The 225,133-nt window shown below is 40.4% G+C and overlaps 5 protein-coding genes across 6 annotated transcripts; 3 read left to right on the plus strand and 2 right to left on the minus strand.

Moving 5' to 3' along the window:
- Positions 1-25,894: 25,894 nt before the first annotated feature.
- LOC146681668 (rho GTPase-activating protein 6-like) lies at positions 25,895-166,485 on the minus strand. Of its 2 annotated transcripts, none has more exons than XM_085449849.1 (14): positions 165,872-166,485; positions 44,510-44,669; positions 40,664-40,735; positions 38,025-38,173; positions 37,759-37,887; positions 37,467-37,662; positions 36,372-36,427; positions 34,760-34,910; positions 34,518-34,666; positions 31,720-31,899; positions 29,456-29,547; positions 29,131-29,360; positions 28,900-28,971; positions 25,895-27,378 (listed from the first exon to the last, which is right to left on the minus strand). In XM_085449849.1, exons 1-14 carry the CDS (start codon positions 166,337-166,339, stop codon positions 26,834-26,836), a joined length of 2,649 nt encoding a protein of 882 aa, XP_085305975.1. In that variant the 5' UTR covers positions 166,340-166,485; the 3' UTR covers positions 25,895-26,833. The 2 variants fall into 2 exon arrangements, with proteins under 2 accessions (XP_085305975.1, XP_085305976.1); XM_085449850.1 differs by lacking the exon at positions 165,872-166,485 and adding an exon at positions 80,018-80,386.
- Positions 73,088-74,875, minus strand: LOC146681669 (uncharacterized). Its single transcript, XM_085449853.1, has 2 exons — positions 74,523-74,875; positions 73,088-73,654 (listed from the first exon to the last, which is right to left on the minus strand). Exons 1-2 carry the CDS (start codon positions 74,780-74,782, stop codon positions 73,384-73,386), a joined length of 531 nt encoding a protein of 176 aa, XP_085305979.1. The 5' UTR covers positions 74,783-74,875; the 3' UTR covers positions 73,088-73,383.
- LOC146681670 (E3 SUMO-protein ligase ZBED1-like) lies at positions 107,874-110,096 on the plus strand. Its single transcript, XM_085449852.1, has 3 exons — positions 107,874-108,433; positions 108,565-108,694; positions 108,877-110,096. The coding sequence occupies exons 1-3, from the start codon at positions 108,088-108,090 to the stop codon at positions 109,010-109,012; spliced, it is 612 nt and encodes a 203-aa protein (XP_085305978.1). The 5' UTR covers positions 107,874-108,087; the 3' UTR covers positions 109,013-110,096.
- LOC146681671 (zinc finger BED domain-containing protein 4-like) lies at positions 114,117-117,402 on the plus strand. Its single transcript, XM_085449851.1, has 5 exons — positions 114,117-116,062; positions 116,179-116,410; positions 116,499-116,642; positions 116,737-116,805; positions 116,901-117,402. The coding sequence occupies exons 1-5, from the start codon at positions 116,052-116,054 to the stop codon at positions 117,261-117,263; spliced, it is 819 nt and encodes a 272-aa protein (XP_085305977.1). The 5' UTR covers positions 114,117-116,051; the 3' UTR covers positions 117,264-117,402.
- A 5,259-nt stretch (positions 166,486-171,744) lies between the features above and the next one.
- On the plus strand, positions 171,745-183,689 carry LOC146681672 (MSL complex subunit 3-like). The gene is made up of 14 exons (XM_085448301.1): positions 171,745-172,032; positions 173,821-173,903; positions 174,014-174,109; positions 174,310-174,404; positions 174,489-174,586; positions 174,809-174,937; positions 175,169-175,326; positions 177,007-177,165; positions 177,269-177,504; positions 177,592-177,681; positions 179,110-179,219; positions 179,395-179,494; positions 179,580-179,664; positions 182,440-183,689. The coding sequence occupies exons 1-14, from the start codon at positions 171,934-171,936 to the stop codon at positions 182,537-182,539; spliced, it is 1,638 nt and encodes a 545-aa protein (XP_085304427.1). The 5' UTR covers positions 171,745-171,933; the 3' UTR covers positions 182,540-183,689.
- The last annotated feature ends 41,444 nt before the right edge of the window (positions 183,690-225,133 follow it).

A 225,133-nucleotide genomic window follows, 5' to 3' on the forward strand; every position in this document is an offset into this window, starting at 1 on the left:
CTTATGAACATATATGTTAAAGGCTAGGTCACTGACAATGTCTATCATTTTAGTAGTGTCATTTTATCGAAAAAATGTTTCCGTATTTGTTCTCTGCCATTTCTGCTATCTCCGTTTCTCTGAGGATTGGACACTTCAGTGTGAAACACTGTGAGTGGCACAGCACCCCTCTCAATTACCTACGGTGAATATGTGGTTAAACACCACATTGAACTCCCACTGTGGACTAATATCGTGCCCACAGGAGGCAAAGTCAAGCTGGCATTCCCTTGATGGAAAAAGAGATGACTGACTGGCCAGTCAGATGAGGCTGACTGTGATTAGCCATGGGTTTGACTGTGTTTGCAGTCGTTTAGCGTGTAAATGTATTATACGATTATGATGCAATGTTTACCGTCTTTAGTATGTTAGTATAGAGCGCAAGTATAATGGTTATCAAAAAATGTAAAAGTGATGTTGATGTAATGGTGTAAATCTCACCCCCAATCGGTCACGGCAGAAGACTCTCCCTCCCTCAGGATGGTTCTGACCGAGGTTTCTTCCTGTTAGAGTTTTTTTCTTCCCACTGTTGCCAAAGCAACAACAGACAAAGCTGATTTATATCTCCATTCACATCCTAGAAGATGGGCAACATCCAGACAACAACTTCTAAGTGGTAAATCAATATTTCACAAAGTCTCCTTTGCAGCACCCTGGGCTGCATAGGTCCTTCACCAAACAATAGGTTCCTGACCTGCATTATTCATCCCTCAAGCATTCACTCCCCTCTTACTCAAACACAAAGCTCGCAGGGGATTCAACTTTCCCAAACTAAACTTCCGATAAGAACCCCTTTAAAAACATCAGCCTCTCCGCCCTTAAATCTCGGAGGTACTTTGAGTCGCTTCATACCATCCCTAATAATGCTAACCACGTTGAATAATGCATTGCTGACTCATATCTCACAGCTGGGCCAAGATAGAATCCTCTCGGTTTGACAGAATGTCAATGAGTAAAGCAAACAAAACTGATTGGGAATTTTTATAATATGGGGTTGTTTAAATTACCTGCTGCTTTAAATGGAAAAGCCCTGGGACCAAATATACCCAGGTTGCTTTACAATAATATAAAAATCACACAAACGTAGTGGTGCATCTATATTTAGAAGTATTCCAATCCCCATTAAATCTAACTTTGAATGTCCAATAAGCATAACACAGTTATTACAAAATGCTCCAAATACTGGCAGCAGATTTTTAATGAACTTGACATTTAATGCTTCATGGCTTTTAGTAAGTTTCCCCTAATGTCTTTTCATAACGTGTAATTAGGCACGGACTTTAAATAATGTGTGTGTGCAAAGGTTTCTAACACAGGAGATGAGGATCGCTCAGTCTCAATCAGTGTATTATCTCTGCCGCAGACCATTACTGAGGCCCGCTACTTAATAGCCCTGAAATTAGATGTGAGGCTGATTGCACATTGATTATAAGTGAATGAGGGCAGCGGGTGTCAATTGCAACATTCAAAAGGACTTTAAAGAGCACGAAGAAAAGTCACCAGGGGAGAGTTTTGTCATTGAACAGATGTATTTCACACTTTGAAATCTGGCAATCGAATGTATCTGATATCACCACTGAAAAATTTAAAGTTTAGAATTACAATATGTTACATTAATCTAGTGAACCAGTTTGCACTGAGATACCCAAAGGTGTATATGCATGGATACATGCAGCATGACATATTTCTACATCATGTATTTTTTTAATGCATTTTCACTTCATGAAGATAAAAGAAGAGCCTACAGTGCTGTGCTAAAGTTTGAAAACTTATTATTTTTGTTTTCAGTTTAAAACTTAAAAAAAAAAAAACATTTTGACCCGTTGACCAAAAAACATGCGACACTGATTGGCTTTTTCAATCTTCGCCTTCGGTATATATGCTCACATAGATTTGCGAGACAACCTGAGACACTTTAGAGGTCATCTGAAATTAACACCTTGGTAAATGTAAAATTCAGTGTAAAATACAGCTAGTACAAGGCACGTTGGATTGTAGGTTAAAGACCTCATAATATTACATAGAGATCCCCAATGACCAATCACTCGGCAAAAGTGGGAACGAAACGAAACCGGGAACCTTCTGATTACAAGGCGAACTGCCAACTCTTGAGCCATGATCGCCCTAAATAACAATAATAATAATAATCATTTGATGTAAAAACAGTTTATAAGAATCATTTTATATATTTTTCCATAGCATTACATTTGAATTTAACAGTTCAATCTTTCAAATAACGGACAGATATTTGTGAAATGATGATGCATTTGTGAATGTATTCTAACAATCTAAATATGCATATGTACAAACAAATACATTTAAAAAACAAGAAAATCATGTTTTATTACATTTACAGTGATTTTACGTTAATTTACATTTGAAATGTAAAATCACAGTCTATTTATGTGAATTTAATGATATTCTAGAAGAACAGTACAAAACTGTAAAATACACAGTAAAATACTTTTATATTACTTTTTTTTTCATAGTGATGTCTTTTAACAGGAAGTTAAAATTTGCTCTGGTGATCTCACTCTTGTTGTGCACATGCATTTCGTTTTCCTCCCCAGTTGCTATGAAAATTGTTCAGTTTGAGTCTGTCTTAGAAACCAGTAAATATCGAAGTGAACACTGGCTATTTTATAATTCGATGACATTTGGTTGAGAATCTATTTGGTCATGAAATGGTTTTGATCTGACAGCTTTCAGTGTAATCAGTGTAAGTGTATAGTACATGTAACATGTATTTCCGTCTTGTGTGTTTCGTCCAAATGGGCTTGGACGAGCCTCTGACCTGTCACTGTGTTTATAAATGAATAATATAAGCTGTGGAGTGATCTTAACATGCTGGCTGATTAGCTCAGTGGGATAAGCTGTAGCTTAAGAGTTGACTGTAGTTTATTTTTGACTTCCCTCGTCTCACCACCGGCCAGAATTTTTTTGTTTTCTTTGTTTGTTGGTTCTGGCTGATAAATGATTAATAGGCAGAAATTCTTGTACGAAAACTTCCCTTTGCTAAAAAGTCAAAGAAGAATGCAAAACGGATGTTAAGGATGGATGAAAAACAAAAGGTGGGGTAATGTCACCTAGGGCTGCTCGATTATGGCAAAAATGATAATCACGATTATTTTCACTGAAATTGAGATCTCGATTATTTGACGATATTTATTTAACCCTTTAAGACCTACCATAGAACCAAGCCCGCCAGAGCTTATATTATTTTTTTTACATGTTGTAGTGCCATTTTTGGGAGCATTTCAAGTTGCTATACATCAATACAACTGTTATAGCCCATATTTTAATAATATGTCTGCATTAAGTCCATAGTAACAACATTAATTGCAAAAAGTGCAATAAACTACAAAACAATTGAAAATCGTTTTTGTTTTAGTTTTTTACATATATTTCTACTTTAGAAATAGAGGTTTATCCCTCAAAACTTTAAATACAAAAAAGTTGCAAAAAATAGTTTACAACAACAAGAAATTTATTTTGAGTGTCTTCATAGTTTTATTTTGGAGATACAGCAATTCTTATATACTGCAGGAAAAACAAAAAAACAATCCTATGATGCAAATTTGCAAAGAAAACAGCATGTGCATCAAAATAAACTATTTCCAGCAGTGCAGTTCGAATTCTAAGCATCCCAGAAACTATTCAGAAAAGTCAAACATGACTTATAAAAACACCAGTATAGGCTTTTAAGGCCTACAAGTAAAAACTACATTTTCCGCGAGTATGGCGTCACTTCCGGTTTCGGGCAGGAAATGGCGGAAATGCGATAGTTCGCGCTGACGTCTGTTTCAATGTGGGAAGTGTTACGAACAGCTGATCGGATCGGCAAAGCGTGTTTCTGGAATATTATGTTTTTGTTCCTGCAAGCGCTTTTTATGCAATTTTTGCAAAGCTTTATGTGGAAGGAAACCGTGACCGAGGACAAGCTGATGGCATAAGATGTAAGTACAACTCCTCCGGTTTCATATGCAAAAAAAAAAATATTGCGCTAGCTTACATGTCTGTGAAGGTTCTCAGTCATCCAGGTCATCGTAGTCAAAGGAGCCTGCAAAGAAAAGCGTCTGGACTTCTTTAAGTTGCTTGAAGACGGAAAGGAAGGCTCTTGGCTCTTTCAAAGGAAGAGTACCCAGCCACTGGTACAGATATGTAGACGACACCTGGGTCAAAATCAAGACACAAGAAGTGGAATCCTTCACTGCGCACATTAACGCTGTGGATAAAAACATCAAGTTCACCAGGGAAGACACAAAGGACAACTGTTTGCGTTTCCTGGACTGCGCTGTGCACATTAAGGAGGATGGCAACCTCAACATTGAAGTTTACCGGAAGCCCACACACACGGACCAGTACCTCCTCTTTGACTCCCATCATCCTCTGGAACACAAACTTGGAGTAATTAGGACCCTACACCACCGGGCAGAACATGTTCCCTCTAAGCCTGAAGGAAAAAAGAAGGAACACACACATGTAAAGGAAGCACTCAAAACGTGCGGCTATCCTAAATGGGCGTTCCTAAAGTCAGCAAAGAGGCACAGAAAAGAAGACCAGACACCAGCGAGGGAGGATAAGAAGGACAGACGCAACAACATTGTCATCCCCTATGTAGCCGGTGTATCAGAGAAACTCAGGAGAGTTTTCTCCAAGCATGACATCCCGGTGCATTTCAGACCCAGCAACACGCTCAGACAAAAACTGGTTCACCCGAAAGACAAAACGCCAAAACACAAACTTAACAATGTGGTGTATGCTGTACAGTGCAGCGAGGAATGCTCAGACCTCTACATTGTAGAGACCAAACAGCCACTTCACAAGCGCATGGCACAACACAGAAGAGCCACCTCCACAGGACAAGACTCAGCAGTCCATCTGCATCTTAAGGATAAAGGACACTCTTTCGAGGATGCCAATGTTCACATTTTGGACAGAGAGGACAGATGGTTTGAAAGAGGAGTGAAAGAAGTCATCTATGGCCACTGTGAGCGACCATCTTTGAACAGAGGCGGTGGTTTACGACACCAACTCTCTGCCATCTATAATCCAGTTTTGAGATCCCTTCCCAGACGCCTTAATGCCCACTCACATCCTGGGCCATCTGACCTCAGGAATTCGCATGATAAGGTGGGGCCAGGTTTCACAATGAACACACCCGAAACTCTGGCTGATTGGGACCCACACCCAGTTACACACCTTGGCTCAGGCGATTAGAGGATCATCAGGGGGTCCTTTTGTCCCTCTGTGGGGGGTTACTCCCACTAGGTTTATATCTGGGACTCTCCACCATTTGACCTTAGAACTGAAGAAGCTTCTCGGATGAGAGGTGAAACGTCTTCAAGCAACTTAAAGAAGTCCAGACGCTTTTCTTTGCAAGCTCCTTTGGCTAGCTTACATGGTTCAGGTTCTACAGGGATTTAAAAATAGTTACACAAAACGGAGCGTGCTGCTCTGACCGGCTTTAAAGGGTTAACAATAACAATGTATTGAATAATGACTTTAAAAAATAATATAAAATAGTGTGCAAATACTGATAACAGTGCAAATGTTTGCAATATAAGAAATAAATGAAAAATGTAAACATCTATGTTTAGTGAACTTTGCAGTGTTGCTCTGTGGTGCAGCTACGACACCGTAGCAAAGTTTACACACTATGTCTACTTGATCCACGTCTGACTCCCCCGAACCCATAATGTTTCCACACCACTGAATTTTTTTTTTTTTACCTCTCCTCTCCAAATAACTTCTGCTTAGCTTTCCGAGCTTCCCTCGGGTCCTCTTAATTGTTGTGATGCGTGTTCGAAATGCAGAGAGGTGCGCTTGATTTACCACACGGAGCAGCGCGAGAATAAAGCATGAGGGAGGGGCTAATAATCGGCTGAGTCATTTTTAATGATCGTTGAAAGCCCAGATCGTAATCGTGATTAAAATTCGATTAATTGAGCAGCCCTAACGTCACCTTAGCTTTTATTTTGAAACTTTTTTTCAACCAAGACTGAATCTCCAGAAAGGACAGTTGGGTTTCTTTTTCCTTTAATTCAATTTGCAGTTCTCTCTCTGGTCTCCTTTGTTTTCATAGGGAGGCAATCTGGGGTTCTGGTGCATAGCCTACTGTATCAAAGAAGGCAAAAAAAACCTCTGAGAACTCTCCACTGGCTTTATTTAGTTTTAAGCAGTTTCCCAGGCTTTTATGTGGCTGTCTTCCTTTTCTGTGGTGGTTTCCATAATATACATAGCATATGATTTTCTGATGACTTGTAATTTTCCCCATTTGGCATAGTGTCTGAAGCAAAAGTTTGTGACAGGCTAACCTGTACCTGACCCACACGGCCTGTTTTATACACAACAGTCAAAATTGAGAGAAGCGTCTTTCCTGAACTGTTAACTTTTGACAATCTGAGCCAGTCAAAAGGCTGTCAAAGTGGACAGCTGGTATCATACTTGTAGTTCTAGTTGCTGAAGATTACTCTCTAGAAGTCTGGCTGTATAATTGGGCTTGTTGTCATGCTGCAGAATCAATTCAATTTAATGCCTCCTGATGGTATTGCATAATAACAATTTAAACCTATGAAGTGCCTATATATAAGAGAGAGAGAGAGAGAGAGGATCACTCAGGTAAAATAACTACATCTTTCCAATGATGTCATTCTAATTGCAAACCCACTTGTTTTTTCCTCTGTGTTCAGCTGTTAGACACAGAAGGGATTGTTTGCCAACACACAACATTCATTTTTCATGAGTATTTGTGTTGTTTCAGCAGTGATGCAACTGATGAAACTAATTTCATACAAATTTTTCTGTTGATTATTTATTTTTGCTTCTGATCATTTATATTTATTTGCCAGTAATACAGTTTCTTGCAAAGTGTTTTCATTGCTACTTTTACTAAAAGGATGGTTCTAAAATATAATCATCCACCACTCATCATTATAAGCTTTTTGGCCATTGATCTGAGGACTAGCATAGATGCACTAGCAGTGTTGGGAAGGTTATTCTAAAATGTATTCCACTACAGATTACAGAATACATGCTCCAAAATGTATTCTGTAACGTATTCCGTTACGTTACTCAATGACAGTAACGTATTCTAAATACTTTGGATTACTTAATATATTATCATGCTTTTTACAACAACGTGAATGTACTATTGCTGTGTGATTTATTACTATTACTGAAGGTCCGCGACTCAGAACTGTACTAAAGGGACCTCTGATTAATACGGCGGGGTCCCTGTCGGCTTGTAGCCGAAAACTAGCTTTACTTTGTTGTGTGGGTCAACTTTTCTTGCGAGAGACAGAGAGAGGCGTCGAAAGGCTGCTCCAACGGAACTTATTGTTGTCGGAGGAAAACACGAACACAGTGTACAGTCGAGTCTTAATAGCTTACTTACAACTGGTCTCGTCAGGCACTCTTCTTGGCTGCAGTGGTTATTATTATATTTACATGCTTCCAGCTCCCGTTTTTGCTCGATGACAACTCGTACCTTTCCACTCCCCTTTTTCTCCCTCCTCGCTCACATACACATAACAGCAGTCCATTGGCTTCAAAACAAGCTTTGTGTCCATTCTCCCTGCAACTCGGACTACACTGCCCATAATTCTTTAGAGCTACAGGGAGTGCAGAATTATTAGGCAAATGACTATTTTGTCCACATCATCCTCTTCATGCATGTTGTCTTACTCCAAGCTGTATAGGCTCGAAAGCCTACTACCAATTAAGCATATTAGGTGATGTGCATCTCTGTAATGAGAAGGGGTGTGGTCTAATGACATCAACACCCTATATCAGGTGTGCATAATTATTAGGCAACGTCCTTTCCTTTGGCAAAATGGGTCAAAAGAAGGACTTGACAGGCTCAGAAAAGTCAAAAATAGTGAGATATCTTGCAGAGGGATGCAGCAGTCTCAAAACTGCAAAGCTTCTGAAGCGTGATCATCGAACAATCAAGCGTTTCATTCAAAATAGTCAACAGGGTCACAAGAAGCGTGTGGAAAAACCAAGGCGCAAAATAACTGCCCATGAACTGAGAAAAGTCAAGCGTGCAGCTGCCAAGATGCCACTTGCCACCAGTTTGGCCATATTTCAGAGCTGCAACATCACTGGAGTGCCCAAAAGCACAAGGTGTGCAATACTCAGAGACATGGCCAAGGTAAGAAAGGCTGAAAGACGACCACCACTGAACAAGACACACAAGCTGAAACGTCAAGACTGGGCCAAGAAATATCTCAAGACTGGTTTTTCTAAGGTTTTATGGACTGATGAAATGAGAGTGAGTCTTGATGGGCCAGATGGATGGGCCCGTGGCTGGATTGGTAAAGGGCAGAGAGCTCCAGTCCGACTCAGACGCCAGCAAGGTGGAGGTGGAGTACTGGTTTGGGCTGGTATCATCAAAGATGAGCTTGTGGGGCCTTTTCGGGTTGAGGATGGAGTCAAGCTCAACTCCCAGTCCTACTGCCAGTTTCTGGAAGACACCTTCTTCAAGCAGTGGTACAGGAAGAAGTCTGCATCCTTCAAGAAAAACGTGATTTTCATGCAGGACAATGCTCCATCACACGTGTCCAAGTACTCCACAGCGTGGCTGGCAAGAAAGGGTATAAAAGAAGAAAAACTAATGACATGGCCACCTTGTTCACCTGATCTGGACCCCATTGAGAACCTGTGGTCCATCATCAAATGTGAGATTTACAAGGAGGGAAAACAGTACACCTCTCTGAACAGTGTCTGGGAGGCTGTGGTTGCTGCTGCAAGCAATGTTGATGGTGAACAGATCAATACACTGACAGAATCCATGGATGGCAGGCTTTTGAGTGTCCTTGCAAAGAAAGGTGGCTATATTGGTCGCTGATTTGTTTTTGTTTTGTTTTTGAATGTCAGAAATGTATATTTGTGAATGTGGAGATGTTATATTGGTTTCACTGGTAAAAATAAATAATTGAAATGAGTATATATTTGTTTTTTGTTAAGTTGCCTAATAATTATGCACAGTAATAGTCACCTGCACACACAGATATCCCCCTAAAATAGCTAAAACTAAAAACAAACTAAAAACTACTTCCAAAAACATTCAGCTTTGATATTAATGAGTTTTTTGGGTTCATTGAGAACATGGTTGTTGTTCAATAATAAAATTATTCCTCAAAAATACAACTTGCCTAATTATTCTGCACTCCCTGTATGCTTGTAGCATTCTGCCTGTTAGCTTAGCACACAACAACAACAACGAAAAGGCGCTCTCTCACCCAGGAAACACACAGTCGCAGAGAGAGAGAGAGCGTCGCCCTGTAACCATGGCAACCGTAACGCTGCCGTCTGGAACAAGCTGTCAAACAAGACCCAAACAGTCCTGACCCGCGACAATATGAAACAGGAAAGTACCGCAGTGTAATCCATTTATTTCAACAAAGTAACTGTATTCTGAATACCACCTTGTTAAACGGTAACTGTAACGGAATACAGGTACTCATATTTTGTATTTTAAATACGTAACGGCGGTACATGTATTCCTTTACTCCCCAACACTGTGCACTAGGATAGATGCTGTACTTGCTATACAAAGTATGACATTACTTTTTCTCAGTGTAGAAATAATACTTGAATTTTAGTTTTAGGATCACTTTCTGCAGCCAGGATTAAATAAAGCATTCACGCATCTTCACAGGATGTACTGTCAGCCCAATTCTGAGGCTGTTCTGCACTTTTGACTACAGCTCAACTTTGATTTTTGGCCTTTGACTGACTTTCACATGGCTGATGACACAGGTAAACATAACATAGACAGATGCTAGAGAAAGATTTTAATACTACCAAGATAAACAGCTGCGAGGCCATTTTTCGTGTTACAAAGAGACCAGGAGTTTTACCCTTTAGTACCCTTTCTGGTGATAATGGAGAGACCTTACATAAAAATTCCAATTAGTTAGAACAACACTCAGACATTTCCCAGGTTTAAATCTTTACTACGTCTGTGTGGGTTCCCTGCGTGTACTCGAGCTTCCTCCCACACTCCAAAAGCATGTGTGATAGCTGGTGATTCTAAATTGACTGTAGGTGTGTATGTGAGCATGGATGTAAGTCTGGTGGCCTGTCCATGGTCTACCCTACCTCTTGCCCTATTACTGCTACCATAGGCTTCAGCCCCAACAGCCCTGAATTGGATAAATGGAAGAAAATCAATGGATGAAATGGAATCAATTACTGACACACTATAGTGACTTATTCGCCTTACAATGCAAAGGTCAGAACACAATGGTAACTTACAGGAATATGTGAGCTTAACAGCTTTCCCAAATGAACTCACAACTGAACTGAGTCACGTGTCCTCAAGCCCATCATACAGTAAAGCATTTAAGCCAGAACGCTGAACCATGTAATTCACTATATCAAGTCTGCAACAAAATTAAAGCTGAGGCAACACACCACTGCAACAGCAACACTTCTGAAATAATTCATTTTCTGGTTCCTCTATCTGTTGCCTGGAGCTACGGATAGCTACTCATGAGAAATAAAGCCCCTCTGCTGCCAAATAACCAAAGCAAAACCAAGAGAGAGCAGTTATACTGCTACTCCCACCAATCTAGTTCCTCTCAGTGGCCTATGACTGCATCCTGCTTTAAAAGCCATCAGGTGAAGGAGAGGTGAAGTAACTTCAGAAGAGGCCACATCAGAGGATGGGGCCCGAATCAAAGTCAAACAGTCACCTAAGATGATGAGTCAGAAAGTAACTACAGACAGTATCTTTTCACTATCACTGCTCTGCAGACAGCACAGTGCAAAGGAGGAATCAGCAAAAACCAGCTGACAGCCATGCTTAGAGGGCTCATCTGTGAAAAGTGCAAATGGATGTTAGCTCATTGAGATTCTGGAGATTGGCAGATGTTTTTTAAGGACACCAACATTTTCAGAGCTGCCTGAAAGAGGAGAAGTAAAATGCAAGAGTGGATTTACATTTATTTGGTCTCGCTATAAATACCATTACTCCAAGGAAGGTCTGCTTGCTAACATCAGCATTCAACATCATACTGCTGCACCTTGTTGCCTTCAAGTGGGAAATTCACTGTGATGTTAATGAGTGGCTTAAATTAAATAAATAAATAGAAATTTAAGCTTATTTTGGGACATGTACAGTTGAATTTTTGCTGACTTCAAACATCTTACAAACATCCACTCATTAGCCAGAACCAGGAATCCTTTCAGAGTTCAAATTTAATCTTACAGCTGTTAACTACCACACATTTACACTGAGCTAACTTTGCAGCATCTACAGTAAATCCTCAATATGTAATTTATAATTGAAATGATCTCAGAGGTCAGAGGAGAATGGCCAGACTGCTTCCCGCTGATGATAATATTAACTCAAATTACCACTCGTTGCAACCAAGGCATGCAGAAGAGCACCTCTGAATGCACAACAACCTCGCAGCAGATGGGCCACAGTAGCAATAGACCACACTAGGTGTAGCTAAGAACAGGAAAAGGGGGTGACAATTCACACAGGCTACACAAAAATAGACAACAGAAGATTAGAACTGATCTGATCAGTCTTAGATTTCTGCTGTGACATTCAGTTCGTTGAGTTTTTCAATACTTATTAAAGATGACATGAAACACTATATGTACCAGGAACCGAGAACCATTAGATAACTGCACAGAAATGCCAACAATCTGCTCCTTCCTCTGACCACTTGATTGGGGATCTAACCATGACTCTGACCTACCAGATGTTTTGCTGTATGCTGGATTAGAAGTGGCATTGCTCTCCCTCCACAAACTCTATCCCAAGACTCTGGAATGATCCATCAACAGCAAGAACTCTAACTTTGGCTAATGGTAGTTTATTAGTGTCTAAAATTGGACAGACAATTTTGAAAAGTTGAATGAAAATGCCTATTTTTTAAAAGTCACTAATTTTAAGTTGACATTCAAATCCATAGTTGATGTTTGGCTAATAAAAGTATTTGAACCTAAACATGTGCTAGTTAGCTAGCAAACTAATGACTAGTTTGCTAGCTAGCGGTAGTTGGCAGATAATACTGAGGTCATGTACCGGAGTTTCTCATCTCCTTCTCATCAACAGGGCTTTGAATATTTTTAAAAAGACATTTAATGAATTAATGCAGAACCTAACATGGATGACAAATAAAACTTAAGCTTGACTAAAAGTGAGAAATGCCCATGTCCTTTAATGCCATGGAGATACAGGTATCACTGTCAGCAGTCTTACTAGTGTTTGAGGAGATTAGTGTAATTGTCAGGTGAGTACAAGTGGTTTCAGAGTCTAAGTGGGTAAATTTAATGAGTCTAAGATAAGCTACAGAAACACAGAGTAGAGACATTAGAATATATATATGTAGTGCTAGTTTATAACACACCTTGGAACAATGCAACAGACTTCATGTAAAAGATAATTCATTTATATATAAATTATGTATTTTGATTGCATGATTGCATTTTACCTGCTGTATAAAAACATGGGATTATCTAACAATGTGTGTGTGATTTTGTGTCCTCTGTTGATTTGTTGTTGGTTTTTTTCCCCTCAGCGATATTCGTGAGACACTGAAGGTGCAAATCTGCTCAGATGTCTTGCCACAGAGAGAGCCTTGTCAGGTTTTCCAACACCTTTATGCTGAGCCAAGGTGACTGCTGTCCCAGGCTTTGGCTCTTGCAATGTTGGACGGATGGAGAAAGATTTGCACCTGCGGACTGCTCCAGACACAATGTCCTTTCTAAAGGTGCAGTTCATGTCCACTTTTCGTGATGTGTTGACCTTTCAGTATTGGTGTTTGTAGTCTTCTTGACCGTACTGTTTTTTTGTTTTGTTTTTTACATTCTATCGATATAATCATAATAATAATTAGTTAATATAAAAATAAGACCTGAAATGTCACCATCCCTGTCTCTAAAGGACTTTGGATCACCTTCTATTGTTTAAATGTGCTAAAGGCTAAAGACAACAGTCAACACAAAAATGTTCTGACTTTTTCATAGTGCATGTTTAATGTTATTAATTCCATTTCCAAGTTTTTTTTTTAACACAATTCAGTGTGCTGCACACTAAACTTAGAGGATAGAAACAAAGTATCGATCCTATTAAGCTAGTGTCATTCCGATATGAATACGAGCATTGGTATCAATATTGTATTGATTTGAATTGATCCACCCACCTCTGCACGGAGGATGCTCAGCTGTTTTTCCATCACAGGTGCTCACAGAACAGCAGAGATGGTTTGTTATGACCTGGATTCATTCATTGACATCTTCATTGTCGCTCTTTATCAGTCTCTTTTTTTACTTTTACAATGTGCCACAGGTCATACTCTTGCTGGATATGTGTGTGTGTGACTTTTTGTCCAGAGGTGTGTTATTACGCGGATACAAGCGGCAGAAATGAGCTTCCTCCGAAGGGTGGCTGGCCTCTCCCTTAGAGATAGGGTGAGAAGTTCGGCCATCCGGGAGGGGCTCAGAGTAGAGCAGCTGCTGCTCCACATCGAAAGGAGCCAGCTGAGGTGGTTCGGGCATCTGACAAGGATGCCCCCTGGGCGCCTCCTGGGTGAGGTGTTCCAGGCATGTCCCACCGGGAGGAGGCCCCGGGGCAGACCCAGGACACGCTGGAGAGATTATATCTCTCGGCTGGCCTGGGAACGCCTTGGTATTCCCCCGGATAAGCTGGAGGAGGTGGCTGGGGAGAGGGAGGTCTGGGCCTCTTTGCTTAGGCTGCTGCCCCCGCGACCCGGCCCCGGACAAAGCGGATGAAAATGGATGGATGAAGGTGTGTTATTAAGTAGCAATTACAGATACTGAGACAGCATAACCTTCAATCTTCTGCAGACATCTCCCCATGCCCCCTACTTCCAGCCAGTAAGTAGGAGATTGTCATGGTTACTTCTGTAACCATGACAATCTCCCACACCACCACCAAATCTGAGTTAGTGTGCAAAAGTCAGTAAGTCCCATATGTGGCATTGTGGCCAGGGCTGTCACACAGGCAGTCTCCACAAACAACCAGTGATTCATTATTCAGTGCTGGCAGTACTGCTTCACTGTGTGCTGTCCATAGTTCATTTGTTTCAGGGATGGCATGCTGTATGCTTTTTGAATGACAGGATAAGATGCAGGGATGGTTGTGCTACATGGTTCTCCCTAAACAAACCCTGATAGCTCCAGGTAAAGTCATCATGGCCATCTTGGCATCAGTGTAACCTTTTCTTTATGATTAGTGGCCGGACTAGACATTTGCCACAACCTTCTCCGTGGCACACATTAACAGCTTGTGATTTGACACAGTGCTGATTTGGACCTGTGTGTGCCACGTCACTCACACTTTTACTCTAATCAGTGCTTTTTAAGTCACTCATCTCAAACTCTTCATCACGCTCAACATCTGAGCCCTCCTCCATTAAGCATCAACACTCAGACTCTCCATCCAGACAGAGGCTGTGGTGATGAAGAAATGACATCTTCAGCTAGCTTGCCATAACAGTGATCGTGACAAAGATCATTAATGAACTGTGTGTGATCGGTCATAGTGCCTTGGCTGATGTATTATTTAACAGTTCCTGCCTCTTCCTGCTGATGTTCTTCTGACTGTGTACTCATGCTGATCCTTTCTGTAGTTCCCTGCTGCTCCTCCAGACTCATGTCTGTCTCTGTCATGCTGCTACCATCCAGGTGCATGCATGCGAGCCTGACCTATGAAAATATACAAAATATGTAAGGCAGAATCTATCCCAGCCTTTCTTTTTCCCTATTATCTTCTTCACTGTCGCTCTGTTCAAGTTACACGTCTACAATCAAGTTAGCATTGTGATTTTCAACATGAAAAATTTCCCATGTAACTTTCATGTAATGAAATTTGGTATACATTTTGTTTATACCAAGCAGATGTACTGCATTTTACATTCATCCATCCATTCTCTTCTGCTTATCCTTGTCAGGGTCGCAGGGGGGTGGAGCCTATCCCAGCTGTCTTAGGGCGAGAGGCAGGGTACACTCTGTCAGGCCGCCAGTATGTCGTAGGGCTAACACATAGAGACAGACAACCATTCACACTCACATTCGAGCTCTATCGGTAATTTAGAGTTACCAATGAACCTAACCTCATTGACTGCATGTCTTTGGATGGTGGAGTCTTTGGACTATTACTGTGTTTCCATACAGATGCTACATGAACCAAACTGCTTTTCAGTAGCAATTTTGGGCTGACAAAACTTCTCACACTGTTGAATAAGATGTCGTTCTTGAAGCTTGTCACTGAGAAGCGGCACTTCTCTTTCACCTAAAATGTGGTTGGTAATAAGAAATACAAATACAGCGAAGTCTTAGGACTTTAACTCAACATCCATTTGCTAGATCTCTTCTGAGCTTTTAATCAAAAAAAGAAAAAACTGTCAGGTGAGCAAATTTCATCCAAAGTTCAGTGATTTAAAAAAAAAAAACTGCACCATTAAGATTGATTTTTACATAATTTTGTCAAACTGTTTTCAAGGTCTAAATTTAGAATTCATGCTCCGGAGCTATAAAACCAGTAAAGTTGGAAATAGTAAGATGACATAAGCTTTGTCACCGTATATCAACAATGACCCGATTTAATCTGGAATCAAGTAATGCATATTTCATGACAAGGTTTCTCTTTTTAATCATGTTATATCCCCGTACCGTATGAGGTGCGCACATAGTTTAGAATTGGCTGTGCAGTAATGTCAAATATTTGAATTGCTGTGCGACAGACATTCCTAGTTTATATTAACGCTGCGGCGTAGGCATCATAGCGTGACTCAGAACTGGCATTGTGCAGTCTGTGACCAAGACCTTGCTGTGTGTGATATGCAATTAACCTGAAGGATTGCTGTGAGCGTGCAGTGTGAGACAGACAGCTGCCTAAGCTGTCTTACATTATTTACTTTTCCATTACTAACCATCACTTTTGAGTAATTGGTGAAAATTCAAATTTATAACATGTATATTTAACAGTCAGCGTGGATAAGCATCACCACTTTATATTCTAATCTGTTTTAAAGTTCTCCCATCGGCTTGTTTATTTCACCCGCTTTCCTTTGGCTTTTTGGCCCTCTGCTTTTCTGTTACCGCACATCCGTAGTGTCTTTTCTTTCTACTTAATTGAACCGACGGCTCATTGATTGCAGCTGTGCCTCTGAGTGACCTGTAAACACGCATTTGTTCGCTGCCGGTGTGTTTGCCATTGATTTTGAAGTTTTTGCAGTATATGTTCCAAGGCTGTTCTCAGAGTCTCTTTTTGTACTTTTATTCTGAGGGCAGGTAACATTCAGTTTCTAGCCTTCCACTCAGACAGTATTTTCGAAAACAAACAAGTCAAGTGCTTTCCAGCTGAGAAAACAAAGATTTATTTTTCTCTGTGTGTGAGTGTGTGCGTGCACAAATGATGCTTTGAAAGTCATGCTGTCTAACAAAAAATCTAAAAAATATATTATATTTATTTTGAAGGATCCAGCACACCTCTTGTTTTGCAATCAGATAAGCTTGGGCCCATCAACCCAGTAACCTTGCTATGAGCTTTGTTAGCTGATATAATTCTTAGTTTTTTTAGTATCCGATTGTTAAGTCTGGCATTTCCAGGTCCAAAGTTTTCCTGGGGGTCTGAAATACAAACAAACACCAAGGCACCACTGAGAGGTAAAAATAGTCCAAATTTTTCCAGCTCCAATAAAATGATCAGTGCGGCCATTCTCATAGGGGTAGCAATAAAGTTTAACATCCAGGAATCCATGAAGAAGAGGATTTATGAGCTTTAGCGGAGTCAGAAAATACTCACAAATTTCTATCTAAAGATGATGTACCATGTTCTGACTGAAGGGTTTCCAAAAAATACAGCCTTGTTATTTCTTTGGACATAAGACATTTGGAGGGTTTGTGAAGTTGGGCTAGCTGACATATAGCAATGTGCTAACTACAACGCTATGGTTAGGCTAATATAAACGAATTAGTACAGGGAAGATGGAGGATAAGGATTCAGTTTTTTCCTCAATAAAAGTTATTGTTGAGGGTTCCCAATCGACAGACATCAATGGACATCCTATGGCACAAAGGACATGCCCAAAATAGACCAAACTCCAACCAAGGGAACATCTGAAATGAGCCCATCCACACACACGTCCAACACAGGGTTAGTTATTATTATGTCAATGCTTGGTTTGGATTACTCACTGTGAAAAAGTCCAAATCCTAAGCGTAATATCAACATGAAATCTTTGACGTCCTGGGAGTGATTCTTTTCTGAAATCTTCAAATATTCATCTCCAGGTTAATGTGAGGCCATTGGTTGTAGTGCAGACAGTGAGTTTTTAAAAACTTAGCTTAAAGACATCTTGCACGAGAATAGCACTAGTAAAAAGCCAGAGAGGCCTTGAGTGACCACTGGTTACTTTTAGAGGAATGTGTTTCCTCTGCATATTCCTGTAGCAGGATTTTAGTTTGTCTCCCTTTCAACAGGTGCTGGCAACTGGATTTCAAAGCCACAAACCCAAATCCTGTCCCTGTAATTTACTTGCGAACAATATATTTTTGGAAAACCCACAATCTTTATGTCTGCATTTACTTAGACTACCTTAATGTGTTGGTTTAATGTAGACAATTAAACTGACAAATAATAGACAAAAACCTCAAATCGATAAAATTTCATACATACTCTATTTTAGTGTGAACATATTTTCAGCACTGCTGTGCCTTCCACATTCCTGATTCAGATTAGTGTATGTATGATGGTTGGTTGCACAGCAGCCTCCCATGACATGGCTACAGTAGTCAAGTCACACTCATGAATGCACATTGCTACAAATAAACCATGTCTAGCGCATGAGCCCAGAATCACACTGGAAAACCTTGTGCAAAGCGTATTTATGGCGGACAAAAAATTATACAAATGATGTTGTGCTTTATTCTTCAAGCAGCTGTGACATTTTCTGTGTTTTGTTGTTTTCACGGTTCTTTTGACTCATCTGCGCTCTCGGTACAGAGCAAACAGCCATTTGAATGTTGCCATCCATAGATCATATCTTGTGGCTCTAGGAGCTGCTCTCCATCTGTGGCAGCAACTTTTCACTGTTTTTTGCACACAGAGTTCACCCAGGGACTCTTCACTTTTCAGAAAATTAATTATAATGTTCTAGCTTGGTTTTGCTGCAACCAAACAAACTGATACTCATGTCAACCAGTGAGGGTATGTGTCTGGTTCCAGCACGACAACAAGATTAGGTTACAAAGTTTTGTAACATTTGGTTGAAAATCAGTCTGCAGGCAAAAAACAAATTCATGGGTTTGTGTAAAGATGCAGGAATTTAAATCGCTACATTAGGTTTGCACAATTATGTATTTAACTGTTTTGAGAAAATCCTTTGAAATCATTAAAGCTAGTAATGAATTTAACACAGTAAGTGTTGTCTTTGAAGTCAAGACCTCTGTGCCACACCTTCATTACCTTTATTATCACCAGCACAGGCACCATATTTTACATTAAGTTTTTTTTCTGGTACCCTGACCACTGTGCCACTCAAAATAACACGTTAAATTACGTCTTTGTTAGGGAAAGATATCAGGTGATGGACCAGCTGATAGCCTTCTACACATCCAATTGGCAAATCTAATACAAGACATGCTATTTAAGCCGCTTTAGCCTTTCTGCAGTTGTTGTGGACTGCAAGCCACTTTGCAACCCACTTTTCATGCTGTGTCTTTGTCACAGACTGTAAGCAAGGAGTCCTGCTGCTGTTTTCTCTGCCTCTGGTTCTCTGTTATATGTATATAATATATTTGATTTGAGATATTTCACTTGCAATTTAATCAAAATTATTACTTCATGTTTATAAGGTAAGAAATTTTTTTGTGTACTTATGACCATTTTTTAAGTATCATGTCTTCACCAAAAAAACAAGATTGCATCCTTGGTTCAACAGAACTGACAGGATAATGATTCTAAGATGGTCTTTGAAGTTTCTAGTTCTTAGAGCATTTCAGCATGTTAGTGTTTTGGCTTTTAACATTTCATTGCGCGATCTTGAATGCATTTGTAACTTTCTCTTGAACCACAGTGTGTGAAGGAAAGACAGATTTTGACTTGACAAGACAGTGAAGTTTCTATGTAAGTATCTAATGCCCTAAAAACCTAAACTTGTATTTCATTAGGCTTATTTCAGTATTTGGAACTTTGTGCATCTGAGAGAATGAAGATGAGCATGGTGTTAGTTCACATAGGCCACAAAGTGGATCAGCCAGTCTTCATTCAAGCCTATATAGACCGAAGGTTGTTTAGCTATTTCCCTTGTAGACATCCAACTAGTAAATCTCATATGAGGCTATTCAAGTCACCATTTATCCTCCTTGCATTTGCTGTTTATCTGTAAGCCACTTTACAATCCACCTCCACCTCTATCTTACCCTTTTATGTCTCTGTAGACAGAAGTTTGGTCAAATAACAGTGGGTTAAATAAGGTCAGGCATCCTGTTTTGTACATTTTCTAACATTTCTATCTGCAGGCCATTTTTTTTGGACCTTGTGAAGCGGCACATGAGAATGGACCGACTGTGCCTGCTAATTAGGACCTTGTGGGTACAAATTCCTTTCAGGATTTCCATGTGTCTATGCGTGTGTTGCTTACTTTACATCATGTATTTCTGCAAACATAGGCAAAAGAAATGTAGTTCTTAAACTGTTGCGTTCCAAAAAAAAGTGACCTCCCTTGCACGGCCTTTGGAAACATGACAAAACAAAGCGAAATGCACAGTTTTGTTTGGGGCACGCATGAATCCCCTGCAAGAGTGGGGCTGAACCCTTGTACTGGCGATTACAAGTGTCTCTGTGTGGATGAGTTCATGCATACCTATTTGTGCATGTGTACTTTTCTGGCAAATTGTTTTTTAGCTTGGCCAACTGGAGAACGTTACTCGGGGCCAAGTCATTAGCTGCTGAAATAAAGCAGCTTTGTTTTGTTGTCATGCTCCACAAAATTCTATTTAAAATCCGGCTCCCTTCCAGAAACTGACAATAAGGGGACAAAAGGGAAACAGAAAGAAGCACACTAGGAGTACAGTATCTGAGACAAACTGCTTCTGGGCTCCTTAAGTGATTGCAATTAATCACAGGCTCCTTGAGCAGAACATGACTTTCTCATTCAAAGCATCACAAGGACGCAGTCCACAACAAAAGCTCTCAGTTGTGTTGTGAACAACTGGGGTGCTGGAATGAGGGTGCAGTTTCTCTGATAAATAGCAGGAGAGCTAAGCAGAAAAAATGTAGCTGACAAAATGAAGAATGCAACAAAGAAAAAGGTTCTCAGATTGCTGCTGTTGTTGGGGACTTAAAAGTGAATATCTGATTGTGAACTGAGATCCAATTACTTTCCAAAGTTTCCAGACTCTGTCAGAGTTGATCAGAACTTCTGATAATCTGCGAGAAAGTAAAATAGAGTCAAGGATCAATAAAAAGTGGGCACTGCAGATCTTTGGATGAATCACTAATGAGACGGTGACTTATTTTCATTATTTCTTGAGTCTGTCTCCATTTCAAATGCTGGCTCGTGGCCACCTGTCGGTTACAGGCATTCTCCAAGTCTGTGTCCCCTTGCACACTTAGTTAAACACCTAGATGCTCATCCATTACTTCTTTCAATGAGTCTAATGTTCTTCTATCAGTTAATCTGACTTCTCTGTGGGTGTGTTAGGTGATTTAATATTCTATCAGGCAGGGGAGAGGAAAACTCTCCCTTCTCTACTTTCTCTTTCCATCACACATCTATTCTCACATTTTTTTTGCCTTTTACTTTGCAATTTGTGACAAGGTATAAATGGTCACCACCTGCGACTAGCTTGAATCCTGTTATTCTTACTTGAGGTTTTCATGATATGCAATGAAGGAAAAGCAGACCACATAACCCGAAAAAAAGATGTTTTATCTATTTGAGGCTCTTGGCTGATCTCTAGTGGCAATATTGGGAAACTACATCAACCACTTGCACACACTTGCTCATTTTTTGACTAAGAAAATAAAAGCAGAAAAAAAATCTGTTAATGGTATTTTGGGCAGTGATGGAATACAAAAAAACAACAAAAAGCCTCAGTTTGAAGTTTCAGAAGTTCCCATGCGGGGCAGTGAAATCATTTTCCCATGCTTGATGTTTTTGGTGATTCGTGGGACAAAGCTACCGAAAGCCACAGAATTTCAAATGAATGCTGAGCCAAAAACACTTGAATCTGATCGCTTATTGTCATATTTACACCAGGATTTCAACAGAGCGCCCGGGTGTCTTGCCACAGACTTCGACTGGCTCCATTATACTCTGTGCGTTTTGAGAGATGACTCACTTCATTGCTCTGCAGACCACCACCTCTCTTGACGCAGCACTTCACTCACAGGCATGTATTTTTTTTCTAAGTGTAATAAGTTTTTGAAGGTGAGACTGTGAAAGTGCCCGCGTGCGCCTCAGTCTGACATTTACAGTCGAGTGACTCAGAGTTTTTTCTTCTTTTTTTTTTCTTTTGTTTGTTCTTGCATCTAAAACAAGAAGCACAGATGGCAAATGAGAGCTGTGTGTGACAGCTTTCTCTCAGACTTCCTGGCTCATGTTCATTTTGTTAATGTTCTGCTGGCTGGTTGAGGAGTTTACATGGCTCCCTCTCCACCTTTTATCTTTCAGCACCTAACAATCTACACCGCCTGCTGCTTTGACCTCCTCCATAATCATGTTCTTTGTGCATGTATTTTTTTTTTAAACTCAGATTCCCAACATTAAAATTTTCTTCTCACTTTTACAAAGTAAATTAAATTTCACTTCATAAAGTTTTAAATTTCTCCAAATTAAGAAGACACGCAATAAAAAAATTTTAACGTAAGCTTCCATTTATCTTTCATGAAAGCAAACCTGATTACTAAGTGCACTTTGCGTTAATAGAGTCAAAATGGAGTTCAGCTAATCTTTGAATGGACCACTGTAAATTACACTGTAATCCACACATTACCAAGAAGTACTTAACTATGCCTTAAAAATGGTGTTAGGTACCCTTTCTATAGAAAATATAACCATATGGCTGCAATTATGCAGTATCTGCTGGATAATGAGGAAAAGAAAATAAGAGATTCAAATCAAAGACTCAAAACACTCAGTGAACTTCTCTTAATTGCAACCTAGAAAGCTAAAAAATAATGATTTCTATTTGTTCTGCCAACTGAAGATAATTGGCAGCTGTTTCAATGACTGAAAATCACCAACACTCACTTTAATGGGGAAAAATGAAGAACAGCATCATTAACACAGACTGCTAACTTTCTCTCAATAGCCAGGTCCACATTTGCATGTGAGTCCACAGATGAAATGAAACAGTGAAATAATGCTCTAAGTAAGTCAATAAGACTTTGAACACTGTGAACATTCAAGAAAGATATGATCGTATTATCTGGCACACACCAAACTTAAAAACACTGAGCAGAAAAGAGCATTAATCTAATAAATCATGAAACTATTGTAGATTTGGATACTTTTATTCAGTGCCACATTGTACACCGTGTACCAAAGAATAGTGATAGACTATTGCTGTCTCCAGTCAACCAAAGTAAGTTACCCTATAGGCCTACTTGCGATTTACTAAAGACATTGAAACATTTAACAGTGACTACTGCCTGTTCTGACCATAGATAACACTGCATTATTTTACAGTAGGGAAACCAAATTTATCATGGCTACTGGAGATCTTTTGTCCAGACTGCTAAACACAATTTTGCAGAATGAAAGGATGCCTGAGGAATGGAGAAGTGTGCTGGTGCCTATTTCCAAGAACAAGGGTGAAAAGGAAAGCTGTAGTAACCACAGAGGGACAAAGCTGATAATTCAATGAACAGTGGGGTGAAGAAGAAGAGAGTGCAGAGAACATATGAGTGGGTGAACACAAGCGTCAGGGTGATTTGTGAGAAAAGGCTGGCAGCAAGAGTGAAAGGGAAGGTTAACAAAATGGTAGCGAGACCTGCTATGACATACGTGCCTTCTAGTGGTCAACCTCTGCAGCATCAACACTCATAACATGGTTGAAGCATGTCTCTGCTGCCTTTTATTTTTTCTTTGATTTAAATTTTTTCATTTACTGGCCATTTTAAATGCTTATACAGCTATAGAAAATAGTATGTTGGGCATTATTAATATATCTGTAAAGCTCGCATTTTTGTGTGCAATTGGTTGTTAGAATAGAATAGAATAATCCTTTAATTGTCCCACAAGGGGGAATTTGGTTGTATCAGCAGCAAAAAAAACACACATATACAAACAGAATGTTATAGTTTCTACAAAAAATTAAGTAAAATAAAAATAATATAACATAAAACAACACTTATTATGATTAGCTTTGTATTGAGGCAAATCTAGTATTTTTAGTTAACTAAAGATGGTTTTGTTGCTGTGTTTTTTGAGTATGGAAACTATGCCACTGTATTACAGATGTATTATATACACACATATATATACAATCTTATAATAAACTATAACACTGGGGCGATCGTGGCTCAAGAGTCGGCAGTTCGTCTTGTAATCGGAAGGTTGCTGGTTCGAGCCCCGGCTCGGACAGTCTCGGTCGTTGTGTCCTTGGGCAAGACACTTCACCCACTGCCTACTGGTGGTGGTCAGAGGGCCCGGTGGGGCCAGTGTCCAGCAGCCTCGCCTCTGTCAGTGCGCCTCTGTCAGGGTGGCTGTGACTGCAATGTATCTTGCCATCACCAGTGTGTGAATGTGTGTGTGAATGGGTGGATGACTGAATGTGTAAAGCGCTTTGGGGTCCTTAGGGACTAGTAAAGCGCTATACAAATACAGGCCATTTACCACCTTTTCCATAAAATATTACACTGTGTGCGTATATCTGTGTAAAAGACTAGATTGTAAAATACTATTAAAAAAATACTGTTCCATGATAGAAGCAAGCAACTGAACAACACTATCGTGGATAACAACATGCTACACCACAGCATGCTATATAATAGAAATGCACAGCAGTTGTAAACTTTGTCATATTTAATTCCATTGTAGCATACTGATGAGGACTCGCAGTACAAAAAGCAAATACCAGACATTCCATTACAACTTGGACCCAGTAAACCCCACCAAAATATAAAAACAGAACACAACAGCACAACGTTTCTTGGAGTTACAACGTGACATCGACAAGACAAACATCTCGATCTGGGGAAAGCCAAGACCATGGTGGTTACTGAAGAACTGCCTCTTTTCTGAATAAAACTTGTTATATTGTATTTTGATATTACAACACTCAAGAGAAAATAAAATAATACAGAAGATTCACAATGAACCTTAAGCACTGCATGGAGAAACAGCTTTAAAAAGCAAGACCTATGGCACATTTATTTCCTGACATAGATTTGCATGTTTTCACAAAAATATAATCACAAGCTTTGATTTTAAACTGAGTACAGATGGACAGATGGATTCCCATGGATATTGTGAAGTGTAAGAGCAGCAACAGGCTAACGTACAGAGTCTATCAACAGATGGCGCCATAGGCCTTTCCACAATCCGTGCATTTCTTGCACGTGTGAGAGGCTTGTTCCCATTGACTTGTCAATGTTTAAGAAAATAAAATGTGATGATGATTCATAGTCCATCTTCCTATTTAATGCTGAAGTGGCTCCATATAAGCAAATATTACACCTTAAGATGAGAAAATGTGAAATATTTGCCAGCAAATACCCACTTGACTACGACATTTGAGAAGAGTTGGGCAGGTTGGCTGTGGGTGTAGATTATTATAAAAACAGATATTCACAAAGTTGCCTTCAACCTTAATTAGCAACAGCAGTGCCACACAGAAGTGAGAAAACATCACATGAAAGCTTTTTTTCCCCAGCATAACACTTGGATCACAAAAGCATCATAATTTCTTTTTAGGATTCCTGGAAAAACACATCATTGCTAGTAGACGGGAAATTAGTTTATACCTAGCTGGGATATCCAGCTTGTACCAATGACTTTTTGATCATGTTATGATCTAAGCAACACTTTCAGCAGAAATTCAAATCAAATAATACAATAAATTTTAAGTTTTAAGAAAATTTTGGAGAATAAAAAGACAACATCTGCTCTGTAAAACATTTGTAATGATGGCAAATTTCAACACTTCCAGATTCAACCTTCTGATTCTACATGACTAAGAAATTCTCAGAAAGCTCTGACTGACGTGCACAGTTTTTGTATCAGTGAGAAATGTAATAAATATCCACAAAAAGGTTTAAATGTTCATTAATACATAATTCTAATTTAGCAGTTTTAGGAATGGATATATGACAACGAATTCCTGTTTCAGTACCGTAGACTTTTATGAAAGCTTCTGAAATATATGCACAAGTTTCATTTTAATGGCCAACAGGGGGCGATAGTGCTGGATTCAAAATAATTTAAAACTGTATGGAAGTCAGTGGGGAAAACACCCTTCGGCTCATTTGATCTGTGGGCTCGGTAAACACTTTTCTAGTTTATGGGCTCATTTGCTAGTTTCAAGTCATTCTTAATGAAACACGATGCCCAGTTTATTAATTATGGTATAGAGTCAGCCAGTGAGAATGCCCTGTCCCTTTTCTGATGACCTGTCAGTAACGATAACACCTCAGTGAGCGTGTGGTTTCCCTCAGTTTCAGTCAGATCCAATCTTTATTCATAATGTCCAGTTTTGGCAAAAATGCTAACCTGGAGGATTTCAGAGCTAGTGGTTACTTCCATCTATTATTTACAGTTTATGCTTTGTGCTAAAATATGAAATTCTTGATAAAAATGCCAGTAACTTAACTCTTGAGTCTTACAAAAATTAACCAAATGGATGGAATCAACACAACTGAACAACAATGATCCTTTAGTTTAAAAAGAGAGAGAGATACTTTGGCACATTGTTTCTGCAGTGCAGCAGGTGGCGAGAGCACAAGCAAACTTACAGCAGATTGCTTCATAATTAGGTTTAAGCGTCTTACTGCAAGTGAAGCATTTTACATTCAATATCAAAGACAGAAACAGCAGTCTGACAAACACCAACATCTGGACTGCCGATTAAGGGGCTGGCTTACATTTAGGTAGATACTTTTAGGCAAATTATACACTTTACATATAATATTTAAGCACGTATGTCAACAATTTGTGTATTCATGTACATATATATACAGTCAAAGGTAATCTGACATCAAAAAGCAACTCAACATTTGATCTTTTCAGAAAGATGCCGCTGAATTACATCATTAGTATACACACAACAAGTCTGTAATTAGCAGCAGTTACTAACGCGTACATCTTAGTGTGTGGTGACCAATGTAAAAATGATGAAATTAAAATGTAAAAAACTTAAAAAATGTTTTCCTAATATTGAGATATGAAGACTGATGTCGCTCAAAAATAGAAAATCTGAAAATATTCTGAACGGATTTTTTGAGGTATTTCGGGTAGGCATTTTTAAAAAATGCTCCTAACTAAATGTTGACATAATATATGGGCCAGGAAATTGAGCAACTTTTTTAACATCCGAACAGATCAACAAATACTAGTGGCTCCTGGATGTAAAAGTCTGTTGGAGGCAGCAGCTGCACACGTAAACAACAACGCCACGGCGCTAAGTTGCAGGACAGCACATGATGTTCATAGAAAGCAGGAAATCAGTGAGTGAATGGATGAGAGGGCAGCAGAAATAAAAAGGGAAAGGATAGGGATAAGGAGTGATTGTCATTGGAGGGGTTTGATCTTGTCTTTGATTGGCCAGAAGAGGCTGAGACAGAGTACATTGTCTGAAATCACACCAGAGTTTCTGGCAGTGTGTCAGCATTGTCCGAGGATAGCAGTTGCCATATCTGCCACCGGTCCCTCTGCCACTCCTGCCACTCTGGACTCTGTGCGACCACTGGGACTTCTGTTGTTGAAGCCGAGTTGCTCTGTCCTGCGCTCGACCTCCCGTGTGGCTGCTGAGCCGTCGCAAGCTGAGGGGTACTTTGTGAGCTAGCCAGTCGATGGTGCGCATTATAAGGGGGAGGAGAGCGTCCATCGAGGGGGCCGCCTTCTCCGGTGTTTACTCCGGCTTGAGGTCTGAGGGTCGAGTTAACTCCATGTCCCCTTTGCGAAGTCACAGAAGGGTTGATGTTTAGCTGCAGGCGTGGTCGCCCCTTGTCCGCATGAGGGTTGGTGCACACTCTGGTGACCGGTGGGTGGAGTCTGCACTCGGAGATGTCAGGCGTTGTCTGAGTCCGTTGTACTGCTGTCTGATGCCTGCTATCACTATGGAGTCCATCTAGACCTTCCTGTGAGCTGCGGGAGCTTCCTTCTGACATGTTGCTATGGGAACCTAAGAAGACAGCATCACTTCATCAGTAAGATTGTCAACGAATATTGAGGGAGACACACATCTCCATTTAGTGACTGATATAAAATTGTACAAAGAAATGTAAGAAAGGCTTTTATTAATAATTAATTTTTATGTTATTGATAATAAACCAAATACTAATTTACTACATAAACCTATTTTTGGTAGATTGAATCACTAGAATTCTCAGTCATCTTATTATAATCATCATCTGTATATGTATGAATATACATATACATACACATTTATGTACATATGTCTGCATGTGTCCTATCTCCTCCTTAATCTTAACAAAACCACATATACACACATACAGTAAGTAATAACATCTATAAGGTTCTAAAAGCCTTTATTATTTAGTATTATTCTCATATGCGGCATCCCCCTGCAAATGCAATGTTATGTTCACGATTTGCAGTTTTTTCATGTGCCACATTCAGTGTACGTTACCCATTCGTAACTTAACGTGTATCCATGATGAGTCATCAGTAAATACAGAACAAAGCCTTAAAAGCACTGGTTTTGTGATGAAACATGGTTGTGAAAGTACAGCCTTATGCAAAAACGTTTCTGGTTTCTGTAGCTTATTTTAAGTTTATCACAACTGAATCGGGGGATGGGGAGTATAATGTGTCATACTTTGAAAACCATGCCCACTGAAAGAGAAAAAGCCACTCAGCCCTATAACTAGGGGCTGACATGCTAAAAAAAATGCCTTTACTTTACTGAATTTTAGGTGTTAAAAAAGTTGCTGCCTTTACCTAAGGTACTTGCCAACACGGTCAAAAGCTAAACGTCAGCTAAACCTATAAAAACATAGTAACTTGAAAATGACAACTGAATATTTGACCTATTATTATTAAATATCAAAAAGTATATAAAGTGTAGAATTCAAAAATTAGAGTCCCCAGTTTTGCCGTTCTTCCTGCTTCCGGCATCTTATGACTTTTAGGTATTGTTTTTGTTTTTGTTTTTGGCTAGCACATGAGGTATCTTTAACCTAAACAAGTCAATAGAAAGCTATGACTACTCTTCCTCTTCCAGTCTGGGTAAAACTTAATGCCACCACCTTTCTTTCTCTATTAAAGCTAAAAATGTATCAAGGTACATGTAGTTTGTGGATGTAGGTTGCTACGCAAGCATCCAAGGATTAGCTAACTCCAAATTTGGCTAGTTTGGGTACAGTACAGTGATAAACCCAGTGTTTCAAAATGCCAGCCCACAAACGAATAGGTATCATCACAGAGACTCTAGCAATCCTTTTATACAGTCAATGGTTAATTAGCTTTTAACCAGGATCGTATGTGCTGCCTGGCTACACAGATAAAACAAACGGTCTGCAAAAAGTGGCCAATTTAATAATATAGAATGTGCTACGTGCTTCAGATCTGTTCCTGTCATGGTTAATAACTAACACCATGTCTCAAGCGCATAGCGCTCTGGCTCATTAGCCACTTGAAACAAAATTTGCAGCGGGCATGGACTGACTTGAAAATTGTTTACCTGTATATGTTTGATTCTTGAGTGCCGATTTCAGAGTACTGTGCCATGTGCCCCAAATGTTAGCATGTTCTTCTGAAAAAGGCACAAGAGAGGTCAAATTCCTGCCACTTCTGAGTTATACAGAACATTTATTATGAGACATGTTGCTGATACCCAAGAAGAAAGGCCAAAGTGTGATAACATGTGCTAATCACCTATCTCTGTAAATACCAGACATTGTGCATCTCTCACCTTTATAACCCCAAGTGACAGCTCCGCTCTGCCCCACTAGAGAGTACTGTTCTGGGACGCGGTAGAGCTGCTCACTGGCCGGGCTCCCTGGTTCCCCTCTGCGCTCACTCAGGACCGGGGAGTTGTTATCATAAGGGGACACTTCACCACTCGACGCCTTGTTGGAGTCGCTGGACGAATGCCGCTCGCTCAGGACGAAGGGCTCCTCTGGCTGTAACAGGTCCGGACTCCTGCGGGAGGAAAAAAATAATTAAAATGGGTTCAAATAGTCGGAGATTGAAGGAAAGGGAAACACAAGACTAAGCGCTCTATAGGTGTAACTCACTGAGATGCTTTTCTCCTCAGAAGGTAGTCGACCACATCTGGATCGGTCTCCAAAAGGCTCATTAAAACTTCGTTTTGCAGATCAGGAGGAACCTACATAAAACAACGTAAGCAAAATAACTGAATACTTAACATCCACCCACCGATGCTGCATTTATCTTCTAAAGAATGGTCAGATCCTTGTAGTCCTTTCTACTGCAAGGATATCAAAATGTACTGGATTTCTAGTAATGAAAACTTTATTTTTCCCTTTTCCTTGCCTCAGTATGATGGGAAGAAACGATAATAAGTTAATGATGTGCCTTGTTACCTTCATTTCCAGTGGACTTCTTAATCTGATCTTCTAATTAGCTGATTTTTATGCTTATCAGACATGCGGATTAAGATGAAGAGCACCGTCCAAAAACCTAATGTCTGCAAATGACTCCCATCCTGAAATGCTTTGAAAGTAAATGTCGCTCACTAACAAATTCAGACATAAGCAGGTTACAAAACAACTTGCAGATGTCATTCATAGAACTTGAGCTGCCTACAAATCTGTTTTTACTCTCTAAGACGCGCAAGTCAGTCCCAATTCACTTTATGCGATTAATGGCTCTTCATTGGCTTACTGCAGGAATGTAAGCCTCCGTGGCAGATTACGAAACATTAGAGTTTCAAAGTTGCGGACCTGAAATGACCCAAACTGTTTTCCCGTTTGAGGGACAGAAAAGAACAAAAGCAACTGATGAGGCAGTAATCTGTGTAATACTGTGACCTCTTCTGACAGCAAATAAAAGATTTAATGCATGAATGTTCGGCTTTTATTTTGGAAAAACAGGTTCAAGTATCTGGATGAAAACTTTAAGATGTTTTTGATTCGTCTACATATTTGTTTTTTTGCTTTTTTGTTTTTCTAAATTTTTACTTTATCTCATCTTTTCCTTCTCGTCTGTCTCATTACCAAAGGCCAAATTCCATTTTCATCAGCACACAAGACACAACAGAGAAGATTTTCATCCTATCCTGTGCTAGGGCCTTGAGCCACCCCCTCTCTTCTAATGGCCACCACCTTTTTTTTTTTCAACCAGCATGAACTCCCTAGTCGTCAGTAGTCTTCAGGAAGAGTTCTCCAGGCTTTTTGAAGGACATTCAAAGCTCTTCTTTAGATGTTGACTGCCTTTTATGTGATCTCCCCCAAAAGAAATTAGGCACTTGGTGGATCTGTGGTGCCTGATTGGGCATTTAAGAGGGGTTGTGGTCCAGGGTGGCTTGGGCCTCTTCATCATGTGGTGGGGGCTCTGCCAGGGTTTGGGTGGTTCTCCAGGGTCTGTGGCCCCATCTTCGGCTTGTGCTGAGGGAGCCAGCCTCCGGCGGGGTTGGCTGCTCGCTGCCTCTGGTCCCCTGACACCTCCATCCCACCCCAGAGCTTCGTCTGGGGCCTCCCTCTTCTCTAGGCTGGGGTGGATGCATTGTTGTTGTCGGGACGTGTGGCCCTGGATCTTCAGTTCACTTGTGTGCCGTGGACAGCTGGGGCCTCCTGGGTCTTTCCCTATATGCCTCTGCCTCTAAGTCGGGTAGCATTATTGCAGTCTCTCACCCTCATTTTTCAAGCATGGTCTGTGACAAACACTCACACACAGACACTCACAGCCTCTTTCTCTATCTCACGCACATACACACACACAGCAAAATTGTATATTTGTTTGTGTACCCCCCTCTGTTTTGCCTTTTTGGTGCTGTGTATCATATGATTGTGCCTTTAAACAGAAGCAGCAGTTGGACACCCTGTTTACTTCACCCTCAACTTTTTCTCGCCCTTTTCTTTTTCTATTTCTCTGCTTTTTTCTCTTATCTTTCACTAGTCTGGCTTTTATCCTCTGTCTGCTCTAGAATAACATCCACAGGACCTACAGAGCAGGCAACCATACACCGTATGGTTGGTGAGCAGTAGGGCTGGGTTTGAGTCTGACCCGTGGCCCTTTGCTGCATGTCTTCCCCTCTCTCTCTCCCCGCTTTTCCTGTCTATCTACATTATCTGTAGCCAATAAAGGCTAAAAGACCAAAAAAATAAATTTTTTGAGAAAATTGTCAAGTAAAAGGGCTGAACTGAAAATGCGTGGAAAAAGCAGCCGAAGTCCAAATGAAACTCAGGGAACTATTGCTCAAGACCACTTAAAAAAATGACAACAAAGATTGGCGGCTTGGAAGCAAAATAAAAAGAAATGGAGGGTTGCTCAAGACTTTTGCACAGTATTTTATTTTTAGAAATCTTCAGCGACTGACCATGAAGAGTGCTTGGTAGCTGGCGATCATCTTTTCCAGCACGGCGATGACGGCCGTGCTCTCCTCAGCCCTGGCTGAGCTCTGGACAGTGAACTCCTTGTCTGTGCTCTTCTGCTTGTGGAGGAGGTTGGGACCAAAGATGGTGGCAAGGTTTAAAGCTGTCATCTTGTTCCCTGTGATCTGGGACACAAATGTACCAACCTATTAATAATGGCTCACTCAGTAATTCCTCAGGCTCAGTCTTTTACTATTAATTTAAATGAACTGCAACCGTATGGTAGGCCAAACTAATGAAAAAAAACATTTTTTTCAATACAATTCAGTTATATTATATTTATATAGTGCCAAATCACAGTAACAGTTGCCTATGCGCTGTATACTGTAAGGTAAAGACCCGACAACAACAGAGAGAAACTCCAACTATCAAACAAGCCCCTTTGAACAAACACTTGGCGACAGTGGGAATGAAAAACTCCCTTTTACCAGGAAGAAACTTCCAGCAGAACCCGTCTTTTTTTTAATAATAAATTTTAAATACGATTTCATGAACTAGAGACATTTTTGTTTTTCAAAGGGTGAGAAATAACAGAAAAATTCGGAATGCCTATTTATTAGAGTAACAACTTAATGGACAGCATCAAAGTTTACATAGAAGATTAATGATTAGTTGTACTCAATACAACACGGAAGACTCGGAATGGTGTTGAGGTGAGGTCGAGGGGTTGAGTTATGTGCTACTTTAACAACAGTCGCCATGCGTGCATGCCATGTGTTTCCTTTGTGTTCCCCCTTGTGTTCTTGTCTCCTGCCCGTTTTTCCGGTCTATTGGGTTTTTCTCTGGGTCCCCACCACTACTGTGCTGGCGTTTGGCTATGTATCTACTTCAAGTAGACGTAAAAGCTGCGCGCCATTCAAATGCTAAACAAACCAGTTTATATCATCAAACACTCACATATCAAAAGTGCTGACAAACCCAAGTTTTAGCTAGAATATTTCAGTAGATGGGTCTGTGTGTTTGCATATGTGTGTGTTTTACCTGGTGTATTAATGCAGGTATGATTACAATATTTGTGATATTTAATTTCCATCCATTTTCCATTTGTTTTGAAATTCAAAGAGAAAAACAATTTTTAACAGATAAAGGGCAAAGGCCGCATCACAGACACCAGGGACAATTTTCTCATTTCTCTTCCATATTAGGAGATTTTTTTTTTTAATAATTCCAAAAGAACTGCAGAAATTATCTTCTGTAATAACACAGACTTGGGAGTTCTTCCTCCCACTTTCTCCTCCCTCTCACATTACCATCTCTCATCCATTCCTTTGGAAAATCTCCCTTCCAACTTCTGTGCTGTGTTTCTTATCAACCCCCACCCCTCTGCTTTTTGTCACTTTAAGCTGAAGATAGATGAAAAGTAGCATCATGGGGGTTTCTGAACACGAAGCGCAGGCGAGCACGACAGCTGTCTCTGGCTTTCTCTGGGTTGTGTAATAGTGCATGTACTTTTGGACAATTGACATCTAAAATTAAAAGTCATTTAAAGCTTTGACAGCTTTTTAAAAAACAAATTTTCCTTTTTTTTTTTAATATTTCTTGTTGAGTTTCCTCCCTTTTCCACTCCCAGTCCCAGCACAGAGACGAGAACCACAAAGCAGCCAAGGAGTGCTGATATTTTCCTAGATGAGCTTGAAGCAATCCGACTTCCTGTCAGAGTTGCGGACAGAGATACTAGAGCCACGAAGGAGGAATCATACGCATCGATGTTTGGGTTCATTCTCTTGTGTATATAGACACACAGAGACAACAAAACAAAAATCCATCTGTGCGAACGTGTGTGCCAAAAAAGCACTTTTTCACACGTAAACACAGCAACAAACATTCTCCTGCAAAAGATAATGAAAGTATGCATCACCAGAGACAATAAACTTTCTTTCTCAGTGCACATACACAGATGTCTTCAGAAGTTTCCATACAATCATTATGGACATGAATGTCATGGTAATTTGGGGCTTTTAATGATTTCTTTGAACTGTTCTTTTTCCAGGAGGGATTGTTATACATATATCTTGGATTTTCTCTAATCCACACAGGGTCAAAGGTATACATACAGGATCAAATTCACCCCCCCACTAATATTTTGTAAAATGTCTTTTAGCAAGTTGCACTTCAACCAGGTGCTTTTGGTGACCATCAACACGTTTCTAGCACAATTCTCCCAAGGCCTCATCCCAGTATGAAATGTCCAAAACACCTGGCATAGGAGGTGTCCAGGAGGCATCCCAGTCAGATGCTTAACCACTTCAACTCCTTTTGACACGGTGGCGCATCGGTTCTACTTTTTTGCTTTTTCTGTGAAATTTTGTACCGAAACTATTTTGTACCGAAAGTTCACAAAAAGTGTAATAGGGTAAAATTATTTGATGACCTTTTTTCTCCCAACAATCAAGTCTGAACAGACGTACGTACACTGCAACTTTACTGGCCAAGTGTGCTGGAGAAAGATGCTGAAATTTTTACTTTTGCAGACTTCCTCAACTTGGAGTAGTTGGCCCAGTCCAGTCCCCAGCCTAAATTGCAAAATTTGAGCAAATGCAACGGTTGACACTATCCCTGGATGTTACAATCACTACTAAGCTATTTAGTAATCTTACATCAGTGTTTTTGTAGTGCTTGTGCTGTTTCTGGAACATATGTACAGAATCCACCCACGCAAACTGCTTCCTATGACTTCTTTGGTAATTTCTTCCCAATAACCGTCCACAGGCTCTACATTTGGATGTTTCAGCCTGTTGCTCACCTCCTGCCCGTCTTTATCTTGCTGGTCATGGGCATGATCAGCCACAGTGGACAGGAACTCCAGCAGGCGGTGAAGTGTGTCACTATTGCATGCTGGGAGAAGGTAGATCAGCAGCTGAACGACACTCTGCTGCTCATATGAGTCCAACACTGCAGTGCGCAAGGAAAAAAAGGTGTCAACGGGAGGTTAGGAATGAGGAGACAACAGAAGGGAAAGTGGGAGGGGTGCGAAAAGACACTTACATGTGGTGTTAATAAAGGCCGTGTAGAGCTCCTTGGTTAGGAGAGGGTCCGGCAAATCCCTTAGGAACTCCTTCAGCAGAGCAGATACATCGTGAACACTGTACTCCTCGTCTAGCTGCACATCAATGCCACGATCAAACTCTTCTCGCAGCTGAAGGACAACCAAAAACAACAGGCCGAGGGGAAAGAAAGGAAAAGGGGCACTCAGAGACATCCTCTGCACACAACAATGGACATTATTTCTAGGTAGTGCACACACCCACAGAAACTCACTTCCTTCTGGTCCTCCAAGGGACCTGCTCGACTCTCAGCTCAAACTCGTTTTACCAGTACAGATTAAAATCTCTTCCATCTGACCTTTGGATGACTTCTTCAAAATTACAAAGCCTATTTTGTTGCCATGACAATGGGTTGTCTGCACGTTCACTAATGTGGTCGTTTTTACACGAAATATACAGCAAATTAAATTAATAAATCCTTTTGTCTTTTACAGTCTGCTAAAATGTGATTGGTCAATAGCACTCAAACTATAGACAGACTACAAATAGAAATTGAAACACTTCCTACACTAAAAAACCTGTGCATTGCTTAAAGACCCTATAGGTAATGGCAACATACTTTATTTTTTAAAAAGCATATATTTTTTTTCTTTTTTTGTTAGCTGGTCTCCATAACAATGATACCGTCAATTTGAAAAACTCTGATAAAAAAAAAATTATTGTATCACGCGATGAGCCATCATTAGCCATCACGTGACTTGCAGAACAGGTTGCAAAGTGCAACTTAGCTGATGTACAAACTAGCTAATTGTGCTCTAGAGCGTCGAACATCTGCTCATTGTACCTTAAGCTTAACATTTAGCAAAAATTCTTACGACAAAGCTAGCATTTGTTTCATCTCAGTCACCACACCTCTGCTATGATGGAGACCTGAAAGTCACAGATGTTTTCTCAGAGGCTGTCAGTGAATGAGTAACCTCCCCTCCCTAAGTGCCTTTAGTTTTCTGTAACCGCTACAAGTGCAACTACATGCCAACAAAACACGCAACAGATTATATAAAAAATTATACCACCCACACTGATTGCTCCATTTCGTTTAACCCCGATTTATTCATTCTTTCACTGTGTGTTCATTCGAGTCAAAGGTAACGGATAATGAGCGGTGTAGGAGTTTGTAGAATAACTTCATATTTGCTTGAATAATGAGAATAAACTCTGCTGGATCACTGTATTTGTATACTGTGAGGCTGGAAAATTCAGTAGATCAAGCTTTGCTAGCTTAAATGGCACATTTTAGTGCAATGTGCTGGTTTTAACACGTTCTATTCTTGGCAACAACATTTTGTTTGTTGGTGTTGACTCTTGTGAAAGGAAAGAGAAGTGTGAAGAACATTTCACACCAGAAACTTTCACTTTCTACAAAACAGGCCTCTGATTTATTGTTGGGCTTTTTAGCATGGCGCTTTGCATCTTGTTTGTGGATGTCATAAAATGATACTTTCAAATAAAGGACAATGGGTTACTGATGAGTATAAAACAACCCAATTAAGGCCCTGTGAGAGATGTTATACCACATGAAGGAATATATTTTACTACATGGACAGAATACTGACCTGTCGGACTCTCTTCTTGGAGCTTCCAACTCTAAAGATCCCCACAGTGTGCAAACCTGAAGAATTAAAAGTGCAGATATAAGAGAAATCAGACACGGCTTGGTAAATGTAGAGTCCCAATTCTGAAGAGGCAGGGACACAGAAAACGTATCAAATGTTTAAACTGAGACATTTTACTGTTTTATGAAACATATCAGCCCATTTTGAATTTGATGCAGCAACACGTCTCAAAAAAGTTGGAATAGTTGCAAGAAAAGGCTGGAAAAGTAACGCTTTTTCAGCTAATTAGGTTAATTGGCAACAGGCCAGTAACATCATTGGGTGTAAAAAGAGAGAGTTTCTTAGTCTGCATCTATAAATTCTGGAAAGATTAATGTTGCTCAATGTGAAATTGTTAAGACTTAGAATTTGTACAAAACTCTGCATGTAAAAGAACAAGGAAAATTTACTGGATGCTGGATGCCCCTGAACCTTGTGCCCTCAGGTGATACTGCATGTAAAAAACTGTATTATTCTGTGTTGGAGTGCATGAGCTCAGGAACACTTGCAGAAATGCTTATACAGGTTTTAAATCAACACATGCTCCCATTCAGATAACATCTTTTTCAAGGAAGCCCTATTCATAATAAATTCATAATTCAGGAAGAGGATCCATATGCTGTATTTATTACAACAGCATGGCGTCAAAGTAGAAGTGTCTGGATGCTGAACTTGCCTGCCTGAAGTCCAGCTGAAAACATTTAGGGTATCGTAAAACAAAACATACGACAAAGAAGAACCAAGTTTGAACCAGCAACTGGTCTCCTCAGTTCCCAGACATTTACAGACTGTTGTTAAAAGAACAGGTAATGCTACACAGTGGAAAACATGGTCCGGTCCCTACTTTTTTAAGGCATGTTTCTGCCATCCAAGTCAAATTGATGTTGCTTGTTTTCCCCTAAATAGTACATTTTCTCAGTTTAAACATTAAATATGTATGTTCTATCGTGGTTAAAATATGGGTTTATGAGATTTCCTGCGTTCTTTTTTTATTTACATTTCAAACAGGATCCTGATTTTTGGGGGGTTTGTTTAAGCGATTAAGCAGCTGCTCACCATATTTTTCGATGTGCTGACAGCAACTATCGACGACACGTGGCACCTGACGGTAAATGGGATTCAGGCTCAGCCTTTTGTCCCTGTGCTTCTCTTTTTTACTCGGCGTTTCAGCTGGCAGAGAGAGCTGCAGCGCCTCAAGCAAGCGGGACTGGTTGTCGTCTAGGTCTGTGATGGAGTCCACTGACATGCCTCCCTAGAGGATAATCAACAAACCCGGCTGAATAGAAAAAAAAAACCTCCACTTGATCTGTGCGGGCGGCTCAGGCTATGATGAATTTCAATGCCTCACCCTCCTCCGCGCTCGTGGGGCAGCTTCAGGGGTGTTGGGCGATGTTGACTCATTAGCCGTTTCTGATGTGGAACTTAGCGACGAGTTACTGCTGGATAACTCCTTGTTGGACGGCCGCTTGGTGGCAAACTGCAGGACACATGATTTAGGAATTCAGTCTATTCTCTGGAGTGCAAATACATTTGTCCCAAATGTTCCCAAGATTGAAGATGGGAATTACAAGACTGAACACACAGAAGGAGAGCCATACAGACGAGCTGACGGACCTGTAAAATGGACGATACGAGGTCTGAGGAGTCTTTGTGCTCCTCCCGCTGTGGAGGGTCCTGACGAAAAGAATCCTGTCGCTGCCTTTGAGCTCTGTCGTTGGCGATGACCTGGGACAGGGGTATACTAAAGGCCTGGGGTATGAATTCTGTGAAAAAGAGCCAAAAGATGTTGGAGGACGAGAGAGGGAAAAACAGGAAAGAAAACAAAAAAAAAGGTTAGGGTAACTGAACTAATATTAGCTCCATGAAGAAATGGGAAAAAGAAGCTCCTTACCAACATCCAAAAATAGCTCTTCAGCATAAACAGTTAACAGCTTTATCACTTCTGCTGCAGCCTGCCTTTTACACACATGCAATGGAGGCATCTCAAACCACATTAACTATATCAGTAAAACTTTTACGGCACTACTAAAGAACTACATCTGTTTTCCAAAATAAGACATCACAGAAAGTCAACCGACGTAAATCCGGCTACAACAGCCCACTAATTCTAGGGGCCTTTGACAGAAATAACACAACTTTGATGACGCTCACCCACGACGAGGTTAACTTCAGTTGGTGCGCAGCTTTGATACATACTCGATATGAATAATGGTTACTTGTTATTCCTTTGCTCCATTTACCCTAGTCTTACATAAGCCCAGAATTCAGTGATGGTACAACTGCAAAATAGCAACCCTGCATTCACGTGCTCCTCTGATGGTCCAGTTGTAACGCTGCCTCTCGGAATATGTCGTTTGCTGTGACGGATTGTGCCGTTTCTGCAAGCAGAGCTGGCACAGAGAAATGCTTGGTGGTCATGCCGACAGTCAGCATCCGACGAGTCAGGCTAGATTTTCGCTTTAACGTTTTTAAAGTTTAAAACAGTCATCAGCTTCTCATGTACTTCTGATGGATGCACACATGCGAGGGCCCAATTACGTGCAGTGCTGCCTTCAGAGAGGAATTATGTCATACTGGGCTATTGCAGGCTATATATTCCATTTACACACAATCCTAAGGGCTGAGCCAACAGCTGAGGGGGGGAGGAAGAAAAAAAACTTGTCCAGCTGTGCGGTGTGTGTGTGTGAGAGAGAGCCGGAGTGAAGAAAAGAGGCAAAGGAAGACAGAGGAGAGGGAAAGCAAAATGTAGTCCACAACCACAAGTGAAAGGCTGTGGTTTATGAACAACACTGTGGCACAAAGAGTTTGCTCTACAGTCGCTTAAATATCCAACACATACACAAGCACACGTGCTTATATCCAGTCTCTAAACCCCATAACATAGACATGATGAGCAGCTAAACCATGTTCATCAAGCCATGTCAGATCTTTATAAATCTTCCATTTTCAGACCTTTGGCGTCTCAGGAACACACACTTGATTTTCAGCACTTGGTTTTTCACGTCACCAGTGACAACTGGTCTAAGTTCATGCAGGAGTCATCTCACAGCTTCAGGAAGTAGTAAATGCTCAACTCAGCACAATACAGCAAGACATAGTTGAGACCAATTAGTGTGTCTTTTCCTTAGAATGACAAGTTGCTGGATGTTGTCTGAGGTAAAACATCCGCTTTTAACAAAAGAGACTGTAGCAGCTATTAATCCATTTGCAAATGCAGTTTTGGCTGGTGTTTGACCATCACATGTCTACAGATCAGATTACTGCAGCAGCATCACCAGAGAAACAATTTTCTTTTTCCCCCTCTGTTTCTCTCTTGCAGAGAGGACTTAGAATCCTTTTGTGCTTGAAACCATGCATAAGTCAAGCCTTCTGGGCTCAGTTCAAAGCTAAGCCCACCATGCACCACCACCATGATAACAACCGGACTTATAACGCTATATTACTTATAACATCTGACAGACGTTATAAGCAATAAGCGTTGATCGAAGCATGTGCATTATTTACATGCCAACCTAACACTCACTCTCGAAAACCTGGAAAAAATGTACATTTTTGTGTTTTGGCTGCTGTTTTGCATCTTTTAACTATGCACTGCCATGCTGGCTTTAGCAGTTACGAGTAAATTTATTGTGTTTTTTGTTTCTGATTTAAAAAGCTTTATAAACTCAGGTGTGTTTTTCATTCAGGAGGTTGACTCCAAATGCCACCCCATAGACTCCTAGGTTAAAATGTCCAAATTTACAGTGGAAATAAACATGTTTTCTTGCTGCTAGTCACCCTAGTCATTACTAATTAGCTAGTAATTAGCTTTGTTCATATATCACCTTAACAGTAGCACTTTTCCTTATCATTAAGTGTTCTCACACCTTCTGTAACAAGATCCCATTTTCATTTTACAGTTCACTTCGCTCTCCACTTTATTGTCTTAGACTATGTTTTTTGCTCTTCCTGCCAAATATGCAGGGTTTGCTTAGCGCAGCACAGTGGCTGATCCTCAGAGCCAGTCCCCTTACAAGGAGTCGCTCCACTAAAGCTAAATATAAACTGTAGAAGTCCAGTAAACAGAAACTGTTTTTGTAACCTCCCTGTTCACCTGCCCGAGGGGTGGAGACCACAGACTGGACCCCTATGTCTCACTAGTTGGGTGGAGGGAGGGAGGGGGGATGGAGACAGTCGTGACAACACCTGAAGGCAAAGAGACGCAGAGGGAAATGGCAAAATATCAGAGTGGGTGTTAAAAGAAGTTGGCGTACCTTTGTCTTTGTTTTTCTCTTTTGCGAGCGAGTCCAACTTCCTTCTCAGCGACTTTTTCCTCTTCTGTCCATCTGCACATGGGGGGAAAAAGGGCCAAAATAAATCACCTGAAACAAACGATTCCCATATCTGCTCTTTCTTATCTGGATTATTATATTTAATAAGCTTATGTCAGGAATGCAGACATGAATTAACTTCTGTGGTGGGGGAGGGAGGTGAGGTATCCATGCACTCAAATCCATTTAATGGAGCTGTCAGACAAGGTCAGCAACAGTAGTAGTCAGCACAGGAAAAAATGACTGTGAAAACACATTAAATCACTTATAGTTTTTATCTAAATTACCAAGTATATGTAAGGCTTTTCTTACCTCAGACAGCAGTACATGTCACAGCACCATATATGGGCGCATATACACATTCTTAGCCTGGTTTATCTTAATAAAAAACCTTTTCTGCATTAAGAGCACAGCATTGCCCCCATTCACTGCATTTACTTTCATAGTGATCTTTAGAGAAGCAGCTGATGGGCTTTAACTTAACAAAAAAAAAAAAAAATCTCCATCCTAAAAAGGACATCAATGTCCACATGTGAGCTTTCCATCGAGGTATTTCACCGCAATTCTTTGAAAAGAGGAAGCCGTTTTGTCGGCCGTCAACATGATGAATGGCTCCTGAATTTGTTGACTGATGATCAGGAAACTGTGGAAGCTGCGCCACGTGAGACTTGAAAGTCTTGGGATCTTCATCTTGTGGCGAGGAATGTCAGTTTTGTGGAAACCTCAGCAACTTTTAATGTTATCGTTCTGTCACTCTGCTATAAAAACGCAGTCCTTTTAACACGTGAGATCTTTCTGGGCTAATTCGCGGAGCCTCGATCTGCTGGTGTAGCAACCTCGGTTTGAACCGCAGATGTTCCCTTACAGCTGTGTCAAATGAGTCACTTGGAGGGGGGATGAGGGAACTGCATCCAGTGCACATAATGTGCTTGATGGTGGTGCTGGCAGCTTATGTCAGGTTTCTGATCCATTTAACCTGGCCTGAAACTTTAAGCGCAGCAGAAGCACAAAGTCTGGGAGAAAAGTAGGTGAAAACAGTGAGGGGCGTGAGACACCGCGAGAAAGAAAGCAGATGTTGTGATTGAAAGCGGGGGCAGCAAGAGTGAGAAGGGAGAGGAAGACAGAGGAAATGGTTTGGATTTTTGACAGATGATTTCCAAAAGCCTTGCGGAAATCCCCCCGAAAACGGCACACTCCTCTCCTCAGCTCGCAACCAGTTGTGAAGTCGTACGATGAACCTTTGCTGCCTTTTTCTCATCCCATCCCTCCTTGTCTTCCCAGCTTCTGTCCTCCTTTAATCCTCTCCTTGTTCTCGAAGAAACCCTAGAAACACGAGCCCTGCCTCTCGGATAAATATCAGACACAAAACGCACGTTATAGCGGAGCCGAAACAGCGATCGGGTGCGCACACAAAATCTCACACAGTTGAAATATTTCTCTTGCTTCCACATGGCGGCCGTCAGGGGCTCTGGAATTCATAAGCAACGCAGACAAGTACGTATTAAATCATGCTGGGGAGAGGTTTAACCTTCAGCTGGAATGCAAGCCCCGGATAATCCACTCACTGCACTATAGTGCTGCTATGGCACCCACTCAACTGATATAGTGCACAATGCTACCCTCACTGTGCCCCTTTGTGCACCTTAGCTTGTAGCAGAAACAGATTCAAAATTCAGATGTCATATGATATTGTGAGTTTTAGCTGTTATTTTTATTGATTATTACCTTGCAAGACTAAAGTAACTGTAAAGAACAGCAGAATGCAAAAAAAAAAGTGCTAGCTGCCCCAAAAAGAGTCAACTAAGAAATGTGGGGATTGGTCAATTTTAACATGTGTCTTTTGCATGAGTTAATATGCAAGCTGATGAAACTGAAAGACGAATGACTTCTTAATTGGGTAATCGTGGTGCCCGTGATACTAAAAAAAGTTGATAAAGCAGGGTTGAATTTAGGGACTCGCTACTTTGTGGTTTGTAAGACCTTCCGTATACGTGAGTAACACGACTACTTTAAAAACATTAACAGACCAACTGTTAAAAGACATTGCCCAATCTTTCAAGGCGAGCCTTGACGAATTAGTGGGTGAGGTCATGAAAGCTGCGTTCATGTTATGCAGCCATGTGAAAAATAACATTCAGTGTTGTGAAAAACTAAGCCCAACCCATGATCCAGTAGCTTGTAGAACCAACTTCAGCAGCAATAACTTGAATTAATAATTTTTTGTACATTATCAGCATCCCACATCGCTGTGGAAGAATCTTGGATCACTCCTGGCAAAAGACTCTGCTGTAGATTTGGGATCATTGACCTGTTGAATGATTCAATTTCAGTCGAGCTTTAGCCTTCGGACACATGGCCTTTAGAATATGCAGAGAAGTTCATGGTGAGCATAATGACTGCAAGGTGCTCAGAACCCGTGGCTGCAATAGGCAACATAGGATGAATTTGCTTTGATATTCACTCCTGGGAAGATCGTGGCATTATATTAACACATGCTTGAATGCTAAAACTGCTTAAACGTCTGCTTTTATAGAGGGCTTGATGATGATCAGTTAAGCCAGGGGTGTCCAACTCCAGGCCTCGAGGGCCAGTGAGTTTTAGATGTGTCCTTGATCCAACACAGCTGATTTAAAGGCTAAATTACCTCCTCAACATGTCTTGAAGTTCACCAGAAACCTGGTAATGAACTAATCATTTGAATCAGGTGTGTTGACCCAGGGTGATATCTAAAACCTGCAGGACACCAGCCCTTGAGGCCTGGAGTTGGACACCCTTGAGTTAAGAAAATGCATCTAATTAGCAGCACCTGGATGCCACTTCTCCACTTAATTTCTATGGAAACAGTAAAGGTGTACCTAGTTTTAACAGGACTGCATATCTGCGTATTTCTGAACTCCAGACTGATCAACTTCAGGACTACAGAGCTAAAATTACATCACTGACAAGTCCACTTTTAAAAATTCAGTAAGGGTTTACATTTATTAAAATTTGCAAACTTATCTTCCTAAATTGGGTGGGATTATATTTGTTTTCTCTGATATCTAAAAAATGATGCATGTGGACATTTTTAGGCTGGGCGAGGCCAGTGGAAAACCACCAACTCCAGCAGTCTCACTGCAGTCTCACTGCAGTGCTCTGTCTGTGTTCGGAAAATGAGAAAATTTGACAAATTAATCCAAGTTTAGCAAAAGCTTAATTATCTGGTTTACAAGAGCAAAACACGGAACAATAAGGTCAACTATATCACTCTTGTGCACACCCTAAGACTTTTTAAATAGCATTTACAGTGGCTGCACTTGGCCTCTGCCACAGCGGAAAGGGAGTTTCATGTCGTTATGAGGACGGGAGGTCAACAGATACCAAGGCGAACAGGAAGCAACCAATCCCTATGTGAAATAAGGCTTATATCTTTCGTGTGTTGTCACAACTTCTCCAAACATAGACCATACACGACTTCCCTTCAATACACTTGAGGGATGTGGTCAGGGACTTGAGCATTGGCTGTACTTTATGGAACAATTAAAGATATCTGGACAAGCTTGCACTACAAACCCAGGTCAAGCATATCAGTTTGTACTGCATGTAACACAGAAGAGTCCTGGAGGCAATAATACATGCATTTGGTTTGGTAACAGTCATATAACTGTCAGGTTCTCAAAACCCTGATGTTATCCAAAGGACTTTGTGAGCTCTGAATGGATTGGATATACTGATTTAAACATAAAAATGATGTGACGCTGTTTAACTCAAGTCTACAGTATGCATTAAAAAGAACAAAACAATCCCCACCTTTTGGCATGGTTATCTGACATCCCAAGTCATAGTCCTGGTGTAAACGGGAGAAGGCCACTTCCTGTAGCCGGGCCCTCTCCAGCTCTGACAGGCTTTGGATGGCAACTGGCATCAGACGCACGCTCCGCCCCGACAGGCTGCTCCAGGTGAAATCCCCCTGGGAAGAACAAGTGAGACAAAACTTATACCAAAAGGAATATTAACAGTATGGGAACATGGAACCATTTCATGTCATTTTACATTGCATTGCTGATTTTTATCGGTTTTCATATAAAGATGCACCAATTTTCAATTTTTATGTTGCAAGTCCAGGTCAGAGAAGTTACGACATAAGTTATCATATGGTTAGGATTAGGGCTGCGGTTGGGGGTTAAATGCCATCCTGTCAGTATCTACGTGTATCGAATATGGTTCCTCGTCAGGTAACTTGATTGTTGATTGAACCCTCCAGTGACAATCCTGTTCTTAACTTTATTCACTTTCCATATAGTATGTTTTCATATGATAGGAGATACAAGTGAATCAAGCAGTCAGCTCAGTGGCTGCATGCCTTTTCTCCTGTCTTCCTCTCCTCTTTCCTATTAAAAGGGAGTTTTTCCTTCCACCTGTCTTCGAGCGCTTGCTCAAAAGAGGTTGCCCGATTGTTGAAGTTTTCTCTGTATTACTATAGGCTCTTTACCCTACAATATAAAGCACAGATTGTTTTGGTGATTTGGTGCTATATAAATAAAATTGCATCATTAAAATATCTTCTATAATTTTGGTGCGCTCCATGTCTGCTTCCACCTCACTAATCTTGCCAACTAACGCTCACTTCACCGGGTTTTCCTCTCCTGCTTTACAAAGCACACTTTAGCAATGCAAAACAGAGCTGTTCTTCTTTGATGTGGTCAGCCAACTTGTGATGAAGTCGGGCTCACAGACGCAAAGAGCCAGGCAGCAGCAAGCTGCAGAAAAGAAGCAGAGGTGTGAGGTGTGGACTAATTTGTAGATTTACAGAAGGTTTTAATCTATTCGAGGAGAAGGACCTCTAAAACCTTTTTACTTGGGTAAAATGTCTTGATCCCTGATTGCGTATGGAAATAATTAAGTCTTATGGGACTTAGTTTATTTAGCACCAAATGTTTAAAAACTAATGAATGTGAAGCTGATTAAACCTACTGTACTGCTGATGTAGCCTACAAAGACGAATAAAGACACCACGTGCTTTGGAAGACACTCCTCTATTCTAGTTCTAAGGAGCAATTGGGGACATCTTAAGCTGGCCCTATACTGATGGATCTACAATATGTGCCCTGGATTCAAAATGAGCATATTTACCTTCCAGGTTGGGCTTTATCTGCGATCAGGATGAAACTGAACTGATGTAAAACGTAATTAAATACTGGAGATTCTGAGACAGCATTGGTTTTGAACGTTTCAGCCACCTGAATATCAATTCATGCATTCCTCTGTGTCAATTTACCTAATGTCTTAACCAGACTGAGGGCTTAACAGTGTGCAATGTGTCTGCATTTATGCAAGAATGAGCATTTTCTTTTTCTTATTAGATCCCTGTTTAAATTTTCATCTGATTGATGTTTACCCATGGTATGTAGAAGAAAAATGAGACACCATGAAGACTTAACTTTTCATATTTGGGCCTCTATCAACAATATTTTCCTGAAGCCATTCAACCCTCCCTGCTGTCAGCTCGCTTGTTATTTGACCCCAGTCAGTGCAGTGAGGCAACAGAGCCATCATTCAGCCATGGAAGGAAAACATGATGTGGATACAGGCAACCTGGAGAGCCAAATGACTTTGTGTGCGAGTGAGCGAGTGAAGCGAGTTGCATGTTGCCCCCCTTTCAGAAAGCATTTTATCCAGCACAGCTGTTCTGCATATTTTTTGTCAGTGCACGCCTGTGTACCGCCATTCCTTATCGCTGACTGAGGAAACCCTTTTTCAGCCCGCTTCACTTCAGAGGGCACACACATACAACAAAAGAAAAGACAAGCTGTTGGAACGATGTTATAAAAAAAAGTAAAGAAAAAAAAAGAGGTCTGTCCTCGGTCGAGCTGGTTCTGCTCAGCGGGATCTCTGAACAAGACGGATGAGCTTCGGCTCTTAAGTGTCGAAAACTGTGGAATGCTGACAGAAGAGCCGAGGGAGGGAGACCAAGTCCTGCTATCACTGCTGGACTCTGGTTTATACCTTTGAATGAATGACACACAGGCAGTCAGCTCACTGTTACCAAAGTGCCTTGTACAATTCAACTCTTAAATAAGATAATATGTTGTGTATGTGCATTTATAGTAGTAAAAGTACATTATAGGGCTGTATTATCTGCCAATATTAGCGCTATTAGCCAATTCATCGGTATCACGTTTATAATAGGCGATTAGTAAAAAAGAGACAAAAGAAACACCCTTCAGCTTTGTTTTGAGAAAGTCTCTCTAAATTTGTATTTAATATTCGTTGTAGAAAATTAAAATTTTAACTTTAAAACACACACTGGGTTTAGGGAGTTTTGGTCTTCAAACCATGACAGTAGATGTAGTGATCCTAATCAAGAGAATATGTCAGTGAAAGAGGTTTTATTCTTTGCAGAATATGAATTCCACACTGACCACATTTGACCATATTATTTCCTATCAAGCTGAACATGCCAGCACGCCAAAATACGCTCAGAAAATAGCAAAGTTACACAATAGTGTTGTTCAATAGTGTTGCACACAGGACAGGACAATCTGTCTAACACTTTGCTCAAAGAATTCAAGATTGCAGAAGACATGCTTACTTCAGCATAATACGCTAATACTTGTAAGAGTGTAAACGAGTAAGTAAATAACTATAAATAACAAATATAAATCTGTTTGTTTAATGTGTCCAAAAGAAAAAAAAACATAGTAAATGTGCGTTGAATTTTCTTACCATCTACATCATTAAAAAACTTTCTTTTTAACCATAATTCCAACTTGATGCTCTTGCTCATGGTTGGCCACTCTTCTGGCCAACAATGATTGAATATGTCCCAACCAAAACTGGTGCACCAGCATCAATTCTATCTATTTACACTGCATGTTTCTTTAAATTAATAGTAACTTTAAATTATTTTAGTATTTTCCATGCTTAAATAACATTGAGGTAAAGGAATACCAATTCCTTGGTGATGATATTCATCCATCTGATATCCATCTGTAGAATAGTAAGTCCATTCAGGGCACAAAAATCCAAGAAAAAAAAGCTCAATGTTTACGTCAGTTATTACCCCTCCCCGTTGTGCATCAAAGTCTGCTAATTATGGGAAAAAAAATCAGCGGCTGGACACGTGTTGGCAATTTGCCTGAGTTACAGCAGTCAGTCTGAGTCAGACCACAATTGTTTGGAGACAGGTGCCAATCACCCTTTAGTCTAGCATGAGCAGCTTTAGCCTGTGCACAGCTGATGCAAGCCACTTTGCAAGCCACCTCTTACCCCAGCTCCTTCTGTCATGCTGGCTTGTATTGTAAAGCCTCCAATTGGCTGTTTGCTGGAATGGCTGGGCAGATATAATCAGATAATTTAAAGTTTAACGGGTGCTATTTACTACTTTTTTGTTGTTGTTGTTTCAGCAGAAATGACTGAATATATTATGTGAAGGAAGAAGAAAGACAAGGATTAGTATGAGACCAAGCATCAAGAGATTTTTAAGTGTGCAGGCCTTAGTTTAACGCTTCTGTTAAGGACTGGATTCAGCAAATGCTATGCTATCAGTGTTACTGCTGCTTTGTGCTCCCATCTGACAGATTTTACCCTGGAAAGATTAATGACTCTGCTGACTGGGCCAGCACTATGCAGTTAGATGACTAATACCATTTGGACATACACTGAACTGCAGCATGTGGTTTCTGTTCTATTTTAGACAATGGGACAAATGGCGCAAAACCTCAGGCAATAGACTATGTCAGTTTCCTTGGCAACACATACATACAGAACTCAAAAGAGCCAGGAAGTGAGAGAAATATTACTATGGTAACGCACCTGGAAGATACACACACGCATGCACACACTCAGGCACTGGAACACTTGTTGCTATGATGCACTGCATAAATCATTAGATGCCATGACCATGGTGAAACAGTTATGATAACCCTGCAAATGTGCACTCACAATGTGATGTTAATTAAATGCATCATGAAAGTTATGCAGAATGTGTAAAGGTAGGTTTAGTGGCACATAACATAAAGACTGGGGTTATAATAATTGATGCTCTACTGGATTGTTTTTGCATTACTGGATCATTTTGGTCATTATATATTCCTATAATTTACTAAATAATACACAACATGACTTGCTCTTTGCTCTGTCTAGTACCACAACCAAACATCACTTGGACCAGACCACAGGTACTTTTGGTGACTCATTCTAGTTTTTTTGGGGGGGTTTTTTGGGAGGGGGGGGGGGGTTCAAAGAAAATATGTCTCACAGAATTCTGTCATCTGTGATCGATTTACTACAGGACAGGTAATAAGAATTGTGTGTGTCCCTGGATACATGCATGAGTGCATGCAGAATCTGAGCACTGCAACTCCACCTACAATACCACAGAGGCATCAGTGTGACCATTCTTGGCCTCAAGCAAGTGGCATTACAAAAACTGCTGTAGCTTTCTTTTTTTTTCATTGGTTTCCCATTGACTTGTGACCGTGTGTCATCAATGAAATGTATGCATACACATGTCCACAAGGGTTACTGACAGTGTCCTTAGTATAAGAGGCTGAATGTTAAGGACTGAGTGTCTCTCTACATACCCTTGTTCATATTTCAGTTGTGTGGTTTTATTTATTTTATCATGCTAAGTCTTTTTGGATTCAACACACAACTGACAGACAAATAAAGCACGATATTTAAAAACTCACTCATTTCTAAGGATGGGGGGGGGGGGGGGGGGGGGGAGTGTTTAATAAATTAAAACACTCTGGGAATGAGAGGGCTCATCTCATGAATCACCATGCTGAGAGCAAAGATTTAGCCTAGCAAACTTACATTAACCTCCTAGGACCTGGCGTCCACATATGTGGACATCACATTTTGGGTTGCCTAGACCAAAATACTAAATTTTGCTCTACAAGGGCCTGATATCCACTTATGAGAACATTATACTACCACTGTCCTATCAAAATTTAAAGCGAATGTCCTCATATGTGGATCTCATTTTTCTCAGAAACAAAATCAGGTAAAAATAAAAAATCGAGTATTTCTTTGTTTCTACATTCATCAGGTCCCAATCAGCCCAAATAGCAAAGAGACATTAAAAATGCATCCCAAGAAAGAGTTCGGATCTTAGGAGGTTAAATTGGTTCAACTGAAAAACCATCCAGCACTGGACATACTTAGCTTGCGCTGAATTAGGAAGTAACTTTGGATAACATCTCAGTCACACAAGTAAAAATAGGACATTAACTTCCTTGCGTCAAAATAAATAAAAGTCGATGGTTGCCTGGTGATTGTATTTTTTTCCCACATTCTGCGACTGGCTACAGCTTGTGGTGACTGAATGGTTGCCCAGAGTTTAAGGATGTTGCTCACCCACTTTTGATCCGAAGGTGATTGCACAGGTCACCTGAAAGAAGCCAACTTTTCTGCAAATAGTTGGAGTCTGACTTGGAATGACTGCAATCACTATCAAAAATGTCAAAGCTTTGTAGATAATTGCTGCCTAATTGCCAACAGATTGCCAACATGTTGCCATCAGTCTGAATGAGTCCTTGTCAACTAGCACAAGTGAAGAGACTCAACTCGGCTGGTTGCCGGCTGGTTGTATTCCGGTTATATTCATGTAGAACATGAAGGTTGCTGAGTGCAAATGTAATAGTTAATTTTGAATTTCTGTTAAATGTGATTTTTGGTCAATGTAAACAGCAAGAGACATGTGATTTTTGAAAATGTATTACATTTCATTGCTGTACTATCAAAAGCAGATTGCATGTAGTTACTATCTTGGTCCCATCCAATCGCAGACTGATATCAGACTGACTTATTGCAATATTTATGGCAAAATAAATGAATTTAAAAAAACTAAAGTGAGATAACTGTATATTATTAGACAAAACATATACTGATACACTTTGAAGACATAATTTGCAGCTAAAAAAAGGTGATGATTTGCAGTATATGCTATATAATAATATTACATTGTGGGGTGCCTAGTGATTCTCACCTTTGCTCATTTAAACATAATTCTAATAACAACACAGTAGTCTAGAGTATAAAAGGTGGACGTAGCTCCACGGGTTGCAAAATACCAATAGAAATCTATAGAAAGGTTTTCTGATTTGACCTCTAGAAACACTGCAGAGTTTATGGTGTTAGTCACTTATTTTCGGTCATACTGAACAAAGATTAAATCAGCTTTCTAAATCTTGGTCATGCTATGTGTCAGAAAGGAGGGTTATCAGGGGTTTGCTGATTGCAGATGTTGCATCTACTTTTTGAAACATCATCAAGTTGGCAAGGCCGAAAATGCTCATCTCAAGGCTTCAAAACAGCACTTCAGAAACCAGTTAGTGACGTCACGGTAGCCATGTCCATTTGAGTGCGAAGGTCTTTGTGAACATCCGTGGACCAACTGTTCAACAATCACTCTCTCTAATACACAACACCAACACACACACATCTCAAATGTACAAACTATCCTGGACATTTGTGCAAGTTTGTATAAACTGCTATGGTGGAATAAGTGCAGTAATATCCCTTGAAGGCACCAAAGGCCTGTGAGATCACTTAGAGCGAATATAAACACGATAAAGGAACATTCCACAAATGTTCACATCGTGGGCTACTTCAATTTGTTTTCTTTTGCCTCGGTGTTAGTGGCTGGCTTTAAATGACCCTTAAGCAGAGTTTCTGTGCCACAACACCGAACTAGAGGAATGCATGAGTATTTTTCAACAGTCTGATGGTTTATAAGCCTACAGATTGGCTTCAAGCATTGTATTACATTACTTTTGCTGACCTGAATCCCGAAGTTCACATCTGCAGACAATTACCAGACAGCCCAGCTTGTGGATGCCGTTAGTGTGTTTGCGGACATTTTTGCATGTGTACTCATCACACACGGATAATTAAGGGGTTTTTCCACCTGTTTTGGATTGCTTGTGATTTCACCTGAGGGAAAATACCTACTGAATTATTATCACTACACAGTTTACATAGTGCATGGCAAAGGAATTTAGTAGTAGCAGGCTAATCAGCAGTTTTAAAACATTAGATTATAAGCCTCCAGTATGGGGGCTCATGCCGATGGAGTATTATAGTCATAAAAACAGCAAGTTATGGCAGTAAATGCAATTATCATACCATGTAGTCTAGTCCAACGACAGGGTCAGCTGCTGCGATTAGGACATAACTGTCTATATGTAGTTGGAAAAGAACGCAGAAGGTTTGAAAAACAGGTTTTTAAACATGTCAATGAAATTCGGGCTGGGCAATAAGACAATAAAAAGTCTTTTTTTTTTTTTCATTTCATAAGTATTATGAAATAAGCTCGCCTGATTTTTTTGTATATTTCTTGTAAACAATTTCAATTTATTTATCTTATTAGTTTGGCATTAACCAGACTGAAGTTTTCCATTCTGTTTGGGTTCTTCTGTAAAACTTGAAGCTTTTGACTTCTTAAAATTAAGATTTTTATTATGTTGTTTATTTAAAATTCGTTTGTATAATGCATTTATCATGTTGAACTGCTGACTAAAAAAACAAAACACTTTGAATCGAAATTTACCTTAAAGCTTCACTTAGAGGTAAAAAGTAACCTTTAAACTTGAGAGAACTAGTAATTTGACTAACAGTGTGATCTGTATTGAGACTGACTTATATGAGTGATGGGTTTATATTAGCTATTGGGTAATGTGTTGGTATTGGTATTTATAATGGCCATGAGTAGGGATGGGTACCGGTGTCCGGTGCCATGATGGCACCGGTTCTGACATAAACGGTAGTAACCAGACCGAAAAGCAGCGCACATTTCGGTGCTTTATTTCGGTGCTTTTTTTTCCTGAGCTGTGATACACTTTAGATTCTAGCCAATCATTTTACGTTTCCGAGGATAGTAGGCGGGGCCAGGTATGTACGTTCTGTTAGAGCAGAGCTACAGATTAAAAATGTCCAAGGCGAAGCGGTCAAAAGTCTGGCTGTACTTCATAGCAAAATATGCAAACTCAGCAGCCTGCAACAAGTGCTTTAAGCTGATACTGTGATACTGTAAAAGGAGGTAACACCTCAAATCCGATGAAACACCTGGCGATGCATAGCGTTTTTTTTAAAAGCCCAGAAATGCGCCGTATTTGATAGCTTGCTGCGAGACCTCACACCGAACACATCTACTGCGGGTGGGTTGCCTGTTATGCAACATCCCCCAAAAACACGAAGAGGAGAGTCCTGGCCCCTAGCCCTGCCAGTGTAGCAGAAATGATGAGGATGATGATGCAGCAGCAGCCGTTCTTCTCTGCGTGAGTCGCTTAATGTTGTTCGTGTAATTTACGTTGAGTAGGCTAACCACGTTATTACATTAATGCATGTAAGGTGAACTAGCAAACATCATCATAGCTACATGCGGCTGTCTTCTTGTTTGATGGCAGATACTCCCTTCACCCTGGCTAAAAAGGCTAAAATGACCAAAGAAAAAGTGGAAAACAGTTAAACATGAGAGGTTTAGGACAAAGTTTGTGTGTTTTCCATTGTTTAAGCACTGCTTCCAGCCAAGAGTGATACCATATATGCCCCATAGCTGCAGAAAAGGCTAACATTGTTATCTTTTTACAAAAAACAGCTGAACATGAGAGGTTTTTGGACCAATTTTGTGTTCTCCATTCTTTAAGCACCGGTTTGAGCACCGTTTGAGCACCGGCACCGTTTCAAAAGTACCGATTTGGCACCGGTATCGGATAAAACCTAAACGATACCCATCCCTAGCCATGAGTAACAAACACATGTAATGACATTTACATTTTTGGAGTAAATGGGTACATAAATACACATAACAAATGTTAGAGAAATCTCTTCCATATTTTATGTGTCTGGAAGAAAAAGTAAATATTGGCAAACAGATCAGCATATTGGATTTTTAAACTTTTAAATGACCAGATATTGGTATCTAAAAAAAAATCCCACATCATTACATCGACTGATGATTAAACATCATCTAAAATTAAAAGTTCAACAGAGTAAATTGTTCAAAACTGATCTGTCTGTGAAGGTTCTCAGTCATCCAGGTCATCGTAGTCAAAGGAGCTTGCAAAGAAAAGCGTCTGGACTTCTTTAAGTTGCTTGAAGACGTTTCACCTCTCATCCGAGAAGCTTCTTCAGTTCTAAGGTCAAATGGTGGAGAGTCCCAGATATAAACCTAGTGGGAGTGACCCCCCACAGAGGGACAAAAGGACTCCTTGATGATCCTCTAATCGCCTGAGCCAAGGTGGGAAACTGGGCGTTTTGAGATCCCTTCCCAGACGCCTTAACGCCCACTCACATCCTGGGCCATCTGACCTCAGAAATTCGCATGATAAGGTGGGGCCAGGTTTCACAATGAACACACCCGAAACTCTGGCTGATTGGGACCCACGCCCAGTTTCCCACCTTGGCTCAGGCGATTAGAGGATCATCAAGGGGTCCTTTTGTCCCTCTGTGGGGGGTCACTCCCACTAGGTTTATATCTGGGACTCTCCACCATTTGACCTTAGAACTGAAGAAGCTTCTCGGATGAGAGGTGAAATGTCTTCAAGCAACTTAAAGAAGTCCAGACGCTTTTCTTTGCAAGCTCCTTTGACTTCAAAACTGATTATTAACATTTGTTGCAGAAAAGTTCAGATTTTATCATCATTGGGTTTATTGGGTTCTGGCGATAGTTGCAAAGTGTTCCTAATAAAGACAATATGTAAGGGAAAGATTTATCATCCACGTTGCATGTATTTGACCATATTGTTTCTTATTAAGTTGAACTTAATAAGACATGTAATAGATTCTAGTAAAATGCAAGTCCATCAAACCAAAAGAGAACAAAATACACATACTAGCAAAGTTACACAACAGTGTTGTTCTTTTAAAGCACTCACATGACAATCTGTCCAACACTTCCCCCTCAGAGATTTCTTTCTAAAAGGATCCAAAATGGAAAACTTGGCTCAGTTTACCTTTCAAAACAATTTTTGTGTTGACTTTCAACGTTTAATGCACTTGGTATCATGGAAGAACTACACAACACACTCTAGTCCAAAAACGCACAGCTTGAGTTAGTTTACGAACCCTTTTTTCAGTTTAATATGCACTTTAAGGAATTATTCTGGTATTTATGTTTCATATGATATAGGAATCACAGTGTTTTTAAAATAATAACATCCACTGCCAAAAAACAAGCAAGAGCCATAAACTATAGTTTTAATGGTTATCGACATTTTTCTAGCTGTGAGTTGCCACCACACATTAGCAAAAAAATAACAGATTTTGAAAGTGGTTCAAAAGCACTTACATGGGTATCAGCTTTCACTTCATATTGTTTTTTCTGGTCTGCCTTTGCATTTAATGAGGCCTTGCTGGCTCAGCCACAAGAATGAGCAACTTGGAGTGCATGCTCCAAATATTGCCACCAATCACTGGCAAGCACATCTAAAGCCTCGAATGAACTTCAAACATTTTAAAGACAGATTAATATGAAAGGCCTGCAGTAGTAATGAGGCCTGACCTTCAAGACTTAGGTTCTTGCATAATGGTTACATAATCTGCAAAGGAAATCAGGTATTGTATCAACACCACGGTTGATAGTAGAACGAGAAGTTGAGGTAATGTGTGTGTTTATATGAGTGTCTATGCGGTACTCGCTTGTAGAAGGCCAACCTGGTCTCATGGTAAATATGGCAGGAAATGTCATTTATGTTTTTGTCCAAATGGACATCCAGCACTACTTTCAAACTAATGTTTTTTATGGAACGTGTTTTTATGCCTGCCCCTTGCTTTCCCCCCCAATACCTTAGATTTTCTCTGACAAATACGGAGGAAAAACTGGTAGATGAGTGGTTTAAGAAAAAAGAAAATGAAAAAAGTGATAGAGGGCCTTCTGTCAAGTTGCATTTTTGGTCAAGAGGCCACTAAAATAGGGAAATGCTGTTCTGTCAACCTGACTTTTAACTTCATCCTTATGCTAATTCTAACATGATTTGCTAGCTAGCTAGCCACCATGTAGCCTTTCGTGGCATTATCCATTTCTTGTAGACTGCATTTTGAAATCTCACCCTTAGCATTTCAGCCACCGCCACGTTGCTGTTTTGTAGAGAGAAAAAATAATATGGCCCTTAGCTAAGGGTGGAGTTTTTATTCATGATTAATGGTAGTAAGCAAGCTACATTCATTATAACTGTTAATCCATAGTAAGCTATACTACAAATCAAAAAAAGTAAAGCCATACTTTTGGAAGGGCTGTATCGCACAAAAAGAAATATTCGTCCGGTGCCTCAAAAACTGGGCAGGTCCAGTTCAGAGACTATAATTAGCAGAACCCACACTAAAAATGATGATTGAAATCTCAATCAAGGTTTTATGAAGAGGGAAACTGTCCATAGAAGTCAAAAAACTTTTCTGTAAACGTGAGCATTTTAGCACAGCTTTAAGAACCAATTTCATGTGTTTTTCCCACTTTCACATCGCACTCATTTTATAGTCTCACAGTTTATTGCTTGTGTTAAACTATTCATTGTTTTTCATCTAAAGTTGTCTTTTAACAATCGGAGCTTAAACTTCTTGCCAACACAAATGCCTTAAAAATGGCGTTCTGCAATTCCAAATTCATGGTTCATGTTGAGTTATTGCACTGAGACAAAACCCTGGGTCAAAATAGCAATGATGTACTATGTATGTGTCCATGTACACCCAAAGAATCAAAACTTTATCTCCCTGTACATTAATCAGTACACTACATTATTTAATGAAGTGCAATGTTTTGGGTGTTCAGGTGCACCACAGCTATCACTGGCAGACTAGATTATATAAGCAATATTATACTCCCATAGTATTAAATTCTGTTTTTGTACTTGCAGAAATTAAAGTACTTTAGAGAATTCACCCTTTCCCTGAATTCATGTTAAAATTACAATTGCCAGTTATATGACATACGCTTCATGCTTATTTTGTCATTATGGTAAAACTCTTTTTTGCTGTAATGTCGCCTTTTCTATCTCTATAGATGAGACCTGTGCAAAGTGAAATAGCGTTTTTAATAGAATAATTAATATGTTTTATTTATTAAGCCTTTGTTCTGCATGCAATGTCTTAAATCATAGCATACACCATGATCGTTTTTGATAGCAGATTGGTAGCAGCTGTTCTTCAAATGCTAAGAGTAGGTCTTCAACTCTGCTTTGCCTTGCAAACAATTAATTTGTTTGCAGTGTGTGTTGGGAAATCTTCAAATTGCTTGGGACGGTCAAGGAGCCAGACGATAAACAATGGAAAATTTGACTCTTTCCCTTTCTCCATCCTACTTTATCTCCTTTCTTCACTTTCTCTTCCATATCCAAGGTCATATTTTGAGTAAGCAAGTTCAACATCATTATTTTTGCCCCTCTTTTGCTGTAACGTTTCCACTGTGATGCTCTGACTAAAGTCTAAAAATCCTCTTAGTAGGTCTGCAATAAAAATTAAGCAATTTGAGTAAATGAAAAGCTGTTCTTTATTCTTTTTACCCAGGAGATTGCCTGCCAGGTAACTTTTCTGTGTCAGTGTCACCCTGTCTTCACTGTCAGCATTTTGTCTTCTTAGCTGCACACACAGACACACACGCACAGATGCAAATGGAACCTTAGCCGAGGAATGTGTGTAATCCCAACTGTATATGAGTCGGTAAATTCTCCTTCACTCTCTTTAACCAATCTAGCCGGCTGAGCTAATAAAGCTGGTTAATCATTACTAATCCAGTGTGGAGAGTTGAGCATTACAGTGATTGCTCTGTGTGTGTGTGTGTGTGTGTGTGTGTGTGTGTGTGTGTGTGTGTGTGTGTGTGTGTGTGTGTGTGTGTGCGCGTGCACTGAGGGGTAAGGATCATGTGTCTTTTAGCATAAATAAGCGGAAGAAATGCATCGCCCGCTGCATTTCAGATGAGACAAAGTGATTAGAGCCTAATGGCAGCAGAGATGGTCAGAGCAATCAGTACTCGGTCCTTTGCGTGCATGCAGGCGCGTTTGCGAGTTCCACCAGGACTTTATGCGTTCTACTGAGTGATGTGAAACTCAAATTAAGGTCACAACTCAGCGGTAACCTCATCACTGCCAAACAGACCAGTCCAGGCTTTCAGCGACTAAAAGATGATGATTGCGGTCACCAGACACTTACAGTGTGAATTAGGGAGTAGGACAATTTGCAAAAATAAAGCTTTTCATGTTCATTTGAATGATACTGGTATATTATAATTTCCCATCAATCAGTGTTTATTCAGATTAGGGCTGGGCCATATTATACCGTTCATGGTAATACCGGTATAATGTTAGGCAACGATAGGAAAATGAAATATCGCGATAGAATGGGAGTAAAACGCGCATGCGCAGTGCCTTTGTTTTCATACACACGTGGCCGATTGTTGAGTGAAACAGATGAACCAGAATTGGTTTGTAAAAATGGTGCAACTTCAGTGATGTGGAACTGGTTTGGTGTTTGTCTGTCAGATACACGACAAAGCACATTTTTATTGCAGAACATGCAAGCGGCCGTTGTTATTGTCGTATTTGTCGGACTAAGATGCTCTTAAATCTGGGAGTAATCTGGGTCCTAAACTCTGTATTCTTCAGGTCAAACAGCACTGCAGCATTAATGAGAGTTAAAAACTGTCTAAATTCTTTCATCTTTAATAAAACGATCAGCATTGCTGCTTTACTAGGTGTAACTATGAAGTTTAACTTCCAGGCATCCATGAAAACAAAAGTTATTACATTTAGTTAGAAGTTAGCAGGAAGCTAGCGGAAGTTAGCTCGCTAGTTTCGCTAGTTACCTAAGCATGATATTGCATCTTCTGACTGAGAGATTTCTGAAAAAATTCAAACGTCCAGCTCTGTTATCACTTCCAACATAAATGAAGACAGGAAACTAAACAGCAGTGACGTTTGTAAGGTTACTGAAGTTGGGCTAGCTGGTATATAATGATGTGCTACGTGATCGCTAGCGATACAGCTATGTTAGCATAACATAAACAGTGAAGCTGGAGGACGAACACTAACACTTTTCCACTTATAAAAGTTAACGTGAAGGTTCCTCATGGTTAGAGACAAATGCAATCGCATGGCAGGATGCTGTAAACGGACCAAACTTCAGTCAGGAGAACAACTGAGATAATCCATCCACAATACGAGGTTAGTTATTAACTTATTCACTGCCATTGACGTCTATAGCCGTCAATTGCAGTGAATGAGTCAATGGGTTTAACTCATTCACTGCCAATGGCTGGCAGTGAATGAGTTAATATACTGCAACAACATGGGAATAGAGCAGCTGCCAGAGAATTCAACATTAATGAATCAATGGTACAGAAGTGGAGGAAGCAAGAAGATTGAGTTTAATAAAGTTTGATTTATCTGACTGCTTTGTTTCGCTTAATGTGCCTTATAATCCCTTGCACCTTATGGTCCGAAAAATGCGTACTGCACACTGCAGTTTAATGTTGCAAAGCACCTCTTTTTAACTTCAGTGGATATTATACATGGTTATGCTCAGGATATGTCAGCCCATTTCTACTGGAAATGCCTTTTGGTTAAACTTTCAGCAAGGAATTTGCATTTGCACTGTTACATTTTTATAAAGCTTTAATGTACATAAAAACCAGCTTCCTGTTTAAGTGAAAATAAATGGAAGGTTGTCTTTTTGTGCTAGTAATGTTGTGGAGTTGTATTTTGTCTCGCATAAATTATATCGTCAGTTATATCGTTATCGCAAATTTTCAAATATATATCGTGATAAATATTTTTGGCCATATCGCCCTGCTCTAATTCAGATTAATAATTTACAGTTTGTACCATCCTCTACAAAGACACCTTCACCAAACACAGTCACAAGTCTATTAACAAGACCATGATCGCTCACTGGCTTCCTAGATCTGCTCATATCATATCATTCATGCATCTAGCATTTTCACAATGTTTTTTTAATAACTCAAACACACAGGATGGAGACTTAAACGATGGAGATCAAAAATGGGCCATCAACCCAGGCAGGTTCTGCTGTTTTAATGGGGTTTACACCTTGGACAAGAAGTTACAGATTGTGCCCGTATGTGCCTCTATAATTAGCTACTAAATAGAATGATTTTATCCTGATTGATAACTTGGTAAACATATAAAATCCTGAAAGTTTCCAGAAAGTTAGAAAAGACCTATACAATTAGCTTTTGGTTTTATTGGACCAACGTTCCAAAATCTCAAAGATATTCACAAAACTGTCATAAAACACAAGTAAATGAGATTTACACTGGATATAAACTTTTTGAAGCACTTTAATACAAAGGTTAATACATTTTCATAATATTTTTTTAATTAGAATCAAATGAAATAACCAATTAAATAAAATCCCATTAGTGGCATCCCGAGTGTTTTCCTGTTATAGTTTCATGTGTTTCTCAGTATCTTGTTTTTTAACTTTCTAATTCAAGGTTATCAAAAAAATCATGAACTTTAGCAGTGTGGGCTGCACGGTGGCCCTGAGAGGTCAAACACACTGCAACTTGTGAAAATAATCTGCAAGCTCATAAATATGTATATCACAATAATTAACGGGGGTTAGAACAGCTGCGAAAGTGACAAGCTGACGGTAAACAGCTAATAGGGAACACATGCACATACAATATGGGTAATGACCTCATGACCTGTTTCCTCCTGTGTAAGGACATAAAGTTTTATGTTTTGAACTTTAACCCTGCCCAGTGTTTGGATCCTGTCTCCTTACAAATCAAAGAATACTGTTCCAACTATGTTTTTTTTAATATTTTGCTAGTAGGTTTACATCTCAGTTTTGTGGTTACCCACATTATTATAAGCCTGGTCTCACAGGAAAATGTTTAATCACACAGTCACAAATTGTCCTGTTTTCATGAGAATTACTTGTCATCACCCTTAAAATTTTAATAAATACCTTTACAATGTGTCCATGGATGGTACGATGGATTCTTGCCCAGGAATAGAAGTTAAAAGAGCTTTCATGAGACTGAGCTGGTATTTCTGAAACTGTGTTCGGTTGTCCAAAAGTCAGACCCTCTTTGCATATCTCATTTCTATTTATGTCAGCTAATTGCAGTTAAGATAATAACATATGAAGTTATTAAAGAGTTTCTGAATGTGAGTTTGTGCCATTTATCTGTCAATCAAAGCGGTTGCGTAAGTGGCCCCATGGGCATTAGGTTCCCATCGAACTCTGCAATCTAAGCGTTCTACGATGCCAGCACCGTGAGAATTGGCTCCCTCACACACACACACAAACCACTCCCAGAGAAACACTGTGTCATTCCATCAATCCTGGAATGTACTATAAAAAAGAAATCTGAGATTAGAACCGGCATCTGTGCCAAAACGACATAATGTGCCAGGGCCTCAGATGTGAAGTAGGACTCTAGTATTCCCACTATAATTTTTTTGCTACTTCCACTAATGGTTACTCAGGTTTCATCCTCACCTTCTAGGCTGCCAAGGCTTCAATAAAATATCTCGGGAACAAACAAAAATGAATGTGTAGCACCCACAACCAGACAACGATGTCCCCTTTCTTCCCGCAGACGACGACGACTGCGCTCAAAAAATGAGAAGCTTCTCCTTCATGCAGAAAGCCTTATGAGTTTCCCAGAAGCTTTAAGGCATGTGCCAAAGCACAGAATAAATTGTACAAAGAATTTCTGGCAATTAATTTCTAATTCCAAGCTGTTTTTGTCATTAATCTGTCATTTCTGGAACAGATGTTGTCTTTAGGACCATTTCTAATTTTTTTTCCCAAGAGCCCGACATTTTTTTCTCTGCTCGTCTAATTTCACAACAAGCTTGATTTCACCGACCGCACTTCTCGAAGTTTTCATTTGAAGAGTGGTTTTGCAACCATGGCCCTCACCCCCTCCTTGCCCAAGAAGATTTCCTAATTGAATTCTTCCAGGCAAATAAACATTTGCACGTTGGATCCGTTGGTCTTTTGGGTTTTTTTTTTTTAAGGAAGCTGGGGTTACGGCTGCCATTTAAGATGACTGTCTTCTCCCGGAACCATTTCAAAAGCACAGTGTTCAGCTTCCATCTGAATGCCCTTTGCTCTCGTATTTCAGCGTTTTTCCGTGCATGTAAGCAATATTATTATATGTTGATCCTATTACAAAAACGGCTTGTTTATTTTTCACACCAGTGGCGAGAACGTGACCCAACCACACACACAAAAAAGAAAGTACAGAACATTCTCTTGGGTTTTCCCTCTTGATGTTTCTTCCACCGTAACCATTTAACACAGTGGGATCAGAATAAAGTCTCCACTAAGGCTCTTTATTTTCCACATGGGTGCCACGTTAATCCCGCGAGGTAGTTAAAGAGCAGGGATTATACATGCTGCTCAGCTCCTCAGAATCCGGATGATGCTGGCGAAGAAGATGGCAGACTTAAAACAGACCTGCGGTCACTTTATGAGGCACATGCAAGCATTTAGACACAGTGTAATTGTGCGCGCAGCCTCTACGAGGAGGAAAAAGACCCTAAAAAAGTGTGTTCTGCTTGGGGTTATTTTAAACAATACGTACTTGACGCGTAACAACTGCAGTGAAACATGCAACGGTAAAAATAGTCTTGCGATTTCCTGTGACTCATTCATTACGCCTGACCAAAACTGTGCTTTTTTCCCCAGTTTGTTTCCTTTCTATTTTTACCACGTGTGACAGTGTGAACAAATTGTTTATCTTTATCTTTGATTTAAACGTCTTAAGTGCTTCTTTTTTTAAACGCTTTAGGGCTCTTTCCAAGAAAGAGTCGGTTCAGTCTGGACTGCCTTTGCAGTCACACCGATGGAGATTGAAAGCATTCAACAACTGGAGTTAAATGTACAACCGGGCTGAGACAAAGCAGATTTCAGCACCGAAGGCTACTAATGGCTCAACCGCTAGTGAGCGTTTACATTCTTGTAACTGCATACCATGGCTTTAAATACAGCCAAGATATATGTATGTGTTGCATTTTGCTTTCATGTATTTTCTTTTCTTTCAGTCTCAAGTGTGCGTGCACTTCAACACATACATGGAGAAGCAGACAAGGCACAGTGGAATCACTTTAGTCAAGTTACCAAGGAAGACAAGGAAAGCATGATTGATGGATCTTTTTACTTATTTTCAATCTAAGCCCCTGCTGAGACTGCTGACAACTACTGATCATGGGCAAAAAATGAATATTCCCCAGGCGGCTGCAAATGTTTCCTAGAGAATACTGGCAGTCACTGTGAAATTAATTGCTAAAGCATTTAAGAAAGTCTGTGATAGCATATCATACAATCACACACTAGGGAAAAATGTGTTCCCCAACCTGTTGACATGTGGTTACTGGAGGTTACTTATAGTTACAAGGTGCAACTGTTTTCAAAGAAGAAGACAGTGCTACTCTGCAAACCTCTTTGCTGTTTCTCCAAAAGTTGATTCTGTTCATCTGGACGTAGCGTCTTTGCTGTTTCTTTGGATTACCATGGTCACCTACAACTTCTATACTAAACAAACATTTTTCTGCCATTTACTAAGGAAATACACTTTATCTACAGCAGCTGGAGGTTTCCTTGGGGCTGCCTTTAGGCCTATGTGACCGAGGTCTTGTTTGACTGCCGTTTGCAGGTAATTCAAAGCTGCAAACAGCAAATTTATCAACTTAAAATGTAAAATACATCCAAAATTCTGCTAATCTTTGCTGTTTGCCTCCTTCATGCTATGTTAGCCCTCCTTCTAGTAACCAGCACTACTGCTGATGAGCAGCATAACAAATGCAACTGTTTGAGGCAGCACTGGATCTATTTCCAATCCAATTATTAGAACAGCCCTGCAGATAATCAGTTATCCAGAAACCAGTCATTCAGTATAGCTATCCCACTAGGGGCCTTGTTATATAATATGATAGGATGATGCTTTCTAAATGGTGTCATTTCATCCTAAATAAAATTGGGAGCCAGTTTCTTTTCATATGCAGGGAAGAATCAGGGGAACTAATCTAACAATCATTAATACAAAAGTTTACATTTTTAGATTACATATAAGTTACCTGGAATGACAATACAGTCTTGATTGACGCATGTGTTGCCTCGTGTTATTACTTCCTCTTTTGCTATACCCTCAGCTCCCAGGGGATGTGTGTTGGGGATGAATAATAGTGGCTGAGAAAAAGCTTCAGTCAGATACATTATATAATGATATGCTATCCAGATGGAGCTGTTAATGCCTGGTGAAAACAGTGATGTTTAATGATGGTTCACCTACAGAGTGACTTCAGAAATACATCAGAGTAATGGAGTTTATTTTCAGTTCATCATCAAGCCGTGGACTAAATCATTATCATGCCTCTGGTAAAACGAGTACTAACTGACGTTGGATATCCTCGCTTACTTTCTTTGAAGTCTTCAATAGCCATCATCTATCCCTGATGTTTGAGATGTCTGTGATCTTATGTTCCCTTTATGTACTCGTTTATTGTTTAGCTTCTTTGAGCTTTTATATCTTTTACCTTCTGGCCTGCATTTGTCTTTTATATTTGGTGTTACTGTACAGCACTTTGGTCAGCCGTGTTGTTTTTAAAAGTACTTTCTAAATAAAGTGCTATGGCATGGTATGGTAACAGCACCAGAAAGCCAAATTCAATGTGAAAACAGATGGCTGGAAAGAAAAAAAAAAATTCCACTTACAGTGCAAAAGACGTGAAAGTTACCTCCAAGTCTGCTTGAGCATTTATTAGCCATGACTGACTAATATCTGATCTCATTTTGATCGACAAGTAAGCCAAAGAGGACAGAGGACAGAACTCCTTAAAACTAACAAAATCAACACTTAAAGCCCATCAGCCTTGTTTCACTCCAGGAAGTTTTAACCAAGTGTAACTTCCTGGAGACCCAGCGCCACTCCCGTCAATGCCCGGCGATGCTTTGTTCTCTCGGCACAGTGGATGTGACAGTGCATGTGTTTACGTGTGCACGTGTAACACGGGTCATCTCTGGGTCAGCTGGTCTATTATTGATTTCCCAGCGGAAAGAGAATGAACAGCAGTGTTTCGGCGCTGCTGTCCTGCTCTCCAAAGCAGCCGACCTTCAGCTCTCTATAAAATGTGTACAAGCATGTGCCAGTGAACAACGCTATGAAGTGTTAATAATGACGAGGTGCTGAACAATTTAAACAGAGACTGATAAGTGGTAATGGGGTGTTTAACGAACACACTAAACTACTTATCGCCTTCCCGCCTTGACAGCACGCAGTGCTTTGTGAGCACTTTGACGTGTGCAACAGATAAGGGGCTGTGTGAAAATTATTTTTAGGGAATTTAGAGCTGCTTTTTGACTTGCACCTTGACTAAATTATAGGTCTCAATGTTACAACATGAGAACAAAGAAAAAAGTGCCTTTATATAGTTCAGCTCTCTCGCATTTTAAAGTTACGTGGCCCAGAAGTGGTGATTACCAGAATCAACAAGATAAGCAGTGGTACTTTATGTTTACCGGGCAGTTCAGCTGTTTTCTATATTTGAACCAAGAGTTCTTGGGTTGTGCAGCTATACATGGTGGCTGGGGAAACGGAGGTCTGGGTATCTCTGCTTAGACTGCTGCCCCTGTGATACAGACTTGGATGGATGGATGGATTGATAGGAATTCTGTCTGGGCCACATTAGTCAAAACAGGATTGTAAGAGAGAGCAGCAATCTCTCAGACCAGAGCTGTTATGGTTACTGTAACTGAGTAATGTGGTCTTCAAGGCATATGTGTTTAACTTTTTGTAAACTAACTAATTTAGGTGAATGGACTGACGGATTTTTTGTTGGTAAAACCATCATTTTTACACACTCCTGAATTTACCCCCATGAAACATTTCATGGTTAGGGCTGGTGCCAAGGATCTAGTCATTATTCAATGTGGACCCAGGTGTGGCAACACCTTTTTTTTTTTAATCTCCCACCGTTTTCATAAAAGCTGCCATTTAAAAGAAAAATAAATATAACTGGCAAGAAACAGACAGTTTGAAGTTAGTTTGAAGAATGCCACATGCAAGAGCCAACTCTCTGTCAGCGCAGTGTTTCTTTTCTTTTCCCGGCCGCGAAATGGCAATTTTATTTGTCTAAAGCGCCGCTGCATCGCCTTCAGGGACAACACGGGGTAAATAAACAAAGGCTGTGCTTTCAATAAAACCGTCTTGAAGAGAAGTTTTCTCCAGCTTTCAGATGGTTTCAAAATGTGTGGAAATTAATTATTTGCACAAGGATTTTCAGATCCAACAAGTGATGCCACGCTGAGTGAATGATTGAAGATGCAGTCATGCGTAAGTCACCGTGTAAACACTCCAAAAGAGCTACTTCTGCGCTAATCCATCAATCAGCACGTGTAAGTCTCCGCTCACCTGCTTGGATGGCGTCATTTCATTTTTGTGGCAAAGGAAGCTTTTGAATGAAACTAAAGAATTTACGCTGTACACATGACATGTTCTACAGTTGGGAAGCAAAATGTCCATTAATCCTCATTTATATCCACAAGTTGATAAATGAGATAAAAAAAAAATCAGCCACACATTTGCTCATGTCACCAGAGCTTGTTTGCTGAAATCAAATTCCAATTATGTTCCCGGTGTGAAAAGCAAGAGGAAGGAAAGAAAAGCAGGCATATTAATAGAGAGTAATGGGCTGAAAGATAAATAGTGAATGTGCCACGACGGAACGGACGTGTGCGTGTGTTCGACCGTGCACTGCCACAACAGACTTGTTGATCCACGCATTCCAGTGGCAGCCTTGAGAGCAGCTAATCCTGTCTCACTAAAAAAAGCCCCTTGAGCTCCTGGGTCGCACTTCTAACCAGTCTGCACACAAGCTGAAAGCATGGACACGCACATGGCAAGGGTTCGTCCTGTGCATGCATACCAAGCGACACATGGATGCCCACACCCCACGCAAGCATGCGCCAAATGTGCGTTATTAACGTCACAAAAATCTGTGTGTTATTCTTGGCACCATCTTGGCAGATGAAGATGATTTCCTTTAGGGAGAATCTCTGAGATGTCACCAGATTTCCACCTCTCGATTTGATGCTATCAGTCCATCTGACTCAGCATCTGACTGATGACAAAGCTGGTGATGATCAATTGAATGTGCACATGATGGCAGGTCACGTAGACTCACACACTGGTAATATGACAGGCAGCTTTCACCACACGACAGACTGAGAATGAGGCAGCTTACTGTACGTAAAGCTAGGCTGCTTTTCACCTTGAAGCTACTTGTTCACACTCGTTTATAGTAAGATCTTGATGAGCTGTCTTTAAAACAGCCCTTTGCAGCTGCTGCGTATTCTGTACTGTGTTACTATGCAACTGATTGTAATGTACAGATATAGCAAGACATTATCTTGTTTATCCTATCTTGCTTTGACGCTTTAGCAATAGCACATACTATTGAGTTTTTTCATTCTGATGGAAGGTGAATGACTGACTAGTTCCCTCTCATCTAGATTGCCATTATTATCATAAATACATACAATTTTTCCAACCTTGCATTGAACAGAAAAGCAAAAGAATCACCACCTAGTTATAGGTCCCAGTTTTACCTTTTTACATCACCAAGAATGAGGCATTTTGGGTACCACAGTTCTAAATCAGACCTACCTTTGGATTGTGGAGCACCCACAATTTCGTGTTCATGTACAATGACAATAAAGGGCTATTCTATTCTTAGTCTCAAAAACTTAAGGCATTGTTAGCAGTGCAAAGAAAAAGGTTTGCTTGTTTTGTGCACAGCACCTGCCGCTTTTTTTATAAAGATATAGTCAACACTCTGTTTTTACTACCTTGTACTTGGTAAATTAACACAATTTCCAAAATGTCCAAGATTGTTGCTGGTTACATTTTATAGGCTCTTAATGCCTCTAATAGAGTTGGTCAATGTACTTCAGCTGTTTTTATCTGAACTGTGGCTGACTGTGAATATTGCTGGCTGCAGAGTTCATAGCCGTGGGGGACCTGGCACTATATGGTCGATGTTAAGCATCATCTGGAAGCCATCACCTTCGGTTCCTACAAAATTTGTAAGCCAACTATCTATCCTGGAGCCCATGCTAGGCAAGGTTCAGTCATACAGGCCTAGAGATTGGGTGGTGACACCCTTGGCCACCTCCAGTCACTAGGGAAAAATGTGTATTCCCCAACTGGTTGATGAATGGTTGCTGAAGGATGATGGCTGTTGCTTGATAAAAAAGGTCAAAAAGAGAATGCTGCACTAAACACCTCCCAGCAGTTACTTTGGCCTTCAGCAGATCGGTGCAGTTCCTGGTAGTTTGCATGGAAGATTCCAACTTGTGCAAGCAATGGCAAATTATTGGTCGAGTGGTGGTGAAACTTGAAAAAGCTGTGGCACTAAACAGAAAAGTGCTCTGCAAATAGTTGGCAAGTGTTTGCAGACAAGTTGTTATCTTCAATATAAATTACAGCACCGCGCATAAACTAGGGAAAATATATTTTTTCTGTAGCCACTGACTGGTCTACAGGTCTCAAAGACTGAAATCTTTGAAATTGATTGCTAAGGCTCCAAAGCAAATACCAGCAACCACTTGCCAACCCTAGTGACCTGTGGTTACCAAGGGGTCGCCAATTGATCTCTAGATTTCAGTGATTGGGGCGTAAGCTTCACATACATCCGCAGATATATCAGCAATCTTTGGTTGCTGGACCACTTGGAAATTATTTTTCACAATGCCACAAATAACATGGTACACTTAGTAATGCTGGAAAAATGTAAAGAAAAGAAATAGTTGCTGTTGTAGGGACTTATTTGTGTCCTGAAAGAGAACGTGGAGCACAAAAACCTCAGTGAACAACTGTACTGAGGTAGTTAAGACTCAGCTAGACTAAATGTGACATCAGGACTTTGGCTCTCATCAGTAAATGTGATGCTGAGTCGGATGCCCATCATGTGAATGATAATTTGATCTTTTTAATTAATGAACTATGTGACTCATGGAATTTTCTTTTATCTAATCTAAAACTTCCCCTGTGAGGTCATGTTGTATACAGCATGGAACCGATTGGTACATGAGCATTTTTGTCGGAGAAAAGCAGATGTACCTTGTTAAAGGAAAAACACCCACAGACACACTTTCCCCCCATGCCCTTTAACCTTCAGCAACACACTGAAGCAGCAAAACAAGACTTCATGCTCGATAGAATGACTCAACAGTAGCCTTAGTTTTACCTTTATTACTTATTGACTTTAAATTGTATTTTTAACCCCATGTAAGCAGTAAGGGTCACTTTTTTCCATGTAACCTCAAGTCTGCAAGCATTTACTTTTCTCATCAGATTGCTATGCGACACAAATTCACTATTATTGATGCTAGAAAGTGCAAAGCAAGGAGACTTAACAGCTTTTTGGCAGAGCCAACTCCTTTAGGTTATCCGGAGAGCAACAGCTGTCTGAGGTGTTGAAAACATAAGTAGGGATTTCTCAGTGGGGCAGCACAATCTGTTAATATTTAGAATTCAGCTCTGCTTTGTGTGTATGAAAACATCTCAAAACTTGAAACCCAGGATAAGTTCTCCCTTGATTCCAGCTCATTACGCCATCTCGTAGCAACATACTGCTGGGATTCTTTAAAATTCCCAAACTATGATGTAATGCTTCTTCACTTTCACACAGCAACACGATGACGGACAACATACACTGGCGGATTTGTGCGCAAACAACCAGGAAACGTGCCTAACCTTTACTGGAGCCTACTGGCCAAGTCCCTTAGGTCGGGCTGAACAAAGACACACCTCTGGATCAGCTAATGAAAAAGGCAAGCAGGAGTGGTAAATCAAACTCCTTAAAACATCTAGAGCACATATTTTATCCAGCTTCAGAGACAGACTCCTGCCTCTCCGAGCACATCTGCCTCCAAACATTGGATCAGATCTCGCCAGAACTTTCTCCTCTGTGTTTCCTCCACTCTGCTTTCCTCCGCTCAGCCTTCGACGTCTCCATAAAAAGACAAGACTTTTAGTGGAGGGCGGACTTCTCTTTCGCTGTTGATAATAAAACAAGTGCCTTTCCCTGATGGGTCTAGGAAGAAAAACGAGGGACTGACAGTGTTGTCATGACGAGCCAAAAGTGACAGCAATGGAACGCACAGAGGCCATTTTTTTCTTTTTTCTTTTTTGCCTTTGTGGGTTTTCTTTTTCCTGCCACGCTGCAACTGTTCTACACTTGCCATATCCGTGCAAAAGTCCCACAAGGTGCCATGCTATTGAGCATGTGCAGTGTCAACTCATGACTTACTTTACAAGAGGTCAACAAGACCTTCACATAGCTTTGATTGGCAAACTATTGCTTCAAAAGTGCAAATTTAGCCGACGACTCAGTGCATTCTTACCAAGTGCACTCCCGTGAACAAAACCTCCACTCCCGCTAAGTTTTCCGTCTGGATTGGGGTGTGCTTTGGAAAACTTGTGATCAAAGTAAATAGACACACTCTGCTGATGAGTAAGGAGCTGCACGGATAGTTGATGCCATTCGTCCAAACACCCAATCTGCAAAAAAGCCTTTTTATTTTGCAATTGACCTTTTGCAATTGGCATTGTTAAAAGCTTGTGCCTCCCAAGGCTATTTGTACTGGGAGTGGCAGTGGCAGCGGACTAAAGCAAACAAACTTTCCAAGATAGAACAAGGTCACACATCGGCAGGTAAGAAGAGTGCTATAAAAATGTTTGCTCCCAGCATTTCTAAATTAGAGGAGGAGAGGTGGAGGGAGGAGGTGAAAGAAGAATTTCAAGTTCCTGAAAACAATGGCACGCAGGAAAATGAGGAGAGGAGCTGAATACAAAAGAAGAGGGAGGATGTCTAAGCAGTCTGAGGCTGACAAGTATTTCTGGGTGGTTTGAGGAAGATGTAGCGTTTTTTTTTTTTTTATTTGATCAGTGACACAAAGAGTTTAAGACTAAAAAGCTAATGCAGGAGTCTCATCAATCATTTAATCAATGCTTCCTTTGAGTTGTGCTCTGTCTGCCCTTGTACTTCTCAGTGTAACTCAAGAGCTGCTACCTTAAAGTATAGTTAATTAAAATAAAACAAGACTTCCTGGATCTTTCTTCACTATATCAAGACTTCTGACTCTAAAAATACCCCCTCATCTGAATTGTGGCCTTCTTAAAGAGGAAAACTTGTAATCGCTTGCTAACACTTGCAAATACAAAAAAAGATTCAAGACAAAGACAATCATTATTGGACTACTGGCAAACTATTGGCGCTACAACTGGCTGTTGTCCAAGATTAGCTCACTCAAACTCGTGTTCTGACACTTCCTTGTTCCTTCACTTCTCCGTTGCTACGATATGACATCCAGACAACGTAGTGCTTCATGGTGCACATGACCCACAGCTAAACTCACAAGTCATTAACAAAGTTTAATCAGTTAAACCCACCAGTCCTGTAGCTTGTCATGGAATATTGAACTGATAGGGCCAAACCCAACAGAAGTAGGTTAAATAAACCAAAACAGACACTAATCTTCTGATGTGGCACACACGACTTGATTGTCCTGTTTGAGCCTATGTGTTCAATCACTGTGGTTGCTAAATAAATGACTGAACTAGTCTAGTGGACTGAACAAACATTTTGGCTCCAAAAGCTGATTCAGTGACCACTGATTCTTTTATTCAACTTGTTCAACGACATTTAAGAGTGTGAGACAAGAAATAACCAGTTAATTATATTAACTGTTGGATAGAATAGCATTACGGTGTGTTCACACCGAACGCGATGGACGCGAATAGAGCGTCAGGTTTACATGTAAAGTCAATGGAAAGGCGCGATGACGCGCGATTGCGGGTCCCGCGAAAATTCGGAAGCAGATTTGCGTCGCGAAAACGCCAAAACGCGTGAAACGCGCGTCAGTGTAGCGCGTCTGGCGCGTTTGACTCGCGAATAAAACCACGGGCGTGAGTTTTTGTGTTGCATTTTGTGCATACGCGCGTTTCGCGTCTACCGCTCGAGTTGGAAAAATCTGAACTCCAGCGTCAAATCGCGCCGCGACAACCAATCAGGAGCCTGGTGACGTGGCTGTTACCTAGGTCAAAGGGGCAGATCCAGCCAAAGCCTTTCATACTTCAATGGAGGGGAAGGCTAATCAATGCGGTAGCAAACAACTCGGAGCTGTACAACACCAGCTGCTTTCAGTACCGAGACAGGAATAAAAAGGACCGAGCTTGGAGGAAGATATGTGAAGAGATCGGGCAACCTGGTAAGTTCATTCATTTCTCTTTTGAAAGTTTTCACTGACCCGGGGAAGCCACACAAAAGCTAGCAAGCCACCGCTATTTTCCCACTGACGTACAAATACCGTTCTGCTTTTATGCATGTTGTCATTTAGGAATATATTTTATTGTTTATTAATAAACAGCACACAGTGGTCCCGCTGTTCATCCGTCACTGCTTTGCTTTTTCGCTGATTTTTTATTGCACAGTACAGCATTGCATTCTGCAGCCTGATTGACAAATCTCCTGCGCTTGCCAAATTTATCACGTTTGGTTTTGATAACCATCGCGTCCAATAGAAAAAACAGCACAAAAACACCCATAACTATGAGCCTCATTCGGAAATAGACACCTGCACCGTGAGGGAAAAAGGCGCACGAAAGTGGCGGGCAGATGAAGACAAACCGCGGCATAATAATACTTTTATGTTTTGCAATCTACAAAGGTTTGCACTTTGAGAATCAATTGTGAGAACTGTGACCAGGGGCTAGTTATTCTGAGAACCCCTGCAATAAATGAGGGACCACTGTCTACTCTACGATTATTATATCCAACCTGCTAACATTTAATACTGTATTGATAGAACCAACTGATTCTGCAGCAGAGCATCCCCAGTCCCTGAGCTCCTGCTGCTGCACCCACAGATATGTACAGCAAGCACTGATACCTTTTTAGTCAGTGGGATTCCCTTGTGATCACCTTTACTAAATATCTACAACCAATCTGATTATATCCTGTTATTGTTTTTTTTTTTTTTCAATGTTGAAATTAAAATCTAGTAGCAGCCTTCTCATTTCTTTGTGTTTTGTGCTGTTTTACAGGCCCACAGAGGAGGACGGCTCCGAGGCAGATGAGGGACGGGTCCCAGGACGGTCCATCGGCGGTGGAGCTGGCCATCCTGGAGTCCCTGAAGAGGCCACACCAGTCTCCAATGGAGCATTTCCTCCTCAGCCTTGTTCCTGCTCTGGAGAGCAGCTGGTCCTTTTTATTCCTGTCTCTCTGTAAATTCTTATATTTTATATATTTATGTTTAATGTTTTTCTGTTTGAGACTTTTAATATTATTTCAAATAAATGTTTATAATGACTAATGTCTCAGTTCTACTACACAGCAAATGTTGGCACACAACTTGACACATGTAGAATTTATTTCATATTATACTAATGACAAAATATACTGATACAGTGGGATGCAGAAGTTTGGGCAACCTTGTTAATAGACATTATTTTCCTGTATAAATCGTTGGTTGTTACAATAAAAAATGTCAGTTAAATATCATACAGGAGACACACACAGTGATATTTGAGAAGTGAAAAGAAGTTTACTGGATTTACAGAAAGTGTGCAATAATTGTTTAAACAAAATCAAGCAGGTGCATCAATTTGGGCACCACAAAAAAGAAATGAAATGAATATTTAGTGTATATCAGTGTGTGTGTCTCCTATATGATATATGGGGTGCCTTTGTCTGGATGTGCTTCCCATCCAGAGCTGCACAGCACAGAGGGAAGTTCCAGCGCTCCTGGAATCCCTCTGTGATGGACCGCCAGTCTCCAGGTGAAGGCACAGCCATGAAGTCGTCCACTAGACAGTCCCAGATGGACGTCGCTGCCTGGGGGGTGATCTGGCTCACTGTGGACACACAGACTCTGAAACTGAACGCGATGGTCCTGAAGGAGTCCCCGGTGACAAGGAACCTGGACAAAATTGTTCAAAATCAGTATTATGTGTACTGCAGTTACAAAATACATTATTCAAATTCCAAAATACTTTTGTGATGTCAGATATAAATCACAAAACTTAAATCTTACATAAAACATTTTGTAATTATAAGGATAATTACAAAATGTATATTAGATAATATCTAAAACTTTAACATATCATAATTTGATTGGTAGCAACTTTTGCCACTACAGTGAGCCAATCACGCATAATTCCTAAACATGTCAATCAGGTAGGAATGAAGTAAGACATCAATAGAAATAAAGAGTTGTGTGTTGACATGTAGCCCTTTCCTTGCTTAAATCATTAATATTTTTGAAAAATTAATCTGTGATAAGACAGCTTATCAAGATAGAACCATGTAACTAGAGATGAACCAAACTGTTCACAGTTTTATCTAACTCTATTTTAATAAAGGCTGTGACCCCTGCTATAGAGTCTGACAGCTGCAGAGATTATATACAAATATTCAACTATCCCAGAATTAAACCAGGTCTAAATAAAAAGGAGTGAGTATCACTACAAGGTTAACTCAGTGGTCCTAATGCTACAGTTTGATATCAGCAAACCCCGAGCACATACATTGATGTGACACCACAGCCATGCTATCATGCAAACACTGATAACAGCATAAATCGAATTAAATCGGGACTTGATGAGAGCTTCTGAGTATCACTAGAAATATTATAAAGAGTCGTCTCTGTACCACAGTTTGCTTTCAGTAAACACCGACAGCATTCACTGTTAGCATAGCACATCCATGTTAGCAGTGTATAACTGGATGGATTAGCATATTAGCACAGATATCAATAAAGGACTACCGTATTAAATAGTTTTACTAACCTCAGGCAGACGGACAGGCGCTCTGCAGGTGGGATTGAGCGTCTGTAGTTGGTGTCTAGGCGGGCGATGCTGGGACCGACGAGGGAAAGCAGGTCCTCAAACTGGCCGACGGTGATAGCGCTGGAATCGGCCGTCATCCAGGCGCAGCTCCTGGAGCAAGTGGTGAAACTCACCAAACTGCTCATGCCTCTGGAGGACCTGATGGACCCAGGTACGGCGAGGACGTCTTTTACGCTGCTGCTCTGCTCTCCACAGTACATAGAGAAGGGAGACTCTCTCTTCAAGCGCTAGCTCGATAGCTGCCATCTTGCAAAGATACCGGTCTGGCACAACTCCCTCCCACATTCCTCCCACATTTCCGGATTTTTCTTGGACACGCGTTGAGACGCGAATGTACACGCGTCAAATTAGGGGCGTTTGGGGCGTTTTATTCGCGTCCATCGCGTTCGGTGTGAACACACCGTTAGACTGTTAGATCTCACTTACTTTAATCTACTAAAAATGTCCTCGAGTTAGGGGACCACCATAATATGCACTGTAAAAACAATTGTAACATACAAGTATTTTACTGTGTATTTTACAGTTTTGTACTGTTTTTCTAGAATATCATTAAATTCACATAAATAGACTGATTTTACATTTCAAATGTAAATTAACGTAAAATCACTGTAAATGTAATAAAACATAATTTTCTTGTTTTTTACATGTATTTGTCTGTACATATGCATATTTATATTGTTAAAATACATTCACAAATGTATCATAATTTCACAAATATTTGTCCGTTATTTGAAAGATTGAACTGTTAAACTCAAATGTAATGCTATGGAAAAATACATAAAATGATTCTTATAAACTTTTTTTACATCAAATAATTATTGTTGTTGTTGTTGTTTAGGGCAATCGTGGCTCAGGAGTTGGCAGTTTTGCCTTGTAATCAGAAAGTTGCCGGTTCCAGCCCTGGCTCGGACACTCTCGGTAGTTGTGTCCTTAAGCAAGACACTTCACCTACCACCTACTGGTGATGGCCAGAGGGGAATTATAAAGTGGAATTGTTAAGCGCTTTGAGGGTCTCAAAAAGCGCAATATGAATGCAATCCATTATTATTTAAACCAACCGTTAACTGTATATTTCTGTACATTTAAGTATTATTATTCATATTGCTGCATTCATTGACCTTGTTTATAGGTAATTTCATTGTTTAATCACATTAAAATGTTCCTAATTTAATGTTTAAAAGCACTTGAGAAAAGCAAAATCCCATGTAAAATTAGGGCAACAAACTGTATTGTCATTACTGAAAATAACCGTATTTTCATGAGAAAGTTATTTTCTGTTATTTCTGTTCTGGTATTATTTTGGCGCCCCAGCTGCCGGAATATTACTGTTTTTTTAGGATTTTTTTTTTCACGGTGTGGCTGTTGAGTTTAAGGTCAAGATGGTAATTTGTCCAGTGTTTCTTTTAAGGAACTAGGTTAAAAAAAATATCAACAACCTCTACCAATTTCAGTTTTACATAATTTTAATGTTATATAATGACTAGTCTAACTCACTTAGACAAAATAGCATAACTAACTCACAAAATAGCATAATCATAGACTGTTAGCATTGTTGACATGTATCTTAATGTTCCTGCTTCTGTTAATATAATTCCAAATAGTACACTTTGTAAAATATAAATGTAATGTAAATCTAAAATGTATACCTCCTAGTAGGGATGCCACTTGAAATAATATCAACAATACTTTTAACTGCTGAAACACATCCCTACAACTGTTCTAGGTGATTATTAATGCCAAAGAAGGACACTGGAAAAACGACATGGGGAAGATGGCAAAAGTGACAGCTGATATTGTTTTTATAAAATCAACTATGTTTTGTAGGTTAAAATATTTGCAACATTACATGCATGCTTAAACTAGCGTAAAATAACTAATGCTATAACTTCTAACTTTCTGATATCGTGACATGCCTATTAGTGTAGTATGTGAATTCCTATACTTCACACTAGTTAGAAATAAAGATGCATTTTAAACCTGAAACGTTATGCTAGCTGCCGCATTGTGCTACCATTTATAACTTGTTGACCGTCTGACCAAACATCAATCTTCGACAGTTAAGAAGACAATTTAAAATGCATTCCTGACCAAAAAAAATGGTGCTCTTAGCTCATTAGCTAGCATCAGTAGCGTCATGTGGGGTTTATGTTTCTCTTCCTACTGGCTGAAAATTGGTTGGAAGCCCCTTCCTTTACAAACCACAGCGAAACTGGCGACCTCTGCAGGTGTGAAGTATAACACTTCACAAATAAAAAGTCAAGTAATTGTAACACAATACAAATAGCTTAGCAAGCACTGACTGAGAACTTAAGAAAGCCTGGTTATTTTTTTCAACAATTACAACATCAATATTTAATATACATTCATGTTTATCCTGTTATCCGGACTAAAAAATGTTAAGCGATAAGATGGGATCTAGCAGTTTAGTAGTAACACCTAAAAGACAACTAGCAGGGCCGGAAGGAAAGTTAGGAAAGTGCTGTCTTAAAGATAGAAAGCTTTTATGCAGCTCAGCTGTGTATTTAAGCAGCTCAGCTGTGTATTTTTCCTTTTTCAGTGCTGATAAACCATTACATCAAGAGTGATTTGTTCCTCTTAACATTTTTAGAGTCTTTGTGGGTGATGAATCTTGCCTATGTTGACTAAAAGGGTTGCCTGTGTATCATTGTTATAATCCTCATAATACCACGTAAAACCTGTAATCTACATCTACAAAACAATTTCCTCCCATCTATCTAGTCTGGCATGAACAAAAAAAATAACAGATTTGTTTATCAGCAGCACGTAAGAAGCAGCTTGAAGAGGCATAATGCCCCCATTAATACAAGTTCAATTTCATCTGGAATTACTTCTTTGTCATATCATATCATACCAAGCGTTTACAATTTATGAGCCGACAGTGCACATCCTGGCTGAACACTCACTTGTATTTGGTTGTGATGCACTGTCAGGATGTAATTCTTATGCCTTTACCGGCTGCTTTTTGTAATACAGCAATGTCCAAGTTTCCGAATGAAAGACTTAAAATGTTAACAATCAATACATCCTGTCTGAATGAATTTCACTTCAACTTCTTGTGCCCAACTCCGAAACTTGCTTATTTTTGCTTTTATTAAGTGTAGAACATCTAGAGAAACTATGCCAGATGTGTCCATACAGCCTCAGTGAACCCACATACTCATGCACAAGCTGAAGTGAAAAATAAAAATAAAAGAACTGCAACAATGTCGAGGCAAAAGACGAAGCTATGTTTACAAGAAACTCTGACATTCCAGTGCCACTTAGCATTTGTAGTCTTTACCGGACAAACATTTCCTTCAGTGGTGGCTTTTAATTAATGAGAAACTATCATCTACTCTTCTGAGTCAAGGCTTACTGATTACATAGTGCCCCTAACGGTCAAAACCGACAAGAAAACAGGTTAATATGTAGGATTTACATGATTAAGCGCCATTTATTTTAAAAAAATGACACGAAACTTAACTGCTTAAGAATTATCTTTGGGTTTGGGACAACCAACGGGTTGTAACTACCTTTGGAAAATGGTAATGTGCAAGGTTACCATACTGAGTCTAAACACTGAATAAATTTGTATTTCTAAACATAAGCCACAATCTTTAAGTTGCCTTATGGATTTAATAACCTTACTAGCTAGCATTATTAACTTTTCTTACTTGATACCACTTTAGCTTAATGTGATAACTGTCTTAAGTTTACTGTTTGAGTCTAAGTAAAGAAGACTCAGGAGAAACACTCTGCTATATTATGAGTGTTATGTTGTGACGAGCTTCCCTGTGCTCAACATCAAAAATCAAAAAGACATCAAATCTATAGGATAAACATTTCTTCACTTCCTCTTGCTCTGCCTTTGATCTCCTCCCAGTTGTACTCAACTGGAAAACGTCCACAGGGTGGCATTCAGTCGGAATGCAACTTCAATAGGAATGCCACTTACTGAGCTCTTCACCCTGACCCTAAGGGTGGTAGGAAAGTCATGTTAGATGCTTGTACTGTGGATCACATTCTTTTGGGCACTACTATTGTTTTTTTGTTTTTATCCAAACAAGAACTTAAGCCATCAATATGACTTTAAAGATGCTGTCCCCTTATTGTGGCTTTACAATTATTAAAAGCTGTTTGTGTTGCTCCAATCAGAGCAGTCATTCTGAGGGCTTTCGGTATGATTTTCAGCCATTTATTATTGGGCTCACAGATGCAGACCACAATTTCAATAAACAAATACAAATCCAGTTACATCAGATTTCATTTCTCTAGACAGACGGCAGCCACTTTAACTATCTGGTCACTGCACCAAAGCCTCATTGGCCTCTGCTGGGTGAATTTTAGGCACGTAACTGTGGGCCATGTGTTGATGGCATTCACACCACACGGGCCTGCTACAAAGCACCGATCCAGACCACAGCGCGATGGCCAGCCGAGCCAAAGAAAATTGTATTGTTTTCCAATCAGCGCTCTGAGCGTTATGAGGGCTTCTAGCCACAGAAACACTGCTCATAAACGAGCAGGCGGACCGCTGGAGCAGTCAGCGGAGGATTCCTCACCACTTGAGATGAGACAGGGCAGCAGATGGCAGGAGAAAGGGTGGCTGAGGAATCGGTGTCTACAGCAAAAACCGATCCAGTTAAAATGAACCTGTTCTGCAAAGCAACCCAAGTGGCTGCTTCACCAGACCTTCTGGCGATCTTCAGAATTCAGAAATCTGTCAAACACACGTCAAACACAAACTGAGGAACAAAAAAACCGCTGATGGAAACATTTTTGAAGGTGCAGTTCTCACAGCAGCCCACACCGCTCCACACGGCCTTGACCCATATCTGTGTGTTTTGCCTTCATTTGGGCCACGGCTCTTCGAGGTGTAGAATGTCAAACACAACACCTGTGGCTCTCCACAGCGAGCTGGCAACAGGTTTCTGTCTTTCTGACTTGCTTTTCAAAAACCAGGAAGCATGTGTGGTCTTGTGTGCGTGTGTGCATATGTACGCGCTCTGCGCACCACATGCCTCTTAAAAAAGTTCCATCACAGGAAGTTTTTTTTCTTTCTTTTTTTTCTTTGGCATGTTGAGGCCCCTTTGCTCTGCTTAGGTTCAGATTTCTGATTCACACCGACTGAGTGACGTTTATGAGGTGAAAGCTCTAAAAGCTGGTGCAGAATTGGGCTTTAATTTGGCTTTGAGTGGCTGCTGATAAAATAACGGTAATTCTCCGTGGCACTCTTTTTTAATGCATGATCTCAGATATGAGGAAAGAGAGAGAGGCTTCATATCGATACACAACTGCATCGTGCAGGAAATGAACATCTTTATCAGGCATGCGCGCAGAAACTACAAGATGTAAGCCCTCGAGTCTCAGTGCACGCTCCAGTCGCTGTCATTAATCCACGGCTAATAAACCTGAGGGGGGGGGGGGGTACTTACAAGATAGGAATTCTGCCTGTCGAAGAACACGGAGTCTCCCATCGTCCCGAATAATTATCCACATATAGTAAATAATGCAGCTTCAGTAAATGATATCCCAAGTCTCCCCCTCCAAAAAAGAAAAGTGTCTGTGCGCGTCAGGAAATGTGTCCGCAGGTCACTTGTGCGCTCTGCTTCTTCTCACATTAAAAGACAGCGAAAGATGTTGGAAGTTTGGAGACTGCGAGTCACAACAGAACCCCTTTTAAGAATTTCCACAGCAGTGAAAAGCGCGTGTCAGGAAACGCTCTGTGCCAGAAGGGACACCATAGCGCGTAACGCGTAACGGATCCATACTGCGCGCCCCGCAAACTGTTGTGAAGACAGATGCTGAACCAGAGCGAAGAGAAGTGAGACAGCGAGCAGAGACCTACATCAAGCTGGCAACGCTACTGACTGATACTTCCGGCGTAGTTTTTCAAACTAAGACTTAACCCTGGCCTACGGATACTGTATTACCAGAAACAAACTAAACAAACTGCAGTTCATTTGTTGACTGGAGAAACGTGTTTCTATGTTAATCCCTGTCTTAAAGCGAAGTAAACCTACACAGCTTTTTTATGTTTTTATCTTTTGTGTTAAGCACACTGAGTTTGCCCATAATGTTATGTGCTATATAAATAAATCATAACTCCAAATCAAAGGGGGAAAAAAACACAATAACTACACAGGCAAGCTTATACTATACCAGTACATTGACTTTTAACTCATGAGAACCATATATGTGCTTTTATTTTGATCACAAAGTCGCCTCTTTCCGGTCTATTCAGCGTTTTTCTGGGTACTCGATGCTTAAAGCCGGAGAGAGAAAAGCAAAGGATGGGCGGGGCTCTGAAGAAGGAGGACCAGCAGTGCAAAAGCTTTTGATTATCAACAGCAGGGTAGAACAAATGTTTTCATGTCAGTGACCCACAAATGGAGCTCCACAGTTTATAAGATTTGACTGAAGAAACCCCATACTGGGAGGGTTTTCTTTGGATAGCTCATAATATGGAGCTATACGTGCTGTTGCAATCAGGCTGGCAGAATACTCCCCAGCAAAACTTCACTGTTTTTTGATAAAAGTTGAATCATAACAAATAATAATAATAATTTAAAAAAAAATAATCTCCTGACAGCAGATTCATTTCTGCCATCCTCACTGGAAAATTAAAACAAACAAAACAAATCAACTTGTTGGTCAAGCTAAAAACAAACTCCTTTAGGGAAAGTTGGCATGTCAAAGATGCAACATTTCTTCCAGCATTGACAAATAGCTCGCTGTAAGCCTAATTACTAAAAGAAATAAATCACAGAGGCGAGAGTGTAACAGATGGACCGCAGAGCTGAAACTGTGATCGAGTGCTTCCATTGTAACACTTGGTAGTAATTTTTGTTTATGAGCTTTCCCCTTTGCAAATATGCTTTCAAGAGAGACCATGAAAGGCAAGTGCCCCTACGCCCTGCCACCAAACCCCCTCTCCACCCTCCCCGCTGGTGTATTTCAAATAAGTTTGTGAAATACTTAATGTGGAACCAGCGTTGAGCAATCTGTGTCAAAACTACTCCACTTGCATCCTGTAGTATCTGCTGTTATTGTTCCATCAATTCACTTGGTAGACATGTTTAACCAACTCAGTCTACTTTATTAACATTTGTCAGGCCTCTTTGAATCCTCCTGTTTACATGCGTCAGTGTGTAACCCGTTGCTTCCTGTCAGCTTACTTGTAAAATGATGTTACAGGAATACTGCCTCAGACTCTGCATGAACGATAGATGTAGCCACCATGACGTCATCCATTGTTTATAAAGTCCTGTTGTGAAGCACTGGTGTGAGCATTTTGTCCATTGCCAGACTTAGTTTTTGGAAGCCAGATGTGTTTAGGGGAAAATTCTCACTGTTAAATTACAGGAAAGTTATGTCAAGAGTACTGTTTTATTCGGAAAACACAATTTGCAGTATAATAGTGGCAGCTGTTTGATTGCCCTGGTTCTGTTGTAGTATTTCTGCAGCAATATCCACAAATAGCTTACTACTGTAAAATGTAACAGCATATCCTCACCAAGGGTCAACCTCAGATGTGGAAGAGTTACATTATTACGCTCGAGTGGCAACAGTTGCAGTTCCTCTAATGGCCACTTGGGGCTGGTTCCAAAAAGGAGTCAGTCCCCAAAGACTCCCACGTCAAAACGTCCAACTTTACAGCAGTAAAGAGCACAAAACGTATTTTGACATTAAACTGGATTTCTGCACTTTGTGTGTGCACTGTTTGTGCATTTGGAGTATTTTTAGCTGATCATTATAACTAATATGATGGCTTTCTTTGTGCTACAGATCATCCCAGAAGACTGTGCTTCAGTTTTGGTAAATTAAATTCTAGGATTTTATTATACTAAAATTGAACCCATAAGTATTTTGAGTGCAGATCGCTAACCCTGCTAGACAGCGTTAGCTGCTAACTTGGAACTCCAACCGTTCATCTGTCACGGTTTGCCGGGGCAAGCCGTGTGGAATTATTTAGGACCAGGACGCGGCAGCTCTGGTGCAGGTGAGTATTTATTAACAAAGGAAATACAAACAACAAAGGCACTGGGAACATGAAACTTGAACCTAAACTGGGTAAAACTAACAAAACAAACCAGAAACGAAGATGCAGGGAGGTCCAGAGAAATACACATGGAGAGATGCAGGGAGACCGAGGGGAAACAACACAGGCGAACCAGCAACTACTATGACTGAAGACACAACTTAAATACACTCAGAGAACACAGGGAGATTACACACAGGTGGGGAACACAGCTGGGAGTGATTAATGTGACGAGACTAGGGAGGCAAACTGAAAACACTCACATAAGACGCAGACCTTCACAATAAAACAGGAACTTACACATGAAAGGACACAAACTAAGAAACGCGGACTAGATACAGGAACACACGGGCAGAACAGAGTAAACACTAAACAGAGGAAGAACAGAACCAAAATCGCAAGAAGAGAAAACACAAAACGCTGGGTCAAAAGGACCCAGGATCATGACATCATCAGTATAAGGTAACTGCTAGCTTCCAAAAACCAAAATGACAGCATCCAAAACATTAGCATTGCAGCTTCAAAATAGTCCAAAAACAACTTTATGGCTGCCTTTACCATATCTAAGTCCAATTTACTGTATATGGCTCATCCATTCACTGTGAATTTAGGCTGGTGTGTTTTTTTTAAACCACAGCAGTCTATCAGCTTTGATGCAGTTTCAGATTAAACCATTAAAAAATGGAATCTAGCCACTAGAAATGATGCTGGCTGAATGTTAACACTGTTCTCGTCACACATACACTGGAAAGTCCCTCATACATCCTTATCAGAGTCCAAATGAGAAAAATATTAAACCATCAAAAGGTTTAAATCAGTGATTTGTAATAAACGTTCATATTCCCATGAGTCTTTGCACTCACTAATGAAAAAGTATTGTAATCTACCATAGCTATATCCAATAGTGTGCTATTTATATTCATTTTTCCCTCAGTGGCATCAGCACTTACAGCATTAAATTGTCTTAAAACCCTGAAAATTAGTGTATGGAATGTCTGTATTTTTATAGTATTTTTACAATGTAGCTGAAAACTAAAAAGAAAAACAAAGTAACGCAAAATTAAAAAGTCCTTGAAACAATAAATGAAAAAAGTTAACATGCTTGGAAAGGTAATAAAAACACAGTCTTGGAAGCCACAGACGTCTAAGACTCCCTCTCTGCTGGCCATGTAAAGAATGCACAATAAAAGCACTTCTGCACTGGCTTTGCTTTTTAAACCCAACAGCTAACTCCATCTTTTATATACAGTCTATCAAGGCTAGTAATAGATATCAAAGTAAGTAAAGCGAAACAAAAAGAGCACAGTGTGGTTTTATCAAAGCACTCATAAACAAACCCTTAGCAAGAGTTAATAAAACATATTTGCGCTGCTCTGTAGGTGTTATTGAGAAATATCTGTTTTCTAATCTTATATACAGAACGTGTGAACGGGTTGGTAGGAAAAATGAGAAACTGGATTCCTCTCTTATCAGATAGTACCTTTTAAAGAATGCCGAGGAGTTCATAGGAGCACTCACTTTAAAATCAGCAGATAACAGATTCCTTAACTCCCGAAGACTGACTCAGCCTTAAAGCAGGTGCTGTGGTGTACAATATACTTTGTATCTCACACAAGAATCATCAAGACACTGCACTGATATAAAGTTACCAGCTAAAAAAAACACATGCTCTTGCAGACAATAGACTCCTGCTTATCAGATCTTCTCCACAAGGTTTTGAATGAGATGTGTTTATTGTTTACGACAAGTTAATCATCTTTGGATTAAATGAAATCAGCAGTGTGGTTTTTCATTCACATATTTGCACTTTTTTTTTAATGAACTTTATTTTTGCATGTAGCTGATGAAATTTCACCTTATGATTTGTGCTGTGTGTCTTTTTTTGTGACGTGTCCTGAGTCAGAGTTGCAGAGTCGCTGAAGCCTATCCTGGCATGCATAACGCAGGTAGATGCACATTTCTATCTGTAAAATCTCTTGTGTTTGGAATGTTGACGAGCACCAAGAACACAAAAGGAGCACCATAAGTGAATGACTTTTTGATAGGCAAATGTTCTAATTCAAACGTTTGGTCAGGTTTTAGTCATTTAAACTGCAGCTGTAAGTACTCCTGGCAGGAGACTTGCTTACCAAAAATGACTAAACAAGTGACTCAGTGTTTAAAAAAAAAAAAAAAAAGTGTTTTGTTTTGCAAATAAAAGCTCCGACTGCCCCTTTAAGGTTGCTAAAATTAACACTGGATGCTCTCCCTCACTGATAAATCTGTAATACAAATATTTCAAAAGTTGCTATAAACCAAAGGAGAAGTCCCTTAACATTAGCACCACAGTTCCTTTAACGGCTACTTGAGGGCAGCTGCAAAAGTGAGTCAATCAGGAGCTTATGTCTTCTTCTATAATAACGTTACAGGGGAGATATTTTTTTTTTCTTTTAAATGGCCAGTTTGACAGTGCAGATAGTTTGTGTGGTCAGCAAACTGGACTTTTCAGCCATAGCATTTCATGCAACTGTGGGACAAATAATATGGCCTATTATTGTTCTTGGTGTTAGTATTTCATTAGTCTGTTATTTAGTGTCTTCATAGCTTAGCAGTTTAAAGATTTGCCAACGCATGAAAGGTTGTGGTTTTGTCACGAACGGCATCTGATGCAACAATCTGACAAATCAACTATGTGGCATTATCAGGTGTAGCTGAGAGAATCTGCTAGTAGTTAGCACTATTTAGCTTGACATATAGCAGCTATTGAAGCGGCTTGCTAACAAAGATAGATAGCAATAGTTGCTAAATCCACACTCCACCTTCTCGATGAAAATACTGCAATTTCTTGCTCAAATAAATGAATAAATCATGTTACAGCTTAAAAGTGTAGCAGTTGCTATGGCCATGTTTACATTGTTTAGATACAGTCTATGGTCAAACTCTGCCCACGTATTTTTATGTTCATAAATCATCATATCCCCTTTTTTGTTAGTTTAATCTTTATGTAACTTAAGTACACCTAACCTAAACTAGTTAAATTGCTAGTTTATGTAGCGAGCGAAAGCCACCGAGTAACCGCTAAGGGCCTCTATACTACTTGTGCAAACTTTCAGGCCCAAAGCTCTCACAGGAACGAGCCCAGAATAAACAGGACAAGAGGGTCAATATCAGTCAGATATGTTAAAATTTATTATTTTAAAAGAACACAAAGGGTTTGCAAAAGGCCTAAAACATCAAAATGGTAAAAAGGTCACTAACGACCACAAGATAGTGTTATTGGTGCAACCTGCCAGCAATGCAACTATCACCTGAGGGCTTGCTCTCCCTTGGCGGTCCCAGATGCTCGTTGCTTTAAAAGAAACAAATCCACCCCAAATAAATACGAGCCCAACAGAACACTTATCGCATGCACTAAGTGCTAGTTCAGGCAATAATCGGTGGCACTAAAAATCACTCTTAATAAAAACTTATTCACTGCAAATCCACACAGAGCACCTCTAAAGATCCTAATTCCCCTAAGGTAAGAGTCCCACTCAGGGATTGCACATTGCCCGACTAATATTGCACCAGCCCAGTAGAAATAAAAACAAACCCGGCATAAAAAAAACAGTTTTAAAAGGTGACCCTACCAAAACCAAAAACACAACAACAAGGAGAAGGAGGGAAAAAAAAAACAGCGACAAATTCACATGTGCAGCCTGCCCTCCAGCAGACAACTGTGTTTGCTGCACACCTGGCTTATCTTGTGAAAATCACTACTCGAACCTCTGCTGTAGAGGTTTACAACAACTGTTTGTGTAGCAGACAATTAAAACTTCTCAGGCTCTTCACCTACTCACACAACCATTGTTCACAGCCGCTCGTCAGTGGAAAATGAAGAGCACCTGCTGCTACTTCCTCTTTTATACCCTCCATTGGGTCCCCTGGGTCCTAAAGACTTCCCCATTACATTTATATATATATATATATATATATATATACATATTTAGCATTACTACTAAGAATTAGTAACATTGTTGCCTTCTGTCTCTTTTATTTTATTTGTCCATTTTCTTTTGCTTATCCATTTCAGGGTTACTTAAGGTCACAGGGCAAGAGGCGGGGTACACCCTGAACAGGTTACCAGTCTGTCACGCATACACAAAGACAACAATTTACGCACACATTCACACCTTTCGTGAATTTAGTCATTTAGAATGATTACTTAGGCCAATAGTGTGGGAGGAACTCCAAACAGAAAGGCCTTTGATTTGCAAGAAGGCCCTGGTGTATATGTGTGGGTGTGTGTTTAATGTCTTCATCCAGAATGTGTCAGAAAACCCACGCAGGAAGAAAATAAAATTGAATATTTATAAAATATCAGACTAGATTCTTGATAATAATGTACACGATTAAAGGAGGGGCAAAGATTTACAGGTGAACTATACGATCTAACACATTTTAACGAAGGGAAGTTCAGTCTTTAGCACCACAGTTGTGTTTAATGGCCCTGAAGGAGGAGCCTATTATCTCGTAAAATGTTATTTCAGTGGTCCTGTGGCTCACACACAAAAATGCACTGAGCCTGTGATAGATGCTAAAGGAGAGGCAGTGCAAAGGGGAAGAAGAAAAGCGAGGAGAGCAGAAATAGACGGACATTAATGTATGTATGCACAGTGTGAGTTGGTGGGGCTCAGTTTACTGCTGCATGTTAGAACAAGATTAAATTGTTCACGAAGGACACTGTAGAGCAAAGCCTGACTCTACACGTCCCCCCTGAGCCGACCATCGCTCCTCGTATCATCATTAAACTGTTAAAAGGATGCTGAAAATGAGGCTGCAGGTGATTATATATCACCTTCAAAGCACGCTCCAGATTTTCCACTGTTGAATTTGGCTCGGTGTGTTTTTGTTGATGTGTAATGTCTCAGCGATTAAAAGTCAATCTCGAGAAGAAACGGCTTGAAATTTTGGGGTGAGAGAACAGACGGCGAGGATTATTTTCAGTGATTTATACTTATGTTGTGATTTTGTATGCCTATTCTCAAGCAAATTAAACACCAAAACAGTAAAAAAAAAAAAACAACAACCCAAAAAACATTGAATGCAATATGCAATTGAATATTTTACAGAGAGAACATGAGGCCGGACTATAATTCCAGTTCTATATGGTTTATGGCTTTGCAAACTGCAAAAGTTCATGTTTACATTGTTTATTTCAGGAGGAGCAGAGCCCTCCCTCCAAAAGCCTGAATGCCTGAGTTGTGAAATCACTCCATTAAGTGGAAAGTGTTCTGTTAAAGTGCTTTAAGACGATCCAGTATAAGAGAGAGAAAATCCTGTGAGGCCTCGATCTGTTTAATAAACACTCACAAAATAGATGTCACACGATAGAGGCATTTGCATCGCCTCATTCTGTGGATGCTGGGTAAAAACAGGTTTAAAAGCAGAGGATATTTCATGCACGTTATGTATATAAACTGAAGCAAATGAGGAAGGACCTTCAGCCTGCATTCTTTGATTGATCTGCATAAACTGAATGGACTTCAGCTATAAATACAATATCAACTGATTAAAATTTAGTCACAAATAAATATGCCTCTGTGAAGTCTAATAATTTAAATGAATCAAGCCAAAATAATAAAAAAAAACCATGGTTTTTAACAGATCAGGTGTGTGTTAACATGATGTCACAATCTTCCCAAGAGTGGACATCCCGCCAAATTCAGCCAAAGGTCAGACTGTGTAATGCAAAATTTTAAAAACCCCAACAGCTCAGATATCTCAGACTTCTCAGGCCTCAGTTAGCATGTTAGGTGTGGAAGTTCATGATAATGTCGTAATGTACTAGACCAAAGTTAATGTTTGGCACTTATTAAATTCACAACTGGCAAATACCAGACACAACTCTCAAGCACGGTGGTGGAAGTATGATGATTTGGGCTTGTTTTGTAGCCACAGGACTTGAGCAACTTGCAGTCACTGAGTCTTCCATGACCTCCTCTGTATACCAAAGTATTCTACAGTCAAAATGTGAGGCCTTCTGCCCAACAGCTATAACTTGGCTGATATTGGGTCATGCAACAGGCCAATGAATGAAGGTGCTGGAATGCTAAGATTGGCCCTCAAGAGAGCTACACATAAACCAGGGATTTCCGACTCCAGGCCAGCGCCAGTGTCCTGCAGGTTTTAGATATGTCCTTGATCCAACACAGCTGATTTAAATGGTTAAATTACCTCCTCAACATGTCTTGAAGTTCTCCAGAAGCCTAAGGCTGTTAGGGAATTAATCATTTGATTCAGGTGTGTTGACCCAGGGTGATATCGAAAACCTGCAGGATAGCGATATATATATATATATATGTATATATATACTTAGAATTGTACAAGATCAACAGGACCCTAAGAGCCTTCATCAGGAACTCAATGGGGATGTGGCGTACAACACTGGAGGCCAACTCCAAGCCCATAGCACAAGTCACCATCAAGTGCGGGATCTACCAAGGAGATGCTCTGTCCCCACTGCTGTTCTGCATAGGCCTGAACCCCCTCAGAGAGATCAGTAACAAGACTGGCTACGGATACCGACTACGGAATGGAGCAGTTGTCAGCCACCTCCTGTACATGGATGACATCAAGCTGTATGCCAAGAGTGAAAGAGACATCGATTCACTGATCCACACTACCAGGCTATACAGCAATGACATTGGAATGTCGTTCGGACTGGAGAAGTGTAGTCGAATGGTAACAAAGAGAGGGAAGGTAGTCAGAACTGAGGGGATTGAACTACCAGAAGGCAACATTGCAGACATAGAGGACAGTTACAAGTACCTGGTGAATGGGAACCATGAAGAGGCCGCTAGAAAAACTGCAACCACCAAGTACCTGCAGAGGGTCAGGCAAGTCCTGAGGAGTCAGCTGAATGGTAAGAACAAGATCCGGGCCATCAACACGTACGCCCTGCCCGTGATCAGGTACCCTGCTGGGGTAATAGGCTGGCCAAAGGAGGAGATAGAAGCCACTGACATAAAGACAAGAAAGCTCCTTACCATGCATGGAGGGTTTCACCCCAAGTTCAGCACCCTGAGGCTGTACGCTAAGCGGAAGGAAGGGGGCCGGGGACTGGTGAGTGTCAGCACCACAGTCCAGGATGAGACAACGAACATCCAAGAATACATTGGGAAGATGGCCCCAACTGACCGAGTGCTCAGTGAATACCTCAGGCAGCAGAAACCCAAGAAAGAGGAGGGAGACGAGGAACCATCATGGAAGGACAGGCCCCTGCACGGTATGTACCACCGGCAGATAGAGGAGGTGGCTGATATCCAGAAATCCTACCAGTGGCTGGACAAAGCTGGACTGAAAGACAGCACAAAGGCACTAATCATGGCAGCACAAGAACAATCTCTGAGTACAAGATCCATAGAGGCTGGGGTCTATCACACCAGGCTGTGTAATAGTGATGGGTCGTTCGCGAACGAAATGGCTCTTAGAGCCGGCTCTTTGACGTGAACGACGCGAGCCGGCTCCTTATCGCGAGCCGTCACGTGGGTTTTTTTTTTTTTTTTCTTTCTCTCAGCCTCTCTCTCTCGCACTTTTTTTCCGTTTCACTCTGCACACGAGCCTTGTGCTTTACGCTGGGCAGAGGGGGGAGGGGCGGTAGTTACACTCAGTAGCACAGGAACAGAGCCAGAGAGAGAGAAAGAGAGGCAGGGACAACAACATTAGAAAGGTATAGTAATCATCCACAACTATTTTCGGTTGCAGATGATAAAGGATTGAGAAAGTTTATTCATGCAGGTCCATATGACAGAGAATATGCATGTTCTTTTAGTTTTCATATTATAATTTATATTTAATTGTGTTGTGGTTTGCAGTGTTTTGTGTTCTTTTCACTTTAAATTTGTGAAAGGAAAAAGCTGAAAATTTAAATAGTTAAAAGTTGAAATGTGAATAGTTGATTTTTGTATTATATGATTTATTTATTACATTTTATGTGGAGTGAATAAATAAAAGTATATTTACGGTGGCCCCTAGAGACAAAGCACATACAAACTTCAAATCACGTACGAACTCTGAAGCATGTACAAACTCCAAAACACGTAAAAACACGTACAAACTCCAAAACACGTAAAAACTCCAAAAACACGTAAACACGTAAAAACACGTACAAACTCCAAAACACGTAAAAACTCCAAAAACACGTAAAAACACGTAAAAACTCAGAAGCATATAAAAACTCAGAAGCACATAAAAACTCAAAACACGTACAAAAGACAACAGAAGTGCTCCAGGATGCTGGGCGCAGTGTTGAGCCTTTGTTATCTTGTGGCTACACAAGCCAGCAAGTACCAACGACCGGATTTGGTGTGTGGTAATCAGAATCAGAAAGGGGTTTATTGCCAAATGTTGAGCAGGTTTACAACATTAGGAAATTGCTGCGGTGCTTCAGTGCAAACATAGTGTCATAAATAGCACTTAAATAGACATGAAAAAATAAAAGTAGGGATAAGAATTAAAAGTGCTACGTAGAAAATAACAGGTAATAACAGGTAAATGAACTTTTTTTTAAATTATTTGAATATATATATGAGTGCCTGTGTATAAATACACAAACAAATACACACATGCTTTCAATTGTGTAATTTAAGTGATCTAGTAGCTCTGCTTTGGAAGTTCAGTTAATGCTAGAAATGTGTTTTGGAGTTTGTACGTGTTTTGTCTCTAGGGGCCACCGCATATATTTATATATAAACATATATAAATAAAACCACTTGTTTTTACGTTAGTAATTCCTTTTGTGCATAATTTTATATTATTGTTAATAATAAATTATTAAAGCAACAAAACAACCTGAAGAGCCGGTTCGGAGCCGAAAGAGCCGGCTCTTTTTAGTGAGCCGAACCGAAAGAGCCAGATCTCTAAAAAGAGCCGGAAATCCCATCACTACTGTGTAAAGATGCCCCAGAGACAATCCAGCACATAACAGCAGGGTGCAAGATGCTAGCAGGCAAGGCATACATGGAACGCCATAACCAAGTGGCCGGCATAGTGTACAGGAACATCTGTGCCGAGTATAACCTGGAAGTCCCAAGGTCAAAATGGGAGATGCTAGGGCTGGGCGATATGACCCAAAATTCATATCTCGATATTTTTTAGCTGGATGGCGATATAAGATATATATCTCGATTTTTTTTTTTTAAAGCCACAAGTTAAGAACAAAAAGAGAGTTCTTAGTCACACTGTGTCCCAGATGTCACACGGGCACTTTTATTTACATACAGCGTAGATGTACATGAAGAAATTACTCAAAAATAAATTATCAGCATTTATTAAATAATCATGGTCCATAAATAAAAGAAAATAATGTTGTTTTTGTGCATAACAAAAAGCTCACAATTGTGCAGTCAAAATGTAAACTAATAGACGCTGAGCATAATAACAAAGAGACAGATTTCACAGCTGCACCACGTCTCTGAACAGGTGCCATTTGTGGTCCTTATACACACACAGTACGTATCACTCCGCGAGGCTCCTCCTCGGTAGCCGTAATCCTCCGACAATCCATCAAGCGGTGCAGCTCCGTAGCTTAGCAAAGTCATATTAAAACATTTTTTGACAGATTGCTGAGCGCTGTGTACCACATAAAATCGGTTCGCGGTCAGTAAGCACAACCAGAATTAATACATAAGGCGCACTGTCGATTTTTGAGAAAATGATAGGATTTTAGGCCGTGCAGCCCCTCCGGGCTGCATGTCGTTAGCGCGGTTAGCTCGCTAACATGTTGACGCCGTCCAGCCCCACGCACGGTAACTCGCTAACGGAGATTTTCCGCTTTCATCTTGTCATTGCCTGCAGGTGAAGCTATGGGGGAGGCGGAGTTGTGTTCAGTGAAGGAGAGGCGAGGCCGAGTAACGTTGCGTAGAGACAAAAGTGGACAAAAGAGAGGCAAACCTGCGGCTCCACAAGTATAATTATAACATAACATAGACTATATCAATATAAACGATATTGTCACATCTTATATCTCGTATGAAAATATATCGATATTTTTAAAAAACTCGATATATCGCCCAGCCCTAGGAGATGCCCCCAAGGGTGGTGGAGAATGACCGAGCTAAGATCCTGTGGGACTTCCAGATACAGACGGACAAAATGGTGGTGGCTAACCAACCGGACATAGTGGTGGTAGACAAACAGAAGAAGACGGCCATAGTGATCGATGTAGCGGTTCCGAATGACAGCAATATCAGGAAGAAGGAACACGAGAAGCTGGAGAAATACCAAGGGCTCAGAGAAGAGCTCGAGAGGATGTGGAGGGTGAAGGTAACGGTGGTCCCCGTGGTAATCGGAGCACTAGGTGCGGTGACTCCCAAGCTAGGCGAGTGGCTCCAGCAGATCCCGGGAATAACATCGAAGATCTCTGTCCAGAAGAGCGCAGTCCTGGGAACAGCTAAGATACTGCGCAGGACCCTCAAGCTCCCAGGCCTCTGGTAGAGGACCCGAGCTTGAAGGCTAAACCGCCCGCAGGGGCGTGCTGGGTGTTTTTTTTTATTTTTTATATATATGTTAACAAACTATTTATTTCCATATTTCTTAAATTTATCTTTAGTTTTCTTCTCTTTTCATTTTTTACATGTATTATGTTATTAGTTTGCAAATATATGTGTCAGTTACACATCATGCAACACCAGCTGTGTCATTTAAGGTGATTTACTTTACTAAAAGCTCAATTAAGTTCACTTTTATTTATATAACATCAAATCACAACAACAGTTTCCTCAAGGGGCTTTACATTGTAGGGTAAAGACCCTGCAATGATACAAAAAGACAAAAGAAAACACCAACAATCAAATGATTCTCTTTGAGCAAGCACTTTGGCGACAGTGGAAAGGAAAAACTCCCCTTTAACAGGAAGAAACCTCCAGCAAAACCAGGCTAAGGGACCGGCAGCCATTTTCCACGGCTGTTAGAGTGAGTACAAAAGAAAGTTTGAGAAAAACATTTAGCTGAAAATAAAATACAAACATGACTTTAGGAAAAGAAATCAACTAAAATAATACTGCATACTTACAAATCTAGCTAAAATATATACAGGAAATGAAAAAAGTTATCGACTACAACAGCACAAGAAAAAAAAACGTGAAAAACTCAGTCCACAATCACCACTTTGATTGTTAATTACATGTTGTTCTTAAGGTTTTTTCTCTCTTTCTTTCAGATGCTGATCTTTCACCTTTAGTTTCAGCTGCAAGGATGAAGGTGTGAGAGAGAAAGGGGAGCGGGTGGGGGTAAAAACCTGGGCACACATAAACGAATTTACAGCAGGAGTTGCACAAAGAGGCTCCAGGGGATGACCTCAGAACTGGGGAATGTGTGTGTGTGTGAGACAGAAAGAGAAAAAGACAGCACCGTGGATCCCTTCACTCAGGAGGTAAATAGAGAAATCACTTACAAACAAAAACGACTTACAAATTATATCTTGTCAAGGGTTTTCAGACCACATTTAAACTCTAGAGACGATCTTCATCCGGCAGTGAAAAAAAAACACACCAAAAAGTTGTTTTTAAGGGGAATTGATCACTCAACATAGACCAAAACCACACACACACACACACTTGCACACACAAAGTGACGACAGCATGGGTCTGGATTCAATCTAGAGGCCTCTATCAACAGACCAACCCACTTGTCCTAAATCACCATACTCTGTCCTGAGGGCCAATGAGGGGGAGAAAGGAGGGATGTAAAGTATTCTGAGTACTAGCTGTGCATTGCTTTAGCTTTCATCTCCATACCACCTCCATCAGAGCATGCTCAAAGCTACTGGGAGGACAGGACTGTTGTTCCGTGGAAATGTTTGTCCTGACAGGATACATTCAAAATTAGATAATACACACTCCCAGAATATTTCTAGCCAGTGCGGAAGATGTAATTCCTGGGGGGTTTATGGCAATTGCGCAATTTATGCGCAATTTATTTAAAATGAGTTGCAATAATGAATCCAGGCTGCCTTTTTAAGAGAATATTCTACCATTATCTCTCATGAGGAATATATCAATCAACATAGTGCCAGAGCTGCTTGTGCAATCATCACAAAATTTAATCCACTGGTTTGTGTTTGTGACGCTTGTTTGTCTGCATAAGCACAAGAAAACAGCTGGAACACATTAAAAAATGAAAATAAACTTAAACAAGAAAATGCAAACACATAAATAGATTTGTTTAACCTAAAGTTAACAGATTTTATGGAGACAGACTTTCACCTGTGGTGTCCTAGCAATGGAAATCTCCAAACTTGGACAAGTTGTAGTGACCTGAAAATGGTGTCAATGAGAAAAAAGACATAACACAAAGTTTTTTTTGATGGCAGGATATTCACATGAAACCACAGTTTGAGCTTCACTAGTTTTATGGTTCCGTATTATTTTTGCAATTTACTTTCGTTTGCGCTGATTCATTATGTTTCAGCACCAAAGTACTTGGTAAGTTTCAAGAAAAGATCAGGATTTGGTTTTAAATGCAACACAAACACCCTGTTTGAATGCTCATTTTCTAGTGGGCATTAATATTATGTCACTTGCACTATCCCTTAGCCTTCTAGTAGATTAATTTATGGTGTTGTGGAGGTATGTAAGAGATCTCAATTTTCCCCTCCAACTTTAATCACTGCTTTACACTAGTGATGGGTCGTTCGCGAACGAAATGGCTCTTAGAGCCGGCTCCTTATCGCGAGCCGTCACGTGGGTTTTTTTTTTTTTTCTTTCTCTCAGCCTCTCTCTCGCACTTTTTTTCCGCTTCACTCTGCACGCGAGCCTTGTGCTTTATGCTGGGCAGAGGGGGGAGGGGCGGTAGTTACACTCAGTAGCACAGGAACAGAGCCAGAGAGAGAGAAAGAGAGGCAGGGACAACAACATTAGAAAGGTATAGTAATCATCCACAACTATTTTCGGTTGCAGATGATAAAGGATTGAGAAAGTTTATTCATGCAGGTCCATATGACAGAGAATATGCATGTTCTTTTAGTTTTCATATTATAATTTATATTTAATTGTGTTGTGGTTTGCAGTGTTTTGTGTTCTTTTCACTTTAAATTTGTGAAAGGAAAAAGCTGAAAATTTAAATAGTTAAAAGTTGAAATGTGAATAGTTGATTTTTGTATTATATGATTTATTTATTACATTTTATGTGGAGTGAATAAATAAAAGTATATTTACGGTGGCCCCTAGAGACAAAGCACATACAAACTTCAAATCACGTACGAACTCTGAAGCATGTACAAACTCCAAAACACGTAAAAACACGTACAAACTCCAAAAACACGTAAAAACTCAGAAGCATATAAAAACTCAGAAGCACATAAAAACTCAAAACACGTACAAAAGACAACAGAAGTGCTCCAGGATGCTGGGCGCAGTGTTGAGCCTTTGTTATCTTGTGGCTACACAAGCCAGCAAGTACCAACGACCGGATTTGGTGTGTGGTAATAACAGGTAAATGAACTTTTTTTTAAATTATTTGAATATATATATGAGTGCCTGTGTATAAATACACAAACAATACACACATGCTTTCAATTGTGTAATTTAAGTGATCTAGTAGCTCTGCTTTGGAAGTTCAGTTCATGCTAGAAATGTGTTTTGGAGTTTGTACGTGTTTTGTCTCTAGGGGCCACCGCATATATTTATATATAAACATATATAAATAAAACCACTTGTTTTTACGTTAGTAATTCCTTTTGTGCATAATTTTATATTATTGTTAATAATAAATTAATTAAAGCAACAAAACAACCTGAAGAGCCGGTTCGGAGCCGAAAGAGCCGGCTCTTTTTAGTGAGCCGAACCGAAAGAGCCGGATCTCTAAAAAGAGCCGGAAATCCCATCACTACTTTACACAACTGAACATAGAAAACGCCTAAACCTTCACCCCCTCACTTCCCTTCACCCTGGGTGAGAGTGGAGCCACCTGGTGGTCTGCCACAGTGTCAGTTTTAAAAACCTAGGTCACAATTATTGCACAAGATTTCTGGAAAACTTGACTGATAGTCAAAGTCATCGATGAACTTATGGTGTATCTATTGAAATGACCTGCGACATGATTTCCTCCATTGGCTTGTTCTCGAGCTATCATATTCATAAAGTTGGGTGTCCAGCAGTGTCCCAACAATACCCCATTAGCATTTCAGCACTGAGAGGTTAAAAGGACGAAGGGCTGAAGAGACAAATTTTCCACGTTTTTAACAATTTGCCATTAGACTGGACTGAGTGGAATAGTGGTGATCCTTTAAATTCAGTCCACTTATTTAATTCAGTTATTTCTTATATAGTTCCGGTTCACAATAGTGAACCCAACAGCCTCAGAGATATAACACTACCTCAGTTGCTCCATATCTGCAAGTACTTGGCAACAGTGGGGGAGGAAAAACTCTCCTTTAACATGAAGAAACCTCTGGCAGAACAAGCGCATTTGAAGATTGAAAGGCATGTGGACATTTGAAGGTCCTTAATTGAGGTGTATGTTCGTCTACTTTGGACTAGAGATGGACTGATCCGATATTACGTATCGGTATCGGTCCGATACTGACCTAAATTACTGGATCGGATATCGGAGAAAAATAAAAAATGTAATCCGACCCGTTAAATATCACGAAAGCACCTCACAAAACTTGCAACACGCCGTAACTCGCCTCAGAACGTTAGCACGTCGGAGCAGTATGCATCACGTGATAGAGCGGCTGTGGCATGCGGGACCTGTCGGTGGTCTGGATAGCATTTGGAGCTTCGCTAGCAACCCGGCATTTCATCTCCGACAAAGTTATCCCGAGAGAAGTAAAGCAAGTGTGTAAGTCCATCTCTGAATGTTTGTAAAGCATTCCTGCGTTAAGCTTAACAAACGATATATGGAGCGACTGCCTCTTCTTGCTGCTACTTCAATCATGAAACTGCTTAATGATCAGCTGATCGGCTTTTCTGTCGCGACTCCGTCTCTCTTGTTTATTTTTGGCCCACTTTGCACCAGAAAGAGGAAACCAGTGGATAAACAACAGCAGCACGTTTAAGCTTGATAAGCTGTTGTTAGAATTTATTTATTATTACTTTCTACTAGAGGATCTTTTTTCTATGCAGCTGACGGCTGGTAACTGTGCAGGGGCAGATCTAACAAAGTTTAGCCAGGGGGGGCCGATAGGGCATGAACAGGGAAAAGGGGGCACAAAGACATATTTTTCTTTTTTTTTTCTCATTTAAAATGTCTAGCTTTTAATAAATAATTATCTGACACCCAAAGTTTTAATTTGATGTAAAATATATAGAAGTCCATTACTGTATATAGTGACTATTAAGTCTAATATACCCTAGTAAGCTATAGTACTTTTTCCTTTGGGAAGGTACCATCTGTGCAGTCTGCAATTTTGTTGAAGAAAGATGTTGAATCTATTTAATATTTCTTGAAAAATAATTGATTTCTGTGCATTTTTTTTCACACTGCATCAAATTAAGGTTGATTACGTCGATTAAGCATCATGAGGTGGCGCGTGAGGGGTGGTTCCCCATTTTTTATTTATTTATTTTTGTTGTTGCTGGGAGTTGGAACCCTATTAGTTAGGTTGCTTAATATTTACGCTAAGTACTCTTTAAAATACCAGAATAGGGAGGATGGTGTAGGTTTAAGTTTATTAGATTGATCAGTATTGCTGAACTATGAAATATTTTTTTTTTGCATACAGGTATAACAGAATAGCTTTAGTGTAGTTGTTGTTTTAAACTTGAGTATGAACTTTATATAAAATGCAGCAAGATATTTAAAAAAACAGTTTTGTTGATTAAAAACACTATATCGGATTCATATCGGTATCGGCAGATATCCAAATTTATGATATCGGTATCGGTATCGGACATAAAAAAGTGGTATTGTGCCATCTCTACTTTGGACTAGCTTGACTGGCAGGCAGCAAAACAGAGATGTAAGGCAGAGGGATACAACTGGCACTGTTTCTTCAAAGGCACATACCTGAACTATTTTGGTGTTAATATCCCTGAGCCTGGTTCTACTGTAGGTTTCTTCCTGTTAAAGGAGAGTTTTTCCTTCCCACTGTCGCCAAAGTGCTTGCTCAAAAGGGGTCATATGATGGTTGGGGTTTTCTGTGTTTCCTTTGTATTATTGTAGGGTCTTTACATCATAAAGCACCTTCAGGCAACTGTTGTTGTGAGTTGGTGCTATATAAATAAAACTGAATTGAATTAAAAGTATGCTATACTTAGTGTAATACAGGGACAATACAAAGGTTAGACAGTGATTTCACTTACAGTTTTTTTTGCCCATTAAACACTCTTCAAATTGAAAAAAACCCCCCACCATAATATAATGAAAACTTCTTTGTAAATTATTATTAGACTGTCAACGAAACAATATCATCTGGGTGGAAACATAAGACAAGCAATCTACTGTGTACATAAATTAGGTCTGAGTAATCTCACATCATTTGTTTTGGTAGCTACTGATGACTGATTGATTTAAATTAAGTGGTGGGTTCAGATTTAGCTTTTGCACACATTCCAAGCCTCTGTATTCTTTCTTAATGCTGTTTGACTCATAGTTCCTCTTATTACACCAAGCTCTCCAAACACAGGCTCTCACTATCACATGTCAGCATTCCCTCCTTGAAACAGATGCTTTTGGGTTGTTGTTGTTTTTTACTGGGACATTTCCAGTTGTTGGTTTGATGCACACCACATGAATAATTATCCAAACATGCCGGGGATTGCACATGTGTCGACATCTACATGTTAATCTTCTTTATTAGAAAACAGATTAAAAATATCCAAACAATTACAGATGGCCAGTGTGTTTTTGGTCTTGCTCCAGTTAAAATGTTCTCTTTTGCAAACCAGCCATTGTTGATTCTGTCAGCAAGTAAATGGCCTGAGTGGGTTACTACATGCGTATCAGCCTCAGAAATTTTGATTTAAGGCCAGCGCTTGACCTCTAATAGTGCCATTCACAAAAGATTTAAGTAGGAGAAGCAAACATATGTTCATTTGTGATTATCATACACTTTAAGTTTGGCTTTAAGCAAATAAAACTCCTGCAAAACCTTTTTACATCTTGATATCAAAGCATGCTTACATATCAGAGTGCGCACACACTGATTTCAGCACAGGTTTCTATTTTTTGAATGTGTGCATGGCATGTGCTGTTCAAGTCATATGCATTCCTCTAAGCCTGGGTGTTGTAATTGCCCAGCTTTCAGTGGCGTCACCACACTGACAAAATAAATCCGTTTTTCTTCTTGGTGAAGTATGTTCTCTGTCTCAGTCTGTCAGCACATCTCTGTACATGTTTATCTGTGTCTGTCTCTCTCTTGATGTGACCTTCCAACCTTCCATCCATCTGTCCAGCTTTCTACCTGCTGCTCTGTCAGCGTGTTTGTGTCACTTGGTTGACAGCTTGCTCTCTGTGCATCTATAAGTAATACTGGTTAGGTTGTCTATATGCGAGTCAGGTGCTTTAAAGGCATACATACATTATTTTTTGTTATCTTTGAATCCTCAAATTCATTCATCAGGGATCAATGCCAAAAATAGCTGAAATCACCTTAGAAAAATGATCAAGCTAGAACTATGACAGAAGTCCAGTAGATATAAAACAGTGTCAGGGACAGAGCCCAGTTTCATAGCAAATCATGAAGCAGTCACAAAAAAGCAATATATATTTGTTTGCAGTCACATTTTTATTAGTCTGTTTCTTGTAAGCAGTACCTATTTTGTCCAGATAAAGTGGGTATATTTCAGCATGGCAACCAAGAAAAGAGCTACAAAATGTATTTTTGTAAAACTAACACTTCAGTTTTAATGTCTCATCCTAATCAACCTTGATTTAGGTGAACTGGCTGACTGATGATCTGCAGTGAAAGTAGGGAGAAGTTTGAAGAAAGACTGGAGAAGTTGAGGTATGCATGGGAGAGAAGAGGAATCAGGCATGATTTGTGACAGAATGATAGGCTAAAGGGAGCAACCAAAAGTAGAAGACCCTAATCAAGTCATGCCCCCCTGCCCCCAACAAGGTAGCTTTTATAACCTTGCCTAACCAGGTAGTTAGGTGGACGAGGTGGTACCGAACCAAGAAACATGTTTTTCATTAGTAAATATTAAAAAATAGCTTAAACGAAGTGTGAAAATCTAGGATATGTATGAGCGGCGAAATGATTTGCTCCACCACCACCTACTCAAACATCAAAACAATGCTTTGTTCATCCTTTAAAAGTCACGTACATGGACACTAATCAGTACATATGAAAGGGAACAGATGAAAAATAGTGTTAAGAGGCACAAATAATGGTGGGAAATTGATGTTGGGAAAATACCATAAATATTGTGTCCAGAGACAAATAATTTGATTAGGGCCTTGGTACTGAAGATAATAATATTAATCATAAATCATAGGAGTGTATTTAAAATAGATAGTCAGTGTGCATTTAATTTTCAGACACTTAAAGAAAAGGTGGATGGTTTTGAGTACACATATATATATATATACAATTTTTTCTTGTGTATCTAACTGTGCAGTTTATGAGTTCTCTGTAATAGCAGGGTACATTGCAGAGATGCTGCATGCAGTTCCAGTACTTTGAACTTCATTTTCCCCAGATTAAATTAAACTGGCCCACATTTATAGCTGACAGGCTAACTTTTCCCTTTAAACATCTTAGACTTAAATTCAGAAAATAACTCATATGGCCTCCAATCATCGTCGCTTCTTGAACGAAATTAACCGCTGCAGGCAGAAGTAAAGAAAAACAAAAAACTGCATGTGTTCTTAGTACTTTACCACCACACTCAAAATGTGTCATAAAGCAGTGCAACTATTAAAAAAACCCAGATCAGTTAACAAATGTAAAACAGCCCCACAGGAACGTTTGTGGTGGTTTACTCGGCGTAATGAGCTTTTGTAATGATTTGTTGTTCATCGTGAATCATGAATCACTCACAGATTAAGTACAGAGAATTTCAGATGCTGCAACTCAATGTGAGGTTTCAGATTTATTGGCTGGTCAACGTATAAAAACTATTTTCATGTCCTGGTGATCACTGAAATTAAATTTCAATAATACTTCAAAATAAATGACCAAGAGTGCTGCTAAGTGGTGGTGAAATTTCTTACGGATTATGGAAGGCTTATGGATTTCATTTCTGTCAGAATCTCATCTGAGGGTTGTCTTAGTACTACCGGCATCTGCATTGTCTGAACCAGCAGTGGCCATGTCGACATGATTTAATGTTGTTTTTGGCTCTGCTCTCACTCCTCTGAGTGTCACATTCTTTAGATGAAAACACTCTTCCATTCAGTTCACCTTTCAGTGTTACGCGGGTTCATGGAACTCAATCAGGATTTCAGTCGACCTTGTAAGATTGTGTAGCAATGTAAGATTTGAGGACATATTCCTAATTTTCATCCATAGTCCCTGTGCAAGGAGTAAAAAACAGAGTCATACTACATATGTACACTGTCAAAAAAAATAAAAGGAACACTTTGAAAACAAATCCAGTGTTGGAGAGTAACGGAGTACATGTACCGCCGTTACGTATTTAAAATACAAAATATGAGTATCTGTACTCCATTACAGTTACCGTTTAAAAAGGTGGTATTTAGAATACAGTTACTTTGTTGAAATAAATGGATTACACTGCGGTTTTTTCCTGTTTCATATGTTAGGCTTGTCACAGGCTGGGTCTCCGACCCAGCACTCTGAGTTTTCTTTGTATTTTTTGATATGTTATTAGTTTGTGTTATTTCCTATTTTGCCTTTAGTTTAGGCAGTTATTGGTTATTGTTCCTGGGTTTTCTATGTTTTGGGGTTTGGTATTTATTCATCACGTGTTGGGTCTGTTGTGTTGTCATGTTTAGTTGTTAGTATTTCCTGTTTTATTTTGACAATGTCATGTGTTCTTTGTTCATTGTATTTAGCTTTCTCTCCTGGTCCTGTCATTAGGTTTATGTCTGTCAGCTGTTCCCCCATGTGTCCCCACTTCCCCTGATCACCTCATGTCTGTATTTAAGCCTTTTGTTTTCTTCATGCCATTGTCGGTTCGTCTGTTTATCTCACCAGGGTCACAGTTTTAGTCATGGTCTTTGTCTGTTTACCTCACCTCAGTCATAGTTCTAGTTTTCATCTGTTATGTATTATTAGTCTTAGTCATGGTCTTTGTTTATTATTTTTCCACCACAGTCATAGTTTAGGTTTTGGTCTCAGTACCATTTAGTATTTTGTTTCTTAGTGTTTTGCCTGTTTGTTTTTGGTCTCTTGGTTCATTTCCCTGCCGTCATCGCATTAAAGGTTCACCTTTCTGTTAATCATTACAATTCCTCGTCATCATCTGCTTTTGGGTCCTGTTTCCACACACATCGGCGCACCCCGCCGTGACAGAACGAACCGACCAGTATGGACCCAGCAGATGCTGCTCTCACCGAGTGTCTAGAGGAGACTGCTCGGATCCAAGTGATCCTCGACCGCATCTTTACAGCGCCCGATTTAAAGAGCAAGCAGGTAATGGTTAACGTTGCTGAAGCTATTATGGAGAGGGATCCCCGCCTTCTCCAGCTCCCGGACTCACCTGCCATAGTTGCTGCCTTTACCAGGATAAAGGAGATGCTGCAGGCCCAGGCACTGTCGAGTCAGGAAATGGCTTCCAGCACCCACCAGTCACAACAACCCCACAATCAGTCATCTCCATTGCTGCCTCCGGAACCTGAGTGTGTTCGTGTCGGTTCGCTGAGATTCGCCACAGCGTCACCACCTCTCAGCTCACCAGTTTCCACGCCCTCATCACAGTCTCGCCATACTCCTGCCACGGTCCAGCGCGAGGAAGCGCTGGACACCGTTGATTTAGATCACGACGAGCGTCAGTCGATATACTGCGCTCTATTGGAGGAGGAGCTCCGGTGGAAGCCGTGGCTCATTCCGGAGCACGAGCACTCTTTCCGGGGAACTCGACTGGCTCTCGGGGGACCTCGGAGTTACCAGGGACTTCCACCTATTTCACCGCCGTCTTCCACTCCTAAGAAAAAGCGGCGTGCGCGCCGCCGACGCTCCATTACACAAACACAAGTGAGTGACTATATCTTGGCACCTCATGTTTTTTCTCCGGAGGTTATGGAAACTGACACTACTTTTCCGGTTAATGAGCCCGGCTATACAGAGACTGTTTGCCCTGGAAAAGCTAGCCATCAGGCTCAGCTAAGCTGCTGTGGGACTGCTATCCAGGCCGGTTTGGAGACGGAGGTACAGCTGGTGCAGCCAATTTCAGTGTCAGTCGGAGGGCCCGGGGAGCCCGTCCGGCCTCATGTTTCGTTTGCTGGAGGTTCAGGAGAACCCAGCCAGCTTCATGTTTCGTCTGCTGGAGGTTCAGGAGAACCCAGCCAGCCTCATGTTTCGTCTGCTGGAGGTTCAGGAGAACCCAGCCAGCCTCATGTTTCGTCTGCTGGAGGTTCAGGAAAACCCAGCCAGCCTCATGTTTCGTCTGCTGGAGGTTCAGGAGAACCCAGCCAGCCTCATGCCTCGTCAGCTGGGGGGCCCGAGGAGCCCGTCCAGCCTCACGCCTCGTCAGCTGGCGGGCCCGAGGAGCCCGTCCAGCCTCACGCCTCGTCAGCTGGCGGGCCCGAGGAGCCCGTCCAGCCTCACGCCTCGTCAGCTGGCGGGCCCGAGGAGCCCGTCCAGCCTCACGCCTCGTCAGCTGGAGGGCCCGAGGAGCCCGTCTGGCCACCTTCTGCTTCACCACCTGTGGCTGCAGCGCCACCTCCTGCGGCTCCCGTGCCGCCGCCTGCAGGACCACCACCTGCTGCGCTACTGCTTGCTGCTTCTACGCCTCAGCCTGAGGACGACGCCTCACCTGGTTCTGCTACACCTCAGTCTGAGAACTCATACGAACTCATTTCACCCACTATAGACTGTGTGTTGCTGCAACTTGAAAAGCAACCTGCCTCGTCAGCTGGAGGGCCCGAGGAGCCCGTCCAGCCTCATGCCTCGTCAGCTGGAGGGTCCGAGGGGACCGTTCAGCCGCCACCTGCGGCCGCCTCGTCGTCGTCTGGTCCAGCTTCGTCAGAGTCTTCATCCTCGTCTGGTCCAGCTTCGTCAGAGTCTTCATCCTCGTCTGGTCCAGCTTCGTCAGAGTCTTCATCCTCGTCGGGTCCGGCCTCAGCCTCTGCAGCTCCGCCTGGTCCGGCCTCAGCCTCTGCAGCTCCGCCTGGTCTGGCCTCCGAGTGTTCAGCTTCGTCTGCTCCTGCACTTCCCGTCCGGCCTGCTCGTCCTGCTCGTCCTGTCCGGCCTGCACGTCCTGTCCGGCCTGCTCGTCCTGCACGTCCGGCCTGCTCGTCCTGCACATCCTGTCCGGCCTGCTCGTCCTGCACGTTCTGTCCGGCCGATGACTGGACGTCGTTGCCGTCGTGGACAGCCCTCTGAACTACGCCGCCGTCATGGACGGCCCCCTGAACTGCTACGCCACCAGTGCCTCCCGCCCGGCCGGCCTCCTGACCTGCTCGGTCGCCGTCGCTGCCTCCCGCCCGGTCGGCCTCCTGATCTGCTCCGTCGCCTCCGGTGCCTTCTACCTGGCCGGCCTCCTGAACTGTTTTCTGGGCTCTTGGACCGTTGGCCTCCTGGTCGGCCTCCTGAACTTTTGAACTGTCTTTTGTTTTGTTGTCGGCCTCCGGGGCGGCCACCTGAACCGCTTCGCCATTCGCTCCTGTTCTGCCGGGTTCATGGTCGCCCTCCTGAAGTCGGGTCTCGGACTTTTTGTGCCATTGTTGTGTTTGCTCTGTGTGTTTTCGTTTCTTTGTTTTTTTGTGGCCTTGTTTCTGGCCCTCCGTCCTGGGCCCCCGCCGCCCGCCCTTGGTGGGTTGTTGTGGTTTTGTTTTCTGGGTGTTTTCGGGCGTCTAGAATCCGCCCTTGAGGGGGGGGCTCTGTCACAGGCTGGGTCTCCGACCCAGCACTCTGAGTTTTCTTTGTATTTTTTGATATGTTATTAGTTTGTGTTATTTCCTATTTTGCCTTTAGTTTAGGCAGTTATTGGTTATTGTTCCTGGGTTTTCTATGTTTTGGGGTTTGGTATTTATTCATCACGTGTTGGGTCTGTTGTGTTGTCATGTTTAGTTGTTAGTATTTCCTGTTTTATTTTGACAATGTCATGTGTTCTTTGTTCATTGTATTTAGCTTTCTCTCCTGGTCCTGTCATTAGGTTTATGTCTGTCAGCTGTTCCCCCATGTGTCCCCACTTCCCCTGATCACCTCATGTCTGTATTTAAGCCTTTTGTTTTCTTCATGCCATTGTCGGTTCGTCTGTTTATCTCACCAGGGTCACAGTTTTAGTCATGGTCTTTGTCTGTTTACCTCACCTCAGTCATAGTTCTAGTTTTCATCTGTTATGTATTATTAGTCTTAGTCATGGTCTTTGTTTATTATTTTTCCACCACAGTCATAGTTTAGGTTTTGGTCTCAGTACCATTTAGTATTTTGTTTCTTAGTGTTTTGCCTGTTTGTTTTTGGTCTCTTGGTTCATTTCCCTGCCGTCATCGCATTAAAGGTTCACCTTTCTGTTAATCATTACAATTCCTCGTCATCATCTGCTTTTGGGTCCTGTTTCCACACACATCGGCGCACCCCGCCGTGACAAGGCTATGCTCGCTTTATTTTTGGTAATTCCACGCCGGTGGAAACCCAAACAAAACACACATTAAGAGGCTCAAATGCCCGTGTCTCAATCTCGCGTCTCATAATGACGTGAAAAAGTTTTTTTTACAATGATTTAATATGAAGGCAATAGCAGAGTGTTACAGGCATCGCCCTAAAGCAGGGGTGTCAAACTCAAATACAGAGTGGGCCAAAATTCAAAACTGGAACAAAGTCGCGGGCTAACGTTAATATTTATTGAAATATATTTATTCCTCCAGATATAAGAATGAATCTTTTCTTATGGATTCAAACACGTTTTGCTGAAAAACTATATGAAAAACTGTAAAAATATGGAACAAGCAAAGCTTAATACTAAACAATATATATATTAGCTAGTGATGGGATTTCCGGCTCTTTTTAGAGATCCGGCTCTTTCGGTTCGGCTCACTAAAAAGAGCCGGCTCTTTCGGCTCCGAACCGGCTCTTCAGGTTGTTTTGTTGCTTTAATTAATTTATTATTAACAATAATATAAAATTATGCACAAAAGGAATTACTAACGTAAAAACAAGTGGTTTTATTTATATATGTTTATATATAAATATATGCGGTGGCCCCTAGAGACAAAACACGTACAAACTCCAAAACACATTTCTAGCATTAACTGAACTTCCAAAGCAGAGCTACTAGATCACTTAAATTACACAATTGAAAGCATGTGTGTATTTGTTTGTGTATTTATACACAGGCACTCATATATATATTCAAATAATTTAAAAAAAAAGTTCATTTACCTGTTATTACCTGTTATTTTCTATGTAGCACTTTTAATTCTTATCCCTACTTTTATTTTTTCATGTCTATTTAAGTGCTATTTATGACACTATGTTTGCACTGAAGCACCGCAGCAATTTCCTAATGTTGTAAACCTGCTCAACATTTGGCAATAAACCCCTTTCTGATTCTGATTCTGATTACCACACACCAAATCCGGTCGTTGGTACTTGCTGGCTTGTGTAGCCACAAGATAACAAAGGCTCAACACTGCGCCCAGAATCCTGGAGCACTTCTGTTGTCTTTTGTACGTGTTTTGAGTTTTTATGTGCTTCTGAGTTTTTATATGCTTCTGAGTTTTTACGTGCTTTGGAGTTTGTACGTGTTTTGGAGTTTTTACGTGTTTTGGAGTTTGTACGTGTTTTTACGTGTTTTGGAGTTTGTACATGCTTCAGAGTTCGTACGTGATTTGAAGTTTGTATGTGCTTTGTCTCTAGGGGCCACCGTAAATATACTTTTATTTATTCACTCCACATAAAATGTAATAAATAAATCATATAATACAAAAATCAACTATTCACATTTCAACTTTGAAACGGAAAAAAAGTGCGAGAGAGAGAGAGAGGCTGAGAGAAAGAAAAAAAAAAAAAACCCCACGTGATGGCGATAAGGAGCCGGCTCGCCTCGTTCACGTCAAAGAGCCGGCTCTAAGAGCCATTTCGTTCGCGAACGACCCATCACTAATATTAGCTGTATAATACCAGTAGGCCAGCTCTAATAGTAATTTGGTATGGCTTCGCGGGCCAAATGTAATTAGGCTGCGGGCCAAATTTGGCCCACGGGCCAGAGTTTGACACCTATGCCCTAAAGAATGTAGCCTCATGGGTAGGGATGGGTACCGGTGTCCGGTGCCATTGTGGAACCGGTTCTGACATAAACGGTAGTAACCAGACCGAAAAGCAGCGCACAATTCGGTGCTTTTTTTCCCTGAGAAATCTAGCCAATCACTTCCTTTCCCAGGATAGTAGGCGGGCCCAGGTATGTACGGTTTTTTCTTTAGAGCGGAGCTAAAATGCCGAAGGCGAAGCGCTCGAGAGTGTGGCTGTATTTCACAGCAAAAGATATAAACTCAGCAGCCTGCAACAAGTGCTTAAAGGTAATAATGTGCAAAGGAGGTAACACCTCAAATCTAATGAAACACATGGTGTCGCATAGCGTTTTTTTAAAAGCCGAGAAATGCACCGCATTTGATAACTTGCAGCAAGACAGCACACCTAGCACATCTGCTGCGGTGCCTGTTCTCGGAGTTAGCAACATCCAAGAACCCGAAGAGGAGAGTCCGGCCCCTAGCCCTGCCGCCAGCGTAGCGGAAATGATAACTGATGATGATGATGGCAGCAGCACCCATTCTTCTCTGGGTGAGTATCTTAATGTTGTTCGTGTGTAATTTAAGTTGAGTAGGCTAACCACGTTATTACATTAATGCATGTAAGGTGAACTAGCAAACACCGTCGTAGTTACATGCGGCTGTCTTCTTGTTTGATGGCAGATACTCCCTTCATCCTGGCCAAAAAGGCTAAAATGACGAAAGAAAAAGTGGACGAAATTCACAGGGCAGTGACAAAATTTATAGTCAAAGATCTCCATCCATTTTCAACGGTGGAGTCACCATCATTCAGGTGAAAAATGTTGTATTACTCTGACATAAAAAATAGACTGCATAATACTGTAAAGGTTAGTATGTTCATAGCTGCTTAGCTTTGTAAGTCTTCTCTAAATATTATAAGTAAACTATATTTGAATAAAAGGTGAGCTATATGTTTCTTTTTCTTTTTTGTTTTGTTATTTTTCTTCAATTCAGGGAGATGTCCTCTGCCCTTAATCCGAGGTATCAGCCCCCATCCAGGGATGATCTATCCAACACACTTATACCTGCTTGGTATTGTGTGGAGAAAAGCAACCTTGTAGGAGCCATAATTGAATGTATTGAATTCTGATGATCACTGGGTTTTTATTTGCTTGGTTGTTATGGGAGTCACGTGGGTGCTAGCGGTGACATAAATGGGCGTTGTCAGTCTGTCATTCACTGGTTTTGATTTTGACAGAGAGGAGGGCTGGGTAGCCGTAGTTTTTGTTGACCGCTGCACAACATGTTTCGCTTCGTTATATTAGAGCCTGTGACGTTGTAAGAGTCTGAATCAGGAGCCGATGATACTACTCTGTAAAAATCGCAAAGCACTTTAATAAACAAGCAAACAATTCCACCTCTCGCATTATTGCGTAAAGTTGACAGCGCGTCAGGCAAATAGGCAGGCTTCATCCCCGGCCTCTAGCGACTGTGGAAGTCGCTACATCTTTAGTCAACAAAAAACGGCATTCTGGAGAAGCAAGCCGCAAGCAGGATCAAAAGAAATCAGATCAAGGAACCTGAAAGACGCCAAGTAAGTGCAGCGCATCTGAATGAGTGAGCCCAGCAGCACCGACACACCTGACGCAATTCTGAGGAGCGCAGGTAAAAATACCTGTGCATGTCTGGTTGTGGAAAAGGAAGCCACATTGCATTAGCGCTGAGATGTTCAAGAGGAGACACTGAATGGAATGAATGTTGGTTAAATGTGCAACGTTTTTGGCTGCGCCCTTGGAATGATGTCTGCGCTGCGTCTTATTAATTATGCTGCTTGGATGACGTTCAAATGGACAATTAAAGTGCCGTTACGTTGAAAGGATTTTATGGTCAAAGTCTATTGTGGCTTCCAGTGGATATATTTTAATGGATGATCACTGAAGATTAAAATAAATAAATAAAAAAAAATCATGAGTCAAGCAGGTGGTGATGATTGTTCCTCTAATCATTTGGGAGAAAAGAGAAAGAAAAATGACTGGAAAGGCATTGTTGAATAAAATCGAAAAATTACAAAATGAATGCAAAATTTATGTCAATAAAATGAAAGGACTAATACAAAAAATGAAAGCGCTCATACAACACAATGAAAATCTTTCTCAAATTAAGCAGTATTTGGTGGATTTAAAGGCACTGTGTGAAAAGGCTTCAAGTTCACATGTTGAGGTGTCGTCTTTGGTGCCAGAGGAGGAAGTAATAAAACAAGAGGAATGGTTTTCAAGTATCATGAAATACACCAATGTGTTTTTAAATGAAATTCAGAACTGGATAAATCAAAGAGAACAAAATCCTGCTGTTCGTCCAAAGCAAATCAATTTATTGGAAAACAATGTTGCATCAAATACTGAGACAGAAGTGGAGGATGATATCAAGCCAAGTGATAGTGTTTCAAATGTTGAAAGCGACAAAACTACTTTATCAGGATCTTCAACTTCATCTGTTCGTATGAAAGCTGAGGCAGAGTTGGCAGCTTTAATGATAAAGCAGAAATTATTGGATGAGAAACATGTACTGGAAGAAGAGGAGGAACGTCTTCGTAAAAGAAAGGAAAGGCTAAAATTGGACACTGAAATTGCTGAAAAAATGGCTACAATAAATGTCCTTAAAGCTCAAAGTATAACAAGCAAAAAAGGATCTTTAAAAGTTTCAGATGGAATGAATTCATACATTTTCCATGAAAGATCTAAACAAACCCTTAATGTTGATGCATTGGAATTTATACCTCACATTTCTGCAAAACAAAATTCATTGACTAATGCTGAAACTCAAAACAGGAGAAAAGATAAAACCCAGGAATGTGTCATGCAACAAGCCGTGCTGACTGAATCTTCTCAAAATAAGCATCCTCGACAATATTCAGTTATTCCTTCAAACCCATCTGATGCAAATGGACAAAATGACTGTTATACAAATGGTATGGTGGAACCGGAACCACAAAATGATGTTATTGGAATAATGACTAAACAAAATGAAATAACATCACTCTTAATTTTTTGGAACAGTACACAAGAGGCCATGCAAAGGAATTGGTGAGAAGCGGTCAACAAATGAACTCAGATCATGGTTATCGCAAGGCAAAATCACTGTTAAAGGAGCACTATGGTGATGAACAGAAGGTCGCAGCTGCATATCTGGACAAGGCACTTTCATGGCCATCAATTAAAACTACAGTTTGTTCCTCAGGGGATGCTGTAATGCAATGGAGGAGGTGCAGCATCTGAGTGATTTGGACATGCCTTCTAATATGGTGAACATTATTAAAAAATTGCCGTATAAATTTAGGGACAAATGGAGAAGCCATGTTTGTGACCTGCAAGAAAGGCATAAAAGAAGAGCCAAATTTATGGATATTGCAGACTTTTTGGAGAAGCAAATAAGAATATTAACTGATCCTGTATTCGGTAATATACAAGATTCTCCGCTTTCTTTACCAACAAAAGGAATGAGTAAAGCCAAGTATCAAGGCAGACCTGGAAATAAAGGAACAAGCTTTGCCACCACTATGCAAGTTGTGGAGAGTACACCTAAGCCTGCGGAAATGGAAATGAAAAATAATCAGGTTGGAAGGAACGTCTGTATTTGTTGTGGAGGAAGACACATGTTGGACGTCTGTGCACAGTTGGGAAAAATGGCTCATGAGAAGAAGATAACCTTCTTAAAGGAAAATGGCATCTGTTTTGGCTGCTTGTGTATAGGACACATCAGTAAAGACTGCCGTAAGAGGATTTCCTGTTCAAAATGCAGCCGGAAACATCCCACCATCCTGCACAAAGAAAGTTCACCTTCTGAAAAGACTGACAGGAACATGCAACCGCATGTGAACACACTGGTGTCGAGTGGTCTTACAGGGGCTGGAGACCAGGACTGTAAACTGCCCATTGTGCCTGTCCAAGTAAAGTCAAAGAAAGGAAGCAACATTATTACAACATATGCTTTTTTGGACCAAGGGAGCACAGCAGTTTTCTGCACTGAGAGTCTGATGCGCAGACTTCACCTTGAGGGAAGGAAAGGAAACATCCTCCTCAGAACCATGGGCCAGGAAAGAATTGTGAGCAGCAACACTTTATCAGGACTGGAGGTTGCCGCTCTTTGTGGTGACGAATTTCTGGAACTGCCAAAAGTGTACACACAGGAGTCCATGCCTGTACATAAAGGAAATATTACAACACCAGGAGATATTGAAGGATGGGCACATTTAAAACACATAACCTTGCCTCAAATAAATGCAGGAATCGAACTTCTGATTGGAACGAACATTCCCAAAGCCTTGGAACCTCTGGAAGTGGTGTGTAGTGTTGATGGAGGACCGTATGCCGTAAGGACAAGGCTTGGCTGGACCATCAATGGACCACTTTCAGGAAACTGTGAAGCTACAGGTGATCAGAAGCATCCACAAGTTACAGTCAACAGAATTTCTGTTGTCGCGCTGGAGGAGCTTTGGCAGCAACAGTTCAAGAATGACTTTCCTGAGAGCAAAGTTGATGAGCAGGTTGGATTGTCAAGAGAGGATCAGAGATTTCTGGAAATAGTGACTAACTCTGCCAAATATGTGGGTGGTCATATCCAGATAGCATTACCTTTTCGGAATGCCAGTATCAGTATGCCAAACAATAAGAAAGTTGTTCAACAACGTCTGCGCTTTCTACAAAAGAGATTTGAGAGAGACACAGTGTTTCATACTGAGTACAAAGTCTTCATGAATGAGCTTCTGGCTAAAGGTTATGCTGAAAAGGTACCGGAAGAGGAGATGAATCGCAATGATGGCAAGCTGTGGTATATACCACACCATGGTGTTTACCATCCGACCAAGAAGAAACTCAGAGTTGTGTTTGACTGTGGAATGAGTTATCAGGGAACATCTTTAAACTCCCAACTCTTACAAGGACCTGATCTTACAAGCTCTTTAATAGGAGTGATCACAAGATTCAGGAAGGAGCCAGTTGTAGTTATGGGAGATATTGAATCCATGTTCCATCAAGTCATGATTCCAGCTGAAGATAAAGATCTATTGAGATTTCTCTGGTGGCCTAAAGGTGATCTGGAACAACCAACATCTGAATACAGGATGAATGTACATCTCTTCGGGGCAACTTCGTCACCAAGTTGTGCCAACTTTGCACTCAGAAAGTGTGCGGATGACTTCGGACATCTCTACAGTGAGGAAGCTGTGAAGAAGTTGTTGCACTGTTTTTATGTGGACGATTGTCTTGTGTCCGTTGAAACTGATGAGGAAGCAGTGTTAATGTACCACGAGTTGGTTTCTTTGTGTGCCAAAGGAGGATTTCTGCTCAAAAAGTGGATCACCAACAAGCCTGCAGTGCTGGAATCAATTCCTGAAAGTCATAGAGCCACAGGAATGAAAGAGTTGAACATGGAATTGGATTCCTCAATGATCAAGCGAGTTTTGGGCGTGGAGTGGTGTATAAAATCAGACTCTTTTAAGTTCAAGATTGTGCTCAAGGACAGACCGCTCACCAGAAGAGGAATACTTTCAATTGTCAGTTCTATCTATGATCCTCTTGGAATGCTAAGTCCTGTGGTCTTAACTGCTAAGAAAATCCTAAGAGATCTATGCCAGGAAGGAATCGGCTGGGACGATAACGTACCAGAGCTGTTTTCCAAAAGATGGTTAACATGGCTCCAGCAGCTCCAGCTATTGAGCAAGTTTGAAGTGAGTCGTTGTCTGAAACCTGATGGATTTGGAGAAATCACGAGTGCTCAGTTGCACCATTTCTGTGATGCCAGTGAGGATGGGTATGGAACAGTGACCTACCTGCTGATTGAAAACATCTGTTCAGAACGACACTGTGCGTTTGTTATGGGAAAGGCTCGCGTTGCTCCTCTTAAATCCTTTACCATCCCGAGGATGGAGCTCATTGCAGCAACCATGGCCAGTCGATTGGATGTACTCTGGAGGAAAGAGCTGCAGATGGAACTTCTGGATTCTGTGTTTTGGACAGATAGTGCTTCTGTTCTTAAATACATCAGGAGTGAAACTTCAAGATTCAAGGTTTTTGTGGCCAACCGAGTTTCACAAATCTTAAGAGTTTCATCTTCCTCGCAATGGAGATATGTGGACACTGCCAGTAATCCAGCAGATATGGCCTCAAGAGGAGTGAAAGTCGATGTTTTTATGAAGAATACAAAATGGTTGTCTGGGCCTCAGTATCTTCTACAATCTAGGAGTGAATGGCCTGTCTACCCAGATGACATCAGTCTGCTTGCATCTGATGATCCTGAGGTAAAAACAGTTGCCACAGTGAGTGTTGAACAAGCTGGAGAAAATTCTGTTACTCGCTTGTTTAAACATTTTTCTACCTGGAGGTTCACATCACGGAGGAACCTGGGAGCGACTGATAAGACTGGTTCGCAAAGTACTTAATTCCATAATGAAAGTACAAAACCTGGATGAAGAAGGTCTTCATACTGTACTTTGTGAGGTTGAAGCCATCATTAACAGCCGCCCAATTACCAAAGCCTCAATGGATCCTAACGACCTGGAAGCTTTGACCCCTAATCATCTTCTTCTGTTAAAGACCTCACCGATATTACCACCAGGAGTATTCCATTCCACTGATATGTACACACACAGAAGATGGAAACAAGTCCAATACATGTCTGAATTGTTTTGGAAAAGATGGGTGAAGGAATACCTACTACAGCAACAGGAACGTCAGCGATGGATTGGAGTAAAAAGGAACCTCATCGTGGGAGATCTGGTTCTTATCATGGACAGTTCGGCACCTCGAAACTCTTGGCCAATGGGACGTGTGATAAAGACTTTTCCTGACCGAAGAGGATTCGTTCGTCAAGTTCGGATTAAAACTCAGACTAGTTGCCTGGATCGACCTATTACCAAACTGTGTCTACTGCTGGAGGCAGATCACAGTCAAAGACTTCTGGGTCCAATTATCAGACTTGGATTGTATTTGGACATAAAATGTCTCTCATTTTTTTTCTTTAAAGATAGACTTTAAGATTACCTATAGGATTCCTGCGGGTAATATTGAAATACAGTAAATGCTTGACTTTTCTCTGCATGTTTTATGTCTCCTACTTGGTTAATTATGGGTAATTATTAGAAGGGATCCTAATAATTAGGGGCTGGTGTGTAGGAGCCATAATTTAATGTATTGAATTCTGATGATCACTGGGTTTTTATTTGCTTGGTTGTTATGGGAGTCACGTGGGTGCTAGCGGTGACATAAATGGGCGTTGTCAGTCTGTCATTCACTGGTTTTGATTTTGACAGAGAGGAGGGCTGGGTAGCCGTAGTTTTTGTTGACCGCTGCACAACATGTTTCGCTTCGTTATATTAGAGCCTGTGACGTTGTAAGAGTCTGAATCAGGAGCCGATGATACTACTCTGTAAAAATCGCAAAGCACTTTAATAAACAAGCAAACAATTCCACCTCTCGCATTATTGCGTAAAGTTGACAGCGCGTCAGGCAAATAGGCAGGCTTCATCCCCGGCCTCTAGCGACTGTGGAAGTCGCTACAAACCTCATCCAGAATTTGGCACAGGTTAACAAGGTCGCTATCACCTGTGATGGATGGACCAGTATTGCTCAGGACCATTTCCTCACAGTGACTGTTCACTACATCTACAAAGGCAAAATGAAGCAGAATGTGCTCAGCACTGAAGCAGTTTATGAGTCACAAACAGGTCCAGTTGTCGCTAAAGAAATATCAAGCGTTGTGGAGCAATTTCACTTGGGAGGGAAAATAATTGCTGCCACTGTAGATAATGCCTGCAACATGGATGTTGCTTTGAAAAAATTGGACTTTTTAAAAGTGGGATGCTTTGCTCATACCCTCAACCTGGCCGCACAAAAGGTGTATGACATTCCTGCAGTTTCCAGCTGGTGTGCCAAAATCCGTTCAGTTGTGGTGTGGCTCAAACGTTCATCCTTGAGCAAAACTGTGCTCAGAGAAAAGCAGCGAATCCTGAGTAAGTAGCACATGCAGTTACATATCAAGAAGTATTGTTATTCATATTACCTTTTTTATAGTAATTTAAAATATGTTTGTGTCTATCTGTGCTTTAGATTTGCCAGAGCATAATGTAATTCTTGACGTTAAGACGCGCTGGAATTCTCTCTTCCTAATGGTGGAGAGATTTATGGAGCAGTTTGATGCAATCCAGGTAGCTGCTCTGGATCAACGGCTGAGGAAGCCTATGGAGAAGTGAATGACATGAGCATCACTTGCAAGAGCTAAATAACGTCATTTACCTTTAACATTGTGAAAATTTTTCAACAGACTAGAAAGGTTCACGCACACTGATTTAATCAAGGCAGAGGAGTTTATTAAGTGCATGCAAGTCCTGTACACATCAACCATGTGTGTCTCAAGTGACAAGTCACCCACATGCAGCCAAATCATCCCCATCCTGGCCAAGCTGGAGGCACATTTCAGCCGATGTGATGAAGACAGTGTTTTCACCTCTTCAATAAAAGAGAAAGTCTGGGGTAGTCTGCAGAAAAGATATCAGGTATTTGCAGACAATGTCAATGCGCATGGAAAATAGGGTTACCTTTTTTCAGTATCAGCTCCTATGTTATATCTTGTTTTACTTAAAGGATGAAAACCTTCAGAAATTTCTGAAGGAGGCCACGATGATGGACCCACGTTTTAAAGGCAGGCTAGATGGTGAGGCAGCTACTGACATCTGGGACAGGTTGGAGAAGGCAGCAGTTGCAAATGCCACAGTAGCAGTTGCGCAGGTATTTTCATTGTGTGTGTACAATCTTGTCCTTTTGCATCATGATGTAGTTTCTATGTTGAAGGAATGCTCTTTTACTATCTGTGTGTCCATAGCCTCCCACTGAGGACCCCAAAGCACACAGCGAGGTGGATGATGCTGACATGGACAAGCCAGAAAAATATGTAATTTCAGATTTTTTCTAACACAACCACTACATTCTAAAAGTGATCTTTATTTATTTTGCAAACCTCACACATCTTTTTTTGTTGTTTTTCAGCTAAGTAAGGTCCAAAAGTCACCCTTAGAAAAGCTGTTTGAGGATGAAGACAGAGAGCTTCAACAGGCTGCTTCTCAAGCGGGTAGAGTCCCCTCAATCACAGAGCAGGTACAGAAGGAGCTTCAAATATACAAAAGACTGCCAGGAATTACCTCTGGACAAGACCCTGTGGCCTGGTGGTGGAGTAAGAGGGATACACTCCCCAATTTATCTGCCCTATCAGAAAAATACTTGTGTGTCCCAGCCTCATCAACGCCTTCTGAAAGAGTTTTCTCTTGTGCTGGGCATGCCATCAGCCAAGAGCGATGCCGTATAGCTCCAGAAAAGGCTAATATGATTATCTTCTTGCAAAAAAACTGCTAAACATCACAGGTTTCATGACAAAGTTTGTTTTCAATTGTTTAAGCACTGGTTCCAAAGACGTTATGTTTTATTGACAGAAAGGGCTAACTTTGTTATAATTTTGCTTAAAAAAATTACTGGGGAAAATAAAAACACAAGAGGTTTTTGGACGAAGTTTGTGTTCTTTATTCTTTAAGCACCGGTTCGAGCACCGTTTAAGCACCGGCACCGTTTCAAAAGTACCGTTTTGGCACCGGTATCGGATAAAACCTAAACGATACCCATCCCTACTCATGGGCAGTGCAGTCCGTGCTGCAGGGAGAATGGACTGCCATACCTGTTATGTGTCTGTGAGCGAGGGAGGGAGAAAAAAGAGAGTGGAAAAGTACGAGTTGTCACTAGAGCTGGGCGATATAAGATTTTTTCATATCATGATATGTTTTTTTCATTTCAGGCGATAACGATATCTATCACGATATAAGCCAAATAACTATATTTGTAAGATTTAAATGTGCCGTTGCTCACAAGTAAAATGTGAAATAATCAGCAGCTTGTTTTTATTTAAATATTTATTTCCCATAATAAGTTCAACAGGGTAGATGTACTTAAGGAACATGAGACTTTTTCAGATAAATAAAGGCAAATATTGCAAAATACACAAAAGGCAGCCGCTAAAGCGTTTAAGTTTCAAAATAGAACAAACGAAACAGACGACTAAATTGTCAATTCCACTTAGAAACAAAATATTAATTCTAAAAATAAATCTTAGTTTGTTTTACAGAAGAACAGACAAAATTGACTAACTTTTGTCAATATCAAATAAACTGAGAACTAAAAGGAAATTCTCAATCTCTCCTTGTTGTATAGCTTAGCTTTTCAAACAGTTTTAACAGTTACTTTAGTCTGACACAAGCCGAATGACGAATTAGCGCTTCCAGTCAGAGACTGAGGCTACGTCCACACGTACACGGGTATTTTTGAAAACGGAGATTTTCCGTTTTCGTTTTAAAAAATAATCCCGTCCACACGTAAAGGCAGAAATGAAGGAAAACGCTGCTATGAACATGCCAAAGCAGCAGGTGGCGCTAGATTCCTAACCGTGCAGAAATGTTGGCCAATCAGAAGTCTAGAAGCCTCGGTGGGAAAAAGTAAACAAAGCTGGGGCATAGAAGCAGAACCGAGTGGTATGTGTGGAGGGACAGTAACTGTGTGTATATGTAAGCATTTAAACACTGCAGAGAGTAGAATTAACAGTAACAGTATTGTAGAAATTCATTTCACCGAAACAATAACGTGGCGCACAGTGTGACGTCAAAAAATGCGCACACCTTTGACGCTGCGTTTTCTCCGTTTTTCTAGTCCACACGTAAATGCAAAAACGAGTTTTCAAAAATATCCACCCTGGCTGGAGTTTTTAAAAATCTTCGTTTTCAGTGACCAAAAACGCCGTTTACGTGTGGACGAAAGGTGCAAACGCATAGAAAAATCTGCGTTTTCAAAAATACCCGGGTACGTGTGGACGTAGCGCATGCACCAGTTTATTGTATTTCCAGACTTGCTTTCGGCACAATTTACAGTGCACGCTACTCTGTTTTTTGTCAGACTTGAAATAGCCAAAATACCTTCACACTACGGAACTTCTATGGCTCTTCCGTTTGACAATCTCTCCGGCATTGGAACCATCATCTGTTTTCTCTTCGGTAACCTTCGGTCACGCTCGGTTGATTTTTCTAGTCGGCACACTAATTTCCTCCATTACCCGGGCGGTACGGTGGCTGGCTGCTTCCCAAACAAATACACATGTGCGGCTTGGCACTTGTGCTGTACGTAACAAGTCACGTGACGTGATGCTGCGGCTGTGATTGGTTCGGCTCTGCGCTACTTAATTTGGATTGGCTGGTTTTTTTTGGGGGTTTTTTTGTTTTTTTAAGAGGACAAGAGCGGCGAGGTCTATCGCGATAGGTTAATTTTTCTATCGAGAAAAAGTTATATCGCGATACATATCGTTATCGTTCTATCGCCCAGCTCTAGTTGTCACCGAGCAGAAACGGGAGCTGGAAGCATTTAATAACCACTGCAGCCAAAAAGAGTGCCTGACGAGCCCAGTTGTAGGTAAGCTATTAAGACTCGACTGTACACTGTGTTCGTGTTTTCCTCTGAAACAATAAGTTCCGTTGGAGCAGCCTTTCAACGCCTCTCTCTGTCTCTCGCTAGTAAAGTTGACCCAGACAACAAAGTAAAGCTAGTTTTCAGCTACAAGCCTGACACGAACCCGACGTATTAGCCAGAGGTCCCTTTACTACAGTTCGGAGCCGCGGACCTGTTTTATATATACTGAATAGTTTTCTATACGAGATCACTGCAAAAAGTGCAGCCTTACCTAATGTCCACCCTACTGTTACTCATTTTATATTAAGATTTAAAAATCTAGTTGCTACTGGTATGGCGAGTAGCTTTCAGCAATAGTAATAAATCACACAGCAATAGGACATTCATTAGTTGTAAAAAACCATCATAATATATTAGGTAATCCAAAGTATTCAGAATACATTACTCTCATTGAGTAACATATTCTGTAATACGTTACAGAATACATTTTGGGGCATGTATTCTGTAATCTGTAGTGGAATACATTTTAAAAGTAACCTTCCCAACACTGAACAAATCAAATGTGAATGGGAAGAAATCATGCTGGATATCTGCACCAATATGTACTGGGAAAAGATTTCACACTGATGGAAATGATTCAACTTACAGAGGGTGAAAAACGATGTGGTACGCTAGTCCAGTTTGCTAAAATTTCATTGCAGCAACACGAAATGGTGCTTGTTTGCATGTCTGACAACGTCTGCTGCCACCAGTGACACTGACCCCAGCTGAATGTAAAACTAGTGAAAAAACAGTCAGAAAAGATGAGGAGGGCCTTTACCTGTAAAACCATTCCTGTTTTGGAGTTGTGTCAGTGTTGCCTCTCTAGTGGAATTGTTGTTAATTTCATTAACACCAAAGCAGCTGAAACTGATTAACAACCTCTTCTGTTATTTAACTGTCAGATCAGTGTCCCTGATGTTTAACTGACTTATTTTATTTCATTTACCCTAAACCACTGTTCCTTAATAAAGATGTACAGTAGAGTTACTCTTACTGCAGTGAGTCATTTCAATATTAACTTCCCATTGCACAGGAAAGAGAAGCAAAGTAGGTCATAGGATATGATGGATATTTTTACTTATAAAAAATAAACATTATTACTGATCAATTCTGATGTGCATTATGTAGTTGAGGTTTGCAGGGAAGAAGGGAAAACATAATGAAACAGAGTGAGATGTCCACACAAGTTACCTACACAATCTGTTTAGAAGTATGACTCAAATGATTAGCCAGTGCGCTGCACTTTCTACGCTGTTGTTTTACATTCGAGTTATTATTATTTCAGTTTTTCTGATTTTATGTTAACCGGCAGCGGTCACGCAGTGCTCAAATCCGTGACAAAAACACAACCTGTTTGTTCAAGTGCAGAGTATAATCCTTCTCTGTATCATAAAGGCTGCTATCTCACAAACAGATACTTTGTCTTTCAGCTCCTCCACCTTAATTCGCACGTGCACACACGCACGCACGCGGACGCCAGCAGACACGCTGTCCTCCACCTCCCACGCCTCCTTAATGTTTTTTGCCACAACAGTTGCCATGGTGTCTCGGCTCGCCCGCTGCGCTGGACAACAACAGGGACGTGTGTGTTTCTGTGATATCGTCTATACGCATGTGTCAGCATATAATAGGACGCGCTAATGTTGTCTAATAGTGCAGCTTATACCCAATAATGTGCTGTGATTCTTCACAAGGTAATTGTATTTGAATACATTTCTGTAAATTTGTGCTGTGTGATGTATTTGGTGGCTGCAGGAAAGTCAGAAATAGCCTGCACTTGTTGCCATAGCGCCACAGTAGAAGCGTCTGGGTCATTATGGGACGCTGGGAGAGTGACATGACATCAGCATGCTCACATGGGCTGAGATTGGAGATACAAAGTCACAGGGTTGGCGGTGGTTCTTAACCACACATGTGAGCGATGAACACTACGATATCACATATTTTCTCTTTTTTGGGTGTTCGAAAGACTTTCCCACAAATTCAAACATTCTTCTTTTATAGAAGCTGACAGTACGTGAAGAAAACAGCAGCCCCACGCGTGCTATAATACGTCAAGAGAGCCACCATAGCAAAACCTTACTTTGTCTTCTTGCCGCTTGTCGCTGACACAGTTCTGTCTGACGTGGGAGGTTCGGACCGGCTCTTGACTAACAGCCGTTAAGGAGATTTTCTCCGGCGAGCGAATATCCAGAGACGCTCGAGAGGAGGGTTTGGAATAGCTTGAATAGTAGAATAAAATGTTCACTGACTGATGTGACGCAAGTGTGTTTGTTCAAGCCTCTTCCAGCAGAAGGATAGCTTCACTCTCTGCACATTTATCCAAACACATCGGATGGGCCCTTGTGTGTATTTGTGCACCAGCTTTTGTGTGTATGACTCTGCCATCATGGATATCTGAGATCTGTTAGAGCTGAAACACTGGATGTTTGGACAGCGTTTGAACTCGTTTTATATGAATTCACACAAACAAACCTGTCCTGATGCTTTAAAGTATTCTCAAGTCTTCTTGAGTCTCCTCAAATCCCCTGTCATTCCAAAGATCTAAACATTCTTGTAATTGTGTGGTCTTGAGCAACAGTCCTTAGGTTTTATGAAGGTCTTTCAAAGTTTTTCTTTGGACTTTGGCAGCTTTTATACTCATTTTCAGTCCAGTCCTTATACCTGACAATTTTCAGAGGAATGTTCCTTTGTCTGTTACGCCACCGGACACTAATCCATGTGTCATTCAAGGATAAAAAATGTACTTACTTAAGGGATAAAAGTTTTGAATCTATACAATGGGCAGGTTCCTACTTAGTACTTTTCTACTTGTGCACTCAACTGACTTTATACAACTTGTCTCATTTACATGGTTGCATCAAACAGCAACTTGGAGTTCAGCATTTTCACCAAGGATACTTTGGCATGCAGACTGGAAGAACCAAGGATCGTACCTCCAACCTCATAATTAGTAGCTGCCATGCTCTACCTCTTGAGCCAAGGCCACTTATACATTGCAGATAACTAGGCAAAGTCTAAGTGACTAAGCAATCTCTTGCAAAAGCATGCAAAGCATGTTGAATTTACAAAAAATAAGCCATAAAAGAGTATTTCTGCACCAACAAGGTGTTCCAAAACAGCTATTAACTGAAAATTAACAAAATTTCTCTAAACAGTTTCTTTGTCTGACATCTTGCACTCCAAATCTGCAAGTAGAGAGCCATTTCAGCCATCAAAACACAATGAAATCAAATTAAACAGTTTTGTATTTCTTATAATGACTTAGCAGTATACCCTGGGTGTTGGTGGGGTTAACATCCAATCTGATCCTTGCCTGCAAATGTATTTGCTTAATGTTTCCATTTGGTTTTTGAATTACTAATCATACAAGCACCAGGTGCAGAAGCACGGACACAGACAAAAAAGGAGCTGAATGGCTGTTACTAACATACTGTACCTGGCTCCCGTTGCCTGTATTGTTCTGCTTATTTTCACCACTATGATAATCAGCTCAGTCTGGTCACTGCCGCACTTTCCCATGCAAATCAATTTGTCTCATAAATTTGAAGGTATCAGGTGTTTGTTTATGCCAGAATAGGCCAAAGCCTTCTGTGAAGGAGCTAAAACAAGGAGGTATCTTAGAGACTGTTGAGATGAGAAATACTTCCCTCCCTCCTCCCTGGAGTCATATCTCTTTCTCTGTCACGCCTACCATCTTCTTTCTTTGTGTTTAAAGTCATCCATCTCTCTTCTGTGTGCTGTGTTTGCAGTACACCCTGGCCCACATCTTCCGACAGCAGCTTCTTTCATTTGAAGAATGGAAAACAACAGGTAGCATGAAGCAGAGCAATGCCACAAATGCAATTAAAGCCACAAGAAGACAAATTTCTCCAGCTTAATCGAGTCTGCTGCGATGATAAAAGTAGAAGCTGCAGATTTCTCCCTTTGGTTAGGCCTCCTGTGGACTTTGAACTCAGTTTTACTCTTATGTTAATAACAAATTAGCACAAGTGACACTGCTTTAGCATACCCGTCAATTGTGTTTATGAGAGTGTGTGCATTTGCATGTATTTGGATTCTTTGCATTTTTCCAATATTCCCTTTTTACAACTATGTGTGCATTCCTACACTTGCAGGATTGCAGGATCAAAGAACATGCTGATATGACCTGTACAGTATATATTTGCATAGCTGGATACACAGAACATAGACGTGTGTGATCAGAGCAGCATGGAAGTCACCTGGCCTGAAGCATATCAAACGGTTACCAAAGTCAGAGCGAGCGGCCTCAATTCTTCTCAGTTCATGGTATAAATATTTAGCCTGCTGTATAAACACAGCAGCGTTTGAGAAATGTGCTGTTCACAAATGAAAGCAATGCTTTTATCCTTTTACTGATAATATGGGTGAAAGACAAAACTGTTGATTCAACATGTGCAGCTATTAAGTATGTGTCTCTGCTACACTGTTAGCAAATTATCAGGCATTATCAGAGATATTATGCCGTTTTGTTTATGTGCGATCCAAATTCGCCACACAAAGAAAGCTCGGAGTGTTGTAAAATTCTGCCCTAAAGAAATACATCGATTTTCCCCTCAGCATTTCCACTTCAGAAGTACCTGATACGCCTGTCCATGCAGAAAGGCGCCTAGGGTAGCAACAGTGTGCCACTGTGCTGTCTGCAGTCTATAGCTTATTTAAGATGTCCTACAGATGCATACATTTCTGTTAACTATTAAAGAATTACAAGTATCTTTTTAGGAAAAGAACAATAATTTAGGATAGTGCAGTTTGTAGGACGCAGGTCACACAGATACTACTGTGAAGAAGATATGTTGCAGCGTGAGCTATGTCTTATAACGTCCTGTGTGACATTATAAGACATAGCACATTTAATGGATTTGTGCCTCCCGTGCCTCTGATAAGGACAAGCAGAAGAGAATGAATGAATGATGGATGGGGTTGGTTATTATTAATAATAATAATGATGATAATAATAATAATTTAACTAGTCATTCAGATGTGTTTATTGAGCCTTCTCACAAAAAAACATAACAAATTAAATATCAGTTTGTACTGTATATATGAGGTCCTTTTTCTATTTTAATTGATCACTGATGTGTAAAAAATCCCAATTCATGTCCATGAAAATGGAAAAAATTCATTCATTTTCATGACTATTTATCCTAACTGCCAAGATAGCTAACTGCCAGTTATGATAAATAAAAAGTAATTGATATAGAAAGTTTTACCAAATAAATTAAATTGTGTGTTGACAATAATTATGACAGCTCCATAATGTTCAAAATGAATATTACATTTCCACAGATATTTAAATCTTACAGGACTTTAATCTACTGAGTTTTGTTTCTTATCATGAGTTTCCCAACATTACAAAACCATTACAAAAATTTGCCATTTTATATAGAAACAGCTATTTTCAGTTGAGTGATACTATAGTAACATAGGCTGATCTTAGTTTCCTTTAGCCCTGTCCCTGCAGTGGAAAAGAAGTGTGTTTTTGTAGCCAATGCATTGTAGAATTTTTATATTAATTTGCTCTCTTTTCGTCAGCTATGTCTGGCTGAACCTTTGAAGTAAACATGAATACTCTCCTGCACTGGGTTTCTAGGGAACACTTTTTTATATTTTATTTTTGCAGGTATGTAGAAGTACTGGAAAGTGCTGGACTCCATCAGAAATCAAGTGTTTCATAGTGTTGCACTTGCATATACACAAACAATGAGCAGACATTTTTGTCAAAGTTCCATCCCTATTTTTTTTCCAAACTCTGCACTGCTGGATAATCACAGCATGAAACAGACGTGAATCTCATGTGAATGTTTTTTTTCTCTAGTAGAACTAAGCCTTTAACAATGTAAATCTTTACAATATAGTAATAATAATGGATTGCATTTATATAGCGCTTTTCGAGACGCTCAAAGCGCTTTACAATTTCACTATTCATTCACTCTCACATTCACACACTGAATGGAAGCAAGCTGCCCAGGGGCAGACTGATAGAAGCGAGGCTGCCATATCGCACCAACGGCCCCTCTGGCCATCACCAGTAGGCGGTAGGTGAAGTGTCTTGCCCAAGGACACAACAGATAGTGCTGGGGATCAGACGGGTTTCCCAACCCCCTGAACCACGGTTTCCCCACAAACCACGGTCGCCCCACAAATAATGCACAATAAATGCATCTTTTTAATCTGGGAATGGCTGGTATCAAGGTAGGTTGCAAAGTGGCGTGCAGATGTTGCAACATTTGCAGGCAGGCTGCAGCAGTGTATATAATATGTCTAAGGTGTTTATATAAGACAGATCTCAATCAAATGCATAGAAGAGTGTTAACTGAACCATTTAGCAAATGTAACTCAAACATGGATATTTTTCAGGCAATATTTTCAGTTAAAGATCAACATACAGTATGCCTCTAAAGTGTATTTACAGCAGTAGGAATCAAATCTCTAAAGCACATCGGGATAAACATATCAGGCTATCACTGGGTTTGGTCTTTCATGGGATTCATTAACAATAATAAAAATGCAGATTATCACCAGTCTCATCCATCAGCAAGTTGACCTTCCAGTCATCCTCCCAATAACAGGCAATTTAAAGTCTCAGCATTTTCTTCACATTATTCTGGCAGCACATTGGTATGCTCCACTTGTAAATTGTTCAGCTGCTTTAACAATTTGTCCAGTAAGAATGCTTCCAATAGAACTTGTCTACAATGACTTTAAACATTTACTTTGTCTGATTTGGATTTCACCACTGAAACATCTAAATATGGAAGAGCAGAATAAACTTGGGATTTTTTAGGCACATACACCCAAAGACACATGAAGGTTTTATGTTCTGAGAAGGTTAATTTCCTAGACAGTTACTGATATGCGGTTTACCCTGAGCTTCAGCAGGCAGTGACTGTGTGTATGTGTGTTTAGGTGGAGGACGAAGAAAAGTATAAGGAAGACAGGAGGTGGGGTTTGACAGATCCATCTCCCATGTCTTTTTCTCTCTCTGGAATGCAGCTGGAATCTAAGCTAGACTCCCTGGTTGGCTCCACCCACACTCCCACCACCTTGTATCATTGTACACACAGAAACATGCTGGGTTTGCGCTAGCTATAACTTCTGTTGTGTCACTTTAGCCGTAAAATAAGAAATTGAATGTTCCAATCTTTCCAGTTGATGTGGAGCTTAAAGCACGCTCCTTTCCTCCTCCTTTGTGTGTGTGCAAACTGGAAACAGAGCACTTGCCTGACACTGACTGGAAAGTATGTTTGCCAGGTTGTTAGCCAAACTTTAGCTTTTGGTGGACAGATTTCAGTAATTTAGGTAAAACATCAGTGATGACACATGATATTTTGACTATATTACTTAGATGAAAAAAACAGAAACAATTTTCATGGTATTGGTGCTTATTTCATTTACACACAACCAATTTATCATGTACGTATGAAATATTGCTAATAAGCCTTCATACCTGAGGCATATACTCTCTAGCAGAGATGGAGATAGCCATGACTTAACCTGTTGGTCTGTTGGCTTTGTGGCTGTTTATATATTGGTGTTTTGCAATCTTGAGCCAAAAATTTACCTTAGTTGTCTAAGACATTTAACACATCAAAATCAACATTAATACTAATTGTTGGTAAAGTTGCTTATGTTGTACTAACCCAATATGTCCATGGCATGCCACAAAGACTAACACTGAGCAGTGCTGATTTTCTAACACTGGAAAATAACTCAAAATGTTAGAAATATTCCAGTGTTAGAAAATCAGCACTGCTCAGTGTTAGTCTTTGTTAATCTTCAAAACTGACTAGGTTACTTTTAAACATATAACACTGTCAAAAGTGTTAATTTAACACTCAACAGTGTTGTATTTAACACTCAGAGGTGTGGACCCATATAGATACTCTCCAGTGTTAATTTAACACTGGAGATTTTGCTGTGAATCATTATCATATGATTTAGGGGGTTTTTTTCCAAGTAAAGAGAGCACGGGTACAGTTATATGTTAACAACTGGAATAGAAATCATAACCTTGTGCTTGTGCTGTAGTTTGCCGGAAATATAAATATGCGCTTCCTTATGCCTATGCATAGCATTACATTAGATATGAAGGACATTAAAGGTAAATTGCATTTTTCACTTCACATCTCTATTCCTACTTTGATTGTATTTGTTAGTTCGTTCATCTTCCTCTTGTCTGATTTTTCCATTGCTGAGAAGCTGCACTGACTGCGTCAGAGCCTTTGAACATATAAACTATCGCTTAATGCTTACGTTAAAAAATGACGCTTTCTTTGTTCTCACTCCTACAGCCAGGGTCAGCGGCGGTGTTTACATCACTGAGTTGTTGCTGTGGCAACAGACAGAACAGTCAGAAAGGAGAGAGTCTGCAGAGTTGGAGTTTGAAGTCCTTGAAAAGTAAAATGGAAACAAGCAAAAGAGGAACAGAATCTGCACGGTAATTAGTTCTGTGTGCATATTTCTTCTAAGATGCTTTCATATCCTCTTTGAAAGTCCGCTGGCAAATGCTGATGCTCAGATGTTATAGCAAATGATTTAAAGACAGCATAATGTGGTAGAAATGTGAAATATGTGTCACATTTTGTAAGTAAAAAGCATGAGCTGTAGTTCTACAACAGTGACTGTAAATAAAAGATGGAAATCACCAACTGGTTTGTGGTTTGTACTGTTTTGCCTTAAGCTTCACCTTTTTCCTATATCTTGTTTTTTTTTTTTTAGAAACACAAGTCACCTTATAGGTCAAGTTATTTTGGTTAACAAGGAATTTATGGATGCTTCGCACAGCAAATTAACACTAGCATAAGCAAGTAAAATTAGTCACATGTCAAGTCATGCTATCTGTCACATGATTGCTTTGCAATTTTTTTCCAAAAGGCACGAGCTCCAATAACATGTCTGAGAGGTCCGGTAGGGTGAAATTACTCGTCTAACAGACAGCTAGCAACTATGGCAATTTAGTTTAGCATCGACCTAGCTTTCAGGCAAAGCAGGTAGGCTTTTTAATATTGGGCATTTTAACATAATACTCTGTGGGAGTGCCTCACTTGGGGAGACAGTCAAAGTTAAAAGTCCAGTTCAGCTTTGGCTTCATTTTGGATCCCTACCAAAACAAACCAGATGAGAGGCAAACATTCTAAACAAATCTGCCACTTAACTGTATATAAACACTTTGGTTTGACCAATAGTTCTACATGGTAATACATCTAAAAAAAACACCTAAACAATTGGATTAGAGCTGTTTTTCTTAATAAATTGCAGTAAACAATGTCTTATTGTCCTTTTCATTGGGAATGCATCTGTGAATTAAGTAAATAAAATGTAAAGAAGCTAACATAGAGACAGACATCAACCTATAAAAAGCTGAAAATATAGAAAGTATAGAGAAGATGGACATGTGGACATGACTTAAACTTGCATTCTAACTAGTAGCCAGCAGAGGCAACACATGTGGTTGCAAAAAGATATCCGGTTATATAAAAAAAGTCAATAGGAAACAGCTCACGGGTCCCTAGCTCTATGACCTCACATCATCTGCTTTAATGTCTTATTAAAAACAACATGATATTATAAGTTGCTAATGAATGATTATGCAGTATCCCTAATTTTCAGTCAGATCTGCTGCTTAATCTTGATGTCCAGCTTTAAAATGCTGAGATAGAGAAAAAAAGTTCAGCTTGAGGTTTCAAATTAAGAGTTTTGTAACCAGCTGGTGACATCATGTTGGCTATGTCCATCTTTTTTATACAGCCTGTGGTTTAGTCTCCTGTGGCTCAATATAAAATCTAAATTCTGTAAATACAGGCTATCAACCAAATCTAAACATTCAGCTATCTTAGAGCCAGCATACCCCACATTTTCTTTACAATAACTGAGTGTCTACATGTTTAACAGAAATCAAAATGGAAAGATTTACTAACTTCATGAAGCCAAAAAGCATACAGAGAACCTTTAAAGAACACGCAGTGAAGCACACACTGCACGTCTGAACACACACTGTATGACTGCAGTAAGTCATTTCAGAGCCTATTAAATCTCCATTAACACACAGCCTCCCTGCTAGCCAGAGCTAATCCGACACAGGTGTGTGTGTGTTTGTGGTAGGTTTTTTTTTTGGTTTTGTTTTGTTTTTTTGTTTTTACCTCATGTCTTCTTTCCCCCTATTTTCTCTTGGCATGTCTATTATTTTCCTACTTAGTTTCTCTCCATCTCTCACTCTCTAGACATTTCTCAATTTCATATCGGTAATTTAGCAAAAGTCCTCTTTTTCAGCATTCTCGCTTAAAGCTGGCAGCTTGACAACAGCAAACCCTCCTCCAATTAGGTCAAATTAAGGCAAATTGCAGCTCTCAGTGGGAAACCAAGCTGACACACCTCACACTCTTATTAAGCACAGTCATCTCTTCATGCTCAGCTCTAGAGTTTAGCTCTTTGAAATAATTTGTCTGCCTTTGTTTTGAGGCCTCCAAAAGTAAACCCTGCATGCTAATTGACATCTGACCTGCTACTTGAGGTCCCTCCATTAGCTTTTTCTTCTTCAGCCTTTAAGTTTCACTTTAATTATTTTGCAGTGAGAGACAAAAATAGATGCAAGGTTTTCTATTGCTATTGCTTTCTATTGTGTTCTTTACACTTTTGCTAAGTTTTCATCACTTGTCAGTCTTCTGTCTCGTCTTCTGCTTTTTAAAAAAAAATAAAAATTTCTGCTACGGGGAAAGTAAAAATGCAAGAAAGACCAAACAGCAGCCTGCAGGACTGAAAAATGCCAAGCCAAAGAGGTAGTGCCAAAAACTGCAGTTTTTGGAGTGGCCACTTGTGGCATTACAAAAGGCAATATTAAATTCTATTGACAGTTTTCAACTTGCTGTACAATACATAATTTAAAAAATAAATAAAACAAAATTCATCCACTTGGATACTGTTAAAATGTAAAGTAGATTAACAAATGTGCAACATGGACAGCCGTAGCCCATAACTGTCTGCTAGGCCTGAAGTCGCTGAACTGGACGTGGCCACCAGGTAAAAGTTTGTGAAATATGTCCGATACAAGTTGAGTGAACCTCATCAAATGAAGCTGTCCGATAACAACGCTATGGAGGTGTGTTGTTGAGGATTGTGTCAGTAATTGCCACTGGTTAGCCTCTGTTAGCTGCTGTTAGCCACCGCTAACAGAAACAAAAGCATTCTTTTAAGTGACTCTGACGTTGTCACACTCGGACACTTAGCGAATAAATTTTCATTCAATTTGTGAATGTAATCAAACTGTCTCTGAGAGGAAAAGTGTGTGGGTTTTTTTTTTTTTTTTTTTAGGAAACTTGAGTCTTACCTGGCATAATGTTAGCTTATAACTAACTATCATTGTTTAGCCAGCTAAAGCCAGTTAGTTGTTGGAAGGGTTGCATGTCTTATCTGCTGAAAATCAGTAATAACAATATCAGAAAATAAATAATCTATAAGCTAAGCTATTAAATAAGTTATTATATTACTAAAACTAATATAATCAACATTTTAGCTATATTTAGAGATTTTGAATGTTTAGCAGATTTCCTCGTTCTTTTAGAATTCTCATAAATCTGGAAATCTTTTTAATAGAATCCTGTTGGGCTACAGAGGGTTAATTATTTTAGCATGCTAGCTATGTTAGCTAGCATTAGCTTATAACTGAGCATTCCAGCTTCTTTCAAAAGAAGGTAGAGTACACTGGTCACACTGGCCAAAAATAATAAAAATGATTTGAAAATGAGTCAAGAATTTAGAGGGTGATGCCTTGTGGCTACATACAACTTTTTATATTGGCGATTGCTAGTAGGGCTTTTCTAAAGACTGTTCAGAGTAGATAAAGGACTATTTAAATAGGAAAAGTCAGCAAAGTGCAGGGTTAAGCTTCATTTTACAAAAATGAAGTTTTCCTATGATTTTTTCTTCTTCTTTTTTTTGTAAAAGCAAACGTGTTTTTATCATTCCAATCCAAAAGGTAGGTCAACAATTTTTGAATCTTCTGGGACTACTGGACCTCAAAAACTAATATCCCATATATGAGCATGCACACGCACACTCAGATACACACACCAAAATGTTCTGGGAAGGTGCGCTGCAGGAGAGAATAGGATCTCTGCTTGGAAGTGACGCTGTTCCCTACTAAAGCAGTACAAACACACATTGTTATGTTTGTGTGTGTGTGGATGTGTGTGGATAATGTGTGTGCTGGTGACAGTACAAACAACTCCATTCGGCTGCAGTTACCTTATGAGCATACTAAGCTAGTGTGTAATAAGAACAACACATACCCACATTTACCAGAAGATTTTATTGCTCAGATAGCTTTAACAGCAGGGGACGTGATTGTATCAGTGCTCTGCAGCCCACAACCAATCAAGAAAACATCATCTATATAAATAAGGCTTAAATGTTTGAGGGCTGTAAAACATTCTTATGGAGTTAACATGTTTCGGGAACTCAGATCAAATCGCTGGATTTTTCCTCCTTGTCCAGTGCATTTATTAAAGGTTTTATTTGGCCCCAGTGCTGTGAAATACACTCTGCCTGCAGCCGTTATCAGCTATTGTCATGTATTTATAAGATACTTATGACACAGAAATGCTGAAGAGACAGATGTGTGCAGCTGTGACTGGCCACAACACAGCCCACCCACATTTTTACAGTGATTCATCTTGTGTGTGTGTGTGTGTCCATGTTTGCATGTGAGACAGTCAGGAGACAGCTCAGTGTTCCCCAAGTTTGTCCACAAACCAAAAGGGTTATTAGAAGCTTGCTGGTGCCCTCTGCTGGCTAAAAAAATTTCTACATTTAATTTAAACATGGCCGCATTTTACTGAATTACATTAGATGATAATGGCATTTCTATATCCTCAGAAAGGCAGGTTCAGGGCTTAAAAATATTGCCCTAATGATATTGGTTAAACCCCCAGTCTTCAGCTGATGCTGTTTTTTCTGATGTCATGAATTTTTAATTGAGTTTACATGTTGTGTGTTATCCATCACTCCCATGTGTGTCTGTTTCTTTCTTCGTTCCTGTTTTTTGAATCGCCATTGTTTCCTATCATGCATAGATTGAAACACTCAACTCTACTTAGTTCCTTGCTTTTACACCCCCTGCCTGTTGCTTGTGTTTACATATCGGGCCCTCTTTCCTAACAAACCATGACAGGAAATTTCTTGTTTTAAAGCTCAAGCTCTAGCTAAGTCTTTTTTTAACTGACTAAATTTATTAATATTTGTTTTAGTAATGAGTAATAAGGAACTCAGGGGTCTCTCATTAACTGGAGGTGGAGACGTGTTGATAGAAAATCTACGGCACAGAACAAGTTTAAATGCACTGGTTCAGTGTTGGTATCATGCAGCTGCTACTCATAGATCCTCCAGAATTACTCCAACTGTGTGCAATGAACTTGCGGTCTTGTTGCCTTTGAAATGGTGGCTTAAAAGATGGGAACCACTTGAAGTCTGTCTTCAAAGCAACTTTGGTGCGTCAAGATGGTGCTAAAATAGCCAGAAGATGGCGCAGTGGCTGACAGTCGCATGGCAAGCAAAATGTTGCTGGTTTGATTCCAGCCAGTTGTGTCAGGAAGGGAATCTGGCATAAAACCGTCGAATCAAAACCAGTGGTTCTACCTGTTGTAGCGACCCCTTGTCCCAAGGGAGTAGCTGAATTACAGAATTACATAGGTGCTTGGCAATCTTGCTTTCATATAATCAGATTACAACCAGATGGCTTCTACTCATCAGCACAGACTGACTAAGACTGACTGAAACATAAATTAATAAATGATTATTTGCAAACCTTCACAAGTCTATCTGAGAGCAATTACAGTCACTTCAGGTCGGACTGCAATTGTGTAGATACAGGTTGCAGAGAAATTTCAGTGGCTGCAACTACTTGCAATTGGTTGCTGACTGCGAAAAACTTCCATGCAATCACCAATCACTCGTTACAAGGAGGCTGCTGCCCTGGTTTAACTGTAGCGTGACTGAGCCATCACAACATGATTTTTATCTCCGCACGTTTTTCTCTTTCTTGGCTTTTTGTGGAAACCTGCACTAAGAGAAAGTTTGACTTTCAGTAGGTAACAAAAATAGAGATGATTCAGGTTTGTGGGATTGTACATTTCTACCTGTACTTGCACCCCAACAAGCCATATGTATGGTGGCCTGGAGAGGTCAAACGCACTGCAACTCAAGAAAACACCAGCAAAAAGAAAATTGCTGTAAAAACACACAAAACACAACAGAAGTTGAATAAAACACAATGGAAAGAGAAAAAACTAAAGTGTTTTTGCTGAGAAGACAATGCGATGGAACTGCTCCGGAAACAATGAGCTGACAGTAACAATAGCAACTCATGACTAGCTAATAGCAAACACGTATCTACATTATGTATCTACAGTATTATATGTCTCATGCGATTAAAACACACATTAGAATTCTTTTTTTTTCTATTCTTTTTCATCTCCGTGCAGTTCTTCACATGTTTTGGTTTCCGTCACTTCCTCAGCTGGTCCGTCACATTATTGTTGCTCCAGAAACACTTCTGCTGAATTTTCTGTGATTTTATTTTTATTTTCTACTTCTATGGTTTTTATTTAACTTTCATTGTTTTTTGTGTGCTGATTCTGTGTTTTTCTATTTGTTGGTGTTTTATTAAGTTGGAGTCTATTTGACTTTGCTGTTGTTTTTTTGTTTTGTTTTTTAATAAAAAGGAATATGAAATATATTACAACTCCAATAGTGTGTACGTGTGTGAGAACACAATATCCACAAACAGAAGTTTGTGCTATAGACCAGCAGTGTCAAACATATGGCTCTGGAGGCCAGAAAACAGCCTGAAGGATCCAGCCAAATTTTCACTGTGGTTTGTCCTTAAGTGTGGACCACATGGAGTGAGTCTATAATATAAATAGTGTTTCAATTGCTTTAATCTGTCACAGCTCAGACACTTTTAACTTTTAGTGAGCATTTTTTAGGATTTCAATGTCTTTTCAGTGTTTATATGAGTAGACTTTAACATAAGCAAGCACTGAAAAAATTTGTCTGGGTACCATGTGTGTGGGTTAGGGGTGAACGGCTTGTGTTTTAATAACAAAAGTGCCCACTAGATGGCATTTTGATGCAGATTCTCAGTCAGCATTGCCATTACATTACCTTTCTGATAAACTAACTTACAATATTAGTTTCCTCGCCAGAAACTCTGCATTATAAAGTCTGAGTTTAAGAATATCCACACCGTTGTTTAACTGGAGATATATGCTGCGCCTCGACCCATTCCTCTGCTGAGCTGTTTTTCTATTTATAGCCGCAGAGCTCCGGCTGTGTCAAAAAAAAATGCCCGCTGCCTCGTTCTGTTTTGCTTCCCTACTGTTTGACAGATTTGTGGCTTGATGGGGTGAAGGGGGTCATCTGGTTTAAATCACTTTGCTTTTCAGGCACTGCAACCATTGATTTGCACCCTTGGATGATAAGGAGTTGCGTAGAGGTTGATCAGCTGGGCAGGAAAAAAAGGGTTCAGCCTATAATAGATCTGTTAGTAAGATGATCTGTGGGTGTCACTTGAGTATTTGCCTCAATGTGACTTCATTTCTAGTGCTTACACCCTACTGACCTATTGGCCCCAAAAAGAAACTTGCAGCAGATGTATGCAGCAAACTCAGTGCTCAGTTCATCAGCAGCATGGATATTTCTCATCTGTATTTTATGCATGAAAAGAAAAAGAATGAGTAAATGTTTATGCTATGCTTAGTGACACAAGTGAGGGACAAATCAACATTGCTTGAGAGAAAGTCCCTAAGACGTTCCCAATTGAATTAAGTGTTCAGCCAATTGTTGAGTGTACTCCCAGCAGATAACCGAGGTGGCCAAGAGATGTGCGGAAAGCAGGGAGACGATAAGCTGCTGGAAAGAAGATGGCTGACTGTGTAGTGAGCAGTGTTTTGTGACGATAGCCAACACTGTGGGAAAATCACAAAAGGAAAACACCCAGAGATTAGTTTTAGGGTTTTTTTTTTTCCATCATTGACTTGTAAAACATAAGTAAACAATACAATGTGCATGTCACAGTTTTAGGTTCAGACCAAAAGCCAAACAGTTCTTAAATGAATCACAAAAACAATTAGAAATATGCCCTTACTATCAGGGGTTTACTGGTTATGGCTGAAAGGAGGGTGATATTTTTTTCTTCTTTTGTTATTTGGGAACTGGAAAGTGCACATCAGATTTTATAAGCAAAGGCAGATGTCACAATAGAGGCTTTTTTTTTTATTAGCTCATGATATCATCGAAGTCCTTCTAGAGGCAACTCATCAGCAATGAAGGAACGTGTAAATGAGTGGGAAGCGAGCCACAATTTTCAGTTTCAGTAGGAGATAAAAGCTGGCACAGTCTCATTTCTCCATGTTGGTTTTGTTCCTACATTGTCATAACGGTGTTGGTCCAGGATCAGTATTGCAGGTGACCAATCGTCTGAGCATTTACTTAGCATTAGGCAAGAAGGTAGCAAATGCTATAAAAAATATCACTTGCAAACCAACATGATTTGAATCAGAATATAGTTTTGTATGAACAAAGCTATGACATCATTGCAAAATGACTGGTCAGTTTCAGTGTTTATACACGGCCAACATTAATTATAATGATGCAGGAACAACACCAACACGGGGATATCAGATACAATAAAAAGCTGCAAATGTGCAATCTGATATCTGATCAGGGTGGGGTCAGGGTTAGGACAGGGTTCTGGTTAAGCCTGAATTATACTCAGCAGCAGACATGGACATGGTCAACTAGAGACCCAATGGCCAAGTAGTCATTCCTGTTATACTTCTTTGAAGTCTGCTTGAAATCTGGTATCTGGGTGCAAATTCTCTGCTGACTAGTCATAGCTACAAAAACAGGCAGTTATGTGGACATCTATGCGAACCCTCACACTTCCAAATTTACATCACAAGAGGACTCGCAGATGCATAAAATCTACTTTAGGGTTAGGGTGTGCTGTATGATGGAATGTGTGGGTCCACATTGAAAATCCATAGCAATGAAGAAATGACGTGCTAACTCACCTAATGGATATAATAAGACACAAAAGAGTTTTTTAAAAAAGCATCCTAATACATGTTTTTTCTAAGACAGCAAATTAAATGCCAGCGACCACACACAGTGGAAACAGTGTACACGTGTCAGTTCAAAAAACATGATTTGCTAATTGTTTCCCTTTTTGACTTGGAGGCAATGCCAGGAGGTCTGCCTCTGTTAGCATTTTAGAATTATCCCATACATTTCTATCCAGGTTTCTTTGAGTGCTTTGTCTACTCATGTCAATGTCATTACCAGCTTTGATGCTGTAACCAAGCAACATCACCCACACATCTTTAGACTCAACACTGCACTTTCTCTGGTTCCTCTGGTAGACTGAATGTATCATAGTGACGATACAGTAGGCAAAGAACAGAGTGAGACATACAGAGATTCCTCAATTTGTTGGTAAGATATATCCTTTCAGATTAATAGAGCGAAATGGTCCAAAAGACAAATGTAGGTGCTTATTTTGCACATCTATGCGAATGAGTGCATGCAAGATTTAATATGCAGTTAGTACAGTGGGGCAAAAAAGTATTTAGTCAGCCACCGATTGTGCAAGTTCCCCCACTTAAAATGATGACAGAGGTCAGTAATTTGCACCAGAGGTACACTTCAACTGTGAGAGACAGAATGTGTAAAAAAAAATCCATGAATTCACATGGTAGGATTTGTAAAGAATTTATTCATAAATTAGGGTGGAAAATAAGTATTTGGTCACCTCAAACAAGGAAAATCTCTGGCTCTCACAGACCTGTAACGTCTTCTGTAAGACGCTTTTCTGTCCCCCACTCGTTACCTGTATGAATGGCACCTTTTTGAACTCATCATCTGTATAAAAGACACCTGTCCACAGCCTCAAACAGTCAGATTCCAAACTCCGCCATGGCCAAGACCAAAGAGCTTTCGAAGGACACCAGGAAAAGTATTGTAGACCTGCACCAGACTGGGAAGAGTGAATCTACAATAGGCAAGCAGCTTGGTGTGAAAAAATCAACTGTGGGAGCAATCATCAGAAAATGGAAGACATACAAGACCACTGATAATCTCCCTCGATCTGGGGCTCCACGCAAGATCTCATCCCGTGGGGTCAAAATGATCATGAGAACGGTGAGCAAAGATCCCAGAACCACACGGGGGGACCTGGTGAATGACCTGCAGAGAGCTGGGACCAAAGTAACAAAGGTCACCATCAGTAACACACTACAACGGCAGGGAATCAAATCCCGCAGTGCCAGACGTGTTCCGCTGCTGAAGCCAGTGCATGTCCAGGCCCGTCTGAAGTTTGCCAGAGAGCACATGGATGATACAGCAGAGGATTGGGAGAATGTCATGTGGTCAGATGAAACCAAAGTAGAACTTTTTGGTATAAACTCAGCTCGTCGTGTTTGGAGGAAGAAGAATACTGAGTTGCATCCCAAGAAGGCCATACCTACTGTGAAGCATGGGGGTGGAAACATCATGCTATGGGGCTGTTTTTCTGCCAAGGGGACAGGACGACTGATCCGTGTTAAGGACAGAATGAATGGGGCCATGTATCGTGAGATTTTGAGCCAAAACTTCCTTCCATCAGTGAGAACTTTGAAGACGAAACGAGGCTGGGTCTTCCAACATGACAATGATCCAAAACACACCGCCCGGGCAACAAAGGAGTGGCTCCGTAAGAAGCATTTGAAAGTCCTGGAGTGGCCTAGCCAGTCTCCAGACCTCAACCCCATAGAAAATCTGTGGCGGGAGTTGAAAGTCCGTGTTGCTCGGCGACAGCCCCAAAACATCACTGCTCTCGAGAAGATCTGCATGGAGGAATGGGCCAAAATACCAGCTACTGTGTGTGCAAACCTGGTAAAGACCTATAGTAAACGTTTGACCTCTGTTATTGCCAACAAAGTATTGAGTTGTATTTGTGTTATTGACCAAATACTTATTTTCCACCCTGATTTACGAATAAATTCTTTACAAATCCTACCATGTGGATTCATGGATTTTTTTTTCACATTCTGTCTCTCACAGTTGAAGTGTACCTCTGGTGCAAATTACTGACCTCTGTCATCATTTTAGGTGGGGGAACTTGCACAATCGGTGGCTGACTAAATACTTTTTTGCCCCACTGTATATGTAAAAACAAAGTTTCACAGAAACTTTAAATGTAAATATTTAAATGTAATGTCTCCCAGAAAAGATGTTGAGCAACTACTGAATTAAGTGAACTTTCGTTTGTTTTGACCCTGGTGGTACAGCTAGATTCAAAGTTACAAGGGGATCAGGAAGAGTGAGTCATCCTCTGGGAACCATAAAAGTCAGCACAGTCATTTATGGCAGCTAGCTTTTGACACAGATGAGTCAGCAAAGGTAGACACAAACTTGACAGAGAACTGCAAACGAAATGTGCAGATATCTGAAAAACGACACTGAATCTTTATGTCAGAGAACAAATTGCTGCATGGCGTCACTCTAGTACTTGGAAAGGTGAAACTGGACCTATCCAACAAACTCAGGCTGCCATCCCAGATTGGTTCTCAAAACTAAACTCAAACTGGTGTGATCTCATCTTTGTTTCCTTCAGTGGCTCCATGTAGCTTAGGTTGCAGATTGGAAAGCAGAGGGGTTTGTAGGCATGTCCATAAAAGTGAGTCAATAAAACAAAGAATGGATGGGAGTGAGCTTCTCTGAAGAAAAATAAAACCAGGGAAAAAGAGAGAGAGAGAAAGTGAAGAGCAGTAGAGAGGAAGTCGGGGGTCACTCAGTCAGCCGCCAGCCCTATTTCAGTAGGAGCCCCGGGGCCTCGGCATGAAGCTCTGACCTGGAATTCCAAATAAATAATTCCCTAAACCTCCCCACTGAGAGAGACTCACGCACACAAGCACACACACACACACACGTACGAGAACGGGGTACACCCAGCAAAATTCACATTTTCTCTAAATCCACGGCTTATTTAAACTACTTTAACAAGTATTTGATTTATTTGATATGGGGAAACTGGATAAGGCTACAAGGTAAAATACGTACACGAACACACATGCGCACACACGCGAATACATAAAAATGCACACAATCACAAGTACTAATTCTCAAAGCTTAGCCCTCGGAGCAGCCTGAATCCTCCATGAGTGTGAGTGAGAACAGAAGTTAATCTGGACTAAACACGGCACCAAAACGATTTTATTCTGTAATAAATAGACATGAAAAATGATGCACACAGCTGCTGTACAAACATAAGAGTTGTAACAAAGACAAATTCTACTGAAAATACTTGTGAGGCTATAAGCAAGATGCCCTCCGTACAACTCAAGTTTCAAATCAAGTCTCGTTCCTGTTTTTTTTTTAAAAGCAAAACAAAGCAGCAGAGCTTGATCAAATTTAAAATTTTAAAAATGGATTTTATTCCTTTGGGCTCATTTTTCAGCAGTAGGACAGGAAATGAACTTGGAGTGTCCTTTTGATATGCTTTATGAGGATGATGCACACATAGAAGACAGATATTTAGGCTATATGCAGACAGATGACATGACAGAAAAACACAGTCTGCTAAGCTTTACTAAACTCAATCTGTAACTGGAAATGTTTTATATCAAAGACAACTCTAGAAAAAAATGTGTACCCTTGTGAAATATATGGGGTTTATGCTTTCTTAGCCTCCTCTATATTGTACCACAGGTACTGGACTTTGATTATTGTCTCATATTGCATACTCTTAAACTTGCTATTTTGAAGTGGATTACGCTAATGAATATCATAGTTTCATACAGTATCATGTGTCCAGATGCTGTACTGGACACAACAGTGGAGAAAAATGAGCGTGGAACTCTGTAAACTCGTCTTCCAGAATGATCACCACTTTGTTTGGTGGTTGCTAGCTTTCCTCTGTGTAATCAGTCTCCAGCCAGTAGAAGAAGTGCACTGTCACTACCCGATCCGTACCGGAAACCCGATCGGTACCCCGCATGCGCGAAAGGTTTCTACTTCCGGTCGTAGCGTTTTACGATAGTTATGGGTCAGAGTATCTGTTAAGATGTTAAGAATAACAAGTATATCTTAAAATGTTTGCAATAATGAAGCATTTCAGTACAATGTAGACAAAAACGAAAAATAAAAATAAAGTTACGGATCAGGACTCTCCGATCCTTACTGCGCATGTGTAAAGTCTGACCGTACAAATCGGGTCTACCCGATCCGTACCGCGCATGTGCAGATGTTTTCTTCTTCTGTTCGTTTAATGGCAGTTTACTCCCCAGTGTACGAGGATACCGCCACCTGCTGACCGAGCAAATAAACCCTATTATAAACTGAATTAGCGTCATTACAAACGCGTGTTAAATTTGATTTAGCAATAGTCGAGTGTGTTTATGCTTGTCTGTGAGGAGAGGATTGTTGGAATAGTGATGATGATGTGCGCTATCACTGTCAATTGTCAGTAAACACTTAAACACTCCTGACCCAGTATGAACCTTCCAGATCCCTCAGGTCATCTGGATCCGGTCTTTTATCAGTTCCCAGAGTCAGAACCAGACACGGAGAAGCTGCATTCAGCTTTTATGCTCCTTATATCTGGAACAAACTCCCAGAAAGCCTCAGATCAGCTGAAACACTCAGTTCATTTAAATCCAGGTTGAAGACTCACCTGTTCTCAGCTGCATTTGAATAAAGCACCAAATCCACACTTTTAAGCTTAAATTTCAAAACTTACATTTAACTACTGATTTTATCTACTGTTCTGATTTTATCTGTTTTGATTTTATATACTGTTTTGTTTGTTTGTTTGTTTGTTTGTTAATTAGTTAGTTAGTTTATTTGCTTGTTTTAATCAATTTTAAATCATGCTTTTTATTTGTTCTTGTTTCTAATGTCTCTGTAAAGCACTTTGAATCACCTTGTTGTTGAATTGTGCTATACAAATAAACTTGCCTTGCCTTGCCTTGCCTTAATCTGGCTGATGAATCTACACGTGAGATATTACAAAGTCTGCATTATTAACTCTGTAATTAGGCGCCATTCTTCTTATTTTACGGCGCTGTTGCTCAATTGGGGGACACTCTCTGTTGAGGAGAAAAGCATGAATTTCTTTGTATACGGATTATCCATTGTTTAAATGTCCCGGGCAGTCGAAAAGGAGGCAGAGCTGTTGAGAAATGCTAGGAGCTAACTGGGCGCTAACCGTATCATTCAAATATATTGAATGTCGCACTGTTGGCAAAGAGAGGAAGTGACGTAGGATTTGCGCATGCGGGGTACCGATCGGGTTTCCGGTACGGATCGGGTAGTGACATGCACCTTATCAGGACATAGCTAATGCTAAGCTAATACTAGCTAGCTAACAGCAATCCGGTCGTTAAGTGATGACGTGACGAATACTTCCGGGCCTAAAGTAGTCTGCATTTAATATGGCTTTTGTGTTGTTAACATGTTTAATGTTTTGTATTTTCTTCTATTAAATCTCAAAAAGCTCCTAAAATAGTCAGTGATCACTGTTGACCTCCCTCGGCTTTTATTACCGCTAATCATTTATTTAAGCTCAGTTTTTAAAACTTTAGGATTAGGGATGGGTACCGGTGTCCGGTGCCATGATGGCACCGGTTCTGACATAAACGGTAGTAACCAGACCGAAAAGCAGCGCACATTTCGGTGCTTTATTTCGGTGCTTTTTTTTCCTGAGCTGTGATACACTTCTAGCCAATCATTTTACGTTTCCGAGGATAGTAGGCGGGGCCAGGTACGTACGTTCTTTTAGAGCAGAGCTACAGATTAAAATGTCCAAGGCGAAGCGGTCAAAAGTCTGGCTGTACTTCACAGCAAAATATGCAAACTCAGCAGCAACAAGTGCTTTAAGCTGATACTGTGATACTGTTAAAGGAGGTAACTCCTCAAATCCGATGAAACACCTGGCGACGCATAGCGTTTTTTTTTAAAGCCCAGAAATGCGCCGTATTTGATAGCTTGCTGCGAGACCTCACACCGAGCACATCTACTGCGGGTGGGTTGCCTGTTATGCAACATCCCCCAAAAACACGAAGAGTAGAGTCCTGGCCCAAAGCCCTGCCAGTGTAGCAGAAATGATGAGGATGATGATGCAGCATCAGCCGTTCTTCTCTGCGTGAGTAGCTTAATGTTGTTCGTGTGTAATTTACGTTGAGTAGGCTAACCACGTTATTACATTAATGCATGTAAGGTGAACTAGCAAACATCATCATATCTACATGCGGCTGTCTTCTTGTTTGATGGCAGATACTCCCTTCACCCTGGCCAAAAAGGCTAAAATGACCAAAGAAAAAGTGGGAAACAGTTAAACATGAGAGGTTTTTGGACAAAGTTTGTGTTTTTTCCATTGTTTAAGCACTGCTTCCAGCCAAGAGTGATACCATATATGCCCCATAGCTGCAGAAAAGGCTAACATTGTTATCTTTTTACAAAAAACAGCTGAACATGAGAGGTTTTTGGACCAATTTTGTGTTCTCCATTCTTTAAGCACCAGTTTGAGCACCGTTTGAGCACCGGCACCGTTTCAAAAGTACCGATTTGGCACCGGTATCGGATAAAACCTAAACGATACCCATCCCTACTTAGGATGTAACTACAGCCCAGCCCATGCAGCAGTGTATGAATGACTAACCCCATATTGTGGATGGATTATCTCAGTTGTTCTCCTGGCTGAAGTTGGTCCTTTAACAGCATCCTGCCATGCGATTACATTTGTTCCTGACCACCGAGAACACTCACGTTAACTTTTATCGAGTGGAAAAAGAGTTAGCTTGTTTATATTATGCTAACATAGCTGTGTCGCTAGCGGTCACGTAGCACATCATTATATACTAGCTAGCCAAACTTCAGTAACCCTACAAACGTCACTGCTGTTTAGTTTTCTGTCTTCATTTATGTTGGAAGTGATAACAGAGCTGTACGTTTTAATTTGTTTCCAAAACCCCGCAGTCAGGACATGCTATATTGTATTTAGATAGAAGCTAGCGAGCTAACTTCCTGCTAACTTCTAACTCCGTTAAATGTCATAAATTCCGTTTTCACGGATGCCTGGATGTTAAACTCAATTGTTACACCTGGTAGAGCAGAACGCTAATCATTTTATTAAAGATGAAAGACTTTAGACAGTTTTTCAACTCTCAGTAATACCATGATCGTTTGATATATGGACCTGCAGCGGAGTTTAGGCCCAGACACGGTTAGTGACGTCAGACTTAATGACCAGATAGATTCTTTTATTGGTTCAGTGTTTATGTTAAACTGACACTTTATTATAGCAGACCTTAATGCCAATGAGTGCATGCATGAGGCCAGAGGGGCCGATGGCGCGATATGGCAGCCTCGCTTCTGTCAGTCTGCCCCAGGGCAGCTGTGGCTACAACTGTAGCTTGCCTCCACCAGTGTGTGAATGTGAGAGTGAATGAATAGTGGCATTGTAAAGTATGAGGTGCCGTAAGGGACATTATTACTGAAACGCTCTCACACACACTACTGAAATTTTAGCTCTCACACACACTACTGAAACGCTCTCACACACACTACTGAAACGCTCTCACACACACTACTGAAATTTTAGCTCTCACACACACTACTGAAACGCTCTCACACACACTACTGAAACGCTCTCACACACACTACTGAAACGCTCTCACACACTACTGAAACGCTCTCACACACACCACTGAAACCAGAGGCATTTCCGCTGAACAGGAAGTTGTTTCCTGACAAGGAAACTGATGGAAAAAGTGGTATATTTCAAAACACTACAAGGATGTCTACTCAGCAACCTGCTAGTACAGCAGTCCCCAACCTTTTTTGCGCCACGTAAACGATATAAAAATAAAAAAACGATAAATACCATGAAAACCATAAATAGAAATGTGTTCGAATTTTTGTGGAGGAATAAAACCCATTACATAGAAAGATCTCAGCTTGTGAAGGGATACAATAAAGGTGGTATCAAAACTCCAGAATTAGAATTTATGGTTGGCACCCTTAGAATTAAATGGTTAAAATCTTGTCTGTCACAGCCAGACTCTACGGGACTGCACACACCCAGGACACCGGGTGTTTAAGCTGCTGCCGTCTGGCAGGAGGTTCAGGCTGCTGAGGTCCCGAACAAATAGACTCAAGGACAGCTTTTACAACAGGGCAATAGCCCTGATCAATGTAAATAGCTGACCTGACTGGATACCTCCCTGGACTTTTTAGGGGGAGGTAACAATGTTTAAAACGATAACAATAATATTTATATTTATAACAAGGTGCAATAATAATTAATGTGCAATAATAACAGTGTGCAATACACATACACTTATTCTTCTTTTTTATACTAAGTTAATATACTGTGTTGTGTTGTTTGTTACGTTGTGATGTGTCATATCGTCATATCGTGTCGTGTTGTGTTATATGTAGTGCCGACGTAGGACAGTTTTTCCAATTTCATTGTACTACTGTACTATGTATGACTGTGCAATGACAATAAAGAGTTATCTTATCTTATCTTATCTACTTAGCTCCACATCCCATGATTCTTGTTTAATAAAATAGTATACAGGATTAGACTTTATTTTGAAATGTGATTTTGCGGCAAATAAAATCCCCATAAAGATATCAAACTTTCCAAAACAGACGTTGCATTTTTGGGAAAATGAGATTTACCCACAACTTCTCCCCATAATTCAACCTTATGGAATAATAGGGTAATAACACTTAATCAAAAATCAATTTTCAAGAGTGACTGGTTTGAACAAAAATATTATATTCACAACAGATTTGTTGGATGATAACGGTGTCATTCTAAGTTACACAGACTTTTCAGAAAAATATTGTCTAAACTGTTCTCAAAGAGAATATAACAAATTTTGTGAACTGGTCCCACTGCCTCTGCTTCATTTGATTAAAATTTTTATGATATACAATAATTTCTCATCAGTGCTCCCAAATTTATTGCTAGGGCAATGTCAGCTGTTTGATAAAAATGCAATAAGAAATTTGTTAGTAGTTTCTTCAAAGACAAAATATTTCATAGTTACAACAGAATGGTTACATGGCATGGTTCTAATTTAGTTATTTCATATACACTGGATAAAGCATACTAAAAATTTATGAAATAGCCTATTCTACCTAAAGTTAAAGAAACACACTTTAAACAAAACTAATACTGTGGAGGAATTTCTAAAAAAAAGAGATTTGGCTTTGAGGTGGATCAGTGTTCTTTTTGTACTGATGAAAATGAAACCCTAGAACATCTTTTTTTTTCTATGCCCTATCACACAATGTATTTGGTGCAACTTAAAAAATTGGATTTCCCTAAATATTAATGATGTGCCACTGTTTGAATTACATCATAATTTTTTTTATATGGATCATCTAGCATTGGATGTCTCAGACATTATTAACATTATTTTGAGTAAATATCATATCCATTGTGCTAAATGGAGGAACGCTAAGCCTTCTCTCCCTGGTTTTATTGATGATTTTAAGATATTTTTTTCTTTGCTAAAAAAGACAAAAAGCACATATGCCAAAAAAATAGCCAGGATAATGCACGTCTCGCGCTATTCTAAATTTTGACTTATGCTGAGGCTAATATATTGTTAAGTAATGCAGCTGTCTCACTAAGGTCCAGAATCAATTTGTTCCACGATTCGATTCAATTCAATTCGATTTGATTATGGGGAATTTTGACAGTCAGAAGTATTATAATTCAGATCAGTACATTTACATATTTTTGTATTTAAAAAAAAGGAAGCTGACACACGCAAGACTTTGTCAAAGGTGTGAGCATCACAGCATGTCACGGCGGGGTGCGCCGGTGTGTTTTTGAAACAGGACCCAAAAGCAGATGTGGACGAGGTGTTGCAGGTTTAAACAGAAAGCGATCCTTTATTTGGATGATTGCAGGAGTAAACCAGGAAACCAAAGTAAACTGACAAGACACTAAGAAACAAAATACTAAACGGTACTGAGACCAAAACCTAAACTATAACTATGACTGAGGTGGAAATAAACAGGCTAAGACTATGACTAACGTGGAAATAACAGCCGAAAACTAGACCTATGACTGAGGTGCGGTAAACAGACGAACCGACAATGGCATGCAGAAAACAAAGGGCTTAAATACATACAAGAGGTGATCAGGGGAAGTAGAGACACATGAGGGGAACAGCTGACTAACATAAACCTAATGACAGGACCAGGAGAGGAAAGCTAAATACAATAAACAAAGAACACATGACACTGTCAGAATAAAACAGGAAACACTAAAACTAGACATGACAGCACAAACTAACAGACCTAATACATAATGAATAAATACAAGAACCCAAAACATAGAAAACCAGAGGAACAATAAACAAAAGCTGCCCAAACTAAAGACAGAGAGGAAATGACACAAAACTAATCACATAACAAAATGAGACAAATACAAACATGAACTCAGAGCGCTGGGTCAGAGACCCAGCCTGTGACACAGCAGATGCCTTTGTGTCAAAGTAGCTGAAGATAAAACACATAAAAACATGAAGGTGGTTTTCCTGGCCTGGGATTTTATAAAAAATATTCTGCAGTACATCAAAAACGAAAGAAAACCATTAATCAACATATGAACGTTACCTCTGACGTTACAGTGGTTTTATTAGAGACACGGCTAACGTTTTGCATTTTGCATAATTTTAAAAAGTTTAAATTTGTTCAGTATTGAACGGCAGAAATTAGGTTTTCTTTTCGGAAGTATGTAAAATGAAAAAAAAAAAAAACAGCGGCCGACTGCGCTGTAAACAACAGTAGACTTGTGCCTAACAAGCAAGCGAATAATGCAGAAAACAAATTTTTAGACGGGAAACTGTTCTTGAAGTACAGAGAGAGAGAAAGAGAGAGAGAGGGCTGTGCATTGCGTGCGATTTTATCGTGGTGGAAGCAAAACAGTGAGGGAATTCATGACGATGTTTATGTGAAGCGCAGTTTGGATCTTCTTTTGCTGCTGGTTCAGTCAATATTGTTTGGAGAGAGATAAAACTAACAGCTTTAGAATCGGCGCAAAAACGGCGTGAAAACAAAGCGCGGACCTGCCGACAGATCAGAGTCAGCGAGCTGTCGGCTTTCAGCCTCGACCGTGTCCGTGCTGTCGGGTGAGAAAGGCGACATCTCACTGATTCTGATCCGCGGGTCCGCGCTGTGTGTTTACGTGTACCTGCTCTCATTTACTGTCTTAGCTGTTTGGTGGTTGTTGAAATTTTGTGAGGTTTCACCAGAGATTCTGGCATTTCGGGCAAAATAAATTTATATTAAAAAATCGATTCAGGATTTTAATGAATCGATTTCACGTTATCCAAGCCAGAATCAATTTTAATCAATAAATCGATTATAAAAACCCACCCCTAACTAACACGTTGCTGAGTAGACGTCTGTGTAGTGGTTTGTTTGAAATCTAACACTTTTTCCTTCAGTTTCCTTGTCAAGAATTAACTTCCTGTTTAACTGAAATGCCTTCGTGTTCAACTGAAACGCCTTCCTGTTCAACTGAAATGCCTTCCTGTTTAACTGAAATGCCTTCCTGTTTAACTGAAATGCCTTCCTGTTTAACTGAAACACCTTCCTGTTCAACTGAAATGCCTTCCTGTTTAACTGAAACGCCTTCCTGTTTAACTGAAATGCCTTCCTGTTCAACTGAAATGCCTTCCTGTTTAACTGAAACGCCTTCCTGTTCAACTGAAATGCCTTCCTGTTTAACTGAAATGCCTTCCTGTTCAACTGAAATGCCTTCCTGTTTAACTGAAATGCCTTCCTGTTCAACTGAAATGCCTTCCTGTTTAACTGAAACGCCTTCCTGTTTAACTGAAATGTCTTGGTTTTTCAGTTGTGTGTGTGAGAGCGTTTCAGTAGTGTGTATGAGAGCGTTTCAGTAGTGTGCGTGAGAGCGTTTCAGTAGTGTGCGTGAGAGCGTTTCAGTAGTGTGTGTGAGAGCTAAAATTTCAGTAGTGTGTAAGAGAGCGTTTCAGTAGTGTGCGTGAGAGCGTTTCAGTAGTGTGCGTGAGAGCGTTTCAGTTGTGTGTGTGAGAGCTAAAATTTCAGTAGTGTGTAAGAGAGCGTTTCAGTAGTGTGCGTGAGAGCGTTTCAGTAGTGTGCGTGAGAGCGTTTCAGTAGTGTGTATGAGAGCGTTTCAGTAGTGTGCGTGAGAGCGTTTCAGTAGTGTGTATGAGAGCGTTTCAGTTGTGTGTGTGAGAGCTAAAATTTCAGTAGTGTGTAAGAGAGCGTTTCAGTAGTGTGCGTGAGAGCGTTTCAGTAGTGTGCGTGAGAGCGTTTCAGTAGTGTGTATGAGAGCGTTTCAGTTGTGTGTGTGAGAGCGTTTCAGTTGTGTGTGTGAGAGCGTTTCAGTATGTCCCTTACGGCACCTCATAGCAAAGCGCTTTGGGTGCCTTGAAAAGTGCTATATAAATCCAATCCATTATTATTATTATTATTAATATTCTCAACATCCAGCAGATAGCGGAACTAGCGATTTAAAACAACGCTATCCTTTAAATATTCATGTGAAATAATCATTCAATTTCATAACGCTATATATATTTTTTAAGTAATGGACATAGAAGCTTGCTGTAAATTTTAAAATACATGGCTTAATATAAACTTTTACGTACAAAAATTACAATGTTCAGTGCTCAATGTGCCCCTCTCCGTTTGCACACCATATGTCCATATGATAATCAGACTCGTCCCATACTTTTGCCAGCACGCTATGGAGTCACTGCAGCCACACCCATTGTTATGTTACTTACTACCAGCCTGGAATTCACATTTGCGTTTTGATCACTACTGGTGGATAGCTGCAGAAATACGCACTTTCACATCAGATGTTTCTTTTTGATATGCCCTTGATTTGATACTCCGAACCAAGCACATTGGTTTTTAACCATTTTTTTGTTGAATGTTCCTTAGCACTGCTTAGTAACTGTCGCTCTAGCCAATCCTCCAAATATTTACATGATAACAATGACCAGTTAACAATGATCTTTTGTACACAGTCTCTGGAGTCACAGACTGTCCTTGAACATGGTACAGGTTTAGTTAGGTGGTTTTTTAGTGGTTGGTAATTCGATTCACTACAATTTAGTGCTGTCAGCGTTAATCTCGTTAAAATGACGTTAACGCCATAACTGCATTAACGGGGCAAATCTCCGTTAGCTAGTTGGGGCTGCACAGAGTCAAAGCTTTAGCTCTGTTAGGTCATTAACGAGTTAGCGCCGTGCAGCCCCACGCATGGGGTAATCCGCGGTTATGGCGTTAACGTCATTTTAACGAGATTAATGCTGACAGCACTAAATTGTAGTGAATCGAATTACCAACCACTAAAAACCCACCTAACTAAACCTGTACCATGTTCAAGGACAGTCTGTGACTCCAGAGACTGTATACAAAAGATCATTGTTAACTAGTCTTTGTTATCATGTAAATAATTGGAGGATTGGCTAGAGCGACAGTTACTAAGCAGTGCTAAGGAACATTCAAAAAAAAAAAAGGTTAAAAACCAATGTGCTTGGTTCGGAGTATCAAATCAAGGGCATATCAAAAAGAAACATCTGATATGAAAGTGCGTATATCTGCAGCTATCCACCAGTAGTGATCAAAACGCAAATGTGAATTCCAGGCTGGTAGTAAGTAGCATAACAGTGAGATTAACGCTTTCCTCATAGCAAATTTTCTGCAAGAACCTAAACTAACTATAAATAACTCTGAGATCATAAAAAAAACTACAGTTAAAAATTCTTTCAGCCTCTATCTCCCTGTAACTGTTCCAAGATTAGGCAGAGGCCAGCTGTGTTTTGAGATGTTGTGAAATGTTTTCATCCACTGTGAGGGTCATATCACCAGAGTATACAGTGATTGAAATGAATACATAAATGGGAAGTTGTAAACTTAACACACCGTGGCCTATGTGAGACTTATCCGTGCTTCCTCTCTGGCCTGTGACAAACCACATTAGAGAGAAAGTTAGCGGACATGGGGGTCACCGTAATACACACACAGAGTAAAAGAGGGGACAGACATTACTGCCGTCAGACTTGAAAGTCCGCAATTAGATCATCGACCCTACTTTTGGATTCTCTCCCACACACATGCACAAAATCCTCTGTACAAAAAAAAGTAACTCAACACTGCTGGTTTCTCACTAAAGGAGAGTTTTAATCTGCAACAGACAGGGAGATTCTGGCTACGGAAATTAATGTTTTCTTTTCAGTCGTCTCTATTTCAAGCCGCCTTCGTCTCCCTCTCTATTGAGAAACGTCCCAAAGGAGATGTGAGAATGCTAAACCAAAATACTACCAAACAAACCCCATAGCCTTGTGTGTTTCTTTTCAACTGAATATCGTGGAAACTTGTCAAAAAAGATTGCTCGGTGCGGTTTCGTGTTTCTGTTCACATTTTCTTAAACACGTTGTATTTTATACCATCTCCTCTTGGCTTCTAAGTTGTATTTCTTATGTTGTGATCTGCTGGTTAGGTTTGTCTGATTACTTTATGGTGCAAAAGGAAGATATTACGTTACAGCAGAATGAAGAAAAACGGGCTACTGAGCGAAAAAGGATTTGTCAACTGTACTCATGCTTTATAGTGGGAAAATTTGGCTTGTTTGAAAATATATTGTCCTGATTACACAGAGAACAATGTACCTCCTTGACAGATCTTGTCTTAAACCAGTAGTTCAAACCTCCAAATTGTTTCAATTATCAAATAAAGAAAAGCCTCAGATTTAAAAAGCTGACCTGTGTTTTAAAACTCTAACTTAGTTTCTAATCAATTTCTTACAGTCCTGACATGTTCGTGTACACTTGCTTGGGTATGTACAGTTGAATCTAACCCTTCATATTCTATAAATGTTAACATTTGATAAACTGACATAAAAATATGATATGATACAGCAAAACTTGCATTATTCCTCCTAACATGTAGTGGCGTATAAGAAATAAATGTAAATATACTAAGTTTGATGATGCCACTACCTGTGCTGTATGTCTTGCAGAACTAATGAAGCTAGAAAATATAAATCCAGCACTACACTGAAGTGAATTAGACTAACTTACTTCAGCATAAAAGTTTTACTTTTAACTTGTACAGTATTGTGCAAAAGTCTTGAGCTACCCCTTATTTCTTCATATTTTGCCAGTAAAATGGGGAATAGGTGCAGCAATTTACTGAATGAAGTGCAAACTAACAATTCAAAAACAGAGTTTGCACAATTGTAATGAGCTTTAAAGTAAATATTTAGTACGATGACCAGCCTGAACTCTCTTAGGCAGCTTTCTTGTCAATTCTTTAAGTAGTCTTCAGGAATAGTTCTTCATATTTCTCAAAGGACAATCAAAGCTCTTCTTTGGATATTGGCTGCCTTTTTTCTGTTTTCTGTAAATACGATCCAGCATTGCTTCAACAATGTGAAGATCTTGGCTCTGGGGAGGCTAATCCATGATCGATAGTGCTCCAATGTGTTTTTTTCTATCCACTTTTTTCTGCTTTTTCTGTATTGGCAGTCTGTTTGGGATCATTGTCATGCTAAAAAAAAATGAAGCTGTTGCCGCTTTTGCTTTCTACGTGCTATTGTATGCTGGATCTAAATCTGATGGTACTTTTTTGTACTCATAATACCATCAACCAAGATCTCCAACACCACTGGCTGAAATGCAACCCAAGACCATGACAGACCCTCCTCCATGTTTGCTAGATCAGCGGTCCTCAACGCAGTCCGTGAGTCGTTTGGTACCGGGCCAAGAGAGTTGAGGCTCGGGTGTGAAATTTAGGGTTTTCAGGGTTTTTATAGTTTTTTTTATCGTTATTTTCTTACTGTTTTAATCATTAACTCGGTTTCCCTGGATCTTTTCCCGTGTGTTATGAATAAATCTTCTTTTTATTTTGTTGTATTTACCTGCGCCACCTTAAAGGCCAGTCCGTGAAAATATTGTCAGACATAAACCGGTCTGTGGCGCAAAAAAGGTTGTGGACCGCTGTTCCAGATGGCTGTAGAGACTTACTGTTGTTGTACTTCTCGCCTGATCATTTTTGGACCTATTAATGACAGTTTTAATCAAATGTTTCATCACTCAATCGGACCTGTTGCCACTGATTTTCAGTCCAGTTTTTGTGTAATTTGGGATACTTTATCCTTTTCTGTTTCCCTACATTAAGAATGGCTTTTTGACAGCGACCCTTCCCACTGAGACCATTTCTGATGAGGTTTCAGTGAACAGCAGATGTAAAAGAAAGACCTTCAGAAAGCCTGGAGAACCACTGATCAAGGCCACTTTCAAATTACAAGAAACTCTGGGTGCTTGGAGGCAAAATATCAAGAAATGAAGGGTCACTTAAAACAGTTCCACAGCAATGTAAGTCTGTGTAATTCAAAGTGCAATAAAAGCAATCCATTTTTAGGGAGACTAATCCTGCCATACTGCTCAGAAAGTAGAATTTCATTATAGAAGAATGATGCGATGGTATGATGCAAGTATTGCAGCTGCAAAAGCTGACATGTTTAACATTACTTACAGGGTTTCTATTACTCCCCTGTGTACAAAAATCTTGGCCCATCAGTTTAATGCTGACAACCAGGCCTATTAAATTGAATAAGAATCATAATCAGACTAATACCCCTTGCAGGCCCACATGCATACATGCAGACCTCCTCTCAAGAGGGGAGACTGTAGGAGAGAATGCTGCAGAGGTCATTATAACCAGGAATGTATGTAAGTAATACGAAACAGGTCTTTTATTTTGAAGGGCATCTTAATTTATTCTGTTATAAGCACAGATTGTAGTCTTCGAAGTGAAAACATGATTTCAGTTGGTTAAAGTAAAACAAAAATCCACCGTAAAATCATCATTTCATTTCTGTCACTGTGTTTATTTTGTAGTGTCTCTACCAATTAGAATTGACTGAATAAAAACTTTATCACTTTCTTAAACACTGCGCTATACAAACTACCTTTGCATTTTATACAGACAATGACTAGGACGCCCTTTTATCGCAGTTCAGGGTGATGGGAGGTCCGACTACAACTTTAACACAGCTGTGACTCGCTCCAGGACCTTCTGTTTCGAGCCAAGAAAAATCCACATGCATTTCATCACACTTTCAATGTTTTCATCAAGGCTCTTGCAAGACTGTGACAACATCGTCTGTTTCACTCCTTCACTCTGTTTCACATTATGAACCGATAGCACTGTTCTCTTAAAACACTGATACAGCAAAAATTTGTTTAGTTTTTTTCTGTGCGGGCGTTTGTGCATGCGCAATTTTCGTATGAGCATTCCAAAGATGTCCAAACATCAAAGTCTTTTTCCTCCAATGCAGCTTCATCAGTCGGAGGGAACTTAGGGAGGAAATCAGGGAGTAAGAAGGGAAAAATGGATGGCAGGAAGGTTCACAAGTTCAAACCTCTCTGTTTGCTGGAGCATGTAAAAGAATCAACTGCGAACAAATAGATGGCTGAACCGCCACTATTATAAACTGTTTGTTATTATTTTAAATTGTTATTGGGGTTGGTGTGTAACAAACTGATGTAAAAATACTGTAAATTTTATAAGATATTACTCTTTGTCAATACAGTTGAAGGCTGTACATGTTGACAGCTTTCAGAAAAGAAATGAAAGTTAATTCAGGGCACAAGAAGCTGCAGACTGGGATCCCATTTAACCTGAAAAAATATGCAGTTTGTAAATATACATCATATTGTGTATGTCTGTTACCTAACTCCTCTTAATCAGTTGGGATTAAACCTATTATATAAACTGCCTAGGGTCCCACGATTATCATCAATACAGCTTTAGGGAATTATTTATATAACACTCAGATCTTTACAAATTATATTTATTAAAAAGGCGACATCATGAGTACTTTCCTGTGCATCTATTAACAGTCCTTTTACAGATAGAAATCTATACATTAGATAGAAATGTGTACCACTACTGTATTGCCCCATAACACCACAACAAATTCATCATTTGTGTACAAATTTGGAAATAAAAGTGATTGTGGTTCTGATTGTGAACACTGTTTCGATCATCACAGCACCGATGTGTTAACTTTGTTACTAACGTGACTTAACTGTCTGTGGCTCTGGCTGCTCTCTTGCACTTTTCCCAATTAAAAAAATGTATCGTACAATCTGTCTTACTATTTTAGCTGTAAATGTTGTTAATATTACATCTGCATTACATGTGCCTTGATGTTCGTAAGCACATTTTGGTAAACTATTTTTTATTCAGTTGCATGTTGGGGGTCACTGAAATGTGTTAAATGAATATCTATAATTAACTATTCGTCAAACAGTGACATGCTTATACTGCCAGTTACTTATTACTTTGCCTCATACAATCAATATGTAGCTGTCAAAGAAGAATATGAATATATATATATATATATATATATATATATATGTATATATATATATATATATATATATATATATGTATATATATTTCTTTGTGTGTGTTTATGAACAGCGATTTTGCCATCTTACTACATAGTGATTTCATAAAGATAAAAAGAATAACATGACAAAACAACTTATATGTGTGTGTTTTCATACAGATTATGGTAGCAGCACCACACCAACAGTATAATGGCAGCTAAACAGCTGACAGTATTATACTTTAGAGCTTACATTTCATACACCACAACTGTCATATTTTATATAATGAATGCTGTTTAGCATGTACACAGTAAAATAATGGGTACTTGCATATAAGTGTGAAGTTCTTTGTGTCTAATCCTGACCTTATGATTGATCATGCAGTTGTTAATCATAATGTAGCAAATGTATTTTATTCTGAATCATGATATTCAGCTAAAATGGGCTCCATGTGGGTCGAATACCCCAAGCACTGGTGAAGTAATCATTTTAGGAACATGGATAGCCTGTTCTCTTAGTCTTGGAGTGCTGACGGCAAAGGTATGATTGCCTTCAGTTCTCAGTCTAGAGTGTCCTGCACAAGAATTTCAGGGATGCAACCCAAAAGTAATTTGAACAGTTTGCATCATTAAGGTAAAAGAAAAAACACTTGTCTTGTCCTTTACTTAAAGCTTTGGAGCAAAAGCCCCGAAGAGTTATTGTTGTTATAAACACTACAGCGTGGAACCCATTTGGTAGAAAAGAACAAGAACTGCTGCCTCCTGGCTCGGAGCCATGACCCGTGTCAACTCCCCACCTTGTATGGTTCACAGCGTAAGCAATGGCAAACATGTGCAGCAGTTTAAATGCTTCAGAAAACATGCAACACAAAGGCTTTTTAATTAGATATTTCACATACCTTGTGGGCGATTCTATCACAGTACATCACAGTAATGTAAAAAGGGAAATTTTACCAAGTAGCCAGCAAAATGTTGGGATCCTAATAACAGTTGTATTTCATCTTTAACATTATTAACATTACATATTGTGTCCTTTAAAGGAAACATTTTCACTCTTCCTCTACCTTTTGCTTCACAATACTTTAATAGGTGACTATTAATTGAAGTATAGCTCTCATTGTTGTCGAGTTGATATTTCTGTATCTGCCTAAACACCTTTTCATATTGTATTTTACAGCTGTGAAAAGTCAATTTTCACAGCACTCTATGCAGTCCTGCAATAAACTAACTGCACCCAATAACAGAATGATGCAGAAATCCATTTCTGTATGACTTTATCAGTCTCTCACACCATTGTGGAGGAATTTTGGCCCACCCTTCTTTACAATGCCCAAGTTCATTAAGGTTTGTGGGTATTTGCTCTCTTAAAGTCCTGCCACAGCATTTCGATTTAGTTAAGGCCTGGACTGGGCCATCGCAACACCTTGATTCTTTTCTTTCCCGGCCATTCTGTTGTAGATTTTTAAGTAAAGGTTAAGCTGTTGTACTGATGGCCTCACATTTGACTCTAGAATACTTTGGTATACAGAGGACTACATGGACAACTGAATGATTGCAAGTTTTGTGGTTGTGTTGCTACAAAACAAACTCATAGTACCCTTCTACCACTGTGCTTGGCGTAAGGTGTTTGCACTGATATGCTGTATTTTGTTATCACTTTGGTCTCACCTGTCCAAAGGACATAAATTCAGAAGCCTGGTGGTTTGTTCAGATGCCACTTTGCAAACTAAATCATACTGCAGCGCTCTTCTTACAGAATAAAAGGCTTTCTCCTGGTACCTGTCCATGCTAAGTAGGCTCGTAGGGTCTGAGACTGACCTCTTTTTAAACTTTTCTCTTCTGTATTTTGCTGATCATTGCTCAGTCTGACCTTGGGGTGAATTTCCTGGGGCACTCCTAGGAAAATCGTGGCCTTGTGTTAACATACACTTGAATGTCCCAGACCAGAAAAATGCCAAAACTTGTGCTTCCATAGAGGTGCGCAGACTCGTTGATGATCAGTAAATCAAGTGCATTTGATTAGCAGCAGCTGGCTACTACTTACCCTCTTAATTTCAACTGAAGCATTAAGGTTGTACTCAGTTTTCAACGGGACTGAACAGTTTCCTATTAAATCTTCTTTTTCACAAGACTGTATATCAGGAATGGCTTAAGAGATACAAAACAATTCCCACAGACATATATATATATATATATATATATATTAGGGGTGCAACGATATTCGTATCGATATTGAACCGTTCGATACAGTGCTTTCGGTTCGGTACGCATATGTATCGAACAATACAACATTTGTAATTTATTTTATCAACTTTCCTTCTGACGATGCTGTCTGTGTGGAGCGCTCAGTGAATCTGCGTTCGACTACTCCGCCTAGGCTGTACTGTCGAGCGCAGATCCACTGAGCGCTCAACACAGACAGCATAGTCAGAAGGAAGAGCGCAGGGCAAGCTAGCGAGACAGAAGTTAAGCTCTCCTTGCAACATGGACCTCCCCCACCCTCATTCAGATCTGGCGTTTGGAATTATTTTGGTTTTCATGTGATGTATGACCCTGAAGGTAAGCAAGTCATGGACTAAAGTAAAACAGTATGTTGGATGTGCCACGCAATGCTCAATTACATGGGTGGGAGCTAGTGTGTTAGCGCAGTTAGCTCGTTAACGTGTTGGCCGTCTAGCCCCATGCACGGGGCGATCAGGGGTAGCTCGTTAACGGAGATTTGCCGTGTTGTGGCGTTAAGGTCATTTCAACGAGATTAACCTGAAAGCACTAGTGGGAACACAACGAATATGACTGCACATTTACGCCGACATCATCCTAGTGCAAAGACAAAAACAACAAGCATGCTACTAACTTTACCCGAGTCATTTAGACAGCCGTTAGCACATAATTCTCCTTATGGGGACCTGATATGTTTAATATGCTGCTGAGAATATAGCCCAGAAGAAGCGGATAGTATAGCTTTTATTTTGGAAAGAGCCATTTCTCTGTAATAAACTCTCTTTTCCAAAGATGAGTGATTCCTCAATCAGATACAGGGCTCGCAAAATCGGTAGCCCGACGTCCCGGGGCTAGCGATTTTTCCAGTTGGGCTACCAAAATCTATCTCTGCCCTGCCCGTCCGGCTATTGTAGGAAGGAAAAATATATGTCAATGCTTTTGCATTCTTTCAGAAATGTAGCTGGGTAATTATGTCATTGGCATCGGTGAGCCACTGTCAATATGTGACATATTGAAATCGCGTTTGAATTTGCGCTTGTTTTTTTGCTTTCACTTTGCAATCGCGTGAACTGTGTATAGAGAGCGACAGTACTGATTGGTGAGTGATGATAATTTGTGCACCAATTCCTCTGACATTGTCTTATTAATCGTTAGCTTACTATGCAAACATGACAAGTGAAATCTCCCGCAGCAAGCTCAAACATGTGAGAGGTTGATCGCGCAGAGAATCGCTGAGCTTATGTGAGTCCGTGTGTAAAAGCATTTCAGTTCTGCTGAGCCAAATAAGACAGGTCAGGGTGAAGAAGTGACAGCCAAAGAAAAGCTTACCACAAAACGGAAAAGTTATGACAAATCAGACTATAAGGCAAAAAGAAAGTGCAGCTTTATGGTTTCATGGACAAAAGAATTTCTGTGGCTGCGATATGATGAGCTAAATAACCAGGGCTGCACATAAGTGGTCCGCAGGTGCGCATTCGCTGTCAAAATAAAAAACACGCACAAGGGTTAGGGTTAAATTTAAAAACTGTACTTTTGAGTTAAAATATATATTTATAATTTTAATAAATGACAAATTAAAAAGGCATGAACATTTTATTTTATATATAGATATAGATATATATATATATCTTAGGGGTGCAACGATACACAAAATTCATGGTTCGGTTTGGTTTGATATTTTGGTGTCACGGTTCAATATTTTTTCGATACAAAAAAAAATGTTCATGCCTTTTTAATTTGTCATTTATTAAAATTATAAATATATATTTTAACTCAAAAGTACAGTTTTTAAATTTAATGTTGCTGAAACAACAAAGTAATAAAAAAATAAATCTATCTGATGGAGAAATCACTCATCTTTGGAAAACAGAGTTTATTACAGAGAAATGGCTCTTTCCAAAATAAAAGCTATACTATACGCTTCTTCTGGGCTATATTCTCAGCAGCATATTAAACATATCAGGTCCCCATAATGAGAATCATGTGCTAACGGCTGTCTAAATGACTCGGGTAAAGTTTGTAGCATGTGTGCTTGTTGTTTTTGTCTGCTTCCACTTGTCTTTGCACTAGGATGATGTCAGAGTAAATGTGCAGTCATATTCGTTGTGTTCCCACTAGTGCTGTCAGCGTTAATCTAGTTAAAATGACGTTAACGCCGCAACACCTCAAATCTCTGTTAATGAGCTACCGCGGATTGCCCCGTGTGTGGGGCTGGACGACGTCAACACGTTAACGAGCTAACTGCGCTAACACACTAGTTCCCACCCATGTAATTGAGCATTGCGTGGCACATCCAACATACTGTTTTACTTTTGTCCATGACTCGCTTACGTTCAGGGTCATACGTCACATGAAAACCAAAATAGTTCCAAACGCCAGATCTGAATGAGGGTGGGGGAGGTTCAATTTGCCATGTTGCAAGGAGAGCTTAACTTCTGTCTCGCTAGCTTGCCCTGCGCTCAGTGAATCTGCGTTCGACTACTCCGCCTAGGCTGCACTGTCGAGCGCAGATCCACTGAGTGCTCAACAAAGACAGCATCATCAGAAGAAAAGTTGATAAAATAAATTAAAAATGTTGTATTGTGATTATCATTATCATTTTGCTTCTAGTTTAGAACTACCAGTTCTCGCTATCTGTATCTTCTACCTTACCAAGCATGCTAGCTAGAGTTAATTGATCATTTAGCACTCTAAATGAAAAGAAATGTCCAAAAAGCAAGGGGTCAAATTTTAGTGATTAGTGACACGATTACCGGTTATCTGTGTCAGTGTTTAAAATGCAGCTTACCAAGGATGCATACTGAGCATGCCTTAGCTGATAACTCCAGCTGCTTGTCTAAATGTAGTCTTCTGGTTCCAAAAAGACAAGATGGTGACAGCCAAAAAGCTACAGTGCATATGTCAGATTTAAGTCCATAAAGTACTGAGAGAGTTCACTGGGGCTATGTACATCTTTTATATACAATCTGTGATATAAACTTAATGTATGAATTTGTTAGGGTCACTTTCAGAGGATGGGGACAAATGACCTATATGTTTATCCAGGTTACATAGGCAACTTGGATATGAGCCCACGTAAATTAAAACCTACAGTTCCAAGGTCTCATCTTCCAGGGCCTTTAAATGTCATGGGTACGGTATTTAATGGCAACATCCTGCTGAGACACTGTATTCCACACCAATGTGTGCCACCCTAAATGACCAGCAAAGAAAACGAGACAAATTGACTTATTCTAAGAAGACAAACAAATGACTGGTTCTCGTTGTGTTATTCTACTTATTCGGTGAGCGCTCAGCACCCTGACATAGTTTGATGATGTTGCATAAACACATGGGCCTTTCGAGAATTTTAAGAATGGTAACAACTAGATGCAAGCAGCAGTAATTTTTCCAGAAGATAATCAAGAGATAAAATACAATGATAGACTAATAAACACTAATACAGAGCCATTTCCTAACTTCGCATTCCTTTGGGGGAGATCATAAGGCATGCCAACTTTGTTTTTTACCTTGCATATCTGAGAGCTTATATAAAACTTTCATGCCTCAGATTTTGTTAAAATTCATAAGCACAAGCGGAAGTAGAATATTCAAATGGGAATTCTCCTTATCTGAAGTTCTCATGCCAAGGGATTCAGTAATGCTGTAAGGAAACAAAAACACAAAAACTGTGGTTACTTTTGTGCAAATGTAAGCAACCACAATTGTGTATCGTCACTTTTGGAAGCTAATAACACGTGAGACATTACAGCAAAAATCACCTTTTATTGTCTCTTTATTTAGATTAGTCTGCCCCTCCCCACCCCACGTTCCTTCACTTTGCCTCTAACACTGCTATTACTTAGGAGCTCAGTGTGTAATTGTGCATGTAACATTTTGATTACAGTTACGAATGTTAATCACCAAAAAGGCAAAGCTTTTACCTCAAAGACCCAGCGCTAACTTTCTCAAAGTCATCTGTTATCAATCATTTAGTAACATTTCTTTTCATACTAAGTCTCCTCTGTAAAGCATTTGAGTAAGTGGTTCTAAAAATAGGATCTACAATGTCAACAATCTGGAGCCCCATAAACAAGCAAGATTAAATTAGCCGACTGCTGTTTCCTCTCCGAGCCTTTGCGCGTGTGCGTCTCTGTGCGCGTACCTGGAAATACAGCGGCGCACGTGTAGGTTCAGCGTATGCTTCAAATGCTAAACTTTCAAATACCAATGTCTGAATGTGCCTATAAAAACCTACATTGTTTTTATACTCGTGCTATTTTGCAAGAACATGTGTTGATACGGTGTCCAATTTTGGAGCCCGTAACTCCACGAGAAGGACCACATCCAGTCACTGACACCCCCCACCTCCCCCCGCTCCCCCACCCCCCTCTCCTACTGTAATAACACAGAGGGTACTGCCTGATGAATTTTTCTTTTTCTTTTTGCATCTCTTTTTGCTCTTTCAGCATCAACAACCTGGCCGTGGAAAAATTTAGCTGTTAAGCAATCGTGGCCAATATAACTGTCAGGCTTTGCTTCACTCCGTCTATGTTTCACCCTTTCATTCTTCCTCTCTGTCCATATCTCCCTCCTTAAAAAGGCATAGCATGAGACCATTCTGCACAGGTTGCCCTGTTCACATGCATACACACTCAGTAGTACACGTGCAAATGATCTCTATCTGGGCAAATGTCTGAACTTTGACTAGATAGTGATGCATGAACTGGCACCTGCATTTACATCACTGATATTGCAGTGCTGGTCTACCTTTATCTTTAAACATTTATTATGTTATTAATACATACAATAAAACAACACAAATATGCCCTCGTTAGATACAGGAGCTATTACTTCGTTATAAATAGTTGAGCTAAACCATCAGAGGTAATGCGATAATATTAATGCAGTGCATTTGCATCAGCAGCAACCTCGCAGTTCTTCTCGTAGACTGTACACGAAAGATCAATGTAACCATCTGGATGTCACCAGTTGTTCTGTAAAGTCTCATTATGAAGGCTTAATTCGACTATTCTGGCCATCTCTATCTTCTTTTTTAAAACAGACATCACAACAGAGGGGTACATCGACAACATAGGTCCACCCTAAAAAGAACACCCCTCTTTATTGTGTATTTAACTCTAAATACAATAATATTTTACAAAATTAACAAGAGAGCTTTCTCCTGATGATGTCATAGTGATGTCATTTCAAGGTTATCTGATTTATCAGTTAAATATTAAAAAGAAAATTGAGCGTCTAAATTGCGTCATTCAAAATCAGGATTCAGTGTGTTATGAACTTATCTGAGGCATACGAAAGACGAAAGGTCAGGGTTATCTCAGCCTACTATTTCTTATTTTTATTACTGAAGGTATATTTTCATTTTGAACTTACGTGTGACAAAGAAGATTTTCATGGGAATCTATGCAGTCCTGAGAATAACCAAATAAACATTTTACCATATGCCCTTTTAGTATCATTCACATCGTTATGGAGGAATTTTGATCCACTCTTTTTTTACAGTATTGCTTCATTTTATTGAGGTGTGCAGATGTTTGTTTATGCACAGCACTCTTAATGTCCTGCCACACCATTTGAATAAGGTTGAAGCTGACTGGTGCACACTTCAACCTTAAAAGGTGATTCTTTTCTCTTTAAGCCATACTATTGTAGATTTACTGCTGTGCTTGGAATCATTTTTCTGCTGCATGACCCAATTCCATCCAAGTTTTAGCAACCAGACAGATGGCCTGACATTAAACTCTACAATACTTTGGTATACAGACGGGTTCAAGGTTGACTCAATGACTGTAAGATGGCCAGGTCCCATGGCTGGAAACAAAGCCCAAATCATCACGCCTCCACCACTGTGCTTGACAATTGTTATGATGAGTTTTGTAAAAACCAAACACAGTATGTCAGTGCAAACATGGTGCTGTGTGTTATGGCCAAACATCTCCACTGTGGTCTTGTATGTCCATGGACATTGATCCAGAAGACTTTGAAAAATTAATCTGTGCTGCCATGTTCTTTTAAGAGAGTAGAGGCTTTCTCCTGGCAACCCGTCAAGACAAGCCATGTTCAGTCTTTTTAAATGTTTATCTTTTTAAAACTGCAATTTTTTAAGTGAAACAAGTTGTAAGTGCTTTTTAAAAAACATCCAGAGGAATTGAGATTGACAGGTTGATGACTCATTCTTTTGCTATTTCTCTGAATTGGAAGTTCCTCTGGTGATTGGGTATTTAAAAACCATGTGTTATTGATTTCATTAAGCTGTGATGATTACACTTGTCATGATTTGAAATGAAATCATGCGAATTTCATAGTTTGGCTCTCCTCAGTATTAATCCTAAGTATACAGGTTTCTCACATGACATCATGCGCACATTGTTCAAACGCTGTCTGATGACCCCTTGGCAACCACCGGTCACTAAGCCGAAATATTGGTGAGTGGTTATTGGCTGTTGCTAGGCTGCAAAGAGGGTGCTGCACCAAAATCCTTCTTGCAATCCTTGCCTGTAGTTTGCACTGAAGTTGCTCGGTGCTGCAGCCAACATTCTTCAAAAGCCACAACTTTTATTTTGAAGGCAAGCAGTCTCCGTGTCCGGTTTGTGTCACACTTCTCACAGCCTGACTAGCACTCGGAGAGTAGTTGTCAAGTGTTCGCAGACCAGTTGGCATCTTCTGTGCAAACTACAGGCCACTGTGGCAATCTGCTACCAACCAAGGCAATCTGAAGTTGTTTTCCACATTTTTCCCTTGTGGTTGCCAGATGGTTGCCCAATGGCTTCTAACTCTTTGTGACTAGGCCCTTATCCACGTGCCCCATAAGTTAACATGTTCAACACCCCCGGTCATGTCAACCTTGGAAAGAAATTAACTAATTGCATCTTAACTAATGTTAAAAGCAAAATTCTTTCGATTCCCACTATTAAATACATGCTTACACTTCATTTCAGAGTTTTACTTCACACCCATAGGTGTTTGACACATCGCAGTAGACCAGTAACACTTTCTTGGCTCCGTAATTTTACAAACACTCCGAGGTGCAATAACTTCGGTCCAGATTGCACTAATGACTCCATACCGATGGCCTCATGTTGGCCCCAATCGGGGGGTGGAAACTGCAACTTAAACAGGCTTACAGTGATGGGAAACGCCACTCTCTGAGAACCTCAAGACATCTCGCAGAAGAAGAGAGGGAGGAAAATGCGAGTATGGACGCCTGCATGTGTGCGTGCGAGTGTGAGAAAGAAAGAAGAGGCGTGCTGCAAGAAAGTAAAACAGAGAGCGGCGCTGGAGCCGTTCCTTTTAATGGGAAATGATGGGGGAGCTGTTTGATGGCTGCGTGCTTTTGACCCTGTGACTGCTTGCAGTCGTGAGAACCAAGTCCCCGGCCATGTGTCCTTAAGCCCCTCATATCAACACACACACACACATACCGCCACATATACACACACACTTCCAATCAAATACAAGAAAAATATGCAGAAAAGGAGACTAAGTGTTTAAAGAAGCAGGAAAATTATACCTTTCCAGACAGAGTACAGGTGGACTCGTGTCAACTATGCACCCCCCCCCCCACACACACACACACACTTAAAAGAAGTCCCCCAAGGATGTTTTGGTAAGGATTTCATCTACTGCCTGCCCCATATTCACACTCAGTTTGACATCTATATGAAGACAAAAGCCAAAGCAGCCCAATGATGACAACAGTAGGAGGGAAAAATCTATCGACACTTCATTGCACCTTTTGTTGGAGTGATTTAATCCTCAAAGTGCTGTAAGATTTTCTTTTGCTTTCCCAGGATAAGGTGTGACTCCCACAAAGACTGAAAACACAGTAATGACCATGCAGCCAAGGGAGAAACAAAAATCCAGGTGGGGGAGGTGGACCAGAGCTATCCCTTCCCCCTGAGTTAATTACCCATGTGCCCTTGGGCCAGACTAGGAAAAAAAAGCACTTTCCAGGCTGAAATGGGCTGACTGCTTTGGTACTGTAGGGCTTTCAGTTGCAGATGTCAAACATTCCCTGTCTTTTAAAACCCATAAATCTTTTAGGTAAAGCTCCAACATCTCGCTACCTCAGGTCATGGTCGAATTTCAGATAGCATTGTGCAATTTTGGTATCGATCTGATATCAAGCAAATGCAGGGCCAGGACTGCTGATACCAATACTTTAACCTTATAAAAGCACATTCTGAATGAGTAATCAGTCGCTGTGATATTTACTTTTCACAATAATTACATAATGAAATTAGAAAACACACATCTTTTAGCTTTTCATCTTTTTTAAACTGCGTTTTTGGAAACCTTGAATTTACATTGTCTGTCTCTAAAGCACTTTGGGTCAATTTCTGTTGTTTAAATGTGCTACAGGCTACAAATAAAATATACAGTCAACACAAGAGGTTCAGATATTTTTGATAGAGCGTGTTTGAGGTATATTTTTTCATTTACGAAGTTAATATGAATATTTTCTTTTTAAATTATGCATTTAACACAAGTCAGCAGGCTACACACTAAACTTAAGAGGCTAGAAACAAAGTATCGATCCTATCACCCCCCCCCCCCCCCCCCCCCCCCCCCCGAAGCACACAGACGCTCAAGAATGCACTTCAAGGAAAGCGATGGGGTTGGAGGGCACATAACTCTCACAAATATGTATCATATGCATTCATGTAAGAAAACTAATTAGCGAGCTGAACGATAAGAGTGGGATTTCGTTTTAATCTGTTCCTTTTGGCCACCAAAAGAAAAAAAAAACTGTCACCCTGGGAAGGGAGTTTACCTCTGACTTCCACACGACGTAAGAGTGAGAGCTGGAAGGCTGCACTTTCTTCTGTAGCCACCTCCGCGGGGAAAACAGCGTGCCGGTGCTCCCTGAGGGAGCGGCACCAGCTCCCCTCACCATAAACGGTAAATCCCCGGCGGTATTCCTTTTGGCACGCTTAACCACGTCATAGTCAAAGTGGAAGTTGGAGGACGGGGAAACATCCAGAGGTATGGAAGGAGAGGAGATGGAAGGGGTTATAGGTTCCTTCAGGGTCGGGATCTTGGTGCGTAAAGCCGGCTTCACAGCCAAGCGCTCGGCGGACGCACCTGTGTCTGCGGCCGCTCCATCGCTCCCGGTGCCGCAGTGTCTGATGATGGCGGGGTCCAGGCTCCGGGTCTGGCGTAGCCTGCGTTTGGTTATGGCTTTGGAGGCAGGGGACGAGCAGGAAAAGACGCTGTTTAGAAGTCCTTGAGCGGCTGACATTGTGTTCAGAACTCACATTAGCGCACTTCGGAGAAGCTTCCCCGCGAACTTAAAAGTTCAGCGCTGCCCCATTAAAAGAGCCGGGCGGTGATGCATCTGAGTGGAGACACCGTGGACAAAGTCTTCTTTTCCTCCGCCGTGCTCCTCTGCTTATTCCTGTGCTGGAGCTGGAGCGAGAATCCTAGAAAGGTGGGGTGGGGGAGAGTGCGCTTAGGGGTGGGGTTCAGAAAAAGTAAGACGAATGCCTCCTCGCTTGTTTTTATTTTTTGCTTAATAGTCAATTGAATGTTTGGTGATGGTTTAATAAATACATTGGGCTTGGCTGGTTTTCTCCACAAGATAACCAGCTGGTGAGCACTGTTCCTCCTCTACCAAAGTCCACCCTGTTACGCCCCTAGTCCAGGCGTGTAGAGACGCACATAAGGTTGGAGGAGAGAGAGACAAATACCCGCCCTGGTTCCCAAGCCAAACATCCAAAACCAGTTGTGAGTAAAAAAGGTGATTTTATTGAAGATAATGAAGCATAGCTCCAGGGTGAACTCAGGCCAAAATAATAAACAAAACCAACTAAGTCCCACCAGAAAACTAACTCAACCCTAAGAAAGAAACAGAACAAACAAATGACAATACTAACCCTCGCTCCCTAACCCGGAAAACAGGAGAAAACTGTTCCAAAGAAAAAGGCGGCTCACCCCTTCCGCTTCAGCCTAAGAGTGCCTATAAGCGGCTCTCACAGATCACGCTCACACAAATACACACAGCCGTAACACACCCAGAAAAATATCATTTTAAGGTCAGTCTTAGTTAAGTTACATCACTTTTTTTTTTTAATAAAATAAAATAAGGGTAAGATGACTTTCTGTAATTATAAAGCCCATTTCCATAAGAGGTAATTAAGACAAGGACAGACAATCAGCAGCCAGGAAGGAGGTCATGCATAGAGGTAGATGTGATTTAGCTGGGGATGAGTATTAATCCCAGCTTCCTATTAATCCACCTTGCTGTCTGGGAATAATAGACCTATCAGCAAAAGGCTGCTGCGCGCTATTATTAGCCAAACAATAAGTAAGCCAGGATTAATAGACCCATTCCTTTCTTTATACACCTGTGCATGAGACATTTGTTTACACAGATGCCCAAAAAGGGGGGAGTTAAGCTGGCTGTGTGTGCACAAGGAGTGCATGTGTGTGTGTGTGTGTGTGTGTGTGTAATAGAGAGAGAGAGAAAGCAGAAGCATGTGTGGCCCCGTGTGTGTGAAAGTATGGGAAAAATGAAAAGAGACAGCGGGAGTCTGGGGAGGAGGGTGTCTCCCGGCTGATAAAGGAGCTTATGAAGCTGCACAGCATGACACACAGATACACATATGCGCACACACAGATACCCACAGAACAGCGTGACATGACACTGATAACAGCTGAGATAGATTTGACCCTTCTAAAAACAGTCTGAGGGGGGAAAGAATGGGACGCGGGCCGAACAAAAACACCCCAGTCCCAATTAGAAGAAGACAGTTCATGAATCTGTTTCATGATTAGAGATTTTTTCTTCACCTTTCTCGACAATCTTTCATTCAGTCCACTACAAAGTTGGTGGGTACACTCCCAGGGATGCTGGTAAGCACACTGAATAGTCTGATGTCATTCAGATTACAGTCATTCTCACATATTGGTTAAAAGCGTTCTCTGTCACTACCGTTCCAGTACACCGACTGCTGCCTGCTCCACTCTGTGTGTAGGGGGAGGGGCACATGGCACCTTTGTGAGGACAGATAGCCATAATACTGCATTCCCGAGTCTCTCATCCCTAGGTTTAACCACTAACCCCAATCACTAAGCACAATCATAAACATTTAATTCAATCTATTTATACAGCACCAAATCACAACAGCAGTCATCTCAAGTGGATCACCTATGAGTAAGGAAGGATAATCTCCCTTTTAAGAGGAAGAAACCTCCACTGCGACCAGCTGGGGATGGAGGAAGACAGGACAAAAGACACATTGTGGAAGAGAAGACGAGTTATTATTAATAACCATATGCTCTGTCAAAAAGAAAAGTTTAAGCTGAATCTTAAAAGTAGAGAGGGTGTCCGTCTTTTAACTCCAAATTGGGAGCTGGACCCACCTGGAAGCTGAAGGCTCTGCCTCCCATTCTACTTTTAAATATCCTAGGAACCACAAGTAAGCCTGTAGTCTGAGCAAGAAGCGGTCTGTTGGAGTGATATGGTACTGTAGGGTCTTTAAGATAAGATGGACCCTGATTATTCATGTGAGGAGAAGGATTTTAAATGTGATTCTGGATTTACAAGGGAGCCAATGAAGAGAAGCTAGTATTAGGGAAATATGCTCTCTCTTTATAGTCCCTGTCTGTACTCTTGGTGCAGCATTTTGGATCAACTGAAAGCTTCTCAGGGAGTTTTCAGGAACACTTAATAATAAAGAATTACAGTAGTCATTAGTTTGTAAGATTTTTAGAGCTGAGTACAGTGAATTTATCCTTATAACTTCTTATGACATCAACTTCTGAAATGCCTTGGGGGCAACTGTCAACTGTAGCTGCAAAAACAGCAAAAATAAAAAAATCAATTTCGGGAGCTCCAAAGACTGCAATTGCTCTAGTAGCCACTTGAGGCTGTTTTCAAAAGTGAGTCAAACCCAAAGACTCCCATGCTAAAATGCATAACTTCAAAAAGCATCACCTCAGGATGTTTACAGCCTGGTACAAAAACTGTTTTGGCCTCCATGTAAATAAATATTTCGAGTTTTCTCCTATGATACTGTGGTTTATAATAACTAGAGGTGGGCGGAACAATCCAAAAATCGATAGTAAGCATACCAACATCGGTATTGGTACTGATCGACACAATCATGTTGTAAAAGTGAAACTACAAATCACATTGATTTTGTGGTCATCAGTTTTGTTAGTTGATTTATTCAGAATTAGCAAAATGACAGTGACTCATCAAATAAGTCACAACACACTTATCCTCCCTATATAAGCTGCCTACACAAAGTTAAAAGTGTCAGTATCTGGTACTGGTATCAGGTCGATACCAAAACTTTTCAATAACTACTGCAATCACACGGGTAAGGCCTAAAGTTTAGGGCCTTGGTGGCTTTGATTGGCAGGTGGGCCAACACAGGATGCTGCAGCCTGTAGGCGCTCGCTAGGCCTCAATTCCACTATTTCCAGTCAGTGACCTGGATCTCCCCACTGTGTTTTTCTTGAATTTTCTGTGTGGTATAGCCCACCCAAGAAGTTTTCTGTTGTATAGAGTGAAATTCTAGTATTTTATTTGTCTGTTGCTTAGCACTAATAATCAGATATGGGTGTCTGTGGGCTGGCTGTGTCCACTTTTATACAGAAATAAGAAGCACCTGCTCTGAACACACCCCTCATCTGCCAAATGTAACAGGAATTTATGCATCACTGAAACATTTACACCAATCTTTGACTTTTTAATGTTTTGCTGTCTTCCAGCTCTTCATCTGTGAATTAGTGAGCTCGTGTTACAAACATGTAATCCTAGAAAGCATTTCATTTGAAACTGATTTGACACATCTGTTAAAATATATCACGTGCAGTCAGGGTAAAAGGCAATGAGCGGAAATTAGCAGCGCTGCACATTGGTCGGTAATGTTCAGCGTTATATGCACGCTGTCCATATTTGGTCCACAGTAGTAGACCAGCATTGCCTGAAACCATTTTAAGCAAAATGAGTGCAGATTTAGCAGCAGAGACATGGTTTCCTGTGCCAGGGATCAGTTCACATTTCATTGTTCAAGGCTCTTAGAGAGAGATAAGCCTCAGTGAAAAGGTTACAAGGTCAGGAAAAAAAACCCTGCTGAAATATGTACCACGAGTAAATATCTGTCTAGACCTACAAATAAATCACGTTTTTAAATGATGTCTGCAGATTGATACACTAGTTAGTGTACGTAAGCGATAACACATTGGTTCAGTTAAGGGAAATTTAGCATTATTGAGACATGCAAAGTTTTCATTTAGTCTACTCTAAGTGATCTTCCAAAACTGCAAATAAGAAAAACTACATGTGCTGCACCCCTGGAAGGCTGTACCATCCTCAGCTTGCTTAATTTGTACTTAAAAGTACATTTAACCTTAGCAAATTGTCCATAATATAGCTGTGCTTTTTATATGCTACGTGGTTTTAGTCTGTTCAGAACTTAATTAATACATGGATGGCTTTCATCTTTGAGATCTCATCCGTGGGATTTTTTTCATAATGAAAAATCCTACTTTCTCTCCGTGCCCTCGAGCATGGGTGCGGGACTTAGCCTCAACTCAATTAGTTCAAACCAATGACATTTTTTGTATTGGACCAATACCAAGTAACTATAGGGCCAATGTTGCATACCAATACCAAAGCAATATTAATACTTTTAACATGTAAAGGTAGGTTATGTAGGGGAAAGCAGTGCATCATTATTTATGAGATGATCGAAATTAATTTGTAAATTCTGAACACTAAATCACTGTATGTTTTTACTTTTCACAATAATAGGTTAATATAATAAAACACACCTTTTACCTTTTCAAGTAGTTGGACACTGTTTTTTTTACAACAAAAAACCCCAACATTTATTTCATATAATTCAGTGGGCCACATACTGAACTTAGCAGATAGAAACAAAGTATTGAGTTGCGCTAGCATCGATCTGATATCAGTACCAGCCTCGAGATCCGATGCTATTTGGATCCGCCCACACCTGCTTGTCCACACCTGGATTAATGGGAGACAGCTCAGGTCGAGTTCAGGTGTTTTCGTTTGGATTTCTACAGCATGTGTATCTTATGTGTAGCATTTTTAGTTCCTGAAGTCGATTGTACATTGGAGGAATTATTCAAGTGAGTGATATTTGTTTCAGGTATTGCCTTTGTTTTTCATTTGCTTTAAAGCCTCCCAATCATGTGTATCAGTCAGCTGAGTGGGCACCCTATAAAAAGGCATTTAAGTTAATACATTGTACCCTATTTCCTTAAACTGCTGTGCTAATCCTGAAGCTTTCTGAGGGATGCAGCTACAACAACGCCATTCTTTTACACTAACAAAGTCCGTTTCGTTGGGATTTTTTTTTAAAGTTCAAATACTGACATCTTCTGGTGAATCTTTGAAACTACACCATCTGTACGGTGTCCCCGAAAGCTCATTTCAAAAGCTCATTGCGCTTTTAAATGCTACCTTCACTGTGATTGTAGTTACAAGGCTGCGGCAATTCACGTGCAAGAGCCATAGTTTCCAGCTTCAGTTTGTAATGAAAGTACGTGGAGGGGGGTTTATAAATGCATTTGACTCGCCGCCTCTGCACTTGTTATCCACAAGTAACCACAAGTAAGCGCGTGACCCACAGTGGTCCCACGCTGTGTCGACTAGAGAAATTACGAGCGGTCCATGAAAGCAGCCAGAGCATCAGCAGCAGTAAGACTAGCAGCATCTCATCCCACAACAGCGCCATCCTTCCACAGTGTGTTTTGGTGGAAGAGCCTTCACAGGGAAGAGTCTGGCAACGAAAGGGTTAAGGGGTTTACAGGGTTCAGATCGATGCCTCCTCTCCCACACGTCGCCATGAACAAATGAATTCGCGGGGAATTAAATATCAATTTCACAAAGGAGAGCGAGTCCTGTGCTTCGAACCCGACCCCACCAAGGCTAAAGTGTTGTATGACGCTAAGGTAAATGTTTTGCGCAGAAAGATGCAGACTGGTCGGATTTTCGACTTTGTATAAACGTGTAATTCATTCTAAGGGGGAAGCAGCGTTGATTCTTTAAGGTGTGGGGCTCTAAATGTAGCTTGGGATGGCTGCTTAGGCCACAGGAAAATACGCTTGCACAAATAACGCCCAGGCTAGGTTCTCTTGATGTTTTTCGAGTGGTTTCCGGGTGTGTTTGATTAGCTGTGTGTCGCTCGCGGGTCACAATTTAGAAAAAAAAAAGTCAACACAACCTTGACGTTTTGTAATGTTACCGGTTTGTTTGTGTGGAGGAGGCTGCTGAAAGGGGAATTTCACATGAAAATTCTGTTGCAGTCAGTTAGCATTAGAAGCATCTTTAAACAGCAGTAAGGGAGTTATTACCCGGGCGGCTTGCCGTGCAAAGCAGATTAATGTCAACACACCAACCAACAAGCGCACCACGACAGCAGGGCTGCTAACTTTGCACACACAGTTGTCTGCCTATTTCAGTTTAGTTGTTTGCTGGCTTTTTTTTAAGCGGGCTAAAATTGTCCAGCAGACTGGTGGCTATTCTGCTGCCTGACTAGCTGGTAAGCTAACGCTCCAAAAAAGCTACAGTCTTTACTCCACTCTAGCATGGCTGTTGCTAACCTGCGCTAGCTAGTGGTTAGCATAAACACTTATTTGCAGTTGTCTTAGTATATTATATTAAATGATCATTCTTAGTGTCAGAATGTAGCTGATTTACGTGGATATTTTTTTTTATCCTGATAAACCTTTAAGTATTTAGCTTTAGTTATAAGTTGGGTAATTACTGTTTTATTATGAGAGGTTCAAGGGTAAAGGGTTTATCTACACTTGTTTGTACTTTCTATGGTCTAATCCTTTCATAGCTTTATGATTGATACTGATTGCATTAACATCAAGATTTTGCTGAGTCTAGATGTTGCAAGTGTCAAATTCTGATTTGCAAAGTAATAACAGTCAGAGTAACAAGTGCAAGAGATTTTTTTTAAATTATAATAGACTGAGTATTACACATAACTTAGCTTCATATGCAGGTAATAACTAAGCAAATGGAGTTTTTGCATCATGTCTTGGGGTGTGATAGTATTCTCATATATTGCGTGGCGGTATCTGGTGTGCCTGTATCGCTACAATATCAATATTTTGTTAAATAAATTAAAATACCCTGGGAAAAGAACAAGAGTACACCACCATCCGGTTATGTTGTTAGCCATGATATTGGGTGAGCCAATTTAATGTAAGTTAACAAACAAAACGACCAACACTGGACACACTTTGCTTGCTCTGAATTAGGAGGTAGCTTTGTCAAGCTAACGGCTCAGTCACACAAGTAAAACTAAGACAGAAATCTCTTTACAGCTATAATAATAGTGGTTTCTGATGATTGTATTGTATTTTTTTACATTCTGCAAGCGCAACTTATGGTGACTAAATGGTTGCTCAGAGCTTGAGGATGTTGTGCTCGGGGCCACTTTTGATCTGAAGGTCGCCTGAATGCCAATGCCGTGCCACCTGCAGACCACAACAATGTACACTGTGCTTGCCACAAATAAGTGATACAAAATCTCTTTGTTGGTCTGCTAGTTATGCTAATATGCAAATTCCTTATTTTTCTTCTTGTACTTGAACCCTTTATTGATTATTGACCCTTTATTAAAACTGGAAATGAATGATTACCCCAGAAAATGGTGGTGTTGGGTACTTGCTAAGATATGAATAGATGTTTAGCAGGACTGCGCTAACTGTGTGTTCATGTTGCAGGTCCTTGATGTCTTGATAGGTACAGATGAACATGGAAGACGAATCCCGAAGTACCTGATTCATTTCAATGGTTGGAACAGAAGGTAAAATTCTCCTTTCATCAGCTTTTGTATGAAGCAGTAATGTAGCACTGCTGTCAAGGCCACACACTTTTAATTATTGATATATTTTGCATATATGGCTGTTTTTGTAGCTGGGATCGTTGGGCCGCAGAGGATCATGTCCTAAGGGACACCGAGGAAAACCGAAAATTACAACGTAAACTGGCTCGCAAAGCTCTAGGTCGCATGTAAGTTCACGTTCTAATCGTCTACTGATGATGATCAGCAATTACATGATGATGAAGTTCTGAAAAATTTTGATTTAAAAAGTCCAGTGTGGTGTATTTCATTTCATTGCCTGCAAGTTTTGGATTTGACCTTTTGGAATGTCTGTCTGTAGAAAAGTCTGAGACAGTTTTTTTTTTTTCTTTTTGTTTCTCGGTGATAGGAAGAGAAAGGGATGGGTAAAGAGGCGCCGTCGTCAGTCTGGTACTAAATCTTCTCTGAAGACTCTCCCAAAGGAGGACGACAGCGATGACGCGTGTGAGAAATCTCTCTGCATCTCTTTGTCTTTTGCTCCCCGTCTCCCTCAGCAATCAAGTTAAGCCCCACGTGTTCTTTCTCCAGGCTTAATTTCAACTTCGGAAAGCAGCGACGGGGACGATTCTGACCCCGAGTCTTCAAATAGCGGGGACAGCACCTTCTCTGAGGACATCAACAAAATGGTAAAAGTTGATCGGCACAGGTTCAAGGGCATGTAGATCACTAGTTGCATTGCAGGCCTTTAGATAACATCACTGTCAGGCTTAACTTGAAGTAAATGACCTTGATATGTGTAATATGTGGCTGATAAATTCAACTGTGGTTGTGGGAGGGATTTCTGGCCACGGAAAATCTACGCGATTGTTTTTATTGATCCTCCATTTGTACATTTGTTTTTGTATCAGAGGGTTGAGGCAGACGTGAATGTCAAGAGGGAATATGAGGAGAAGGTCATTCATGTTGACATCAACATCCCCGATGTTCTGAAGAAGAAACTGGAAGATGACTGCTTCTACATCAACAAGAGGAAGAAGGTGCGGGCAGCAGATCCTGGGCACACACCGCTTTCTAAAGCCTATATACAAAATGTCAACAGCTCATTGGTTGTTTTTGTTCTACAAATCCATCATAATTTAGCTTGGCAGCTAAAGGACGGGTGGGCACGACTCAAAGATTTCTGACACTGGTTTGTGTTTGGAAAGAATTGTAGGATATGGAACTGAAGCGTGTCAGTATTTAACCTCGTGTTGTTTTACCTCTCTCAGCTCGTGATGGTTCCCTGTCAGACAAACGTTGTGCACATCCTGGAGTCCTACGTCAAGCACTTTGCGATCAACAAAGCATTCATGGCCAACGAGCGGTACAGGCGTCAGCAGAGCACCACGCAGAGCGGCAGTCCACAGCCAATCCCTCCAGAGAAAAGGTTAGTATTGATGTTCTTTAAACAGGAGGGGAAAAAAGGCGATCCAAGCACGCAAACCACTTAGTCTTCATTTCCAAGTGTCCAATAGAAAATGGTTAATGGGAATTAAAACTGAAACATGCTCTAATACATACAAATTTGTCCACTCAGTGGCCACTTTATTAGGTACATATTTGATCCCCTTTTGCCTTCAGCGCTGCCTTAATTCGTCATGTAAAGATGGCATTTGGTTCTTGTTGATATGATGGCGTCACAGAGATGCTGCAGATTTGACCTTCTGAAAGTCATGGCAGAAATGGAGACTTGGATCAGACAGTAATCAATTCAATTTTATTTATATAGCGCCAACTCACAATAACAGTCGCTTCAAGACGCTTTATATTGTACAGTAGATCGTACAATCATAGATACAGAGAAAAACCCAACAGTCATATGACCCCCTATGAGCAAGCACTTTGGAAACAGTGGGAAGGAAAAACTCCCTTTTAACAGGAAGAAACCTCCGGCAGAACCAGGCTCAGGGAGGGGCGGCCATCTGCTGCGACCGGTTGGGGTGAGAGAAGGAAGACAGGATAAAGACATGCTGTGGAAGAGAGACAGAGGTTAATAACAGATATGATTTAATGCAGAGAGGTCTATTAACACACAGTGAGTGAGAAAGGTGACTGAAAAAGAAAAACTCAATGCATCATGGGAATCCCCCGGCAGCCTACGTCTATTGCAGCATAACTAAGGGAGGATTCAGGGTCACCTGGTCCAGCCCTAACTATATGCTTTAGCAAAAAGGAAAGTTTTAAGCCTAATCTTGAAAGTAGAGATAGTGTCTGTCTCCTGAATCCAAACTGGAAGCTGGTTCCACAGAAGAGGGGCCTGAAAACTGAAGGCTCTCCCTCCCATTCTACTTTTAAATACTCTAGGAACAACAAGTAGGCCTGCAGAGCGAGAGCGAAGTGCTCTAATAGGGTGATATGGTACTACAAGGTCATTAAGATAAGATGGGGCCTGATTATTTAAGACCTTGTATGTGAGGAGCAGGATTTTGAATTCAATTCTGAATTTAACAGGAAGCCAATGAAGGGAAGCCAAAACAGGAGAAATATGCTCTCTCTTTCTAGTCCCTGTCAGGACTCTTGCTGCAGCATTTTGGATTAGCTGAAGGCTTTTCAGTGAGTTTTTTGGACTTCCTGATAATAATGAATTGCAGTAGTCCAGCCTGGAAGTAATAAATGCATGAACTAGTTTTTCAGCGTCACTCTGAGACAGGATATTTGTAACTTTAGAGATGTTGTGCAAGTGGAAGAACGCAGTCTTACATATTTGTTTAATATGTGCATTGAAGGACATCCCCCTCCCCCAACCAGATTTGGTGAGCCCTTCCAAACGTTAGCCTCAATTTTTTTCTTAGCTGACAGGAGTGGCACCAGGTGTGGTCCTCTGGACATGCAACATGTTAAAAATTGAAGTGGATGAGCTACAGAAGCAGAGATGCTCTTCTTTGCACCTTGGTTGCAATGAGTGGTTATTTGTCTTTTCTTCTGACCGTTCTCTGTAAACCACAGTAACATTTATCTTGTTGAAATTATACTGAAACAGGGCACTCGAATAGCTTCCCTTCACTGGGGCCTGTATAATCAACGCACACTTGTTACATCTCTTATTCCTTCCTGTTTTTTAATAAAGTGAGGAGCTGTGTAAGGAAATGGTCGACGGCCTGAGGATTACGTTTGACTTCACCTTACCCATGATCCTTCTCTACCCCTGTGAGCAAGCCCAGTTTAAGAAGGTCAGCTCCTCGAGGCTCTTCCTGGCCATGAATGAAAGCTCCCCCTGCTCAAGCAAGTAAGTGTGCTGCGATGAATCCCTTGTGCCGCATCAGAAAGCACTGCGTTCAACTGCTGTGCTGTTTATTTTATTTTTTATGCATTTGCCTTTGCTTCCAAAGCACCCAAAGAGAACGCAGTCCAAGCCCACTGGGGCACAACCCGCCTACCCCTCAGTCCACAGACAGCCAGCCAGCCCTAAGTGACATCTCTACTACCACCCCCACCACTCCAGCCCCAACCCCAAAGCGCCGGCGCCACCCCGATATGGACTGCATTTCCTACCAGTCGCAATCACTGAGGCGCTCTACCAGGAACACGTCCGGAGGTGACCGTCCAGCTGAGGGAAGCAGCGGCGGTAATGAGTTTAAGTTCCTCCTGGATTTGATGTAGCTTTGTGTTTACACAAACTCAACTTAGAAATGCAACATATGTCATGATATAGGTGGAGGCAGCGCCACGGCGTCACCGCAGCTCAAACGGCGAGTGGTCGACACCTCATCGCAGCCCAAGTTCTTCCTTAACCTTGACAAAAGTAAGCTCCGCATCTCTGAAAGTACTCTGTGTGATTGTAAGTTTGTGAAAATCACTATCATGTCGTAGCTGCAAACCTCTTTGAAACCCTACAGCGTAACCTGACGTGCACCTCCCCAAAATTCCCTGCAAGTCTAAATCTAATTTGACTCATGATTTAACTCATTAGAATCCTTAATTTGTCCACATAAGTAGACAAATCAGAACGGAATCAACTTTTGGAGATTTACTTTCCTGGATGATTGAGAATGCTTCAAGACAGAAGTAGATAAGTATTCACCTGGTTCTTCGTTCTGCTTTTAAACTTTCTGAAGCAGGTTTTATGTGTAAAATGGCAATAGTAGCAACTCTCTGCTAAACGATTGCTCTACTAGGCTTGTATTGTCACAGGTCACGGCATGCTCAAGTACCAAGGAATGAGACCAAGCATTTATCTGTAACCGTATTCTTTGATCTAGTCGCCTGTGCAGATAAAACCTCCCCAAAATTGACAAACACAGCTGCCGTCAAGAAATTTAAAAGCTATGTAATTCTAAACAAAATGAAAACCAACAAGAAGAGTTTGCAAGAGTAGAATGAGAGGTTTCGGCTCTCGGGCTCCTGTGGAAGCAGCTCCCAGTTGGGTTCAACAGCTCGCTCATAAGGGATCGTTGGTGTTCTCTATCAAATTTGGTGTAGTTTGGAAACTTTGTCTTTCCCTCAGAGATGCAGATTCATTTATTTTTATGTTCTTAGGGGAATGTTTGCATAATTACACTCACTTCCAGAAGGGGGAGACATGAGCTCCTCACTGCAGGCTTTATTGTAGCCATGTTTCCTGATTGGGTGAAGATCAGAATAACGCACTTCCTGTAAACGCACAGTGATTGTGTTTGAGTGCTAACTTTGATTTTGTAGTAAGCAGTTTAGCCCAGTAGGTGGTGTTATCTCACTTCTGTCCTCCCACATTCTTCCCCTCTTCAAAGTCAGCGAGCTGCTCTCTGCCAATAAAGTTATTACAGTGAACTCAAGTTAAATGTAAAGAAACATTTTAGTTAACAAAATGAAAATAAAAAACAACTATTTTGTGAACTTTACATTTTATTTTAGTTCGTTTTTAATGATTTTATTATTATTCCTAAATCGTACCTCTGACACACACCGTAATAATTAAAGACTAAAACTAGCAGTGAAATTAATTTAAAAAACTAAACATTTTCAAACTAAGCTGTAATGAGAAAATCCACACTGGAAACTAACTGAAACTAAACTGAATTTAACAGGTCCAAATGAAATGAAAACAATAACTAAGCTCTAACAGTTTGAATCGTTTCCTTTGAATGTTTTTGTTGATCATCGATAGCGTGCTGTGAAAATGTGAATAATTAACAGAATCAGCTGATCTGTCTTTCTGGCAGTGATCTTTCCTTTTATTTTCCCCGTCCCGCAGAGACTCCAGTGCACAGCGGCTCCTCTTCCCCGTTGCCTTTGACCCCGAGCAAAGAGCGCAGCGGCCCTTTCTACGGCCTGGAGAGCCGCAGAAACAACGAGCTCAATGAGGTGATGAAACTGTGTGATTATCTGGAATGTGGGAATTGCTCAAAGGCACTAGGATCATTTTATGTATTGTAATGTGCTGCTGTAGATTTGTATACACCACCCAGTTGACAGGAGGTTGAAACATTGCACTCACAACTCCACTAAACTGTGCTGTTCTGTTTGCTCTGCCCAGCAGGTTTTGAGTTGGAAGCTGACTCCTGATAACTACCCTCTGAATGACCAGCCTCCTCCGCCATCCTACCTGTATGGGTCACAGCACCTTTTGCGACTCTTCGGTCAGTTTCAGTCCAGACACGGTTTATGCTACTAGCCTTTTCCCCACACTGAAACACTCCCATAATCCCTGTTTTTGGCTTTTAGTGAAGCTTCCTGAAATCCTGGGAAAAATGCAGCTGCCTGAGAGGAGTCTCCGAGCCCTGATTAAACATCTGGAACAGTTCCTCAGGTAATCGGTTGTTAGTTAGGAGACTTAGATCAGCAAACCTGATTCACGCTCATTTCTGCTTGGTTCACAAAAGCAAGAGTTTAAAAGGATGGACAAATCACTAGTACGCCCAAAATAACTGAGAATCACGAGAACAAAAAGGAAAAGGAGGAGCAAGTAAATGAGAACATGGAGGGGAAAGCTGGAGTGAGAGGGAGCACGTGCTGGAGGGAGGGAGATGAGTGGGCGTTACACAAGCGCGGGAGTCTAATCTTTAAATCCTCCCGAGTGATCTTCAATTCAGCTGCTCCCAAACCTGAGGGGATTTAGGTCCTCTGGTTCTGTAATCAAACGCATGCAGTGCCGCCTTCTGCCATCAAGCAGCGTTGTGGAGCCAGTGAGCAGAGCTCGGCATGGAGCGGGAACAGATCTCTGCTCTGAGAGCCGGCGTTGCCTCTTTCATCACCTAAGTGGTAAGTGTTTATAAATGGATGTCATTAAAGGGTCGTCAGGGAGACGGTCAGTTTGTCAGGACAAGGTGAGGAGAGGGGGGCGTGCAGCAGGAAAGGATGGGATGCATCACTTTTTTTGTTTGTTTTTGTTTGTGCCCCTTTTCTTGTCTCAAACATCATTGTCATAGTGTGACTATTACACTGTTACCTCAAACATTAGCAGTGCCTCTTGGCAAGGCTATCCCATCAGCAGTGGGGTAAACATGTGCAGAAGGTTCTCTTAATTCACTCGACTGCTGATCGCTTCTTTCTTTTTCTGAAGGATCATCGTTGTGTTAAAGGGCACGGAGCTGTTCCAGGATCAGTGTTGCTCTCTGATGTTTCCTTCATGTCTAATTAATATGTTCACCATGTTGCAGTTAGTGAGACCCTGAACACAAACTAACATAGTGGAATATTTTTTTTCTTCTTCTGTTTTTATCTGTAATCAGCCTTGTGGCAGATTGTGCCGAGCGGGCAAAAACTGATTGATGTCGCAGGGACTGATGTGCATTGCATTCTGGGATTTGGCCACAGTTGATCTCTCACTCTCTCTTTCTCCGCTAGTGCGAATACGATTAAGTGTGGGGCGCACGTGTGGGGCACGTCATGGCATATGTACCTGTGTCGTTTCTGATCCAGCGCCAACGATGACAACGAGGCCTAAATTTCTGGCACAAAAGAGGCCCCACACTTTTCAGAGCAACAAATAGCTGCTTTTTAATACTGATTTTATTCTTTTTATTTAAAGTTTTTAAGACAAAAGAGTCTTTGATTGCTCGTCACGCTTTCCCATCAATGTCCCATTAGTTTGTTTGTTGTTTCTTAAGTTCTGCTCTGATGAGGATAATTTGTTTGCATTGAGATTAGGAAGGCCGGTGGAGCTAAGATGAGATGGCAAGATTTAGAGGATTTGGCCGAGTGGCGGATACTAAGAAGATTCCAGATTAGTTTTCCCCGCTACTGATTAGATGGGAGGGTGGGGTGGGGGTGGGGGGATTTTTCACTCTTTCCCTCTCTGGCTGTCCGTCAGTCGTCTTCTTGGTCTTTCTGTCACATTGATTGGTTATAGGGATTGATTGGTGGGGTGTGGGCTTTGTCTCCAAAATGTCCACTCCAAGCTGAGGGCAGAAGGCGACAGAGTGTAGGATTTATGTGCAACACAGCCAGGGATATCTAGGAAAACACAGGCTGATGTCAGCTAAGACTAGGGGTGGGTTTAAAAAATCGATTTTCTGATTCAAATCTATTTTAGCTTGAATAAAGCGATATCAATTCATTAAATCCTGAATGGATTTTTAAATGTATTTTGCTAGAAAAATGCCAGAATCTCAGGTTAAAGCTCACAAAACTATTTCACTAGCAACCAAACAGCTAAAACTGCAAATGAGAGCAGGTAAATTGATTTCTCACAAAGACATAAACACAAAGTGTGGATCGTTCACCCGACGACACGTACATGCCATCGGGGCTGAAAGCCGACATCTCACAGATTCTGATGCTGCAGGTTTTGTCACTCTGATTAAAATTCACTGAACTAGCAACAAAAGAAGATCCAAACTACGCTTCACGTTTGATAAACATTGTCATTAATTCCCTCTTACTTTCGCTGTTTTGCTTCCACCACGATAAAATCACACTTCCTGCGCAGCTCTCACTCTCTGTGTACTTCAAGAACAGTTTCCCATCTAAAATCTCTGTTTTCTGCATTATATGCTTGCTTATTGTACACCAGTCTACCTTTGTGTACAGCGCTGTTGGCCGCGGTTTTGTTTTGTTTTTTCAAAAATGACTTCCGACAAAGTCTCATTTCTGCTGTTCAATATTGAGGAAATGTAGACTTTTTAAATATCAAAACGGTTAGCTGTGTATATATTAAAACCTGTGCTCTGCTTCACTTCAGCAGCATCAGGTGATGTTGATTCATGGTTTTCTTCAGTTTGTGATCTACTGCAGAATATTTCTAAGGTTATCTGCTATAAAAATATTTTATCCTCAGTTACTTTGACACAAAGGCACATGCTATGATGCTTACACCTCTGAACTCTCACAAGTGTCAGCTTTGTTTTTATACATATAAAAATATGGATATGTACTGATAAATGATCAGAATTATATTTCTGACTGAGTCAAAATTTGGACCTTGTAAATCAGAATTGAATCGATTATAGAAATCAGTGACTATACTAAGCCCTAGCCAACACCATCCTTGCACTGTTGTCGTGTAAGCCTGTCATGTCATCTTCATCTGAAAAAAATGGCTCATTCTGAGTATTTATTTGTTCTCCTTTTTGCTCTTTTTCAGGTTTCTGGCCGAGTTCCATGAGGATTTTTTTCCAGAGTCTGCATACGTGTCGGCATCTGAGGCTCACTACAGCATGAAACAACCGAGGCCGGTTTACTGAAGGAGACATGGGTCGCCCACTTCTTCCTTTGCTCGTCTCTTCCCTGACCTCTAACCACCCCCCTCAGCTTGTCTAGCGCTGACCTGTCTGAGCTCGTGTTTACTGGACTAAATGTCAGCTTTCTCTGGATTTCCGATTTCTTCGCCTCTGGCCCAACATTAGCTTTCTGGGTGTTGTACTGTGGAACATTTGCTTCTACTGTCCCCACTAACCCTCGCCTATGCTCTGTGTGTGGCAATGTCACGCGCGCGAGGCCACGCCTGTGCCGCTTTGCTGTGGTTCATGTCGAGGGCAGCTTTCTGTAACCCTTGGTAAGACTGAAATCTTAGAAAACTGCTAACCATCAAAGCCTCGCTTTCTTCACTCTAGTTCAGAGCTGCGACCACATTGCGGTGCTCTGCTTGTCTGCCTTCCCGATGAACCCATTTGGGATACTCGCAAGGGCTTTGTATGCAGATTTGCTTGTTTTTTTTGTTTGTTTGTTTTTTGTCTTTAAGCTTAGCCCCGTCCTATTTGTGGCAACGCTGCCACCAACCTTCTGTATACAGTTTCCCTGAGGCTGCATTAGGACTCTCTCTCCCTGTCCTCAATGTTTTCCTGCTTTCACTGAGCTGATCAAATTCACAGACTGTTCAAGAACTTTGATTCAGGACTGATTTCTTTAGGTTCTTGACAGTTTTATGGTCTGTTCAGTGTCCTGAGGTCTGCTTTCCTGCTTTGTTTTGCATGTCTGATAACTGTCAGTCATCTGATTTTTATCGTTTCTTCCCTCCTGTCAGTAAGAATCGGGTGCAATTTGTCCTAAAGCTCATCTTCAGTTAACGGGTAGTCTTAATGCACAGTTCTTCTAGACCCTGAAGCTTTTTTTGGACCAGTTCAGTTTTGAATTTTATGTACAAATGTAAAATTTTTAATGCAGCAAAAGAAACGACGTGCTTTACTCGTGAAATTGTGAACATGTAAATAAATGCTAAACGCCTGTTCATCAGCATGTTATATTTCTTTGTACACCACTGGCTCACTCCAATAATACCTCAGTTTGTTTTGGCCGCACACGCTATGTACAGGATGTCTGAATTTTTCTGTTTCATTTGAGCGCTTTTGTTTCCTTCCAGCTCTGTTCATAGTTCAAATAAAGACGTTTTCTGAAGGCTTGCAGCTTATTTACATAAGCGCGAGGCAGCGAGACGACTTGGTGCCCCTGCCAGTTTTGTGTATGCGCTTCTTGCACCTTGGTGCCTTTTTCACTATAAGATGAATTGGCAGGAAGCATGCGAGTGGATTGTGATGGAGCACTTTAAATTTGGACACAGACAGGAGAATTTTATCAGCTGCCTCGACCTTGCTTGTCAGCACGCAGCAGATGATTTAAAATTGAGGCGGTGGAAGTTGCTGCCACAGCTTGACATTTTGATTCCGCCGTCTTTGTCAACAGGACTCTTCTGTCTTGCAGCAACTTAAAAGCAACCCTTATTGAAACTCCTGGTGCTCGTTTATACTGTTTAAGTGTGGCACCACTGGCAGTCATCCAAGGTGATAAAATGACTGAGAGAATAAAATGACTACAGTAGCGGGAAGATATGTTTAACTGATGGTGTACGATACTGCCACAGCCAGCTGGACTGTTGGTCCGATCGATGTCTGCTGAATGTGGATGAGGCTCTGAGTGCTCGTCTCAAGAGGTGGCCATGTTTTTGGCACTTAGTTAGATCGGGTTCTGAAACAGCACTTGATTTAATGTGTAGGGAAAAGTTGGAAATACTTGTCATAGTGAAGTCAGGAATGTCACCACATCATTCAGTGGATTTTAGGAATGAGGTCAGAAGACTGTAGTCCGCAAGGCTTTTTGTCTTGGGATTGGAGTGAGCTTACAGGGGCCACTGTGTCTGTAAGAGCAGAAAAATTCCCATCAAGCCATTTTTTTCTGCTTGTCAAATTCAGGATCACATCTGGGCTCTCACAGGGAGGAGATACAGGCGGGATGCACCCTGGAGGTAGCTGAAGGGTCTACTTCAACGGGGATGCGTGGGTTAGTAAGCCATGCCAAACCGAAAGGTGTTTTTTTTTTTTTTTTTTTTGTGTGTTACAAAACCAAACGAAGTCGCCGTGGTAACTTATCCTGAACACGTAACTTGCTCCTAGTTAGGAGCAAGTGAAAGATTGTAAATATAATGAAAACCTTGTGCTTCTACCTAGTCTGTTTTAAGTCCTGTGAATCTACACATTACACCCCTGTTGTGCTAATGTGCTTTTTTTATGTGCCTTATCAACATCACAAATGTCAGATTGTTGCTGGAATTTACATTCAGCTTGGGATAATTGTTTTGTTTTTTGTTTTTTTTTATCTGCCCTTCCACTGCTGATATTGAACATGGATTAGAAAACTGGTCGGGCTATTTATCACCAACAGCTGCTCAATCAATTAAAACAACAGACATATAATTTAAACATTTCAGTTTGCTTTAGTTTATCAGTGGATCAATGTCAACATTTCCTTTAGTCACCATTAATGTTTCAGGGCTGTAATCTGCAGCACAGGGAGTGCATTCACTGTTACAAAAACACATTTTGATTAGTTTTTGTAACACTAATGTTTGAAGAAGCAGCAGCATGTTAGCACTTTACTGGTATGTATATTCTTTATAAACTTGGCACAAAAAGGAACACAAGCTTTAAGTTGCACTGTGGCACGAGCCAAAGCAGATCAGTCAAACACGGCATGCTTGTAGACACCAACTGACCGCTAAAAGAGTCAATAGCAGAATACGCTGTTTGACAGAAGAGTGCTCAACTCTGCTGCTCAACCCACAAATCCATTTTTTTTTCTCACAAATGTGGAATTCCTATTAAAGTAATTATTACATGAATAAGTGAAGTCAAAGTTGTATTGCTCTGGACCAACCAACACAACTCCAGTTTCTCTCTGATAATCAGTTTGATTACATTCTTGCAACATTATGGGGATAAAACTTTGAGGTGGATCTAATGCCAGCTAACAAAGGCTAACAGAGGCAAAAAACACACCGCATACTGAGAGAATAGCAAGACATCCTGAACAAGTCACCTCAGTATCGCTGTCATCAAACAGAAGTGTGACTCATAACAGACTTCCTTCGCAAAGGAAAGGACATCTAGCGGCTTCTCCACCGGCATTTTGACAGCTGAGGTAAACACCGGACTGACAGCCTACACTTTTCAAAGATGGCTAAAAGAGACTAAAACATGTTTGTCCTACACTGGCCACCATAGCTAAGATTATGCACTCAAACTAGGAGGAGTAAGAAAACAGAATTAAGTTGACTGTCATACATCAGAAAAATGAGGTCTGGCAACTCTTGTTCTCTGGAAATTGTTAGCAAGTGTTGATGTCTTTGCTGAACCCACACAATCAATGGATGTAGCTAGATTAGCTGATAATTTGCCTTTCTTTATAGGAATAAGAGTGGTATTGATCCTTTCTTCTTTATCTCATACAAAGAAAATTGTTTCCTCTGTAATTGTTTTTGCTGTTATAAAGCAGAATATTAACATATTATTATTTAGACAAGTGAAAACACAAGCCTTATTCTAATCTAAAGCTTTAGATGTCTTTCTGATGAAAAAGTTTTATACATACATCATTTTTAGACTATTATTGTTATATAGATCTTTAGAAAACTGACAGTGTATATGCTTACTCAGTACTTATCCTAGAAATGCTAAATATTGGGTGATTTAGGGTTTGGCTGATACAAATGTTTTTACCAGGCAAGTTTCTTCTTCTTGTGTAATCTACAGTTGCAAAACAACACGAGAGTTAAATAAAAATGAGAATTTGTTCGTCTCTTTGATACATTACACATCTTTACTGCCTGCAGAGTTATGCTCTTTACTTCTAGTGCACCTATGGGAAACTGGCTATGCTGGCTTCCCCGTATCAGAGTTCTAATGGGTTTCAGTGGCGAACCTTAATTGTATTTGGACTGGGTCAGACTTCTTGTAATGAACCGCTTATCAGTGCAACCTGATACGGCACTCTCTGCCTGCTGCTATCACGTAGCCACAGAAGCCACCAGTTCAAGCATCTCAATTCGATTTCCCATCCATCGTTGTCTCTATCAGCTTACCACATGATTCAATTGTTAGTGGAGGAAATGGGGCATAATGAGATGTGAGCTATCACCTTGTAAGTGCTGCTGCCGGCACCTTTCACCTGAATGTGCTTCTTTTTTTCTTTTTCCTTTTTCCATTTGGAAAAGCCAGCCTCTGCTTTTCCATCCCACTCTCCTATCTCTCTATCTCACTCCTTCTTATGTCCCCAAGTTTCTTTTCTTCACTTCACATCTGTATCCTCGTCTCGTTTGTCTAATGTTCGCTTTGACAAGTCTTTTGACTTTCTGCTCATCTCTTCATTGACTTCAGTACTTAACTGCAGCCAGAGAGAAGACAGTGAGACGCTTTTGGCCAATAGGAGTTCGCGGAAGTATCTCTTTCTATTCTCTTATCTAATTTAGGAGAGCTTTCCACCACATTTCCACTTTTCACCCATTCCAAACCTTTGTCTTATTGACACATCATACATGATGCATACGTCTTCTCGCCAGCCGTTATCAAAGTCTTCCAGTTTTCCTCTTCATTCTCTTCTTTCTTGCTTCTCTCCATCCACCGCTTTCCATCTTCATTCTAGCGTCATGGATCTAAGGCACGCATTGAGAGGGGAGACGGTGGACATCAGCCCCTCTTTGTCCACCGTATCCTCTTGGACATCATTTGACATTAGCAGTGACATCACATCACTGAGCTCTGACCAAATCTTGACTCCAGTAACAGCTGAGAGCGGCTTCAAACCCTTCGAGGACTCGCTTCCAAAGAAGTCTTCTTCAGTCACGGCCTTGTGTAAAGTGCGAACTGTGGCGTGGAGAGAGACATCTTTTCTTGGAAACGACGAGTAAGTACTTGACTGCAGTTAATGGATCAGGCAGTTTAGTCAGGCAACAGTTAAAAATGACTGAGAGGCAATTTCATGTTAAAGCTAGAAGAGCCAATTTGAACTATTTCACTGTATTTGTCTTTGTTTAAGGAGAGTAGTGCTAATATAAGGAGATGTATATATTGTACCATAACTAGTGGAGTGATTTGTCACGTTTTTAAATATGGGACATGATGTAGGGCTGAAAAATGTTAGCAACTTTGCTTTATGACAATATCAGTACGCTAATATGTGATTTTAGCATGTTTCATCTGCATTTATATAGCTGTAGACTGTAATGGAAAGTCACGATGATGACCAAGGTTAGAACCCACGGCTTTGTTTTAGAAATGTCACACCAGACCAAAGTCGTCAACCTTGACTCGTAAACCGTTGTACCATTTCAGGCCATCACTCTGAGATACGTCATCACATTTTATTCCATCCAGTGATTTTGCAATGTCTATTTATTAGACTGAAATTAATTATACTCTTACATATGACAACTTTGATTAAAAACACAAGGTCTAATCAATGTTTTTTCCTCGAGGCCAGCAATATCAATACGTGGTTGTGTATTTTTTTCAGCTTGGGATGGGATTTCATTGACATTTTCATAAAACCATTGCACGAGTTGATTGAATGTTTAAAAAAAAAAGAGGTTTTCTTTGGTAAGGCAAGGGCCAAATAACAGTAACGACGCAGGAGAGAAGAGGCTTAGACCAATAGCACACGGTCACAAGTGTGTGTGTGTGTGTGTGTGAGAGTCTTTGCTTTCAGCCTACAGTGGCAATCATGAGCTGTTTCATCTGGCTTTAATCACGAGCGGTTCTATAATGGGAGTCTGATTCCCAGTAGCAGGACTGCGAGAGCAGATAAAATAAACCCTGCATTACTTCGGATAGAAACCATAAATCACCTTTTCTCCTTGAATTCTACTGAGAGTCTCTGGCAAGTAAGAAAAAACCAGGGTGTTGTGCATCAAGTGTTACTTTTCTTATTCCTTTCTTGTTTCACTTCCTTCTTTCCACTCTCCATCACTCCGCCATGCCCTGGTATATATAATTAGCCTTCCACATGCAGACAAATGTCTGAACTTACTCACTGGCTGACACTCTTGCCGTGTCTTTAAATCACCCCAAACTCCCCGCAGAGTGTTCAGTATCTTTGCATGAAGACTGATTAAACTTTGGCTGAGGAGTGTTTCTGAGCCAGCTGACGAATGTAAATGCATTCATGCTTTTGCTGTCTTTGTCAGCAGCTTTTTTTTCATCTTTCAAATCGGGTAGCTGAGCAGGAATGGCAAATGTCTATTTGACTTTATATTTTTCACAGTCAGGTGGGAAGAAATCCAAATTGGACTGTAAATCTTGTTGACAACAGTAGCTCTTTGAAATGCCCCGCTGTTCTTGAGCATATAATAAGGCAGCCGTCTGGAATTACCAGGATTTATTCGTTGATTACTTGCAATTATAGAAAAAAATGTCATCTGATTAAACTAATAGTAAACACACATTCCAGAAAAGGAGTTTATGAATGCCTGTGCCTGACAAACAATGACCATCCCAGAATCTATGTCGAGACAAAGGTTGGAATTAATAGAAGTTTGGGTTGTAAAGAAGCATTGCACAAAGAATCGCACAAAGCTGCAAACCGTTTCTAAAGAAATAGGTGCTTATCAGTGCATACATACACAGTAAGTGGGTGCTCTGCTAATATCAAAGCAACAGGACACAGTCCAGTTCGGAAAGTGGTAGGCACGGGAAGGGCGTCATAAAGGTTGACTACAAATGTTAACATTTGGTATCACCTCTGGGATAATGATGGATGGATGAGACAAAGGCTGAACCTCTTTGGCCAAAATACACAACACTATGAGAGAATAAAGGCATTTCACACCAATTATCATGGTAGGGAGAGAATCATGATTTGGGTCTGTTTTGCAACCTCTTGTAATTGTTTATTATTATTATTTATTAACCTTTATTTAACCAGGAAAAGTCCCATTGAGATTAAAAACCTCTTTTGCAAGGGAGTCCTGGCCAAGAGGCGACAACACGTTGAAATTACAAAGTTACATACATATTATAAATAACAATTACATTTTAAAAACATTTTTCTCTGGCTCTCTCAATCTGGACTTAAAAGCATTTAATGAAATAAGATCTGCTATCTTCCAGTCTTTTTGCATCATGTTCCATGTGAAAGGGGCAGCATAAGTAAAAGCCCTCTTTCCCAGTTCAGTTCTGGCAAATGGAACATTGAGCAATAAAAGATCGCTTGAACGCAGGCTGTAAGAAACAGTACTTCTCCGTGTGAGCAGATCGCAAATGTAGGTGGGCATTTGTCCAAGCAGGGCCTTATAAATAAAGATGCACCAGTGAGCAAACCTCCTGGAGGACAACGAAGGCCATCCCACTCGAGCGTACAGATCACAACAATGGGTCAAGGCCCTACAGTTTGTAATAAACCGTAAGGAGGCATGATAAACTGAGTCAATCTTATGAAGACACTGGGCGGAAGCATTCATGTACAGCAGATCACCATAATCTAAAACAGATAAAAATGTAGCATTTACAAGACGCTTTTTTGTCTCAAAAGAAAAGCAAAATTTGTTTCGAAAGAAAAGTCCCAATTTTAGTTTGTTAAGGCAAAAGTTAATTGTGTTGAGATATTTTATAAGGCATTGTCAGCCCACCTCACTCCACTGCTATGGAAATGCTGTGGTATGACCTGAAGGCGTTTTCAATCAAGACATTGACTGAACAAAAAATATTTATGAACTCAAATCATTCAGGCAGCATGGTTCTGAATTCCTGCTAATCAGCGTGTGAGTCTCCTAACAAGCTACGACGGCTGCTAGAAAAGAGCCCACTTATAATTTTCCAGCCTTCACTGAGATGGCGTTCAGTATAGATATCAAAGATGCAACATTATGTGAATCCACAGGAATTAAGAGGTAAGTAGCAGCCAGCTGCTGATGATTGTGTTATTATTTATTTATTTATTAACCTTTATTTAACCAGGAAGATCCCATTGAGATTAAAAACCTCTTTTTCAAGGGAGACCTGGCCGAGATAGGCAGCAGCAGATGTCTCACAGTTACAGAAATTACTCAAACACAGGCAGCAACAACACACATGCAACAATAAGTGAAAGAATACAAATAAAATAAAAATAAAATTCAATAAAATTCAAATAAAATAAAAAGTCAGTTAAAATGACAATCAATCTAATTGAAACAGTTGCATGTTATGGACTTGGCCTCAAGGATTCGTAGTTTAGATTTAAAATCACTTAATGAAATGAATTCAGTCATTTTCCATTCCTTCTGCAGTTTGTTCCAGGCCGAGGGTGCTAAATGGACAAAAGCTCTTTTACCAAGTTCAGTTCGGGCAAATGGAACAGAAAGCAACAAGTAACCATGCGGACGAAGAGAATACCGACCAGCATGTTTCATTACAAGCAGGGAACATATATAAGAAGGCAGCAACCCAAGTATCGCCTTATATATAAAACTGTATAAATGAGAGTTCCTCCGACTTACCAAAGCAGGCCATCCTACCTGAGAGTATAACTCACAGTGGTGAGTCTGAAATTTACAGTTAGTGATGAACCTCAGACAAGCATGATACACAGAATCAACCATTCGAAGACATTGAGCAGAAGCATTCATATATAGAATATCACCATAATCCAGCACAGGCAAGAATGTTGCAGCAACAAGCCGCTTCTTTGTATTAAAAGAGAAACACAACTTATTTTGAAAATAAAATCTCAGTTTTAACTTCAGGTTTTTCACAAGATTCTCTACATGTGGTTTGAAGGTAAGCGAGTCATCAATTAAGATTCCCAGATATTTATAGGTGTGAACCAACTCTATTTTATTACCTTCAAGAGTGGTTACTGATGGGATTGTTTGGGCTCGTCTCCTTGATTTAGAAAACAACATGAGCTTTGTTTTGTCTGCGTTGAGAACAAGTTTAAGCTGATGTAATGAGTGCTGGACAGCAGAAAAGGCTTTCTGCAAGGAGTCGATGGCTTGGACAAGAGTTGAACCACAGCTGTAAATAACTGTATCATCAGCATAGAAGTGCAAGTTTGCATCTGGCACATGTAGACTAAGATTGTTTACGTAAATGATAAATAGAAGGGGACCTAATACAGAACCCTGTGGCACTCCGCTGTGCACTGTAACAAAGTCAGAACATAGACCGTCAGATTTAATGCACTGAGTCCTGTTACTGAGGTAGTTTGAGAACCATGCCACTGCTCTCTCAGAGAGTCCTGACTGGAAGAGTCTAAGTTTTAAAATACAATGATCAACAGTGTCAAATGCTTTTGACAAATCAATAAAAAGGGATGCACAGTGTTGTTTTTTATCAAGTGCAATAGTAATATCATTTACCACTCTAATTGCAGCTGTGATAGTACTGTGATTCTTCCTAAAGCCTGATTGATATTCAGATAAAATGGCATTGATGTGCAAAAACTCCTTTAACTGCTCACACACAAGAGCTTCAAGAACTTTGGCCAGCACAGATAGATTAGATATTGGTCTGTAATTAAACCTGAATGCTCTAGACCAACACACTCCCAAAACCTCTATTTTTACCAAAGTCTTCCATCCAAGCTGATTCACCCCAAGGTCAGACTGTGCACAAAAAAAAATGGCAAAAAACCCAAGAGTTATATCTCAGATTCTACAAGCATGATGTTAAAGTTAATGAAAAAAACTGAGCAAGTACTGCTTGTTTGATGAAAGCCTTTTCCGTCTAAAAGAACATGGTAGCATGGATTATGTTTGTAAAGTTGTATCTGAACAATTCACAAGACTTATGCAACTATGTCCTCTGGATGGACCAAAGTGGAGATGCTTACCCATAATGCACAGCACCACATTTGGTGAAAACCAAGCACAGCATATCAGCACTAACGCCTCACGCCCACTGTTAAGCACAGTGGTGGAAGGGTGAGGATTTGGGCTTTTGTTTTGTAGCCACAAGACCTGGGCACCTTGCAGTGAGTTGACTATGAACTCCTCTCTATACCAAAGTGTAACAAATGTGAGGCCATATGTATGACAGCAAAGGCCGGGACCAAATTGTGTCTTGAAACAGGACAATGAGCCCAAGAATAACATCAAACAGAAAACAACTGAAATGACTGAAAAAGAAAAAACCTTATTTTTTCAACCTTATTTAAATGCTGTGGTGGGACCTTAAAAGAGTTCTGCATGAACAAATGCCTGCAAACCTCAGGCATGATGTGAGGGATTGATAAATTCATACCAAAAACTCTTATCCTTACTTTAAGTTATCGTTGCCAAAGGTGGCTCTACAACAGGGGTGGGGAACTCCAGGCCTCAATGGAGCCGTGTCCTAGGGTTTCAGATCTCACCCTGGGCCAACACACCTGAATCAAATGATTAGTTCATTACCAGGTCTCTGGAGTGTTCAAGACATGTTGAGGGGGTCATTTAGCCATTTAAATCAGCTGTGTTTGATCAAGGACACATCTAAAACCTGCAGGACACTGGCCCCTGAGGCCTGGAGTTCCCCCACCCCTGCTCTTTTTCGTACGGTTGTACACATATTTTGTATAATAACAAATTTGACAACAAATGTAAACACTGGCCAAAAGTTTGTTTTCACCACAATACTGTCAATCACATTGGCCCATTGCTAGCTGAACATATTGATTCAGTTTAGTTCAGTTTAATTTTATTTATATAGTAGTATGGAAAGTGGGAATTAAAAATCCCTTTGAAAAGAAGGAAACTTCTGGCAGACCCAGCTTGTCATCTGATTTATGGATTGATAAAGCTGGGTATATGGCATAGCAGGGAAATGAATTTACATGAACAAATTGAAGTCTATAGACATGCATGATTCAAACTAGTGCAGTACAGTATGTTTAATACTAACGGCATGCTCTAATCTCTGTAATAAAATATTATGGTCAGCAGTATTGAGGTTTAGCAGGATAATCACAAAGAGGAGTCCACTGTCGGACAATTTAAATTTCATTGACTAATAATAATAACTTCATCATATTTTTCTTCATTTACTCTTCTTCATTTTTTTTCTGACAAAAACAAGATGATAACTACATATAAACTAATGCACAAGGACAAAAGCGATGATGGAGACTTTTGTCAGCGAATAAAATTGAGAGGGAAATATTCTGGAGAGACAAGATCCAATCAGAATTGATTAAGTTGTGCAGAAAGAGTGGAGGAAATTGGAAGTTATCCAGTCAGAAGTAATCTCCACGTGCAGTAAGGTTAGATATACACATTTGATCTGGTCCTGGAAAACGGTCCAACGAGCTCCCATGATCCCTGTTTCTCATGAAAATGTGATAAAAATGTCGACTCTTAGGAGGAAGAGAAGAGTAGACATATTGACACATTTCACAGCTGGTGTCAAGGAAAAGAAGACCCAGTAATAACACTGCTAATTCTCCTATTTATATATGAACATTAAATTCCCATGAGTCTTTGCGTTGTAGTGTTGCAAAACCTTTAAGAAATTGCTAAGATATGTTACTGAGTCCTTGTTAAGGTGTCGCTGTAGCTTTAAGCCTTTGCAGTGTTGGTCCAATTTCTGCAGTTCTGCTCCTGGTCTTTTCCTCTTGCCATAGTTTTACCTCTTCTTTTAAATTTTTTGTTTCATATTGCTGAAGAAAGATCAATCTTTTTGCTAAGCCAAGCCATTTGCCTTACTCAGCTGCTCCACAGCAATCATTCGTTTAGGTAAAGCTACTTATTCACATTGAATCAGTGGTATTTTAGCATTTAAAAAGTTACCCCAAAAATGTCATTGGCATTTTTTTAATGTAAGGTGAAGATCCTATAATAATACAGAGAAAAACCCCAAAATTAGATGATCCGAAGAGCTTTGGTGACAGTGGGAAGGAAAAACTCCCTTTTAACAGGAAGAAACCTCCAGCAGAAGCAGGCTCAGGGAGGGGCGGGGCCATCTGCCGTGACCGGTTGGGGTTGAGGGGAGGAAGTGGCTGGAAGTGACAGTAATGACAATTGCTGAAAACAATTAAGGTGAGACTTTCTAATGCACATTATTACCCTCACAATAGTATTAACATAACATAAATACAAGAATATGATTACCTTTTCTAAACATAAGCAACTGTTTCTGTGTTAATGTCTTTGCCCTCGTTCAGATTTTTTCCCGAGCAAAAGTAATAATCACATCCCCAGATGTTTAGCGAGAGCAAGCGAGAGAGGGAGGGTGAGGGGGAAAAAGGAGAGGCAGCCTGATGATAATCATAGCAGAGACGGAGAGAGCTTCAGAGATGTAAGGAAAGAAAGCAGATAAAGAGATTTTCCACTTGCCGTTGAATCACCTGACCCCATCAGCACTCTTCTGGACCCTCTGCCCTCGACTCCCAGCTTCCTCCAATCCTAATCACGTCTGTTTCTTCTCAGCTCACTTTTCTCCTTCACTTCCTTGCATCCCATCTGCTCCTCAACTTTGAACATCTTGTTTTTCTTTTCCACACCACCCCCACTGACCCTGAACATAAAGTAATTTTGCTGCAGTTCAGGTTATTGTTTTTGCTGGGACCTGCTGGGTGGCAGCCTGAGGATTAGGAGACAGTCGGGCAGAGAGCTGCAAAAAGATGGCACATTAAGCCATGAGGTAAGATATGATATAGTGTTTAGTGCCATTTCATCCTTTTATGTCTCCCGTATATATTTTTAAGAGGTGGAATGCGGTGAACCTGCGGTGCTTGTGATGGGTAAAGTATTTCTATTTTAGCCACGTATGGCACAGCACAGATATTCAAATATCGCAGTGTGTTTCCGTGTCCCCATGCACTTTGCACCTCATTTCATCTGAGCAGAAGCTGGAGAATTTTGAAGAAAGTTGTTTCTATCTCTCCAGGCAAGCGCAGTGTGTGGCAAACAGACATTTTCACAGTTGGGTGGAGACACTCTGATTGGAGCCCTCCTCCTTATCTTACTGTAGCAACTGCATTTTCTACTCCTTTCAAGCTCTGTGATTTTTTTGGCATAAAATGCGAGTCTGACTTTAGTGTGAGGCTGTGCTTTGCTTTGTAGGATGGTGGCAGGCTTACCTATATGTGTTAAAAATAGGGAAATATGAACATATGCAATTTATGTTTCATGTAAATTATCCAAGTAAATGGATAATTAAGCATTTAATGTGGCAGTAAGCAGACCTGCTAGCAGGTCAACACTATAATAATGTCTGTCCCAATGCAATTCAAAACCAAACTTACAAACAACAATAATAATAATAATACTAATAATGGATTGCATTTATATAGCGCTTTTCTAAACACTCAAAGCGCTTTACAATTCCACGATTTATTTTCTCTCACATTCACACACTGGTGGAGGCAAGCTACAAACCACTCATAATCCTCTAGCTGCCCATAACCCTAACCCAATGTTTTTATAGAACCAGTCACCTTCCACCTCCATTATGAACACAGTACTGGTACTGGATTGTGAATTGTGTTTTGCCTTCTGAGCCATCCTGATTCAGCAAAATGCTGGAAACATTCCTTTGGGCTATACCGATATGATAGTGTTGCACAGTTTCTGCAGATTTGTTGGCTGCATAATCTCCTGTTCCACCACATCCCAAAGGTGCTCTCTCTGTTGGACTGAGATCTGATGACAGGGTAGGCCAGCTGAGTTGTTCTATAAACCATATAACTTAGTGTGTTATCCTGCTGAAAGCAACCATCAGACAATGGGTACAGTTTGGTCATAATGGGATGGACATGACTAACAACAAGGCTGTGGTGCTTCAACAATGCTCAGTTGGTACTAAGGAGCCTAAATCTCCAAAAGGTGATTCTGTTCATCTGGACGTAACGTTTTGTGGGAGAAACGTTTCGTCACTTATCCAAGTGACTTCTTCAGTCTCAGCTGACTGCAGGTTTCCCCAATCTTATAAACAGAATCAACGTTTGGAGATTTACTTACCTGGACGATTGAGCATGAATTAAGGAGCCTAAAGTGTGCTAAGAAAATATCCCCCATACCATGAACTACCATCCACCTGTTAATACAAGGATTCATGTTGTTTACACCAAATTCTAACCCTACCATTCAAATTTCACAGCAGAAATCAAGACGCATCAGACCAAATATGAATTTTTTAATCCTCTGTTGTTCAATATTGGCGAGCCTGTGCAAATTCTGCCTTCAGCTCCCTGTTCTTAGCTGGCAGGAGTGGCACCTGTTGCGGTGATCTGCTTCGGTGTTCAACGTGTTGTGCATTCATAGATGCTTTTCTGCATAACTTGGTTGTAATGAGGGGTTATTCAAGTTGTAGTTGTCTTCCTGTCAGCTCGAAGCAGTCTGGCCATTCTCCCCTGACACCAACAAGGCATTTCTGCCCAGGCATCTGCAGCTCGCTGGATATTTTCTCTTTTTTTAGCCCAATCTCTGTAAACTCCATAGACGACTGTGTAAATCAGCAGTTTCCGAAAAACTCGGAGCAGCCAGTCTGGTACCAGCAACCATGCCATGTTCTAATCTAACTTAACTTTCTTTCCCATTCTGATGCTCAGCTTGAACTTCAGACAGTTGACCATGTTTACAAGACAAGTTGCACTGAGTTGCTGCCATGTGATTGGCTAGTTGAATATTTGTGTTAATAAGCAGTTGAACTGGTGTACCTCATAAAGTGGCTGTTGACTGTGACTTGGTTATTTCTAACATGAAAGGTATCACTCAAAGTAACAAGCCCACACAATATTGTGATCATACTCTTTAAACACCATTTTATCAGCTTTCAGCTCATTGTTTTGGTATTACAGCTCACAACTCTGCTGTCCTTGTTGACCCCGACCTCGCCAAATAAACTCCATGTTAGGCACATGCTGTCTAAATGAATAAGACATTTCCATTAGAAGATCAGGGTTATGAGGAGAGTTAATTGCATTCATGGCTCAAGAGTTGGCAGTTCGTCTTGTAATCGGAAGGTTGCCGGTTTGAGCCCTGGCTCAGACAGTCTCGGTCGTTGTGTCCTTGGGCAAGACACTTCACCCGTTGCCTACTGGTGGTGGTCAGAGGGCCCAGTGGCACCAGTGTCTGGCAGCCTTGCCTCTGTCAGTGCGCCCCAGGGTGGCTGTGGCTACAATGTAACTTGCCATCACCAGTGTGTGAATGGGTGAATGACTGAATGTAGTGTAAAGTGCTTTGGGGTCCTTAGGGACTAAGTAAAGCGCTATACAAATACAGGCCATTTACCATTCATGTACAAATGTTCAACAGCATTTTCTATCTGAATTTGTTTGTAATTGGGGCTGAAAGGAACTTGGCTGAAGGTTTAGTTTAATATACCTACCCATCTAAAACAACATATTTTAACGGTTACAAAATCTAAGCAAGAACAAAAGAAAATATGTCCCAAACAGTTCATACAGTCATTCCTGGCACGGATGTTTGTCAAATCATCGTGGTGAGTCTCTCATTTTTAATACTGGATGTAGTGAGCAGAGAGAAAATAGTTCCTATGTGAAACTGCCCTCAGCGAGATTTGCGGCTTTGTGGAGATTTTCAAATGTCATTTTCTTTTTTTCTTTTTGTTGCTTTGAGCATCACAACCTAAGTGCCATCTGGTTCCGTTGCATTTACGACAATGCTGACATTTCTCTGGGCGATATATATTTAAAACTGAGGAACTGACACCAAAACAATCTGGATGGATAAATATCATTATATACCAGAGGAATTGTGTGTGAACCTGATTTTTTGTGGACTCTTGCTTTAAAGGCTTCGCTTTCCCCATAAAAAGTTGTCTATGGTTGCCGTGGCACCATGAGTCAACCCAAAATGTAAACAAGTAGGGGACCAGACTGCGGTCCAGCCTTAATACAAAGGAAATGTGAAGAGAGAAAATGGGGATTCAGGGTAATGTGATGCAGAGATTCATTATAAATTTATTCTTTTTACAAGTTTCAATTTCCTCCTTTAATCGGGCTGTGGCAAGGACTGATGGATTTAAATCTAAGCGGGTTTTCAAATACAGAATTGATCAGACTTAGTCCTGCCATAATACAAAGGAGACATCTAATGAAACTGACTAAAAAATACAGCAGAAAGATGCGAGGCCGATTTAAAATTCAACTGCGTCCTGCCTCCATCTGGTTGGTTTGGTACTTTTTTGAACACAAGATCACAGCGCTGAGATGTCCAAATCACTCCAACAGTGCATAACATTCGAGTTTAAAATTCTGACCTTTGATTTAGTGCCCTCACTGCAGCAGCAGATGAATTTGTAAGCACGACTGGATGTGAGTTGCATACAAATTTTTTTCTTTGGTATAAAACACAAGATAAATGCCAATCGTGTACTTTTTAAAAGGTGTTTTTTTTTTGTCCCAGATTGATGTGTTGGTTAGTTAGTGGTGTTTTATGACTGATTGGAGAGGGCGTGATTAAATTCTTTTTAAAATGAAAAAGTAATATGGCACCCAGGACTGAGCTCTGTGTCACGTCAACTCTTCTACGACACCATGAATGAGATGTGAATGAAGAGAACTGATGACAGCTTATTACTTTTGATTCTGAATTGGGATTGTCATTAATGTATTTTTTCCAATTATTACTCCCCTAAAGACGAAATGAGATCACTCATCCTGTAATTTGCTTCATGAGTCATCTCTGAATTGCTTCTCCTTCCGCATATCTCCCTTCTTCCTTCCGTCTTCCCCTAATTTTGTCCTCTTTGCGTCTCCCGCTGCACTACCTTCCCCCGTCATCTGCTCTCCCATGACAATCCACATAATATTGCATAAAACAGAGCTCATGACAGTGAGTGGATAAAAAAGTAAAGTGCCTTTACTCAGGGGACGCTTTTCTCAGTAAACAGGCAGGGTTACATAAAGTCTACAAAGCCTCCAGATGGACAAGGCTGAGGTCTTTCGACCAGGAGATGCTTCCAGTATAATTTGTACATACATACACACCTGTATGTGTGTTTAGGGTTACTTTCATTTACTAATTAAAGGATCCTGCCATATCTGTAGTGAAAAATGCTAGCTGGCTGATATTTCATATTTCATATCAATGCAATACACTGCATAAGCAGATATTTATGTTAGGTGTAAAATTAGACCAACAGGGTCATGGCTGCATACAAATCAGTAGTGACATCCCTGTAGTGTTGGCTATAGATATCCTTGGCCAAGAGTCAGGAGCAGGTGGCATCTCAAGAGGCAGCAAACGGAGCTGGTCTTCACTGGACTGGAATGTGCAGAGATGGCATCATATCTTGGAATAATGTGCAGAACAGTCATCACAGTGCCAAAACTGTCCTGCCACATCCTTAAAAGGCAGCTTAAGCTGACTTCATTGTCCTTTGATAATGACATATCGATGATTTTCTGTCACTGCCAACTTGTTTAACAGTTATTTGCATATTGCGATACACAGAAATTGATGTTGCAGTGTACCGAAGCCAAATTCAGCTGTTAAACGAATGATTTACTCGGCCACAAAGTGTGACCGCAGAGGACATCACGACATGCGATTATAAATCTACAGGATTATCAGACTGGTAACACTTCAAAGAGGCTGTTAGATGTCACAAAGTAGAAGACTGTAGTTCCTATTTATCACTTAGGTTATCAAGGTAGTGCTTGTTATAACAGGTTTTGACATATAAAGCCACCAGTTGTTTCTCCTAGAGCCTGTGTCTTGGGCGCTATACACTTTTTGAAAAGCCAGTACTGTTTACCAGTGTGTCAGGATGTCCACAGGTAGCGCCGTGGCAAAGTCCTGGAACAACTTGTGCCTTGATTATCCTCTTTAAATACAAAAACAGTTGGAGACATGATGACCAGGTAGTCATTCCTGTATACTTTTTTGAAGTCTGCCACCTGGGGCTCATGTGAAGTCACTGCATTGTAATATAGTCAATGTCCAATGACAATGATGTTTTCGACTCCAGTTTCCCATTAAATGTGATTTTATCCTGACCACTACATCATTCTACATCAATCTGGTGAGAGAGGACTTATGCACTTCTTATTTGATAGTATTCGGCAAGAATGCTGTATAATGAATACTTTATGTTTAAATAAACTGAAAGCTAAAATTGCATCTACAACATCCAGCTCACTAAGTAACACAAAGTTTCTCAGTATCTCAAACATCTCAGAAGTTTGAATGGACTGGTACTTATATAATGCTTTTCAGCTCACAGGACACCTAGTATTTGGTGGCTGTCAACATCATAGACAGCCTAAAACATGGATGTAGTGAACAAAAAAAAGTGCATTAGTTCCTTGAACCTGCATTCCATCTGAAGACCACCAGATGGCGATAGCTCTGGTTGCAAAATGACTTCCTGTCCTATAAAAGTCTATGGGAAAACATATTTTGGTTGTTAGCGCTGAGTTTAAGGGCTCAATTGCTTATTTCTGATCTTACTGAATAAAAAATTAAGTCTATTCTGAAACACTGATTGACCAAGATTTACAAAATAGAGGATTATCTGTCGGATCTGCAGCAGGGGTGTCAAACTCCCTCAGCTGTGGCCAAATACACTTTTAATTTAAGTGGGCCTCCAGTGACACTCCCTTTTCTATTAGTATAAAGAAGTTTAGCAGCACACTTAATCCCTGAGATATGTTAGTATTAGAAATATAAAGTGTAAAATGATGGACTGGCCTGTAATTATAAAACAGAAAGTTTGCCCTGTTAAAAAAACATCAGAGACTCACACTCATGCTGAAGATCAGCCCGTGTTAACTTTACAGGAGATTTTATACACATCTGCCTCAAAGAGAAAAAGAAGAAACAGCACTTGATGGTGCCCCCGAAATAATCTTGTCTCTCACTTTACACGATCAGGTTTTATTATCATCAGGCCCTGCTTCTCCTCTGTAGCGAGTCAGCAAGGACGAGCTTGCTATTATGTTTTGTCCTTATTGTATACATCATTGTTGTGTTAATCGCACACTGTCTGCTGCATGCCCACAGGCACAGCTGACCTCCGTCTGCTCTGACCACAGAGGATTGTATCATGGCCACTGATTCTCACACAAACACATAAATGTAGTGAGGTGCCTACTATATGTCCCACGCATCTTTTCCCAGGAGCAGCAAGGTTTAAGAGATACGCACACATGCACATGTGTAAGTACAGCTGCTGATGTCTGCGCTTAGTGGCAGCTCTGAAGTTGGCACACATCTGTTCATGCATTGATCCAGCGGCTCTGTGCGGATGCTCTGCGAGTGCAAAAGTAGTGTGTGGGTCTGTGTGTGTGTGTCTTTACTGTAAAGCTCACATCTTGTGATCTTACTGTTGAGGTTTTGTGAGGGGGGGTCTCAACATTGTCCGCTGCTATTTCGCATGACACTCATGTGCATGCCATGTGTGTGTGGGTGTCCGTGCATTTGTGTGTGTGTGTGAGAATGGAGTTTATCCCTGGCCCAGATGCCCCGGCTAAATCCATCACCAGCGGTGCTGCACAGCAGCACTAAGCTGGAACATTTGGCACCAAGCTAGGAATGAGGAAAAAAACACAGGAACACACAAAGATATACACATATGCAAACACACATACACACACACAGAAAATTGAGTTTGGGGATTTTTTTCTAAAGAGATTCAGAGGAAGTAGATTTTTTTAGAGGAGGACTTGGACTCAGGGAGCGGGATAGGAGCTCTTTTTTTTCTAAGCCTGTTGGTGGTGGAGGTGGTGGTGGTGGTGGGGCTGGGAGAACCATTCCGCTCACTCCACCCGATCTTTCCTTCATCTGTCCAGCTGACAGGATGGAGCCGTGTGATGATGACGACGAACTGGGAATGTTAGCAGCTTTCCAGTAAGTTCTGGTGCCCCTAGACGCCGCTTGTACCGTACATGCTTTTGTTGTTCTTTGATTTGAAGTAATCCCTTTTCAGCCTCTGGCGTGTTAAAGCTCTTCAGTGAAGGCTTTGTTGATGAAGCTCCGGGGGAGGTTTTCATAGAGATTGTGGCTGGTAGTGAAGCCAGTTATGGGCCTCTGGCTCAGGGCCACTGACTTTTAATGTATACTCCTGCAATTTTTCAAGACCCATTTTCAATCTTTGAGCTTTTGATGGCATCTCATCGCTATGTGCTTTTATCTGAAGCATATGAGCATTAAGTGCACTGCGAATAAAGTTTATATTTGTTTTGCATGCCAAAGTCACCTCTGTGTTGATCCTGCTTATGCAGAGGTGACTATTATCTGTACATCTAATCCAGTGAAATGTTTTAAAGAAGAAACGTCGATCAAAGCAGGGATCAAATTCAGGCTATAGCTGTTATAATTATGAGGCATCAAAAATCTGCCTACACGACTTTAGCTTAAATACAGTATGTGCTTGACATAGATGCATATTGTTTTAAAGTTTGCTTGTGCCATTTTGCATCCCTAGCCAAACAATCTCAAAGTTTATTTTGATTTCTCTTATGAATGAGAGTTTATACATGTTTTTAGCTTTCTTCATCATCTGCTGACTAGCAAGGAGCTGGATGCAATACTGGACCGTCCCACAGCAGGCTTTAGAACAACCATATTGTAATCTCGCTCACTGAATTAACGGCACGTGAATCTTAAGTTACATAAGGCTGAGGTGGCTCCAAGCACCCGAGACCTTGTAATTACTGAACACACTTAGAGATTACATCATGGATTGAAGGGTTTAGCTATATGGTTGCTGGGAAGTGTGCGTGCGTGTGTGCATGTATTTGTGGGTTGTGGTCACTTAAAATGTGGTTTTGCACATAAATTTTGAACACAAGTTATGTAGTTACTGTAGAGAGTAAAAAAAGCTCAGGAGGAGGTTGTTTTAATGTTGTCTATTCAATAGCCTGGTGAAGTTTTTACTTGGACTGATAACAAATTTGCTTCTGATCCTTCCATGAATATGTAATACGATGTGACATTCACCTGCTAGATTTGTACACCTCAAGGTACTTTTGTTGTCAAGGTTCACATTAAAATATTATCTGGTAGGTCAGCTAGTATGAAAAAATTGCTAATTTTGTCAGTTGTAACGCTGAATACTAGGTGCATGGGAATTAATTAGCAATCGAGCAGAGTCAAAATGGTGAAAATAAATAGTATGAACAAGCTTAAGTAACGACTGGTCAAACAAATCTTAATCTATTGGCTAAAGGGTTAAATTAGTTAAAAGTAAGGCTCTGTGGTTAAAAGAAGTCAAATGTACTGGGTAAATCGTTTAACTTATTAGCTAAGGCTAGCAATCAAATGGTTAAAACTGTTAGGCTACAAGGGTAAATTATCTAAAAGCTAAAAAAAAAGAAGGTCAAAATGTAACTAAAAGCTGTAACTTTCTGTAACTAAATAAATTTAGGTCAAAGTAATGCTAAATGGTTACAATTTTTAGCAGCTATTATGAAATGGACAACAATAATGGGTAAATGTTTGAAACTGTTAGTTAAAGTTAAATAGCTAAATAGCTAAACGTGGGGCTAGCATGGTTAAAATCGACCACACTGATAGATTGGCTGAAAATGTAAACATTAAAAGATTAATATTAATAAAAGCTTAACTGAAGTAGATGAAAATTAGGGTTTAATGGCTGATTTAAAAAAACGTAATTATGTTAATAATTTAGAAGTATTATTTTATGAAAAGTAAAGGGTATATAGTTAAAATAGTTCAAATTAGTGTATAAATAGTTGAAATTTTTACTAGCAATGGCTAGTGAAGGTAGTATGAAGCTAGTAAGAAACCGGTGACCTATGGTAGACACAGTTATTGCTATATTAAACCTAATATATGGCAAGTTGTGTTAAATAATATCCAGGTAATTAAAATGAACACATTTGAATATGAGCCAAATCAATTTGAGTGATATTTTTTGATTTCACAACACTGTTATTTATTTATTTATCTTTAAGCTACAACAGCTGTGAGAAAAGCTAAAAGAAGAGAAGATGTGAGTTTGCAGGGTCTGTGTAATTTTTTTTTCCTACATAAAGATAAACCCATGCAGCTGTTGGTCAGCAGTGGACTGTAGGATTGAGGAAGCACCAGATCGCAGCATCATTGTTGAAGGATTACAGCAACAAGGTGATAGGTCATTGGCTTGGAAACATGTGGCCCAGAAAGCAGACAAATGAAATTTGATTCAGACTTGGCTCTGCTGTGTCAGGCAGACAGACATGCATGAACTGATTTTCTTTCAATCTCTCCACCTGCTGTTCGTGGTTTTCTGACCACCGATATTGCAAATATTTGAATGTTGACTCAGCAGCTGCAGAAAGAGTGAGACAAGTAAAGCCAAGGGAATCTGCTGTGCTTTTTCTCCACTACCCCCTTACTGCAGTATAAAGGGTTTTCCTCGGATGTAGGGCTAGGTTCTACAGGCCCAGTTCCAAACCTAAAATCAGTTAAGGTGCGTGTGAAATTATTGTGGTGCAAAGGGCAGACACCTAAAAGTGATCGCGGCCTGCCAAAAACAGATTATCACCTAGTTTATAGCCATCTACAGCTGCTTTTATCTAGATTAAAAACGCAAATACAGAAACTTTATGTTCATCCATGTGGCAAGCTCTAAAATATAATGCCTTTTTTAAAAATTATTTTTTGAATATAAATTTGGAGGTTAAAAATGTGGTTTCATATGTGCGCTTTCTTAGCATCCCTTTTTGTTTCTCTGCTTTCCAGAACATTCCAGAGGCTCTCTCTTTTCTTGTCTCTTCATCTTCCATGTAATATTTATACTGTTGATTTTTCTGCCCACCCTTTTCTACTCAATACTCTCTTTCTCCCTCTGTATTCACTACCGATCCCTTTCTCTGAAAGTCGCACTTTTTCTTTTCTGCCAAAGTAATAAAAATACATCTGGATGAAAAACGTTGTATTGCAACCACAAAGCAGAGCTATTGCCATAATAAACAGCCACCATGACATCAACGATTTTAAAGCGTCAGGTTGGCACTTTGAGTGCCGCCATATTGTTTTTTTTTTTCCTTTTGTTTGTTTTGTAGCTCGAAATTAGCTTATATGAAATGCAGAGTGGAGTGCTAATTCATTAGCCAGTGTTATCAAGCTTGGCTAGCAAGATACATTCAAACTGTACGGCGCAATGCTAAGTTGCCTAGTAGTAGCAGTAAATGGCCTAATCATTTAATAAAATATCAGAATTATACTGATCAAAAATTAAGCACAAAGGTCTAGGATGTGCTGTATAGAAAAGCAAGCCATAATATTACGCAGATAAGCCCCTTGAAATGCTCCAAATGGAACAGGCAGAGAGTGAACTGACCCAAATTATTGTGTTGGGACAGCTACCAACCAACAGTGGATGAACGTTGATAAGTTATAAAGAACTAAGAGTTATTGTCACAGATTAGTAGGCAGAGGACTCACTCGCAGGACTCTGAAGTTTAGAGAGAAGGTGAGGGTTTATTTGCAATGTGACACCAAGTGAGAATATATACATATATACAGTGGAACAGATAACACGGGGCTCCAGGGAGTAGGGCGGGGTCCGAAGGGAAGGTCCAAGACGGGGGTACACACACGCTCTTCTTCCACTTGATCCGTAACTCAAAAATGTCCACACTAAGAAGCTCACGCTCACTCACACACATCCACAGAAATCCAGACGGCAGGGAAGACGGGCAGGGAGTCTAGAAGGCCTGTACACAGAGGAAAAAACAAAGTCAGGAGGAAACTCTAGGGGATCAAAGGAACACTTTCATAGGCAATGCTACACTGACACTTGGTAATGTGACGATCCAGCGAGGAAGCAGCCTCTCTTGCCATCTTAAGTAGTCTGCCAGGATCAGTGTGAATGAGCCACAGGTGTGTGTTCAGGGTGGGTTCAGAGGCGGGGAACCAAGGTCCAGTTCCGCCCTGGTGGGAGAGGTTAAGACAAAAAATACACACACCACGACCTCTCCAGATCTTGAGAACCATGACAGTTATTGTGAAGGGTGAAACTTTATATAGAGGCCAAAACGGTATTTTATACCAGGAAATAAATATGCTTTTAAATGGTGTAAAGCTGGGACTCTATGGAGATTGATTCCCTTTTGTCACCTTGTGGTCATTAGTGGAACTGCAGTTTTTTTTGCCTCTTCTGCATTGGCCTAATTTTTCATCACCAGAGGTTGACCATTGCTTATTAGGTTGCAATTATTTTATGTTATACTTCACAAAAGACCACGTCCTTGGTATAATTAATGGCATGTCTTTGCGGCACATTTGCTATTAATATTTCAGCAGAGGTTCTAATATATTAAACCAAGGCTGTAATCGGTGCCTTTGCACCCTGATAGAACTGGGCCTGACACTGTGCATTTGGAAGGGAAATCTTAAACCCGATATAACAGGTAATTAGATAACAGTTTCCCTTTCCTTTGCTGCTGTTAGTTCATATGCAAAAGCAAGAGAGTGCATATTTAGTGGAATACTCCCAAACAAATTACATTTAAGACTGCAGCTTTAACCTGTAATTCTATAAAGGCGCATAACTAGGATATAAGCATTGGAAATGAGAGGCATTGTTCATTTCTTGACTGTGATTATTCATCTGAGGTTGAAAGTGCACCTACGTTTCCTGAAAATCCCTTGGGTGATCTCTTTTTTCCATTTGTTCTGCAATTTCAATCTCATTGGACTTGTACATAACAAGGAAATTAGATCCTGAGGTATTACAAACTTTCTATAATAAGATTTGAATGTGATGAAATTCAGTGGTTTCCTGTCGACACCATAGTTTTTCCATCTGAGTGAAACAAGACGCTTCAGCTGTTTTGCTGAAAGCCAAATCAAATTCTCCCATTCTCAAACACAGGAAGAAAAGTTGCGAGCTGTTCTTCCCCTGGTTTTAAAACATGGCCGCTCGGCCTGCGTCTCCCGCCGCACTGCAGGGTGTTTGTGCTCGAATAGGTTGGGTCAGGCAGGACGGGCCTCGAGGCCAAATCGGTCATAGGCCGATTAGTTTGCTGGCAGGTGCTCAATGTCTAGTCCTCTTCCAACTCTTCTTCCGCCTGTCAGATGGAAAATTCATGTAAATTTCTGTTGGCTGGAAAAAGGAAACGGAGCTATGGTTTTGGAAGGCATCGTGAAACACACAGTCGAAGCCCGGCTTCTATTATTCCAAACCCTCAGCATGTGTGGAATAAAACATACACACAAAAGTGAGTTTCATGTATTGCAGTTCCTGAAATGCACACTGCAGGACTGCAAATCAGACCACCAGCAGAAACTGGGTGTCAGTTTCTAGCTTTCATCTTATAGGTAATATCTTGGAAAGTACCTGCTGCCAAATGTTGCATCCTAAATTGGCTGAACTTGTGATGGATATTCTAATGTAAGTATGTATTAAGAAGATCATTTAATGTTTAACCATAGTTAATATGCAAATTCTGAGGTTATTTATTGGTCTTGGTTTTGCTCCAGAGAAGCAAAGAAATGCGATATTACTGAGAACAGCATTTGTAATATAAACCTGGATGTGTGGTGTCGGACCAGCCGTGCGCTAACTGGGGATTTGTGCCGTAAATCCGTCATCTGTTTCCAAACAGTGAGATATCATTCCCAAATATCAAATGAGTTAATGTATAAAGCCACAAATCCCTTAATGACTTAATGCAGACATGGCAGCGACTCAACCAGTTAAGGAACATTTATATTCGTCACAGGATTTCTGTCTCTACATGTGGAGGAACAGTTAGAACCCATATGCCACCCACAGTTGCATATGCTTTGAGCTGCGCCTGTTAAACGAAGTTTTATCAGATGGATGAGATTTGGATCATCAGGTTTTTTAAATTCCCCTTAATAGCTGTTTATTAGATTACACTCTCTGATGCTTGATGCCCAAATAGTTGGGGGGGGAAAAAAAACCCAACTTGTTTTTCTGAAGTGAAGTTGCACTTTAAATTGGATTGCAGGCTGAAGTTTCAATTAGTTTTTATTAGCCTGTCCCTGAACCAGCAGCAACCAGCAGCAATAGCTTTTAAAGCTGATGTAGGCAACATGCGTTTTGCTGCCACTGGACAAAAGATGAATAATAACCTTTTATGATGCTGTAATTCAAGCGGTCTGAAAGGGAACCCAACTCCCACACATGTGTACACACTTAAAAAAACAAAAAAAACCAACTAATTACTTAAATGATTAAGTAAAGGACTTTCAACTGGGAAAACTGTGTTATAACCCTGCATGAAAGCAAAAGTCAGCATCTACTCATTTTTAGCGCACATAAACTTCCTGGGTAAGTCTATCGGCTCTCTATTTTCTTTTGCTTTTGCATTGTCTGCCTAATAAACATTTAAGGTGTCTGACAGCCATGTCAAAAAGAAAGACCTACACAGAGTCATGTTATCGCCTGCTATGTCTTCACTTAACAGTCACTGCAGTGTGCAGTATTAAAACTAATCACAGCCTGTGATTAAGTAGCCTGTAGAACCACCTTTAGCAGCAACAGCTTAAAGTAACTGTTTTCTGACAGACTCTCACATAGTTGTGGCCGAATCCAGTTCTTCTTTAAAACTGTGCTTCAGTTTCAGTTCTGCTTCAGAGGTCTGTCCTTTGGATCTGGATTTTTTTTTCTTTCTCACCCGTTCTATTGTGGATTTGTTGCTCTGTTTGGGATCATTGCCCTGCTGCATGACCTAATTTTGGCCAAGTTTGGCCACACTACAGCCACTGCATTGGTTGTAGCTTGTGCTGCTGTAATGTCATTGCCACTTCTATTTATGCTCATCATTAAGACGCAAGTAGCCGCTGCAGTATTCTCCCGAACTCTAGGTGTCGCCACTCAGAAAATACCACCACATCAGGACTGTGGAAAATTTCACACTCATGTCTTCACCTAGTTAGGCGGCAACAGCAGAATGCTTAGAGTTACAAAAATTGAGAAATTACACCAGTGTCATTGCACGGCACCATGCGACGTGGTAAATATAAAAGCACCATTAACTGTTAGGCAGAAGGCCTCACATATCTTTCAACGTAGCACTCTTAATTCTTATTCTCATGTATATATCTCATGTATATCTCATGCACATATCTTCCCACGTAGCACTTTTAATTCTTATCCCTACTTTTATTTTTTTCCATGTCTATTTAAGTGCTATTTATGACACTATGTTTGCACTGAAGCACCGCAGCAATTTCCTAATGTTGTAAACCTGCTCAACATTTGGCAATAAACCCCATTCTGATTCTGATTCTGATTCTGATTTGACTCTAGAATACAAAGCATGGTATACAGAGGAGTTCATAGTTGACCGAACGAGTGCACGGCACCCTGGTGTGTGGCTGCAAAACAAGCCCAAATCATTACCCCTCCACCACCGTGCTTCACAGTTAGCAAGAGGTGTTTGGTTTTTCTCAAAAAAGGTGGTTTGCATTATAGCCAGACATCTGAACTTTGGTCTCTTCTGTGCAAAAGCGATTGTTCCAGAAGTCCTGTAGTTTGTTCAGATGCAACTTTGCAAACCTGAGATGTTTTTTTGCCAAAACTGCATATTTCTGTGGGTTAGAGACTGCTATTTATTTTTAAACAGCATGAAGACTAGTGAGCGAGTAGTCTCTGAAAGAGAATTTTTAATTTCTTGGCTACGATGATGTTTAATTAATCTTTATTTTTAGTTCCGTCATGTGTGCTGTCACAACGTAGCTCTCCACGTTAACACTCCTAATTTGTTTGAACATGCAAAATTGCTTTAAAAATTGCTGTATTTTTCTTTTTGCAATGTGCCCTCTCGACTTCTGTTCCAGGAAAAGCTGTTATTTATTATGTCCTCTTCTGCCCAAAACTTTACAGTGACACTTTTTTTTTTCCATCTCTTCACTGGGAGCATTGCCCAGTTATGTTTAGCAATACTGGGATTATTGCCCATGTCAAAAAAAGAAAGAAAACACACATAAAAAACCCCTTGAGTCCTTTTCTCATCATCAATTATTGGTCCTTGGCCTGGAAAGCACACTTTTAGTCCCTACATTCACCAAGCAGTAGTTCTTAACTAATAAATGAGTCGTCCCCAGTTGAAAATGACTGAAATCAATGATTTAGTTTCCTTTTAACTGAACTGCTTTGCTTTGTTTTGTGTTGTCATGGGCTTTTATTTCCTGTCACAATTTTCTATGGTGTTACTATATATAGCTGATTAAAAAATATAGTGTTCTAACGATCTCCCTAAAAATACAAGCCTGTATACAGTGTGTGTGTGTGTGTGTGTGTGTGTGTGTGTGTGTGTGTGTGTGTGTGTGTGAGACTGTGTTTGGCTTTCAGACAATTAGCTTTGTTGGCTGCCTCAAAACCCAGTACATCGCTCGTCAGCATTCATACTCAGTCAGTGTGTGTGTAATTAAATGTCAGGGTAGGCTTGGAGAATAGCTAATAGCATTTAATCAATTTTTTCAGTCTACTTAACTATGGGTGTCCATTTATGTGCGTGCACACCAGGCATTATGGGAATATGTGCATGGTATCGATGTACCCTCCAGAGGAAGATGGGTTTTTTTTCTATGGGCTTTGCAGCCGATGCAGGCCTATGTGGAAGCGACCCCTTCTAAAAGCTCAGGCGCAGTCGGCAGCTTGCTAATATGCTGAGAGGTGACAAATGGCTTCTGCTGTTCCCAGTTTTCCTTATCTCCTAAATGTCTATGACAAGCCCAATTATCGAAGAGGGATGTTTAGTAAGCTGACAGCAGGAGTTGTGGGGAAAGAGGGGGAAGATGGAGAGGTAGAAGGAAGAAAGCATACTTGAGCCAAATGTTTTATTTGTCTAAGCCCACATGGAGCAATCAGTGCTCCCTATGTAATGCGCCAGAAAGGTTCTATTGGCTTCCAGGTACGTAAGATGTGCCAGGTGGATTAAAAACTCTGCCTCTTTGGGAAAATGTTGGGCTCAAACTTTAATATACAGCACAGAGTCCTCACATGCCTAAGAAATAAATCTACAGCAGGTGTTAATGGTAGGTATGTTTCTTTCTGTAGATGTTCTATTTTTAATGTCATTAATAGTTTGTCAGTTTATCTTTAGTTTAAATTGTCCATCTTTGTTGGGAAGTACTGGCACTTAAGGCTGACAAGCTCATTAATCATGTCGTCTGGTTTAAACACTTCATCCAGTTTAGAAAACCTCGTCAGCTAATCTGCTGATTTAGCCTTTGGATCAACAGTCAGTAATGCACATAGTGAAAGCGCCCAATGAGATTTCATCCAATGTCATCCTTATTTTGCAATCAATTTCTTGTTCTTTGATTACTTTGCATGTTTATATTAATATATTTTCGGATATAAATTAATTGGCAAGTCATTGCAAACAAGGTGTGAGGAAAGGCTTAATTCTCATCGCAGGTCCCAGATAAGTAAAGATACAATTGCAGTACTAGAGCATGACCAATATATCAGCTGATAGCTGAAATTTGCTGATGTATTGTTGCACGCACTTATAATGACTGATACTTGAAAAATTAAAAGAGGAAACAGGAGAAACACCCTTTTTTCTGTTGATGTTGCATAGTTTGTCCACCAGAGGGTGCTCTGCAAACTTCACTGTCGGTAATTCACGTGTTTGGAACGTTATGAGCGCAACAACCAGATAATCCGAGCAGAGTCAGGTAGAGCGTACACCGGTAAATTAGATCTACATCATAAATTACGCCCTAACCAGAAACCCTGATCCTTACGCTGTAACCTTCCAAGTCATTCAGTCATATCAGGCTGCATCGACCTTTATGTAATGCCATTTCATGTCAGGTTACGTGGAAGGTTACTGCATAAGGTTAACAGGGGTTCCTGGTTTGGTTGTAATTTACGATATGGATTTCTCACTGAAGTAGAAATGGAGCATCAGCCATGACTTGTTATGGCAAAAAGCAAGATTATTTTTAAACAGTATATAGTATCATATAATACTGCAACATCAGCTGATGCTGATCAGGTGATCTCATTGGTACTGAGATCCCCCGATCGACCAGGCATGTGCCTGAAATAATGCTATGCTTGATTATTTTATCATTTATCATTCATTCTACACCATAATAAATGTGTCATTTTTTTTAAACTGGATAAAACCAGATGTTTCTGGTACCAGATGTAATTTGTGACTTTAATGATTTACAAACCAAACTGTTTATTGATTACCCAAGAAAATAATTGACAGATTAATCTGTAAAGAACCAATAGCAGCAACCGGCACTTACTTCATATAAATGTAGATCAAACTGCTGACTCGAACCCGTTGGTGCTCTCCTGCTGGAAACTAAGGCTGGCCTATCTAGCAAGATCTAATGAAACTTCCAACTCCACAAGGACTGAATCCACATACTGTGGCTGAAACAAATTTATTTTTGATGTTCTTTGCATAAAATACCGGCTTTGCTTGTTGACCCTCTTTCATGCCTTGTCACTAAATCTCTAAATAAACGTCCCCACTGGATCTTGACCTGCATTACATTATGTATATTAAAAGTATAAGCCTTTTTTTCTCTCCTCATCTTTTCTTCTCTCTCATCACCTTCACTTATAATCCTTTCTCCCGTTTGCCCCCACTTGACCCTTTCCTTTCCTGTTTGCTCGTCTCCTTCTCATTCAATCCATCTTCAACTCTAGCATCACACCTTTGTCTTACAACCTTTCTCCCAGTATCCATCATTTATCCTCCTGACCTTTCTCTCTCGCTGCCTGTCACACACTCCCTGGTTCCCACTTTGTTTTATAATGTTAGTCCATTTCTCCTCCCTCGAACTGTCCCTTCCCTCTCTTTCGGGTTGTCTGCGCTATCAGATTAGGCCTGTGTCATAAGAAAAAGAGAGAAACAGTGAGATTGCCGGCTGGATTAAAGGGGTACGGGAATGAAATTCTATGATCTCATTGTTTAGACGAGTCCCATAAAGTTGGTGTATGTGTGTGCATGCAAAGCGTGGAGTCTGCTTTATCCCTTGTAATGACAGGGAGCTGGCCAGGAACGCCTGGCTCTGCAGTGTTGAATGCTGGGAAATCTTGCCTGTGTTTAGTAGGTCAAAAGAAAAACAGTTTAACAAATGATGATTTGACTTTTTTGTAGTATTATTGTATTCATCTATCACTATGATGTCGTGTAGCTGTCACAGCATGTTAAGGCACTGTGTGTTCCTGTGTATTACGCTATACATTCAAACAAAATAGTTAAAGTGAAGAACGTTACAATGTTAGGACTGAATGGCTCACGCCGCGCTGTGACCTTATAAACCACCGCATGACATGACAATCTATTTGAAAGAAAACAATGCTTATAAAAGTGAAGCACACACATGGATTACAGTTCTCTGCCGCTGCAACAGATTTTGATCTATTGGATTGCAGAGAGACCACATATGAAATCAGTTTAGATCCCAAAGAGCGAAAAAGTGATGAAAAAGGTTTTATTTTTTTTAAGGCTCATACTATCAGGTTATTCAGATTAGTTAGCACTGGTGCACTTTTACTGAAAAAAGAATTCAATGCATCAGATACAGAGAGGTAACACTGAAATATAAAAAAGTATTTATATATATTTAAAAAAACACAGAATTAATGCAAGAACTACAGTTAAATGTAGCAAGCAGCAGTCATAACCTGTATCTAAATTATGGACGGAACCTCTGTGACCCATTGGTTTGAAACTTTTTTGCTTTGAAAATGTATTTTGGCCATTGCTTATGCAGTAGACATACAATATAAGTCATCATCGTGATACATACAGAGAAAAACCCAACCATCATGTGACCCCTATGAGCAAACACTTTGGCAACATTGGGAAGGAAAAATTCACTTTTAACAGGGAGAAACCTCCGGCAGAACCAGGCTCAGGGAGGGGCAGCTATCTCCATAAAAGACCACTCCTATCCACCAGGAGTGGTGAAGTAATTTTCTGAAGAGGAGAACGGAAACAATGCAGTGCAACCAGAAAGTATTACCATCAAAATGCAACTGAAGAAGCAAAACAGGTAGTAGATAACCATCTTTTCAGCAGATATGATAGGCTCTGTGTGGATTTGTCAGTGTTCTGCAGAACAGAAAACAGTAAGGTGACAGTGATTAATGGACGAACACTGCCGCTCAGACTCAAGGAAGCGTCAAAGTCGTCAAGGTCCAGAGTGTGCTTGAAGATGCGACATAACTTTCATTATCTATCATCACTGGATTTACAGCATGATGGATATGCTTCGGCACAAAGCATTTCGTCTCTGTGACTTTTTTGTTCCTGAAGCAACTTCTAGTGAAAATCTCATCACGCTGTACTGTTATAAAGCTTATTTTGTTTGATGTGATGTGCTCTGCTATTTTACAGGAGACAAAAGATATATCTAGATATAAATGCGCACAAACAGACACGGGTTAATGATTAACTGAAGGTGTGCTGAACGCCGGCGTGGCGTTAATAATGCAGCACACACATTTTGCCTTTTCCAGTTTTCGCTCACACACTCACTCACAGTGGAATGGTGACCTTGGGCTATATTGTTATTCATTGGTTGACAGAGGTGGGCAGACTGTCTTTCCTTCTCTTATCTCTATGGGACACAAACCAGCAGTGGGATGCCAGTGGCTTTGCTATCTGTCCTCACTGTAGTAAGCATCGCTGTTTTAAATCAGCCGAGATTACACGTTTGCCTCGAGCGAAAAGTCCCGCCATCCTGTCTGTCAGGTGTCACATTAAAATACATTTTTGAACTCTTTTTAATTAATTTTCTTTTCTGTTCAGACTGCGAGGGAAACAAAAAATATTTGACATACATACAAAAACTCCATGGATTATTGTCTGCTGCTTTTCAAAACTATTGTTTGCAGAGTTACAAACGGATATCAGAGCCGATAATCATGTTGGGACCAGAGGTGGGACAAAGTCAGGGCCCATTCAAAAAGCATCTGTTCAGTAGTTTGATAGTCTTGTTAAATGCTAAGAAGTCTATGTCACTAAAAGACTTTACACTGCAAAACTTTAAGTTCATGTAAGGAAATTTGTGACCAAAATGACAACTTTTGCAATGTCATATATTTGTCTTTGTGAAGAAAAGAGGACCATGAGTGACATTATCTCCATGTAGTATTTTCATGCCGTCACTGGAAGCAACACAAGGCTTCAGTGCATGAACGATTAACTTATTCAACAGTAATAATCCTGTAATAGACAGTAATAACTAGTTATATTTGATTGCTCATTATCCAAATGTTTCGAAGCATCACTGAGGATTTTTTTTGGCTCACTTTAAGCCCCGGTCATACCAAATATTGACTTTGGAGTTTGTTAGAATTGTATCGAGTCTGTTTCTGCTCTATATACTAAATCCATATGTTTCAAAGACTTGCACACAGTATGTTTCTCAAAAAAAACAAACAAACATTACATGTACACGTATTTTACCCTCCATTGTTTTCGTGATCCTAAGAGCTTTTCTGTCTGCAATATTAAATACACCCTTGTTCATGTGAACATGATTTGCTGTTATCAAAACAGGTCGAGAGAAGTGTTGCATCGGTATACTGAAGATGTGTTAGAAGCCTTTTTGATTATGTTTTTTTTTTTAATATTATTTTTTGTCACTTTGCCTTTATTGGATAGTGAAGATAGGAAAGCAGAGAGAGAGAGTGGGGAAGACGTGCAGCAAAGGGCTGCGGGTCGGACTCGAATCCAGGCCGCTGATTTCTGGCCATGCGGCATGTGGTTGCCTGCTCGCCCACTGAGCTAAACTGGCACCCTTGAGTTACTTTTTTTTAATGCTTAATAATCAGACTTATAACACTGATTACTGTACAAGATGTCAAGATACAATAACTGGTTTACAAGACAGGCAGAAAGAAAACACTGAGTTTTCTTTTGTTTTGTTTCTTGAGGTAAGAAAGCTTACTTTTCATATAGCACTTATCAAAGTTTGCACTCAGAGTCCCTCTGAGATGGAACAGCTTTGAAAGTTGTATGGCTCTGCAAGCCACTGGAGGTGGAATCAGTGAAGTGCGGAAGCAAATTACAAGTTTGGATGTAAAACGTCTTGCATGACCCTCAAAGAACCCCACTCAAAAAGTTAAGAATGCAGACTTATTTACTAAACCATCTTTTTCATCCTTTTGCATATTTATAACCTGTTTCTGCCCCAGAGTGTGAGCTTTGGTGAACTAAATTGTTCGTTTTCCCTTTTAGGATGATGCACAAAATCAGAATCATTTTGGCTCTAAATTAAGTTTGCTGAATAAATTGAATTTCCCTGTATTCTAAACCTTTTCAAACTTCATGAGGGTTACTTTTGTAAGATTTTCTTTTTTTATGGCAGGCAGTGCCACACTTTTTTATTAATAGAAGTTAGTGAAAAAAACAACATCTCCTTAGAACAAGTCAAAATGATAAAATAGAAATTTGAAGACCTTGGCAAAGTTGTATCACTTTCCCAAACTTCCTTAGTCATTCCTTCTCTCTCAGTCCTTGAACCTCTTGGCTCCTTTCCATTCTCTTGAATCCCTTCATCTTTTATAATCCTGTCAATTTAAAGTTAGGCAGCTCCCTCATCAATTACTTCAACCAATCTTTTAAGCCTAAAGGTACCACTTGTCTTGCTTATCCACTCAAGAACCAATTGTTTGTCACAAGCTTCTGCAAGTTTCAATCCAATTAGCTTTTCTTGTAAAGTATGTTTTTTTTCCAACTTCTAAAACTGACAAGAACACCCAACCAGCACCTCATACAACAACATCTGAACTCCATTATCTGCAATGCCTTGTCTTCATTGGATGGCTTTGCATGGACAGAAACTTTGTCTACTGCTATAGAAGTCCTAAGAGACTTATCATTATATTGCAAGATAACAACAGGTTCTGGTATCTGTCATGCTGTTAAAAGCAAAGAAGCCCTATTAAGAACATGTGCCCTGCTCTAGTGGTTGTTCTTTTGTCTCATTGGGGCAAATCACACATCACCACTTTCATCACCGTTAGAAAGACAGCAACCCACTTGGGTTGCTTATTCACAAAAAAAAGTCCCATTATTTCAAAACTAGTATGATTGATTTCTGAAATTGTTATCTGAAAGTACCTAGAGATACACAACACCAAATACCTCTCAAAATAGCTTCTAGTTTTTAATAAAATGCAGCCAGGAAATTGAATCTACCAACCGATAAAGAGGGTTTTCATTTGTGTCGTTCCTGGCCCAAGATGGGTTTGTGCCTAAACCAGTATGAAATTATGAAAGGGTAACGAAAACCGTTTGTATCTTGCCACCCATAAAAGTATGTTTGATGTGTATGCATGCATGTGCTTCAGTGTGTGCCTAAGGGACAGAGAAGGCTATCAAAGAGCCTTTGCATCAAAGCTGCTTGATGAAAAAAGCCTGCTTTATGTCTTTGGTGCTTCACACTCCGAGCAAGAGAGGCGACATGTGATGCCTTTAATTCACAGACACACCAGTGAACAGCACATTGATAAAGGGTAGAAGTTCATTTTAACATAAAAATGTATGTGTTTGCATTGTGCAAGAATGTTGGCATTGTTATAAAAGCCTTGTGGAAGTTGAAGTTGAATGAATATTTGCCTTCCAAAAGATGCCATCAAGTGTATCGTTATCCGTGTCCTTTCTGTGTCAGCTATAGAGACTCCCATTGATATTTGATATGATAAGTATTTACAAATATCCCAGGAGAAATTTTGGTGAGCTGCTGACTTTTCTTTCATCGCTCTGGATAGATTTCTATTAACAGTTATATAAATGTAAAGATACCACAGCCCACCTGAGAATACAGTGGTGTTTAAAACTGTTTGCCCCCTTCCTGATTTCCTGTTTTTGTGTCAAATGTTTCAGATCATCAAACAAAGTCAAATATTAGACAAAGATAACACAAGAAAACACAAAATGCAGTTTCTGAATGAAGGTGTTTATGATTTAGAGGGGAAAAAGCAAACCGACAGGGCCCTGTGTACACTGCCCATCCCGTTATAACATAAATTAACTGTAAGGTATCACGTGTTTGGAAAGCTGAGTTCAATTTCTCTAGCCTCACCCAGGCCTGAGTACTGCCACACCTGTTCTCAATTAACCCTTTAAAACCGGTCAGAGCGGGCATGCTCCGTTTTGCGTAACTATTTTTAAATATCTGTAGAACTGGAACCACGTAAGGTAGTGCAATATTTCTTTTTGCATATGAAACTGGAGGAGTTGTACTTACATGTTACGCCATTAGCTTGTCCTAGGTCACAGTTTCCTTCCACATAAAGCTTTGCAAAAATTGCATAAAAAGCGCTTGCAGCAAAATAACCATTATATTCCATAAACACGCTTTGCCGATCCGATCAGCTGTTCGCAACACTTCCTACATTGGAATAGATACGATAGTTCAGCGCGAACTATCGTATGTCCACCATTACCTGGCCGAAACCGGAAGTGATGTCATTTTCGTGGAAAATGTAGGGTTTTTTTTTTTTTACCTTCAGGGCCTTAAAAGCCTATACGGGTGTTTTAAAAAGTCATATTTGGCTTTATTCTTTTCTGAATAGTTTCTGGGATGCTTAGAACTCAAATTACACTGCTGGAAATAGTTTATTTTGATGCACGTGCTGTTTTCTTTGCAAATTTGCATTATAATATTTATTTTTGTTTTTCCTGCAGTATATAAAAATTGGTGTATCTCAAAAATAAAACTATGAAGACACAAAATAGATTTCCTGTGATTGGAAACTATTTTGTGCAACTTTTTTGTATTTACAGTTTTGAGCAATCAACCTCTTCAATTTCTCTAACTAGAAATATATGTAAAAAAACCCAAAATGATTTTCAATTTTTTTGTAGTTTAATGCACTTTTTTTGCAATTTATGTAGTTTGTTTGGACTTAATGCATACATATTATTAAAATTTGGGCTATAATGGTTGTATTGATGTATAGAAACTTGAAATGCTCCCAAAAATGGCTCCACAGCATGTAAGAATATAAAGATAAGCTCTGGCGGACTTGGTTCTATGGTAGGTCTTAAAGGGTTAAGAAATCACTTAAATACGACCAGCCTGAAGGTGGAGTAGAGTAGCCCCAGCGAACCACAGTGAGAGCCGTTATCCACAAATGAGGAAAACATGGAAAAGTGGTGAACCTTCCCTGGAGTGACAGGCCAACCAAAATCCTCCAAGAGGGCATCGATGACTCATCCAGTAGGTCACAAAAGACCCCCAGAAAAACAGAACTGCTGGTCTCACTTGCATCAAGGTCAGTGTTCATGACTCCACCATATGAAACAGACTGAGCAAAAATGGCATCCATGGCAAAATTCCAAGGCAAGACCACTACTGAGCAAAAGGAACATGAAGGCTTGCCTCAGTTTTTCCAGAAAATATCTTGATAATCTCTAAGACTTTTGAGAAAATACTTTTTTAGATTTTTTGAGTCCCATTACATCACACGTACAGTGGGGCAAAAATGTATTTAGTCAGCCACCGATTGTGCAAGTTCCCCCACCTAAAATGATGACAGAGGTCAGTAATTTGCACCAGAGGTACACTTCAACTGTGAGAGACAGAATGTGAAAAAAAAATCCATGAATCCACATGGTAGGATTTGTAAAGAATTTATTCGTAAATCAGGGTGGAAAATAAGTATTTGGTCAGTAACAAAAATACAACTCAATACTTTGTAACATAACCTTTGTTGGCAATAACAGAGGTCAAACGTTTACTATAGGTCTTTACCAGGTTTGCACACACAGTAGCTGGTATTTTGGCCCATTCCTCCATGCAGATCTTCTCGAGAGCAGTGATGTTTTGGGGCTGTCGCCGAGCAACAAGGACTTTCAACTCCCGCCACAGATTTTCTATGGGGTTGAGGTCTGGAGACTGGCTAGGCATGTTGGAAGACCCAGCCTCGTTTCATCTTCAAAGTTCTCACTGATGGAAGGAGGTTTTGGCTCAAAATCTCACGATACACGGCCCCATTCATTCTGTCCTTAACACGGATCAGTCGTCCTGTCCCCTTGGCAGAAAAACAGCCCCATAGCATGATGTTTCCACCCCCATGCTTCACAGTAGGTATGGTGTTCTTGGGATGCAACTCAGTATTCGTCTTCCTCCAAACACGACGAGTTGAGTTTATACCAAAAAGTTCTACTTTGGTTTCATCTGACCACATGACATTCTCCCAATCCTCTGCTGTATCATCCATGTGCTCTCTGGCAAACTTCAGACGGGCCTGGACATGCACTGGCTTCAGCAGCGGAACACGTCTGGCACTGCGGGATTTGATTCCCTGCCGTTGTAGTGTGTTACTGATGGTGACCTTTGTTACTTTGGTCCCAGCTCTCTGCAGGTCATTCACCAGGTCCCCCCGTGTGGTTCTGGGATCTTTGCTCACCGTTCTCATGATCATTTTGACCCCACGGGATGAGATCTTGCGTGGAGCCCCAGATCGAGGGAGATTATCAGTGGTCTTGTATGTCTTCCATTTTCTGATGATTGTATTGTATTGTATTGTATTGTATTGTATTGTATCTTTATTTGTTTCAGACATATAAAACAAAAAACAATATATACACACTACATATATTTTCATTTACAGATACGAATATATATGTAGATATACACACACACACACACGTATGTGTTCAGATAAACAAAAAATATATAATGAAATAAAACAAAATCGTCTGACATAATGTAACAATGTTTGGTCTGAAAAGGAGTAGGAAGAAGTATGAACATACTTATTAATTCCTACCCCTGCTCAACATCTTATTGATCCCACATAATTCACCTAATTCCCATCATCACATACTCCACACGATACACGAGGAGAACCTATATAAACTTGGCTACCGTGACTGATATAATTTGGATATAATTTGATATTTTTATACATACAATGGGTGATCATCTTTATCGGTATCATATTCTTCCAAAATCAGTTTTCGAAGTATTTTCATGAACTTACTAATTCCTGAGCATTGCTGTAGATCTATAGTAAAACTATTCCACAGTTTTACCCCATAAATAGTGACACAAAAGGTTTTAACCTTTGACCGTGCTTTAAGAATCCTTAGATTCAATTTCCCCCTCAATTCATAGTCTCCTTCTCTGTCATAGAACATCCTCTGTATATTTCCTGGTAACATATTGTATCTGGCCTTGTACATAATTTTTGCAGTTTTATATTTTATAAGATCCATAAACTTCAGTATTTTTAATTTCAAAAACATGATGTTAGTATGGTCTCTAAATCCTGCTTTATTAATCATCCTGATTGCTTTTTTTTGAATTTTACATATTGGTTGAAGTGCAGTTTTATATGTGTTTCCCCAAATTTCCACACAGTATTCCAAATATGGCAATATAAGTGAACAATAAAGTACCCGGAGTGATTTGGAAGGCAAAAAATATTTAACTTTACTTAGTACGGAGATGCTTCTTGACAGTTTGGCTTGTATATGCTTTATGTGAGGTTTCCAGCAGATTTTGTTATCTATTATCACACCCAGAAATTTTGTATCCGAAACTTGCTCTATTTCAACATTGTTTACTAATAATTTTGCTCCTGCATCTTTTTTACAATTGCCGAATAACATAAATGTAGTTTTTTCCAAATTTAATGATAGCTTATTTCTATCAAACCATGATTGCTCCCACAGTTGATTTTTTCACACCAAGCTGCTTGCCTATTGTAGATTCACTCTTCCCAGTCTGGTGCAGGTCTACAATACTTTTCCTGGTGTCCTTCGAAAGCTCTTTGGTCTTGGCCATGGCGGCGTTTGGAGTGTGACTGTTTGAGGCTGTGGACAGGTGTCTTTTATACAGATGATGAGTTCAAACAGGTGCCATTCATACAGGTAACGAGTGGGGGACAGAAAAGCTTCTTACAGAAGACGTTACAGGTCTGTGAGAGCCAGAGATTTTCCTTGTTTGAGGTGACCAAATACTTATTTTCCACCCTAATTTACGAATAAATTCTTTACAAATCCTACCATGTGAATTCATGGATTTTTTTTTCACATTCTGTCTCTCACAGTTGACGTGTACCTCTGGTGCAAATTACTGACCTCTGTCATCATTTTAAGTGGGGGAACTTGCACAATCGGTGGCTGACTAAATACTTTTTTGCCCCACTGTAAAAGTAACAGAGCATTTCAGAGAAGGAACATCATACTAACAGTAAAATATGGTGATGATCGAGTGATGGTCTGAAGGAGAATGTCCAGCCATCAGTTCATGACCTCAAAAGGAAAAACTCCCTTTTAACAGTACCAGGCTCAGGAAGGGGCGGGGCCATCTGCTGCGACCGGTTGGGGCGAGAGAAGGAAGACAGGATAAAGACATGCTGTGGAAGAGAGACAGAGGTTAATAACAGATATGATTCAATGCAGAGAGGTCTATTAACACATACTGAGTGAGAAAGGTGACTGGAAAGGAGAAACTCAATGCATCATGGGAATCCCCCGGCAGCCTACGTCTATTGCAGCATAACTAAGGGAGGATTCAGGGTCACCTGGTCCAGCCCTAACTATATGCTTTAGCAAAAAGGAAAGTTTTAATCCTAATCTTGAAAGTAGAGATAGTGTCTGCCTCCCGAATCCAAACTGGAAGCTGGTTCCACAGAAGAGGGGCCTGAAAACTGAAGGCTCTGCCTCCCATTCTACTTTTAAATACTCTAGGAACAGCAAGTAGGCCTGCAGAGCGAGAGTGAAGTGCTCTAATGGGGTGATATGGTACTACAAGGTCATTAAGATAAGATGGGGCCTGATTATTTAAGACCTTGTATTCAATTCTGGATTTAACAGGAAGCCAATGAAGGGAAGCCAAAACAGGAGAAATATGCTCTCTCTTTCTAGTCCCTGTCAGGACTCTTGCTGCAGCATTTTGGATTAGCTGAAGGCTTTTCAGTGAGTTTTTTGGACATCCTGATAATAATGAATTACAGTAGTCCAGCCTGCAAGTAATAAATGCATGAACTAGTTTTTCAGCATCACTCTGAGACAGGATATTTCTAATTTTAGAGATGTTGCGCAAATGGAAGAAAGCAGTCTTACATATTTGTTTAATATGTGAGTTGAAGGACATGTCCTGGTCAAAAATGACTCCAAGGTTCCTCACAGCGTTACTGGAGGCCAAGGTAATGCCATCCAGAGTAAGAATCTGGTTAGATACCATATTTCTAAGATTTCCAGGGCCGAGTACAAAAACCTCAGTTTGATCTGAATTAAGAAGCAGAAAGTTAGCGGCCATCCAGGTCTTTATGTCTTTAAGACATTCCTGCAGTTTAACTAATTGGTGTGTGTTATCTGGCTTCATGGATAGATAGAGCTCGGTGTCATCTGCATAGCAGTGAAAATTTATGCTATGTCTTCTAATGATGCTGCCTAAGGGAAGCATGTATAATGTAAACATAATTGGTCCTAGCACTGAACCCTGTGGAACTCCATAATTGACCTTAGTGTGTGAAGAGGACTCTCCATTTGCATGTACAAATTGGAGTCTATTAGACAGATATGATACAAACCACTGCAGTGCAGGACCTGTAATACCTACAGCATGTTCTAATCGCTCTAATAGGATATTATGGTCAACTGTATCGGATAATAATCATCAATAATCATCCGGCTGCAACCAGGTTTCTGTAAGGTAAAGTAAATCAATTTGTTGATCAATTATTAAGTCATGTACTAACAGAGACTTGGAGGAGAGAGGCCTAATATTTAATAATCCACATTTCACTGTTTTACTCTTTGGTTCAGATGTGGATACTGTATTGTTCGTTCTTTGTGATTTTTTATGTTTAAGTAGTTTATTGCTGGCTTTTAGTTTGTTTTTTGTCTGTTTGGGAGCTGACACAGTCTCTATGGAGATGGGTTTTTGGGGGGGTAGCAGGAGGAGAGAAGCTGCAGAGAGGCGTGTAAGACTGCAACTCTGCTTCCTGGTCCCAACTCAGTCATATTTGGGGGGGTTTAATAAATTTGTCCATATTTCTAGAAATGAGAGCTGCTCCATCCAAAGTGGGATGGATGCCGTCTCTCCTAACAAGACCAGGTTTCCTCCAGAAGGTTTGCCAATTATCTATGAAGCCCACATCGTTTCTGGGACACCACTCAGACAGCCAGCAATTTAAGGAGAACATGCGGCTAAACATGTCACTCCTGGTCTGATTGGGGAGGGGACCAGAGAAAACTACAGAGTCCGACATTGTTTTGGCAAAGTTACACACCGATTCAATATTGATTTTAGTGACCTGCGATTGGCGTATCCTGGTGTCATTACTGCCGACGTGGATTATGATTTTACTGTATTTACGTTTACCCTTAGCCAGCAGTTTTAAATTCACCTCTGACTGGCTGAAGGAAAAACACAATGAATACTTTAGAGTGGCCCAGTCAAAGTCCTGATCTGAATCTGATTGAGATGCTGTGGCATGACCTTCAAAAGGTGGTTCATGGTCAAACTCTCCAATGTGGCTGAATTACAGCAATTCTGCAAAGATAAGTGTGCCAAAATTCCTCCATAGTGCTGTAGAAGACTCACAACTGCAAGCAAGTGTTTGCAACACCTGGCAGTAACTGCTAAGAGTGGCCCAACCACTTACTAGGTTTAGGGGACAATCACTTTTTCACAAAGGGCCATGTAGGCTTTGATTTTTTCTCTGCCCTTAATAATTGTGTTTACTTGTGTTATCTTTGTGTAATATTTAAATGTATGT

Source organism: Copadichromis virginalis, linkage group LG23 (genome assembly GCF_057382275.1).
Source record: "Copadichromis virginalis isolate Kocher_CV1m ecotype Utaka linkage group LG23, C_Virginalis_male_GT1.1, whole genome shotgun sequence".
NCBI lineage: Eukaryota > Metazoa > Chordata > Actinopteri > Cichliformes > Cichlidae > Copadichromis > Copadichromis virginalis.

Coding starts and splice junctions, on each gene's coding strand:
- LOC146681669 (XM_085449853.1), bottom strand. CDS start 74,782: ATGTACTGTGGAGAGCAGAGCAGCAGCGTAAAAGACGTCCTCGCCGTA. Junction 73,655..74,522: donor CGCCTGTCCGTCTGCCTGAG/GTTAGTAAAACT, acceptor AATTTTGTCCAG/GTTCCTTGTCACCGGGGACT.
- LOC146681672 (XM_085448301.1), top strand. CDS start 171,934: ATGAATTCGCGGGGAATTAAATATCAATTTCACAAAGGAGAGCGAGTC. Junction 172,033..173,820: donor AAGTGTTGTATGACGCTAAG/GTAAATGTTTTG, acceptor TTCATGTTGCAG/GTCCTTGATGTCTTGATAGG. Junction 177,505..177,591: donor AGCTGAGGGAAGCAGCGGCG/GTAATGAGTTTA, acceptor GTCATGATATAG/GTGGAGGCAGCGCCACGGCG.
- LOC146681670 (XM_085449852.1), top strand. CDS start 108,088: ATGCCGAAGGCGAAGCGCTCGAGAGTGTGGCTGTATTTCACAGCAAAA. Junction 108,434..108,564: donor CAGCACCCATTCTTCTCTGG/GTGAGTATCTTA, acceptor GTTTGATGGCAG/ATACTCCCTTCATCCTGGCC. Junction 108,695..108,876: donor GTGGAGTCACCATCATTCAG/GTGAAAAATGTT, acceptor TCTTCAATTCAG/GGAGATGTCCTCTGCCCTTA.
- LOC146681671 (XM_085449851.1), top strand. Junction 116,411..116,498: donor GTCTGCAGAAAAGATATCAG/GTATTTGCAGAC, acceptor TTTTACTTAAAG/GATGAAAACCTTCAGAAATT. Junction 116,643..116,736: donor CCACAGTAGCAGTTGCGCAG/GTATTTTCATTG, acceptor GTGTGTCCATAG/CCTCCCACTGAGGACCCCAA.
- LOC146681668 (XM_085449849.1), bottom strand. CDS start 166,339: ATGTCAGCCGCTCAAGGACTTCTAAACAGCGTCTTTTCCTGCTCGTCC. Junction 36,428..37,466: donor TCAGCACATCGAAAAATATG/GTGAGCAGCTGC, acceptor TTAATTCTTCAG/GTTTGCACACTGTGGGGATC. Junction 31,900..34,517: donor AAGATAAAGACGGGCAGGAG/GTGAGCAACAGG, acceptor TTTGTGTCCCAG/ATCACAGGGAACAAGATGAC.